The sequence below is a fragment of the Lissotriton vulgaris genome, chromosome 1_2 (genome assembly GCF_964263255.1).
Source record: "Lissotriton vulgaris chromosome 1_2, aLisVul1.2, whole genome shotgun sequence".
NCBI classification, from domain to species: Eukaryota; Metazoa; Chordata; class Amphibia; order Caudata; family Salamandridae; genus Lissotriton; species Lissotriton vulgaris.
In genome coordinates this window covers 174,660,394-174,948,751 of record NC_141686.1, presented here as the reverse complement: position 1 = coordinate 174,948,751, position 288,358 = coordinate 174,660,394, and the positions used below count along the sequence as shown (strand labels likewise).

Genomic DNA, 288,358 nt, shown 5'->3' with positions numbered 1-288,358 from the left:
GGGGTTGGGGATTGGATTTTGTATAGATAGTTGCTTTCTTGTTGTGGTAGTGGTCTGTGAGGGTGTTGCATTTGTTCTTGTGAGGGAGGCATTGGATATCAAATGGCTGAAGGACAGGTGAATTCTTTGACAATGGTGAGAAGTTCCTTGCATTGGTTGTCACTGGTTTTGATCTGGTGTGTCAGGGCTTCCATTTTTGCGGTTTTGAGCTAGTGGCGGTAATCGTTGATGGCTGATTGGTAGGAGGCTTTGTCGGGGTCATTCTTGCTCATTCACGATCTTCTTTCCAGTTGTTTACATCTGCATTTTGATGTTCTGGCATGTAGCAGCTTGCCAGTTTGGTGGGTCTGTACGCTTTAGCTGGTTTGGTAGGGTGACTTGGTTGGAAGCACTTGTGATCCAGGCGTTGAATTCTCTACTGATTGGTTTAGGTTGATGGTGATGTTTGGCCATGTGGTGCTGAGGTCATCGGTCCATTGCTGTTGAGTTACTTTGGTTCAGCTGCACTAAGGAGCACTGTGTTGGGTGTGATGGAATAGTGAGGATGAAGTGTATGATGGAGTCGTCTGTCCAGATGAATTCCGATGTGTGGCTGTATCAGATTCGTTTACTGGAAGTGAAGATGGGGTCTAGCAGGTGTCGAACTCTTTGTGGGGTCAGTGACAATCAGATTGAGGCTGATGTTGTCTTGTCTTTCCAGGAAGTCGGTGGTGTTGGTAATGGTGCAGTAGTCCAGGTGGAAGTTGAGGTCCCCAGGAAAACGTAATGTTCGGAGTTGACGGCTAGCAGGGATGATGAATTCAGCGATGGCATCACTGAGGCCAGTTCGTGGTTCTGGAGGTCTGTATGTGAGGGTGACTTTGATGGTGGTTTTGGCATCGGCGTGAAGATAGAAATTCCTGGGTTCCATGGTTGGCGTGGGTTTGTTGCTGGATATGGTGCAGGTGATTGATTCCTTGTGTACGATGGTGATGCCCCCACCATGTCTGTTGTTGCGGTCTCTGTGTTTCACCTTGTAGCAGCTGGGTACTGCTGTGGCAATGTGAGGTGCAGATTGGAGGGTGAACCAGGTCACTGTGATGAAGGTCACGTCATGAGATTGTGTCCCAGATTCCAGTGGGCTGTTTGCAGTGACCTTGCGTTCATCAGGAGGCCATTGAGTTGGACCGGTGGGGTGTTGGCATCTCGGGATGGCATGGCGTTGTTCAATGAGGTGTTGATCGGTGATAGGGTGGCAGTGAAACGGTAGTGGATACAGGTGAACAGTCCTGCTTTGGAGCAAGGTGATGCGAGGCCACAGTTGTTGTTGGGTGCAGGGTCCAGGGCACAGAGCTCTGTGGCGGAGCACCTGTGGGAGTGCTGAGTGCTAGGATTCCTAGCGCTGCATGCAGTCCAGGTGCAGACAGGCTTGCCTTTGGCACACCCGCTACATGCATCTCCTGCGTGGCCATGCTGCGGCCTCCGTTAGGTATCCCTGGGGTGGGTGGGTGGGACTGTTGGGAATTCGGGAGTGCTGGGGGCTACGGAAGCAGAGAGGCTGTATAGGATAAAACTTGAGTGAATCGGAAAAGACACAGATAGTATCGGGTAGAACAACTGCAGGAAAAACAGTGAAAAACAAGTGTACAATTCAAACACAATTGTGAATACAAAAAAATGCAGTCAATTGAAGCCAAAACGGGGAAAACAACAATTCAAACACACCAGTGAGTCAAAACCATGCAGTCATCAGAAAAATAAAAGTACTTCCAAAGTCTCAAACAACCTTATTTACACAAATACATCATTGGTTGAGCTCTCCCTTAGGTGCCCAAGGGGTAACTATAAGCAGGGACATTATAAAAGGTGTTTTATATACCCCGGTGAGGAAACAACTGCCAATTCCGTTTTTCCCCATTAATAATAATAATAATAATAATAATAATAATAAAAACAGCTTGTATAGCGCCTGGTTACACTAGAAAACAGTGTGTCCCAGTGCTGTGTAGACAAAGTGAGCCATATCAAATAAATTACAAATGACTGGGGTCGGTCAGAGAGTATCATAGTTTCGGGAAAAGATGTGTTTTTAGTTTTTGACGGAACCTTGTCTCCGATGGTTCCATGCGTAGTTCAATGGGTAGAGCATTCCATTGTTTGCTGGCCAGATATTTAAAGGATCTTCCCCCCCATACGCGCCCAGCGGATTCTGGGTACTTGGAAACGCATACTACCCAGAGATCTCAATTGGCGCTTGGGTTGATACTTGGTCAGTAGTTTCTGGAGATAGATTGGCCCCTTCCCTTGCGCAATACGATGAACCAAACACATTGTTTAGAATACAATGCGCTCACGAATCGGCAGCCAGTGAAGGGTTGCTAAGGCCCGTTTCCCTGAGGACTTTCCAGATAAGTTCAGTGCCAGTCTGGCAGCTGCGTTCTGCACACACTGTAAACGATGGAGACCTTTTTTACTCAAGCCCATATACAGTGAGTTGCTGTAGTCTAGGTGGGGAGTCACAAGGGTATGAATCAAAGTTCTCCTACTGGTTGTAGGGAGGGAGTCTAGGGTTTTACGCAGGGTTTTCAGGATGCTGTAGCATTTACCTGCTACCCCTCTAATGTGGTGTTCAAAGGACAGATTTGTGTCCAGTTTGACCCCTAAGTTTTTCACTTGGTCCGAGGGTATCGGGATGGAACCTAGTTCTGGTGGTCACCATGCGGAGGACCAGATAGATGGTGCTTTCCCCAGCACAAGAAGCTCCGTTTTATTTGCGTTAAGGCGTAAGCAGTTATTATTCATCCAGCCAGCTAGTTTGCCTGGACAGGCCGAGAAATTTGCTGAGGCTTCTTCAGAGGGCTGGGACAGTGTCACCACCAATTGGGTGTCATCCGCGTAGGACACTATATCCACCCCATAAGTCTCTACTATCTTGGCAAGGGACTCCATATATAGATAGAATAACGTAGGGCTCAAGATCGAGCCCTGCGGAACCCCGTGTCTGGTTGATCGTACTTCCGACTTATAGTGGGGACAGTGTACTTGAAACTATCTATCTGCAAGAAATGAGCGCATCCAATCATGAGCCAGACCCTCAATCCCTGCTTCACTGAGGTGAGAGAGCAGTAGGGGGTGCGAGACAGTGTTGAATGCCACGCTAAGATCTAATAGCAGTAGCATGGCTGTCTTCCCCTCATCTACTCTTCCTCGTAGTAGTTCTATGGAGAAGAGCAGAGCTGATTCTGTGGAATGGTGCGCTCTGAAGCCAGACTGCGAGGGGTGAAGACAATGGCCCTCTTCTATGTGTTTCATTAGCTGAGCATTAACTATCTTCTCCACTACTTTAGCACAGAAAGGCAGAAGTGAGATGGGACGAAAGTTGTCTAACTGGGTTACACTAAGATTGGCTTTTTTATGGGAATTACCTGTGCTGTTTTCCAATCTTGCGGGACATGGCTCGTCTGAAAGGACAGTTTAGCCATGTGACTTATATGATTAACAAGGAGTTTGGCCTGATTCCTAAAGATCTGAGGTTGAGCTACATCTTTGGGGGAGCCTGATTGAATGCTGCAGATGATTTTCAGCAACTCAGTGTTATCCGGCACTGTGAACTGATTGAGGCGGTGAGTATTTGTCAGTACAGTAGGAGTAGTGGGGTCTATGAGCGGACCTTCAGTTTCCCCGGGAAAGGTTTTGTAAATGGTCTCAACTTTTTGGAGAAAAAAGTCTGCAATTGCTTCACAGGTTGCTATAGAGTGGGCATCTGGGGCTATGGTCCTCTCAAGTGTATTTTGGAGGAATTCTCAGCGGATTCAATTCTTTTATTTAGAAAGTTTCTTTTGGCCTTTCTGATCATCCTATGATAGTCTTTTATGTTATTTTTATATTCGAGTTTATCTGTTTCCTCATATTTTTTTCGCCAGATACGCTCTAGCCCATTGTAGCCCAAAGGCTCCATAGGCTGATATGGCAATACTTTATCAAAGTATAACTATTGAAAGAAAAAAGCTCAAAATATACTTTAAAGTATCAAAATGATAGACAAATCCAACAACTTGCCACTGTTTGATTTATTATAACTATCCCACAAAAGATGTTAGAGCTTGCTTTTTGGATGAGCCAAAATCCAGCATGTGTAATACTGATTCGTTTACGGATTCGTGCTCGGCTCGACAGCAGGTCGGAGCCAGTTCTTGGAGGTTCGTCGGATAGGCACCAGAATATTCACCGTTCGTTTTGCAGGCCGTATTCCTCATACTGAGAGGAGAGGTACCATGAAATTTCCCAGCAGCGAGCAGCCCAACTTGGAGGTTTGGGTTCGGAGGCGGTGAGTTAACCGCAATGCACTTTGGACTGAATCTATGGCTTGAGGCGTGGTGCGTTAACCGAGAAGAGCATTGGAACTACATTGTGGCTTGACCACAGTGGGGTTAACCGTGAGGCCACTTTTTTCTGAAGTGCAAATATTTGAATAACAGAGGTTATGTTTTTTGGCAAATCAGGAATAGAGGACAGGCTTCTTTTAACAGACTACTATTCTAGTAGTGTACAGTGCGGGGAACAATTCATGTGCAATTCTTTTTATTTTTAATCCGCTCTAGTGAATTTACGGAGAAGACACAAATTTGACTTTCTTGATACTGGAAGAAGAGTTATCAAGTGGATTTCCTTTAGTACAAGACTTTGTATTTTTCTTTTGCATTGTTTCTTAGTTTAGGTGAGCATGAGGAATCCCGGGTTTGGGGGTATGAGTACAAAAAGGAGTATGTATCTGATATGTGTATGATATCATGTAATTGTGTTCTGTTTTGTAGACTTAACCCCTTATTGCATAAACCGGACCAGAGGAGTACACAGATTGTGACAGAATTACGCACCCACAATAGGTTGCTCCTCCGGGTCCAGGTGTGGCAAAACATGGCTTCCATGAACGATATGGTTCAAGCGTTGTCCTCTAGCCTTGAAACTGCGGTTTTGCGTGAAAGGGTAGATAGGTTGGCGAGAAACCCTTTTGATGTAAAAGTCTGCAGCACCCCACAAATACAGGTCACGGTTCCTCCCCCTATACCGTTAGCTAATCCTGAGAAGTATGCGGGTGACCCCTTAAAGATTCAGGTGTTTTTAACCTAGATCATGCTTAATTTCTCCTGTAAACCCTCGTCCTTTTCATACAATCACTCTGGGGTGGCTTTTGCAATCTCATATCTGATAGGTGATGCAGCCAATTGGACGGTTCAATTGGTTAGGAACAATGATCCCATGTTGTCTGATTGGGATGCTTTCCTGGCCACGTTTGAGAGGGTGTTCGATAGGAAGACCACCACCTTAAGTGCTGACAGAGAATTGCTAGACCTAACACAAGGGAGACCAGAACTAGTAACATACCTCCCTAAGTTAAATCGGTTGGTAGCAGAAGCAGCATGGCCAGAGGAGCAAAGGATGTCTTTGTTTTATCAGGGTTTGCGTGATGTGTTGAAGTATGTGATAGCTCAGATCGATACGCGACCAGTTACCTGCTCTGATTTAATTAGTCTAAAGTTGAGATTAGATGGTCCCATGTCTGAGAGGGGCAGAGACAAGCACAAAGGGGATAGGTTTGTCTATAGGTCAGACAAGATGGTCAGGAAAGAGACAGAGTCCACAGACACAGGGAATAAATCCATGGAGGTAGGGGCCATTAGGGCACCGCTATCGCGAGTTGAGAGAGAGAACAGACATACACATGTACTGCGGTAAGTGAGGGCATTTCGTATGTGATTGACCATCGAAACCCAAGTCAAAGGGTTATTCCTACAGGAATAAGAAGTCAGCAGTGACAGTGGTTGGTACAGGTTCTGGGACTTCGGGTACCACTCCTTCGGCACCGTGGAAGATTCCCTACTTGTCTATCAACAGGGTAAAAGATACAGAAACACAGTGTTGACAGTGGGATTGGAGTACAAACAATAAGTGCATCAAGTACTAGCCATGTTGGATTCTGGGGCAACGGGGAATGTTATTGATAGTGGGTTGGTAAGACAGCTAGCAGTCAGTAGTGTACCCCGAGAGGAGGTTTTGGCTGTGGATGGAAAACCATTAAAATCATCACTGAGCAAATGGAATACCTCAGGCTGTCAATAGAAGATGGGACAAAACAGCATCTGGAAGAGATAGCCTTGAACATCATAGATGCCCCAAAGTATGAGGTGATACTGGGAATGTCATGGTTCTGGCACCACAATCCCACCATCCATTGAAAGAGCAAGGAATGCGAAGAACACTGTATGCAGGACCATATGTCACAGGCTACAGCTCTACCTTCCCCTTTTTGTGTGGCTACAGCAGCAGAAACGGAGGTAGTGTTACCGAAAGTGTACGCTCAGTTTCAGGATGTGTTCAGCAAGGTACAGGCAGAACAGCTTCTACCTCACAGGGTGTACGATTGTCAGATCTACTTGATTGAGGGAGCAAACATTCCTGTTTGTAGGGTTTACGCCTTGTCAGATCCTGAGACTCGTCATCTTCGGGAGTATCTGGACCATTTTCTGAAAATCGGTTTTATCAGGCCCTCACCTTCCCTGGCAGCATCTCCTCTTTTCTTTGTAGCAAAGGCAAGTGGCGAGTTTAGAGTGTGCTGTGATTACAGAATGTTAAACAAGAATACAGTGCAGTATTGATATCCTTTGCCATTTATCTCAGTCTTGTTCGATCAGGTTCGAAAAGCCATGATTTACACCAGATTAGACTTGAGAGGGGTGTATCATTTAGTACGCATCTAGGAGAGGGATGAGTGGAAAATGGCTTTTAAAACACGCTAAGGGTTGTATGAATATACTGTGATGCCGTTTGGGCTGTGTAACGATCCAGCTGCATTTCAGTATTTCCTGAATGATGTGTTGAAAGACTATGTGGACCGTTTTGTTGTTGCATATATAGACAATATATTGGTTTATTCAGTAACAACGGAGGAACATAACAACCATGTTATCTTAGTGTTGGAGAAACTGAGAAGAGTACCATTTGTTTTGCAAATTGAGCAAATGTGAATTTGGGGAGAAAGAAGTTGAATTTCTAGGGGTAATGCTGTGTCCCGAAGGGTTGAACATGGCTGAAAGCAAGGTTACGGCAGTACAAGACTCGCCCATTCCCAAGAACACGAGAGATGTTCAATGCTTTTGGGCTTTGAGAATTACTATTGCAGATTCATCTTGCATTTCTCCCACATAGCAGTCCCCATCACCAGACTACTTCGAAAGGGGGTCCCTTTCTTATGGACCAAGGAGGTATCCAAGGGTTTTGCCTGCTTGAAACAAGCATTCACCACTGCTCCAGTGCTCAGGCATCCCCAGTTGGAAGTACCTTTCATTTTGGAAGCCGATGCTTCTGATGAGGCTAACGGAGCCATTCTCTCTGAGCGACTAAGATACCGGACAATTGCATCCTGTACCTTACCTCTCCCAAAAATTGAACACAGCAGAAAGGAACTACACAACTGCAGAAAAGGAACTGTTGTCTATCAGAAAGGCGTTCCAGGAATGGCACCTTAACTTATGGGTAGCCCGTTCTACTATCACTGTGTATTCCGATCATCGGAATCTGCAATACATGAAGACGGTGCGACATCTCACACAGAGACAGATGAGGTGGACATTGCTTTTTGCTGAATACAACTTTATCATCACCTTTCAACCCGGGATGGAGAACCGCAAAGCTAACTTGTTATCCAGGCAGGAAACAGCAGTAGAAACCCTAGCTCATGCTCCTGCAGCATAATCGATCTGACTAAAGTCATACGTGTCCTACGGGCTGACAATTTCTTACAAGGGTTGATGAGATGCATATCAGACAGTCAGTGGACGGCCTGGGCAAAAGAGGAAGTGGATCGTCACATCAAACAAGGTCTGCCATTTCGGAATGATAAGTTGTACCTCCCTACCGAAGAATTACGGAAAAAGGCATACGGCTGGTGTCATGTTTCTCCTTTTGCCGGCCAACCGGGAATACGTAAAACAGTGCAGTTGGTCCAGCGTTATTTTTGGTGGAAAACGTTAAATAAGGATGCATGTTCATGGGTTGCTCAATGTGAAGACTGTGCAAGAGGGAAGGGAGACAACATCAAGACAAAGGGAATGCTCAGGCCCTTGCAGACTCCTCAACAGCCCTGGCATAATATCAGTCTCGATTTTATCACTGGGTTACCTGTGGATCAAGGTTTTTCTGCTATTCTCGTAGTAGTGGATAGTCTCATGAAAATGGGCCACTTCATTACGTGTAGGAATCTACCCATGGTTGGGCAGACAGCACAACTACTGATGGAAAATGTTATAAGACTGCATGGATTGCCACAGGTCCTAGTGTCCGATAGAGGCCCTCAGTTCATTGCAAGTTTCTGGAGATCATGGTGTAGTGCCTTGAAAATTGAGTCTGCGGTTTCAACCAGTTTTCACCCACAAACTGATGGGCAGACCGAAAGAATGAACCAGACACAGTATCTCAGATGTTTTGCTCAGGAGTCATGGGTGTCCCTGTTATGGATGGCGGAGCGATCATATAACAATGCAGTACACTGCTCTATTGGGGTATCCATTTCCTGGCGAATTATGGGTACTGTGCGAAGACTTTGCCCATCTCTTTACCATCGGATTTGGGAAATCAGCCCTCTGAGCAGGCACACATTCAGTCCCTATGCTCTGTTCATAAAAAAGCTAGATGGCGTCTTAATGGCTAAAGAGGAATAAAAACGATGGGCGGATCGCCACAGGACCGACGGGCCTCGGTATCAGGTTGTAGACCGAGCCTGGTTGTCCACCAGGAACATCAAGTTCAAGCTATACAGCGTGTTCCATCCCAGGTTCATAGGTCCTTACGCTGTGGTGAAGCAAGTCAATCCTGTGGCCTATAAACGAAAGTTACTGAGCAGTCTCCGCATTCATTCGGTATTTCATTGCAGTCTCCTGAAGCAAGCTTTGGGATCATGTCAGCGAAAGCCCCCTCCGATCTCTTGCGGAGGGGGATTGGAGTACGAGATGAAGAGAAGCGTGGATTCACAGTTACGGAAGAGCAAGCTGTGGTACCTCATCTCATGGAAGGGTTATACAGCGGAGGACGATTCTTGGGAGCCATGTTGTTGTAAATAAAACAGCGATAATGTTAAGCATTCGCTGAAGACATGCTATTGTGTCTTCAGTATAGTTTTCCCGCTCATACTTGTAAGAACGGCCGGACTGCATTTTGTTTTCCGGCGTCCATCTTGTAGGCTACATTCTGCCATGTGCTCGCCACGAGGCAAGTCCTACCTCACTGACTGTCAGCCCTGGAGTTTGCCCAGCAACAAGCTATAAATAGTTCCAGCTTATCTAGCGCATGCCCAGTACGTGTAACATCTGTTTCTGCTTAGAGGGGATCGGAATGTGCATTCGGGGGGCTCCATGAAGCGTTAACTCCACCCATGTATCGATCATGTTTTAGAAATGTCCATATAAGGCCATAAATCATGTTCTTGAGCTGTAACCGCCCACTTATGAGCCCCTTCTTTGTATATAAAAGGGGACCGCATGTCCGAGTTCTTTGTGCTACCTTGTACAATACTGTAGAGTGTTGTGTGGGCTGTAGTACCACCTTTAAAGGTTTATTAAACTTTGTTTTTGTATTTCCAGTTTCCGTGCCAATTTCTTATGTAGTCTGAGGACTTTGCGTACAGAAGGGCGAACCCTTTCGCACTCACAGGCCTTGCTGTACACATCAATGTTCCAACGTACATGGCCTAGCGGCTGCGAGATCCTTTTACTGCAGACATCCCTCTAAGCCTGGCTCTAGTAGGCACTAGGCGGAGGGGACTACTGTCAGGAATTGTGTGGTTCTGCACCAACCTAGCCTCTATAAACTATATTACCCAGAGGCAGGCAGGGCGGAATCCGCGACGGACGTTTTACTAACGTGCGTAATACTGATTCGTTTCCGGATTCGTGCTCGGCTCGACAGGACGTCGGAGCTACTTCTTGGAGGTTCGCCAGATAGGCACCAGAGTATTCGCTGTTCATTTTGCAGGCCGAATTCCTCATACTGAAAGGAGAGTTACTGTGACATTTTCCAGCAGCGCGCAGCCCAACTTGGAGGTTTGGGTGCGACGGTGAGTTAACCGTGATGCGCTTTGGGCTGAATTTATGGCTTGAGAGCATTGGAACTACATTGTGGCTTGACCGCAGTGGGGTAAACCGTGAGGCCACTTTTTTCTGAAGTGAACATTTTTTAATAACTGAGGTTACATTTTTTGGCAAATCAGGAATAGAGGACAGGTTTCTTTTCACAGACTACTATCCTAGTAGTGTACAGTGTGGGGAACAATTCATGTGCAATTCTTTTTAATTTTTAATCCGTTTCTGGTGAATTTACAGAGAAGACCCAAATTTGACTTTCTTGATACTGGAAGGAGAGTTATCAAGAGGATTTCCTTTAATACAAGACTTTGTATTTTTTTTTTGCATTGTTTCTTAGTTTAGGTGAGCATGAGGGATCCCGGGTTTGGGGGTATGAGTCCAAGAAAGAGTATGTATCTGATATGTGTGTGATATCATGTAATTGTGTTCTGTTTTATAGACTTTTCCACCCTTGGAGACTGGCTGTTATCATTTGGCTTTACCTGCTTAATAAATACTACGGTGGATAAGGTATTTAATGGACTTTCCTAGCAAGACTTTATGAGAGTAGCATATCATATGTGTATTTACTCTGTGTTGCCTTTGTATTTCAGGTTCTCGTCCCTGTTGTTCCAATCCTTTTCTTTCCCTCACTTGATCGCCCTACAGCTCTGTAACTTTTCAGTTGGAGTTTGGGGATGTCAAGGGGTGGACCCCTTATTGCATCAACCGGACCCCCAGGAGTACACAGATTCTGACACCAGTGGTATGGCTTAGCCAGATCATAACCTCTTGGAGAGTTTCTCCAGTTTGGAAGAATAGTGCTTTCAGGGCCAAGAAAATGCCACACTTTGGACGAAGTGGTCATAACCAAGGGCGGCACCTGAACTCAATTAGTTAGGGGTGACCCCCTGCTGGTCACCCAGGACCTGTGAATAAATATGGGAGCATTGCCCAGCAACTTGCATCTCCGCCTTGAATAATCACAAGAAGGACTGCCTTGCTGAACCCCTGGTCTGCACCCAAGAGGATTGCACTCATAAGGACTGCCCTGCTGCACACCCTGGGGTTCCCCAAGATGGACTTTGCCAGACTTCAAAATGATTAAGGAAAGGACTTCCTGAAAGCGACAGGTACAAAAGAGCTACAAGAGATCTTTGCCTGAAACAACAAGGAGAAGGACTGCCCTGCTGGAACTCTGATCTGCACACCAGGGATTGCACTCTGAAGGACTGCACCTGTCACATGATCTGGAACTATAGCCCTAAGGACTTTGCCAGACTTCATAAGGATTAAAGAATGAACTCCCTGAGAGCAACAGGTTAACAGAGTTCACCTGCATCATCTCCACCATGACGTCCCCAGCCTCAAGTGCGTCCAGTGGACTTTTAATGATATAGCCAGGTGCATTGTGGGAATTGTAGCAACATCCCACAGACCATCTCAGAGCTTCTAGACACTTGGATTGGTGTTTTGGACACTTTGAACCCACAAGAAGAACTTCGGGAAGAAGTTCTGGAATTTTGTAGAAGCTTGGAGCAACTTTGGTATAAAGCTCCATGAGGTGAAATACCCGCCGTCTAGAGTTAAGCCGCGGACGTCAAACCGTGACCCAGTATGAATTTAAAGTTTGTCCAACTGAAAGCTCAAGAAGTCCAAGATTTGACCAAGGGCTTGTGCTGGACCGAGACGACTTCGTAGATGTGAATCCAGCCTGACAAAGCCTTGCTCGACATTAAGAGAAAAAGTTTTTTTAAAGTTTCTAAGTGTGAAGGTGAAATTTTTACCGAGGCCTTCCTCTTAGTGTATCTGACCCACACTCCATCACAGTCAGCCTCATACTATGACTTAGTCCTGGTAAAGTGCAGCCAGATGTCCCACGTTAGCACTTCTTTTTTTAAGCATTAAAAATTCATATCTCTGGTTGCCTATATTGAATGTTTGTCATTTGGTGCCAGTTTAAAGATAATTCCTCCTATTGCTATAAATTGCTGTTAGATTTTTATTGTGTGCTGTGTCTTACTTATTTAATGCATTGATGTTGTATATGCTTTACGCACTGGTATCCTAAGTTACGCCTGTTTGCTGCCAGATAGCAAGGGTTGTGCAAGGGAATCATTTATTGAGATCTTGACTGGATCTTATATTGTGAGTGTGGCATTATGGGTCCCTACCGACACCCATTGATAAACCATCTTCCAACAAATAAGAAGATGGGTAATTAAACTACAAGAATTCACTTTTGTTTTGAATACCTACCTGGACTAAAAAAACGAGCTGCTGACTGCTTTTTCAAATTAAAAGAACCAGCATCAACAAAACAGGAGAAAAGACTGGAAGATGAAGAATTACCCAATGGAGAGTATGCATAATAACAGGAGGAACGATAACAGAAGAAAATAGGAAGGGAGAGATGAATAATAACGAAATTCTGAAAAAAGTTAGTTATGTTAGAGAGCAAATGGACACACGAAGGTGATGAAAACAGACCTTTTTGGATGATTAGGCATTACTTGGCAGTTGTAGATTGTGTGTTTCACAGAAAGTACGTGAGAAAAAAGGCAAGTGAAGGCAGAAACGGAGGTGACATGGAAATAGCAAACGGAAATACAGATAAAACACACCCTAGAAAAGCATCTCGAAAAATAAATGGTCACATCACAAGACCGCCCCAGTATTTGAAAGACTACATCACAATGTTATGTTATGGGGTTTGATAGCGTGCACAGCTACTTAGAGTGTCCCGGCGCGAGCCCAAGAGTCAGCAGGAACGGAAAAAAAAAGGACAGATTCACACAAATGCAGCTTAGTTAAAAAGAAACGTTTCAAGTCTCTTCCTAAATTGGGTAGCGTTCTGTAAGCTGTGCAAGTCGAAAGGGAGCGAGTTCAAGGCCATAGCTGCCAAATAAGCCAGGGAGCTGCCACCTTTCTTTTCAAGCGTAATCTAGGAATAATGGCCATAACCATAAGCATGTTAGAATATCGCAGGTGCCTGCTAGGGCTATACAACTGGAAGCGTTTCCGGAGATACAGAGGACCATACTCCGAGTGCTGCATGAACAGTTACCAGAGCCTTTAAAGTAACCCTTGCCCTCACCGGTAACCAGTGCATCTCACGCAGGTGCTGTCTGACGCAGGTACGTTTGGGGAGGTCAAAGAGCAAAGCATTTGCATAATCAATGCTTGAGATAACAAGGGCTCTGATGACCGTTTCTTTAGCCACCAAAGTCAAAAGAGTCAAAACAAATGTAAGAAGCTTCAAGACGCCCAAACAAGTGCATGCCAATTTGCTAATTTGGTAGGAGAAACTGAGCTTTTCATCGAACCAAATCCCGAGCTTTTTCACTGGGAGACCAGAAGGAGAGGGCCTAGGGGACGCATCCGGCTAGAGAGCATCCCAGAACAAAGGGGGGGGGGGGGGGTGGAGAGGGAGGGCTCCTTAAAGAGTAGCATCTCGTTTTGTCTTCATTACATTTCAGCTGGGCGGAAGTAAGCCAATTGGACATTGCAGCCAAACAAGGGTGGTGGCTGTCTCCTGTTTTTTTCAAGTGAACAGGGGTGGAGTGTCGGCGTAAGCAACACCTTTAGCTCCCAGTTCCTCTACTAGCTCAATAAGAGGAGTCATATAGATATTAAACAAAAGGGGGCTCAATACCGACCCTTGCGGGACTCCTGTCTGAAGAGCTTGGGGAGTAGACGTGAAAGGGGGTATCCAAACTTGCTGCGTTCTACTTTCTCAGAAGGATTTCAGCCACTCCCTGAAGGGAACCCATGATACCTAATTTCTGCAAACGGGCTAAAAGGAGCGAATGGGGGACAGCATCAAAAGCGTCAGAAAGGTCCAAAAGGACCGAAACTGCCCTGCCCCCAGCATCCAGACTCTCACGGATAGCTTCTGTGATTTCCACCAAGACTGACTCCGTGCTGTTTGAGGCCCTGAAGCCAGAATGACCCAGGTGCAACAAGCCATGCAATTCGATAAAGGAGGTCAACTGCTTAATGAACATTTTCTCACGTACTTTAGCAACAGCTGGAAGCAGAGAAATAGGACAGTAGCTCTCCTAAAATATATTTGTTTAGATAATTAAAAGGAAGATGTGTGGTATCTTCTAGGACCCCTGCCCCATTGGTTTGACTTAGCCCCGCCCTGGCCCAAGGTACTAGAATGTACAGATGTGAGATGCGCACCTGACTGGAAAAAGGAGAACTGTGGATGGAGTATCACTGTATTCTTTCCCAAATAAAGACTCATTATCTTCACCTCTTTGTATCTTATTGGTAGTTCAGATGGCAATTTGTCCCAGTGCTCTTGGCAGTCTAGAGCTTGGTAACACTGATATTGAATGTTTGCCAGCTAAGCAGATAGGGAACTTACCTGTAGGACTTTATAGGCTGGACAAACGTAAAAATACAACTTATTTATGTGTGCCTCCTGAGAAAGAAAATTGGCATAAGGTATGTTTGATATGGAAAGCAGAGCCAATCTGCTTCTCAGGAGAGCTGCAATTCCAGCTTTGAAAATAGCAGAGGTACTACCAAGTGTTGCAAAACTTCCGGAGACTTATTTTTTCTGGTTCCAAGGAGTCACAAATGGGCTCAGTTAGTTCAATACTTTATGTGGAAACTTAACTTAAACATTCGCTGAGGGTTACCTCTGGTGTCATGCCTCTGCTGTTGTAGACAATGCAAAGGTGTAGTAGGTATTCATTTTTAGGTCTCGCCTATCGATGCGCATGCGCATCGAGCTTGCGAGTCTATGGTGGCTTATCCACTCTTTATCCCCAACTTGCAAGGAATCGTGGCGATTCCTTGCAGTGCACGAGAAATTTAAGCTCAATGCGCATGCGCATTGAGCTTAAATGCGCGTGCACATGCCCCCAGCCGCCTGCCTTGCCTACTCTCTCACACAGCTTCCCCCAGCTCCACTCCCTCACTTCTTGATTGCACGGCCGCTAGGCCGTGCCTCCTCTACTCTCCTCCTCCTACTCTCCTGCCTCCCCCAGCTCCACCCCCTCACTTCTTGATTGCACGGCCGCTAGGCCGTGCCTCCTCTACTCTCCTCCTCCTACTCTCCTCCCCGTCTGTTCCCGCACTCCTCCCACACCCCCGCTCCGCCCCCTCCCCTGCCTGCCATGTCGCGTTCAAAACTTTTACTCCATGCATAATCACGTAATAGTGTAAGAATTACAGAAACAGCTGGCCTGTCACAAGCAGAAAATCTATTTGGGTTTCAGGACTTTGAGCACACGTTTTGCTGGGCGATTTGTTTGAATTTGCATTTTTGTATAGTCTCTTATTGCCGTCCTTCGGGGTACATTATCAGATCTTACTACCTGCTACAAAAGTAAAGAAGCAAACAAAACATGCACTGGAGAGGCTAGAAAAACAAGTACCGACTCAATGACCTCTCCACTTAATAACGTAACCCGAAATGCAATAAAGTGTTTTATATCTTCACCAGACTTGCTTAGAAAGGACCTCAAGCTCACGCACAAGCAGGCTTTCTAATTGGAAGGGAGACTCCCTCCATTAGACCAATAAAGTGTTCTGTCTCAATTTGTGTTTACTTTCTCCATCAAACGGCAAATCTTCAGGGTATGGTGGCCATCCGAGAAGCTGCCATTCCTCTCGACCGGAAACGCTCTCTTCTGAAATGGCCGCCCCGTTACCCTACCCTGGGGAAGCGTTAGTCCTCTGTCTACTTCTTACGCATCTGCAAAAACTACGAGGCAAGGTACGTCAGAACGCTCTTCGACTCTTGCGTTACAGTGGGTGTTTTGTACAATTAGCGAGGATTAAGGGGTTAAAGGCTGTATATAAGATCCTTCAGCGCGCCATATTTTAAACTATTGTTTGCATTGTTTTATTTAGCAATGGCAGCGGCTTCTGTTGCCCCGAGGGTGCCGCTCAGGACAACAACGATACTGGATATAAATGAAGCGAAATCTGCCTGCCTTCGATTTGGTTGCTACTCATCTCAAGCGCATTTTTTCTAAAACTTCCTTTAGGAGTTCGGCATCAGTTTTGTCAGCCTTGAGCTCCTGACACATAGAACGGAACAGCCAATCCGCGTTCGTCCAAGGGCATGAAGTGTAGACCGAGCTGTCACGCTATAGACCCCACGCCTCAGGATGGAGATGTCAGTAATGTTTAGATCATACTTTCGCCTGTCAATTTGAGGCGGCGCTCTGGATCGTTTCATACGAAAAAATGAAGCAGGGTTTTCCGCCAAGGCTATTCAACTAACCCTTGTATGGTCCTGACTACACTTATAGAAACATATACATTGGTCTGGCCCAGTCCTACCAAACTGTGACTTTGGACATATATTAGGGTGTTATCAGGGTCAATAGTACTTACTATCGACAGTGGTTGTAATTTAAACAGTCTATAAGCAGTCCTCTGAAGTCATTAGATGTAGCTCACTCACCCTCACTCTCTCACCCTCACTCACCCTCACCCTCACTCACCCTCACCCTCACTCACCCTCAACCCCTCACCCTCACTCACCCTCACCCTCACCCTCAACCCCTCACCCTCACTCACCCTCACCCTCACTCACCCTCACCCTCACTCACCCTCAACCCCTCACCCTCACTCACCCTCAACCCCTCACACTCACCCACACTCACCCACACTCACCCACACTCACCCTCACTCACCTACCCTCACTCACCTTCACCCACCCTCACTCACCCTCAACCCCTCACCCTCACTCACCCTCAACCCCTCACCCTCACTCACCCTCAACCCCTCACCCTCACCCTCACTCACCCCCACTCACCCTCAACCCCTCACCCCCTCACCCTCACTCACCCTCACTCACCCTCAACCCCTCACCCTCACTCACCCTCAACCCCTCACCCACCCTCAACCCCTCACCCTCACTCCCTCACCCTCACTCACCCTCACTCACCCTCACTCACCCACACTCACCCACACTCACCCTCACTCACCCTCACTCACACTCACACTCACCCACCCTCACTCACCCTCACCCACCTTCACCCTCACTCACCCTCACCCTCACTCACCCTCACTGACCCTCACTCACCCTCAACCCCTCACCCTCACTCACCCTCAACCCCTCACCCACCCTCAACCCCTCACCCTCACTCACCCTCAACCCCTCACTCACCCTCACTCTCACTCAACCCCTCACCCCCTCACCCTCACCCTCACTCACCCTCAACCCCTCACCCTCTCACCCCCTCACCCTCACTCACTCACTCACCCTCACTCACTCACCCTCACTCACTCACCCTCACTCACCCTCACTCACTCACCCTCACTCACCCTCACTCACTCACTCACCCTCACTCACCCTCACCCTCACTCACCCTCACCCTCACTCAGCGCAACCACAGCATCTTCACTAAATATATTTAATAAACTTTAAGCTATTGGCAATATAAAATAAAATCCATTTTATTTACGTATTAATTATTAATTGTTTTTTTAAGCCATTGATTTTTTTAATATCAATACATATAAGTCACATATAAGTCCCGTTAATACAAAACATGTTGCTTTACAAATGCTAGAGGTGTCACATTTACAAAAATTATAACTATTGGCTTTGTAAAGAAGAAAGCTATTAATTTAGCTATTTAGAAAAAACAACACATAAATAAAAAACAAAAAAATAAATAACACCTATAGCTCAAACTTTCCTACTGCGAGACCTATTGCATTTCCAATGCAATAGGTCTCGGAGAATTTGAGTTAGAGCTTTTAGAAATGTTTATGGCTTTTTTTTTTTAATTCTTTAGCATTGGCTACAGGAAACAAAAATGCTAAAGATTTACAAAAAAACCCATAAACAATTCTAAAAGCACTAACTCTAATGCTGCGAGACCTATTGCATTTCTAATGCTTGTTCAGTGTGCTGTGCTTCATCCAATTTGAAATTTGCTCTTGGAAAGCAGCACCGCTGCACATCCTACTTTGACGAGGACTTAATTTACATGTGCGCCTAAGTACTGGTGTGAGTTATGTCGACATTGCCCAAGAGCACCTAGTAGATAGTAAACAGCAGGAGAACAAGTACTAATCCCAGTGCGACTCAAGGGGCTCTTGACGCATTGTGCAAGGGATGGAACTGAAAACTATTTTATTCATGTGCAGTTTCACAGTAATGAGTGTCTTAGAATTCACGGTCTCCAACATCGCTAAAATGTTGATAAATGAAAGTAAGCATACTTCTCCTCTGTCAGGGATATGCGGCACATAATAACTCAGCAGTGGCACATTAGAATCCTTGATTTGGTCCAAGACACAAGATTGGGGTTTCCTGATCAGGTTGTTTTGTAAAATGGGCCTTCCTAGTTGTGTAGCGATTCGGTTGTCTGTAATCCTTTCAAGGAATTGAGACTAATGATTGGACAGACGTTGATTAGATCCTCAGGATTAACTTGAGTTAAACAGCAGAAGGTTAACCTGGATGACTAAAGAAATTAACAAATGCACCTTGTTCTGAACATCTGGGAACCCACGGATCTATCAGCAAAGGGCAGACTGTGGGTGACGCTGGGGCTCGCAATTGCTAAACGGAATAAAGCACGCCTGTGGGGAGCGGTAACACCTCCAACGCTCAGTGCATGGAAGAAGGACATGGACTGGTGCATGCTCCAAGAAAAAACTGTCTACGTGGCCCTGGGTTGCCCTCGGAAGTGGGTAGCAGTTTGGTCAAAATGGAATGAATACCGTGGCAATCTGTGTGAACCTCCCCTTGTCGAACCACCAGCACTGTAAGAGACTTGTGCATTGCTAACATCTTGTATGCTATGACACCAGCTGTGACGTATTTGTATGGCATTCTGTAAAGGCAACACTGTGATAAATACAATCCCTGTATCTACTGACCACCAAATTTATTTTTGCTAATAAAAAGATATTGAAAAAAAACATCAAAAAAACAAATGCACCTTGTTTCAATGAAGAGTAGAAAATTTGAAGCAAACTTCCTCCTAGCCTGTTCAATGACTCTTACAGCAAGGTGTCAATACTGGATATCACATGTAATTGATCGCCGTAGATCATTCATTGCTGATGGTTGGTTGAAACCCAGACAAACTTTGGGCATTTTCTCAAAGAACGTAATGCTGCATTAAGATACAGTGTCCAACAGCACTTCTCAGCTCTTGTTGGGATTTTCCAACCAAAAAAGCAAGCAATATTTTTTTTTAGTGTGTGAAGAACAATGGTGGGCTAAAGAAGAGACATATTTTGCCCAACACATGTTCCTTGAAGAACCAATATCTGCATCAAGTGCTGCTTTGGTATGGATTATGTTAATTTTCCTTGATTTCGACTCTATGGGTGTTGAGGTCTTGCATGGACATATGCCACCATTTCATGTCTGTCGTTTTTGCTGCAGCTTTATCATGGATAGGCTGAGGGCACTGACAAAGATTCTTGTTCATGACTAGACATCTTGTCAATCAATCAAACTGGATTTCTAAAGCGCTGCTAACCACACTCAAAGGTATCCAGGACACTGAGGGTCAATATGCTCAAGTGGAATAAGATGAACCAGGTTTTGAGTGCATTTCTGAATTCCTGAAGAAAGGGTGAGGTCCAGGGATGGAGGGGGAGGCCGTTCCAGGACTTTGCGGTGAGGTAGAGGAAAGAGGGTCCTTCACTGTTGCTTGGGTGAATGCAAGGGATGTGAGCACAGGTGTCTGGTGGAAGCTCAAGTGGTGGTTGATGAATGCCGATCCTTGATTCTGCAGGTCTTTGTAGGCGTGGGTAAGCATCTTGAATTGACATCTTTTGTGGACGAGGATCCAGTGGAGTTTCCTGAGGTGGGGGGTAGATGTGGGTCCGAAGTCGAGGCGGAGTCTCGCCGCTGACTTCTGTATGGTCTGTAGTCTCTTCAGGAGGTGAGTGGAGATTCCTGCAAAAAGTGCATTGCCATAATCCAAGCGGCTGGTGGCGAGGGCCTACATGATAGTACATCTAGTGCTGATGGGGAGCCATTTAAAGATCTTTCGGAGCGAACGAGCATGAAGAAGCAGGTGTAGGAGACTGCATTAATCTGGTTTTTAATGCTGAGTTTGCTGTCCAAGATGATGCTGAGGTTCCGGGCATGGTCTGTAGGAGTGGGTGAGGGTCCTAGCTCAGTGGGTCACCAAGAGTCATTCCACAGGGAGTTGTCGTTTCTGAAAAACAGTATTTCTATTTTGTGTGTGATGCGTTTGAGGCAGTTGTTTTGCATCCAGTAAGCGACGCTGGTAATGCACCATCCGCTCTCGTGGTGGAGGGGTCTTCTGATAGAGGATGAGCTGGGTATGGTCTACGTAGGATATGATGTTCAGTCCATAGGCTCTAATTATTTTGGAAAAGGAGTCATGTAGGCATTGAACAGTGTGGGGCTAAGGGATGAGCCTTGAGGAATGTTGCAGATGATGTTCATGGGTTCCGAGGTGATGTGAGGGAGGTGGATTTTTTGGGTTCTTCCGGTGAGGAAGGATGCAATCCATTTGAGAGTGTCTTCTTGGATTACGATATGATTGAGTCTATTAATCTGTGTGCCGCTGAGAGCTCTAGGAGAAACCACGTGACATTTTCTTCCCGGTCTAGGAGAGCTCCAATTTTGCCTGTGGCTGCGATCAGGGCTATTTTGGTGTGTTGGGTCATATACAATTCTGATTGGGATTGGTCCAGCAGATTATTGTACTCCAGGTAGTCTGTGTTGGTGGTTGATTGAGGGAAAGGGGAGCAGTGAGATGGGCCACTACTTATTGATCTCGTATGGGTCGGTGGACGGTTTCTTGAGGAGGCGTTTGACTTCAGAGCATTACCAAGCTTCAGGGAAGATGGCCGAGGTGATGGACGTGTTGAAGATGGCAGTGAGTCTGTGGTTGATAGTCTTGTCTTCTAAATTGAACTTGTGGCAGGGACAGGGTTTTTTGGGTGCACCTGAATGGTGGGGGAGCTTTGAGTGGTGAGCTGGTTCAAGGCGGAGTTCTGGCCTTTGGAATTCACCTCTGTGGGGGCAAGGAGGCTGAGGATTTCAGAGTTAGGGGGTTGAGGTTTGAAGTATTTGTAGATGGTGGAGATCTTGTTGTGGAAGAAGCCCGCAAGGGTGTCGCATAGTTCTTGCGAGGTGGTGGTGATGTTTTCGGTTGCTGAGGGGTTGGATAACAACTTGACGATGCTGAAGAGTTCTTTGCTGTGGTTGGAGCTGGCTTGGATACGGTTGGCAACTTGACGATGCTGAAGAGTTCTTTGCTGTGGTTGGAGCTGGCTTGGATACGGTTGGCTAGGGATTTTTTCCAGAAGTTGTTGGTACCTATTGAGCGATGTCTAAAAGGTGGTGTGATCTGTGGCTTCCTTTCTGGTGCACCATTTCCTTTCTAATTGCTTGCATTTGCATGTAGTAGTTTTTAGTTCGATGAGAAAGGTACTACCGTTGAGCGTGGATAAGTGTTGCAGCAGTTGTCTAGGGTCCAAGGGCGTGCTGCTGCATCCATTAAGTAGGTCTTGGGAGGGGCTAGAAGAGGTGGGAAGTGGGAGGGTGAAAAAAATGCAGCTTGACAACCAACTCCGAACTATCCTGTCAAACGCTTGGGACATCTTAGGGGTCACCTTCACCCAAAACACCCAAGTTTGCATCCCTGCACTTTCCTTGACTGACCTATTTGACGCTCTCCCTGACATATCTCTCACCCAACCATCTCCAGACACAACCTGCCCCCACCTGTCATACCCTGTCGAAGCCCCCAACTCCTCCACCCTATCGGTTCCCCACTCCGCCTCTTTGAACACCTCGTTTACACTGACCATTCTGCTACTTCCCCCATTTTTGTCACTGACGTGGAATCTTCATTAGACTCCATACAGTCAGTGGCTTCATCTGAGACAGCCTCTCTCCCACAGCTTGAAGTTCCCGATTCCCCAACGCTCTCCGTCTCCGATTCCTATTTTTTCCACCCACAGTCTCAAGACAATACAACTCCTCTTTTGAGAGCACTGTTGCACGATTACTTACAAGACTCTGCAGACTCCGCATCCCTGCCTGATCTTGAGAGCCCGCCCCATTGCTCCAACTCAAAATAAGGGAATGACTAACAACTCTCACAGCAATATCACAATATACCTGATAAACAATCACGTTGTGGGCCTCTCTGTTGGCCATCCGTCATCTTTTATCCACGTCATGCCCCTAACCAGTACTGTCCTTCTCACAATATTTCAGGTACTGGACATTGACTGCAGTCATACTAGACAGATCACGTTATCTATCGCACTAGCATTTTCATACCCCCTTGAGTCCAGGACAAGCACCTCAAAACACAGTAAGAAATAGCAGTTCTTGCTATACTCCTGCACCACCTACCCTTCACCGCCAGAAGAGCCTCATGCAGGCACTTCAGGCAGTATATGAAAAAAGAATATTTGGCACTTCGGTGCACAAAACACCAAATTGGATCTACATAACGATCCGTCTCTTATCCCCAGGCTTAGAAATACCCACCACACTTATTTCCTCCTGGGAGTGAAACCCATTACAAAGTAAAATTATTATTGCCTTTGCCCGTCACAATTTTGAATTTCCTGAGTTTTCCCCTGAGGGGATATACAGGTGACCTGAGGAACAAGATTTAAGACTAATAATCACCCTAATTATTTTTGATGAGGTAGGAGATGAACTCATAAAAGACCTATATCCCAACTTTCCCAGCATTTAGGGGAGGAACACACAGGCAGGGCGCGCTCACTCTTCCTTGCAAGCAATAGCATTTCTCCTCACAGTGCACCATATGCATACTAGTGACCCTATGAATAGGATACTGAGTTCTACTGTATATAAAACGACTACTGGCTTTCAAATATATTTTATCTTACGCCTTGAAAGTTGGGAAGGACCAACAATTCTATCAAGCTTTTGGCCCAGAAACCCACTCCAGTCCAAAATAGCTGACACCTGCTTTGGCGGCCAGCTCCAGTTCCCTGGTTGCACTCCTACACAGAACCACAAGTTACAAAATGGTATATATGACCGTGTCCTTGAGGGTGTAGGAGGAGGACTCATACCTGATCTTAACTACAGCCACTGAGAAAGAAAAGCGTAAGCAGACTGTTTCAATTTTTTCAATTCAAAATTCCTTTATTCGACTGTGTGCAATACAGTCATAAAAGTACAATAAAATACATATATATACATAACAGTATTAAAAAGACAGTTCATCAAGAGCAAGAAATCACAGAAGAGCATATAATTTCTCAAACAGATATGAGTGTATTATTTATCAGAGACATATTTACAGGGGGGGGGGGGGGGAGAATAATTCAAATGGCGATTAACCTTCCATACTTTTTCTAAATTTCAGGGCTGTTTTAAAAAAATTACATATAAACAAAGGGCTTTCACAGTGCAGCATTTGGAGATAAAGTAATGCAGGCCTTATTTGTACAAAATTCAATTGTTTAAAAAGGGGTTTTAAAAACATTTTCCGTGGCATCATATAATAGGAGCATACAAATAAAAAGTGTGCCAGATCTTGCGGAGACTTAGTGTCGCAGCCGCAAGCTGGCAACACTTGTCCCTTGTGGGCCCCACTAGGCACAGCTAGCATCAAATGAAATAGGTCGAAGCGAAATCTGGACAACAGGAAGCGCTCATGTCTGGAGATGGGCCAGGATAGGTATGGTTCAATTTGTAAACATGATTTTGTTAAGACATGTCTCATCACACTACCCTTTTTCAGCTCCAACTCTTCCCTAGCAAGCTGTCGATTCAACAGAAAAGTGTCCTTCACATAAGTTACGTCATGTTTGGATACTTGCTGTGGTGCTAGGAAAAGTTCCAGCCGACCCAGATCATGAAGACAGTTTCTGATATATTTTAACCAGGGTATCTTAAGTTTCCCTTCCCAGTTGAGTGCTTCGAGAAGGATATTTTGGGTAAATGGTATTTCATCGTTCAGCCAGCAGTTTAGCCAACACAACAAGGGGTTTACAGCAATCCTGTCCCCTAGGTATGGCATGCCCAGTTCCTCATGAGTAGAAAAATTGGCTGTGCCTTTGGGTAGACACAAAACTTGTTTTAAGAAATTGTTTTCGGTAGTTACAAGGTCGCCCACTGGGACAAAGCCCCAAAGATCACTCCCATAACAGGCCACAGCGGTGCTTTTAGCTTGGTACAATTTCATCAGAGCAACCACTGGTGTATTTCCCATTTTACGCGCAAAATCAATGATTGCAGCATTGGTCCTTGTTATTTCTCCTTTCTTCTTTCTTACTGCGGGACCCCATGTGAGTTTGTGGTCAAACAATACACCGAGGTATGAAAAAGTCTTTGTTATTGGTATTTTTTCCCCATTAACAGAGAAGGGGTAGGACTTTTTTGAACCAGATCCTAACTTCATAACAAATGATTTAGTATTGTTGATGCACAGGCCCCGTAATTTCATAAATTGGAAGAAAGAGTCAAGTAGTAGTTGAAGGCCTAGTGCAGTTCTGGAAATAAGGACGGCGTCGTCTGCATAAAGCAGAACAGGTACGCCCTTTCTCCCTATGTATGGATAATCAGTATTTGTTTTTAAAAGATGCTCCTCAAGACCATTTATATATAAATTAAAAAGAAATGGCGCTAAAATACAGCCCTGCCTAACCCCCCGATTTATCTTGAAATCTCTGGTAACTTTCAAGTCTTTAGTATAACGAACATTTGCTCGTGTATCACTATGGAGGTCGGCTAAGAAGTTAATCAGATTCTTTTCAACCCCCATTTTTAATAGGACATCCCAGAGTCTATTTCTATCAACACAATCAAAGGCCGATGAAAGGTCCATGAATGCCATATTTAAAGTTCCATTTCTAGCCAAAGTGTACTTGCCACTAATTAAATATAAGTTCAGGCATTGAGTTATTGTTGAGTGCCCTGGTCTGAAACCGTATTGAACGGGCGACATTACATTGTTGTTTTTGGCCCACGTGGTCAGCCTATTTAAAATTATCCCTCCCACTACTTTGGCAACTGAGTTTATCAAGGAGATTGGCCTGTAACATGCTGCATTGCTTCTGTCACCCTTCTTATGAACGGGTACAATAGTTGAGGCCCCCCAGGACTTTGGGGCCCCGATTACAACACCAGCATTGACAACCGCGGTGAGGATTGGGGCCCAAAGTGGGATATTTGATTTAAATAAATCTGGGGGAAGGCCATCTGGACCCGGGGCCTTGTTACTGGTTAAACTACGGATCCCTTTTTCGACTTCTTTGACTGTGAAAAGCAGGGGTGCTTCTTCTGGAAATGTGATTGCTTGTATCATCTGAGGATCATCGCTCTTGAAGATTAAACTAAAATTGGAAACCCACTCATTCTCTGGTATAATAGTTCCAAGGATGGCAGCGTTGGGATCATCGAACATCGGCTTGTTAATTATGCTCCAGAACTTGGAGCTATTACCCAGAGTTGATGGGTCTAGCAAAGACTCCCAGATATTTGCTTTTATGTCCTTTTTGCGAGATGCCAAGGTTGATTTAAATTCAAATCGCAGGATTTTAATATATGCGGAGTCCCTTGGCTTTTTCTTGAGAGCCGTTTTCAAGCTTCGACTAGCTGCTGAACAGGCATGGTCAAACCATCTTGGCTGATTGTCAGTTGGGCCTTTTGATGGAACAGATAGCAGTTGGTCGATTCTTTGAACTACCACAGCAAAAGCAGATAAAATAGATTCAGGTGGTGTGGACTCTGAGGCACAAAGATTGAGTTCCTGTTATCAGCTCATTTTGACAGACTTGTGCAAAGTATCACTGTTTATTATGGTCCATTTCAAACGACGATTTCTGCTGATCAGTTTTAAAGCATCCGGGTCTTTATGATTTTTCCGTAGTTCAAAAAGACCCTCTCCTAGTTCCACTGAGATTGGATTGTGGTCACTAAAGATGTTTTCATATATTTTGAAATTTAAAGCTAAATTTGCCATATCAACAGAAAAAAGTATATGGTCTATGAAAGAGCCATGCTCTGAGCCTTTATAGGTTGGTACTTCAAAAATAAAGGAGTCGTCTTTCAAAGACATTGCAACACTCAGGTTCAGGTCACTATTAAATTATTCACGTTGGTACCTCGCGGACAATGCGCAAAATGGAGACCTGACCTGTTCCCGCATCCCAAAGAGTCCAAGGTTGTCATGGTCGGGTTTCCACAGATATGTGCGTTAAAATCACCAACAATTATTTTATTCCGTGGCGATTTTACCAAATTGTCTCGCAGGTAATTGTGAAGCTTGATGATATTGCACTCTCCTAATGATGTTACTTAATTATAAAAATTAACCAAGGTTAGTGCTTTTTTACCCTTCCTAATCTCCAGGATCTGAATGTTCCCGTTATCCAACTGTTTGGTTTTTACCTGGGAGATGAGGGATAGGCTGATGAATGTTGCCAGGCCCCCCTTTGATCTGCCACTGGGCGATGGAGCTGCTGGGACAAAGAAACTTTGGAACCCCTCAATGAAGACGTTATCTGTGAGCCACGTTTCCTGAAAACACAGTATGGTAAATTTCCTAACAAATTCTGTCCACGTCTGATCGTTCACTTTTGCAGCAAGCCCTGCAATATTCTACGACAAGATTTTTATGGTGTTAAGTTCATCACGATCATTCGGTAGCTCTTGAGTCGTGTTAGGTAGCGAGTGCAAGTTTTGGTTGAAGCGACTTGTTACAGCTGTTGGTTGATTTCTAATACTATGTAGCGGGTTATGAACTATAGTAGAGGGAGAGCTACCCGCTTCAAAAGTGGGGAGAGTAAGTGCAATTTGTGAGGAGAAATTCTCAGGGGGAGGTGTTACGGGCTCTGTTATATTGATAGCTGGTACCACTCTTTGGAGGGCTAGAGTACTTGCTGGTTTATCAGTACTTATTATGTTAGTTTGTTCCTGGCAGTTTGACAGGTCAGATAAAATACTAAGGGGCAGGACAGATGTCAGTCAATCCACCTCGTACAAGTAGTCGTAGGTGTACAGGGCATCATATCTATTTGATGTTGGAATCTCGAATTGGTTTTGAGACAGATAGGGATAAACATGATCTCGTTTATATGTATGTTGTACAGGTTCCATTCTATCATACATTACTTGAGGTGGGTGGTTGTATGCTCTACCTTCCCATGAATGTGCATGTCTTTGCGGTTCTGAGTCTAAGATCATCCCCTGATTAGGAACAAAAGGGGGTGCCCATGAATGGAAATGGGCTTGAGGCTCCGGAGACCCCTCATGGCCATAATAAGGTTTTGGATTTTTTCTTTGGCCGTTTGTATTATAAGGGTAAAAATAGCTTAAACCCATCGTGCGGATCAGGCTATTTGTCGAGGGACTCCTCCAGTTAGCGATGAATTTCGCCGCTCCTCTATCTTTAAAGCTAACTACAATGCAGTCTCCCTCTGTTGATTTAAATCTTGAGCCCACCCAATCTACTCTCTTCACATGAGAAATGGTCCCAATTATATGAGAGGGAAGTGGCCTGTGTGTGGTTAGCCATTGCATGACCTTGTTTTTTAGTTCCACATAGGTTTCCCCCCTATTATCAGCCGGTTTGGGGACCCCAATCATGACTATTGTATATGCGTTAGATTCAGGTGGAAGATTTATATGGATAGGTCTTTTTGCTGTCGTCGATTTAGGCTGAGTTACCCCTGCTGTCTTAGTGGGGATATTTGCCGTTAATAAGGTAGGGTGCCTCAATGTCTCCACATTTGCTATAACTGCTTCTAAAGAGTGACCCTCCGCAGCCCATTCACTGTCATCAGTTTCGTCACATATCTGTGTAATTTGTGTGTTATTTGCGGGTGTAGCTACTACCTGCAATGGGTTGGGCGCTACCTGTGTGGTTAATACTGGGTCGGTTATGGCTGGAGATCCCTGTTGCTGTGGTGCTATCTGTTTAACAGTACTGTTTGCTGTGGCACTAGTATTTTTTGCTATTTTAGAGTTATTATCTTTGAGGGTTGTACTCGCTGGAACAAAGGTAGAAGTTGTATTAGGCATTTTTAGCAATTTAAGAATGCTAGAGGATACTTCATTTTGTGCTCTCTCGAATTTTCCTAGAGCCTTCTCTATATTGACAATTTGTTTACTGATGGGCTGTATGAGAGATTTAACCATAGTTTCTATTTCACTCAGGGAGGGTATTTTCATTGTGGATGTCTGATCTATTTGCCTTGTCTGATCTTTAACCGAAATACTCTCCATGTTGTCCTTTTCAATTCGGGATGTATCCGGGTCTTGAGTAGGTGTCGGCAGGGACCCCGTTATGGTTGTTACGGAAGATTTCCCCTGTATAAGTTTCTGCCACATATCTTTAATTGAATGTTTCGGTTTACCTAATAGGCAGTAGGTTTTTTTCGATAGGTGTTTTATCTTTCGTTTTTTCTTAAGGCGCTGAGTTTTACTTGTTGGTTCATGGGTTATCATCGGTGCCAGTTGAGTGTTAGGTCTGTGACTCTCCACTTGTTGAACCTCTAAGTCTGATGGCGATGTGTGCAGGCAGCTTATGTTGCTACCATGACTAGTCGATACCAGAGGGCTACACGCCATTGTATTCCCTGCAGGGCATGTGAACAGGGGTTTTGATGTATTGTCCTTAATATGCGACCCTGGTAAATCTGTAAACGACTGTATTAGTAATGATTCCTGAGAGTTAATTGTATCGTCCAAAATATGTGTGTTATCGGTAGTGTGCAGGGACAGATTTGGAAAGCACATATCTGGGGTCAAGGAGAGTCGTCTCTCTGTGTCCTGGATGGCATACGCCACTACGCTGATCGTTTTTTGTAACATAAGATCAATGGCAGTTATGGTGGGTAGTGGTGTGCTCACAGTTTTTAATCTCGTTGTGGATCTCGTTGCCATTGGGGTTTTCTGCACTTTAGTCATCCTCAAAAAGTAAACGTATAACTATGCGCCTTGTATCTAATACGTGGATTACCTTGTTACAGTGTATCTTCACAGGAGATGTTAAGGGGGTGGCCCGCCCCGTCCGCTTCAGGCCCCTGAGGGCCACAGAGGGCCCGCCCTTTGCCCGGGCTTCGCCCGGCGTCCCGCGAGACGGATTCGTTGGCAATTTAAAGCGCCACCTGGCGCTCGCTGATGACGCTGGACCCCAGTGAGGGCTGCTGGGTATTGAAGTTTCTAGCACCTCGCCGGTCTCCTCCAGGCAGCCCCGCTGTAGTTTGAATCGTGCGCGGACGGCTGCTGGAGACTGGCGGGCGGGTCCAGGCTGTGTCAGGGGTTTCTGGAAACGCTGTTTTGGCCAGACGGTTAGCTCGCAGTAGAAAGGCACTGGTTTGTTCAAGGACAGATCCTGTTTCACAAGCAACACCCCCTCCCATTAACTGATTTATCGTGCACTTACACATTCAGATATCTCATTATGGTGACACCTCTTCAACACGTTCTGAAAACATTCGGTGGGCAGGAATTCTGCAAACTCAAACATTGTAGGGAACTTCACAAACTCACCAGACCCATGAGTTATCCATGGCCCTCAGAAGGTAGTTTTAATAAAACAATAATCAATCATGCCACCACCTTCCTAGACACCAAATACTCTGGCACGAAGCTACAGAAAAGGAAGGCTACCTTAGATCCCTGATGTATCTTTAAAGACAATGCGCAGGAGCAGACTGCTACAATGGCCACCACTCCGTCGGCCCCTCCACCATATCAGGCCAGCGGCATGTACCCCTCAATATCGACCACCCCAACTGAAGAGCAGACTTACACCCCACCACCAATAGTATGCCAACTGTTGGATATATTCAACTCCGAGATGAATTATCTGCCCTATCAGACCCCCCTCCACCCACTGCTGAGTGCAGTACATTCCCCCGGCACTACCCGACACCAGCAGCGGTCCAACAATACCTGCCACATTTCCAGCATCTGCCATCCCCATGCCTGCACCACCCGCCACAAGTAGCAGCCCAACTATACATGCCACAGTGCCGGGACTACCAGGACAGATAGACGAAGGTTCGGATAATGACTCACTCGCATCATCCAACAGTTCACATGCATCATCTCGTCACTCATTCGCATCCTCTCACCATTCACTCCCAAATCCCAAGTCCCCACTGCTCCCGGAGCGGGAGGTGGCCCCCCCAAGATCAGTTGTTGCCATTTCTTAGTACAAACAATGACCACCAACTGATAAAATTCTCAAGTATGACACAACAGCATAGGGACAAGGAACAGCAGGCCCCTCCGGCACTTGACCCAGTTCATCATGACAATTGGAGAACGACCACAGAAATTAGCAAAAGCCTGGAGAATAGCCCGAATGAAAACATCCATACAGACATATTCAATAGAGCAACATAACCCAGTCCCCCACCCGGGGATGTACTTCACTCACTCAGACGCACGTCACTGAAGTTGGAATGACTAAATGACCAAATATCGTACGCCCTCAGGAGAACGAGCAGTGGACCATCAAATGGCCAAGCAGCAGTACATACCCCATCCCTACACACATTACAAGCATATACTTTTGGGGACACAGAGGAATGCAGGACAGTGCCTTGGTGATAGTTCCCCTTGGTTTTAGACGGCTGTATCGGGACAGACACATACAACGGCCCCAACAGCCCAGGTCCACTTCGCACAGCAAGAGCCACCCTTACCAAACAATGCAACTATGACATCACCTCTCATTCTTTTTGTCCCACAATCTGCAGCAACTGTGGCAGATCCCTTTGTCCCACGATCTACCGCAGCTATGGTAGATCCATTCCACAACTCACACGCCCCAACAACTACAAACCCATTCCACCCACAACGCCAGGAATTCCGAAGTTCAGGTGATACAGGCGGGAGAAGGAGGACTAGGACAACAGAATTAGAGAGCCTCAGGGTATTAGGGACGCACAGATGTCCGGATGACAATGTATGATGTCTCTGGCACCGCTTCTATGCGCAACACCCGAGCTAGAAAGCGTAATGGCATCTTTCTCAGCAGACCATGTGCCCCACGAAACAACGGTCTAACGCCCAACGAGATAGTGATACTAGGTGAAGGTTCAGATTATGCTGTCAACCCCTTCACAGACGATTTGGCAGTTTGGGCAGAAACCCTAGCCCTGCAGATTCTTTCGTGGTGAAGAGAAGGGTCCTTTGAGCCACAACATTTGGCAACAGCAGTAGAATGCATCCTACAGGGTGCAGGAGATAAAGATTGGGATTATGCCTATATGACGGCCAGTCTAAAGATTTGGCAGAAATATGCCAGACAACATGACCTCACACGGCCAAAAGATCTAGACACAGGAGTGACACATCAGATGCCACTCTTGTATAAAAAAAGCCACAGACCCACCTGTTTATATTTCATGGTCTTACGCGGACAAGGAAAACATTAGGAACCCAACCCAACCCCCCCGCCCCCCGCCCTTGCGGAGGATGCTGGCAAATGGATAGCGCACTGGAAAGGAATACTACGGGTAAGGTCGTAGGGATAGGTGATATGAAAAGTTTGCTCATCTCCATCATGGGAGAGGAAGCAGAGGACATCTTCAAAAGCATCAGTAATGGTTTAATAACTATGAATGACAGACAGTATGATGGGGAACCATTTGATAAAATAAGACCAGCGGTCTGGGCCAAATTACGGATAAAGTTTCCGGAAGTCCCTGACATTGGATCCCTCATGTCGCTGACAATGCAAGCGAACGAGGATACTATTAACTTTATCTCCAGGATGAAAGACAAATGGCATCAGAAGTTAGGAGATAAATGGAACGCAACAGGAGGGAATAGCAGGCTCTTCAAACCACATGGTTAAGAGAGGACTACCAGAGGATGTACAGGAAAAGTTAGACAAAGTAGTAGCCAGCAAAACCATGGCCTGAGATTCCGGATCACATTATCCATTTCTGCAAAAAGAGACAAGACCAGGAAAAGAGTAGACCGTTAGCTATAGAGAATGCAGCTGCAAAATGTGTGCAACAGAAACTTAATAAGAAAAAAGACACCCCAGACACAGTCATGTTGGCTGGACCCATCAGTCAGATGACGGCAGTCACTACATTCCCCCAGAATGCCCTGAACGCACTAACAACCAACACCCAGCTTGCCCCTCAGCAGATGCAAACACAGCCGGCCATACGATACGTGCAGACACAGCCCAAACAGCAAACACAGCTGGCCATACAATATGTGTAGACCCAGCCCCAACCGGCCGTGCAATATGTACAGGCCCAACCACAGCCTGCCGTGCAGTATGTGCAACAGCAGCCCCCTGAACAACACATAGCAGCACAACCTGCCTACAATAATGACCAACAACATTATTACAACAATAACAGAAACAATGCAAACAGAAAAACAGGCATGCAGGGAAGAGGTAATGGAATGGGACAGCAAAGGGTCCAACTGCAGCCAGGACAACACACTTGTTTTTATTGCCACAAAGTAGGCCACATGCAGAGAGAGTGCTGCACTAGGCTTCGAGACCAAGGCCAGCAACCTATGGGCCCCGCCCAACAAGCACCACCACGATTCCAGCAACAACAAATATATCCACAGCCACCCCAGATACTGTACGCCTATGCCCAGCATGCCCCTCAGCAAAACATGCAGCAAGTGCAGCTCCAAGCACCCTTGATTGCCAGAGGTCAACAGTCGCACCAACAGATGCAAGCTCCCATGCAGCAGCAACAGCAGACACCCACCTACCAAGTGATGCCCCAACAGCAAAATACTGTACCACAAGGTGGCGTGGTGATCATCCCCAACAATTTATTCACACATGGCACCATCCAACAATATCAAGCAGGAGGATATACTAGTTAGGACAGCCCACAGACAACTCGTGTGCCCGGTTTTATCATGCACCATGAGCGGTGAAGATGACCCAAACGTCCTGGTCACGATAAATAACAGAACTATAGCTTTCTCATTGACACAGGCGCCACGTACTCCTGTATTACACGCAGACCTCTGCCCATTTCAGATCAGATAGCGGGCACACAGGGATTCTCTGGGGCAATAGCAAGGGTCCCTTTCACCAAGCCAGTACCCATACAAATAGATGACCGCGTGCTGGAACAACGACTACTTTACTCGCCACATTCTCCAGTGAATCTTTTAGGACAAGACCTCATGGGAAAATTGAACAGGACCATTCACTTCAATGAGAATGGAACAATGATTTGCTCCATACCAGGCACACCCTTGGCAAGGATGATGGCACTCACTATGGACTCCTCCTTGAAAGATCAAATAAGAGCCCACCCAGTTGATGAACAAGCATTCTCTACTGCATTGTAGCGAACACACCAGAACTGCACAATCGCACTGTCCAGCTCCCAAAAGAATTTCTCTTTCGCCCACAGTCCCAGGACTCTCCAATATCAGACAGGAAAATGATCCTAGGCATACATGCTCTTGAAATCACACCCACATACGGGGCATTCCTAGCAGGTGACGACCACACGTGCACCTGGGCCTGTGTCATTTTTATTGAGTCTGGACAACTGGTAAGAAGCATTTCAGATGAGCAACTCTTTGGCGATCCTGATGAATATTCAAAAACAGAAATTATTTACATGAATGAGGTACCCCTCTCAGTAACAGTGGAAACAAGCACTGGCGTTGCCAATTGGTCTCGCAGTAGGAAAGTTGGAGGTATTACAATTGCAAATAACAATGCCTTTTATTTTTATTTTGCATGTTAAAAACATAAAGGGCTTTGTCATTTACAAAACCAATATCTCCAACTTTCCGACTGCGAGACCTATTGTGCACTGCACAGTGTGTGTGAAAGTGGCACTGCGTGGGTGTGAGTGGCTTTGAGTGAGTGTCGTTGCGTGGGTGAGTGGCGTTGCATGTGTGAGTGGCGTTGCATGTGTGAGTGGTGTTGCATGTGTGAGTGTTGTTGCATGGGTGAGTGGCGTTGCGTGTGTGAGTGGCGTTGCGTGTGTGAGTGGCGTTGCGTGTGTGATTGGCATTGCATGGGTGAGTGTGGCGTTGCGTGTGAGTGGCGTTGCGTGTGTGAGTGGCGTTGCGTGTGTGAGTGGCGTTGCGTGTGTGAGTGGCGTTGCGTGGTGAGTGGCGTTGCGTGTGTGAGTGGCGTTGCGTGGTTGAGTGGCGTTGCGTGGTTGAGTGGCGTTGCGTAGTTGAGTGGCGTTGCATGTGAGTGGCGTTGCATGTGAGTGGCGTTGCATGTGAGTGGCGTTGCATGTGTGAGTGGCGTTGCATGTGTGAGTGGCGTTGCATGTGTGAGTGGCGTTGCATGTGTGAGTGGCGTTGCATGTGTGAGTGGCGTTGCATGTGTGAGTGGCGTTGCATGTGTGAGTGGCGTTGCGTGGTTGAGTGGCGTTGCATGTGTGAGTGGCGTTGCATGTGTGAGTGGCGTTGCATGTGTGAGTGGCGTTGCATGTGTGAGTGGCGTTGTGTGAGTGGCGTTGCATGTGTGAGTGGCGTTGCATGTGTGAGTGGCGTTGCATGTGTGAGTGGCGTTGCATGTGTGAGTGGCGTTGCATGGTTGAGTGGCGTTGCATGGTTGAGTGGCGTTGCATGGTTGAGTGGCGTTGCATGTGTCAGATGCTAAATGTAGCACAGGGAGACCTCCAGCGGTAAGACAATCAAAAACAACTTAGAAAACATTTCACAGTATGAAAAGATCAAACTCATGAACGAGCGTGATACACCTCAGCTAAAAATCATGATAAATAACAACACACATTAGAAGTGAAACTGCAAGTACAGAAGGACCAGCTTTGCTTGTTTAAAACTCCCACTTCAGGCAGATGAGTGTAATGTGTAAAGCGTCTTGTGCACATGAGCAGATCGTGGAGTCTGAGAATGGCAGCCGAAGCAAATACAAACAAGAGGAATGACTCTGAGGCGCATTGGTGTGAAGCACATCAAAGGGCTTCTCCTCCCCTAATTAGGTGAGGAGAAGCCGTTTCGGGAAACTGAAAGTACGGCCGGCCTGCGGCCGGCCATGAATAATTAGGGGAGGAGAAGCCCTTTGATCTGCTGGGCTGGCTGGCCCTGAATGCGCGTGCATGTTATCACGTGGTTCACGTGAACAGCATGAAAACCGCGGGGCTGAAAGCCCTTTGGTTTGAAGATGTTTTCGCCACTTGAATTCTTGCTCCGCTCGATGCGCTTGCGCACATCGATAGGTCGCGAGACCTAAAGAACACCCACTGCCATACCAAAAATATGATTCTGTACGCGAAGCAGACTTGGCTCAAGTCCTGCCACATCTGTGGACTACCGGCCCCAATGATGTAGGTCTTATTCACTCTGCCACCCCATTTAGGATAACCCTGAAACCAGGCGCTATCTTACCCAGAATAAAACAGTATCCACTATCTAAGGAAGTAGAAGAGGGTATTGCCCCTACCATATAGGCCTTGCAGAACCACGAAGTCATATACCCCTGTACCTCTTCCTGTAATACATGCCTTTTTCCAGTGCGCAAGCCAACCAATCAATGGCGTCTAGTAAACAACCTGCGCCCAATTAACAACATAGTGGTACCAGAGTTTCCCATTGTCCCAGACCCCTCTGTCATCCTCACAAATGTTGCCCCGGAAGCACAGCATTTTTCAGTGATCGACCTGAAAAATTCATTTTTTAGAGTCCCCCTTCACCCAGACAGTCAATACTTATTGGCTTTCTCGTATTAGATTAGCACAGGGGTACAGTGAGTCCCCTAGCGTCTTTAACAGAGTTGTAAAAGAAGATTTATCAAAATTTTCAATGTGACAGCACTTTGCTGCAATATGTTGACGACATTTTGCTCTGCAGCACCACAAAACAGCAGTGCAGAAAAGACACCACTTCTCTGCTTACTACCTTAGCACACAGAGGTTACAAAGTGGACACAAATACACTTCAGTGCTGCCAAACAGAGGTACACTATCTAGGCCAATTACTGTAAGCATCAGGGAGACCGGTCACGCCAGATAGAGTTGAGGTCATAAAAAGTACCCCAGAGCCCCAAACAGTCAAAGACATGCAGAAGTTCCTAGGATTAGTGAACTATGTCCGCCAGTGGGTCTTTGATTTCACAACAATAAATGCCCCTTTGTTGAAAGCAGTTAAAGCAGCCAGAAACAGACGCAACAGAATAGACTGGACACCTGAAATGACAGCATCTTTCAAGCAGTTAAAAGATGAAATAACAAGCGCACCAGTGTTAGGCTCACCTGACTACACAAAGGAATTCTACTTGTTCACTCACTGCAATGGCTAGGTCATTACTGCTGTACTTACGCAAAAAAAAACCATGGGCCATAAGCCCATCGCTTACTTCAGCGGCATGCTAGACTCTGTTATGAAAGGTCATTACCCCTGCGAACAAGCTCTTGCCGCTGCAGCATTTGCTGTAGAGAAAGGCAACCCCATTGTCATGGGCTCCCCGTTGACACTGTACACGCTGTTTTTGCCATAATTCAGAAAGCCAAAACAACATTAACAACACAAAGAGTGTCAGGCTACGAAGCCATACTGTCATTACCTTCCTTGAAAGTTGTCAAATGTCACAGTCAATCCTGCCACGTTCTTTGCCCATCCCATTGCAGCCTCGGACGACGACACTCATGATTGCGCCACATACTCTCAAGATGAGTCAGGAGCAGCAAAGGAGGACCCCTTGCCAGACAGCACTGTATATTTTGTGGATGGGTCCTCCACCATTGACCAAGAAACAGGGATCAGGTACACAGGAGCCACAGTGGTTAAAGCCCAACAACACAAGTCCTCTGATTCCCTAGACATTGTACAGCAGATTGCATTACCCCCACATTACTCAGCCCAAGCTGCCGAGCTAGTGGCACTAATTGCTGCTTTGAACCACGGGGCTGACGATCTCATTACCGTTTACAAAGACTCTGCATATGTCACAACAACACACTCCAGCATCTTGCGCTTGAAAAGGCGTGGATTTCTTAAATCTGATGGGACGCCTATAAGTCACAAACAGTTGTTGGAAGAATTAATTGAGGCTCTTACACTCCCTATTGAGGTAGCTGTTAAATGTGCAGCACACACTAATGGACAAGACTTTGTCTCCAGAGGTAACGCTCTGGCAGATTGGGCAGCCAAAGCTGCAGCCAGAGGCCCCCCACCTGTGACTGCACCAGATCCTCAAAACACCCCTATCCTACTTGCTCAAGCAATAGCTCCAGCAGAGCAGACAGAAGAAAGAGTAGCTCCAGCAGAGCAGACCAACACGCATGAAGATAGTGTAGCTCCAGCACAGCGCACAGATGTGAATAGTGAAGCTCTTGACACAAATACCCCCTACCCTATCAACACGCAACAATATGATCACATTGCCCAACTGCATCTCAGAGAAATACAAGAAAGTGCACCACAGAAAGAGAAAGAGCTATGGAAGAAGAGGGGGGTACAGTAGGACCCTGCTGATTTCATTTACAGGCAGACCATGTCTGGGAAGCCTGTCATACCACAAGCATTACTGCAGGTGGCACTTGACCAACTACATCTTCCTGCACATGTCTCCCGAGATAACATGTCCACAACATTGCAAACAGACTGGTTTATTCCTAAGGCCCAGTAATTGATGCAACTCTTTGTTAATAAATGCCTCATCTGCCAACAATACTCACCAAATCCAACTCTTAAAAAAGTCGCCTCCACCATCCACAAACCCTCTGGCCCCTTCAAAGAACTCCACCTCGACTATGTTGACATGATTGATTGATGCCAAAATTACCAATATCTCATTGTGGTAGTATGCCCATTCTCACGCTGGATCGAAGCTGGACCATGCGTCCACTGCGATGCCAAAGCAGCAGCCACATTCCTACTCCGAGACGTTATTTCCCGCTGGGAAATCCCAGACGCCATTAGGACAGACAACGGAAGCCATTTTTCAAACGCCATCTTTTCCTCTCTGACCACAATGCTAGGCATCAGACACAAACTGACATCCGCTTACCACCCCCAAAGTAATGGCATTTGTGAGCGCCTCAACGGCTTGCTCAAAAACAAAATAAGCAAAATAAGCGCCACTATCGGTAAAAAATGGCTCTACTGCCTCCCACTTGCCCTCTTCTCACTAAGAAACTCCCCAAGTTCGTATCACCACCTCATGCCCAGCCAGCTTGTCACTGGGCGATCCATAAATGCAGCTGTCCCTTCCACTAGGCCCAAAACTGATAGTGAATCATCCTCTGAGATTGTTAAAGCAGAACTCCACGATTTCTTGTGCACACTAACCCGCGCTGTGCAGTTCCTTTCTGCCCAGGTATCCAAAAGGAAAGAGAAGGGCCCCATCGATCCGGAGCTCCCACCAATATGTCCTGGGACCCTGATTTTCATACGGAAGCACGTCAGGTGCTGGAAGGACCCCAAGTTTGAAGGCCCCTTTGAGGTGACTGATTCATCTCCAACTGCCGTCCAGATAGCGGAGCGCAAAGCATGGATACACAGGAAGGACGTCCGACTCGACCCTGCACCTCCGCAGCATCAGACAATAGACTTAAAGAGGAAAGCGACATGCCCATGTTCCCCCTGAATGAGGACAGCGGCTTCCCTTCTACTGTCGATGAAGAAGAAGACACTCACATGCTGCTCCATGAATATAGCAGCCTTGATGCCAAGATATGTATTCTTACTATATTAATGTTATGTATCATTGTTGGAGTGGCACTAGCAACATTTAATTGGTATATCTTTTTTCTTGCTGTAAAGAGTCATCACGATATAGGTAGCAAACATGCCTTAGTGTCCACTGTTCCATCCACTGTACCAGCGGTCACCCACAACCAGAAGAACACAACTCACAGCACACTAGGTCCCAAGCTCCCTGACAGTAGCACTAGCAATACACGCACCAGTACACAACTCGAACTCCCGACCTCCATCCCAGGTGACTGAAACAGTACATGGGATAGGGCTGCTAGCCTCACAGAACTATAACACGTTTCCCGTCAATGCCCTTCTCGCCACCACAGAGCCTGCCGATTCCCTATCTCCCCTCGTAGGACAAAACCCCTGACGCCATAGACCCATGGAACAAAGGACAGGGTACAGGACATTCAAGACATTACAACATCTTGTAGCGTTACAGAAGAGCCTAGGGCCCATAATAAGTCTACAGCAGTCAATCAGGGATCATTCGTCCACTCTTCCCTGGTAGAAATCTCATGGTACAGAGACACGACAGCAGTAGGGAAAACAATAACAAATGATTCTTGCTACGTATGTTCCTACATCCCAGTAGTTGTGGACAGACTAATTTTTCCTAAAGAAGTCCCACCACACATTGCCATGTGCCTTCTGCACTTGTATCTTTGCCGCATACAAGGGCAAATTCAGGTCATCGCGACTGACATATCCACGTCATATGTAAACACCTCAAAATGGGACTACACCTACAACATACACAAAGTTGTCTCTGACCCTAATGGCCTCGAGGAAATAATTAAGGATATGCTTAGGGTCAGAGTGAGAAATATAAAGTCTAAGGCACATATGATAAGGGAACGTGGATGGATCACAACCGGCAAAATGTGATGGGACAATAATAGGTCTAGCACACGCACACCCATTAGGGGTGTGCCCCTGTCAAAATAGAACAATACAGCACCTTTTTTATAACAACAAATAGAATGGTCCCGGCTTTGTGTCATGCAAAGCAGCATCTTTAGGCCCCCCTTGGGTAGATTCAGATTATGAAGAAGGAATTGATTGGGAAGTTGAGGATGAATGTGAAGACATTTAGAATAAGGAAGGCAAGAGATACACCTGGGGTGGGGAGGGGATGTCCAAACCTAAGAAAGCATTTACACTAAAAAATCCTCTTCTTTGTTTCATGGGTAACGGCTCTGTACCTGCTGGGCGTAACACAGATTGCAACACGACTATCTTTAATTTTGACATGCAGTTCGGCACCTCCGCTCTGATAGACTACTACTGGGCTTGTGGAGAACGCCTATATCTCCACCTTCCTCTTCAGTGGCTTGGACTTTGCTCCCTAGTGACTCTGCATGAAGTACACCTAGTTGTGCCAGCATCAAATGTCTCTTACATCCTGTCACACCCAATGACAGGCGATGTAACATTCCTCCACCGCCAAACAGCAGAGTACTTTGCAACCCAAGCCCTTGGTAACGTTCCTCAGGAGTTTTGCCTCTTCAATGAGGCCCAGTTCTTCGTTGGAGGGGTAGTTCCAGTCTTCCAAACTAATGCAAATGCCCGCTGGCTGGAAGTGACCCGCTAGGAGGTCATGAAGGCCATCAACAGCACCAGGGATAGACTAAATGCAATTCGGGAAGAACTGCGCCCCTTGAGACTGATGGTTCTGGAGCATCGCTACTTCCTCGACATGCTAACTGCTAAAGACGGTGGTCTGTGCCATAGAATAGGAAAATACTGCTGCACGTTCATACCGGGAAACGACGAGGATAACGGATCAATAGCAAGGGCCATTGAGAAGTTGACCAACTTGGGAAAAGAAATGACCGAGAAAGGAGGTGCCCCTGCGGACATTATTCAAACGGACTGGTTCGACTTTGGCTGGATACAGCAATACTGAAATTAGTGATACCCCTAGTTGGAATTATGTTGCTTCTGTGTTGCGTCTTTCACATAGGGAGTCACTGTAAGAGATTTAGCACCAAGGCAGTAGAGATGAACTATGCTAGCACAGGGATTTACCAGGTAGCCAAGCATGAGGACATGGATCGTGTTCCTGGGGATGGGACTGGGATACAATTAGAAATGAGCGAGCTACCAGCACCTAGCACTCACTACGGCATACAGTCAGCTCCTCCACTCCCCCCAGGTAGAGACACCCAGAGCAAGAGCCCTGCAGCTGTTCGATATGAATGTCTTCTTAATTAATCAGGTGCAGAATATGTCAAAATACTCATTAGGCCAGATGAGGAGTCAGCCACACAGAGACAACAACTCCAAGGCAGCTTTAAGTGTTATGTTAACGACATTCCCCCACTAGCGGAAGGGTCACCAAGATATTCTGTAAAAAGTGTGTTCATAAATGAACAAGAGGAGGGAAATGATGCAGGATCACGTTTTACCATCTGATGGCCCAACATAGCATTTTTGATCGACCTTAATAGAATGAAGGTCTCATGTATGCCCTGCAAGTAAAAATCTGAAAATATGCTAAAGTGACAACTTTTCACCAAACAAAATCAGTAAATGACAGCCCACCCATTCCTTGAACCCCCCTGCATATAGGCCTAAGCCAAAGGCCACCGCCTCGTGTTGCCATTTTTTAAAATAATAAAATCCACTAGGCCCTGATGGTTCCAAACATGCATTTCTGTGGCGCTGATCACAACGAGGTAGCTTGGGCAACCACAAAGTACGGTCATTTTCTGCAGTTGCAAGACCAACACCCACACACACGTACACAGGACCAGCTGGTACAAGTTGGTACATCTTGGGCCATTGCTACATTATTATTTTGAAAGATAGCTTGCTCAAGAGAAACCACAGCCGTATCTTGCGATAGTAGCACCCGTTTCAGGTTCCGCTCTCATATATATTTTTAGAGATATGTATGTGGAAAGATGTTCTTTGTTTATATTTTGCGGTCAAGCATGGCCAACCACCCGCTCAACCATCTGACCATTTCCATGTCCTAGGACATGCGGTCAAGCCACCTGCACCAGAAAGTACATCAGAGCAGTGTTATAGTTCTGCATTTTTACAGGTATAATAGATCCAACGCCTCAATTAGAAGCCAGAACTCTCCTGCAAGTGCTTGGCACGAGCGTGGGTTCTGCGGACGGCCGTTTATCTGGCTTGGGACTTTAAAGCCTATTTCTCCCAATCTAGATAACGAATAATTTCTTACCTGTCGGTGTAGTTTTGCAGCTTGATGATCTTTCTGGATTCACTATGCTGTGCATTATTCCGCGGTGTTGTGGTTGGGTCCGTATTCGTAGTCTTTTCTTTTTTTTCCGTAGCCCAGATGGACGTCGACGTCCCACCTTTGGTGTATTTCCGGTGACGTCGGCACGCTTCCTGCGGAAGCTCCTACTCCTGGGCGCCATCTTTGGATTCTTTTTTCTCGTGTTTGTCTTGTTACCGAAGTTATGGCAATGTTCAACTAAAGTTTTCACAGCTTTAACCTTTAAGGCTCCTTTTCCAAGTATTGTCTTTGTTTCAACCACCTTATCTCTCCAGCCTCATCTTTCTGGCGGAGGTGGGTGGGTTCGCTAGTGAATCCAGAAAGATCCTCAAGCTGCAAAACTACACCGACAGGTAAGAAACTATTAGTTTTGCAGCGTGAATCTTTCTGGATTCACTATGCTGTGCATAGACTTTGTAGAGGTTTCTCATGTTTGTGGCGGCTGGGTTGAAGATGAGCATTGATTATTGAATATGTGTTGAAGCAGCCTTTGTCCGACTTGTGCTTCCTTGTTCATCTGTATATCCACACAGTAGTGCTTCGTGAACGTGTGCACTGAAGCCCATGTTGCCGCCAGGCATATGTCCTGAATTGGTGCGTTAGCTAGGAAAGCTATTGTAGCTCCTTTTTTCCTGGTAGAGTGGGCATGTGTCCCCTCTGTTAGTTCCTGCCCTGCCTGCTTGTGGCAGAACTGTATTGTTTGGGCAATCCATCGCGCAATTGTTCCTTTAGTTACTGGTTTCCCCATGAAACTGTTAGCGAAGGACACAAAGAACTGCTTTGTTTTCCTGTGTTCCTTCGTTCTCTCAATGTAGTGCATGAATCGGTTCGAAAGGTTCCTTCATGAGTTCCGTTAGGACTAGGTTAAGGTTCCATGCAGGTGGTGGCACCCTCTTTGGCGGTGCGATCCTCTTTGCTCCCTCCAGGAATCTCTTAACGACCTGTGATGTGAAGAAACTCTTGCACGTTTCTCCTCTCGTGTAAGCGACTATCGCTGCCAAGTAAACCCTCAGTGAGAATGAGCTCAGATTTTTGTTGAGCAGGTGCGTGAGGTAGTTTAGCACTGTCGAGTCCTTTTTTCATCTTATTGTGTAGCTTTTCCTTCCTGCACAAAAGTGTAAATCTCTTCCATTTCGCTACATAGCACTTCCGTGTGCTGGGTCTTTGTGCCTCCCGAAGTACCCTTAGGGTGCTTTCTGGCTGTCTCAAATGCGCCAACTCTATGTCCTTAGGAGCCACGCTACGAGGCTCAGGCTCTCTGGCTCCGGGTGCAGCACTTCTCCGTTTTGCATGGAGAGTAGGTCCTTTCTTCTCCCGAATCTGTGGGGTGCACTCTGTGTCATCTCCATGATCTGCGAGTACCATGTCTGCCTGGCCCACTGTGGTGCCACCAGTATCAGGGTCATGTTGCTCGCTCTGCACTTGCTGAGTACCTTGTGTATCAGCGGTATCGGGGGAAAAGCGTAAGCAAATGTCCTGGACCAGTCTATCCATAGGGCATTCCCCAGGGAGCCCTCCCCGGGCTGTCTAGATGCAAAGTTTTGGCATTTTGCATTCTGGCGTGTTGCAAATAGGTCTACCGACGGTGCCCCACCTGTCGAAGAGCCTTCTCGTCTCTTGTGCATTGAATTCCCACTCGTGGGATGCCGATGTCTGTCTGCTGAGCCAGTCTACTTCTACATTGTCCTTTCCGGGTAGATGTATGGCTAGCAGGTCTATCTTGAGTGGGATGGCCCATCTCCATATCTCCTGCGCTAGTTTCGAAAGCAGGGCTGATTGTGTCCCACCCTGCTTGTTGATGTAAAACATTGCTGTTGTGTTGTCTGTCTGGATCAACACTCTCTTGTTGTACAGTTTTGTTGGAAGGCCTTTATGGCTAGGAAAACTGTCTTCAACTCCAGGTAACTGATGTGTCTGACCGCATCTGCTGGTGTCCACAGGCCTCTTACTTTGAGTCTCTCCATGTGAGCGCCCCATCCCCTCTGGGATGCATCTGTGGTAATGGTCACGGTTGGCGTTGGTTGCGTCAGAGGTTTCCCCCTTGTTATGTTCCCCATGTTCCACCATGCCATCTCTTTCTGCAATGTGTGCGTTACAACCACTAGATCCTCCCAACGACCTGTAGCTTGTGACCATTGCTCCTGTAGCCATTCCTGTAAAGGTCTCATGTGGAGCCGTACGTTTGGCACTAGGTGTATGCATGATGCTATCATGCCCATGATTTTGCTCGCTGTCCTCACTGTCGGAACTTCCCTCTTCTGGTAGAGCTGCGTCTCCCTCACGAGCGCTATCGTTATCTTCTCGCTGGGGAGCACCTTGCTCTGTAAGGTGTCGATCTGTGCTCCCAGGAAGATTTTTATTTGTTCTGGCTCAAGGGAGGATTTTCCCCAGTGGATGGAGAATCCTAGGTTCATCAGTGTGCTGGTTACTCTCTGTGCGTGTTGCTTGCACGTTTTGTATGAGCTTGCTTTGATCAGCCAGTCATCCGGGTAAGGGTACACGTGTATCCCTTCCCTTCGTAGGTGTGCTGCGAGGCACTTTGTGAAAACCCTTGGTGCCGATTTGAGCCAGAATGCCAGGGTTTGGTAACTGGTAGTGGTCTTCTCCGATGATCATTGGGATGTGCAGGTAGGCATCTTTTAGGTCTATGGTGACCATGAAGTCCCCGCCTTGCAATTGAGGAAGTACCTCTTGTAGGGAGGTCATCTTGAACCTTTGCGTTCTTACGAACTTAAGAATCTTAGGTCCAGGATGGGTCTCATAGTTTCGTCCACCTTCGGTACCAGGAAGTATGTGGAGTATACGCCCACGTTCCTTTCCCTGTGAGGTACTGGCTCTATGTCTTGTTTTTGGAGGAGCTCCTTTGCTTCCTCCGGAAGGAGCTCAAGGTCTTTCCTTGCTAGTAGCCTTCTTTTTGGTTTCCTGTCCGTTGGCTTCCCCTCCAACTCTATGCAGTACCCGTACTGTATGATGTGGAGTACCCATTTGTCTGATGTTATACTCTTCCACTCCCTGAAGAAGTGTTTCAGTCTTCCTCCCACTGGTCTTACATGTACGGAGGTGTCTAGTTCGTGTAACTCCTGTCCGATGTGTTTGTGCTCCACCCTGGGAGTTTTTGCTCGGGTGGGCACATGGAGTTTTATTAAGTCACTTAGAGGTGGGCTGCTGTCCCCCTCTCTTATTATGTCCACGTCCATTCCCTCTCCTGCAAAAGGACTGGCCTCTTGGTTGGTACTGCCAGGACTGTTTGTGCTGCCCCTGCTGTGTCTGGGTGTCTGCTTGGTGGGCTTGTTTGAACGCCTGGTGTGATGTTCCTGGCTGATTTCCTCCCCTCCTGTTATGTCTTTGTGACAGGGTGCCCATTTTAGTACCTCTGAACTGCAATGCCCCCATGGATCTTGCAGTCTCGTTATCCTTCTTCAGTTGGCTGAGTTTCTCATCAACTGGGGCCCTGAACAGAGTTTCTCCATTGAATGGTGTGTTGAGGATGCTGTGCTGCACTTCTGGCTTGAAGCCCGAAATTCTGAGCCAGGCTTGTCTTCTCTCCACGATGCCCATCATCATGAACCTGCTGGAGGTGTCTGCTCCGTCCAGGGCAGTCTTGAGCCAAGAATTGGCTACATTCTTCACCTCTTCAACAAGGTTTTCAGCTCTTTGCTTGAATTCCTGTGGCATGTTCTTTACTAACCCGCCCAGCTCTTCCAGGATCTGGTGTTGGTGCCTGTTGAGCAGAGCATTGGAATTCGCCCTGCGCCAATGCATTGCGGCATTCCGTTCAATTCTTCTCCCCACCAGGTCCATCCTCTTGCTTTCTTTGTCTGGAGGTGGCCCAGAAGTGGTAGGCACACAGGCCTTCTTTCTTGCCGTGGCTGCGATGATAGAGTCTACTGAGACCGATCCCTGAATGTAGGGTGGGTACTTGGAGGAATGTTTATACTTTTTCTACGACCTGGGAGTGACGGCTTTGCATGTAGCTGGTTCCTTGAAAGCCTCTTTTCCCTGTGCCATGACACTGTCGAGCATGGGCAGGAACTGGCTCCTTGTTTGTGTAGGGAGCAGCGTCTCGAGAAGGAAGTCTGCTTTCTGCTTTTCTTAGTCGAGTTTTACTTTGAAAACTGCAGCTGCATTCCTGATGACTGTGTTGTAGACCCCGATGTCATCTGGCGGCGAGGGCCTCGAGGGGTACGTGTCGACGGCTTCCTATGGGCTCTCGGCGTCGACGTCCTGCCAATCTATATCCTGAGTCTCCGAGGATGCAGACCTGAGGAGTGTCCTGCGGTCGTCGTCTCCTTCCTCCTCGTAGTAGGAGGCCTCCTCCTCTTCTTGGTCGTCGAAGGTCTCGACGTCCGACTGTCCTTCGACGTCGTAGTCCTCCTCCTCCGTTTCCTCGACCACCTGTAGGCTAGGTTTCGTCGGGATTGTGTATTCTTTCATCCTGACGCCGAAATCTATTTTCCGCTGCAGGATGTTTTCCATCTCTGCCTCGAGGCGCCTTTTCTTTTTCTCCATTTCGGCCGCGTGGTCTGCATCGAATGGATCGGCCGCTCTTTTCGGCGCCGAGCCGACTTTCGTCGTCGAAGGTTTCGGTGCCGAGCTGGCTCTCGGGTCCTTTGGTGGCGCTGAAGGGCCCTTCGGGTACTTTTCCCTCGGCGTCGTACGCTCCTTCTCGGGGGAGATTTTCTACGTCTTTTGCTGTTCTCCAGCTCTCGGCCCCTGGGAGTCCTTCTCAGAGGATCCGCTGTGCCTTGGTGTAGCCGCGGACGCCGAAGTTTTCGGCGTCGCCGCTTTTGAGGTTTTGCCCTCAATTTTTCGAGACTCTGGGTCTCTTGGTGCCCTAGGGGCCGTAGAGTCTCCTACCTTCTTTGGAGTCTTCGTAATATCGGTCTCTACGGCCGTGTAGCAGTCGCGTTCGGCGGCGGCATTGTCCTCCTCGTCTGATGATAGCCCCAGGTCTCGAAGGGACGGTGGCTGTCCCTTGCCCTGCATGGTGGCGTTGACTATCCTCTGTCTCTTTCTCACTTGAAGAGTCTTCGGCGTGAAGGCGGAGCAGGCGTTGCAGTCCTCGCTCTTGTGGTCGACCGGTAGGCAAAGGTTGCAGACCGGGTGCTGGTCCTTCTTCGCGTACTTGTGGTGGCAGCTACGGCAGAATTTGAAAGGAGTGTTGTACATCTCATGCGTTCAGGGTGCCCCCTGAGCATGCATTCTCCGATGGACGTCGAAGTTCTTCTTACCCTTCGTCGTCCTCTTAGATGATGTAGTCTCCTGTAGTCTTAATATCTTTTCCTTCAAAAAATGCGTATTTTTCTTCTTTCTCCAAAAATGTCTGGAGCCCTTTCGGGAACGATCCAGACCCAACCACGGAAAAAAGAATGTGCCGACATCACCGGAAATACACCAAAGGTGGGACGTCGACGCCCACCTGGGCTACGGAAAAAAGAAAAAAAAAAAAGGAAAAGACTACGAATCCGGACCAAACCACAAGACCGCGGAATACTGCACAGCATAGTGAATCCAGAAAGATTCAGCCTTTTAATCTCTCTGATTATTCTTGGTACTTTTCATCCACACCCAATTCCTTGCATTTAGGGTCTCTTACAATGATGAACCTTGCATGGCTAGTTCTCTGTAGGAAGGTTTGCCTCAAGGCACTAGTATTTCATAAAGTGCGTTTCCTATCTTTGATTCTCCAACTGATTTCAATCATGCCTTTTTACTAGATTTTCATTCCAGCTGGTTTTATAGAATTTTGAGCATTATAATATTGATCATGTGTTTTATTCCTGACGGAGTGAAGTCAGGTTTCTTAATGGTTTTTGTTTAATGAAATGATATGCATTTATTGATATACTTGTGTTTTAACAAATAAACATGCCACTTCAATATGATTCTTCGTCATCTCATATCTTTCTTCCTTGTTACTCAGTGAAAAGGTGGTTTATGACCACGTCGGTGGCCTGTGACCACAGGTGACCACACCCAAAGGGCATTTGTTTCCCTTTATCAACGGCAGAAAAACTAGGCAGACGGCGGGGCAGAATAGGCAGTAGAACGATGATAAAAACAATTACTAATGGACAGAGCACCACTAGCACAATAATGGCAACAGAAAGAGAACTGCAGAATGGAAATTGAGTTAGGCACAATAAGGGTAAAAAAACACATCAGGCACAATAAGAACAGGGAAGGATAAAAACAGAGGGAAAAACAAAGTCAGGCAAATAAGGACAACAGGATAAAGGCAACAGAGTGATAGAAGAAAAAGGAAAAACGGAGCAAGACAGAAATGGAAGCACAAGCGTGGCAGGGAGGAGCTATCACAAGGTTGAGTCTGACTAACTTAATCTATGGCTTTTTTTCTCACCCATGTTTTTGGGTTGGCTCCTGATAAAACGAAATGGTTACTTACCATTCGGAGTAGTTTTAGAGCTTGAAGAGTTCTCTGGATTCAGATGCTGTGCATCATTTCGCCATCTAGTGGTTGCGTCCGGAATAGTCTGTTTTTTGTTTTTGTTTTGGGCATCGTCAACCTGCATTTGGTTCCAGGTACGTCCCCTCTGACGTCAGACGGAACCCTGGAAGTTATTGTGCATGGTGGGAATCTTCTGAATCTATTTTCTGTGCTTTATTCTCTAGTCCTTTAGATGGTCCTTTAGTGAATTGTTAGAAATATGATTTCCCTCCGGTTTGTATTCCTTATAGGGGAGGCTGGGTGGGTCGCATGTGAATCCAGAAAACTCTTCAAGCTGCATAACTAATCCTAATGGTAACTATTTCGTTTTGCAACATGAATCCTTTTCTTGATTCACATGTTGTGCATCAGATTATGTAGCGTTTTCTCCCTTTTTGGGGAGGCTGTGGTAAGAGGAAGACTTTGCAAAGTATCTTTTGTCCAATTTCTGCATCCTTATTTATTTGTATGGCTACACAGTAATGTTTGGTGCAGATATATGGTGTTGCCCATGTAGCTGCTGCACATAAAGTATCTATGGGCACATTGGCCATAAATGCCAGTCGCTCCATTCTTCCTAGTTGAGAAGCTGTTGGTTGTACCATTCGTTTTTTGTTTGTGGTGGTCTAGCATAGTAGGAACCATTGTGCAATTGTTGCCTTTGTGGCAGGCGTCCCTGTTTTAGAATGTGAGTAGGCAACAAACAGTTGTTTGCTTTTACGAGTTTGTTCTGTTTTCTGTAGATAGTACAGTAGTGGCCTCCTTAAATTCATGGTATGGAGGATTTTTTCTCCTCTTGTTTTTGGGTCCTTGAAGACCGGAAGGAGAATACTTTGATTTAAGTTATATTTGGATATCACTTTTGGTAGGAATTGTGGGTTCATTTTTAAAATAACCATGTCCTTATAGATTTGCATATATGGTTCTTGTATGGTTAGCGCTTGTAACTCACTCTCCATAAGGAATGCTGTCTTTAAAGTGATGTGTTTGAGGTCTGCCTTATGCATGGGTTCAAATGGTTTTGTCATAAGTCGTCTGAGCACTGTATTTAAACTCCACATGTGGACTGGAGCTGAACTAGGGGGCTCAATTCTGTTAGACCCCCCTGGTGGAAGCTACGATGGCAGGGAGATGTACCTTTATGCCGGAGTAGTTGATGTGGCTGTCAAGAAGTTGAGTTAGATATATGATCACTGTTTGTGTATTGATTGAGTTAATTCAGTTGTTAGCTGTGCATCAAGTAGTGTACCGCTTCCATTTTGTGGCATAGCATTGTCTTGTAGTTTGTCTTCTTGCCTCCTTTAGAATCTCCATTGTTCGTTGAGGCAAGTTGAGGTGGCCAGATCTGTTGCGCTAGCTTGCTTAGCGGAAATGATTTTGTAACTCCCGGTTTGTGAGGTTGAACATTGTGGTTGTGTTGTCAGTTTGAATCAAGACAGTATTTGTGCGAATGTGTTTCTGGAACGCTTTCAATGCTAGGAACACTGTTTTCATTTCCAAGTAACTGATGTGATTGATGTGGAGTCGGGGTTGTTCCACTGACCTTGTACCTTCAGTTGTTTGAAGTGCACTCTCCAACCGTTGAGGAATGGGTCTGTAGTGATGGTCACAGAAGGAATTGGGTTTTTGAAAGGTCTCCCCTGTGCTATGTTGTTGGATACCCACCATTCTATTTCTGCTTGCAGCCTGTGCGTAACAGCCACTAGATCCTCCCAACTCTGTGGCTGGTGACCAGTTGTTGGTAAGCTATTCCTACAAGGAGCGCATATGTAGGCAGGCATGAGGAATGAGTGGAATGCATGACACCATCATGCCCATGAGCTTCATGACTCTCCTCACTGTCAGAGATTGACCCTTCCAGTAGAGGGAGGTTTCTTATTTGATTGCTTGTATTCTCTTTTGCGTGGGGTAAGCCTGTGCGAGTTGTGACTTTAGTCTTGCACCTAAGAAAGCCCCTTTCTGGTTCTGTTGAGGATTTCTTGAGAATCCTAATCTTTGGAGCGTGTGATCGCTGTTTCAATGTGGTTGAGTCATGTTTGTTTTGTGTTTGCCTTTATAAGCCAGTTGTCCAGGTAAAGGTAGACGTGCATTCCATCCTTTCGCAGGTGTGCCACAACTGCAGCTAGGCACTTGGTCAATACACCTGGGGCTGATTTTGTCCCAAAAGGGAGTACCTTGAACTGGTAGTGTGTTCCCTTATGTAGGAACCAGAGATACTTTTGGTGGTTTTTGTTCATGGGGATGTGTAAATAGGTGTCCTTGAGATCTATTGTTGCCATGTAGTCTCCTTTTTAATTTGTGGGATTATTTCCTGGAGTATACTTATTTTGAAATGCTGTGTCAAGATGAATTGGTTTATGAACGTTAGGTCCAGTATTGGTCTCAGTGATAGGTCTTGTTTGGGGGACTAGGAAATATGGAAAGTAGTTTCCTTTGAAAAAGTCCTGTTCTGGTACCAATTCTACTGCTTGTTTTTGAAGGTCTTTGATTTCGGAATTTAACTGTATGAGTTCTGATTTGAAGTACCTCCTTATTTTTGGTGGGGTTGCTAGTGGAGTTTGTCAGTTCTATGCAATACCCGTAGTTTATCAAATATATTATCCATATGTCTTTGGTGATGTTGTGCCACTGTTGTAAGGACTGTGATATTGTGGCTCCCACTAGTGTGTGTGGGTCTTTTCCTTTGCAGAAGTCAATTAGAGCCAGTCCCTCTTCCTCTAGAGGGTTGGCCTCTGCCCCTGCTTCTTCCTCGAAAGGACTGCTTTGGTTGTTGTTGCCACACTTGGTACCCTGGGTGCTGGCTTGTTTGTGGACCATTTCCTTGGCCCTGTTGACGATGTGACATTTGCTCTCCTTGAACAAAGGCTCCTCTTCCTGTGCTCCTTCTTGAGTTAAACCTTCCTCTCTTGAAGGAGCCTCTTTGTTGTAGTGCTCCCATGGCTCTTGCAATTTCGTTATCTTCTTTAACTGCTGGAGAGATTCATCCACTTCTTTTCCAAAAAGTGCTTCCCTTGTGAATGGCCTGTTAATGCTGGAGGTTTGAACCTCCTGCCTGAAACCTGATATTCTAAGCTAGGCATGCCTTCTTAGAGTGGTGCCTGGGCACATCTGTCTGCTAGCAGTGTCTGCTGCATCGAGCGCTGATTTAAGGCATGTGCTCGCATTGTTTTTGCCTTTTTTGACAACAGATTTAGCCCTTTTCTTGTCCTCTTCTGGGAGCTTGTTGATGAGCGCCTCAATGTCATCCTATTGCTCGTGTCCGTACCTGTTCAGTAGGGCATTAGAGTTTGCGATGCGCCACTGTGTCGCTGCTTCCTTTTCCATTTTTCTGCCTACCATATCCATACGTTTGCTTCCCTTCTCTGTGGGTGGTCCACTGTTAAAGAGGGCATTTGCTCAACTGCTGGCAGTGGTAACAATGATTGAGTCAGGCACTGTTTCCCTGGATATACTTAGGGTCCTTGGACGAGGGTTTGTACTTCTTTTGGAACCTTGGTGTTACCTCCTTGCTTCAGGCTGGCTCCTTAGGGGTCTCTTGGTCCAGGATGCTTGGTAACAGTGATAGGTAATGTGTCCCCTTGCTGGCTGGGGCTAGTGTCTCTAAAAGGACTATTCCAGACCCAACCACTAGATCGCGGAATGATGCACAACATGTGAATCCAGAAAAGGATTCACACTGCAATTGTTTAGTTTTCTTGAGTCTTTTGATTGTTACACTGAACAGCAGATTCACCATCTCAAATTCGACAGTCAAATATCACATTGATCAGCTTTTAATACAAAGGATATCTGGCGGGATGCAGACCAGTTAACCTGAACAAGGACTCTGGTTAGTAAATCCCAGACTTGAAGAGGATTATCATCTTTAAGATTCTTGGCTGAGGTCAAGCCTAGTTCAGGTGGATCTAGGGAAATTTGCATTGTTTTTATTTTAGAAAGTCATAAACACTGTCATAATTTATCATACATTCTTTTTTTTATTTACAATGCACTATAAAAATGTAAATTTAGAAACGTTTAATTTTGACCTAAAAATCCATAAGTCATGTACAGTGAATGCAGAAAGGTGACAGTACAATAAGATGGGAGAAAGTAAAAAAGCAAGAAATTCATGTGCCGCCTCAGATTCAACTCCCTACTGGACAGCTGGCAGAAACTGGTGTTTGACTTAAGTTGTGCATAGCATTATAGCCCTGATTTAGAGTTTGGCGGATGGGATACCCGATCACAAACCTGACTAAATACGGTGGACTGGATATCTAAGTGCCATTGGTTACTTGTAATATGGCGGATGTTATATCTGCCATGCTTGTGACGGAGTATCTCATCACCAAACTCTAAATCCGGCCTTATGTTAGAAAGAAAACAAACCTGGGCACAGCAAATGACACTGAAAAATGAATAATAAAAGAAAACAATTTAGCAGCAGAATGAGTTCTTGCTGAAGGTTCCCAGACTTTTTGCTAGACCCCTGATAACATGGTATTGGCTACTACTTCAGATTTCCTGTATTGTAATAACAAGGCATCCCCAGATGAACACTGGTATTCAACACTCTAGCCAGTAGCCCGCCCAGCAGAAGAGACTGATTAGAGGTTGCTTTCTTACTATTCCGGAGCCTCGTCTGGTCTGTCAAGGTTGGAAAACCCACTGGAGCCCAACCAAATGCAAATGGACCCCAGACATCCCGCCACAGTGTAAAAAGTTCTATATGCTAGTACTCCGATTTGCGACTCCCACCCAGCTACCTGGCTGTAGTTACACTAAGATACAGTTCCAAAATAACTCATGAGGGAACAATTCAGTGTGGTACTACTGGGTCTACAATCAGTCTAGTGATCCCCTAAATTCTATTTAAAAAAAAAAAAAAGAATTCTCATTTCTAATAATATTTATTGTGGTGTTTATAGCCTATTGTAACCTCTGTACTCTTAACCGAATCATTTGTATTCCAATATTTTTCCTCTCTAGTCACCCTCAATCAACCAGGTGAGTATTCGGTGCCTCCTCTGCTAAGATTATGATCTTGCAGTTCTCAAGGCAAGTCTGGTAGGGGCAACTCAATGTGATACCCATGTCTTTGGTGACTGACAGCGGTCACTGCGCTGAAACGCAGGTGTGCGTGGCCTGTGAGACTGGCTAACACTTACGTGATTCTATGAAATGCATGTATATATCTGCATGTTCAATGGAGTTAACCACCAATTTCTTTCTAGCAATAAGTGGTACTCTAGTCCTATGGACCTTCCGACAGCTTCTGCCACACTCTAGGAAATTCCCCGGGTATACGCCCAATAAATGCCTCTTCCCTGCTGATAAACGACATTGAGCGAGGACCCTCGCTGCATTTAACACAATCATTTACCTCTCCATTTTATCACTAAGAACAGTAACCCTATGTACACAACTTGAAGGCCTTAGGTCCCGCCGTGCAGGCAATATAATTGTGAATACAAATTGTACGGAACTGGCCAAACGGCGAATGGCTGCTGTGCTGGTAAGGGAAAAGAAAAAAACACATTTCTTAACAAGTGCAAAGTGTGTGTTCACTCGAGAGTTGTACTAACCAGCTAGCTCAACTATGGGATATGTTTGGAAATGTGACCAAGATTAACTGTTCTCCAGTTGCACTGAAGATTATGGAAATGGCCATCGTCATAGACAGTGGCAGAAGCTGTGCAGAGGAAATGTTCAAAAACCACAAAGTAGCCATACATTATGCTAGTGAAAAGGGTAAAAGCTATGCAGAGGAAATGTACAGCATAGGCAAAGGAACAGTTAGAAGCCCTGGAAAGTAAGGTTAGATGTGATGCAAGGAAGTATGTAGAAGCTTTGCAAAGGAATAGACATAATTTGTGCAAGTAAAGAGGTAGAAACCACAACTAAATTTGTAACGAAAAAAAATGGAGGCTCTAAAAAGAAAATACGTAGAAGTGATGCAAAGCTAACAGGCAGAAGCAATGCAAGGGAAATGGAAGGAGGTCATAAACACAGTTAGGTAGATAGTATGCAAAAGAAATAGATAGCACCCACCAAAAAGAGGCCAGGTAAGGAAGGGGGAATAGGAGAGGTTTTGCAAAGGAACTAGATAGCTATGAAAAGGCAATAGATAGAAACAATGCACAGGATATAGGGAGATGCTATGAAAAAGAAACAGGCATGGGTTAACACTGAGGAAACAAGCCTGAACTACATTGACACAAGCTGTAAAAAGAAAAACACACAAAAGCAAAGCAGACTCCAAACAAAAGAAATGATTGCAAGCTGAGAATGTTAACAAAAGGATTATGACAAGGGAAGCAGGCTTATAATGTGAAAAAGAAATATGTAGGAGTAATGCACCACAGGAAAAGGTTGTTAACAGGGCTAAAGTAAACTTAGAATACCATATGAAAGCTTTGTTGGTATTTTTATTTTAAAAGTGATAGGAAAATAAATTCTGATGAGACACTTTCTCCCACGCAGACCTGTCTTTAGAGAAAACTTCACCATTTCAAGGTTCACAGTCTGATGAAATAGAGACACTGTGACAAGGTGTCACCACTGCACCAAGAAATCCATGTGGAATATTAAAGTGCATAATACACAGTGGTCACAGGACGGTGCCATTGTTCGACTGGAGAAAATACATCTGCGATACATGCTGTGACCACCTTGGAATCCATAAAATACACCTGCAATACATGCTGTGACCACCTTGGAATCCATAGGGATTTACTTGTGCAATAAAATAGTGTGTCACAACAATAAGGTCTTCGCTTTCACAAACATGATTCTAAACCTCTGTCAGCAATTAATACCTTTTGTTCTAAACTCAGTTTATGGTGGAGGAAAGAGCATCCTGTGGAAGATAGGTGCAAGCAAAACTAGACTGCTTAGTTTTCAATGTTGCCCTCTTTGGTTTTGAGTAACTGGAGAATAGGTGAAAAGGATGTGTGTAACACCTCCTTAGTGATTGGAAGAAAGGGATAAGGAACCAAGGAACTAGCAGACGGGGAGCATCCTAATAAGGTATTGAGGAAAGAGTAACTATCTGGAGTGGAGTGGGGAGAGATTACATGGCACCAGATGGGCCGGAGGGTCTGGAAAAGGTGAGGATGGAGCCTCAATGTATTTAGATAAGGTGGCAGGGTGGCAAGGGAAGGAATGAGTCTTTTAAAGGGGAGGAAAGGAGCACGAGTGCAGGAAAAGACACATATCTGTGTGAGCATGGGGGCAACAGAGCCTCGGGGAAGCAAAGATTTTCAAACTCTAATTTGGAGTACATTTTTATGCAACAATTTGAGTTTGGTGAACAATTAAGTAAGAGGACGGTGTCAGATCACAGCCTAGACAACCTATCAGAGAGGCAATTTCAAGTTAGTGTGCATGACTACTCCACTTAGGTTAGTGAGCCGTCGTCCTGTCCCTGTGGTGGATCTGAGTGGAGACAAGAGGGCGAAAAACAGTATCAGCATATTTCATGACCACCATTGATACGTTTATATATGATTTATGACCTAAAGTTATGATAAGATTGAGGGATAGGGGCTTTGGAGGAGAGGGAGAGAGTTGAGGCTGGAGAGTCTGTGTAAGGAGAGCTAGATTATCTGGGTCAGAAACAAATCCATCTTCCTCGTTGATTAATAAGAGGAAACTGGTCGATATCAACATCCAAAAGCAGCCCCAACACCTATGCAGCTGAGTGTGAAAGGACAAACAAATTAGGTTAAAAACAATTCTTATCTGAGAAGTCTATTACTTTTTTTGTATCTTTGGGAGAGAAAGGAAACGGGGGTTGAGAACATCCAGGGCTTGGGCAAGCTTCTCCAACAAGAGCTTGCTGTTCGTCAACAAAGATGGCTCCTTGAAGTCCGTGATCGATCCTCTCCTCAGTCGCCGCAGGGATTCTCCAGCGGCAGTCCCACGATGAAGCATGGGAGGCTAGCACAGCCAAAACCATTATCGCACAACACTGGCCCACACAAGTGAGGGGTCAGCTGAGGGGCAGCGGTCAACTAGCAAGAACCAGGCCACATTTTCTACCCAGAAGTAAAAACATTCCTAAAATGTTCCAAGACGAGAGAAAGAAGGCAAAAATCCCACGACCGCCATCACAAGCCACTCTCTCTTCTTCTAGTGACCAGCGGAGGGCTCAGGGGCACCAGCACAAAAACGAAGGCATTATTTGTGGTGGGCAAGGTCTTTACAGTGTTCCTGGCACCAACCTGCAAATGTGGTAGAGAAACAACATAGGTGTTACAAGAAGCACTAATGGGCATTTTTAACACCCTTAAAAACGTTCTACAAGGGACAATTCTTTAATTCTACCTGGAAAGATTTTACAATGGGCATCGCTACTATCCATTCAGGAAAAAGATTACAATGGGCGTCAATATCAGCCTAGTGGAAACTATTTTACAATGGAAATTTACTATCATCCAACAGGGAAAATATTCACATCGTACTATCAGCAACGCTGTAAGAATGGATGCAACTTATTAGCCTAAAAGCAGAAGATATTTGACTCGCATTAGCCTACCAGGAAAGGTTTCATACTGGACATTCCTATCAGGCAGATTATCCCTAATGCCCAGAATTGTCTAATGGATGTTACGGTTTTGCAATGGGCTTAGCCCCGTTAAAAAAGTTCTACTAAGTCATCACAAACAAATTATCTCCTCAACAGACCCTTAAGCAGAAGACAGGGCAATCCTATGTTACCAGAGAACATGCACATTTACATTTATCTGAAACACCATCAAAACCACCTACACCTAATAGTCTGCAAAGATGGCTTGTGAACTAGAAAGTTAAATTGTGGCCACTTGCTTACTTGAGCTTGGCTTCCAGCAGGTTCAGGTTCTGCCTGTCCACATAGCGGGAGAAGAGGGACTGGAGGTTTGAGGGTATGCACAGCGCTGTTGCCAAAGAATTTGCTGGGACTCGAAGGAGTTCCCGGGTTACTCGAAATACAAGATCAGTCCTGGGCATGGGGAGAGAAACATAGCACAGGTCACAGAGAAGTAGGCGTTTTACATTCCATGCTGGCAGGCATAAACGAGGACGAGTCACTAACTCTAAACCCCCAAAATGGACAGGCTTAGAATCACTAAGTCGCTGAACTAAAGTTCCTTCTTCTCACAGACCACCTATTTCATGCGTAACTCTTTGCCTCAGATCCCTCCCAGGCCTCAATTGCAGCATCCTTTACAATGATATGCGCGCCACATTTGAGTGGATGCAGGGCAGCCAAACTCAAATGTAACGCAGGAAAGATGGAAATGATATAGTTTAGATCACCTGCGTCAAACTGGCGGGAATATTTTTGGCAACCCGCTCTGCAGGCACTGCCTCCTCCATCTATGGTGGTTAAAAACTTAGGGGTGACGCAGGACAATGCCCTTTCTATGCGGCTGTAGATCTCTGAAGTGGTGAGCATCCTACGCACAATGAAGACATTTCTTGCCCTCTTTTCTCTGCAATCAAGGAGAGTTGTGATCCATTGGCTGAGAACTTGGCACTTGGATAACACTAACGCTTTCCATCTAGGAGTGGTGGCGACTTTGGTGAACCGCCTGAAAGTTGTCTAAAATGCCACTGCCAGGCTCACCTTGCACCTGGCTAGGCGTTCTTTTATGTCGCCTGTTTTGAAATCCCTACATTGGCTACCTGTCAGGAAAAATATTTTCTTTAAAGCTCTGGTCTTGGTCCATAGGGCAGTGTCCATCTGGCAAAAATGTTTGTTCCTTTCCTGCCCTCCAGAACGCTGTGGTCAGCTTCTGCTTCCTTGCTGAATATTCCTAGCTTTAAGTGTGTTCAAAGGGGTGGCAAAGCCTTTTCTTTTTGTGCTGCCAAAGCTTGGAATGAGCTCCCACTTGAATTGTGTCAGATCCAATTGAGAACACATTTCGGAGAAAACAAAACACCTACCTTTTTTCTGTTGGACAGTTAAGGTTATTGTTACACATGCTCCTTGACACTCTTGGGAATAGCTTTGCACATTATAAATTCCCTTCATTCATTCTCTCAAATTATCCTTCACTCCAGAATGAAGCTTCAAGAGCAGATAGTTGGAGCCCATGGAACTTCCCTACACATCTAAGACAGAGGCATCTATTGTGAAAGCTACTCAAGCAAGTACTCTATTGTGAACTGTGCTCACAAACTGGATGGATGGTCATCACATGCATGAACAAGGGTATTGAAGGACATCTTACGTCTGGAAACAGAAACCTACGACAGGGCTCGGACAGTTTGCTCCCACAAAAAGTCACAGTTGCTCTTTTAAAGGAAAAATCCTGTTTATATAGAGGTAAAAATGTAGAGCTCTCCAGGCATAAAAGGCGTGCAGCCGAGCCCAGAGGGAGTGAACAAAAGTCTGCATTTTGGAGGAATTCTGTCAACACCTTGGGAACAAAGGTGACATTTCTCCAACCACGTTGTCAGAATAGAACATTGTGTACAGTTCAGAGAAAGGGGTAACCTAAAAGGCAGCCTGCCACAAAAATAGCTTCGGGGGAGGGGGGCAAGAAATCAACGAGTGTTAAGAGTTTGTGCATCAGCATGGGCAGAACTACTGTCAAGACTCAGCTTTTAGTAGGCTGCTTGACTGGAGTTTGGTAGAAGGAAGAATTGGAAGGGCCATCCTGCAGTGGGGGGAGTACATGATGGCTTTTCACAGGGATAGGTGTTTCGGATGAAAATTTGTATTTATATGGTCATGATACAACAGTATTTGTAGTTGGGCAGCACTGTAAATAACTGGTATTCCTGGTACCATTGGGAGCAGTACTCAATATACAGATCTTGGCAAAATGAAGGTTCTTTGGGTTGTGCTTGGATCTGTGACCTGTAATGCAGTTGTGAGAGGCAAGGACTGCTCCCTTAGCCATCCCGCTACTTGATACTTCATCAGTCTAGTGAGCAATTATTCATTTTTCTCTGTAACACATTAAATTGCAATCATTTGAACTATTTGAGGAACTTGTTAGGGTTCTAAACTGGACAGTAATAGGGCATCGGTATTAAACGTTGGTCCAGGGACTCTTGGGTGTCCTCAAAGCCTACTCAAGGGGTCCACAACTACTTAGAAATTTTATAATATGAAAAGATTAATAAAATGAATATAAATAAAGAAGCAAACATTCAAAGTTTTTGAATGTTCTTTAAATATGAAGGAATTTGAATTTAGATGCAAAAAATTAAGTTGGCAGCCTTAGACTGATTTCTGAGAGCAGTTCAAGTGCCTCACACAGAATGTAGCAAGGTCTACGGGTGGCCTCAATGGATTTCAGAAAAGCTCCCATCTTCCCTTAAAAAAATTGGATTATTTTTAGATTTGTGAATTAAATAAAACATTAATTTATTTGAGTTTTGTTTGACAAATGCTTGGTTCCCAATTTTTGTGCACTATTTTGCGTTTCAAAGCAGTGAAATTGAGGGTCAGTAGGAGCCCTTGGATTCCAATATTGATTAAGTGGGGTTCCACAGAAGTTGAAAGTAAGTAAAACTGGGATAAAGTATTATAATTTTAATAAACTCTATGTATCTCACCCATCTTTATAATGGGGATCAATTTTCTGTAGCAATGATAAATGGTTGTTTGCAAATAAATGTATATGTAAAGGTAAACACTTTGGATGAGAAAAATAGACAATTTCACTATAGATACAAATAGTTAATAAAACAGTAACTGAAGACGAACTGTCTTTGAACTGGAAAATCAGACAGTTACACCCTGTTTGCAAACAGCTGTCTGATGCTTCTTTACTCCCAAATCGCCCTCTCTTGAGAATCAACTGCTGCTCAGGCACGGAAAGCAGGTATGGCAACTCCAATGCCACCTCGCCTTGCTACTTTACCGGTTTCAATAGAAGACAGTAAAGGCTGATGCATCAAAATAGAGGATTTCTGTGCCTCACTTTCACAGAGACCTCAAACCTTTAATCTAATGCAAGCCATATATAGATACTTAAGCTTCACAGTAAGCACAGTAGGATCATGGCAGAGTGCTGGAGAATGTGACATTCTCCAGTCTGAAGCAAGTTGCAGCGGCTTATTAAACTGAGCTGTGGCAAAAATAAGAGCACCCTTGTGAGATTGTGGAATTATTTGCTGTGGTTATGGGCAAGGTAACATCCAAGCACTGAAAGTCCTTGATATAGAAGTTTCAGTGATGGCTAATTTAGGACCAGGCCAGAGAGAATCAAAGATTCGATGTGCTTAAAGTTGGGAGGTCATTTAACAACTCTCCAGTTCCAAAAGCAAACCTCTCCAGGTTGGTTATTAGTACACAAGTTTCAAAATGTAAGTTAAATAAACAAATACACAAAAAAAGGGTGGAGTCCCCCTTTAACGTGGTCTACTATGTTACCTTAATGTTACCTTAGTAAGGCAGTGTCCCTCTCTTTATAGTAAGATAAAAAGCTTTGGATGGAAAATCTTAAACACATTAAGAAGCTCAAATGCTCGCTTTTAAAACGGTGCTATTTTTAATCTGGATTTAGACGTGGCAAAGTAGGGCTGTTTGTTGCCAGAAAGCAGAAGCGAAAAAAAGAAATAAGGAGACTTCAGCTCAGTTCTTACCAGAGGTTGTCCTGCATCAGGTCTTTAGCAGTCACAGAACTAAGAATCTGCTCTCCTCTGGACAGGATCTGGTACAATAATGATAGTCCAAACTACAATGAAAGAAAAAGTGACGCTATGAGATTACATTCAAGCATAGGTCTAGTTGGTATGTCAAGAGAGAAAGGTGGGGATCACAAAAATCAAAGGGTTTTTATGACAAGAAAGCAGAAGAAAATACAAGCAAAGGCAGAGAAGAGAAAAAGGCAGGAAACGAGGGTAATTGGAAAAGGAAAATGTTACTTACCAAGTATCATCTGTTCGTGGCTGTCGATTCACATGCTTAGTATAATCCCGCCATCTAGTGTTGAGCTTGGAGGTATGAAAGTTGTTTTTCTTCAAAGAGTCTTTCATGTCACGAGATCTGGCGACTCCTCCACTTGCTGGTAATGCGCATGGTTATTGGCACCACTGCTAGACTGTTTTCCCGCAAGGTAGGCGAGAATGGAATGTTGATCAGTGTAGTAAAGTGAGATATTGATGCTGTAAAAAGTTGTGATACTGTATAAGATTGTATGTAAACAGCATAGGTGTCCGGAGAGGAGGGTCAGTGCATGTTAATGTTGTTATGTTATGTTATGTTATAAGGGTCTCTTCTATAGCGCACGGCTACTCCATGGAGTGTCCCGGCTCGCATGGAGTGTCCCGGCGCTTTGGCAAAGAGAACTAAAGAAAAAGTGCACAACACAACACCAACCGCGGGCCGAAAGAGAATTACTAGGAGAAAAGCCATGTCTTCAGTTCCTATCTAAAGGAAAGCAAACTGTTGGCTTTCCTTAAGAAAACGGGAAGCTCATTCCAGCAACGAGGTGCCAAGTACCGGAAGGAGAGACCTCCGATGCGAGCGCGTCTGATGGTCGGGACAACAGCTTTGGCCAGCAAAGCGGACCTTAAAGTCCTCCTGGGGGCATAGAAAGCCATACGCTTCCCGATGTATTTTGGGCCAATCGAATGGAGGGCCTTAAAGGCAAGGGTCAAGACCTTGAAAGTAATTCTCTTAGAGACTGGGAGCCAATGCAGTCTCTTGAGTAGCTCCGAGGATCTTGCCCTTCGCTGTAATCCAAAGATGGCTCTAGCAGCCGAATTCTGCACGACCTGCAGGCGTGCCATCAGGTATTTGGGAAGGCCGAGGTAGAAAGCGTTCGCGTAATCAAGACGCGAGCCTATCAAAGCCTGGACAAATATTTTTTTTATGGTGCAGAGACAGTAGTGGAAGAAACTTCCGCAACATTTTTAAGATGCCAAAACATTTCCCTGTCAGCCCTATAATCTGGGGTCTAAAGGAAAGATCATCATCACACAGGACACCTACATTTTTGGCTTTTGACGATAAAGCGTCAGGAGGGAACATATCCCGGGGCCACCATATCTTCCAACTGGGATCTGGCTGGCATCCGAAAAAAAGCAACTCTGATTTATCGGAATTGCACTTCAGACTGTGCCTCTGAAACCAGTCAAAGACAGCGCCCAGGCATTCCTTAATCCGGTCGCCATCAAAATCCTCACCCTTATTACACGTAAAAAGGAGCTGGGTGTCGTCAGCATAGGATATGATCCGGGCACCAAAAGATTCCGCCACCGCCGCTAGAGGGGCCATATAGATGTTAAAAAGGGTGGGGCTCAGGATAGACCCTTGAGGAACCCCAACCTCCAGCAGCGGCATTTCGGCGGAAAACGGAGGTGCCCAGACCACTTGTCGGCGGTCGGTCAGAAAAGACTTAAACCAGTTCCACACCGTCCCACGCAAACCGATCTCCCAGAGTCTTGAAAGGAGACCGTCGTGGGGGACGTTGTCGAAAGCCGCCGACAAATCCAATATGACCAAGATCCAAAGTCTCTCTTATGGCATCGGTGATCTCAAGGAGAGCTGTCTCCGTGCTAAAATTCGCACGGAAACCCGATTGAGAGTCATGCAAGATATTATTGCTCTCGATAAAGCTGGAAATGGAGAGATGCACATGCTTCTCAATCACCTTAGCCAGAGAGGGAAGGAGGGAGATTGGTCTATAGTTAGCATGAATAAGGGGATCTAAAGAAGTTTTTTTAAGCAGCGGCAGAATCAGGGCATGCTTTCAAGCCAGAGGAACCTCTCCCGTTGTCTGGGAAGAGTTAAGCAGCGGATTAAGCAAGATGTTAACTGCAGGCGCTACTCTCCCTAGGCATTTCGCTGGGCAAGGGTCAAGTGGCGAGCCCGATTGAAGCCGAGACAGGAGATCAAGGGAGGAAGCAAGAGGGATAGAAGGGAAAACAGAAAGAAAAGGGCCTTTCCCCTTCAATGAAGGTGGTGAAGTGATCAAATGGCAAGCAGCTGGAATAAGGCCAGCATCAGGAAAGGAGTCCTGAATGGATTTGATTTTATTAATAAAGAAATCACTAAGCTGGATAATCCAATCTTCGGTATGAGAATGGATGGGCGTGCTCGAGGAAGGGGAGATAAACTCTTTTACAATCCTAAAGATTTCTTTGCTCGTATTTTCCACTGCCTCGATTCTGCGCTCAAGATAGACTTTTTTTCCGTCCACAATATGTTTGTGGTACAGTCGTATAGCATCCCTATATTTTATTTTATCATCAGAGTCGTACATGCGCCACCAGGCTCTTTTAGCTCTCTTGCAATCTTGGCTCATCTTACCCAGAAGAGGAGTGAACCAAGGCGCCGAGGCGTGCCTACCCGCAGATTTGGTTGGCTTACCTGGGGCTAGCTCCTCAAATCTAGCTGTAAGCCACTTTGAAACCAGGTCAAGGTTTTGTTCCAGGTTCCCAGATAGCTAATCTACTGCCCCACATACTACGAACAGATGCTTACTGGTTAAGTAACATTTGTCGTTCGAGGCATGTGTGGCTGTAGATATACATGCTTAGCATAGACTGTAAAGCAGCTCTCCTCCAGAAGCGGTGTCTAACCTGTGGAGGTTACATTTGATTGAAATAATGTACATAGAACCATTTGACCCACATTCGCTTTTTGTCGGGCCAGCACATCTAAAAGTAAGGCTTTATCTGTGTATGTGATGTAGACCAGATAGCTGCCTTACATGTCAGCTAGAAGTATATTGCCTCAATGAGCCATTGATGCTCCTTTTTAGGTCGAGCCTGGCATCGCAGCGCGAAGCGCTGTCGCCAGCGAGGCTTATTGTTATCCACTTGCCTCGGAAGTGGGACAGGAGATGCGCACGCGCACAGCTTTTGGCGATTTGCACAGGTGTACGCGCACTTACAGCCATGCGTGTGCACATCTCCCGTCCCAGTTCAGTCCTTGTAAGCCAGCATGCACTTTGACTTTTAAACACGCACACTGTGCCTTCATCGGCGCACAACCACTGGTCAAAAGGAGAATCCCCCACTCACCCGGTCTGCGGGGGGATTCCTCCTGAATGGCGGCTGGCTGCGGTGCGGTTTCGGAGCACTCCTGCTCCTCTATACTTCTGGAAGCACGACGCGGGGCTCTCTCCTCAATCACGGGAGCCCCGCACTGCCATCTGCTGCTCTTCACCCGGGCCCCCTCCTGGGACCCGGGACTTCAGCTCCCACACTTCTTTTCTGGCGCCGGGGCTCCCTCTTCACCACGGGAGCCCCGGAAGGGGACAGGCACTGCCTGCACTGTCTACAAGCGCCGCCAATGGGCACGAGCCGCAGAGCACGCGCAAGCTACATGTACTGCATTGGCTTCTCTTTTTTTGGGGGAAGTGTCAGCAATCCTGGTTTTGTTGTATACGAAACCTCGCTTTCTCGTCTTCCTTCCTGCGCTAGTCAATGCTAGACAACACGCTGCATTTCAAGAGGCCACAGCCTGCCCTCGAGAAGTTTGTTTGGCCTCGTAACAGACCGGCATGCCTACACACTGGGGCAGAAGTAGGCGAACACAAGTGACCGCTAGCAGGAAGAGAGACAGACAACAGTGTGCTCCCATTCAGGAAGCCATCTTTGCCCAAAGCAAGAAAACATTTAGCTATTTTATATTAAGGCACTCGCAAAATGCTGGTGCGCTAGGTGCAGTGCATAAATAACATGCCTGGCACACGAGCAGTCGTTCACCCCCGGCTCAAGTTAAGCACTGCTCATCAGACCACCTGCCCACATCGCTCCCACCTCCCACTGTGCAGGATGCTGCTCACAGTGTAACGCAGGAGCCCTTACCATGAGATGAAGGACAGTGGCTGCCTACAACATAACGTAGCCCTGGCAGCTAATCTGTGTGCCTGTGGTAAAACATTGCCAAATTGTTATAAAGGGAGGCCTTCTTTAATTGGCGGACTAGCTCTCCGAATGACAGCGCACAATGTAGCACACAGGCGCCATCATTAAACGGGGTGTCAAGGCGCTCTTTCTGTAAAACCAATGTGTGGTTGTCACAAGAAAAATGCAAAAAAAAAAAAAAACTGCTTGCATTGGTTTCTACCCTTCCATAACATTATGTCACATGCCCCTGTGTCTTTGAACCCATTTGTTTCACCAAACAGAGGTGCTCCATAGAAAGAACATCCTTTCTTAGCTATTTAACATGACAACCAAGAATTTGAAATGAAAATAATATTATATATGTATATGGAATTTATAGATTGGGAAAAGAATTACAATGCCAGAGAAGCAATCTCTTAAAACCCACCAACCTATGGTAGATCAACGTGAAGCTTCTATATTTGACGTCGAACAATATTACCCTACACGTCAGCAGCGATAACATCTTTTTGAATATGACTCCAGCATAGTCTTTCTGCAGGCAGACTCCTAGTTTTATTATTTTTTGCTTTTATTAGCACATTTGTATAGCGCGTACTCGACCCGAAGGTATTGGAGAGTTTAACATGAGCACCAATTACGTTACACGTTACTTTTACCCAACCCATTTCAAACATTAGACTTTTTCAAATAAAGTGTTGTGGCTTTTTTCTGAAAGATATTCAGAGGGGAACCCTCAGAAAGGCACTGGAGTGGGTCAAGTTAGCTAGGAAGGCGGTATAAAACATTTTTTCGGGCTTATGTCAGCTTCTCGTGCAGCCCTGCGGAGATACTGGTTTCGAGCACAGAATAAACTCCCACACACCGTGTGATCTTAATCGATTTTCTTTCTTGGACTGCTGGTGCCAAAACGTACAAAAGCGCCCAACTATTAGCAAATACTTCCCCTAACAAAAAGTCAGATTGGCTTGTTTAACACAGCTGTCCTGCCTCTATTTCTTAAAAAAACTTAAGAGTAGTCCAGACTGCATTATAATTTTTTTGTGCGTTTTCACTTCGCGTTTTGATGCTTCAACTTTATGTGGAGTGACGGTCAGAGCTGCCCACTTTGGAGCTGGGGAACCATCTTCGAGTCTCGGCGTCGGCTGATAGGGACTGGGTGAGGGTGGGAAGGGGCTGTGCCTATCCCCCTCCAATCTGCACAATTCATCCTGGCTCTCTTCTCTGCATCTTAGTGTGTGCGTGATTACATGTGTGGGTGCGTTCGTATATGCAAGTGTGTGAGCCTGTCTGATTGTTTGTCTGGATCTGTATTTGTGTGTGCGCATGTTTGGGTCTATGTGTGTTTGTTTGATAGCGTGTGTCTGGATCTGTGAGTATATGCGTGTGGGATGAACAAGTTACTTACCTTCTGTAACGATATATCTGTAAGAAACAGTAATTAGTATTAGATTCCTTACCTTAGAATATCCCCAGGCGTCAGACTGGATCCGGAAATTTTTGCGTAGCAGTACCCTTGTGCGTCGGTAGGCGTCGTCTGCAGCTCCTCGTCCGTCGTGGGCGCCGTGATGACGTCGTCAGAGTACTTAAACGCCGCCTCCGCGTGCTGACGTCAGTTCTTAGACACAGCTTTTCCGCGCCAGAAACGCAGACCCATGTTAATAACGGTGATGGATCAAGCCCTGATCTTTGGACTGGGTAAGAGTGGTCTGCTTAATTCAGACACTCTGTTCATCACCACCCCCTTTTCTGAATCGTTTTTGGCCACTATAGGTGTGGCAGGGTATACTCAGACATGAGTCCCTTTCTCACTGCACCATCAGGATTCAAGCAAGCCGGGCCGAAGACGGCTGAATGCAAATGCTACTTACCAGTATGCATCTGTTCTTGGCATGTAGGGCTGCTGACATTCATATCTGTGCATAGATCGCTGCCTAGTGTTGGGTCGAAGTATCACGAGATAGGTGGCTCCTCCCCTGGACTACAGTGCGCATGGGCATCGCCTCCATCCCCAGATTGTTTTTAGCCATTGGCAGAGATGGAGTGAAGTATGTGAGTGATGCCCATGCTAAGAGCATATAAATATATGTAAATGAATACTGCAGCTGCTACAGGCGCCGGGGAGGAGGGCGGGCGATATGAATGTCAGCAGCCCTACATGCCAAGAACAGATGCATACTGGTAAGTAGCATTTGCAGTTCGAGGCATGTGGGCTGCTGAATTCATATCTGTGCATAGAATACATAGCAGTCCCTCCATTAGCGGAGGCCGCCCGTGCCAGCTGCAGCAGTTTGAAAAAGTGTTTTGAGAACAGCCTGTCCAACAGCTGCCTGCTGTTTAGAGTGCACGTCTACACAGTAATGTTTAGTGAAGGTATGTGTGGTAGACCATGTGGCTGCTCTACATATGTCCTCTAAGGGAATGTTACCTAGGAAAGCCATAGAGGCCCCCAACTTTCTGGTGGAGTGGGCTCTTGGTGGAATTGTGAGAGTGCGTTTAGCTTTAGCGTAACAGATTTGAATGCATTTCACGATCCACCTAGCGATCCCAGCTTTGGAGATAGAGTTTCCCTTGTGGTGTGAGGCAAATGCAACGAAAAGTTGCTTGGTCTTACGAAAATCTTTTGTCCTGTCAATGTAGTACATCAAGGCTCTTTTCACATGAAGGGTGTGGAGCATCCGCTCCGCCAGCGACTCTGAGTTTTGAAAAAACACTGGCAACTCAATTGTCTGGTTCAAGTGGAATTGAGATACAACCTTGGGTAAGAATTTAGGGTTAGTGCGGAGCACCACCCTGTTAGCGTGTACTTGGAAGAAAGGTTCTTGGATGGTGAGCGCCTGCAACTCGCTAACCCTCCGTAGCGATGTAATTGCTACTAAGAAAGCAACCTTCCAAGTCAGAAACTGAAGCTCACAAGAGTGCAGTGGCTCAAAGGGAGGACCCATCAGCCTTGTAAGAACCACATTGAGGTTCCATTCCGGAGCTGGTGGTGTCCGTGGTGGGATGACTCTTTTGAGTCCTTCCAGAAAAGCCTTGATAGCAGGGACCTTAAAGAGTGACAGGTGCTGCCTATTCTGGAGGTATGCTGCTATAGCAGACAGGTGAATGCGGATGGAAGAGTACGCTAGATTGCATCGATACAGGTGAAAAAGGTAACAGATGATGTTTTGAATGGAAGCATCTAGTGGGTCAATATCGTGGTTAGCACAGTAGATGACAAACCTCTTCCATTTAGCCGCATAGCAAGCTCTAGTAGTGGGCTTCCTTGCCTCCCGAATGATGTCCATGCAATCGGGAGGAAGATTGAGGTAGCCAAACTCTAGGACTTCAGGAGCCAGATCGCCAGGTTGAGCTGTTGCGGATCTGGGTGCTGAATGTCGCCATGGCTCTGCGTCAGAAGGCTGGGAGTGAGATGAAGCCTTTGATGCGGTACCACGGAGAGTTCCAGAAACGTGGTGTACCATGGTTGGCGAGCCCACGTTGGAGCAACCAGGATGAGCGTCATCGAGTGCTGCCTGAGCTTGCGTGCCACCAGCGGTATCAGAGGTGCTGGGGGAAAAGCGTACGCAAATCTGCCTGACCAGTTCATCCACATCGCATTGCCCTGTGATTGCGGGTGTGGGAACCTGGCGGCGAAGCTTTGGCATTTTGCGTTCTCCTTTGTGGCGAATAGGTCTATCTCTGGATGACCCCACCTTTGGAAGTACGGTTGGAGTACCGATGGATGTATCTCCCACTCGTGCATCTGATGGCTGTGCCTGCTGAGCAGGTCCGCCATTTGATTGTCCTTGCCCGGGAGATGCTCTGCCATGAGGAAGATGTTCCTCTGAATGGCCCACTTCCACATGCTCTGAGCCAGATGAGACAGCTGTGGAGAGTGTGTGCCTCCCTGTTTCAGAATGTAGTACATGGCTGTCATGTTGTCCGTCCGGATCAACACGACTTTGTTGCACAGATGTACTTTGAACGCCTTTAAGGCCATGAAGATTGCCATCAGTTCCAACACATTGATGTGCATCTTCCGTTGCCGTAGTGTCCATAGTCCTTGCACAGTGTAATGGAGTACATGCGCTCCCCATCCCAGGAGAGAGGCGTCCGTTGTCAGGATAATCTGTGGGACAGGCTCTTGGAATGGTCGGCCCTTGCAAAGGTTTTGTGGATTCCACCAATGCAGAGAGTTGTACGCCCGACCGCTCACCAACACTAGGTCCGTCAGTTGCCCATGAGCCTGATTCCACTGACGCGCCAGGCACTCCTGAAGCGGACGCATATGTAGTCTCGCGTGCGGGACAATGGAGATGCAGGAGGCCATCATGCCTATCAACTGCATGAACACCCTCGCTGGAAGCGAGTGTTGGGGTCTGAATCGTTGGATCAGCGCCTGGATACTGGCGATTCTCACTGAATTTGGCTGCGCAGTGGCTGCCAGAGTGTCGATTGTCGCGCCCAGATACTGTCGCACGTGGGCGGGCTGGAGATGGGACTTTGGGTAGTTCAGAGAGAATCCCAGATCGTGCAGGAGATGAATGGTGCGTGACACGTGGTCGACGCACTGCTGTTCTGTCCTTGCTTGAATGAGCCAGTCGTCCAGGTAGGGAAAGACGTGGACGTGCTGGCGACGGAGATGCGCCGCCACGGTCGCCAGGCATTTTGTAAATACCCTTGGTGCCGTGGTGACCCCGAACGGCAGAACCTTGAACTGGTAATGCTGGTCTAAGATCGTGAATCTGAGATACTTCCTGTGGGAAGGATGCAGGGGGATATGAAAATAGGCATCCTTCAGATCCAGCGTAGCCAGGAAGTCCCCCTGTTGAAGCAGGGGAAGCACCTGCTGCAACGTGAGCATATGGAAGTGCTCCGAGAGGATGTACCAGTTCAGGGGCCTGAGGTCCAGGATCGGTCTGAGGGACCCGTCCTTTTTGGGGATCAGAAAATACAGGGAGTAAACCCCTGTTCCCCGCTCTTGCAATGGAACGAGCTCTATCGCCCCTTTTTGCAGCATGACTAGAACTTCTTGCTGCAACAAGGTCAAGTGCTCGCCGGACATAGGACGGCTTCTTGGCGGTATGTCCGGTGGAATGGACGTAAGCTCTAGACAGTACCCGTACTGGATAAGAGACCTCACCCACCTGTCCGTGGTGATGGACTCCCACGCTGGCAGGAACTGCTGGAGTCTCCCCCCGACCGGTGTTGTGTGGTCGGGGGGCAGTGACAAGACGTCACTGCTTGTTGGTGGTGGTGGACCTGGAGCCATTGTTTCCACGTCCCCTGCCTTTGATATTATTGCCTCTGTAACCACCTCTACCTTTGTTGTTATACGAGGCTTGGGTGTTACTCTTGTAATATTGTGTGGACTGGGATGCCTGTCCCCTTGAGGTGCCTTTTGAATTTGAGCGGCGAAAGGAGCCACTCCGAAACTGCTGACTTTGTAAAGCCCCCATTGACTTGGCAGTTTCCGTATCTTTTTTCATTTTTTCCAGGGAGGCATCCACCTCAGGGCCAAACAGATGGTCAGGATTTACTGTTTGATTCAGTATAGTAGTTTGGATGTCGGGTTTGAACCCCGAAATTCGAAGCCAGGCATGGCGTCTAAGTAACACACTTGTATTGATAGCTCTGGAGGCTGTGTCTGCCACATCCAGTGCACATTTGATGGATGCATTAGTAATGAGTTTACCCTCCTGAATAAGCATCTCTCCTGCCTCCTTGTATTGGTCAGGCAAGTGTTGTAGGATGGCCTCTAATGTGTCATAATGGGCCCTATCATAACGTGCAAGCAGGGCTTGGGTGTTAGATATTCTCCAGATGTTAGCTGCCTGTGCAGCAATCCGTTTGCCTGAGGCTTCAAAGATTTTTGACTCCTTATCTGGGGGAGGAGCGTCACCAGTCGTTTGAGAGTTCGCCCTCTTCCGAGCGTTGGAAACAACCAAGGAGTCCAATGGCAAGTGTCCCTTGATATATGTAGGATCTGTGGGAGCTGCCTTATACTTCCTGTCGATTCGAGGGTTGACCACACGCGCCCGTGTGGGCTCCTTGAAAACCTCTGCGGCATGTTTAAGCACCCCCTTAAGCATCGGCAGCGTCTTGACCGACTTCTCAGCCACCGAGAAGGTGTCGAACAAGAAGTCCACATCCACGGGGTCTGAGTGTAGCTCGACGTCGTGGTTGGCCGCAGCTCTCTCTATCAGAGCATTGAAGGCCGCCGAGTCTTCTGTCGGGGACGTTTTGGCGGCGAAAAGTTGAGGGTCCTGACCCGACTGTGGGTCCTCGGTGTCGGCTCCGGTGGCCCAAGGTACATGCTCCTCCTCCGGATCAGAGTACGCCGGATAGTTGTACTCGGAATCTTCCTCGTCCGCATCGGCTGCGACTGAATGCGTCGGAAAGTGCCCCAGGGCCTGGGGGGACACAGGTTCCACCATAGCCGAAGATCTGGCAGAGTCCTTGTTTTTAAGAGGGATCTTAAAGGGTTCCAACGCCGGCTCCGTTGTGATCTTCCTCTTGAGGAGCGACAGTTTTCCGGTGTTGGCGTCGATGAATACCTCACGACGTTCCTCTACCGCAAGCGGCTGGAGTCGAGGCTTTGGCACCGGCAAGGCAGCTTTCGGCGTTAATGGCTCCTTAGAGGGTCCGCCCAGCTTCGGCGCGAAGGCCTTCGGCGCCGACTTGGGTGGTAGGGTGAAACGGATAGGCGTGTGGCCCGTAGTAGGCTTAGGCGTGAGCTTAGGCGCTACAGTGTCCTGAGCGGGAATCACACTGGCTTTTCGAATCCGCTGCAAGGATTCCGCCACCTTCTGTGTGAAGGCTGGAGAGGGCTGGACCGGCTCGAGCGATTCCTCATCGTCGAGATCCACATCGACTGCGGGCACTTTCTTCGGTGCCGGCCCCCCATGCCTATTTGCGTCGTCGCCCTGACGCTTCTTCGGAGCCGTCTTCGGGTCCACGACCCCTTTCGGCGCCGACGCATCCGCGTCGGAGGACTTTGCCTTCGGCGCCGACCCAGAGGCCTTCGGGTCGGCCATTTTGGCGCGACTCTTCATGTCAGCCATTTTGGTTTTCTTTGAAGTTGACGCCTCCAGAACCTTCTTCACCAGCGCAACTTTCGGTTTCGGTTTCGCATCCGATGGTGCGTGACCAGTTGGCTTCACTTTCGGTTTCTTAAACTTAAGTGATGGATCAGAAATGTCCGTGACCGGGCCCGGAGGCGGGGACGTAGGACTCATAGTTAGATCTTGGGTAAGGCCCGAAGGCGCTCCCTCGACCTGGGCCGTATGAAGGGGAATAACCCCTGAGTCTGTTTGGGGATGCTCCTCCTCCGAGCTATCTCCCATTGTGGCACAAGCCTGATCGTCGTCCCCTACCTCGTCGGAGACTTCAACAAAGTCCTCCTCACCCGCGTCGTAGGTCTCCTCCTCGCACGCGGGACCAGAGTCCGAGTCTCGCGCGTCGTCTTCTCCCTCGACAGAGTCCTGGAAAATGTCATCTGGTGGGGGCGCCGAAGCCGATAATTGAGCTTGGAGCCGATTGGCCCGGCGAATCTTTAAAGTCTTCTTGCTCCGGAATTTCGAACACGCCATGCAGGTGTCCTCGCGGTGATCCGGTGACAAGCAGGTATTGCACACAGGGTGCACGTCGAGGTGTGAATATTTGGAGTGACACAGCGGACACTTTTTAAATGGAGTACGCTCCATAGCAAGAGGTGTAGTGTAGGCCCGTCCGCACCGAAGGCACGTGGAAGGGCAGCAAGAGATCGGAGCTGAGAGTCAGAAAGAAACCCGTACGCAACTATACCGACGCCCAGCCTAAAGACCTTTTGGTCTCGAGTAGAAGTTGAACAACTGTCGGTTCCGACAGAGGGAACCGAAACACATCCGAACCCAATGGCGGAAAAAAACAATCTGGGGATGGAGGCGATGCCCATGCGCACTGTAGTCCAGGGGAGGAGCCACCTATCTCGTGATACTTCGAAGACTCTTCCAGGACAACAATGTGCAATCATCCGGACCCAACACTAGGTGGCGATCTATGCACAGATATGAATTCAGCAGCCCACATGCCTCGAACCTGATGTCCGCGCACGGAGGCGGCGGCTAAGTACTCAGATGACGTCATCACGGCGCCCACGATGCTGACGACGGATGCAGACGACGCCTACCGATGCGCAAGGGTACTGCTACGCAAACATTTCCGGATCCAGTCTGACGCCTGGGGATATTCTAAGGCAAGGAATCTAATACTAACCTGTTTCTTTCAGATTGTATGTGCGTGCCGTGTGGATCAGTGTGTTGGATGGTGTGTCTGGATCTATGAGTCTGTGTGTATTTGTGCCTGCATACGCATCTATGCTTGCGTTTGCCCGTGGTTAGGTGTGTAAGTCTTTGAGTACGAGTCTGTATGTGTATGTTTGTGTTTGTATGTTTTGACATGTGCATAAGTACTTGTTTCATATTCAGTCACCAGCACCAGGAGGCGCTTTCCAGCATCATCCGCGACATCTTGAGACCTCACTGGAAGTGATTCAACAACCCTATACAAAGGTCACAGGTTCCAGTCACTTTAGTTCCCTTTCTATGCATGCCTCAACCAACGTGGGGATCCGTAACATCTGACTATTTTTGGAGCATTTTAGGCCTATTTTTCTCTTTTAAAAAGACTATCAGATTAATTTAGAAAACCTTTTATATGCGAATACAAAGACTGTGATTCTCAAAATGTACATCTGTCACATGCACAATGTATTTTCAGAATGTAAAGCAGTCACTGTGCACAGAGACATCATTGCAAACTGAGAATTATATATAAGATCTTAGGTCTACTTTTAAATCAACAGGCTTCTATAACTATTGTGAACCTACGTAAAGCCATCACAACTGGCACTCCTGCCTACTTGACTAACTAGTTTGTTATCTTTAGTTGCCTTGACACACTCGCACAAGGGCACAATCTGAATAGAGTTGACGAAATGCAAAAAAAAATATTTTCTGCAAGCCTTCTCTATCCATGTACCGAGAATCTGGAACAATCTCTCCATATCCATTGGGACGGCCCAACCCTGCTCCATTTTAAACAAGTATTTGCAATGCAATAGGTCTCACATTTGCGAGAGTTTAACCTATTAGCATTGTAATTGACAATGCCTTTTATTTACGTTTAAAAAACAAACACATAAATAAAAGGCATTGCCATTTACAATGCCAATGGCTCAAACTAACAACTGCGAGACCTATTGCATTGCAAATGCTTGTTTTACAAGTGGAGTGGGCTCTAGGAGGGCTAGGCAGAGTTATTTTCCAACTGAAAAGGCAATACCACAATTGTGGTGTAAGGTGGTGACACTAAAAAGTGCCTGCACCAGACTCATGCTTTGAGCTGATGAACGCACAATGAAGTAGGGAGAGTCAACTTCAGCAGGCTCAATTAGCAGCTAAGCACACACTCGAAAGGCATACACATGAGGACGGTCAATACCAGGATAACGTCTACTGAAGAATCACAAATGGCTTAGACGAGAACATGTGTCAACCCATTAATAAACCCTATTACAAAATGTGATTCAAATAAGAAAGGTGGACTTGAGAAACACAGAAATGCAGAATGGGCCAACAGATAACATTTGAGAGTAAAAGTAACCATTGTGCGACATGGGCTGGGCTAAGGATGAAACAAACCAAATCGAATCTGTGGCAGGGCATCTGGTAGCGAGGCGGACATTGATTTGCCATCTGAATTGTTCAAAAGCAGCTGATTTTGCTGTTGCTCAGTCTACATGCATGACAGTGTAAATAGCAGAGATATGGTAGCCTATTAGGAGGACAGATGCATATGCTCAGGAGCTTTGGGTACCACTTTTTCATGGGCCAGTGTAGCGCCATTAAGATGACCAGCTTCTTCAGAACTCAAAACTGAAGAGGTCTTGGGAGATCAGGGGGGGCATACATAAGGCTATTGTTCCATGCCACCTGAATTGGCCCCAGCCCTATAGCCCCATCTACTGTTCTCTGGAAAACCTGCACCAAAGACTCTCGTACTGCAGCTGTGGGCCTCCAAAACCTGGGAGGACTGCCTGACTTCAATAAAGACCTAGACTTCCCAAAAACCAGCGGAACAGTTCCTGCATCCTACAGAAACTCCAAAAGAAAAGACGGAGGCCTACGGAACTGCCAAAAACCCAAAGCCTAAAGTCACCTCTGCATTAGTTGCCCCTGGGTCATGTAGAAGAGTACCCCTGGTGACACTGAGCATCGCAAGTATTGAACACCCCGGTTGGTTGACCCGCAGTGGCCTTCCAGCCAGAGCCTGCAGCCTCTTTTTGCAGTGACCGATCTCCTTAGAAACCTATTGGGCTTCCAACGTTGTTTTGCACTGTGCACCAGGCCGCCCTTGTGCCACGGATGTGGTACTGCTGGCGTTTCCTTAGACCTTGCCCACCACCCACCCAAACTCCTGCAGATTGGTCATGTAAGTCGCTGTACTTGACCAGTTTGCAGAAATTGTTCTTCCTCCCATAGGAGAACATTGCATAACTCAGAAATTTCACCAGGTCCTCTTTTCAAAGTGAAAATCATTTATATTTAAAAACGTACTGTGGAAGAGGTGTGGCGCAGCGGCCAGGGTGACTGATTCTCGACCACAGGGTTCATGGTTCGATCCCCAGCTCCGGCGGCAGGTTGCCCAGCACCATGTGACTCTGGGCAATAGCTTGCTTAATCTTCCCGACGGCCCCCAGCGCCGGGACACCTCCGTTGGAGGTAGCTGTGCGCTTTACAAATGCTGGCATTTACTTACCTGAATGGTTTTCGCCGATGCCTAAACATACATAAAGATAGTTGCTATTTTTAAGAATTGGTGTGAAATTCCTTCTTGAGTAGTGTGTGTCATTAATTGATTATTGTGTGTATTTGCAAATATCTTGCATTTCTCGGTATTAAGCCTAAGGCTGCTCGACCACACTACCCCCTAATAGAGCACTCTGGGATTGCATATCAAGCCTCTGTACGCTCATAAGAGACAAAGAGGTCATCTTTTGGCCTGTGGCAAAAAGTAGATGTAAATAGATATTACAAGGGAAAATGGTTCTACTACATGCAGCCGTCTTCTAAAAAAAAAGCAACAGGAAATCCTATCCCAGTTTCCAGAACCTGGCAAATGTTTACTTGGTTAGCCCTCAGCTCTCCGTGTTCTTTCTCCCGAGGCCTCCGCCTCCGCTCTATGTTGAAACATTCTCCAATACATATAAATAGTAGACTCTTTACACAGTATATTAGATACTGGATATACAACATAAAGAGCCGGCTTCCCACAGACCCGGATAGGCAAGTGTCAACGATGAAATGGAAATAGTGAAGGTGAGGTTAAAGAGAGGGAAGTAGGTAAAACTAGTGGGATGAAAAATAGGAATGTTGCATATAAATGGGAATGGGGAAGCGAGAGAAAGGAAAGCTAGAGACTAAAACAGAGCAAGGATGATGTTAGAAGGTACAGACTGACGGCATGGGAAGAAGCACAAAGGGAGAAATATGAACGGTGAATTAAAATAACAGAAAAGACAATGAAGAGATATAGTCTTACGAAGTAAGATTAGAAGGGAGGGAGAGAAATATTCAGTGGAAGGAATGGTGATGTAAAGGAGCTGTCAGCATCACATGTGGAGGAGATTAATTAGGAGTGAGCATACTGTACCCTGTTTTGCAGTACTGATATGAAGTGAGGATTTGAGGTTTCTGGCTGCTGCAAAGAAACTGTGTTCTGAGGTAGATTCATGACCTGCTGAAGAATGCTGGTGACTGCATCGGAGGGCAGCTGAGAGAGAACAAGAGCACACGGCCTTAGAAGGCAGGGCAGCACCTGAAAACAAAGAGGAGATTAATGAACTAAAGAGACACCAGAGTTCAGTGTAATTCCGGACAGAGCAGATCGCTTTGGTGCCCAGCTAGGGAGGGTTAGGGACCTAAGCAAACCATAACATTGCAAATACCTAAGGAAATCCTATAAGAGATCAAAGCAGTGCCTCCCTTAGACAAAAGATGCTTTTTCTTTTCAACTGTGACTCTTACAGTTTGCAGAATCTTCACAGTTTCTTGTGTCAAAGGAACATGAATGAAACTAACATCACAGGAGCATGCAGAATGAACCTAGCTCAACAGTCCTACGGCTACACCTAAATATACCCCTAAAGGCATTTATCAGAATGCCATATGTTGCTACTTAAAACCCAGGGAAAATGCCTAAGTTGAAAAATCCAGTTGTATGCTCTTTGGTTATAAGAAGGCACAGCTTTCAAAGCATCATCCATCAAGCCTCACTTTCTTCTACAAATTAGCAGACAAATACAGAAGAGCTCCTGTGTGCACGTATCTCAGGCAGTAGCTATTACAGGTAGCCAATCTACACTTCAACCAAATAAAACAGGAATTATCCAAAGAGTGTCAACATGGCTCATGAGCATAAAAATTTAGGAGAAGAGAGGATAACACTGTGTTTGCCATTCAGCACAGAAAGGCCTCCCACCCATCAACTGCAAAAGGAAAGCTATTAAGGGTACTCTGTCAATTCAATGATGATGCATATCCTTTCCACAAGGAGATCTATCTAAAAATGTTAACCTCATTTAAATCTCGTCCACCTTACCTCATCCTGGGCATCCTTTTTCATCAAGAAAGACAGGTTGTGTGCTGTGGAGCTGACGAGTGAAGCAGCCTGTTCTAGGCTAAGGTAAGGAAGAATTCGGGCTACCATTCGCTTTCCTTTCCGGATGCACATTATCTGGACAAAGAGGTCGTCATTTGGCCTGTGGCAAGAGGTGGATGTAAATAGACAGTACAAGGGAAAATGGTTCTACTACATGCAGTCCTCTTCTCAAAAAAGCAACAGGAAATCCTATCACAGTTTCCAGAACCTAGCAAATGTTTATGTGGCTAGCCCCCAGCTGTCAGTGTGCCTTCTCCTAAGGCCTAGGTCTCCGCTCAATGTTAAAACATTCTCTAATACACATAATTAGTGGTGAATCTTGGCAGGCCTTTATTTCCCTCATCTCATAAGGGGCCACACAAGATATACTTCTTTCTTGTACACCCTTTCTTCATAGCAAGACCATATTGTTTGAAACTGGCTCTATGTATACTACACCAACGTGAGGGATAATGTGTATAGAGTCCAAGTATCCCCAGAGGTAGGCAGAGGTTAAAGTTAGATAGAAGCTTACTCTCGAATAGTGGTAGTTTGGTCGAGCAGTAAGGCAGTATCAGAGGTCAGTGTTAAGCATTTAATGTACACACCAAGTCAGCAAATGAATTCACACACTCAATAACTGAACTCCAGGCCAATTGTTTTTGTGTAAAAAAAATAGACTGTTTATTTTTAGAACCAAGCAAGCCCGGTACAGGTAAGCATTAAATACTTTTCAGTAATCAGTTACTGATATAGAACAGTTTGAAAATGCAATAGGAATTGTACTTTGATTTACAGGGGAGCAGTAGTATGCAACACTTAGCAAATACAGTACATTGGAATGAATAGGCATTTTCAATAAATTGCAGGTAAGTTACTTTTATGTAACTTTTTCTGACTCCGTGCTGGATGCCTAGATTAGGCACTGGGACATTTCCTGTAAACAGGTGAGTAAATGAGTTTTTGTTATTTGTGCGATTTTTAAAGAATATTTTTAGATTTCAAAACTCCACATTTGTAAACTCTTTGGAGCTGTATATTGAAATTAATAGGCTTTGTCAACAAATTGCAGGTAAGTTACTTTTACCTTACTTTTTCTAACTCAGTGCTGGATGCCTAGATTCTTTTAACAACAAGCATTTGCAATGCAATAGGTCTCGTATTATTAAAGTTTGAGATATTGTCATTGCTAATAATAATGCAACACCAATAGCAATAGCTATTGCACTGCATTTTTGCATGCGCGCTGCTACAGGCCACACATAAAAATTAGCTGAAACATTGGCGAGGAGAGAGGGAGAAGAGAGAATAGAAGGCATTAGTGACGAGGCAGAGGGGATACAGAAAAAGATTTCAAAACAATTACTCCAATCCTCCCATTTCAAATGTAATTTTTGATTTTGCCTAGATCTCTCCTCGATGAGGTATCCTAAATTTCAGCATTCAACCTATCAGGGAAATCAACAGGCTATCTCATACTCATTGCTTCCAACTTGTACACCAATGTCATAAAGGTCCTGCCATTTCTGCTCATCAATCCAGTGATTTCTTTGGATCTAGCACTTTTAGCACATAAACTCAGAAGAAGTGGAGCTTTCCCCAAAGAGGTGATAAATTGTTAAATATGGCCATAATACAAACGTCTATGGGTGATCCGAGAATGTCACTTTCATACCTCTTGCATGTTCCTATTAACACATTCTTTTTGTGCCTAACTTTACCTAAACCTTGTGTGTTCGTCATACAGTTCTCATGTTGCATCCCAGCCTCAAATAAACTCATACCGCTGCCGGATCTTCCCACTCCCAACTCTCCAGGACTAGCCTTCATTTATTTTCTTTTGTTAGGTTTATATTGTGTTGCTCCATCACAAGAAGTAACAGAGCACTTTACCTTTTGCTCAATCAGTTGCTCTCATGCCTTTTGTCCTTTATTTTCCTCATGTGTCCCAGAAGTAGCACCCTTCAGATTTTCTGCCCTCAGCAGTAGCACCCATCATATGCCTCTTGCCTTTTGTTCATCATTTATCTTTTGCACCGCCTTCCTCTCCCTTTTCCTTTCCGCCAGGCCCTCACATATTGTGACATCTGTTTACCTTGCACCTGTGCAGCTACTTCGTTTGTATGCCCATTGAGCTTGGCTCACCTCTCATGTCCCAAAGACTTCCCCCTCAGGTTCTCGTACATCTCAAGGATTTTGTGCTTTCGCTCTTCGAGCAATCCAGGCTGCTCCTCCATGGGGCTCTGATGGTAGCGCCGTTCAGAGTCCTCAACATCCAAGAGGAGAGTGAAGGTCTAGGGGAGAGAGAAAGCCTGTATAAAAAAGGCACATCGCAAAGGTGGTCTAAGCACTTGGTCTGGTTTATTATGGAGACAAAAAACGTATTAGAATGGGTTGGAAAGGCATCTATGCTCTCAGCATTAAGGTAAAGGGACAGTCTAGAATATGAGTAAAGCCATATTTCATATGTCCTTATAGGAGACAGAACCTCAGTTTACCATGTATTTTCCAATGTCATAGTAGAATGCATTATGCAATGGACTCTTCCTTGAAACAGTTAGCTATGGCTGTTTACTTCCATCACAACTTTGTATTCAGGATCATTCTATACATTTTTTGAAAATTATTATGCGCTTCAATGTTGACAAGAAGCTATTTCAAAGTGTTTTTGGAACTGTATAAATGAGAGCCGTACTATGGAAATCTTGAGAGCGAATCCATTTTCTCTTCAATATTATTTGTGTATCCACAATTGATCACTAGGTTACAAACTTCTAAGTTGCTTCCACTGCATGTAGATAGATTGAAAATGTTACTTAACCTGTAAGCATTTGTTTGTGCCATATGGTGCTCTGCATACTCTTGCTATCTAGTGTTCTGCTTTTATGTCTGCAATACTTCTCAATTATTCGTTGCATACAGTGCGCCAAGGAAAGGTTTTCCGCTCTCAAAACAGAGTATTTCGTGATGGATTGCAAGTGCCATTCAATTAGGTCATTGTCAGGCAGGCAGACCGCTATCTTCACAAGTGTCTCTTCCAGAAATTTGCCATGCAGCAACTTGGAAGAATAGGCCCACATTTACTTATCACTACTGCCTGGATTCAGCAGTTCTGAATGACACAGCAATGGGCCAAAGAGTACTACGGAATCTGTTTCATTAAGGTTAGCTACCCCAGTCTACCCCCTTCCTCTTTTACTGTATCACATTCCCATGAAGTAAACTTTAAACTCTGTTTAACGCTTACAGGAATTTATTACTTTATTGTCATTAATATAACTGGTATCTTGTTTAGTGATTACTTGCAAATTGTATTGATGCTCTCTCTCCTGTTAAGCGGTCCACAACTATGGTAACTGTGCTACTCAACTGCTTGCTAGCCTGATTCAAGCATGTGAATCTATGACAGTGCCAATACTAGAGTGAGAAATAAGTAACTTACCTGTAACTGTAGTTTTGCAGCATTAGAAGCCTTCATAGATTCACATGCGACCCGCCCTCCTCCCCAGGGGAAGCTCACCTTAACCTAGCTCATTATATTAAGTTTAGCTCTAGTGCTCGAAAATTGAAGTACTGAGCTTCTCTCTGAAGTGTTCTAGAGGGTGGTTTATGCTGATTGGGTAAGGAAAAACTTCGGTATCCTTTTTAATAATGACTGATAGGTTAATAAACTCAGAGGCTTAGGCCTTTTGAGTCTATACCCATCAGTCTATTAATACTATTACTACTATTTTTAAATCACCAGTGATTCCCATCATGACAACGGGGAATGATTCAAGCATGTGAATCTATGAAAGTTTCAATACTGGAGTAACTTTAGAAGACACAGGCTATTGGGAGGACGGTAGGTGCATGGGAATGTACAACACTTTACAATATGAACAGATCACTACAGTACAGCATTTTTCATTCATGGCGTCTGTGGCTATTAATGCATATGCTCCGCACAGACTTGTAAGAAAGTGCCCTAGTTTTGCATGGTCACCCCTAGTTTTTGCCAAACTGTTGATGTACTTTGACTGAGTGTGACCTAGGTTCCTGCCAACTAGAGCCCTTGTGCTTTACCTAAAACTGCATTAAAACAACCCAATTGGCACTCTCTGGCTACATGTCAGTCCCATCTAAATGGTAAGATAGTTAGTTTCCAAGGGCACTGTGGTTAGGGAAGCCCTGTAAGGGCTGCAGCACGTATTGCGCCACCCTTAGAGCCGCGTCCCTCTCTGCGTCTCTCTGCGTCTCTCGCTCTCTCCAGGCTGTGTGTTTTGGTGCATAACCAAGTGAAGAGTCGACATGGCACATCTCTGTGTGCCATGCGAAGAGTCGATATGGCACATCTCGGTGTGCCATGCCTACAACCCACTGTTATGTTATGTTATGTTATATTGATTTATTATGCGCACAGATACCCCAGCCAAGGGGCGTCCCGGCGCAGAGACAAGGTAGAACATAACACAACAGGAAACTAAAAACATGAAAGCAGCTAAAACAGGAAAGTTTTTAAAGCCCTCCGGAAAGTCAAGAGGTCCTCGATCAGACGAATTTCAACAGGAAGGGAGTTCCATGCTGACGCGGCCTTTACACTAAACGAGCGGCCACCCATGCGACTAAGCCTAAATCTGGGGACCACCGCAAGGGCCAAACCCTGGGAACGGAGGGTGCGGGTGGGAACATAAAAGGAAAGACAGCTGGATAGGATTTCCGGGCCAATACCTCTCAGAATCTTAAAAGCGAGACACAAGACCTTAAAAAGGATGCGCTTCCTGACAGGGAGCCAATGTAGGGTACGAAGGACAGTTGCCACCGAGCTGAATCTGGGCAGGCCGACAATCGCCCTCGCCGCAGCATTCTGAACCCGCTGCAGACGGGTTAGCTCGGCCTGGTTAGCCCCAGCCAGAAGAGAGCTGGCATAATCCAGGCGGGAGATGATAGTTGCCTGGATCACCAGCTGCCTGGTCGGGGCGTCAAAGAACTTGAGAACAGGTCTCAAGCCCCTTAGGAGACCGAAACAACAGGCCGCAGTTTTTTTAGTATGCCCTACAAAGGAGAGGCCCGCATCCAGCCAGACCCCCAGGTTTTTCATCTCAGATACCGGGGTCGGAGTGGGTCCCAGCTCAGAGGGCCACCATTGGTCACCCCACAGCTCCACTCCCTTACCGACAACCATCACCTCCGTTTTTGTGGCATTTAGCTGAAGGCAGTTGCCTGTCAACCAGCTAGCCACCGCCTTCAGTCCAGACTGAAACCTGGGGGCCTCAGTCTCCGCATCCCCGCTGAGAGTAACCGCCAGCTGTGTGTCGTCGGCATATGAGACCAAAGTTAGGCCCCACTGCCTAGCGACATCAGCCAGCGGTCTCACGTAAAGATTGAACAACGTGGGACTCAGCGAGGACCCTTGCGGAACCCCCATGGCCAGCGGTTGGAAATTGGACTTGAAGGGAGGGATGGCAACACAGAAGGAGCGGTTATCTAGGAAGGAGTGGAACCATTGCAACACCTGACCGCCAATGCCGGTCTCCTCAAGCCGATGCAGGAGGATGCTGTGGTCTACCGTGTCAAAGGCGGCGCTAAGGTCTAACAATATAAGCGCCGCCGTTTGACCAGCATCCAACCTTGCACGGAGATGTTCCACCATCACAAGTAACGCGGTTTCCGTGCTGTGGCCGGCACGGAATCCGTTTTGTGTGGGGTCGAGGGCATTGGTCCGTACAAGATGTTCAGACAGGGCCAAGTTGACATGGGCCTCAGTGATCTTGGCTGGCCAAGGTAGCAACGAAATGGGGCGATAGCTTTCAGGCTTGGCCGGGTCCAGGGAGGGCTTTTTGATAATTGGGGACACCACAGCTTGCTTCCACTTAGCTGGAACTACTCCCGTTTCCAAGGAAAGGTTGACGAGGGAACATACAGCTGCACGTCCCATAAAAGCCTGATCTCGAAAGAGAGCAGGCCTTACTGGATCGGATGGAGATCCAGATTTGACTTGCAACGCAAGTTTATCAAACCCGTCCAAGGTAAGGGGGGGGAAGACAAGCAGAGTAGACTGATGGTGGGTCCCATTGAAACTTTCCCGACCGGACCCTATGCTAGGGAATGTCCGATAAATAGCTTGGACTTTCCCCAGAAAATAGGAAGCAAGGGATTCACAGTGGGAAAGAGAGCTTACGGTCGTAGAGGTAGTCCGCTTTGACATAAGATCTTTTACGGCCTTAAAGATGGCTTTCGACGGATTAGTACTGTTCCGGAATTCCGCGGCATAAAAAGCCGCTCGAGCTCGACAGATAGCCCGATGGTAGAGCTTGACGGACCTGGCGTATGCAGCTTTTAGATCAGCTCCATAGGTTTTCCTCCAGGCCCTCTCAGCCCGTCTACAGGCACCCTTTAGGGCCCGAAGGGCACTATCGTACCAGGGGCTCGACTCTCTGGAGTTGATTTTAGTAGATACAATAGGTATCAGAGAGTCCAAGGCCCTAGTAATCCAGGAACAGAAGAGGTCATACCCCTTTTCTACCTCCGTCAACGGGCCCAGCGGCTCCTCTAATAGAAGACGATGGAAGTCTTCTAACCTAAGCTTCTTCCAGGCCCTCTTCTGAACCCGTCTAGCCGAGGAGATGGAAGGGGTGGCTAAGACCGGGCATAGGATGGACACCAAAAAGTGGTCAGTCCATTCCACCGGCGAGATAGAGGTGATTGTAATCCCCGGCAGATTAGTAAACAGGGGATCCAGAATATGCCCCCCCGAATGGGTAGGCTGGGAGACCATCTGGGGAAGTTGAAAGGCCTCTAGGTCAGAGGAGATGGAGCGCACTGTCAGGCCTGAGAGGGTGTCGAAATGCAGGTTCAAATCACCCATGATGGAAAAGTTGGCACAGTCTGCGACCAAAGGGCCAACAATGTCGGGAAAAGCATTTCTAAACGCCACATCGCTGCCGGGCGGGCGATAAACGACCATCCCGGACAGCGTAAACTCAGGGCTGACAGAGACCTTGAACAAGGCACTTTCACACCCAGAGATGTTTAGGGCACTCCAGACACAGGAATAGGAGGACCTTACCACTAAAGCTATACCCCCACCTCTAGACAACCTGTTCAAGGTGTACATAGAATAACCGGGTGGGCAGGATAGATTTGTAATAGCGGTATCCGCATCCTGTAGCCATGTTTCAGTCATGGCAAAGATGTCTGGAGCTTCCTCCTCAATGAGGTCAAAGATGTTCTGATAGTGTTTCAGCGCAGACCTGACATTCAGGTTCAGGATCCGCAAGGAGGAAGGAAAGTCTGTAATACGGCGGGTCACCGGAGAAGTAGTCCTTGGGAGAGGACTCGGAGAGTCAAGAGCCCACCCATTACAGGGGCAATGGTACGGGCCTCGCAATGGATGTACCGATGGAAGGGTACAACAGCGGCTTACCTGACCGATGGCAAACAGGCACTCCCGCGAGTATGTCAGCATGGCGACGCTAAGATGGAAAAATAGCCGTTACCCGGAATCCCGCGACGTCCAGCGCATCCGTAGCGCGGACGGGCGCAGACGGGCAGGACTCTGGCACGACTCCGGCCACGCGAGGACACGCCCGCTGCGCGATCCCGCTGCGCTAGGGGAGGAGCCTTAAATAGGTGTTCCCAGGCGTCACATGCACATTCAAGCGCTGTCAGCTGGAAAAGCCTCACTCCACTCACCCCACTCCAAGGCATAGATCACTGCCACTGCCCTGGCATAGATCAGCCACCAATCTAGCTGGGTGCACTATACCATTGGTGAGGGTACAGGTGCATGCGCCCTGTCCCCCTACAGAGTCCCCCTACAGAGTCTAAGCCAATTCTTAGACATTGTAAGTGCAGAAATGGCATTGAGAGTATATAGTACTGGGAGTTTGTCATTACCAACTCCACAGCACCATAATAGCTTAACTGAAAACTGGGAAGTTTGGCATCCAACTTCTCAGCACATAACACCCACACTGATGCCAGTGTAGGATTGAATGAAAAATGCACTCAGGGCATCTTACAGATACCTCCTGAAAACCGACCTAACACTAGTGTCCTGGCTGAGTGGCTGCTCGCCAGCTGCCACCACCAGACATGTTTCTGGACCCCTGGGTCGAGAGTCTGCTGCTCTCTGGGGTCGGAAGCGATGCACATCCTGGGACGAGGTGCCAAGTCTCCTCCCCCAGGCTGGGCAGGGTCCACTTAGGGGAAGCTTCAAAGGCTTGCCGCCTTTGTGAGCCACCCCAGCCATTTGCTGCTTCCAGCAACTGGTGCCCATCTGTTCGGACCCCCACTTTGGGTAGGAGAACCGGAGGAAGGGATCCACAACCCTCAGGTGGGTGAGGGAAGGTGAAGCGCAACAGAGAGAAGCATATGCCCCCCTCCCACTGGAGGATGGCATAATAGGGGGTGTACCCACCCCAAGGAAGGGACCCATTGGTCCTGACTTTTATTTACCTCTAATGCCCCTAAATCTAGTATTTAGGGTCAACCCTGAACCTTGCCTCCTCTGACATGAACCAACTAAGAAGAAAAGGAGAAGACAGACCGAAGAAGCCGTTCTGAACGAAGAAGGAGGACGCCCACTGACTTAGCCCCAGCCCTACCGGCCTGTCCGCACCTCGAACTTGCACCTGCGAAATCCCGGTGTGCTCTGTAGCCAGCAGCCCTCAAGAAACCGAAGTACCTTCCCTGCCTTCCCAAACCAGGACTGTCTCCCGTGAGCACCCGATTTGCTCAACAGACTGACCAAATCCTCAAGTCTGCACCACTCTGCACCCGACGCCCACGGCCAGAGTTGAGTGGCTCAACATCATGAGGAGGTCTCCCCGGCGATCCGGACCGGCGATCTGGTGATCTCTGATTTGCCTTGAATCGCCAATCGACACCTGCAGGCACTTTCCGGAGGACCCCCCCGACTGCGACCGAAGCTGGTAAGAATACCAGACACCTAAAGACACCCCTGCACCCGACGTCCAATGGCCTTGGGTGGCCAAACCGAGTGTGTCCCAGCATCCCAACGTACCTCTCCAACTTGTGCTCAACTCCAGAAGAACTTCGTTCGCGAGTCTGCAGTGTTTCTTACAACCTGAGAATCCCCATTGAAATCAACAGGGCACCCCACACAAAAACAGCACTCTGCCGCCCCTGCACCGCTGCATTTTTTCTTTGGGTGCCAACACCAGGAGCTTTGCTCCCACAATCTTGTGGCCAGCTCATGAGCAGCCACCAACTGGAGTCCCCGTTACCCACAATTGGATAAACCTGTAACAAAGACATTTTCATTCAGCGTGCTTGTATTGGTCAACCTACCTTGAAAAGTACTATTTACCTGTGCCAGGCTTGCTTGGTTCTAGAATATAAATCGAACTAAACAATATATTTATACAAATCAAATTGGTCTGAGTTCAGTCTTTGAGTGTGTGACATTTGCTGCCTGAGTGTGAACAACAAATGCTTAACCCTACCCTCTGATACTGCCTTACTGCTCGCCCACACTACCACAAATACAGAGTGAGGTTCAATCTAACGTCTCTGCCTACCTTTGGGGTTCCACTAGACTGTGCACACTATACCTCGCTGTGGTATAGTATACACGGAGCCAGCTTCCTACATTGGTGGATCGACAGTATAATATACAACTTTGCAAATGTTGGACTGACTTGGTCAACACCTGATCACACAACTGAACTCCTAAATTGTCTTCAGAAATTCTGAATTCATAATAATTTTTTACAAATTGCTAATAGTCTTGTAGGGCCTTGATTAAGTCCCTATTTTAGAAAAATAAAAGCTCACTTTAGTTAGAGGGATTAGAAGTTTTTTTTTACAATGTCTCTTAACAAGAACCCAGCTGTTAGTGAAAATATAACTAATGACAGAGGATAGATTTGAGGAGCTAGACCTCACCCCTTATCTCCACATTGAATTCAGGGAGTTAAGGTCTTTATGTAAACTAAAACGTTATAAAATGGGGTCCCATCTCTCCAAACAAAAGCTCCACGAGTTGTTGGTAGGGTATGCTAGGGACCATCCCTATGAGAATGGTGAAGACCTCTCAGAGGGGGAAGAAAATTGAGGGTATCAAATGCCAGGCAAAAAGTGGGGGCTAACCATGTCAAAAGAGGCACTTTCCAACACTGTGTAAACGGGGTGGCTAGACTTAAAGGAGTTATGCCCATTCTCTTTCTGCAGCCCCCTCCAACTACGAGAGACTCCTGCACCAGAATCAGACACCAAAAGACACCACTGCCCCGAGCCCACCAGCCTGAGGAGAAATGGACCAAGGGTGCCCCTGTGTGCGCGATGATCTCAATGCTCAAGCCTCCATGTAGGTCCGTCCCCCCCCCCCCCCGCCCGACTGGTCCCACAGTCCCAGCTTGCAGCCTCCTTGTAACCGGACCGTTCTCCCATTGAAGTGAATGGGACAACCGATACCATGCCACACCTCTTCACCAGGACCCCCGAGAGTCTCCTGAGGTGACAAGTTCTCAAATGCAATACATGTTTTCCCTCCATAGATCCAGAAAATGCATTAAAAGTCCATTTCTGAAAACTGTAAAAATTCATAACTTGAAAAGTACTTACCAAATTTCGATGATCTTGGAATTTAAATTTACATAAATGTTTGAGTTATATTTATAAATTGGTGCCAGATTTCTTTGCGTGTGGTTACACTTACTGCTTTTGTGTGTGAAATACAGCTTAGCAATACCCTCTGGTATGCATAACTGCTCCACCACACTATCACAAAAGAGAGCAGGTGGGGTGTCATTTGTGTCTCTGTAATTGCTTTGGGTTTTGCCTGGACTCCTTACACAGTGTTCCTCTTTTCGGTCCACTATATAAAGAGCCAGCTTCCTACATATAGCACTAAAAAAATCTTTGCAAACCTGACAAAAGCATGCTTAAGATAATTGCACCTAATCCTTAAAGTTACCAGGTCATCACTTCAAGAGGAATCTTACAATACTAGGCAACCTAATTCTGTCCCGACTCCTCCCAACTCTCTCCACATTTACTATAAATTTTCAATGGTCTTCCTGTACAACTCTTCGTAGACAGCCATTGTAAACAATAAAGTTGGGTGGCATGCAGTATCACCTTCTCAATGATGGCAAGGGTCTGGCGTTTCTTGTCACGCACTTGCTTCTCCTTCGTTTCCTATTTAAGAAGAGGAAACAAATAAGCTCATCAGATAAAATGTTACTATGACAGCAAAGTGAGGCAGCTCTGTCACAGGAAACAAGCAATACAGGGTACATAAAACTTTATAGGAAGTAAGGTAATACCAACTATGTAATTCAAAGTCATGACGTCAAGGACATGGGAGAGAGAATACACTTCAATAAGAGCTAACTGGTCACACTTGTAGTTTTTCTTTTATTAACTGGGATTTTGAGAATTAGGGATGATGCGAAGGATCCTCAAGTACATATGCAGTGATGTTCCTTCCCTTTCACAGGAAGGGTGATGGCAGATTGGTTTGAGGCATTCTAATCTGGAGTTTGGAGGGTGATAGCAAGAGAAATCTTGGAAACAAGAACTGTGCCAACTGAACAGAAGGCAAAGGAGCAGGAGCGGACAATATTCTGCAACAAAGGTTCTTTATCACCTAAAAAAATACCCAGAGGAAGAGAACGTTGCAAACACGAGGCCAGTGAAACAAAATCAGGGAAAAAGAATTTTGATTAGAAAAAGGAAAATAATGCATAGAGATGAAAGGGCAAACACAAGAGAGTACAAAATTGGAATATTCCCTGGTAATTGGGGAAAATGACACCAAGATTGTACCAGAAACACAGGGACTTCTATCACCATAGCTCAAATTTTGGAAGGGCACAAAACGAAACCCTTGGCATGGACATGCACTTGGTTTACAGAGGACAGGGCATTTCCCAGTTTTTGATGGTTCTTTTTTTGGGGGGTTAAAGTTTTCTGGACGCCCTCCTCTGCTCATCAGCCCTTGCCTCCCTCACCCACCGACTGTACATTTATGAAAATACAAAAGACACAACGTGGAAGAGCCTATGGCAGAATGGAGAAAAAGCTGGTTAAAGCACAGGGCAAGTAAGTAGGCTGTGTGGGCTGGTACAAGAGAAAGACGAAAAGTAGGAAAAGATGATGGAGCAACAAAATGGGAGCAAAGCAAAAGAGATGAGGATCTTTGAAGAAGGGTGAGAGTGTGAACAGAAGCAGGCTAGAGATAAAGAATAAGTGAGACCATACACTTAAAGCACTAACTATTTATGCTGCATATCAAATAAGGAACTTCATAATAAGGTTGACAAGTTTCTCTAAGTCTTTATAAACACCCTGCAGTCTGGTAATTGTGTGAGCGTGTTCTACAATACGAAATACCAGACTCTTAAAAGCATGTCCCACATGAACAGTCCCAAAAAGCTGGAAGGTACTGCAAGTCATGGTGGAATCCACTTTAGTGCCCTGTTTAAGTGTGGTAGACGGGGTCTGTTCCATACTTCGATTGGGGATAATGGCCATTATGGTACATTGAAGATAAGCTCATACCAGACATTCACAGGTAAAATAATCTCCCTTTCCGAGGGCTCAAGCCAGATGTACTGTGAAGTTCAAAATGTTTTAATTTAGCAATGTCAGCATAGTGGGGGGTAAAGAAAACATGCAATACAATGTACATATTTTTCGCTCCTTGGGAATGAAGGAGTGCTTCTGTCTAGGACTACCTCAGTAGTACCTAGGAGCAAGCTCCACCTTAGATCTGTAGCCGCTCTACACTGGGTAACACTGCAAGGAGTATAGGTTGGTGAAAACAACTCATTACTCAAAAAGTGAACAGCAGTGCCAATAAATCAATGACCAGTCAAATACTTATTTTTGTAATGAAAAGTAGCATTTTATTTCTAACTTTATACATGTAAAGCTATATCACGACATACATAGACAATATTAACACATTTCTCCTTTAAGTCGGGGCTCTAGTGTTCCACTGGCACTGTCCAACCCCCTCTTCATAATGTGGTAGGGGTTATTCCCCATTCACTGGTGGCTGCATCTAGGGTATGTTCACTAATTGGCCCGACATTGGCAGAGGAACCAGCTTGGAAACAGCATGTAGCTGTAAAATGTCGATTGTGTGGTAGCCCCAAAGAAGATTTAATACACATAATCTGCCACTGTAGGAAGCTGTCTAAAGAACGTTCATACTTTTTAAAGCAAAGCTTTCGGATCAAGAAGCTACGAACATGTAGATCTGCTATAATTGGAAGCTTGGACATAACTGCCCCTCGAATGCATTGCTAGTTGGTGAAGTTCTTGCAAGCATTTGAGAAATATCTTAAACAACACGAAGATCCCAACTGTTAATAATCTGGAAAAACATTGACTCTCAATTCTTGTTCTTATAAAATGTTTTTAATCCTTTTTAAATGATAACTTATACATGTTTATAATGTGTGTGTGCGAAATACATCAAATTGTTATGGTTTTAATTAACTAAACAATAAAGTTTAAATTTCAAAATTTCAAATTTCACTAATTGGCCTTTACTCAAGAGTACCCAGTTTCCTAGCTTCACTGTATTCTGTTCCCGTTTAAGTAACCTAACTGATCAGCTGCTACAATTTGTGTTTCACCATGCGTGGCTCACTTATCCTGAGTCGGAGTCCAGACTCTCATTGGGATTATCAGGCTCCCATGGCCAAACGCTAGTAGTCTGACATGCGCTCTCTCTCCCTCCACTTTGCTCAGGTATTTGGATCCTTTTCTCTAAATACCTACTCTACCTAATGCCGCACCATAATCATAAATTCCCACCTCAGGTTGTTCTCTAATGCCCTCATATCTGCTTTGAATCCGTGTGCCCAGCCCGTCTCTTCATCCCACCAGTCACTGAACTTTTAGCACCACATTCTATAGTGCTGTATCCCAGCCGTTCACTAGTTCTCCTCTATTAGCCAGTACTTGTTGATATTATAGTGCTTCACACTTCACTTGGGCTCTTTTCAAGCTTATAAAAACAGACTTTACCACTACTTAATAGGATGCTATTCAGCAACCTTAGAAGGATGGATGGCGGAGGCTGCCCTGCCAGGGTTTCTAATATTTTCTTCCTTCTTGAGCCCAAGACTGAGAGACCATTTAAAGTGCCATCAGCCCTGTTAGACCTGGCATCCTTGGTGTGGTTTCCCCCTATCTTTTTGTCTCTACCTCCTGTATTTTTGATGCTGCGCTGGATTTCGTTTTTGCTGGTCTAGATGCTTTGGACACTTTGCCACTGCTGTTCAGTGTCAAAGTGCAAGTGCTCCCTGTGTAAATTGATACTGTGATTGGTTATCCATGATTGGCATAATTGTGTCACCAAGAAGTCTCTAGTAAAGTGCACTGAGTGAGCCAGGGCTGGTGATAACAAATGCTACTAGTCTGCCTTCAGTGCCTGTGTGCAGTCTGTGAACTGCCATGTCCTCCTGGGTAGTGTCCCCACTGACCAGGCCTAACCCTTCCCTTTCTGTACACATTGGTCACCCCTATGGAAGGCCCAAGGTACCCCCTTGGGTAGGGTGCAGTGTATGTGAAAGGTAGAGCATGTACTTGTGCAGGTGACATGTTCTGTAGTGAATTACAGCCATTTTCGTTTTTCACTATTGTAAGGCTATCATGGGGAATGCTGGCTACAGTGGCTACCAGAATATCTTCCCATAGGAGCACTATAGGAAATAAAAGTTTGGTATCCCCGAACTCAGAATTTAATAACATCTTTTCCGAAAGGTTGTTTTTAATCCTGTGTTTGAGAGCAGCACTTTTAGAAAGTTGCTGTCCTCTTGTCTGACCTTTTGTGTGCCTTGGCCTGTTTGCGACCGTGGGAGACCGCTGAGTGTATGCCAAGAACCTTAACTTCACCAGTCGAATACTCACCTGGAAACCGATAACTCACTTTCCTGCCATTGGATAACATTGACTGGTTTGACTCGAAAAATCCTTTAAGTGTGAAGTTTTGAAACTCTAAAATACTCCTATAAAATCAGCCGAGTAACGAATTTCGAATTACTCACCTGCAGTCAGGAGAGGAGCCAGTATTGTACCTCTAGGCCCAGTACTGAACCGCAAAAGTAATTAGAACTGTACTTATCCATAATCTGAATTTTCTTCCATAGGAAACCATTGACTGCTTATCTCTGAAATTTCTTCTGTGTCTACTTTTGAAAATTATAAATATTCCTTAAAAATCGTACCAACTACTAAAACATAAATACTTACTTATCTTAGGTAGAGACCCCAGTACTGAACCTAGGAGTCCAGTCCTGGATTACAAAGGTAATGAGAACCTACTTTACCTGTGACTAGAATTTCCTTCCATAGGATAACATTGCTAGTTTTTTCACTGAAAAGTTTGTCAACTTTTAACATCTTTATACTCTTTAAAAATCCTTGCAATAACCAAAACGGTTTTACTAAACTGTTTTCAGCTTAGACCCCAGGACTGAATCTAGGATCCAGTCCCGGAGCTACAAAAGTAATCTGCATTTATGAAGAAAAACCCACTAAGCTCATTGTTAATTTGAGTTTAGAATTGTGTTGCCTACTGCAACCCCTGTACCTATTGTGTTTACAAAGTTTATTACCTTTCTGCAAAGTAATTATCTGAGATCACTCATATTGAGAAAAGTATATTTTGATACCTGTTGGTTCTAGAAATAAAACCACTATATCTTTTGATTTAAAAACAATTGGCCTGGAGTTGAGTCCTTGAGTGTGAGTAACCTTTTGCTGACTGAGTGTGTACAACAAATGCTTTACACTGCCCTCTGGTACTGCCTTACTGTTCGACCAAGCTACCACTTTGGAGAGTAAGGTCAGCCCTGACTTTAACCTCTGTTATACCTCTGGGGGTTGTGGTCTCTATACACACTGTACCTTACTTTGGTCCAGTATATATAGAGCCACTTACTCACAAGGACTTCCTTGCCTTGCCTTCTACTGATGCTCCTTTCCGGATACACCATTAACATTACCATATCTCCTGGGCCTAATTAGAGTCCCATGAGAATTACTCTGGCCCATGCCCTCTGGTTTGGAACCAGTCTGTGAAGAGTCTTTCTCCCCTTTTGGTTTAGAACTGTGCTGCTTTTAGCTCTTTGAACCCTGGTAGCTAACCACTTATCGGCCAAAGCCGCAAGTGTTATTGGATCTCTTTGTCAGATCAGAAAGGTACTGCCCAAGTAGGTTATTCAGTTGGCGCAACAGTAGGGAAGGTGTCGAAATTAATTTCCAATACCTCAGCGCCCCTAGTGCAAGTGGTTGTAATGACTTGCGATGTAAATGCATCACGTACTAACAACGCGGTCGTTGTAACAACTGCGTTGTAATAGTAGCGCGATGTAATGACAGTGTTGTAAACCCTGTTTCTTGCTTGGCAATGTCCCTACTTCATTACTCTCAAAGAAGGCTAGCCATGCTTTGCAAAGATGCTCCAGCTACCTCAGACTGTAGCCCACCAGAGTGAAAAAAGATAATCTTACTCTTTAAATGTATGAGATACAGAATTTTGTATCACAAAAAAGCAGAATTATATCAGACTAGAATAGAACCCCATTCAAAGGATTTAACAGCCATAAGACATGGTGGAAATGTTTTGTTAAAAAAAAAAAAAAAACTATTTCAGCATAATGTTACTCTACTACCAATTAATTTATGACAGGTGTGAGAAAGTGCCTCTTGATATGGTTACCCCCCATTTTTTTGGCAGGTCTTTGACATGGTTTCGATTGTCAATGAGGTCCCCTGTGCCAGTGCTACTTCCCTAAAACTATTCCACAATTGGCCATTCAGGCTCCCTGTAAGTCCCTAATACATGGTACATGGGTGCCTTGGGACTGAAGAGGGTCCCCTAGGGACCTCTAACCTAGACCAGGTAGACTGCCACTGCAGCATACATGGCCTGGTGTAGAAAAAACGACAAAGTCGACATGGCACACTGCCTGTGTGCCAAGGCAACTAGCACTGCCTAAAGTATAGGTAAGTTACCCCATTAGCAGGCCTCACAGCCCCAGTGCAGGGTGCACTGTACTTCAGGTGTAGCATATATGCCGGAGCAGATATTCCCCAACAATATTCTTAGATATTGTAAGTACCAAGGAAGCCATAGAGGGTACATTGGTTGGAAACTCAACAAATCCCAAGTTCCCAGGCACCAGGATGGCTTCTCTGAACACAGAAGTGTTTGGTACCAAACTACTCCTCTCAATAAACAATGTACTCAGCGGGCACCCCAGAGGTGCCCCATGAAAATCTACCCACCCTGGAGTGGTCACAGGCTGGCTGTAGGCAGCCTGCCACCACTAGACAGGTTTCTGGACCCTTGGGTTGAGAGCCTCTGCTGTCTGGAACCAGAAACGTTGCGACACCTGTTTGTCTGGAGCAAGCTCTCCATTGAAGAGCATTGGGCATACAATGCTAAATTTTCACGCTGCACTGACCAGCCCCTGTGCCGCATGTTTAGTGCTGCTTTGTGCCCTCCTCCCCATGCTTGGTCTAACCCTCAAAGCTTCGACCCTGCAACAGATCTACTAACCTGCAAGCAGTGTGGTGTGGCTTTGAGGACCCCCAGTCTCCATTGAAACACATTTGGCCAAACTCTGATTTTGACCTCTGCACCCAGTCGCACTTGTGCCGCTTGTGACACTCACCTTACCCTTGCTGACCTTTGGTCCAGAAGACTGAAACTGTAGGTCTGATTACTGGTATAATAGCATTAATGTTTTACTCCATAGAATAACATTGAGCTGTTCAAAAATTGCACTAAGTGTTAAAATAAAAAAATTGCACTAACGGCCACATGCATCATTGTTGCCATTTGCGATTTCTTAATTGCGAAAATTAAGAAACGGCAAACTGCTATGCACCAAATAATCGCAATTTTTTTTGTGATTTCTTAAATGTCCTTAATTGCGATTCACAATTTGCGAATAGCAATTAAGGAATCCCTTCCCATTGATTCCTATGGGCCTAGAGGCCCATAGGAATCAATGTGAAGTCATTTCCAATTTGGGATTCGCAATTTGCGAATCGCAGATTCAAAAAGCAATTTCAAGGGTGCAGGGGGGGTGGGTCCAAAGGACCCCCTCCTACACCCCTGAAATATAATTAAGTGCATTTTTCACACACACATGCCCCAAGGGCATGTGTGTGTGTAAAATGAAACTTTCAAAAATGCACAAAAGTGCATTTTTGAAAGTTTACGCAAATTACCATGAAGGTCAACTTCATGGTAATTTACCTCTCCCTATTTGCGAATTCGCAAATTTAAAATGTTCATGCACTGCATTTAAGAAATCTCAAATTGCGATTTCTTAAATGCAAACGCAATTTTAGAAATCGCAACATAATTGCGATTTCTAAAATTGCGAAAAACATGATGCATCCCAATTTTGTCAATTGCATTCGCAAACGGCCGAAAATTGCGATTCACACCGTTTGCGAATGCAATTGACAATGATGCATTTGCCCGTTAGTGTTGACTTTTAAAAGACTTAGGGCCAGATATAAGACCCTTACATTTTACAACTTGCAAATTGCGTCGCTTTGCGACTCGCAAAATGAAATGTTCAACAGTGTCACAGACACAGTTAGCGATTCTCAATGGGGTCACAAATTGCATGCCTCATCAATATTCATGAGGCAAGCGCAATTTGTGACCCCATTGGGAGTGGCTAGCACTCCCAGGGATGGTGGCCTGCAGGGGTCAGCAGACCACCATGTCTGGGATTGTTTTTTAAATAAAGCAGTTTTCTTTTTTCAAATGCAGCCAGTTTGCCTTAAAGGAAAACGTGCTGCATTTACAAAAGAAAAGAAACTTTTCAGTTTCATTTTTTAAGGGCAGGCAGTGGTCCCTGGTAGCACTGCCTGCTCTTAAACAATATTTTCGCTCCCATTCACAAAATGGAAAGGGCCCCCCTTGGGACCCCTTCCCATTTGTAAATGGTTTATCACCTACTTGAAGTGAGTGGTAAAATACGAATGTTTTGCGTCCGCAAAACATTCATACATACAAATGCCAGTCTCTAATAGGAAGGGATGCCCTTGGCACGCCCCTTCCTAGTAGCGAGTCGCAAACCTCATTTTGTGAATCGGTAAATTTTACCCATTTGCAGACTGAGGTTTGTACACGGCCATGCCCTAAATTGCAGGTGCAAACGGGCCGATTGCCCATATGCGACCGCATTTTAGGGTCGTACATCTGGTTCTAAATGATTTTTCATGAAAAACGTACTTACCTTATTGGGAAGATCTTGGTCTTTAAATAAAACACAAATAAAGCTTATTTTTATAAAATTGGTGTGAATCTTCACTTTGAGTCGTGTGTCACTTATTGGTCAATGTTGTGCAATAAATGTCTCAGTTTTGTGCCTAAAGCTGCTTGCCCACAGTACCACTAATAGAGAACTTTGGGTCTGCATTGAGCCCTGTACGCTTTTGGAGAATTTCTGGACTCTTTTCAGGATATAACCACCTAGTGGCATACCATATACAGATCCAGCTTCCTACAACAGGTCATCCCAATGTGCCTTAACGGAGCTCTCCTAGGCCATCCATGCAAGACCCATGTACTCACCCATGGATTCAAGAAGTCATGTTCGAAATGTATTCTAAGTAGAACTATAATTAGTGCGCGATCTTTCATCCACATACCTATTGCTTACATTTGTGGCTCTGGTCCATTCAATTAGGCATTTATGTTGCTACCAATATTTTTGCTGCAATTATTTCTTGAATCCCAAGTGTTATTTGTTTGCATGTTTTTTTAACATAACGGAAGTGGTTATAAAATAACAATGATAGCAAGAAATTAAGCAAAGAGAATACAACAAGAACCTTTTGGTACATAGAACCGTCATATCACATTGCGTACTCACATCATCTTCAGTACGTGATGATATTACAGCATCAATCATCTTGCGGGGGTTGTTAACACTGGAGACTGTGAGCTTTCCAAGAGAGCCCTCAAACTGCACTGAAAATAATAAGAGTCTTGTTATGTAGCTGACAATATAATGACCAAGAGTGAACTCTGCTTCAGATACCAATCCCAGATGGTTGTACGACGGTACAACGCTGGTAAATACATCGCATGCATTTTCCTTGCATTTTTTAGCACACATGTTTTTACTGCGATTATGCATTTACATCGCATTCCAATACCACGCATTGTTTTTATATTTAAAAGCAATGTATTTGTGGAGGGAAACCCCCACCCCTACAACTAACCCATACAACTTATTTTTGGTATTGGTATTGGTATGCAATGTAAATGCATAATCGTGGTAAAAAAATGCGTGCAAAAAAAAAAGTGAGGCAGATGCATGTGATGTATTTACCTCGTTGTAAAGGCTGTTTCCCTCCCAGACGCCCACAAATACAAATATACCATGAGGATCTCATTACTACCCAGTCAATAGAAGCAGCCATACTCTCGGTCTTATTGATGACACATGGAAAGAACTTTGTCTCTCATGCCATGTAAAATCCTAAATAGTGGATCAGGGCACAAAGGCGTTTGAACCTTTTGTCACACTTGCTGGGCATTACATTTCTCCAAATTTTGTCAAATTAATTGTTTGCAGGGTTGCTGCTTCTGAAAAATATGTTCAAGCATCATCCACCACTCTTTCTGTAAACATCATTTCTGGTTTCAAGTGCTGGGATTACATTGTGATCCCACACAAAAGGAATACGTATATAGCATTGCGGGGTCACTTGTCTAGTACTGTCACTGTACCCAATTATGCCAAGGAAAAGGACTACACACAAACAGCAGAATCTCATGTGTATTAAGGACTTTGTAGCCTAATACATCTGGAACATATCTAACATCAAATAATGGCCAAGACACCTGCAAGAATGCAAATGCTACTTACCAGTATGCATCTGTTCTTGGCATGTAGGGCTGCTGACATTCATATCTGTGCATAGATCGCCGCCTAGTGTTGGGTCCGGATGATTGCACATTGTTGTCCTGGAAGAGTCTTCGAAGTATCACGAGATAGGTGGCTCCTCCCCTGGACTACAGTGCGCATGGGCATCGCCTCCATCCCCAGATTGTTTTTAGCCATTGGCAGAGATGGAGTGACATATGTGAGTGATGCCCTATGCTAAGAGTATGAAAATATGTGTAAAGAAAATACTGCAGCTGCTACAGGCGCCGGGGAGGAGGGCGGGCGATATGAATGTCAGCAGCCCTACATGCCAAGAACAGATGCATACTGGTAAGTAGCATTTGCAGTTCGAGGCATGTGGGCTGCTGAATTCATATCTGTGCATAGAATACATAGCAGTCCCTCCATTAGAGGCGGCCGCCCGTGCCAGCTGCAGCCGTTTGAAAAAGCGTTTTGAGAACAGCCTGGCCAACAGCTGCCTGCTGTTTAGAGTGCACGTCTACACAGTAATGCTTAGTGAAAGTATGTGTGGTAGACCATGTAGCTGCTCTACAAATATCTTCTAAGGGAATGTTACCTAGGAAAGCCATAGAGGCCCCCATCTTTCTGGTGGAGTGGGCTCTTGGTGGAATTGTGAGAGTGCGTTTAGCTTTAGCGTAACAGATCTGAATGCATTTCACTATCCACCTAGCGATCCCAGCTTTGGAGATAGCATTTCCCTTGTGGTGTGAGGCAAAAGCAACAAAGAGTTGCTTGGTCTTACGAAAATCTTTAGTCCTGTCGACGTAGTACATCAAGGCTCTTTTAACATCAAGGGTGTGGAGCATCCGCTCCGCCAGTGACTCTGGGTTTTGAAAAAACACTGGTAACTCAATTGTTTGGTTCATGTGGAATTGAGATACAACCTTGGGTAAGAATTTAGGGTTAGTGCGGAGCACCACCCTGTTAGCGTGTACTTGGAAGAAAGGTTCCTGGAAGGTGAGCGCCTGCAACTCGCTAACCCTCCGTAGCGATGTAATTGCTACTAAGAAAGCAACCTTCCAAGTTAGAAACTGAAGCTCACAAGAGTGCAGTGGCTCAAAGGGAGGACCCATCAGCCTTGTAAGAACCACATTGAGGTTCCATTCCGGAGCTGGTGGTGTCCGCGGTGGAATGACCCTTTTAAGTCCTTCCAGAAAAGCCTTGATAGCAGGGACCTTAAAAAGGGATAGGTGTTGCCTATTCTGAAGGTATGCTGCCATCGCAGACAAATGAATGCGGATGGAAGAGTACGCCAAATTGCATTGGTACAGGTGGAACAGGTAGCAAATAATGTTCTGAATGGAAGCGTCCAGTGGGTCAATATTGTGGTTTACACAGTACATGACAAAACGCTTCCACTTGGCTGCGTAACAAGCTCGAGTAGTGGGCTTCCTTGCCTCCCGAATGATGTCCATACAATCGGGGGAAGATTGAGGTAGCCAAACTCTAGGACTTCAGGAGCCAGATCGCCAGGTTGAGCTGTTGCGGATCTGGGTGCTGAATGTCGCCATGGCTCTGCGTCAGAAGGCTGGGGGTGAGATGAAGCCTCTGATGCGGTACCACGGAGAGTTCGAGAAACGTGGTGTACCATGGTTGGCGAGCCCATGTTGGAGCAACCAGGATGAGAGTCATCGAGTGCTGCCTGAGTTTGCGTGCCACCAGCGGTATCAGAGGTGCTGGGGGAAAAGCGTACGCAAATCTGCCTGACCAGTTCATCCACATCGCATTGCCCTGTGATTGCGGGTGTGGGAACCTGGCGGCGAAGCTTTGGCATTTTGCTTTCTCCTTTGTGGCGAACAGGTCTATCTCTGGATGACCCCACCTTTGGAAGTACGGTTGGAGTACTGATGGGTGTATCTCCCACTCGTGCATTTGGTGGCTGTGCCTGCTGAGCAGGTCCGCCATCTGGTTGTCTTTGCCCGGGAGATGCTCCGCCATGAGGAAGATGTTCCTCTGAATGGCCCACTTCCACATGCTCTGAGCCAGATGAGACAGCTGCGGAGAGTGTGTGCCTCCCTGCTTCTGGATGTAGTACATGGCCGTCATGTTGTCCGTCCGGATCAACACGACCTTGTTGGACAGATGTACTTTGAATGCCTTTAAAGCCATGAAGATTGCCATCAGTTCCAGAACGTTGATGTGCATCTTCCTCTGCTGTAGTGTCCATAGTCCCTGCACCGTGTAATGGAGTACATGCGCTCCCCATCCCTGGAGAGAAGCGTCCGTTGTCAGGATAATCTGTGGCACAGGCTCCTGGAACGGTCGGCCCTTGCAAAGGTTTTGTGGATTCCACCAATGCAGAGAGTTGTACGCCCGACCGCTCACCAACACTAGGTCTGTCAGTTGCCCATGAGCCTGAGTCCACTGACGTGCCAAGCACTCCTGAAGCGGACGCATATGTAGTCTCGCGTGCGGGACGATGGAGATGCAGGAGGCCATCATGCCTATTAACTGCATGAACACCTTCGCTGGAAGCGAGTGCTGAGGTCTGAATCGTTGGATCAGAGTCTGGATGCTGGCGATTCTCACTGAATTTGGCTGCGCAGTGGCTGCCAGCGTGTCTATCGTCGCGCCCAGATACTGCCGTACATGGGCGGGCTGGAGATGAGATTTTGGATAGTGCAGCGAGAATCCCAGATCGTGCAGGAGATGAATAGTGCGTGACACGTGGTCTGCGCACTGCTGTTCTGTCCTTGCCTGAATGAGCCAGTCGTCCAGATAAGGATAGACGTGGACGTTTTGGCATCGCAGATGCGCCGCCACAGTCGCCAGGCACTTTGTAAAGACTCTTGGCGCTGTGGTGACCCCGAACGGCAGAACCCTGAACTGGTAGTGCTGGTCTAGGATTGTGAATCTGAGATACTTCCTGTGGGAAGGATGCAGGGGGATATGAAAGTATGCATCCTTTAGGTCCAGTGTGGCCAGGAAGTCCCCCTGTTGAAGCAGAGGGAGAACCTGCTGTAACGTGAGCATATGGAAGTGCTCCGAGAGAATGTACCAGTTGAGGGGCCTGAGGTCCAGGATGGGCCTGAGGGATCCGTCCTTTTTGGGGATCAGAAAGTACAAGGAGTAAACCCCTGTTCCCCTTTCTTGCAGTGGAACGAGCTCTATTGCCCCTTTTTGCAGCATGACTGTGACCTCCTGCTGCAACAAGTGCAAGTGCTCGCCGGACATAGGACGGCTTCTTGGAGGAATGTTTGGTGGAGTGGAAGTAAGTTCCAGACAGTAACCGTACTGGATAAGAGATCTCACCCACCTGTCCGTGGTGATGGATTTCCACGCGGGCAGGAACTGCTGGAGTCTCCCCCCGACCGGTGTTGAGTGGTCGGGGGGCAGTGACAAGACGTCACTGCTTGTTGGCGGCGGTGGACCTGGAGCTATTGTTTCCACGTCCCCTGCCCTTGACATTGTTGCCTCTGTAGCCACCTCTACCCTTGTTGGTGTATGAGGTCTGGGTATTGCCTTTATAGTACTGTGTGGATTGCGATGTTTGACCCCTGGAGGTGCCTCTGGAAGTGGAGCGGCGAAAGGAACCACCCCGAAACTGCTGAGATTGGAGGGCCCCCATAGACTTAGCAGTGTCCGTGTCCTTTTTTATTTTTTCCAGTGTCGCATCCACCTCAGGGCCAAACAGTTGATCAGGATTCACTGTTTGGTTGAGTATGGTTGTTTGGATATCAGGTTTAAAGCCTGAGATTCGAAGCCATCAGCAACACACTAGTGTTGATCGCCCTGGAGGCAGTGTCAGCCACATCTAGTGCACATTTGATGGAAGCGTTAGTGATTAGCTTGCCCTCCTGAATTAACATCTCCCCAGCCTCCTTGTACTGGTCAGGTAGGTGCTGCAACAGTGTTTCTAGGGTGTCATAGTGAGCCCTATCGTAGCGTGCAAGTAGGGCCTGCGTGTTTGAAATACGCCAGATGTTAGCTGCCTGCGCAGCAATCCTCTTTCCCGAGGCCTCGAATATTTTCGACTCTTTGTCTGGGGGAGGAGCGTCACCAGTAGTCTGAATTCGCCCTCTTCCGAGCGTTGGATACAACCAAAGAGTCCAGTGGCAAGTGTCCCTTGATGTATGTTGGATCCGAGGGCGCTGCCATATATTTCTTATCAATGCGAGGATTGATGACACACGCCCGAGTGGGCTCCTTGAAGACCTCCGGTGCGTGCTTTAGCACCCCTTTGAGCATTGGCAATGTCTTGACTGACTTCTCTGCCACTGAGAAAGTGTCAAACAAAAAATCCACATCCACAGGATCGGAGTGGAGCTCGACATCATGGTTGGCTGCGGCCCTCTCAATTAGGGCGTTGAAGGCCGCAGAGTCCTCCGTCGGCGAGGTCTTTGCCGCAAAGAGCTGCGGTTCCTGACCCGATTGCGGGTCATCTGGGTCGGCTCCGGCCGACCAGGGTTCATGTTCCTCCTCCGGATCCGAGTACGCCGGATAGTTGTACTCGACTTCCTCCTCATCGTCACCTTCCCCTGCGTTAGAACGCGTAGGAGAACGTTCCACTTGTTTGGGAGACAAAGGCTCCATAGGGGCCGAAGCGCCCGCCGAGTCCTTGTTTTTAAGAGGAATCCGAAAATGTTCAAGCACCGGTTCCGTGGTGATTTTCCGTTTGAGGAGGGACAATTTCCCAGTATTGGCGTCGATGATGACCTCACGGCGCTCTTCCTCAGCGAGTGGCTGGAGCCGAGGCTTCGACCCCGCCAACGACGCTTTGGGCGTCGACACCTCCTTCGAGGGCACGTCCGCCCCCTGCTTCGGAGCGAAGGCTTTCGGCGTCGACTTTGGCGGCAGGGTGTAGCGAATAGGCGTCTGCGCCTTCGCCGGCTTCGATGCGGGCTTCGGCTTCACTCCCTCTGGTTCGGGAACCGCAGCGTTTCGAATCCGTTGGAGGGATTCAACGACCTTCGTCAAGGCTGGAGAGGGCTTGACTGTCTCGAGCGATTTCCCTGAGTCGGGAGTCGAGTCTGCCGGGGGCAGCGTCTTCGGAGTCGACACCTTGCCATCCTTGGCCCCGACGGTCGGAGCCGGCACAGCCGGAGCCTTGGAATCGCTTTGACGCTTCTTTGGAGCCTTTTTCGGGTCGACCTCGACCATCTTCGGCGCCGACGCAGCCGCGTCGGCCACCTTTGTCTTCGGCGTCGACCCCGAGGCCTTGGGGTCGGCCATTTTGGCGTGGCTTTTCAAGTCGGCCATTTTGACTTTCTTAGGTGTTGACGCCTCTAGAGCCTTCTGTCCCACCAGTGGAGCTTTCACTTTCGGTTTCGAAACCGATGGTGTGGATCCCGATGGCTTCACTTTCGTTTTCTTCAACGGGAGTGGCGCCTCAGAAATGTCCGCGGCCGGGCCGAGAGGCGGGGCAGTTAGACTATTAGCAAGGTCTTGGGTAAGGCCCGAAGGCGATCCCTCGACCTGGGCCGTATGTTGGGGATTGGCCCCTGAATCAGTCTGGGGGTGCTCTTCCTCCGAGCTATCCCCCACGGTGGCAATGGCCCCATCGTCGTCCCCTACCTCGTCGCCGGCTTCATCAAACTCCTCATCCTCTGCGTCGTAGTCCTCTCCCTCCGACGCAGGGCTAGAGTCCGAAACCTGAAAGACATTTTCGTCTTCTTCAAATTCTTCAAAGATGTTGTCTGGCGGGGGCGCAGGGGGTGCCGACAACTGGGCCTGGAGTCGAGCGGCCCGACGATGCTTTAGGGTCTTCTTGCACCGGAACTTTGAGCAGGCCATACACCTGGCCTCGTCATGGTCCGGTGATAAACACTTGTTGCACACAGGGTGCACGTCGAGGTGTGAATACTTGGACGTGCACACCGGGCACCTCTTGAACGGAGTCCGTTCCATGTTCAGGAACTTGGAGCGTCGAGTAGGCCCGTCCGCGCCGAGAGCACGCGGAGGGGCAGGAAGCGTTCGGAGCTGAGAATAAGATAACCTGAACGAAACAATACCGACGCCCAGCCTAAAGACCTTTTGGTCTCAAGTAGAAACGTAAAACTACCATTGGTTCCGACAGAGGGAACCGAAACACATCCGAACCCAATGGCGGAAAAAAACAATCTGGGGATGGAGGCGATGCCCATGCGCACTGTAGTCCAGGGGAGGAGCCACCTATCTCGTGATAGTTCGAAGACTCTTCCAGGACAACAATGTGCAATCATCCGGACCCAACACTAGGCGGCGATCTATGCACAGATATGAATTCAGCAGCCCACATGCCTCGAACATTAGGTTATTAGTCTTGGAGGACGTGAGTCTTTCACAAGTATTAAGTATACCATTGTATTTTACTGGGAACCAAGTACCCTTGAGGGTACTCAGGGTAGTCAAGCAGAGCAGGCCAAGGTCCATTCAGCAACAGTGTTGTGGGTTAGGAACCCTAGCTCACTGGAGTGCAATAACACTCAATATATGTTTATCCAGTCAGTGCTTTTTCGTTTGAAATGGAAAAGTACTTTTATTACACATACACACTAAATACTTCAAATTTAATTACAAATATACCTGTTAAAATAAATCAAAATATCTTTGGTAAAACCTCATATCATGTTTCTATTTCTATTTAGGGAGTTTTGTAAAGCGCATGGTGACGCACAGCGGCGTGTCCCCGCGCTGAGGAGCGACTCTTACTGGAACCGATAGAAGCGGCATACCTTACTGAGTGAATAGTGCAGTTTTAAGTTTGGCTCTAAAAATTGATGTAACCCTCTAGGGATGTTACATCCCTAGAGGGTCCTGTACCACAATCAAAATCCCCCTCATTCCTACCTATACTAGATTAAACATCACAATAGAAGGGGGTGTTATTATCCATAAAGCAGGCCTACTAGCTTTGTCAGGGTGTTACCACATCAGTAAGAGCTAACAAGGCCCCCACTGCAAGAGCTCTTTCCCAAAACTGTACAATTGTTTCCCCCAATAAGCAAAACCTTTAACACCTTCTATTAATTCCTAGCAAATGGTACCCTGGTACCTAGGGCCTGACGTACTAAAGGCTGCAGCATGAATTATGCCACCCTAAAGGACCCTTTACCACGCACATGCAAGGCTGCCACTGCAGGTTGCGTCTCTTGGTGTAGACAAAAGTTAAAACACGACACGTCACACATCCCTGTGTGCCATGTCCCAAACACTGCATATAATATTTGGAAGTGAATCCTACAGCAGGCCTGACAGCTAAAAGCAGGGTGCTGAATATTGCATGTGATGACATACCTGCATGAGCAGATATGCCCCTGTGCTGGTTAGTCCTATTACTGCCAGTATAGGTGACCAGGGAAGCTATCTTAAGACATGTGCCGGGAACTGGTGAAAACGAGTTCCCCCGCTACACAATAGCTTTACTGAAAATAGGGATGTTTAGTACCAAGCATCTCATATTGATAAACCCACACTGGCGTCAGTGTTGGATTTACCAATACATATTTTTTTTTTATTTTATGCGTTTTTATATAGCGCAGACTTTACCCGAAGGTAATTGCATGGGCTACTACTACCCCTACTACTACTCTACCATCTGTTCCCCACCTTCCTAAATCATATCTCCAACAGGCGGTCCGCCACGCCTAACACCACGGGTTACACAACACCCACTAACTCCAAGCGTCAATACTTCTTGCCTAAACCCTCACAGCAGAGGAGCATCTCACACCTCTCCCCTCTGACCAGCGCGGTAATCAGTCACCCACCCGATCATACTTCCCAAAATCCCCCATGCACTGGCGAAGACCACTCCCCCTCGCACATTCCCCATACCCCCACCCTCCTCACCCCCCACCTCACGACTCCTGTGAACGTCTCAGATCCCACTGTAATCAATCACCCATCCCATCTCACTTCCCCACACCCCTCATGCACTGGCGAATATCACCACCCTTCACACATCCCCTATACCCTATACCCCCTCCCCCCTTACCCCTCATCCCACAACTCACACGAGTCTCGCAGAATCCACCTCCACCGCACTGAGCACATCTCCCACGACCCGCGACACGACCAACTCTCACCCTTTCTCCCCCCCCCACTCTCACTCCCCACTACCCCACCCTACCGGCCAGACTCACGGAACACACCACCTCCCTCAACCCAACCCCTTATCCTCTATCCCCCCCACTCTTAGCCCCCACCATTCTACTGTCACTCCCTCCTTCTCCAGCCTACACTCATCCCTCAACTCACCTACGCCGCCTTCCGCCAGCGCCATCACCTACGCTACCAACCGCCCCTTGTCCTCATCCACGCCATCCACGCCCCTTGATCACAAACTCCCTCATCCATCGAATGCCACCCCACCTACTATGGCCGCAGAGCCCTGTACCCCGCCTACTACGGCCGCAGTGCCATGTACCATCGCGTGCACATCCCGCCCCACTCGATCCAGTGCCCACCCCATTGCACTCAATCACTCACCCACTGCGCTCACTCCCAATACCATCCCCAAACCAACTCTGGACATGATCATATCCACCCTCCTACAAGTCAAAGAAGATCTTCACTCCATCAAAGAACTTCTTTTCACGCACCCCAGACAAGCCCTTCCCTCCACTTCTGCGCCCAACAAGTGCATCACTTGCCCCTCAAACCGCTTCACTCATCACTCTCCGCCCTGGCCCTCAATCCCCGACCGCAAGGCCACCGGCCGCCCCCGTCGCACCCTACACCCCCTCTCTGATCGAGACTTGCACACTCTACTCCGCTCATATGGCCCAGGTCCCACAAAACTCCCACCCACCACACACCTTCCCATACCCACGATTCTCACATATCCCCCAAGGCCCCCCACACGGAGCAACAGAAGCTCCGTCCCCTGTAATCTCAGAAAAGTCCCCCTCTCTCTAGAACACTCACCCACTCTCCTCACCCCCAGACTAAAGTGTATCCTGCTCAACTGCAGATCGGCCCCGAAACACTCCTCCGGCATCGCGGATCTCATCTCATCAAGGGACCTCGATCTAGCCATTCTGACTGAAACGTGGCTAACTGAAGCCTCCACACCTATTATGGACATACTAGTCCCCCCCCAAATATCACATTATTAGACTCGACAGAAATGGCAAGACGGGCGGGGGAAATCGCATGCATCTTCAGGAGCAACCTCGCCATCACTGAAGGTCCCTCCCCCTCCCTCTCCTCCTGCGAACTCATCTGCCTCGATATTACTAGCGAGGGCAAACCTGTGTGCTCCCTTCATGTTATCTACCACCCACCCAGGGACAACCTCACCTTCTCCCAACAAATCATGGACACGATATCCACCAACGCCGGGCGTCAGATCAATCAAATCTACTTGGGAGACTTCAACCTTCATTGGAACGACCAGAAAGACGCTGTGGTGAATAGCCTTAAGACTTTCCTCAACGCGCTTGACCTCACCCAAATCTGCAACCGTCCGACACATGAAAAAGGCTCTATCCTTGACCTAATCATCGCCAAAGAAGACTCTACCCAGCTGGAGGCAATCGAACCCTGTGATTGGTCAGACCACCACATCATCACCTTCTTCATCAACGAAAAGGTCAAACTTAACCCGGCTCAACCTGTCAAAACCAAGATCTGGAAGAGGGACATGAAAAATCTCAACCCAAACTCCTTGCCTGCCCACACAGGCAATCTCCTTCTTCCCCCGACGGGCGTCTCTGATGTGCACTCACTGACCGACCTCTACCTAGACACTATGTCTGCAATAATCAATGAAGCCGCACCCCTGCAAATGAAGAGTCACCACCAAGAATTCGAACCAATGGTATGATGGTAGACTCAATGAAGACAGACGGCTATGCGCATGGCAGAGCGCACGTGGAGATCTGACCCATCAGCACTGCACCTTAGAGCGCTTAAGAGTAAGAGAAACGCTTATTTCGGGAAAATCAAACGCTCGAAATCAGTCTTCTTTAGCCAACAGCTGGATCAAGCAAAGAATCGACCAAGAAAACTGTTCGAGTTAGTCAAAACCCAAACAAAGACACAGCCTCTACAACCTAACAACTCAGCAAAGGATACACCAAGTTGTAAAGACTTCTCTGCTTTCTTCAAGCAAAAGACCGACAATATAAGAAGTGATCTCCTCAACGATGTAAGTCGCTACTCCTGCTCCATGTGCATAACTAACACACAACCCAAAAACAACGCTTCATGGACGTCCTTCGACACGTATACTGAAGAATCAATTCACAAGCTGCTCGGCACCTTGAAACCCGTCAATCACCTCACAGACCCCCTACCTGCCAACGCTGTTAAATCCCTCACCCCCATGCTCCTCCCACTCTGGACTAAAATAATCAACTGCTCCTTGCAACAAGGATTCATCCCAGACTCCCTCAAGATAGGGCAAGTCACGCCTATACTCAAGAAACCCACAGCTGACCCGGCCGACCTAAACAATTACCGACCCATCACCAATATCCCCACTCTGGCCAAATTGCTAGAAAAATGCGTACAACTCCAACTGACTAAACACATTGAGCAACGTGACCTACTCAACCCGCACCAATCAGGTTTCAGAGCAAAACATAGCACGGAAACGGCTATGACACACATAATTGATGACGCCCTTCAAATCCTTGATCACAATGAGTCCTGCCTCCTCATCCTCCTTGACCTCTCCTCAGCATTTGATACGGTCAAACACGAGAATCTACTGGAGCTGTTGAACACCAGAATGGGCATATCCGGGACTGTTCTCAAATGGTTCACTTCCTTTCTGCACAACCGGTCTCAGAAGTTCAAGATCAACAACGCATTGTCCTCGCCTGTGCCCGTAACACTAGGCGTCCCACAAGGCTCCTCCCTATCCCCCACATTGTTCAACCTCGTCATGGAACCACTCACCAACTTGCTGCAAGCATCAAATGTACACTTCCATATGTACGCCGATGACACTCAGCTCTACCTCAAGCTTCAATCACCTGAAGACATCAAACTTTTGAATGCCACACTAAGAAACACCCAAGCATGGCTGGCCGACAATCACCTTAAACTAAATGCTCTGAAAACTGAGTTCCTTCTGATCTCACCTCCTGCGAAAAAGGCCATCACCCAAACCTGGCTCAATCATCTAACCGCACTAAATGTCCAGTCCACCATCGTGGACTCGGCGAAATCCCTTGGCATCACACTTGACTCCAATCTCGACATGCAGCAGCATATTAGCAAAGCAACCAAGGGAGCCAACTTCCAAATCAACACTCTGAGAAAACTCAAACCCTTCCTGCCACCCAAGGACTTCCGAACTGTTGTACAAGCCCTAGTCATTCCTCGCATAGACTACGGAATTGTGGCTCTCAGAGGGCTCCCCCTAACAACAACAGCGCCCCTACGCGCCTCCTTGAACGCGGCCGCGAGACTCATCACTGGTTCAAGAAAACACTCACACATATCCCCCGACTTAAAAGCCCTGAACTGGCTGCCTTTTGAAGCCAGAGTCCAGCTGAAAATTGCCTGTATGACACACTTGGCCGTACACCACAAGTCACCCAACTACCTCACTCAGAAGCTGACTATATCAGGAGGCTCAAGGTCCAACAGAAGCACAAAGAATCTCCTCCTGAAACCTCGTAGATTCTGGAAGGAAAAAACATACAAACGCTCCTTCTCAGGAATGGCACCCAGGATCTGGAATGCGCTCCCGCCAGAAACTAGGCTTATCCCCTCCTCTGTACTCTTCAAGAAAGAGGTAAAAGCCATCCTTATGGCTAAGTTCACCTGAACCCTACTGTTACTGGAACAATCACAGTACATGGCTCCTATTTCATCGGCTACCCGAATGCTTATCTATGTTTTGACTCTTTTATGACTGCTACTGGACCAAAATCTTTGCACGGATGCTTTATTATTTGGTTTCCAGATTGTTTATTAGGTCTGTACACTATGACCTGAGTGACTTACTAACTGCAATCCACTCACTATTGCCTACTATTCTGTTTTCAACAGCGTGTTTACTCTCCCTCTGGGGTGCTATAATCTTATTTGAGTCGACATTGCATGGCTTCAATATTATTACTTCTTGATTGTTATTAGCGTGCATACTCTTGTGCGATTATTACCCTATTGGCAACTCACTCCCTACCGATTAGTATACTGTTTTCAACAGTTTGTTTATCCTACCTACTGTTTCTGTAAAGCGCTCTGATATCTGCAAAGATCTTGTTCGCGCTATATAAAACTTTAAAAATAAAAATAAATAAAATAAATAAATAGGTGTCAGAGCGCTTCACAATTGGAACAGTACATGAGGAGAAGAATACAAGTGAACAAATTACAAAAGCAAATGTTAAGTCACAGAGGTGCCCACTAAAAACCTACCAGTCTCTCGGGTACCCTTACGAACTAGTTTCTGCCAGTCTGCCACCTAAGACTCGATTCGGACTTCCTAGGGTGAGAGCCTTGTGCTCTCAGGAGACCCATTACAAAGATCTGTGCAACACCCACTCCCACACGATGAGCTGCTGATTAGCCTTCCTTGGGCGGCAAGCCTCAAAGGGCTGCCGCCTTTAAAATGCGAAGCTGGCTCCCTCACAGGAGAGAAAGCAGACCCCTTTGTCTAGGACCCCCGTGACACCTGTACAGGGGGAAAAATTAGCTAGTCATGCAGGAGTGCCATCTCCAGGCTAGTAACACCCCAAATGTGGGCTACTGTGAGGTGGCCAACATTTTTCAGAAGTAGCCATCTTAGTGATGGCATACTTAGGATTTCTGAGACCGGGTTATTCCCACTTCCCATAGGAAGTTGTCATACAGGGGGCATAGTGACCCCCACGGGTCAGTAGCCCATTGGCTACTACCCTACACTACCCTAATGCCCCTACATTCAGTATTTAGGGGAGTCACTGTCAACAGAGAAACAGATCTTGACAACCTAAGAACAAAAAAAAAACACAGTAGAGCCGCAAAAGCAGAGAGGAGAGAAGAAGCAGCTGACTTGTGACCAACCCTGTTGGCCTGTCGGCATCCCTCGTCGAAAATAGCACCTAAGGAGACTCATCATGCAGCTGCTGACTGCAGAACCTTGGGCGGACTGCCTGCCTTCAATAAAGACCCAACACCCCTGAACAATGGACTGGTTCTCCTGCATCCAGCAGAAACTCCAAAGCAAAGACTCTGAGGCATCCAGAACCACGAAAACCCAACGCCTGAAGCCACCACTGCACCCGTCGCCTCTAGAGTGAGTTGAAGTGGGCCACTGGCGTCAACAAGGTCCCACAGCCCTTCAGAGCGCGAGTCCATTGTGGTTTCACAGTAAGGAAACCCGACGACTCTGCATCCGTTGCCCCCGGGCCCGGTAGAAGAGGACCCCAGGTGTCCCTACATCTCAAGCATCAAAAAACCTTGAACCTCCCTGTTGGTTCATGCCGACTGGTCTTCCAGCCAGAGACTGCAGCCTCTTTTCGCAGTGACCGATTTTAGTAGAAACTATAGGGGCTCCAGATTCTGTTTTGTACCCTGCACCCGACCGCCCTCGTGCCGCTGCATTGGATCTTGCCCACCACTCACCTTAAATCCTAGAGATTGCTATTTTAAGTCACTGCACTATACCTGTTTGCAGAACTTGTTCTTCCTTCCATAGGATAACACTGCAGAACTCAGAAACTTTTTAAAGTGAAAAGAATTTATATTTAAAAATGTACATACCTGAACAATTTCTCTGATGTCAAAACATATATAAAGATACTTGCTGTTTTCATAAGTTGGTGTGGATCTTTTTGAGTTGTGTGTCACTTATTGATCACTGTGTGTATTTGCAAATGTCTGGCACTCCGTGATAAGCCTAAGGCTGCTTGACCACACTACCACCTAATAGAGCACTTTGGGATTGCATAGCATGCCCATGTCCACTCATAAAGGAACCCCTGGACTCACACAGTATATCAGATTCTTGATATATCACATAAAAAGCCAGCTTCCAACAGACCAATTTGTGAGGTCACTAAGCTTCGCACTACATCAAATAATGTGCTGTAAAACCATTAATGCACAGGAGTTGATTAACCAGGGCCTGTGCTAAATGGTGAAGACCTTTTTTTGTAATCTGTCCAACATTTAATGTCGGACATCCATCCCCATGGACAGTCCACCAACAGGACAATTGACTAATCATCTATGTACCCATTTACCTGGTTTGTAGGCATGTTCCAGCTTAGCCACCTGTGGTGTAATGAGCTTTGTTCGTTCCTTCTTTGGACCTTCGGTGTGGCTGTCCTCTGTGGCTGCCAGCTTCTCAAGCTTTTCAAAGTAGTTCTGAAGAGGAAACAGAAAAATATTCATTTTGACCAGTGTGAATGACTATAGAAAGCCTTTCTTTCAATATAAAAAGTTTGTCAATGGATTCCACTGCAACAGAAAAAGTACCCACTGACTCCATTTAAGGTTAATCTGAAGAGACATCTGAAGCGACAGGATTCAATTAAATTCTACATGGTGGTCAGGATGAACCTTGCTCCTGTGTTGAATAGTATCGTCATTCACTTAAACTGGTTGTGTAGTATTTGTGAACTAGCCAATTCACTTGCAACCACTTGTTCTTCCTTAGTAAATATGTGTAATTTTTCAGCACACAAATCATACTGCCCTGTCTTGCAGGACCAAGCAGGCAAAATGTCTGTCATAGAACTTTGCTATAAAAGCAGTAGTGCTTTGTGTACATAAGCAATGATGCACCCATTGAAGTGTGGCAGATTTCAAAAACAGACACTCCGCAAGCCAATGCAATAGTGGCAGCCTTAGCCTTCCGCGGGCTTCTTTTTGGCCAGTACGTAGCAGATCCTAATGCAGAGGACTATCCACTTGGACAGGGTCTTCTTCTGCACAGCCTCTGCCCCTTTTTGAGGTCCAACCGATGAAGCATCATCTGCTCTTTCAAGGGGTGAGTGGGAGGCAAAGAATGCCGGCAGGATGAGGAATTGCCAAATGTGGAAAGAAGTCACACCTTTAACCCCTTCCAGGCTCATGACGAGCTGGGCTCGTCATGGTGTAGCCTCCTCAAACACTGATGACGAGCCCAGCTCGTCATGAACAATGGACTTTTGAAAAATCCAGCGGAGCAGCAAAATATCGCTAGCAGCGATGGTGTTAAGCAAAAAGGCTGACCATGTCTTCAGCACCAGTCTGTCTGGAATAAAGGTGGTTGCACCAACATTGGCTGAACCTCATTCACTTGACAAGCTGAAGTAATGCAAATGATGAGACAGATGAGATACAATGAGCAGTTATGCATCTGCCCAGAATTGTGGACACATGAGAAATGTCAAGACCAATTTAAGTGCCACCATGGTACAAAAGAACATCCATTAGCTTGGCTTGAAAAGGTCAATCTCACCGACAGAACACCAGGCCATAAATAGGTCCCCATGCCAGGCATTAAAGGAATTTGTGGAAGGGCATGTGGTGTGTCACGGATGGCTCCCACCACTTCTGGCAACAGATCAAATGCAGTAATATGCTGCTGCCTATTCACAACGCATAGAGGTGCAGTTTGTGTAAATTCAGGGGGGAGGACCCTGCCCTGCTGCAACATAAGATCTCCCCTAAGTGGTTGCCTGATAGGAGGACACAGGCTCCTGCTCAGATGTTCGGTGTACAACACGCCCTTGGACCAGCTCAGAGTCCAGTCATGTTTGACTGTCAAACATGCAGTTCTCAACACTGTGCTTTCTAGGTGGTGCAAAAGTATCTACCAGGATTCTCCATATTTCCGGAAGATTTCCTGTGCCACCTTGGCATGAAGATATCATTTGTGATCTGCTAGACACCGTTGCTCAGCTTGTGTACTCCGGCATTCAAAGTCCATGCCAGATATAAACGTACATTGGAACGCCCTTGTGTCTTCACTTAAGAAACAGTGTGCCAGGATGTGCTTGAGTCCCACTTAACTTTTTACTGTTTGTGTTTACACTTCGATATGGACTTACCGGAGGACTTTCACCACAAAGTAGACCTTTCAGGGTTACAGCCTTGGACGTGAGATTGATTCAGCGCCCACCATTTGACTACCTTTCGAAAGGAACTCAAAACGCATCTCTTTTCTGTCATCTAGTCTTCTGTTAGTTATCCCACCCACCCCTCAGGTACTGGTTAGGTCAGCGCCGGGACGCTCCGTTGCTGGGGCAGCGGTTTGCGCTTCAACAAAGGGTTAACATAACATAACATAACTACTATGTTTTGGGACCATGTGATGACCTTCGACTACCATTGTTATAATTGACTTTAAGTGTGTTAATTTATTCTATGTGTTTTAACGACAATCTTTTCTCACTTGCACTTTGCATTGTGATTTCATTTTTTGTCTCCTTGTAGCTTCAGAGTAGGAGTGTTTCACTGAGTAGGACAGCCTTAGACTTGCCAGGAACAGAATTTGTGGGATGTCTGTTTGAAAGCATGAGAGAGAGAGAAATGTGTGGAATGTACCTCTGTCTCAGAGTATAGTGCCGTAGGCAGCGTTGCACAAATGTGCATTAAGTTGCACATTGCAAAACTGAGTTTTACCTATGGGCTTTAATGTGCCCTAAACTCCATCATGAATTCGGATTCTTTCTAGCTTGAGCTCAGCACACACAAGCCCTCAGGTTACTCACGATTATTTAGGTTATATGCGTCCAAGATAATATCCTCTTAGAGGGGCGTTTTCTGTACTTTCGGAGATGTTTTCTACTTTCGCTAAGATGAGGGGATGAACATGTTTGGGAGCTCAAGGAGAAAGCGTGTGGACTCCTTTGCCTAGGAATACTAGCATGACGCCCGGCCAGCACTAGTAAGTTCCCTTGCTGTAGATGATGTCTTCTCGACAACTCCTTGTGCACTGCGATTATTATAAAACTGGGGTTTCTTGGCTCGGAGCCAGATTCCTCCTGAGTGATGGACGGAAGTGCTCAGTGATGCATTTCCCAGCTTGAGGAGTGTCTTGACCCCACAACTGTGATTTGGAATCTACCAGTCTTGTGTTGGCTAGCATGAAGATAATGCAGCCGGCGAGGTATTTTCTCCGATCATTGGTATTGAGAATTATGTCTAGATATCGAGTTATTTCTATATGTGTTTTTTGCCTGTGTGCTGAGTGACCAGCCTGTGAAGTATTTTTATTCATTGGTTCTTGTTCATTGGCATTATCTGGTGCATTCAGTGTATATATTTTATACACTTCCATTCTGTGTATGCATGCACTTTATATTGGAGTCTTTCGTTTAACAGTGCTTACTTCTTGTATTGGATTACTTGTATTAGACATAGCTTGTTTCTTGCATTGGACGTCCATTATTATATTTGCTCTCTTGCATTTAATTTAGGAGTATTCCTTTATTATAATCTGCTTATGTTTTGCTTCATTATTATTTGACTTGTAAATGCTAATTATTATTGGGTGTGTTTTACCATAATTATCTGCTTGGGTTTATCTCATGCATTTGAAGTTGTAATACATATATTTGCATGTTGTTTTCGTTTGACATCTGGGATAGTCTTTATTCTGATGTCTTATTTGGTGTGCTACAGGTTTGCTACATGCCTCTGCTAGGGAGTACTGAATTTCTTTTATTTGGGAGTTTAAAGCAAGACACATGGTAACCAATTCTTATGTTCCGACAACATATAGCTTCGCTACTCAGTCTCAGATCGCCTTTGGAAGCATGATGTTGCATTTATCCCACTACTTCAAGTCATGTCCTGAGCCCAAACATCAAAGACACAATGTGTGTGAGTTCGTGACGAGCATCTCCTTCCTATAGTCGCAGCATGCTTTATAACCTGTTTTTAGGAGGGGATATTGTTCTTTTGCACATTGGGTTAAGTTTGAAGTCATCAGAAGTCATCTGAAATTGGAAGCAGAGCTCCGGATCTGCATTAGAATAAACAAAGAAAGGAATGGACGTCAGCGCAAAGGGGTGGCGCATATAGCGGCTCTGCTCAGTCACTTCCAGGGCAGTACGGAGCCAACACAGAGCCTCGCTGCACCACCTAGAGCACTGTTGCAGAAAAGTCAGTGGATGCTGGGGGAGAATTCTAAGTTAAGCAATCTGTTGGTGGAAGTATCCATCAGAAAGGGACATTACCCATGGCGTACATTAGCAATATTATGGGGATTACAAGTCCCAGCCCACTCTTGGCTCCTGCTTTCACCTCCCTTTCAGTGATATTTTCTGTGAGCAGACCTCTTGTGACATAGACCAGAAATTACCACGTGGCTATGGAAAATTCCACCTCCTAGCTGCACCCACCTGGTAATAATAGTCGTCTAAGTATGGGTCAGTGCTCTGCAGCTGCATCATCTGGATCTTGGATACCCATAGTTTCTCTCGCTGCATCATGAGGTTGGCGTAAGGGTCCTTCCGTATCTGGTCCTGATAAGATCCACGGTGTCCCCTATCCCCTCCAGCTCCATTCAGGTTCCGGTGCTGACTGACCAGAGAGAAGATAATACTCACAATGTTACTACATTTAAATGCCCCTGAAACATACATGTAATGTCACATTCAATTCTAAAGCTCCTCTAGCGCTGAAACCTCAGCAGATTCTCCACAGAGTATCTCCCTACCATTCTGCCTGAGCCAGCAATCAGCGCAGGATTGTATTCATTTTTGATTATGGTTACGAATAAACGTGGGGCATTCATCACATCTACTTCCTTGGTAACCTAGGCTCCTAGGCATGTACAAGAGAAATGCATTTTCTCACTGTACCCGCACCTCGAAACAACAAGATCAAGTTCAACACAGATTGTTTGTGTGCAGAATGGAGTGCCTGCCCGTTAACTGTCATAAAGGAAATGTGACGCAGGCATTCACACATGTTTTGAAGTATACCATCCTAACCTGCTGTAATGTAGTCATACTATAATAGGCAACCTAAAATAATACTCCAAAATTAATCACATCACTTATTGTTTTTCAACTTCCTTGTTACAACTAGCAGAATTGTCAAGGATTGGGAGGATACATTTCATCCACCAAAAGAGAATATTGTGACCCCCCTCAGCCTTGAACCATTTTGTACATATTCCACATCACTAATATCCTCCAAAAAATGGCATACTCAGGCTCAATGGGCAAGCATGACAGCTCATTTCACAGACATCTCCGCAGAGATAACATGAAAGTGTTGTCAATTCTGGCAGAGGGTGACATTAGGGAACAAGCAAGTTCAGATCTTTTGAAATTAGTTAGCAAATAACATCTCTTACACACATCAGCAAATCAAGCATACACAACAGCATCAAGTGAGCTTGACGAACCATAGAATAAAGCAGTATATTTCAGTGCTAAGAAACAAGAGTATTTCTAATGTTTTAACGTGGATACTGCTATTGGGGCTGCTAAAGTTTGTTTACAAAGTTCTATCAGTAGTCAAATATTCATGGCCATAAGTAGTCTTTTCACCCTGGGTGTGTGGACTTTACTAGAGCCTTCTATTATTTTTTAAGGCCAGATTACCAGAAACAATTTGGTAGTACACATACTACATAAACCAGGCAAGCTTGGAGCAAAATTTTAATCTGACTTGCTATATAATCCTAAAGTGCTATATTAGGGATTAGTGTGGTAGAACAACCTTAGGCTTAACACAGAGTGTATTTGCAAATACACACAATGATCAATAAATGACACAAGACTCATGGAGGAGATCCACACCAATTAAAAAAATAGCAAGTATCTTTATATAGGTTTACGCATCAGAGAGAAAATGTACATGTAAGTACGTTTTTAAATATGAATTCTTTTCACTTTAAAAAGAGGATACTGGAAATTCTGAGTTCTGAAAGGTTATCCTATGGAAGGAAGAATAGGTTCTGCAAACATGTATAGTACAGCCACTTACAAGACAAATCTCTAGGAGTTAGGGTGAGTGGTGGGTAAGGTCCAGGTTCGCACCAACAGTACACCACCAAACGACAGACGGGTGCAGGGTGCAAAACAGCATTGTGAGCCCAATAGGTTTCTGGAAATCGGTCACTGCAGAAAGAGGCTGCAGTCTGACTGAAGACCTGTGGGGGTGAACCAACGGGGATGGGGAGGCTCAAGGTTTGCAAAGCCTGGGATCTAGGGACACCTGGGTCCTCTTCTCCATGGCCCGGGGATGACTGATGCAGAGGTGTCTGGCGCTCCGGTTTACGTACAGGGAGGTGTCGCAGTCGAGGGGGCCTGTGTGCAGAGGCTGCAGACGAGGGCATTAAGTCCAGAAGGGTGACACCACCATGAACTTGACGTCTGGATGGCTAGGGAACCTTGTTGATACAGATGGCCCACTTCAACTCATGCCGGAGGAGAAGGGTGCAGTGGTGGCTTGGTCTTTATTGAAGGCGGGCATTGTTCCAAAGGTCCTAACTGCAGGTTTCAACAATGGATGGAGACAGGCCGGCAGGCTTGGTACCAGGTCTACTACTTCTCTTGTTTGCTTTTGCGGCTCTTCGGTGTCCACTCTCTTCTTAGGTCATCATAGTCTGCTTCTATGGTGCCAGGGGTGCCCATAAATGCTGAAATAAGGGGTGTCAGGGGAGCATACGGTAGCGCTCCTGTATGACCACTTCCTGTGGGAAATGGGCTTAACCCTGTCCAAGAATTCCTAAGTATGCCATCACAAAGATGGCTGCTTCGTAAAAATTGTGACCACCTCACAGTAGCCATTCTTAGGGTTGGTATTAGCCTGGGAGTGGCACGCCTACGTGACTAGTTAATTTTCCCGTCTGTTCAGGTGCCAACGGGGGTCTGGACAAGGGGTGTGGCTTCCTTTACTGTTAGGGGAGCCAGCTTTGCATTCCAAAGTGGGCAGATTCTTTGAAGCTTGCCAGCCCAAGGAAGCTAATAATCAGGTCAAAATGTGGGAGGGGGTGTTGCATCCTCTTGCCATACATGCTTTTGTTCTGCCAAGCATGCCAGAGGTTGGTAGGTTTTCAGGGTGCACCTCTATTGTAGCCTCTGAGTGCATGCATTGGTAAATCCGACACCGACACCTGTGTGGGTTTACCAATACAAGATGTTTGATACCAAACATCCATATTTTCAGTTAAGCAATCATGTAGCTGGGGAACTTGTTAACATCAGTGTCCAGCACGTTTTAAAATGGCTTCCCTGGTCACTTGTACTGGCAGTAATAGGACTGAACAGCACAGGGGCACATCTGCTCATGCAGGCATGCCCTCAGATGTAATATTCAGAACCTTGCCTTCGGTCTGTCAGGCCTGATGTGGGGTGACTTGCAAATATTACATCCAGTGGTAGGGGACAGGACATACAGGGACGTGTGACATTTGATGTCTTAGGTTTTGTGTGCATCAAGACACGCATCCTGCAATGGCAGTCTTGCATGTGCTTGGTGAAGGGCCCCTTAGGGTGGAACAATTTGTGCTGCAGCCCTTAGGGACCCTCCTTAGGACCTCAGGCCCAATGTACCAGGGTACCATTTACTAGGGACTTACAGAGGGTGCAAAATATTTTGCCAATTTGAGGAACAATTGTGCAGTTTTGGGAAAGAGCTCTGGGCCAGGGGACCTGGCTAGCAGGAACCCAGTGCACTTTCCGTCCAAATCACATCATTTACCAGGCAAATAGTAGAGGTGAACATGTCGAAAAAATGGGAACTTGCATAAAATAACACACAACACAACACACACCACAACAGTGCTGCTAGGGATCTCTATCAATACGCATATTTACTCACTTTCGATACTCCTGCCTTTGGTTTAGGAGGCGTCGATGTTGAGGATGAAGATATGTTGTGTCCGGGCGGAACATTTGCGGCTGTGGTCTGTAGAAAAAAATGCAAACGTGTGAGAGGCAGCACTTCTGTAAAAGAGGACGATCACATGACTTTTCCAACATTTTTGGAGTCCTGCAGACAAAACCGGTGGGACAGCAAACTGCTTGGGAGCAGGAGCTACAGTTGCAGTTATATGGATATCAATGGAAGAACATAGTTACAGGGAAAGCTATTCATGATAGGCGTGCCAAAGGTAGAAAATCCCCATTTAAAATCTTACACAGAAAGGATTTAATGCAGATGCAACTAAACTCAATGGATACCACATGATTATGTTACAAATTACAAAGGCTGAGGGAATGGTGCTGGCATAGCCCAGTTAATGTGGCTGTGCCCAATTACTACAGAGATCTGTGACAATGTATTGGGGAGTTATCAAGGTCATCACAGGTATCCACCCAAATAGATAAGTGTCCAAAGACAATTCTATTAGGGAGCCTATTGGAGGGTGCCTACCCACCACACACGAGTAGGAGCAAGTTTATAGCAAATCTGCGCTTAAAAGAGAAACAATACTCTTTGATGTTGTGGGGATAAGCATTAGTACTACAGTGGCCTCCTGGTATATATTAAGATATGGTCCCTGCGGAACATTCATTGAAATCCAAGACTGGTTGGTAACTTGGGGCTAGAGACTTTAGGAAACTACACTGCCAAAAATGATTGTGCAACCTAAGTATTGTGGATAGAAATGTAGGAAGTTGGTTCTCTATATGGTGAACCAAAATGAGGTACACTGTGTAGAGAGTCCATGCAGCCCTTATTGGTTTACAGAGGCAAATATGATACACAAAATGCCCTCTTTTGTGGTAGTGTTGGTGAGCAGTTTAGGCTTATTAGAGGGTAAAGCTAAACATTTGTTGGACTCGCAAAGGCAATAGACGAGACATACACTCAAGAATAAGTCAGAGACCAATCTAAAAACGTAACTTGTATTTTTATATAAATGTGGATACCAAGAACTACGTTATCCAGTACGTACAGTTTTAAATATTGATTTTTTACTAGAAAGTAAAATGTGCACTTAAATGCCTTGGTATGCCCCCACTTTTTTCTGAACTGCTGATGTGCTTTGACTGAGTGTGCCCTGGGTTCCTGCCAACCCGGTACCCAGGGCCTGCGTTACTTCCCTAAAACTGTGTTGAAACTAAAACCCAATTGGCATCTCTGGCCACCTATCAGCCCCTAGTAAATGGTACCCTAGGTACCCAGGGCATGGTGACCAGAGAAGACCCCGGAGGACTGCAGCACTTACTGTGCCACCCTCAGGGGCCATGTACTCTGACACCCATACACTGCCTTTGCAGGCTGAGGGACTAAATAACAGAACTAAAACAGAGAGTCGACATGGTACACATCCCTGTGTGCCATGCCCACAGAACCCACTGCCCTGGCATACTTCAGTCACACCTCTAGCTGGGTGCCCTATGCCAGAGGTGCGGGCACAGGTGTATGACCCCTGTGCCCCTACAGTACCCAGGGCCATTCCTGGGCACTGTAAGTGCAGTGATGCCATTAAGAGTATATGGTGCTGGGAGGTTGTCATTACGAACTCCACAGCACAATCATGGCTACACTGAAGACTGACAAGTTTAGTACAAAACTTCTCAGCACATTAAACCCGCACTGATGCCAGTGTGGGAAGTAATGTAAAGTGCACCAGAGGGCATCTTGGAGATGCCCTTTGAAATCCTAACCTACAAACCACATCTGGGCTGAGTGGCTGCAGAGGCTGCCACACAGCAGACATGTTGCTGGACCCCTGGGTGGAGAGCGCCTGCTCTCCTGGGCCTGCAACAATGCACATCCTTGGCGAGGTGCTAGGTATCCTCCCCCAGGATGGGGAGGGGGAAGCTTCGAAGGTATGCCGCCTCTGTGAGCTTCTCCAGACCATTTGCTATACCCAGAAACTGGTTCCCACCAGTTCTGACCCAGACTCTAGCGGGAAGACTGGCGGGAAAAAGTACGTCAGGAAGGGGGGTGTGCCAGCCTGGGAAAACCCCACCCCTCAGGTGGGGGAGACGTGGTGAAGCACGACCCTGGGCTTCGGCCATCTTGAAGATTGAGAGCCCTGTCCAATCCCAGCTAGGCCCCCGCCCCCCTCCCACAGGAGAGGAGCAGGTTAGGGGGTGTACCCACCCCAGGGCAGGGACCTATTGGTCCCTGCCCTTGCCCTACCTGTACCGCCCCTAAATTCAGTATTTAGGGACTCCCTGAACCTTCCTTCCTCAGATCCCGATACCACAAGAAGAAAGAAGATCAAGAAGAAAAACCAGCTGCTAACAGGACGACAACAACTGACTTGGCCCCAGCCCTACCGGCCTGTCGATCCTGGAACCTGCTCCTGCCTAAATCCCGGCGACTCCTGCGGACAGGGACCTTGGGATACCCGGAGGACTTGCCTGCCTTGACCCTCTTAAAGACTGGGACTCCCATCAGCAGAGGCAGAGGCTCTGCTGCAATAACCCCCCTAGTGCCAGCCAGGAAGCTCCGGACCAGCCCACTCCGCACCTGCCCAGCCCAGCCCGTGCCCGAGTGATTCAAGACCACGAGGACTCCCCCCCCCCCCCCCCCCCCCCCGGCGACTGGGACCCGAAGTCCAGTGCCCAAAGACACTCCTCGACGAACCAGACGACACCTGCAGACTCAGAATATGGCCCCCCACCCAACCGTGACCAGCTGAAGGTAAGCTTTTGTGACACTCCAAGACACCCCTGCATCCTACAGCCCCCTGTTCCTCCCTTTGGGTACCTACCTGTGCTCCAAGATCCCAACTTACCTCTCGACGTGCTGGTCGCCCCTGGAGAGTCTCCACACCCGAGCCTGCAGCCTTTGTTCCCTTTTGAACTTTTCCATTGGATAACATTGAGCGCCCGACAGCTCAAAAGCACCCTGCACCCGGGCACAGCTGGCTGTGCCACCTTTGTCCTATCCTGCTTCCCCCTTTGCCCTGAGCAAGCCACCTGGAGCCCAGCTCCCAGAGCCACGTGGCCTGCTAGCCAGCAGCCACCAACCGGAGGCCCCTGTCCCCGATTGGATAACATTGGGCTTAACTACCTCTGCACCGTGACGCCCCTGAGGGTGAACCCACTTTAACTACCTGACCCTAGGGGACCCCTGAGTCTATGCCCAGAACCACAACTTCACCAGTCGAGGACTCACCAGGAAACCGGTAACTCACTTACCTGCCATTGAATAATATTGACTGGTTTGACTCGAAAAATCTTCTAAGTGTCTACTTTTGAAAACTTGAAATATTCCTATAAAATCATCCGACTTCCGAAATACTCACCTGTAATCAGGAGAGAAGCCAGTACTGTACCTTATAGCCCAATGCTGAAACGCAAAAGTAATCCCTAGCGGGTTTACTAGTAACTTGTATTTTCTCCATAGGAATCTATTGTCCGCTTTTCTATGAAATTTCTTCTAAGTGTCTACTTTTTTAGAAATATTCTTTAAAAATCATACGAAATACTGAAACGTAATTACCCACCTGTTTTGGGTTGAGACTCCAGTGCTGGACCTAGGAGACCAGTACTGGATTACAAAATCAACGAGATCGTACTTTACCTGCAACCTGAATTTTCTCCCGTTGGATAACATTGCCAGATTCCTGTTGAAAAGTTTTTAAGTGTGAACTTTTAAAATAGCTTTTTATTCCTGAAAAATCACTACAATACCTAAAACGTTTTTGCTAAACTGATTTCAGCTTAGACCCCAGGACTGAACTTAGGAGCCAGTACTGGGATTACCAAAGTAATCTACAAAGTAATCAACTGTATCTATATGAGGAAATCCATTGAGCTCAATGCTAAATTGTGTGTAGAATTGTGTTGCCTACTGACACCCCTGTACCTATTGTCTTTCAAAAGTTTATAGCCTTTCTGCAAAGTACTCATATGAGGCCTCTCATATTGAGAGCAGTATATTTTTGATGCCTGTTGGTTTTAAAAATAAAATAACTATATATTTTGATATAAAAACAATTGGCCTAGAGTTCAGTTTTTGCAGTGTGTGAAACCTTTTGCTGACAGAGTGTACAAGCAATGTTTTACAATGTCCTCTGGTACTGCCTTACTGCTCGACCAAGATACCACTTAGAGAGTAAGGTCACACCTGGCTATAACCTCTGTTATACCTCTGGGGTTTGTGGACTCTATACACACTGTACCTTATTCTGGTCCAGTATAGATAGAGCCACTTCCTCACCACGCAGAAATGCTTTCCTATGGGAAAAAGGCATATGTGGCATGCAGTTATTTACAGTCTGTTTCAAAGGGTCTCCTTCAGGACTTAAGGTTGTAGGGGCCAAGGTCCAAATTATCACTAGCAGTCACCTACGCTAGGACATCGGGGTGCAGAGGTGCTGGTGAGGTTGGTAGCTTTGCACGCTAAGCCGGTGGAAAGAAGGGCAGCCACCTAAAACCAGGCGGCTTAGGGGGACAAGTCCAAGAGCTACCAAATGGGTGCTGAGATCGCAAGGTTCCTGGGAGCAAGGGGGCACATTTGGTTTTCTGGTACGTGGCCTGGGATGCTCAGGTGGAGTGTAGATAGGTCGGCAGAGCTCTGTGTATCCAAGGCACTCATCGTTTTCGGCTGAGTGTACAGAAATCAAGACAGCTAGGCCACTCTGGAAGTCTTTCACTGCTGTGCCGACGTCCCTCGATGGCTGCTTGGTCTTGGTGCTATTAACAGCCCTTGGGTGCTGCAAAGTGTCTAGTACCCCGGGTATTGGTGCTGTGTGGCTCCGGTCGGTCCTGGTGTCTTCATTTGGTGGGGGGACAGATCTGACCTTCTGGAACACAGGTACCTCTTTCTGGGTGGCTGCTGCATCGGGCTGGCCGGGGAGTGGCAACACAGTAAACCTGATTCTGCTTCTTAGGTGCCTGCAGATGAGTAGCTCCTCCACTTGAAGGGAGATTGCTGGCAATATGTGAAGGGCCGGAAGTCTACTGGGTTATTGGCAGATGTACAGATGCAGGACGAGTCACTTGGTCACAATTGTCGAGACTGGTGCAGGCAGGGTTTGGTGCCAAAAGTCTACAGCAGTCATGAGTTCTTGTTTTCTTTTTGGTCTTCTTCTTCTGGATCCGTCTAATCAGAGTTCCTGGCATCAGGGGGGCTACTTACATACTCCATTTTGGGGTGTTAAGTAGAGTGACAGGTAGTAGCCAATGGGCAACTTGCCTTTAGGATGACTACACCCCCAGTATGACCACTTCCTATCCAACGTGGGCATAACAGTAAGACTTATTTAATTAAAATCCAATATGGTGGAATTCTAGTTTTTGTGTTTATATCAGGAAGCCCACCTTAGGGGTAGAACTAGCCTGACTGGAAGCACACCTCATGACAACCTAATTTTCCCACCTATCCTGGTGCCAAATGGGTCTCAAGGCAAGGGGTGGCATCTCCCAAGTCTGGGGGTAACCAGGTCTCATTTCAAAGGCGGAAGAGGCCTTTGAGCCTCCTGCCTGGATATGCTGCTCACTAAGCCATCCTTCTTGAAGAGGGTGACAACACCTCCGTCCAGAGCAGGCGTTGTTTCTGTCCTCAGAGAGCATAGGCTCTCACCTGAAGGGGGGAGAAACCTGTCTGTGGTGGCAGGCTGGTCTACACCAGTGCACTGGTACACAAGAGGCTGGTAGGTTTTCAGGGGGCAACTCTAAGGAGCACTCTGGGTGCATGCATTAGTAAACCCATCACTAGAACAAAAAAGTGCTAATTAATACGAGATGTTTGACACTAAAGATCTTTAGTTTCAGTGAAGCCATCAAGTAGCTGGGGAACTCTTAATCACCAGGGCCCAGTACATACACTTAAGGTGGCTTCCCTGTTTACTGGCAATGTCAAAGAATCAACATGGACATCAGAGTAATTTAATGTAATTTAATTTAATTTAATGCACCCTGCCTTTGGGATGCAAGGCCTGCAGTAGGAGTGACTTCTCTATTATACATTCAGTGTCGGCAAGAATGGCACACAGAAGATGTGTATGTTGTGTCTTCACTTTTCTCTGCACCACAACAAGCAGCCTGCAATGGCAGTTTTGCTTAAGTGTGTGGAGGGGTCCCTTAGGAAGGCACAATACATGATGCAGCCCTTATGGACCCTCTTTAGCTTTCCTAACACTTGGGACCTGGATAGCAAGAACGTAGTGTGTTTCTGTCCAAATTGCATCAAATGCCAGGCAAAAGTGGGGGTGATATGACAAAAAGGGGCACTTACCTACAAGAGAGTGCCAATTCAATTAGGTAAAAGGTGGCAGCACGGATGGGCCTGGAAGTGCAACACTTTATAGAAGTAAGGCAATTAACTGCTTCAATACAATACCTTTATTACCATCCCTCTGCAGATAGCTCTAATCTTGCAATGCAATTACAGGCATCAACTGATTTTACTACAATCCTTATGAAGACAGGTCCAAAGTTGTATTTTTTTTCAATAACTATACCAATATTTCTGAGCTTATCTTTATTATATAACCTACTATGAAGATGTTCCCCAACAATTGTCCTATATTCCAAGCCATATGCATTAGACACTTCACTAATGCATTCTTTGAAAACAGGAACCAATCCGAAACCAGGCAGAAGAAAAATCAATTTTTTCTATTTCTACAGGAGTAAATCATGTACAAAAACAAAAAAGGAAAGTGTCAGACAGCTCCTCTATTAGTATTGTAGACCAGCTGAGAGGAAGGACAAGAAGAATATATATCCCAACTCTCAGATATTATGGGCAAAAATATTTTACCCTCTTTCCACTTTTTCTTCCTGAAAAGTCCAATTTCATCACAAGTTAAATTGACGAGTATGACCGGGAGGATCAGTTCTATAGAAAAGACATCACCAAAATCTCCACCAGTTTACTAACCCATGTAGAACTGCAGATCAGAGCATACACAGCCATGAGGAAGATTTAACACATTAATGTCACAATATGCAACTACGGAGGAGTTTGATTCTAGCATGAAATCTTCATTCTGTGGCAGTTGGAGCCTCCTAGAACAGTTAACTCTGTGTAGGAAACCGACTCTGTATATACTATACCAAAGTGAGGTATAGTGTGCACAATTTATGGTAGTGTGGTCGAGCAGTAAGGCTTTATCAGAGGACAGTGTTAAGCATTTGTTCTGGAGGTCGCTGGCTGCAGGACAAGATGATTTCTGGAGCAGGATCTCTGGAATCTGCAGATGGGCTGGTAGGCCTGGGGCCAAGTCAGTTGTTCACTGCAGTCTCCTCTGCTGGGCATCTGCTTTCATCCTTTTTCTTCTTCAGTTTCCAGAGTCCAGTGGAACCCCAAAGGAAGGCAGGGGTGAAGTTAGATAGCACCTCACTCTCTATTTGTGGTCGAGCAGTAAGGCGGTATCAGAGGACAGTGTTAAGCATATGTTGTACACACTCAGTCAGCAAATTAATTCACACACTCAAAGACAACTTCAGACAAATGGTTTTTGTGTGAAAATATTCTTTTAGCTATTTTATTTCCTAGAACCAGGCAAGCCTGGCACTGGTAAGCAATAAATACTTTACAGTAGTAATGCAGTTTGTAAACAGTTTGAATTGTAATTGTATATGCACTTTGTTTTGACTTTCAGTATGGTTTCAGAGAAATGCAATACTTTGTAAATTAAGTACACAGACAAGAATGTTTTTTTCAGTAGAATGCCAGGTAAGTTACTTTTTTTTTTTCTTACTCAGAGTAGTATACCTGGATACTACTCTGGGACATTTCCTACAAACAGTTGAGTTAAATCGTTTTTGTTAAATAGTACTATTTTAAAGAATTTCTTTAGGGTTTCAAACTCCACACCTACAAACTTTTCAAAGAAAATGAAAAAAAATAACAGTCAATGTTATCCTATGGAGGAAAATAGTGTTATCGGTTTTAAGGTAAGTATTCAGTAGTGGGAGTTGAGGTTCAGGGGGTAGACTCAGGGTCAGGGATGCACTTTTGTTACACCTTCAGCGGGACCAGGGAAGGCGGGTGCAGAGTGCTGAGGCCCAATGTTATCCAATGGGAAATAGGGGTCTCCGGTTGGTGGCTGCTGGTGAACATGCCACAAGGTTGTGGGAGCCAAGCTCCTAGTGTTCGGCTCAGGGCAAAGGGGGATCCGTTTTAACACACAACGTGCACCCGCATCGGCGGCTGGGTGCAGGGTGCAGTTTTTTTTGTGAAAATCTTTTTATTGTAAGAACAGGCTCCATAAAATCGCACATTAGTCAGCATCAGTAATTCATTGATACATAGAAGACAACACAATATATATAGATATCTTGTTGACAATTTGACCCGCATACAAAGATCAAGCCCCTGGTAGGCACCCCACCGCTAGCAGTTGATACTCCTAATCTATCGACATGAGGAATGTCAGCCGACCAACATTATGGTCAGCCCACTCCCCATGTCCCACCCATATCCGCTCCCCACCTACATCAAACTGTCACGAAGCTGGACGGAGGCACTCTACCCGTGGAATCACCACCTTCAGCATGATGGACCAGACGCTGCCTGGGTATCCACTGATTCCCCCCTATACGGCCGCCACGCCGCCCAATTTTTCTCCCATTTCTTGGGGCACCTACTACTTTTGAATATAACTCTCTCAGCTCTCTGGCACCAATCTAGGTCCCGTTTCCAGTCCTCCACTGTTGGCAAGACCTCGCTCCCCCATAGCCTCGCTATATTCCTCTTTGCGACCATACTTGCTAGTGCCAGCCAAATCTTGTCCCACTTCGGCCAAGTGGTATCTCTCGTGACCCCCAGGATATGCCATCTAGCTTCTAGTGGGACCTCCGCGCCCACCACCTCCGCCATGATGTCGGACAGTCTAGACCAGTAAGCCCGGACCCTGGTGCAATCCCACAAGATGTGGAAAAACGTGCCCACTTCCCAACACCCTCTCAAGCAAAATTGCAAATCCACATAGCCTATTCGGTACTGTGTCGTGCGTGGGGTGTAAGAGTGATGTAGAATGCGGAGTTGAACAAGACTGAATCTAGCTCGAATCGCCACCTCCCATGGGCTTTGCAATACCTCCCTCCAGTCATCGTCCTCCAACAGCCCTACATCGGATTCCCATCTTTCCCTTAGAGGTCCCAAGGGGTCAGTCAGGTTATTAATTAGTTTCCTATACAAGGGAGAAGGCTTTGTCTTTCATTTGGGGGCATCCTGAACCTTCCTTCAGCAGATCCAGATTCCGAAATAAGAAAGAAGAACAATCAACAAGACCACCTGCTGTGCAGCTGCTAAAAAGAGGAAGACACCAACTGATTTGGCCCTAGCCCTACAGGCCTGTCGACCCTCGAACCTGCTCCTGCTAAACCCCAGCGTCTCCAGTGGTCAGCAACCTCAAAAACCCTGGAGGACCCGACTGGTTTGTGACTGACTACCTGGGTCTGCTCAAAGCAAGTAACAAGCCCTGGCATCAACACAGAACCGCGAACCCTGCACACTCTGCACCCGCCAAGCCTGGCCTGTGCTGGAGTGAATCAACACCACAAGGACGCCCCCCTCCCCTCACCCTCCCTGGCGATTGTGACCCGAAGTCCAGTGCCCAAGGACTCTCCTCGACGACCCTGACAACGCCTTCAGCCTCAGAACCAGGGACCCCCTACCGCGACCAGCTGAGGGTAAGATTTCCCGATGCCAAAACACACCCCTGCACCCGGCGCCCCACGGCCTCCTGTGCCCAACTCATGGGTGTCCACCCCTCCTCCAGCTTCCCAACTTACCTCTCAAAGTGGTGATCTCACCTTAAGAATCTTTGTCCCCGAGCCTGCAGTCTTTGTTCAATTTCCAGCTTTCCCATTGAATAACCCTGAGCGCCCGACGGCTCAAAAGCACCTTGCACCCAGCAGCCCGAGTGCCCCTGGGAGTGCAACTTCTATCCTATCTCACTTCCCCACTTGCCCAGAGTAAGTGGCCAGGAGCCCAGCTCCCACTGCCGCGTGGCCTGCCATCCAGCAGCCACCAACCAGGGCCCCCTGCCTTCCACAGGATAACATTGGGCCTAACTCACTCTGCACCTGGCTGCCCCTGTGCCGCTGAGGGTGTAATAACTGTACTTACCTGACCCTGGGAGACCCTTGAGTCTATGCCCAGAACCTGCACTCATTTTTCTTCCATAGGGTAACATTGACTGGTTTCACTTGGAAATTCTTCGAAGTGTGGAGTTTTGAAACTTTAAAATATTCATCCAAAATCAGCTGAACAACGAATTCCAATTTACTCACCTGTTATTAGGAGACAACACAGTGCTGCATCTTTGTGGAGGTTTGAAAATTAAAATTATTAGTCTAAAATTAGCCGAAATACGAAAACGAAAATACCCACCTGTTATCAGGAGAGATCCCAGGGCTGAATCTAGGTGCCAGCACTGACCCTGAAGAGTAATTACAACTGTACGTACCGCTAACTCAATGTTCTCCCATAGGAAACCAATGACTCGTTTTCTGTGAAATTTCTTCTAAGTGTCGATTTTTGCAAACTACAAATATTCTTTAAAAATCGTACCAACTATAAAACCGCAATTACTTACCTGTTTTAGATAGATGTCCCAGTGCTGAACCTAGGAGCCCAGCACTGGATTACAAAAGTAACGAGAACATACTTTTCCTGCAATTTGAATTTCCTTCCATAGGATAACATTGCCTGGTTTTTGATGAAAAAGTTTGTGTCGATTTTGCAAACTTCCAAATATTCGTTAAAAATCGCCTGTACAACAAAAACACAATCTTTCAACTGTTTACAGATGGTGCACCAATGCTGGATCTAGGATCCATCCCAGAGTTAGAAAGAGTAACCATAAATCCCACTTACCTGCTAAGTAAATTTCTTCCATAGGAAATCAATGACTGTTTTTCTATGAAATTTCTTCTAAATGTCAACGTTTAAAATACCAAAATATTGCTTAAAAATCTCTACTGTGACTTACTCGATTTTGCTCAACTGTTTACAGTTCATGTCCCAGGACTGAATCTAGGATCCAGTCCTGCAGTTAGAAAAGTAATCCTAGAAGTAATCTATTGCCTACTTTTAGAAATTCCCATTGAACTCAATGTAATATTGTGTTTGAAATAGTGTTGACAACTGTAACTGTCCTATTCCAAAGTCTATGGTCTATTGAAAGTATTTATCTAAAAGTAACTCAATCTGAGAGAGTATATTTTGATACCCATTGTTGGTTCTAAAATAAAACCAGTATATATTTTTCATACAGACTATTGGCCTAGAGTTCAGTTCTTGTGTGGGACACCATTTGCTGACTGAGTGTGTACAACAAACGACTGTACCTATTTGGGAACAGTATATACAAAGACACTTTCTTACAATGCTCCTCTGCCCTCACCACTGGTATAGGGCACCCAGTTAGAATGGTGACTAATCTATGCCAGGGCAGTGGGTTGTAGGCATGAAACACAGGGATGTGGGCCATGTCGACTCTTAACTTTGCCTTTGCAGGCTGCGTGTTTTGGTGCAGAACAGTGCGTGTGTAAAGGTACAGGGCCTATAGGGGAGGCAAAATAAGTGCTGCAGCCCTTATGGTCTTCCCTGGTCACAGTGCCCTGGGTACCTATGGTACCATTTACCAGGGGCTGACCTGTGGCCAGAGATCCCAATTGGGTTAGTTTTGGGGAAAGAACACAGGACCTGGGAACCTGACTGGCAGGGACCCAGGGCATATCAAGTCAAAGTGCATCAGTAGGTTACTACAAGAGAAACCCACTTTCCTACACAAGCCCCCACCCCCCAGCCCTAAGGCCAGGAGAGTCAGCTACAGCTGAGAGTCTTCCTAGTCTTTCAGGGGAACATAGAGGAAGTGGTTTGAAAGTTGCAGGGCCTACTCTGCCTTACATCCTTCTGTCCAGGTCAGTCCCTCTGGGGAGCTGGCCTACCTCAACAGTTTCAGGACCTAATTCCCAATGCTCTTTTCCTAGCTCTTTACCCCATCTTTTTAGCTTGGGTTCAGAGCCGCCTTGCTCCGTAAATTCTAACTTAGCTAGGGCACAGCCGAGCTTATCCACAGAGGTCACCCACAGCTTGAAAACCCCACCATGACCAATAGGGTCAAGGGGCCTAACTTGCTATTTGGCAAGGGGCTAGGCCACCATGCCAAGGACAGTGCTGCCATGAAGGCTAACACCCAGCAGAGGCTACTGACAGTTGTCGGAGCCCAGCACTAGTAGGTGAAGTAGCTAACTTCAGGCTTCTTTGGGTGTGGGTGGCCTGCCTGCTTGGGGGGGGGGGGAGGGGGTGGGGGATGGTCACTACACTTGGTAGCGAACACCCTCTGTCCAGCCAGCTGAGGAGCCACCAATTCAGCCTGGACAGTTGCTTGTGTAGTCCGGTCTTTTTGTTGGCTGGTGGGTAATTCACCAGTGGCAAATTTGGAGTTCTGCCTTACTGGGATAGAATCTCCCTAGCCCACTTGAACTGTGGCTAATAGTTGCCCACCTTTCCTACACTGTTTGTTCTTTTTCTTTTGGGGCTTAGCTGCACTAACTGCAGGTTGCGCCCTCCCAGGTTTCTTGGGAGAGGTCTGGCATTGGACCAGTACCTTTCTTACCAGGGTCACTCCCCTGCTTCGCCGGCACCTAAAGCGCAACTGACCGGTCTGCTGCTACTGAGCTCATGCAGACTTCAAAGATTTCCTCAACACAGGAGGTGAGTTCCTGAAGGCCAGTATCCCTCGTGGGGCTGCGTAACCCGAACCCCTGTGCACCGTGTCCATTTGTAAGTGCATATGCTTGTTGGCGATTCCCGAGCTTGTGCATTGGACTCTGTAGTCCTGACCCTGAGCAGTATTAGCACCGAAGAACTCTGGCCTCCTCGCACCGTGTGCTCCGTGTGCAGGTGCTTTGCAATCTTGCTTGAGGTCCCCTCGCGACTCCTGGTCATTCGGCCTGCTGGTCTTCCTGATGGTCATATTGATTGTTCTTGGGTTTTCCTGGTTGCTCTAGACATGCCCTGACTCTCCATATCTTGGAGAGTCCCCTGGACTTTGTTGGTCCACACCGTAACCTGTTCGTCCATCCTGCGCGGGTTGCTGTTGCCAAGTCTTGTTGGTGCTCCTGCCGGACACAACCCCCGCAGAACTCAACATCCTTCGTGGGACAGCTCACCTCCGTCCTCGACGCCTCTGGGATCTAGTGGCTGCAGTGTCAAGTATTCCTTCTTCGAACCTGAAGCACCTGACATTTGTGGACATTCGTCTACCGAGCCCCTGGTCACTCTGTAGTGACCCAGACTCGGTCCCCAGAACTCAACATCCTTCGTGGGACAGCTCACCTCCGTCCTCGACGCCTCTGGGACCTAGTGGCTGCAGTGTCAAGTATTCCTTCTTCGAACCTGAAGCACCTGACATTTGTGGACATTCGTCTACCGAGCCCCTGGTCACTCTGTAGTGACCCAGACTCGGTCCCCTCTGCTTTCAGGATCCTTCCATCCAGAATCCAGGCTTGGATCGTACCGGACCCTTTTCACCTTCACGGCAGCAGTACTTCTTCTCTTCCTTCCATAGAGAACGACAGAGGTTTACGACACCACTTCAGACCTATTCACCAGGCTCCACTGGGGTAGGTAACTCTGGTACGACAGTATCCACGGATGGGGTGGCTCTCTAAACTCTCAAGTTCCGAAGGGTTTGCTCGAAGTGCTCCTAGAAGAGTCCTTAAACTTTAACTATGCAACAGGAACTTCCCTATAGAATTGTACAGAGCCCACAGTGGTGTTCCCACACTGCACCCGGCCTCCATGGGGTCCCTATCTACTCACCTTGGGTGGTTACTTGGAGTCCCAGCGATTCTAGGTGCTCTAGACCATATCTTGATCTCAGTTGCGATTGTTATACCACTATTTTAGTATATGGTTCGGTCTCCCCCTGGAGCCCGCTGTGTATTGTGCACCTTACAACTGTTCTATTGATTCAACGTTGTGTGCTTTGTGTTCTATCCTCGTGTAGAGGACAGTGGAATAAATACATATTTTTATATAACTACTGTGTGGTTCTCCTTCATTTAGTTATTTAGGATGTGATATTCTGGTAAAACCAGCTGCTTTACATTCCTTCAATATTAAGTCTGAAGGCTGCTCTCCATAGCTACCACTAGGATATCTTTCAATAAGGTTATCTTTGACCTCATACATCATAAGGGTCGTGTAGATTGGTAAAAGGTGCCCACTTTAATTGGTGGACAGCATATACCAAGCCACATTCTCACACACACAGCAAGACGACTTCTGGTGTAGGTTTGGACACTGGGGAAGTCCCAAGAAGTGCATGTCGGTTTTAGCGGTGGTAGTATTCGGAATGAATACAAACATGCCTTGGCGCTTGCTACAGGCTCCGGTACCCCAGGTATTGGTGTAGGGCGCCTCATGGCATCTCCAAACTTGGTGGGGAGACGAAGCTGACCTCCTGGAGCATAGTAACTTGTACCGAACGTCGCGGCCGGTGCCTGAAGCAACCGACTCCTTCACTTCAAGGGAGATACCAGCTTGTTGACGAATTGCTGGTAGCCTTCCGAGGCTTTGGAAGATGCACAGCTGCAGGAAGAGTCGGGTCTGGGCGATCGTTTGGACAGGAGCAGGCTCGCAAGGTTTGTCACCAAAGTCCACAGCTAGTAGTCTGTTCTTGCGTTCTTCAGCTCTTCCTGGTACTTCCTTTGGAGTCAGCGGAATCAAAGTTCTTAGTGTCCGGGGACCACCTAAATACTGACTTTAGGGCTTTTAAGGGGAGTGAAGGGTAGTAGCCAATGTGCTACTTACCCTTGGGGTCACTACACCCCCTATAGGACCACTTCCTGTGGGAAATGGGCAGAACCCACTCCCAGAGTTCCTAATTCCACCAAAAACAAGACAGTGGAATCCTTCAGTGGAGCACATAATGAAGCCCTCCTTAGGGGTGTGATTGGCGTGGTAGTGTAACACGCCTACTTGAATAGCTAATTTCCCGCCTGTCCTGCTAAAAAATGGGCCTCAGGGCAGGGGGCAGCATCTTCCAGGCCTGGGGAAAGCCGGGATTGCATTTAAAAGGCAGAAGCTGGTTTTTAAGTCCCTAGTCTTGATATGCTAAATCACTAGCTATACTGCTGGAGGACACCTTATTATTTCCAGCGTCAGAGAGCGTTGGCTCTCTCCTGCATGGGGTCAGAAACATGCCTGAGGTGGCAGACTGGATGAAAAACAAGTCAGCCAGCACACTTAGAGGCCGCTAGGTTTTCAGGGGGCACCTTGGTGCATGTTTTAACAAATTCACTGCTGGCATTAGTATGGATTTATTAAGACAAGGTGCTTGATAATAAAAAACACCATTGGATTCAATACAGCCATCATGTTTACTGGGGAATTCGTAAAGACCAGTGCCCAGTACATATACTTAAGATGGCTTCCCTGTTCACGTGTACTATCTAGTAGCTGCACTAGACAGCACAGGGGTATATCGGCTCATGGAGCTATGTCCTGACATGGAATATAATGCACCCTGCCTTAGGGCTAAAAGGCCTGCTATAGGGTTAACTTACATATATTGCATGCAGTGTCTGTGGGTATGGCACAAGTCGTGTTTTCACTACTGTTTGATCATTTAATTTCACACAGGAGTATGGTGGTGGGTCCTTAGGGTGGCACAATACATGCTGGAGCCCTTAGGGTCTCATCATTACCCATGCCCTAGGCACCATGTATTAGGGGTTTACAGAAATGCTAAAGGTGTTGCCATTTGGGGTACAATTTAACAGTTACCTTGTTCTAGGTAAAGATCACTGGCATTGGGGACCTGGTTAGTAGGAAACCAGTGCAGTCAAAACTGCATCATATGCCAGGCAAAAAGTTGGGGTGCCCATGTTAAAAAGGGGTGCTTTCCTACAGCGAGTACTTGAGCATTTTACTGTACCGGGCCTCACAAAGTGTTTTCCATACTGCTCGTGAGGCCTAATGCACATTTCTGGGTAGCCTGTTGCATTATTGATTCAGCGTGACATACTAAGTAGAAACAAGCTGGACAAAAGGTTAAAACTGGGTTTAGGGCACCCTAAGGCAAAAAAGAAAGATGAGCTGAGGAAGATGGAGAGCCAGAGCAGGCAGTAAGGTGGTTAAAAAGAAGAATAGTTTGTCTTTAAGATCTCCAAGCATGTTTAGGACTCCTGGAAAATCAGTCCTAAACAGTCTCCATTCCCATTTTCACAATTTTCGTAGAATTTTGTTTAAGGAGGGCACAGAGAATGGTCAGAACACTGAATGGAAAACAGGTTTATGCCACTCCAAGAATATAGTATTTTTCTCCCTGAAGCATGCCATTTGCGCTTGTGAAAAGAACTAGGCCTCAAAACAGTCTATAACAAAACAAAAAGAAAGCAGGTGTGGTGGAGTTTGAAAGCTGATAAGCAGGCGGCAATAAAGAAATCAACAAAAAGACAAACAATGCACAGTATTTTTTTGATTTTTTCAAATAAAGTACAAAGGGGGTAGACCTAAAATACTGCAGTTGATGTTTGGCATCTTGAAACATTAAGTTGCAAAGCTTGGATGTTTAATTTAACAAAGCCATGCTGAAGTCCACTTAACAACAAAAAAAATAAAGCGGAAAACACCACAAGAGTGCCCCAAGAATCAGAAAAGAAAGGATGCAGCCATTATTGACCACAACAGCGGTTGTGTTTTAAACCAGACAATGAATCCATATATAAGACCATCACTAGAAGGCCATTCTTACTATGACTAGTTATAGGGAACACTTAGCTATTTGGTAAATACTTTTTCCACTATCAGTACCATTAGCATATTTATGGCTAATCATGTGGATGCACAAAGCACTCAGTCTTATGTACGATATCAAACCTGTCCTTTAAAGTCATTTATGTTTTGAAGAGTAGGCGGACTCCTTCCTTTACAAATTTCCATCCTACAGAGGAGCACAGTGCTCTTGTGTAGATCAATGAACAGTCATTGAGAGGATATCCCTGCAAAGTGGCAGTTTGTGATCAGTGTGCCAGAAGTACCTCAAGTTCTGTAGGTGAGATGGGGGAGGGGCCAATGGAGCTGGTGGAGGGGGAGCACCAAAGAAAGCCCGAAATCCAGGGGCTGGTCCCATCATCTGCCCAACTCTGGACTGCAGAAGCTTAGGGTTGACAGAGGCAAGGGGTGTGCCCATCAGTCCTGAAACACGGGCATATTGGCTAGGAGACATTCGTTCAGCTGCTGCAACTGCTGCCTGTTGCTGGAAAAGATGCAAAGGAAACAAGTGAGAAAAACAAAGCTTCAATAGGTCAACAGAAAAGGAGCAAAAGAACATAAAATGGAGTTAAGGAAAAGGTGGGGCAGAAATAAAACAAGCATTTACAATGCAATAGGCCTCGCATTAGGAAAGTTTGAGCTACTGGTATTGTAAATGACACATTTTTTAGTTATGTTTTGTTTTTGAAAACAGCTAAATTAATAGCTTTGTCACTTACAATGCCAATAGTTATAACTTTCGCAAATGTGACACCTATAGCATTTGTAATGCAATATGTGTTGTATTTACGTGACTTACATGTATTGATATTACGAATAACAATGGCGTTTAATTTTTTTTCAATAATTAATACTTAAAAAGTTATTGTCATTTATAACTGCAATAGCTTAAAGTTTTGTAAAAAATGTTTGTGAAGATTATGTTCAGTGTATTTTATTGTGACGAAAATCCAAGAACAGAAGTGAAATATTAACATCTTTTTGTTACATTTGTAATAAAGATTGAAACATTGAGAGAACATATTTGAACCAGGTGTTGTTGAATGGTTGCACAGATTGATGCTGTGGTGGCGCTGAGTGATGTGATGGCGAACGAGTGATGCGGTGGCGTTCAGTGATACTGAGGTAGCGCATAATGATGTTGTGGTGCCCCTGAGTGATGCTGTGGTGGTGCGGAGTGATGCTGTATACTATGCTATGTTTTGCTATCCTAGGTTTGTTTTGTTATGCTAGGCTGTGTTTTGCTATGCAATGCTTTGTTATGCTATGCTATGTTTTGTTATGCTATGCTTTGTTATGCTATGCTATGTTTTGTTGTGTTTTATTATGCTATGCTTTGTTTTGCTATGCTGTTTTGTTATGCTATGTTATGTTATGCTCGGCTATGTTTTGCTATCCTATGCTTTGTTATGCTATGCTGTTTAGTTTTGCTATCCTGCTTTGTTTTGTTACGCTATGCTATGTTTTGTTGTGTTTTGTTAGGCTATGCTATTTTTTGCTATGCTTTGCAGTGCTATGTTTTGTTATGTTCTGCTATGTTTTGTTCTGCTATGTTTTGTTATGCTAGGTTTTGTTATACTATGCTATGTTTTGTTCTGCTATGCTATGTTGTACTTTGTTATGCTGTTTTGTTATGCTATGCTATGCTTTGTTGTGTTTTGCTATGCTATGCTTTGTTGTGTTTTGCTATGCTATGTTTTGCTATCCTATGCTTTGTTTTGCTATGTTTTGCCATCCTATACTTTTTTTGTTATGTTATGCTATGTTTTGTTATGCTATGCTGGTGAGTGGGTGTGTGAGTGGGTGGGTGTGTGAGTGGGTGAGTGGGTGTGTGAGTGGGTGTGTGAGTGGGTGTGTGAGTGGGTGTGTGAGTGGGTGTGTGAGTGGGTGTGTGAGTGGGTGTGTGAGTGGGTGTGTGAGTGGGTGTGTGAGTGGGTGTGTGAGTGTGTGAGTGGGTGTGTGAGTGGGTGTGTGAGTGGGTGTGTGAGTGGGTGTGTGAGTGGGTGTGTGAGGGTGAAGGTGACGGGGTGAGGGTGACGGGGGAGAAGGTGACGGGGGAGAGGGTGACGGGGGAGAGGGTGACGGAGGAGAGGGTGACGGGGGAGAGGGTGACGGGGGAGAGGGTGACGGGGGAGAGGGTGACGGGGGAGAGGGTGACGGGGGAGAGGGTGACGGGGGAGAGGGTGACGGGGGAGAGGGTGAATGAGGGTGAGTGAGGGTGTGTGAGGGTGAGGGGGTGGGTGAGGGGGTGTGTGAGGGTGAGTGAGGGTGAGTGAGGGTGAGTGAGGGTAAGGGGGTGGGTGAGGGAGTGTGTGAGGGTGAGGGTGTGTGAGGGTGGGTGAGGGGGTGTGTGAGGGGGTGCGAGGGTGAGGGTGGGTGAGGGGGTGTGTAAGGGTGTGAGGGTGAGGGGGTTGAGGGGATGTGAAGGTGTGTGAGGGGGAGGGTGTGGGGTTTTGGGGGTGGAGGGTGACGGGGGAGGGTGACGGGGGTGTGAGGGTGGGTGAGGGGGGTGGGAGGGTGAGGGGGTGTGAGGGTGAGTGAGGGTGGGTGAGGGCGAGGGTGGGTGAGGGTGTGTGTAAGGGTGTGAGGGGGTTGAGGGGATGTGAGGGTGTGTTAGGGGGAGGGTGTGGGTTGTGAGGGTGACCGGGGTGGAGGGTGACCGGGGTGGAGGGTGACCGGGGTGGAGGGTGACCGGGGTGGAGGGTGACCGGGGTGGAGGGTGACCGGGGTGGAGGGTGAGGGGCTGTGAGGGGGAGGGTGTGGGTTTGTGAGGGGGTGAGGGTGACGGGGGTGAGGGGTGTGAAGGTGAGGGGGTGTGAAGGTGAGGGGGTGTGAAGGTGAGGGGGTGTGAAGGTGAGGGGGTGTGAAGGTGAGGGGGTGTGAAGGTGAGGGGGTGTGAAGGTGAGGGGGTGAGGTGGTGTGTGAGGGGGTGTGAGGGGGTGAGGGTGAGGGGGTGTGAGGGGGAGAGGGTGAGTGAAGGCGAGTGAAGGTGAGTGCGGGTGAGAGGGTGAGTGAGGGAGGGAGAGAGGGTTGTGATGGTGTGAGGGTGAGTGAGAGCGAGTGAGAGAGTGTGAGGGCGAGTGAAGGTGTGTGAGGGTGAGGAGGTGTGAGGGCGAGGGTCCGAAGTAAATGGTGGCAGGTCAGACATCATAAGACAGAGAGAAGAGACTGCGTGGTGACTGCATTGGTCAGTTTCAGAATCAGGAGGGGCAGAGTCAGCAGAGTCTGCAAGGGATCAACGTGTCCAGAGGCAAAGCATAGCGGATGTAACATTGTAGCTAGCAAGTCGAGTGTTTTCAAGCGGAGTGTGTCTAGAAAGATGGCAACACAGCAACAGCATTTGAGGAGCAAGGCTACTGTAAACAAGTACGTTAGGCTTTCACTTTCGTCCAGAAAAAAAACCGAGAAAGGTGCAGAGAACGCCGAACAAAACACAGCTTCCCCACAAAATGGATGCAAAAAAAACAAGCTCTCGACATTGCTGTGGCGGGTGTGGGTGTGGGGGGAAGCGGGAGCGCACTCCTTTGAAGTCTGAAGGGGGGGGGGGAATTGGCTTGAGAGCGGATTCCTTTTAAGTCTGATGCCGAGGCCGATGGTGTTGATGTGCACGCGCCTGCCTCACATGAACTGTACGCGATCCGCAGGCTAGGTAGAATTTTCGGACTGCTTACTATAAGCTCGCCTATTCAATCCCTAACGGGAAAGAATAGTCGAGACCTAACAAGCTCACAGCATTGCTGTGGCAGGGGGAGGGTTGGGGTAGCGGGAGCGCATTCCTTTGAAGTCTGATGCCAAGGCTCAGACAAATGGTGGTGTGTGATGTGCACGCGGGGGGCGGGGGAGCGGCAGCCTTTGAAGTCTGATGCCGAGGCACAGACAAATGGTGGTGTGTCTCGTGGCTGGCTCTGTGCACGCACATAGCTCACATGAACTGTACGCGATCCGCAGTTTGGTAGACTTTTTGAACCGTTTACTATAAATCTCGCTGATTTATCCCTGCAGGACACAATAGGCGAGACCTAAAAAGGGAATGGCTCACGCAAGTAAAGAAAGAGCATAACATCATTGCAGAGAACAGATGAGAAGGATGAAGGAATAAAATAGGGGACAGAAACAAGGATAAGAAAAACAATATTAGAATTCTTACTTGTGCACCACCTAACAGCTGTGCACGCTGAAGCGTTGTGAGAACCGGGGCAACGGCGCCAGAGAAGGGGTGACCAAGAAGTGAGGAATTCTAAGGAAGAGAAAAGCATTTGTTACCAAAGCAGGGGTCAGGAGTTGCTGTATCTCTTAACTCATAGGATCATTCATCGGACAGGAAAGTGCAGTAGTAAGGGAGAGGGCAGGATTAATCAGTGTTAAGCAAGAGGTTACAATGGGATACATTTACCTCAGTATCTCATCTTCAGCTCTCACACAGGGTGAACTAATGCTATGCTAGCCATCAACTAGGGTCAAATGAATTAAAGCTCCATAGTTATCACAGACCATTCAGGCAGTCTTAATTTTGTAAGAAAAACAAAGAGTGAGTTAGTGTGTAAGTCAAGGAATTTCTCTGGCCAAGGAAGTACTGCAAAAGGAGAGAGACATAGTTCATCACCACACGCCAAAGGATAACCTTTGTAAAAATATTCAGGAGTTAATGAGAAATTACAAACATTTAACCACTTCTAATATTTTGTTTGTAGAAAACTTAATATGCACAGATTTACTTTCAGCCACATCAAGTACAAGCTCTCTAGAAAGAGGAAGAATAAAAGAGGCAAAGGTGAGGCCTCCACAAACATTGAAACACTTCAAGAAAGACTTCTCGCTTGGCATCAGAAGTGAGCCATCTATATATAAACAAAGAAGTCTGTGGAAGTGAGACCAAGTTGCTCCCTGACCCCTGAAACAAATGTATTTGGAGTTTGAGGATTAATTATAACTCTGAACTAATTCTCTAGCCCATTTAGTGCAGATTCATTCAAGGTAGTAAACAAAGTATGAATGAATGAATTAATGAATTAAGACTGGACCCCCCCTTCATCACCCTAGTTAACCCTTATGGAGTTTAAGAAAAATATGATTATGTGGTCTTTACCACTATATCTTGCTCCTTAGAGAGGAAGAATTTCCTGTAATTCCTATGTGGTATTCAGCACTACATATAGAGGGGTTGCAGACAGTGACTGTATACCGACTGAGGGCCTGTGCCAGAATTAGAGGTTTGAAGCTATTTAGCGCATCCGAGATTGATCATATGCATCAAATAACTCAACCTTCTTTAAATTTGCGCAGGTCAATGCCTGCAAAATTTATTGGGGGAAAACAAACGGTATTTACCAAACACATGTGGAATTTGAGGAGTTAAACACAACAATCTGCATGTTATTCTCCATAAACTCGTAATAGGAGGTATTTATTGCACCAATAAATAATGTACACATGGGTGTGAGAAAGTGTCATCTTTCTTGCATTGGTATGCCCCCACTTTTTCTGACTGCTGATGTGCTTTGACTGAGTGTGCCCTGGGCTCCTACCAACCAGGTACACAGGGCCTGTGTTCCTTCCCTAAAAACTGTGTTGAAACAAAACCCAATTGGCATCTCAGGCCACCTATCAGCCCCTAGTAAATGGTACCCTAGGTACCCAGGGTATGGCGACCAGAGAAGGCCCCCAAGGGCTGCAGCACTTATTGTGCCACCCTTAGGGGCCCTGTACCTGGGTACCCACACACTGCCTTTGGCAGGGTGAGTGCCTAAGTACAGAACTAAACAAAGAGGCGACATGGCACACATCCCTGTATGCCATGCCCACAAACCCACTGCCCTGCATACATCAGTCACCCCTCTAGCTGGGTGCCCTATGCCAGTGGTGTGGGCCCAGGTGCATGTGCCCTGTGCCCCTACAGTACCCAGGGCCATTCCTGGGCACTGTAAGTGCAGTGATGCCATTAAGAGTATATGGTGCTGGGAGGTTGTCATTACGAACTCCACAGTACCATAATGGCTAAACTGAAGAATGACAAGTAGTTTGGTACCAAACTTCTCAGCACATTAAACCTGCACTGATGCCAGTGTGAGATTTAATGTAAAATGCACCAGAGGGCATCTTAGAGATGCCCCCTGAAAACCTAACACACAATCCACATCTGGCTGAGTGGCTGCAGAGGCTGCCACACAGCAGACATGTTGCTGGACCCCTGGTTAGGAGAGCCCCCGCTCTCCTGGGCCTGCAACAATGCACATCCTGGGCGAGGTGCTAGGTCTCCTCCCCCAGGATGGGCAGGGGGAAGCTTCAAAGGCATGCCGCCTCTGTGAGCTTCTCCAGACCATTTGCTGTACCCAGCAACCAGCTCCCATCAGTCCTGCCCCCCACTCTGGAGGGAAAAACTACGTCAGGAAGGGGTGGGTGCCAGCCTGTGCCAACCTCACCCCTCAGGTGGGGGAGACTAGGTGAAGCACGACCCTGAGCTCCGGCCATCTTGAAAATGGGGAGCCCTGCCCAATCACAGCTAGGCTCCTGCCCCCCTCCCACTGGAGAGGAGCAGGCTAGGGGGTGTACTCACCCCAGGGCAGGGACCCATTGGTCCCTGTCCTTGCCTTACTTGTAACGTCCCTAAACTCAGTATTTAGGGGCTCCCTGAACCTTCCTTCCTCAGATCCCGATAGGAAAAGAAGAAAGAAGATCAAGAAGAAGACCCGTCCTGCAGATGCTAAGAGGACGACAACAACTGACTTGGCCCCAGCCCTACCGGCCTGTCAATCCTGGAACCAGCTCCTGCTTAATCTCGGCGACTCCTGCGCACAGCAACCTTGGGATACTCGGAGGACCTGCCTGCCTTGACCCTCTTGAAGTCTGGGACTCCCATCAGCAGAGGCTCTGCTGCAACAACCCACCTGGTGCCAACCAGGAAGCTCCGGACTAGCCCACTCTGTACCTGCCGAGCCCAGGCCCGGCCCAACTGAACCAAGACCACAAGGACGTCCCCCCGGCGACAGGGACCCGAAGTCCAGTGACCAAAGACCCTCCTCGACGAACCAGCCAACGCCTTCAGACTCAGAACCAGGGGCCACCACAACCTCGACCAGCAGAGGGTAAGCTTTCCAACACCCAAAGACACCCCTGCACCCGGCACCCTACAGCCCTCTGTGCCTCCCTTTGGGGCACCTACCTGTGCTCCAGAATCCCAACTTACCTCTCGTAGTGCTGGTCGCCCCTGGAGTGTCTCCGTCCCCGAGCCTGCAGCCTTTGCTCCTTTTAGACCTTTCCCATAGGATAACATTGAGCGCTCGACGGCTCAAAAGCACCCTGCACCCAGCCGCCCGAGTGCCGCTGGCTGTGACCCCTGTGTCCTATCCTACTTCCTCCCCCCCCCCTTGCCCTGAGCAAATGACCAGGAGCCCAGCTGCGTGGCCTGCTAGCCAGCAGCCACCAACCGAAGGCCCCCCTTCCCTCATTGGATATCATTGGGCCTACCTACCTCTGCAGCCGGCCGCCCCTGTGCCGCTGGGAGTGAACTAACTGTACTTACCTGACCCTGGGGGACCCCTGAGTCTATGCCCAGAACCTTAACTTCATCAACCAAGTACTCACCTGGAAACCGGTAATTTACTCCATGCCATTGGATAACATGGACTCATTTTTACTCGAATATTTTTTAAGTGTGAAGTTTTGAAATCTGAAAATATTCACATAAAATCAGTATAAGTCCGAATTCCGAAGTACTCACCTGTGATTGGTGGAGAAGCCAGTACTGTACCTTTCAGCCCAGCACTGAACCGCAAAAGTAATCCCTAGCGGGGTTACTAGTAATCTGTATTTTCTCTATAGGAACCCATTGTCTGCTTTTCTATGAAATTTCTTCTAAGTGTCTACTTTTGAAAACTTGCAATATTTTTTAAAAATCACACGAAATACTGAAACGCAATTACCTGCCTGTTTTGAGTTAAGACCCCAGTGCAGGCCCTAGGAGACCAGTGCTGGGTTACAAAAGTAACGCAACCGTACTTTACCTGCAACCTGAATTTTCTCCCATTGAATAACATGGTCAGATTTCCATTGAAAAGTTTCTAAGTGTGTACTTTTAAAACCGCTTTATATTCATAAAAATTCACTACAGTAACTAAAACGTTTTTGCTAATCTGGTTTTAGCTTAGACCCCAGGACTGAATCTAAGATCTAGTCCTGGGACTACTAAAGTAATCTATATAGTAATCAACTGTACTTACATGTGGAAAACCCATTGAGCTCAATGCTATAGTGTGTTTTAGGATTGTGTTGCTTACTGTCAATACTGTATTAATTGTGTGCACAAACTTTATTGCTCCTTTGCAAAGTAATTACATGAGAGAACTCATAACAAGAAAAGTATATTTTTATATAACTGTTGGTTCTAAATATAAAACACCTATATCTGTGGATATAAAAACAATTGGCCTGGAGTTCAGTCCTTGAGTGTGTGAAACCTTTTGCTGACTGTGTGTACAACAGATGCTTTACACTGTCCTCTGGTACTGCCTTACTGCTCGACCAAGCTACCACTTTAGAGAGTAAGGTCAGTTCTGACTTTAACCTCTGTTATACCTCTGGGGTTGGTGGACTCTATACACACTGTACTTCATTCTAGTCCAGGATATATAGAGCTACTTTCTCACAATAGGTATTGTTATTTATCTTAGGCGATAAAGAACGCCTGAGCTCATAATCGGGCGCGGAGTGTGGATCGGAAGACAAAGGTTATGTCTGAAAATGAATGTTCTACTCAAAGCATACCAATCGTCATTAAGGGACACTGGATTTAAGGTAGGTCCAGTTGAACGATCACTTCTAAGACCTTAAATGTAGCTTAGGTGTAAGTGGTACTAAGCAACTTACCGAGATGCCACATAATGGGTTCGGGGACATCTGGTCGCTGTATGACGTGGGGGTGAAACGCTGCTGTACAGGAGCACGGATATGAACAGCTTTCGGACAAAGGATCTAAAGAGAGCGAAAAGGTACATCAACTGCATAGGTGTTTAAGAACCAGATTATAGATCACACAAACGTCAGATACTATGGCCTTCCCTAATAAAAACCAACATATTTCTAATGAACTCAATTAAGTTCCATTGCAGTTTCATCTGAAGAAACCATGTTAAAATGAAAACAAATGTATTTTTAACAAAGGCCTTTTGGTGATTTTGCTGTTAAGCTATAGTTTGAAAAGTATACCTATCAAATATAGAGAATATAAAATAACTGCACAGCAACATAAGGAGTTACAGAAACAGAACAATGATGTCTGTGACTTTCCCACTGAACAAGGTGCAAATCACAGTAAGTCACGAAAGAAAAGTTTGAAGATTTGGACAGGGAACAAAAACAAACAAATCAAGTCTCAAACCTCAGTACATCATTATGAAGCATGGCCCGAGCACGTTTTGTAACACTTGATGCCAAGCCATTAGGACTGTGGAGCCGCAAAACGTTTGCACATTATATATACTGGTGGCATAGTTGGAAAGCATCCCTTATGTTAAGATTGGGTTCTAGTGACACCGTTTTTAATGGAGACTGATTTATGAAGGGATTTAGGGGAATGGTTATCAAGTCCTTGGTCCAGGGAACAGATTAGAATAATAGAATTCCCACAGGAAGAAAAACTATTTCTGTAACAAAAAAGTGTGTGGCCTGGCAATTGGCCCTATGAGCATTTAGTGGAACTAGGTGGCTTCATAAGTGCCCGAGTCTTCATTACGATTGCACAAATTTGCTAAGTTTCTTCGTTTGCAAATTCATACAAATGTGTTTTTTTTATATTTCACAATCGCCACCAAGTCAATGAATACAATTTCAACTGGGTTTTAGGATTAACTTAAAGACAACAATGTTAAGCAAAATATTACAATTTAAAGAGCACACTAATTAGCATATCACTGGCTCACACAAACAACCCACTAGGCCTCCATTGACAAAAAACAATTCTACTTCCAGACAAACATCACTCAGCACATTCAGCAAAGCACCTAGTGATCCTCCAACAGCTACCTGGACTTTTAGCGATTCAGCAGTGTAGGTGGCAATAGCCAGACACTATGAATCTCCAGGTTTACGATCCAAAAAGAACCCTTAAAACAACCTATTAAACAAACTTCATCCCCACTCTACTTAATCTTTGCATCTTAAGTGCATTTACATTTTCTAACTTGAGCACACTCCCTAACCCAACTCTTACTGCAGCTGCTAACATTACAATTTACAACCAGGCAAATAAACTAACATTGCTGTAACTGTTTAAGGGAGAAAATGACATTCCAAACATCAGGCTTAGCAATGAATCAGGTTAATCAGAGGCTTCAATTGAAAATAACCTGATGCGAACAAACATAATGGAACACAAAATATTGCCAGATTTTCTATGGCCAAAGGCTCATGCTACAGGCCAGAGACGATCATTAAATAGCTAACATCATATTTCAAATCTGATCGATGTTAGTGCTGATCTTAAATGAATCTACATTACAATTTCTTTTGGTTGCCTATATACGATGAAAGCGCAAATAATTATTTTAGCACAAGGGTCCTGTATGACACTAGGAAGTCACTTCCACATTAAAATGAGTTCGTGGATACACCTTCAAGTATAACACTTGTCCACAACCTCCCTCAATTAAGCCCACACTACTCCACACCATAATGAACTCCACAGGCTTTCCATTCATACTTCAAACTCCTCACACACACCTACAAGGCTCTACACAACGTAGTGTTGTACAACATTTTAGGACCCTATTGTAATTTTCCAGGTTCATGCCCTTATATAGGTATAAATCACTATGTCCATATATAGGCATAGAAATCATAACCTTATTTAGACCTAGCTCATGCAGTCCAAATACGGCATGGCTATTTCCACTAGTTCCGAAAATCCACAACGATTTCTTGGAAAACTCGGCTTCAGCAGCTAGGAACTTCTCCTTGCTTGAATATTGATTTATCCAAAAACTCATGGAGTTTTCAAAGAACTGAGATTCTTTGACGACGTTATTATGCCCACCTTTACGTCAATCTCGGCACCTTCAATGTATAAATATGCCCACACTTGCCTTAGCAAACACATGGTGGTTTGGAGCAGTTAGACTATCTACTTGCCCGACGCATCCTGCTACAGCAAGTGTCGAAGGAAGCCGACCCTCCAGCAGACGCACAGAGAGACGCTGTCTTTTCTCTGGCCGAGAAATCCAGCTCCAGTGTTTCCAAGCTACCCTTGCGGGTTATTGGGAAATCGAGTTCTGAGACTGACCTCCTTCATTCTAAAACCAAGGTACGGAGCTGTTTAGACCCTAAGAGAAATCTTGGATAGATTCTTGGCATAAAGAATACTAAATTTATGCTACACCGCACTTACTTCTTCCCTCGTACTAGACTCAGGTTAGGTACATTGGGGTAGGCGTATTTTAGAAGCACAGTTGAGTACTTTTTAGCCTTTGTTATTTATGTATCTATTTATCGATGATCTAGGAACCGAACAATGCTATTACTGTATTATTTTATCCTACTCTTCTTACTGTACGCATTATACTTTTCAACAAGTTTTACTATTGTAGCAGTTCATTTCTTCTGCATGAGAAAGACTGTTCAATAAATACTTTTATTGAAAACACCCGTCTCTCTATTTCTCTGCACCTCTGGTGAAACGAAGCATGCACGAATGACTAAGTAAAATATCTATCTATTGTTTCCACGACTCTGCAGATCAGTTTTATCTTGGGGAAACAAAGTTGTCACGTTTATGCGGTCGTCAGAAACTAAATCCCTTCTTGTGAATTCGAGAAAGTTTCTAGTGACCTCTGAGCTAGCTGGCACTCACAATTAAGTCTAATATATTCGATAGAGACCAAGTAGACATAAGTCCTACGTCACATCTATAGGATATATTATTCCAATGCTCAGAGTGTATTGGGAATATAGGAACTACACTACAGTAGGCCTTGCTTACTTCAACACATGCATCCACTTCAACCAACCCTCAGGCGTGTCTGCTCAGCCTGTCTACCACTGGTGCACACCGCGCACATACACAAGAACAGACCATGTTCTCACACATCACCCTCTAAATTTGGAATGACCTCCCCAACATAAGGTCCCTAGGTCTGCAAGAAGCTAAAGACCAGGCACCTCGATAATCTCCAGGCATGCCCCGCCTCTCCATCGGCAAACACCTGGATGCCCTCATGGGTGATGAGCGCGCTATAAAAGGTCTACATAACATAGCAACGTACACCACAAACGTCCAACAACTGTGAAATACGCTGCAATATAGAGCAAAAGCCTATTATGTAAGCAGCCATAGCTCCCTTTTCATAATGCCTTCCAAAACGCAAAACAACCCTCTGCTATGACGTACCTGTTGCTGACTGAAATGTCCCATTGCTGCCTGTTTGGGAGGGGTTCCGATGGGCACAGCTCGTACTGGGGGACTTCCTATAACTGGAGAAGTTGAGCGCCTGGGCAATGCTCGCTCTGACAGCTCTCTTTCTGGCTCCTCTCTGCTTTGCTGCAGTTTATGGGCCAAGTCGTACTCCTGCATGATAGATGAGGGGGCCATGTCCTGCAGAGGGGATAATCATAATCAACAGTCTAGCTTTTTTTTCGTTGTGGAATGACTTTTGGCTGGTTAGGGTCATGCATGGTTAATATCCAAGAATAAATAAATAGTCTTCCACTTCAATACTGTAAGGAAAATGGCCAATAGTAGTGTGGCCTCCACAAGCAATGGGTTCACAATTAACCCCCTCAATGGAATCAAACAGCTCAATGTAGCGCTGGACTTTCTCATAGTAGGGAAGCAGTGCAGTCCAAGGTATACTCAGGGGAGCTGGAGTGGGATAGTAATCACCATTCACTAGCACACAATAATAGCACTCAACAAATAATTATCCACTATGTGCTTTTTCTTTAGAATAGCATAAGTACAGTTATTACGCACACACTGCTTAATGCAACACAATTTACAAATGTACATAAGGCTGTTGGAAATCCCCTTCAATAATACTACAGTTGACCCCTGAAGGGCCATGGCTTCACAACCACATACCATGCAGCTCCTAACGATTTAGGAAGGTGTCACTTTAAATCCTGTCAATATTACCACACTTAAAGACAAGAATCACATATCATAATACGTCACTCGATCACGGACTTCAGTAGCCATAATCCATCTGCAATCGTAATAAGGCATTTCACCCACGTGCGAGCATTATATTTAAGAAGACCTTGCATCCTTTCAGGAAAATCATTAGTCAGCAATACAACACCTAAATAATGCATTATAAATACCACTGTTAACTAAAGCATTGTATAAACATGAACCTTGTGTCTGTGTCTTCCTTAAAAAAAAAACTTAGGCAACACAGAATGCAGCCACAGAACAAGCCCCAAGAGGGTGCAGCTCTCCCAGCTGTAGAGCAAAAACTCCAGCCTTGGGACTGCTTAACAATGAAGGTAAATCCTAGGGTGGTCATAATTATCTGACCCTGAAGTCTGTGGGTCAGTACCTTTTTAGGGTTTCCTTGAGGGGAGAGGATGCACTCCTGTAGCTCTGCCACACTTTTTCTCATTGGTGGGGCCCCTGGCATCAAGAGGTCACTACTAACAGCCAGAAACGTTGTACATTTTAAGACCCGGAATTCATTATGAAGTGCTCCGCCGAGTGAGTGCGAACATTTCAGAAGCAACTCTGGCTGCACTCCTTTGTTGTTGCCATGCAGCTTCCTTTTTTGCCTTGGTTCCTTTTTTGCTTTATTAGAGGTGTTGTAGCAAAGTAGGTTCCTTCTTTCATGGTTACCTCCACGTTTTGCCTGGTGTCAGTATGTTTTGACTTTAGTTTGCTAGGATCCTGCTAATCAGGACCCCAGCATCTCTGCTCTCTCTCTCCCAAAATGGCTTTGGTAAGTACCTTACCAACTGGCCACTGGTGTACCCTTATAAATCCCTAGTAAAGGTACTAAGATTTCCAGGGCATAGGTACACCAGGGGTCTCCCATGGGCTGCAACATGTACTGTGCCACCCATGGGAGTCCACTTAAACTCTGACGACAGGCCTGCCACTGTAGCCTGTGCGAGATGCGCTTGCACCCCTCACGAGAGATAAGTTTCCTTATATCTAAGGTCACAGCACTTAAAACCTATAAGTTACCTCTATGGTAGCCCCTTCAGTCCTGAGGGCTGGGTGCTTGGTTATAAGGGCGAGGGTGCCCCAGCATGAGCAGGACACCCCTAATAATCTCAGATTTGATTCTCCAGGCTTTGTAAGTGCCGTCAGCCATTTTAAAAACAGAGAGGACATAAGTCATTACGAGATGTCTAACTATATAGCGGGTGTGTCGATTTTGGTCATATTTCGTATCAAACATGTTGGAATCATACCCCAATACAGATTCGGGTGTTGGGAGGTATGATCTTTTGTACTGGGGAGCTCCTTAGAGGAGACCCCTGTACTCCCAGTTGCAGCATTTCAGGGTCTGCCAGCAAGCTAATTCTTCGTCGACCACAGATACTGTTCAGACCCCCACCCCTGCTGCGGAGCGGAGCTCGAGCAGGGGAAGGTAGAATAATAGGTTTCCTGACACAGGGAGGTGTGAACACCTCCCAGACAGGACTTAGCGTAATGGGTTGGGGTAGGGTGGGGGCGTTTTCAGCACCACCAGGCTGCATTGAAGGACACATTTGGTGCCCCTCCTTGTATACACCGGTTTGAGCCAGTTCAAGAACCCTTGGTTCCCGCTCTGGCGCATAACTGGACAACGGACAGGGAAGTATCCTCCCCTCTGTCCAGCCCCTACTCTGGAAGGGATCCCGGAGTCGTCCCAACACTTTTCCTTGGGTATTTAAGGGCTCCTCTGTGGGCGGGTCCTCAGATTTACAGTGAAACCCAGGCAGACACTCTTCAAACGTCTGGACACTTGGACTTCGCCTGGAACCGAGACTGCATCAAGGAAGACTCCTGCTGCTCCTGCTCTCGCTGCTCTGCAAGTATTCTGCCTCGTCTGTGCTTTTCTCAGGATCTCCAGGGACCTGTGCGCATCAAGGATATCCAAAGTAATCTCCCTTGGAGAGAAGGAGTCAATTCCCCTGCATCAGCAGGCAGTGCACCGAAGCGGACTGGTCTGCTGCTCCTGTCGTCCTACGGACTTCCCGAGGCTCAGCAACCCAGGTGGTGGTCATGTGATTCTCCAGAGGCCTGACCAGTCTTCCCTGTAATTTGGAGGACGGTATTCTTCATCAGAGCCGCTGGGAATAAACCCCTGTGAACCGCGGCGACTTGCTATTGTTTGGCTGTGCACTCCAGAGATCTATGGGCTACAAGAAGCTCTAGCCTCCAGCAACTCATTGCTCGAAGATAAGCGCCCTCCTTGCATTGTTGGCCTCCATCTTTGGTGAGCTGTTTGAGGTCTCCTGAGAGTTTGGCCTGTGGGTCCTCATGAGGGTCTTCTACTGTTTTGATGGGCTCACATGCTTGTTCAGGGCCTTCTCCGACTCTCCTGCACGCGGTCATTCGTTTGGACCTTGCTGCTCCCAACAATTGTATCTTTTCGTCTTCCACACCAGCTGTGGCTACTTGTTGATGCCGGACACTGACCAACTGGACACCGATGTGGGACAGCTCGTGTGCAGCTCCTAGTCTTCCACAGCATCACCGGGTCCCCACAGCTACAGCGACAAGGTCCTTGTGAACTCTTAAACTCCTGCCAAGGGTGGGCATTGTGCTCCCGTGCCTCCCGGTCATCTCAGAGTGGCAGAGACTATCACCTCTGCTTGCAAGTTCTCCTCTTCAAGAATCTACCCTTGGATTCCACCGACTTCTGCAGAGGCCTTTCTTTCTGAGTCGCCCATTGTCGTCTATGAGAGGTTCCGACATCCCTTCACCACTATGCACCCGGCTTCAACGGTGCAGGTAACCTGGTTCCTGGGGCATCCACGGGTGGGGTAGCTCTCCAATCTTCCGTCCTCCAAAAGGTTTCTTTAAAACAACAACCGCAACTTCTATTGAACACGCAGCTGTGTATCCACTCTGCACACAACCTCCTAGGGGTTCCTGTGTACTTACCGTAGTCCTTTGGTCCAAGCCCTGTTCTCGTTTGCAGTTTTCATTCCACTTATTTAGAATATGGTTTGGTCTCCCACTGGAGACCAGTGTATATTTGTGCTAGTTATCGGATTTATTTGAAGTCATTTTTATACATCTCCGAATAAGAGATATACCAAGTTATGGTGATTGTGTTGTGTCAATAAACAGACATATTTTTCCACTACTGATTAAATGTAGCAAATCAAGCTGCTTTACAAGATAAGCCTTAAGGCTGCTCTCCACAGCTACCTCTTCAAGATCTTTTAAGGTTATCAAAGACCACTAAAATCACCATAAGGGGTGACTGGATTAGTGCAAGGTGCATCACTCCTTTAAGTGTGCACGATATACTAAGCCGTAGATAGGTTGTACGGTTTTATGTTGTGGCAAGGGCCCGTGGAAGTGTTCCCAGGCCCCCCTTGAACATAAACCCTTCAGGGGTTGGAATCACCAAGCCTCTGAAGCTCTGGCGTGGGTCTCCACGCACACCCCCTCTCCTAGGGCTCACAAATTATGAATGCCACCTTTGTTGACCTCCTGGGCCCTGGCTCACCCTCAGGGTTTCTGGAGGACAAGGAGCAGAGCTCTGCTCGCTTTAGTGCTCGGCTGGGGGCATCTCCCAGCGCTATAAAGGGCCCGTTGGGTCGTTTGGTGTGATCCTTAGTTCATTTTGCTCCTGAGGCTATTTTTCAGGACTCTTAGCCTCTAAGACGGAACACTTTGCAGGGGGTTATTTTCCACTGGCTTCCTGCGCCAGCCTTACTCATTTTGCTTGTCCACTGGCGCTTCGCTCCTCCTGTGTGGGCCCGGAACACCAGTTCTTCCCACAACTGGTCCTTAGGAGGTTTAAAGGGACCAGCGTACCTGGTCCTGAAAAAATAACCACTGATCCTCAGGTCAACAGTAGACATAGTCCTTAGTCCAAGAGGGCATCAGGAGTTCCTTCTTCCAGTTATCATTGGCTGCCACGGTCCAGTCCCGGGATCCAGCTCCAACAAAAAAAAAAACTCTACTCCTTGAGCACTGGTGAAGTTGGGTGGAAACTTCCAGAACCAATGCAGCCCTGGCCCACCATTGGGAGCAACATTACCTTACCACCCAGTCCCAAACTTCCTGCACAGCATGCTGGGACAATTTCAGATGGTCCCATCCAGGAGCCACTGGTTAATTCTCCTCCGGGGGCCTCAGCTCCTCCTCTCATTGACACAGCCTTTACCATAAAATCGTTAAAAAAGACCCCCCTCCTGTGTTGGCTTAAGAGGTCTGGGCTCCCTCTTTTGTTCTGTGGGCCTGGGATGTTCAACCCTGGTACAGTGTGACAACTAATTTAACAGATGTAGATCTTCTTTCCCACACCTTTCTCAGGAACTAAGTGAAGCACTGTTAATTGCTCCCTTTGTGTGGGAAAGCTTTTGTTCTTTCTGCTTATTAACTTTGCCCAGCAAGGAGACAAAAGGTCTGGGCTCTGGTCCAGAGCTGGAAAGATCAAATGAAAACATAAAACATCATTTACTTTAACCCGTTGACGGCGGCACGAATTCCGCTGCGGGCGAATTAATGAGTGGGCGGGGTTCAGACGGCCCCTGGCCATCCGGCGCACACGCCCACTGTGACGTCGGACGGCCAGGGGCATTCCAACACGTGGATGGGGTTAAAAGCAGCATAGACATGAGGCCCAACCAGGTGAACTAGAACTGTACACTCTCCTGTGCGGTTGCTCCCCTCGCCCTCTGCCCCCCCCAGACGCTGCATTCACATTTGGCTGTATTTGATCCTGCCTGCCTGCCTGCTGGTTAAGCGCACTCAGCGCTCGGTATCGTTTTCAAGTTTAATTATTTATTTAATTATTTGCATCCCATCATTGTTCTTGCCGCTTGGTGCATTACATTGTTCTCCTGCTGCGCACTAGCGACAACTAATCAGGATAGAGACGCTTGCGTGGAGTGCATTTTAAAGTGCTTTACAAACGTGTTGCCCACTCCGGCTCTAACCCAGTTTCGATTCAGGGTCCGGGCTCCATTGTAGCTCTGTTTACCCTCGGCAGCCCGTGGCTCCTCCCAGATCCCGCCTCGCAGCTGCACCTCCCACCCACAAGCATAGCTAACGCGTCACGGCCTCCCACCATTTGTGACCGAGTGGACACTCTCCTGTGCGGTTGCTCCCCTCGCCCTCTGCCCCCCCCAGACGCTGCATTCACATTTGGCTGTATTTGATCCTGCCTGCCTGCCTGCTGGTTAAGCGCACTCAGCGCTCGGTATCGTTTTCAAGTTTAATTATTTATTTAAATTATTTGCATCCCATCATTGTTCTTGCCGCTTGGTGCATTACATTGTTCTCCTGCTGCGCACTAGCGACAACTAATCAGGATAGAGACGCTTGCGTGGAGTGCATTTTAAAGTGCTTTACAAACGTGTTGCCCACTCCGGCTCTAACCCAGTTTCGATTCAGGGTCCGGGCTCCATTGTAGCTCTGTTTACCCTCGGCAGCCCGTGGCTCCTCCCAGATCCCGCCTCCCAGCTGCACCTCCCACGCTCCGCCCCCTCCACTCTCCATTTATGGCCAATGCCCCCACGCGCAGCGTCCACGCGCTTCGGCCACGCCGAAGGTGCGCCAAAGGTAAGCCCGTCTACGCCTGGACCGCGCCCAGCGCCAGACCCCCTGCCCCTCGCGTTGCCCAGCCCCCCCGCGTTACCTACGATGCCACCACCCTCCTAGTCCTTAACCCCGGTCGCGCCCCCAACTGCGTCCAAGCCGCTCCTGGACACACCCATGGACCTTTCTCCTGCTTCTCGTGCAAATTCAGCGCCACCGACATCATCACCGCTACGACCACACCACTGACTCCCAACCCCAACCACCTACAATGCATCCTTCTCAACACCCGATCGGTCCACAGGCACGCCATTGACCTATGGAATCTACTAGACACCATCTCTCCAGACGTCGCCTTCCTAACGGAAACATGGATGAACGCTTCCTCCGCCCCAGACATCACCATTGCCATCCCTGAAGACTATAAGATCACTCGCAAAGACCGCACCAGCCACACAGGAGGAGGAATCGCTATCGTCCATAAGAAATCAATCCCCATCTCAACCAGCTCTGACGCCAACCTCGCCAACTCCGAACACCTTCACTTCCAGATCCACATCGACCCCAAAAACACACTAAGAGGCACTCTCCTCTACAGACCACCAGGACCCCGCGGAAAATTCAGTGAAGACATCACGGACTTCATCACTCCACACGCGCTCCCCTCCAAAGACTACATCCTTCTGGGAGACCTCAACTTTCACCTTGAAAAGATCAACGACCGCAACACCGCCACCCTCGTGGACAACCTCGCCAACCTCGGACTTAAACAACTAGTCACTTCCCCCACCCACATCGCAGGTCACACACTCGACCCCATCTTCACATCCAGCAATCATGTCTCATTCAGCCACACTACGGATCTCCTCTGGACTGACCACAGCTGCGTTCACTTCACCTACAACAAACCAAAACCCAACATCCACCTCCAACCTACCCTGCAAAGAAACTGGAACAAAATCACCACGGACCAAATCTCTGCATCGCTCCTCCGAAACTCCCCAGCCCTCTCTTCTAACGCTAACGAAGCCGCCGCCAACCTCACCCTATGGCTATCAAACACCGCCGACACCTTAGCACCACTGAAAAAACGTCAAAGCAAACCTGGCAGCAAGAAGGCATCATGGTTCAACGATGATCTCAAGAAGTTCAAGAAACTCTGCCGCTCCCTTGAAAAAGCCTGGAAAAAAGCCCCCACCACTAGCACCAAGGACGCCTTCAAAAACGCCACCCACATACACCACCAACTGATCCGAAAAGCCAAGAAAACAGCATTCAAGGATCGACTTGACAACAACGCCCACAACAGCAAGGAACTTTTCAACATCGTCAAAGAATTTTCCAATCCCTCAGCCAACTCCAACGACATCACCCCCTCTCAAACCCTCTGCGACTCCCTAGCCTCATTTTTCCACAACAAGATTGCAGACATCCACAACAGCTTCGACAACCAACCCGGAATCCAACCCACCCTACCATTTGCTGATCATCTTCCCCCCGTGAACACCCTTAACGACTGGAACCCAATCTCCACTGAGGACACCATCCGCCTGATGAATTCCATCCACTCAGGATCCCCCACAGACCCATGTCCCCACCACATCTTCAACAAAGCAGACTCCGTCATAGCACCGCACCTCCGAGACGTCATCAACAGCTCCTTCAACTCCGCCACCTTCCCGGAAGACTGGAAACACGCTGAACTCACCGCCCTTCTGAAAAAACCAACAGCGGACCCCACCGAACTCAAAAATTACCGCCCCATCTCGCTTCTTCCATTCCCGGCCAAAGTCATTGAGAAAGCTGTCAACAACCAGCTCGCCGCCTTCCTCGAAGCCAACAAATCCCTCGACCCCTCACAATCTGGATTCCGAGCAAAACACAGCACGGAGACCGCCCTCATCGCAGCAACAGACGACATTAGAACTCTACTGGACAATGGAGACACAGTCGCCCTCATCCTCCTTGACCTCTCTGCAGCATTCGACACAGTCTGCCACAGCACCCTTTTACAACGCCTCAATAACATCGGAATCCAAGGAAAAGCACTTGAATGGATCACCTCGTTCCTCACCGGAAGAACCCAGAGAGTCCGCCTCCCACCATTCAAGTCAGAGGCCTCTGAAGTCATCTGCGGCGTACCACAAGGATCCTCACTCAGTCCCACCCTCTTCAACGTATACATGAGCCCCCTCGCGGCCATCGCACGCCAACACAACCTCAACATCATCTCTTACGCGGACGACACTCAACTGATCCTTTCTCTCACCAATGACCCCAGCACCGCCAAAACTAACCTACACGAAGGAATGAAAGAAGTTGCCGAATGGATGAAACAAAGCCGTCTGAAACTGAACTCAGACAAAACAGACGTCCTCATCTTAGGTACTTCCCCCTCTGCATGGGACGACTCCTGGTGGCCGGAAGCCCTCGGAAAAGCACCCATCCCGACAGACCACGCACGGAACCTAGGTGTCATCCTGGATTCTTCACTCTCAATGAACAGACAAGTCAGCGCCGTATCCTCTTCCTGCTTCAACATTCTTCGCATGCTCAGAAAAACATTTCGCTGGATCCCCGCCGAAACAAGGAAAACAGTCACCCACGCTCTGGTCACGAGCCGACTGGACTACGGAAACACCCTCTACGCAGGTACTACCGCAAAACTCCAGAAGAAACTCCAACGAATCCAAAACGCCTCAGCCAGGATCATATTAGACATCCCGCGCAACGAACACATCTCTGGTCACCTGAAAGACCTCCACTGGCTACCCGTCAATAAGAGAATCACTTTCCGACTGCTTACCCACGCACACAAATCACTCTACGACATCGGACCAGATTGCCTCAACTCACGACTATCCTTCTACACCCCCTCCCGCCAACTACGTTCTTCCAGCCAAGCCCTCGCCACTGTACCTCGCATCAACAAGACCACCATGGGAGGTAGATCCTTTTCATACCTGGCTGCTAAAACATGGAACTCACTCCCCGCTTACCTTCGCCTTACCCAGAACCACCTAGCATTCAGAAAACAACTTAAAACGTGGATATTTGACAAGTAATCCTCCTTCCCTTCCTTAGCGCCTTGGAACCCTCTGGGTATGTAGTGCGCTATACAAATTTAATGACTTGACTTGACTGGACTATGGTTTAAAGAAATATGTTAAGAGCGTGCCTGTATTAGAGCAACCATTTTAAATATATTTACAGCATAAACCACTTATTTCTGGTAGAGGTGCGCTAAAAAGAACATTTAAATATTCTTTTGAGTAACCAAATTTCACCTCAGGAGCCTAGAATACATTTTACAAAATCTCTCTTCAATTTCAGGTTTTTACAACCCTTATTAGAAAGCAATACACTCTAATATAGACATTCTTTAATTGGAGGAGATAGGTAAGCAGAAGTTTATTTATGTTCACAATTTCAATCCCGATGCCATGTAAGAGTGGGCATGGCACCAAATTAATTTGATTATTCATACAAAGATGTGAAATGTATGTTTTCTACATGGGCTGGGTCAAAAATGATTTCCTCAACCCAGGGCAATTCTTGATTTGCAGTGAAACAAGGAAAATATTGAAAACATCTTTCCTGTTGGCATTCTTCTTTTTGTTTTCCATCCCCTACTGTAAATTCAGTTCGTTGCATGGACATGTAAAAGCTGCAATATCATCGTTATGTCTAAGCAACCTAATTCAGACTCTCAAGTCTACAAAACATTACTGCTGCTTTCAGAATTAAACATTCCTTTCCTACACCATGTGGAGCTTGTGTTTTGCTTTTTCAGTTAGTGCAACAAGAAGTAAATATCGCAAAAAAGAAAGATGGATTCATACCTCAGAAAGCATTGGGGCTCTCATATGCCGGAGGATTGCTGGACTGTCCCAAATGCTGGAATTGAGGCTTCGTGAGAGCTGTGAAAATTAAAACCACAAATAAGCAGAGGATTTTCATAATTATGCTCCAGACTAAGTTTCAGGTTAGGTAATTCTCCTGAAGCTGTTCTAATATCTTCAGTGACACAAACTCCTTTCCATCATCAACTAGATGGGAACAGGGTGCACAACCTTATTGGGAGGAAGGGAAACGCAAGTCAGCATTACAAAAAAATACCATGGTTTATGCTGTGTCTCACCCTCACCCGCCTCTTCCCCTCCTTCATTCTCTGTCTACTTCCCCTGCTCCTACCCCCTCTCCCCTGAATCTCTCCCCTTGCCTGCTTTTTCCAATACATAAATGTCCTTGTTGTTTGTCTCAAACTAACATGTAACTATGTAGCTATGCTCTAAAACTGTGTAACCTTTATAACGATGTAACCTGCAACTATGGTCTGATACTCATGTAAAGCGCTCCGATACCTCCGGGTCTAGCCAGCGCTATATAAAACCTTTCAAATAAATAAATAAACAGTGTCCAGGGCTCAAGGTAATCTTAAAGTAATCTATTAGTGGAAGTGTTGGTGAGCAGCCTTAGACCCAACACAGAGCTGTGTAAGACATTGATTGCACACACACTGATCAATAACTGACACTGGCAAGGTTCAAGTAAGCACAAAGTCTGCAGCACCAGAGGGGGGGTCCACAAGGCATCCACCAGTGGCACAGGGGCGTTCCGGTGCAGGGTGCAAATACATCGTTAGCCACCCAATACTATTTAATGGAGGAATTTGTTGGACAAACAAGCTGCAGGCATGGAACCAGGGGCTGCATGAAGGAAACCAGCAACAGCAGAGGTAAGTTGAGGTGTTGAGGGTCGAAGGGACACAGTTGGGAGCTCCCCAATACCCAGGTGCTTTGAGTGAAGGGGTGTCCTTTGTTGCCAAATTCCTCTTACCAGAGCGGGACGGGGGGAGCCTTTGGATTCACACAGCAGGCCTCATCGTGGAGTTCAGAAGGGGTCAGCTAATGCTGGACTTAGATTCGGGATCGCTGGTGATCCTTTTCTGGATCAGTGGGCCATCAGGACACAGGCTGGAGGCGTCGGTGCAGTGTGTTCAAGGATCGCTGATCTGGAGGGCACCAGAGTCCTTGGTGGAGTTTTATTTGTGGACAGAGCCACTGTTATCCGGAGTTGTGGTCTTCTTCAGAGGCAGGCAGTCCTCCAAGGTTTGTGGAGGTCGTTGACTACTGGATAGGCGTTTCTTCGCAAGATCTTCAAGGGCTGCAGACAGGCCTGTAGGGCTGGAGCTAAGTCTGCAGGCATCATATCGGTCTTTCTCCTTAGGTTGGCTGGAACTAGTTTCAGGGTCTGGGGGAGCCACTTACATACTAAATTTAGGGGCGTTTTAAAGGAGTGACATTTAGGGCCAATGGGCACCTTACCTAGGGTGACTACATCCTCAATTATGCCACCCTTCCTGTGGGAGGGGGCATAGTCCTAGCCCTGATTGGAGGGGTCCCCCTATCTTCAAAATGGCAGGGACATCAAGGTGTACTTCAGCTCGCCTCCAACTTAGGGGTGGAGTTGAAAGAGGTGGACATACCTCCCATTCTTCCTAGGTCTTCCCACCCAAAGAACAAGTTACTTACCTTTGGTAACGATATATCTGTAAGAAACAGTAGTTAGTATTAGATTCCTTACCTTAGAATATCCCCAGGCATCAGACTGGATCCGGAAATGTTTGCGTATCAGTACCCTTGCGCGTCGGTAGGCGTCGTCCGCGGCTCCGCGTCAGTCATCCGCGCCGTGATGACGTTGTTGGAGTACTTAGACGCCGCCTCCACGCGCGGACGTCAGTTCTTATACACAGCTTTTCCGCGCCATGTTAAAAACAAACACTGGTACCATTGAAACTAGGACCCTGAAAGGGGATGACCTTAACCCTAGATATCGGTTTGCAGAACTACTGTTTCTTACAGATATATAGTTACCGAAGGTAAGTAACTTGTTCATCTGAAAGAAACCGGTTAGTATTAGATTGCTTACCTTAGAATAGATACCCCAGCAATACCAACCCCGGTGGTGGGTCTGCAAACCAATAATCACACCAGAAAGTCCTGGAGGACGGAACGGCCAAAGAAGCCATCCCTCCGGACTTGGCTGTCCAGGCAGTAGTACCTTGCAAACGTGTGCAGCGAGGCCCACGTAGCTGCCTGACAAATGTCCTGCAAGGGGACTCCCCGGCCCAGGGCAGTGGTAGCCGCCATGGCCCGAGTGGAATGGGCCCTCAGCACAACAGGAGGCTCCTTCTTCGCCAAGGTGTAACAAGTCTTGATACACAAGACGACCCACCAGGAGATGGTCTGCTTGTGCACCGCCCAACCTTTCTTAGCGCCCACGTAACCAACAAAGAGTTGGTCATCCACCCGGAACTGGCGTGTGCGTTCTAGATAGAATGAAAGTGCAAGTTTTGGATCCAGACGGTGGAGCCGCTCTTCCTCCTTTGAGGGATGCGAAGGCGGAAAGGAGGTGTGCAAGGTGATAAACTGCCCGATGTGGAAGGCCGCGACAACCTTAGGCAGGAAAGAGGGTCTAGTCCGCAACACAACCTTGTCCGGATGGACAGAAAGGAAAGGAGGTTTGGAGGAAAGAGCCTGGAGCTCACTCACTCTCCTGGCAGAGGTGATGGCAACCAGGAAGGCAGTCTTCAGAGCAAGAAGGCGGAGAGGACAGTTGTGAAGTGGCTCAAAGGGAGCACACATCAGATAGGTAAGAACAAGGTTGAAGTCCCACTGAGGCATCACAAACAGAACAGGGGGAAACATGTGTGTGATGCCTTTCAGAAAACGAGTTACAATAGGGGACTTGAACAAAGATGGTTGATGAGGCAGCCTTAGAAAGGCTGAAAGGTCAGAAAGGTAGCTCTTGATAGTGCCCAGAGCAGAGCCCTGCTGGGCAAGAGAAAGAAGGAAGAGAAGAACCTCAGAAAGAGGGGCAGAGAGAGGATCCACAGCCTTTGCTGTGCACCATGCCACAAATCTGTTTCTCCCTGCAGGCGTATACAGACTTTGTGGAGGGACCCTGGCTGCCAGAATAACATTACCGACTTCAGGAGGCAAGTCAAATGGCCTCAACTGTCGCCGCTCAATCTCCAAGTATGGAGGTGGAGACTGGACAGGTTCGGGTGGAGGACCGTCCCCTGCTGCTGCGACAGAAGGTCCTCCTGAAGAGGCAGACGAACCGGGGGATCGACTGACATACTGAGTAGCTCGGGATACCAGTACCTTCGTGCCCAGTTCGGAGCCACAAGGATGACTTGGGCCCGGTCGCGTTTGATCTTCTTCAGCACTCTGGGCATAAGTGGTATAGGCGGAAAGGCGTACAACAGACCGCAACTCCACTCGTGACGAAAAGCATCTCAGAGCGAGTGCCGCCTTGGAAATTCCAACGCGCAGAAATGATGACATTGCGCATTCTCTTCAGTGGAGAATCGATCTAACCAAGGCTCTCCCCACTGCAGAAAGAGACCGTGTGCCACGTCAGAGTTCAGACGCCATTCGTGATCATGCACCGGCGGCTGAGTTCTTCCGCCCTGGCGTTTAGAGAACCTGCCAGGTGTTGAACCACCATGGTCACGCCCGGATGTTCCAGCCACTGCCAGAGGCGCAGAGCCACCTGACAGAGGGTCCACGACATCACCCCGCCCTGTTTGTTGCAGTACCACATGGCGTTGGTGTTGTCCGTGAACACCTGCACTACACTCCCCCAGACAGAGGGGAGGAATGCCTTCAGTGCTGGACGAATCGCCCGCAGCTCCAAAAGGTTGATATGGAGCCGGGACTCCGCCGGAGACCAGAGGCCTCTGATCTCAGCCTCTCCCTTGTGGCCTCCCCAGCCCTGGAGGGACGCGTCCGTCACAACTACGTGCTACGGTTGGGGAAGGGAGAGGGATCTGCCGCTGACTCAATCGCGGTCCTTGAGCCACCACTGCAGCGGTCTCGCAGTGCCCTCCGAGATCAGGACATGGTCGGACAGGTTGCCCTGATGCTGGGCCCACTGAAACTTCAGGTCCCACCGCAGAGCCCGCATCCGCCATCGTGCGTGATGCACCAGAAGGATGCAGGAGGCCATCAGCCCCAGAAGCCGCTGCGTCAACCTGAAAGAGACTCTAGATAAAGGCTGAAAGATCGGAATCAGAGCCTGAATATCCCGAACCCACTGTTCGGGAGGATAAACCCGAAACTGCGCAGAGTCGAGAACCGCTCCGATGAAGAGGAGCTTCTGGGAGGGGCACAGGTGTGAAGTCGGCACATTGATGGAGAACCCCAGCTGGTGCAGGAGGTCTGCCGTCGTCTGGAGGTGGCTGACGACTGTTTGGGGCGAGCCCGCCTTTAACAACCAGTCGTCGAGGTGGGGGAAGACTGAAACCCCTAACCGGCGCAGATGAGCTGCGACCACCGCCATAACCTTCGTGAAAACCCGTGGAGGGCTGGTAAGGCCGAAGGGGAGCACAGTAAAGGGAAAGTGCTCGTGGCCTACCGTGAACCGCAGGTAGCGACGGTGGGCCAGCAGGACGGGAATGTGGAAATAAGTGTCCTGCAAGTCCAACGCTACCATCCAGTCTCCTGGGTCCAGGGCAGCTAAGACCTGAGCCAGTGTTAGCATTTTGAACTTCTCTTTTCGGAGGAAGCCGTTGACGTTCCGTAGATCCAAGATAGGGTGTAGGCCCTCTTTGGCCTTCTTGGGTTTCAGAAAGTAGTGGGAGTAGCAACCACACCCTACTTCTGGCCCAGGAACGCGCTCGATGGCCCACTTGGCCAAGAGGGCTGTAACTTCCTCTTGCAGAAGTCGCAAGTAATGCCCCGACACGCGGTGGTATTGCGGTGGCATGGCTGGAGGGGTCGCCTCGAAGGGGAGGGAGTAGCCCCTTCAGACGATTTGCAGCACCCACCTGTCCGATGTGACAGTGTGCCAGTGGAGGAGGTGATGGCAAACCCTGCCCCCCACTGGTGTCACATGGGCCTGATAGCTCGGACTAGGAGGGTTTTGAGGTGGATGCAGTGGTAGGTGTGGACTGACCTTGCCGTTGTCCCCAACCGCCGACACAGCGGTTTCCACGGCTGCCACCGCGTTGGAAACTAGTCTGCTGTGCGTGGCTGGCAGCACGTGTGGGGGCGCCCCTTTCTTGGCCACGAAAGGAGAGAAAGGCACCCGTTTGCTGGCGCGGGACCGAGAGCCCAAGGACTTGGTCGTAGCCCTGGTGTCCTTAAAGCGCTCAAGCGCATGGTCTGCCTTGTCGCCAAACAGGCGACGGCCATCAAACGGCATGTCCATGAGTGTATTCTGGACATCGGCCGAAAAGTTGGCGGACCTCAACCAGGCGTGGCAACGAATCGCCACCGTCGTTGCCATCGCTCTGCCCAGTGAGTTGGTGGTATCCAGTCCACACCGGATGGGAAAATGTGCTGCATCTCGACCCTCCGCAAGGGCTTGGGCGAGTTTAGCCTGGACCTCCGCCGGGCATTCTGGCAGCACGTTCGCAACCGTGTCCCACAGAGAGTGGGTGTAGCGGCCCAAGAAGGCATGCGGTGATGGAAGACCGCAGTCCCAAACTCAGGGAGGAGAATACCTTCTTGCCGTATTGCTCGTACCTCTTGGATTCCTGATGGGGCGGAGCCGTCGGGAATGCGGTCTGGGAGTTGGAGGCCTGGATGACCAGGCTCTCAGGGTGGGATGGATGCACAGGAAACAAGGGTCGCCCGGGTGGTGGCGTCTGGCCACGTTCCTATCTACAGGCGGACCTGTAGCAGGCCTGGACCAAGTGCCCAAAAGAACGTCCGTCAAGGCCTCATTAAACAGCAGCAGAGGCTCAGCCAAGCTTGACTGCGATTTAAGGACCTCAGTGAGGTAAGTCCTCACGGCCGCGACGCGGAGCTAAAGGCCCAAGGCCTTGGCTGCCCGCGTCAGCCCCACAGTGTAGGTTGCCCCCTCCTCCGTAGCCACGGTAGGAGGTGAGACAAAACCAGTATCCGGCGAAGTGTTCAGACCACTGGCATTCCCAAGTTCACCTGTCCAGTCCTGCTGGAACTGACAATCACGTGTCAGAGGGTCCTCAGACCCCTCTCAATACTCCTCATCACCCATCTCCTGATAATCAGGGTTGGCAAAGTATGGGGCCGGTTCGTTAAAGTAAAAATCTCCAACCAACGTCGAATACAGCGCCGAGCGGCACCGCTCCGACGCCGGAACCGGATCGAGGGAGGCATCGGGGATGGCATCGCCCGAAGGCGGCCCCGGAGTGGACAACCTAGGGATGAGGTCATCAGGTCAACCGGCGACGACCCAGATCCGGAAGCTGATCCAGCGGGGCCCTTCTTGTGCTTACCTGACGACTGAGCCCGAAGACCGATGGTGATTCCCGGAGCTATGATGGCTCCGACCCCGCGACCGGTCCCTCGACCTCCGTCCGGACCGGGACCTCTCGCGGCGCGGGCCGACTGCCGGAACTCGAGATGCTTGCGGGACCGCTCCCGCCTAGCTTTCGACGTCAGGGCTCGGTAGTCGGGGCAGGCCTTGTCGTCTTGGTCGAAGCAGAGACAGTGAAGGCACCGGCGGTGAGGGTCGGTAACCGACATCAGTCGGTCGCAGTCCTCACAGGGTTTAAATCCAGGCATACTACTGGCACCGTTCAGAATCGAAGACTCTGAAAAATGATCAAAAAGGATCGAAAAAGTTAGTCAAAAATGGACTATGGGTACCACTTTTTCCGGATCTGCGCTGCTGGTGTGGAAAAAAAGAAGAACTGACGTCAGTGCGGAGGCGGCGTCTAAGTACTCAGACGACATCATCACGGCGCCCACGACGGGCACGGACGACGGACGCGGAGTCGCGGACGACGCGCAAGGGTACTGCTACGCAAAAATTTCCGGATCCAGTCTAACGCCTGGGGATATTCTAAGGTAAGGAGTCTAATACTAACCTGTTTCTTTCAGATAAGGGGTGTAAATCCGCAGCTGCCATCTGCTGCTAGCAGCAGAGGCTAGAGGTTGCATTAGCAGGCCTTTAAAACTTCCCTCTAGAGCACTGTGCCTCTGAAACCTCCGCCTAGGATGTGCTTTGTTTCTGGTCCAAGAGAGCAGAGGCTCTCGACCCAGGGGCCCAGACACATGTCTGGTGGTGGCAGGCTGCCTACAGCCGGTCTGTGGCCACACTTGGGTTGGTAGGTTTTCAGGGGCACCTCTGAGTTGCCCTCTGAGTAAGTTTCAATAAATCCCACACTAGCATCAGTGTGTGTTTCATAAGAGAAGTAGTTTGGTACCAAACACTTCTGAGTTCAGAGAAGCAATTATGGTGCTGGGGAACTAGAGTTGTCAAGTTTCCAGCCAATGCACCCTATAAGGTTTCCCTGGCACTTACAATGTCGAAGAATGGACTTAAAATACCTTAGGGGAATATCTGCTCATGCGGATATGCCCACACCTGTGTTATAGTACAACCCTTCTCTAGGGCTGGAAGGCCTGTGAGAGGGGTGACTTATCTATACCTTCGGCAATGCTAGCTGGCATGGCGCACAGGAAGTGTGCTATGTCGACTTTGTTGTTTTGTCTGCGCCAGGCCATACATGCTGCAGTGACAGTCTGCATGGCCGAGGTGAGGGGCCCCTAGGGGACCCACTTCAGTCCCAATGTGCTAGGTAACTCGGTACCATTTACTAGGGACCTGCAGGGGCCTGAAGGCCAATTATGGAACATTTTTAGGGAAGAAGCACTGGCACAGGGGACCCGGTTGGCAGGGACCCTATCAAATAACAGGCAAAAAGTAGGGGATATCCATGTCAAAAGAGGCAATTTCTCCGGCATGGTGAAAAGTGCCCACCCTCGCATGTCTGCCTCACACATTAAGAATACTTCACCTTCCAATTTCAAATATACAAACATAATACAACTACTGGCTACTGAGGCACCAGAGATCTGGGAGGCGTTGAGGAATCAGAATAGAAGCAAATATAGATGTACACATTTTTTTCTTTAGGGTTTCTTTTACAACCCCTCTTCTCTTAAGTGACATTTATAGAGCGCACTGACACCATAAGTTTCCTGGCGCTGAAAGAAAGAGTGCAGAGATTGCGAGGGGGGTACTAACCAGTTAGGGGGAAAAGCAGAGTTTTCAAAAGTTTCCTAAAGTTCAATAAGGAGCAACTTGACTTGACTGATAAGGGAAAAGGGTTCCATAGTTTAGGGGCCAGGTAAGCAAACCTGCGGCCGCCAAACTTTTTAAGTTTTACTGTGGGGGCGACCAGCAGGTGAAGATGAGCCGAACGGAGGTTACGCACCGGACGGTGCTGCGTGATCAGTGTTTTAAGGAAAACAGGCCTGGTGCAATGGAGAGCCTTAAAGGTCAGGCAGCCAATCTTTAAGGCCGCCCTTTGCTTAACTGGCAACCAATGTAGTTTGTGCAAAAGTGGTTTCGCTGATTCCCATTTTGGGGTTTTATAGATAAGTCTGGCAGCCTGATTTTGTACAATTTGGAGGCGGCGGAGCAATGACTGAGGGAGTCCATAGTATAGGGAGTTCAGGTCAAGGCGGGATAGTACCAGGGAGATCACAGCCTGGACCAATGCCGCATGTGGTAGTAGATGGGCTATTTTGCGGATTTTACACAGTTGAAACATACTGGAGGGGATCACAGCACCTACTTGAGCCTTGAGAGAGAGCTCCGCATCGATGATGACCCCCAGACTCTTTACCGCACTTGCCGGGACAGGGGGGGGGAGCCCAGCTCTCTGAGCCAGAATTAAAGGCCCCAGTATGCTGGACTGTTACCAGGAAGGATGAGCTGTGTTTTCCCTGGATTTAATTTAAATTGGTTGTGATTCATCAACGACTGTATACGAGTCATCACTGCTTGGAAACTTTTAGCAGCATCAGGGGAATCGAGAGGGAAGATTATCTGCAAATCATCAGCGTAATTGAACACTGTGATATCCCACCTTTTAAGCGAGTGCATCAATGGCCGGAGGTATAGATTAAATAGGAGAGGAGAAAGAGAGGAGCCCTGAGGGGGAGTGGGTACCCTGGCTGCAGTAAAAGGACCCAGACGAACAGCTTGTGCTCTGCCAGTGAGGAAAGACTCAATCCAATTGGAGGCAGGTCCATGGATGCCGGCCTGTCCGACACGGTGGAGAAGGGTGTTATGGTCCACCGTGTCGAAAGCGGCAGACAAATCCAGTAGCAGGAGGGCCTGAGGTGACCCGTTGTCAGCATTCTCCCTCAAGGCGTCCAATACTGCCAAGATGACTGCCTCGGCGGAATGGGCCAGTCTAAAGCCCGGCTTGATTAGGTTCGAGATAGCAGGAACTCTCGAGAAAATTTGAGAGGCATCGGGTAACATGAGCCTCAAGGAGCTTGGACAGATAGGGCAGGAGGGAGATGGGACGATAATTGGAGGGATCGACAGGATCCACACCTGGTTTCTTCAACAGGGGCACTAGAGTGGCCTCTTTGAAGCAGCTTGGGACCTTGCCGGTGCTGAGAGAGGCGTTAAACAAGGGAAGTAAGCAGTCCGGTAATGTGAGACAGACGTCCCGGAGGACAGAGGGAGGGCAACAATCGTTGGGGGACCCTGATTTGACACGGGCCGCCAGCTCATCGAGGGAGTTGGGGTTAAGAATAGGAAACTGACTGAAGGACAGCTGGTCGATGGGGGAAGTGTCTGATAGCCCCACAGGGGTGAGATGGATGGAATTCTTGATGTTGACTATTTTCTCGATGAAAAAAGAGTTCAGAGCATCACAAGTCTCATGGGATGGGGCCTGAGTGGGAAGGATTCTGTCGTCCGTGGTGAGCTCGTTCATGATTTTGAAAATTTCTTTAGGTTTGTTCTCGGCTGAGAGAATTCTGTCAGAGATATGTGTGGATTTAGCCAGGAAAATAGCGCCTTTATAATCTTTACGGGCCGCCACGAAGAGCAATCTGTCCGAGTAATTGTGTCTCCAGATCCGTTCTAGCTGACGCACCTTCAATTTCTGTTCAATGAGGATGCTAGAAAACCATCTATGTGAGTTACTGTGTCTAGTGCGTGGGAATTTGGTGAGAGGGGCAAACTGGTCACCGGCCACCTTTAGCCAGTTGCAGATGTCCTCTTCCATTACCTCAACATTGGCATCAATGTCGGTGGTAGGTCGAGTCTTGGCCAAGGCAGCGAGAAAGCCTTCGGAGTCATAAGAACTCCATTTGCATGATGACCCGCCTGCCAAAATAGGGGTCTTGACCCTAGCACTGACAGTGATGGTAGTATTGATTAGATGGTGATCTGACCAGATGCAGGGGGAGATAACTGGGCAGGATAATACCAACTCATGAGTCCAGATGTGGTCACGGGTGTGACTCTTTATATGAGTAGGCACAGAGATTTGTTGGACAAGATCGAGGCTAGTTAGAGCTTCAAATAATTCCGTGGCGTGAGAGCCAGCCTTCTAATCATTGAACCAGTAATTGAAGTCGCCGAAGAGAGCAATTCTGGTGTGATGTGTCATTACATTAGCTAGCTGTTCAGCCAGGCAAATAGGAAACGAGGGCATGGAATAGGGGGGCCGATATAGAAGTATGATTGTGAAGACACAAACCTCTGTTTCTAGACCAATGACAAGATTGTCCACCTCTGGAAGAACAAGAGAAGCAGAGGAGATAAATCTAAATTGTTTCAATATGATGGCTGCCACCCCGCCCCCAGTGCGGCCTGAGGGGCGGTCAGCATGGAGGATGTAATAGTCTGAGGGAAGGGCCGCAAGGATGCCGGGATGGGAGTTGGTGGTAAGCCAAGTCTCTGTAATTAGCAATATATCAGGTTTTTCCGCAGTAAGGAGGATAAAAATGTCTAAATGGTGCTTTACCAAAGAGCATGTGTTCAGATACATCCCACAAACAGATGTCAAACTCCTTATAGGCTCCACACCGTACTTGCAGCTCTCAGGAGTACTAAATGCCCTACAAGCAATGCCAGCGGAGTTGATCCGCCTCACTACACCAGGGGAGAGCGGCTGAAGCGTGGTTTGTAGCTGACTATTACAACTACAAAGCTGTTTTGTGTAGTCCCTGGGCTGTGAGTGATTACCTAACAACAACCTTTATTTATTTATTTATTTATTTAATGCTATTTATAAAGCGCGTACAATTACCCTTAGGCGTCTCGGCGCTGAAATTGCATTAAGGTTTCACCCTGGAGCGGAAATGCGGAGAAAAAATCACTGATTGAACAGCCAAGTCTTCAGGTTTTTTCTGAACTGAAGAAGAGTGGGACTAGTTCTTATGTGGATAGGCAGAGTGTTCCAGAGTCTAGGGGCCGCAGTTGAGAAGCGGCGATCGCCCCAGGAAGCTGTACGACTGCGTTGTATCACCAGTTGATTTAGAGAGGTAGATCTGAGCGTTCTTGGGGGATTGTAGGGGATCAGTTGCTCTCTAAGGAATCTGGGTCCTAGTTTCTGGAGCGATTTAAAGACAAAACACAGCGCTTTAAATTTGACCCGGTTGTGAATGGACAACCAGTGGTATTGTTTAAGCGTGTCCGAGATGGGAGCAAATCTAGGTTTTTTTGAAAGCACTCGGGCGGCGGCATTCTGCACTGTCTGTAGTTTTTTAATGACTCTGTTCTGGGCATTGAGCAGCAGACCGTTACAGTAGTCCAATGAGGACAACAATAGTGAAGAAACCAGTGTTTTTGCTGCTGATTCTGGCAAGTAAGGAGTAATTTTTCTTACCATTCGCAACTTAAAGTGAGCATTGGCAGCCACCTTATTCGCGTGGGCCATAAAGTTGAGCTGGTTGTCAAAAGTGACACCCAAGTTTCTAACTTTGGCCGTGGGGCAGGGAGGAGTGCCCATGGCCGCTGGCCACCAAGTTGCCGACCAGGCTGGGGAGAGATTGCCGAAGATAACCACCTCCGTTTTATCGGAATTGAGTTTCAGGCAATTTCTTGCCATCCACTCACCTATGGCAATCATCCCGTCTTGAAATCTCTCTGCCATTTCCTGTCCGTCTCCCTTTATGGCCAGAACCAACTGAGTGTCGTCTGCGTATGAGGTCAGGCCCATCCCGTATGCTTTGATGACACTGGCGAGGTCCGACACATATATATTAAATAGTGTCGGACTCAGGGATGAGCCTTGTGGGACCCCACACGGTAACGACAGATTGGCCGACTGGAAGGGACCCATAGTGACCGCCTGAGTTCTGTTGGTCAGGAACGAGGCCAGAAGGTCTCTAGCAGTGGACTGAATGCCCATCCTCTCGACACGGTCGACCAAGATCTTGTGGTCGACCGTGTCGAAAGCAGCCGACAAGTCAAGGAGGACTAATACAGCAGTACCTCCTTGGTCACGAATGATTCTTATGTCGTCAGCTGCTTTGATGAGGGCGGTTTCCGTGCCGTGGTATTTGCGGAAGCCGAACTGGGTATCATCCAGCAGGTGGTTGTTCTCTATATAAGCTGATAACTGCTGGTTCATAGCCTTTTCTATGACCTTTGCTAGAAAAGGGAGACTAGCAATGGGACGGTAGTTCTTCAGTTCACTTTTGTCTAGCCCAGGTTTTTTAAGCAGAGGTTTAATAAGTGTATTTTTCAAAGAGTCAGGGTAGGTACCGGATGCTAGAATAATGTTACAGAGGATGGTTATGATGGGGACGACTGTGTCTGGTACTGTGGCTAGTACAGAAGAGGGGCAAGGATCCAAGGCTGATCCTGCTTTAATCGTGTTAAAAATGCTCGTGACTTGATCAATGGTGAGGGCATTGAAAGAGGTCATAGTAGTACTAGTTGAATTAGTCAAAGAAGTGATCGGAGGGGTGGAAGCACTACTATGAACCTGATCCAGATTAAATGCTTGATAGATGTCATTGACTTTAGTGAAGAAAAAGTCTGACAAGGCATCACATAATGTTTGTGATGGGGGTGGGTTAAGGTCTGGAGCATTTCCCGCAAGGGTTTTTGCAACATTATAAAGCTGTTTGCTGGAGTTTTTAGCAGCTTCTATATGGCGAGTATAGTAATCCTTTTTTGCAGTTATAATCATTAATTTATAAGTAGCAAGGGCTTTCTTAAAAATGTCCTTGCTTTCAGTATCGTAAGTTCTTCGCCATTGTCGTTCCTTGTTCCTGGTGAGTTGTTTTTGGTCTTTTAATTCTTTCGTGTACCACTGAGCTTTGGGCGTGTTTCTGTTTTTGGAAATTGATTTGGTGGGTGCCAACTGAGTAGAGGCTTCACCCAGCCATTTTTGAAATTGATTGGTAGCAGTCGCTGGATCGGTGGATAGTTCCGGGGTTGAAGTATTGAGAAGCAACATTAAATCGTTACGGTCAATGTCCTTCCAAACTCTAAAAGTGCCTTTTGTTGCAGGATTCACTGTTTTCCTCTGCGGGCCTTTGATGGTAAGTTTGCTAAAAATGACAGAATGATCTGTCCAGGTCATGGGGAGAACAGAAGTGATGGACAGTCCTTCCACATTTGTGAAGATTCCATCCAGCGTGTGGCCTGCCTGGTGGGTGGGGGTAGTGACCAGCTGTTTAAGGCCCATCAAGTCAAGATCAGATATGAGGGTTGTGGTGTCCTTGTCACTATAAAGCTCTAAGTGAAAATTAAAATCACCTAGTATTGTGGTGGGTCCTTCTGTTGCTATAGATTCGGTAATATTGGTAAGATTTGCGAGAAACGCGGATCTAGTGCCTGGGGGTCTATATATCAAAGTTCCCTTAAAATTGTACGTGGGGGCCATTTGATGTCAAAATGCATGGCTTCGCATGCTTTAATGGGAATAGGTACGCAACGGGTTTGGCATTGGTCTCTGGCAATGATGGCTATTCCACCACCTTTTCCCTTGGGCCTGTCCTGCCGATAGGCACTATAGCCTGGAGGAACTGCCGTAACATAGTCAGGCGCAGATGCTTCGTCAGACCAGGTTTCTGTTATATAAAGTATATCTAAATTGAAATCACTAATCAGATCGGCTATGTCCTGGCAGTGCTTGCTCAGTGAACGCGCATTAACAAGAGCCATGGAAATGTGTGTATCTACCTCCGTAGCTCGAGTTTTGCTATACAACGGGGGGTAGCGAGCATAGGCAGGGAGTTGCAGTGAGGACACCGTGTGTGAGATGCCGACAGTGTGAGCGAGACATCAAATTTGGTACATAGTGGAGCGTAAGAAGGGCACAGCTCCCTAAGCTCGCTGCGAGAGTAAGAAATGCGAGAGACAGGGGTCGTGGCCCTGGGCCTGCTTTATATGTACTGTTTGGCACTGTATACTAAAGGTCACAATATTGATGAACTTCGAATTTGATAGCTAAATTACTTCCTTCAGTTAACTGACTTGCAGTGTAGTGAGTGCAAGCAGTCAACATACTAAGGAGGTGGGGGAGTTACAAGTTCAGATTCAGTATACCACAGTAAACATTATATTACAACATTAGTGTCCAACCAGTACTTTACTTCATTCAAAAGGAAATAGTATGACAGGGCAGGTAAGCAAGTCTGAGCACTTAAAACCACACATAAAATAACAACTTCTTATGCTTTCAAATGAATTGAAGGAAATAGCGGCTAATTCTGCAGTATCTCTACAATACATCTATAATCAGCCCAGACTGCCAGTGGAAACAAACTCAATGACTGGGAAGTTGGAAGGCTAACTACCTCCTGCTCCCTCGGAGGCTGAAGACCGTGGATTCAAGGATCTACCGCAGGATTCAATTATCTACTTTAGGAGTCAAGGGCATTTTGAGGGGACTAGATTTCCTCCCTGTTGATGAGAGGAAGCCTCTGCTAGGGCATTGCTGTTCACCTGTGTTCCTCAGCTTGAGCTGTGACCTTCACCCATGTGCCTCTGCTTGGACTTAGCTATTTGCTTGCATGCCTGGCTCTCCAATTAGGATTATCTTCAAGACATCGTCCCCAGACAAACTTTCCAGCATTCTTAAAATTCCTTCTGCAGTATAATTTTTCTTGTATCCTATTGATAACTAGGGAGACTTTGATTGTTTGGATTATGGAACTCCTGTTGGGCTCCTATGGTATACCCTACACCTATGTACTGCGATTATGTATCACACTCAACGCTGTGCTGTAACAACTTACTTTTGGGCCTCGCAGTGTTATAAGCACATCTTGTGTGAACCTTGGCTTCTGATCAGGCACCCAAGTTGTACAGCATTAACAACTACAGTTGTTAATAGGAAAAAGACCAGTCACATGTGTAGGAAGGTGGATATCTGACTATGGTTACCCCCAAACTTTTTGCCTGGTGTTTAGCTGGTTTTTGACTTAGTTGGCCTGGGATCCTGCTATTCAGGGCCCCAGGCTGATTGCTCTCTCCTTAAAATGGACTCCATGTACCTTAGGTGCATAACACAATTGGGACTGGTTCACCTTATGAGCCCCTGTAGTAGAGTACCATAGGTACCCAGGGCATAGGTGTAGCCAAGGCCTACCAGGGGCTGCAGCATGTATTGTGCCACCCCTGGCCTGGCCTCCATATTTGACACAACTGGCTGATCACTCAGCTGGGGTAAGTTGGTGTAATCACCTCTTACTTAGGTACAGTATGCCTGTGCCTAACCCTAAACTGGACACATATGTTCCTATCAGCCACTCCTATGGAAGGCCTCATCAATCCTGGAGGCAGAGTGCTTGGAAATATGTGAGATGGTGCTCTAGCATGCTGCAGCTGTCGGGAACCACTCCCTAAGCTGTTCCGGGATATTGCCATACCATATACTCTTAAGTGCATTATAATCCTTGCGGTTAAATGCTATCTTTGGTTTGGCTTTATCAAAACATGTCGAGTAAGGTGTCATACGAATTGGAATACTATCCCCTCGCCAGTTCTGGCGACGGGGATAGCATTCCACCCTTCTAGAGGGACACGACATGTGTGTAGCCTTAACCCCGGTTAAAGTTAAACAGAGCCTCAGCATCACAAAATGGATGCTGCCACCACAGACACATGTCTGACCTCCTGCTGCTGGGAGTCCTTCCAGCGAGGAGGGCCTGGACAAAGGGTTTCCTGCCTGGGGAGGTGCGAGCACCACCCCAGACAGGGTTTTGTGTATTGGGTAGGACAGGGCTGAATAGATTGAGACAGTGCCTGGGGAGCACAAGGCTTCCCCTTGCATAATCCGGTCAAACCGGTTCTGGGGCAGCCCAGCCCCAGCTCCAGTGAGACCTGGACAAAGGAAAGGGGGTGTAACCACCCCCCTTCCTGGTCCCACCCATAGGGGAGGGACCTAGCAGGAGATCCACCCCTCAGATTGGGAATAAGAGTGGGAGCAGTGCCATTGCACAGCAGATCATCCTGAATCAACTTTACACGAAGAAGAAGACTGGACTTCGACATTCTGCTGCACAGAAGACTGAAGAGAATCTCCCTTGTGGCCTAGGAGTGGCCACCCTGTGAACACAGGTACCAACCAGCAACTCGACGTCTGCTTTGCCGCCGCCTCCCTCCGGAGCCCGAGCCCAGAGCCCGACAAGAACCAGACTCCCAGACCTCTCAGAGCCCGATCCACAGTCCCTGCAAAGAAGGGACCCGTGGAGGCACCGAGTGACGTGGGACCGAACCTTTTGGAAGACACTCGAAAAGCTGACTGCGCAGCTTCTGAGGCATCCTCGACGTTGTGCTTTGGGGACTGAGAACCCCCACCACCGAGCAGCCATTGCACCGAAGATCAGCCCTCCAGCATCTCCACGATCTGCGTGGGGCCCTTTTGCATTGTGCCACTCGACGCGCCATCCCGGCCACTAGCCACGTGGTCAGCGGCCATCTTGGCGACGAACCCGAAGATTTACACAGCAGGTCTGGTTGCTCCAGACCTACCCAAGCTCCTGTGAAAAGGAGCACCCGCTCTGACCTTGCTGGTCCGAGTGTTAAGCAACTTTCAACTTCTGCCTGGCTTGCCTTTGCCAAGGCCTGTTTGCTCCGATCAAGGTGCCGACACCGCCAACAGCGAGAAGCCTGCGTGGGACAGCTCGTGACCGACTCCTGGACGTCCTCGACCCCGGGTATCCACGTGGCTGCAGAAAGAAGCTACCCGACAACGCCTGTTTGCACCCGACATCGCCTGGTTCCAATCTGGTTCCACGGTAGTCACTGGCTAGTGACTTTGAACACTGTCCCCTCTGCTTTCAGGTCTTCACATCTTCAGATCCACCCTTGGATCCACCGGAACTCTTCACATCGAGCCGCCTGCAGCATCTTCAGCTCCAAGCACCATCGACCAGCGTGACGAAACCCGACACTACTTCGACCCTGTGCACCCGCTTCTTGTGGGTGAGGTAACTCAGCTCCGCCGGTGCTCCTGCACTGGTACACATCCCAAGGGCCTGTGTTTTAAGTTTCAGCTCCGTAGGTCACTCGGAAGGTTCCTAACTTTCTAACTTTGTACTTTTTACGCACCATAGACTTTGTATTGGAAAGTGCGTGCACTTTGAACACTGCACCAGAGTCCCGTGGGCCTCTCCCGACTTAGTCACTGCTAGTCTCGAATAGCTCCAGCGATTCCCAAGGCCCTAGGCCTCTTCACTTTCCTATTGGTATCTCTTATACCACTTTCTTAGTATATGGTTTAGGTGGCCCCTAGGGCTCATCCATATTGTGCAACTTTTGTGTATTTTAAACTGTCTTGTGATTTAACGCTTGTGCTTCTGTGCTCATAAAGAGTCCAGGGGATTTTATAGTTAATAAATCAATATATATTTTTAATATATATCTGTGTGGTGTCCCTTTCATTTGGTATTCAAGGGGGTTGTGTATGGTATAACAGCTGGCTTCACATGCCTTTCAGAGTTTAGCCTAAGACTGCTTTGACCACGTTACCACTAGGATAACTGGTCTACAAGGTTGAATTACAACCATCATCATAAGGGTTGCTTGGCATGGTACAAAGTGATCACTAAGAATTAGTGAGCATTATATACCAGGCCAACTTCTCACAACATGACTAACTAGAAATATAAAGTTACTGTGCCACTGATATGTTGGATGTTTTCTATAGAATAAGGGCCACTGGAATTGTGAGGCCACTGCATTTTCCGCATATTCGTGGATGTGCCACATTTGCTACACAATTTATCATTTGATGCTTAATCTGCAGACTTTTGTCTTTCACAACAAATTTTTATTGTTGACAGACACACCATGGGCAGCATTTGTATACATATCATAGCAGTGGTATATATATACCAGTGTTTACAATATACAATTGTCGCAGGAGGGAATATGCAATAAGCTGAATTAAACGCATAAACATTATAATCTGCAGTCTTTAACAATAAAACTTCTGTTTCTAGATCAAAGAGGTCAAAGGTCACTAAAACACAGCTACACTTGTTGTAGCAGAGTGGTAGACCCTTCACAAAATATGACTTGTCACGTTGGCAGATCATCCAGGGCATTGTAATATTCTATCCAGTCAATGCTGGTTTTGGTGGGCTACCCAGACCAACGATGCACAGGTGGTCCAGAACTGTGCAATCTTTATTTATACTGCGTTCTCCTTGGTATACAATCACTGTGGACACTAACTGATTTTCCGCAGCTTGTGGTCAGACCATCATCATGGTCATTGAGAATCTATTAAGCAAAATGGCACATTTTGTTTCTACTTCATAAGGGCTTATAAACAGCTCTGGGGAAGAAAGAAAAGTCACCATGTTCAAGGTACACATGGAAGACTAAGATGAGAATTCTAATGAAAAGTAATTTCAAGTACATTGAAGATGTGAAAAGAGCAGGACAGAACTAATTCGCCACAGATGTGGCACAGTAGAGCTTTGAGAAGGGCATGGCAGCATTTTGCTCACCAGCATTAGCAGAAGTGAGGAGAAAGGATGGAATTCCTTACTTATCACCCCCTCACCCCGACATAGTCTTCCTCACAGAGACCGGGCTCAACTATGCCTCCGCACCAAACATTGCCAGGGCCACGTCCCTCAGCTACAAGATTGTTCACTGAGACCGCATTACCAAACACAGAGGTGGAATCGCCATCATACACAAGGAATCCATCCACTGCACCACCGCTACAGACGACAACATCACGTCCATGGAACACCTCAACTACTGGCTCAGAATAAATGGCAAAACAACTTTCAAAGGCACCCTCGCCTATAAACCTCCAGGCCCCACCCCAGCTTTTGCAATGCCATCCCCAAATTGATCACCCCCAGCCAGCCATCGACACGGAACACTGCATTTTCCTCAGATACCCTAATTTTAACCTCGATGACACCAATACAGTCAACCTTTGGACAGCATGAACAACATCGGCCTCACTCAGATAGTTACCAACACCACACACTTCGCAGGACCCACGCTAGATCCGATTTTCACCACCAGCAACAATCAAATACAGCCACACAAAGAGCAGTCAGAACCTCGCACCACAGCTGGAACAGAGCAGAGAGCCAATCAACTGAAACCCTCAACCCCCCTCCCCCACACCTCTAAAAAGCCATAAAAAACGCCACCACTTGGATCTCCAACCCGACAGAGTCACCCCAGGAAACCCTCTAAAGCCAACAGAACTGCTAAGCAAGCCAGCTGTTACACCCTGAAACAAAGAACCTTGATAGTCTACAGCAAACAACTAGAAAGGAGCCCACCGACCGGACCACCTTCAAGACATCACTCAGCCAATACCACAGACTTGTACAAGACACCAGAAAGAATGCCCTAGCCATCCGCATTGAAGTCAGCTCCAACCACCGCAAAAAACTCTTCAGCAGCGTCGAGAAGTTTTCCAGTCCCCTCAGCGATTGAAAACATCATCACCCTCTCCCAAGTGTTCTGCGACACCAAAGCTGACTTTCCATGACAAAATATCCACCATCAATAGGAATGTCAAAACCCAACCCACCACCGCCAACACCCTCAGCCGTCTAGATACCCAAGATGCCCCCGCCAACAACAGGCTCACCATCCAGAACCAATTAACCAAGCAGAACACAGACACCGTGCAATCTGCCAACTCTGGGACCCCCACAGACCTCTGCCCACACCAGGTATACAACCTCCGCAACAACATCATGAGCAAGCTCAAAGACATACTCAAGACAGTCATCACATGAGCCTCCTATCCGGAGGATTGGAAACTCGCCAAGTTCAAACCCCTCCTTAAGAAACTTTCCACTGACCCCAATGAGCTAAAACACTGACTGAGCTCCCTGCTCCCCTTTCCTGCCCAAGTCCTCGAAAAGGCCATCAACCAGTAACTCACAGAATACCTAGAGAACAATGATCTTTCGGACACATCCCAATCCAGATTCTACTCCACCACAGCACCAAAACCACCCTTATCGCTGCCATGGACAACATCCGATACCTCCTTGAATGGGGAGAGTCAGACGCCCTGATTCTCATCGACCTCTCTGTGACTTTTGGCACTGTTTCCCACCACATCCTGATCAAGAGGCTTCATCAGATCGACATCCATGAGGACACCCGCAAATGATCGCATCTTTCCTCTCCGGAAGAAATCAGAGGGACTTCATCCCTCCCTTCAACTAAGATCCCAGGAGCATCATGTTTGGCGTCTCTCAAGGCTCATTCCTCAGCCCCACCCTTTTCAACACCTACAGGACATGCCCACCCCCCCATACCCCAGCAAAGACGGTCAGTAACCCCAGACTGAATATCATCTCCTAGGCAGAGAATGCCCAGTTCATCCTCTTGCTATCCGAAGACCCTCCACCACCAAGGGAAATGTCCTCCTCTGCAGGACCAGGGTGGCCAACTGGATACAAGACAACTGCCTCGGACTCAGCACAGACAAGAGAAAGTCCTGGTCTTCGGGAACTCTGCCTCATCGGGGAACAACTCCCGGTGGGCCCCGAACCTAGGACCTCTGCCTACCCTCATGGACCAAGTCCAGAATCTCAACATCATCTTGGAGTGTGAACTCACCTTGAAGAACCAGATCAACCTAGTCTTCTTTGCATGCTTCCTCGCCCTCCACATGCTTCGAAACATCTCTAAATGTCTTCCAGTCTCCACCAGCCGAACCATCACTCAAGCCATCCTCACCAACCACCTGGACTATGGCAATGCACGTCACACTGGAATCACATCACATTCCCTTTAGGAGACTTCAGCCCATCCAGAACTCTGCAGTCAGACTCATCTTTGACCTCCCCAGACAGACCCACGTCACCCCCCCACATGAAAAAAACTCAGCTGGCTCCCCATCCACAAGAGATGCCAATTGAAGATTCGGACACAAGCCTACAAAGCCCTCCACAACCAAGGACCAGCGTACATCAACCACCAACTGAGCTTACACCTACCCTAAAGATGCCTTCAATCTGCCTCATTTTCCCTCGCTCACACCCCCCTAAATCCACTGCAGCAACAGTGGAGGTCGTTCCTTCTCCTACCTCGCCTAGAAGTCCTGGAACAGCCTCGCAAACCACCTTCGGACCTTGCCCTCCCTTCAGGTATTCAGAAGGGGACTCAAGACCTGGCTTTTCGACTGAACCCCCGAACAGCCTAGACCTTGCCCCTGGATACAAATTCGGTTTGATTGATTGATTGATTGGGTAGCCAATTCAGCTCACCTTTGTAGAACAGCAGAAGATCTGAGGGAGAATCTGGCAGAGTGGCACTTACCTGCATGGGAGGGCGGGAACGTGAATGAATGGCACTCATGATGGCTGGATCTTCCAGGTCACTGTCAATCACAAGCTTACGCAAACTCTGTGCTATGTTTTCACCGCGGCCCCCTAGCAGACCTCCTGACTCCTCACGGATCGGGACACTTCCGCTCTTCAAGGTGGGAGCAGCCATGACCTCCACTGTTGAAGGCTTATCCTCCAGCTCCGCCATCCTTTCGTGTTCCTCGCGCCAGTCGTCATCTAGAAAAGAGAAAAAGAATGGTAAGAGTTTCCTTTTGCAGTGAAGAGAGGTGGGGCTGAGAGGGTGTTGGGGCATTAATTATAAGCTTTGCAACAAATCCTCCATACTAACACAGAGATGTAGAGATAACTTGCGGGAGACCAGTCACAGTCCAATGTGAACCCCATTAGCCTGTTCCAGCACAAAGTGAACAATGAGATAACCAATGCGACAAGTGAAGACAAACAGGATAAAGAAAACGAACTGAGCATCTGAATAAAGCTCATAACTTATGTTTTCCAGCCTTGGTACCCTAATAGTTCTATACAAAAGTAGCATAGAAATTACTGTTTTTGCACTGTTTGTTCTCCGTTCCAAAATATTAGGTTTGCATGAATGGCACTAACAGAGTTTAAGTTCCAAGTGACTAACAAACTGGCAGTAATCACAAACCAACAATTGCTTAAATGAAACACTGGAAGACAAAGTAAGAGAGGGGGAATAGGCATGTTAATCTAAATACTCAAAAAGATTCAAGGAAGGGGTTGTGGCCTAGCTGTCCAACATGACTGAAGGAAGAGTCGCACTGTGGATACAAGCATCTGGAGCGGAGCACTGGGCGTCGCCGACTCACCGTGACCAAGACCATGCGTTACTGTGGTGCAGAAGGCACTCGACAGCAGTGTGGTACTAGGGAACGGTGCAGCGCCCTTGGAGAGGCGGGCAGCTGCTGTGGCAGTGCTTCTGCGAAGCGGTCGCTCCCCTCGCTGCTCCCTGCACATCAGCTGGTATCGTTACGATCAGATCTCCACGCTCTGCACGCATTGCTCTAAATTGCTATAAGCTGCTAGGCATCGTAGCGCCTATTACCCGACTTGCTCGCACTGCAGATTGATTAGAGATTGTAGTGCTGTACTTTTGAGACCGTGCATAGATATTAACTGTACCATCATTTTTGTCTGTCACCCGCTTTGCCTGCTTTGTGTATTGTTGTCTGACTGACTGTGCTGACCAGTCTATTAGCGCTTCTTTAAGGTCGTGCCCCATCTCGTCCTGTAGCGCTTTTTGGCTCGCTGCCATTTTGTCGGTTTGTTTGTTGTTCTGCCTCAGAGCCCGGCTATCCACCCGCTCCCGCCTCCCAGCTGCTCCTTCCTCGCCCCACCCCCCTCCACTTATGACAGATGCATTTGCGTGCAGCGTTCACGCGCAGCGGATGCGCGCCGAAGGTGCGCCAAAAGTAAGCCCGTCCGCGCCTGGACCGCGCCCAGAGCCAGACCCCCGCAAAATCCTCCCCACCCACATAACGTATGCCGCCGCTACTCTCCTTGCCCTTAACCCCGGTCGCACCTCACAATGCTGCGTAGCTACTCCAGGACACACCCACGGTCCTCTCTCCTGCTACTCGCTCTCAATCTATCTATCCATCGCTCTCAATCTATCTATCCATCCATCGCCCTCACTCTCTCAATCTATCTATCCATCGCTCTCAATCTATCTATCCATCGCTCTCAATCTATCTATCCATCGCCCTCACTCTCTCATTCTATCTATCTATCGGCCCTCACTCTATCAATCTATCTATCGGCCCTCACTCTATCTATCTATCCATCGCCCTCACTCTATCCATCGCCCTCACTCTATCTAGCCCTCACTCTCTCAATCTATCTATCCATCGCTCTCAATCTATCTATCCATCGCCCTCACTCTCTCAATCTATCTATCCATCGCTCTCAATATATCGATCCATCGCCCTCACTCTCTCAATCTATCTATCTATCGGCCCTCACTCTGTCAATCTATCTATCCATCGCCCTCACTCTGTCAATCTATCTATCCATCGCCCTCACTCTGTCAATCTATCTATCCATCGCCCTCACTCTGTCAATCTATCTATCCATCGCCCTCACTCTCTCAATCTATCCATCCATCGCCCTCACTCTCTCAATCTATCCATCCATCGCCCTCACTCTCTCAATCTATCTATCCATCGCTCTCAATCTATCTATCCATCGCTCTCAATCTATCTATTCATCGCTCTCAATCTATCTATTCATCGCCCTCACTCTCTCAATCTATCCATCCATCGCCCTCACTCTCTCAATCTATCTATCCATCGCTCTAAATCTATCCATCGCTCTCAATCTATCTATTCATCGCCCTCACTCTCTCAATCTATCTATCCATCCATCCATCACCCTCACTCTCTCAATCTATCTATCCATCCATCCATCACCCTCACTCTCTCAATCTATCTATCTATCCATCCATCGCCCGCACTCTCTCAATCTATCTATCTATCCATCCATCGCCCGCACTCTCTCAATCTATCTATCCATCCATCGCCCTCACTCTCTCAATCTATCTATCCATCCATCGCCCTCACTCTCTCAATCTATCTATCCATCCATCGCCCTCACTCTCTCAATCCCTCCATCCATCGCCCTCACTCTCTCAATCCCTCCATCCATCGCCCTCACTCTCTCAATCCCTCCATCCATCGCCCTCACTCTCTCAATCCCTCCATCCATCCCTCCCACTCTATCCATCGCCCTCACTCTATCCATCGCTCTCAATCTATCTATCCATCGCTCTCAATCTATCTATCTATCGGCCCTCACTCTATCAATCTATCTATCTATCGGCCCTCACTCTATTAATCTATCTATCCATCCATCACCCTCACTCTATCAATCTATCTATCCATCCATCGCCCTCACTCTCTCAATCTATCTATCCATCCATCGCCCTCACTCTCTCAATCTATCTATCCATCCATCCATCGCCCTCACTCTCTCAATCTATCTATCCATCCATCCATCGCCCTCACTCTCTCAATCTATCTATCCATCCATCGCCCTCACTCTCTCAATCCCTCCATCCATCGCCCTCACTCTCTCAATCCCTCCATCCATCGCCCTCACTCTCTCAATCCCTCCATCCATCGCCCTCACTCTCTCAATCCCTCCATCCATCCCTCCCACTCTATCCATCCCTCCCACTCTATCCATCCCTCCCACTCTATCCATCCCTCCCACTCTATCCATCGCCCTCACTCTATCCATCGCCCTCACTCTATCCATCGCCCTCACTCTATCCATCGCCCTCACTCTATCCATCGCCCTCACTCTATCCATCGCCCTCACTCTATCCATCGCCCTCACTCTATCCATCGCCCTCACTCTATCCATCGCCCTCACTCTATACATCGCCCTCACTCTATCCATCGCCCTCACTCTATCCATCGCCCTCACTCTATCCATCGCCCTCACTCTATCCATCCCTCTATCCATCGCCCTCACTCTATCCATCCCTCTATCCATCGCCCTCACTCTATCCATCCCTCTATCCATCGCCCTCACTCTATCCATCCCTCTATCCATCGCCCTCACTCTATCCATCCCTCTATCCATCGCCCTCACTCTATCCATCCCTCTATCCATCGCCCTCACTCTATCCATCCCTCTATCCATCGCCCTCACTCTATCCATCCCTCTATCCAGCGCCCTCACTCTATCCATCCCTCTATCCAGCGCCCTCACTCTATCCAGCGCCCTCACTCTATCCAGCGCCCTCACTCTATCCAGCGCCCTCACTCTATCCAGCGCCCTCACTCTATCCAGCGCCCTCACTCTATCCAGCGCCCTCACTCTATCCAGCGCCCTCACTCTATCTATCGCCCTCCCTCTATCTAACACACTCACTCTATTTATCTTTTGCATCACCACAGCATCACTCAGCCCCACCACAGCATCACTCAAGTCAAGTCAAGTCAAATAATTTATATAGCGCACTACATACCCAGAGGGTCTCAAGGCGCTTAGGGAGGGGAGGGGGATTACTTGTCAAATATCCACGTTTTAAGTTGCTTTCTGAATGCTAGGTGGTTCTGGGTAAGGCGAAGGTAAGTGGGGAGTGAGTTCCATGTTTTAGCAGCCAGGTATGAGAAGGATCTGCCTCCCATGGTGGTCTTGTTGATGCGAGGTACAGTGGCGAGGGCTTGGCTGGAAGAACGTAGTTGGCGGGAGGGGGTGTAGAAGGACAGTCGTGAGTTGAGGCATTCTGGTCTGATGTCGTAGAGTGATTTGTGTGCGTGGGTTAGCAGTCGGAAAGTGATCCTCTTATTGACGGGTAGCCAGTGGAGGTCTTTCAGGTGACCAGAGATGTGTTCGTTGCGTGGGATGTCTAATATGATCCTGGCTGAGGCGTTTTGGATTCGTTGGAGTTTCTTCTGGAGTTTAGCGGTAGTACCTGCGTAGAGGGTGTTTCCGTAGTCCAGTCGGCTCGTGACCAGAGCATGGGTGACTGTTTTTCTGGTTTCGGTGGGGATCCAGCGAAATGCTTTTTTGAGCATGCGAAGAATGTTGAAGCAGGATGAGGATACGGCGCTGACTTGTCTGTTCATTGAGAGTGAAGAATCCAGGATAACGCCTAGGTTCCGTGCGTGGTCTGTCGGGATGGGTGCTTTTCCAAGGGCTTCCGGCCACCAAGAGTCGTCCCATGCAGAGGGGGATGTACCTAAGATGAGGACTTCTGTTTTATCTGAGTTCAGTTTCAGACGGCTGTGTTTCATCCATTCGGCAACTTCTTTCATTCCTTCGTGTAGGTTAGTTTTGGCGGGCCTGGGGTCATTGGTGAGAGAAAGGATCAGTTGAGTGTCATCCGCGTAAGAGATGATGTTGAGGTTGTGTTGGCGGGCGATGGCCGCGAGGGGGCTCATGTATACGTTGAAGAGGGTGGGACTGAGTGAGGACCCTTGGGGTACGCCACAGATGACTTCAGTAGCCTCGGACTTGAATGGTGGAAGGCGGACTCTCTGGGTTCTTCCGGTGAGGAACGAGGTGATCCATTCAAGTGCTTTTCCTTGGATTCCGATGTTTCTGAGGCGTTGTAAAAGGGTGCTGTGGCAGACTGTGTCGAAGGCTGCAGAGAGGTCGAGGAGGATGAGGGCGACTGTGTCTCCATTGTCCAGTAGAGTTCGAATGTCGTCTGCTGCTGCGATGAGGGCGGTCTCAGTGCTGTGCTTTGCTCGGAAGCCAGATTGTGAGGAGTCGAGGGATTTGTTGGCTTCGAGGAAAGCGGCGAGCTGGTTGTTGACAGCTTTCTCGATTACTTTGGCCGGGAATGGAAGGAGCGAAATGGGGCGGTAATTTTTGAGTTCGGTGGGGTCCGCTGTGGGTTTTTTCAGAAGGGCGGTGAGTTCAGCGTGTTTCCAGCTTTCCGGGAAGGTGGCGGAGTTGAAGGAGCAGTTGATGACGTCTCGGAGGTGCGGTGCTATGACGGAGTCTGCTTTGTTGAAGATGTGGTGAGGACATGGGTCTGTGGGGGATCCTGAGTGGATGGAGTTCATCAGGCGGATGGTGTCCTCAGTGGAGATTGGGTTCCAGTCGTTAAGGGTGTTCAAGGGGGGAGAATGTTCAGCATATGGTTGGGTGGGTTGGTCTCCGGGTTGGTTGTCGAAGCTGTTGTGGATGTCTGCAATTTTGCTGTGGAAGAATGAGGCTAGGGAGTCGCAGAGGACTTGAGAGGGGGTGATGTCGTTGGAGTTGGCCGAGGGATTGGTAAATTCCTTGACTATGTTGAAAAGTTCCTTGCTGTTGTGGGCGTTGTCGTCAAGTCGATCCTTGAATGCTGTCCTTGAATGCTGTTTTCTTGGCCTTTCGGATTAGTTGGTGGTGTGTGCGGGTGGCGTTTTTGAAGGCGTCCTTGGTGCTAGTGGTTGGGTCTTTTTTCCAGGCCTTTTCAAGGGAGCGGCAGAGTTTCTTGGACTTCTTAAGATCATCGTTGAACCATGAGGCCTTCTTGCTGCCAGGTTTGCTTTGACGTTTTTTCAGTGGTGCTAAGGTGTCGGCGGTGTTGGATAACCATAGGGTGAAGTTGGCGGCGGCTTGGTCTGGGTTAGAAGAGTGGGCTGGGGTGTTAGAAGGAGCGATGAGGAGATCTGGTCGATGGTGATTTTGTTCCAGTTTCTTTGCAGAGTTGGTTGGGGGTGGTTGATGGGTTTTGGCTTGTTGTAGGTGAAGTGAACGCAGCTGTGGTCAGTCCAGAGGAGATCCGTAGTGTGGCTGAAGGAGACATGATTGCTGGAGGTGAAGATGGGGTCGAGTGTGTGACCTGCGATGTGGGTGGGGGAAGTGACCAGTTGTTTAAGTCCGAGGTTGGCGAGGTTGTCCAAGAGGGTGGTGGTGTTGCGGTCGTTGATCTTTTCAAGGTGAAAGTTGAGGTCTCCCAGAAGGATGTAGTCTTTGGAGGGGAGCGCGTGTGGAGTGATGAAGTCCGTGATGTCTTCACTGAATTTTGCGCGGGGTCCTGGTGGTCTGTAGAGGAGGGTGCCTCTGAGTGTGGTCTTGGGGTCGATGTGGATCTGGAAGTGAAGGTGTTCGGAGTTGGCGAGGTTGGCGTCAGAGCTGGTTGAGATGCGGATTGATTTTTTATGGACGATAGCGATTCCTCCCCCTGTGTGGCCGGTACGGTCCTTGCGTGTGATCTTATAATCTTCAGGGATGGCAATGGTGATGTCTGGGGCGGAGGAAGCGTTCATCCATGTTTCTGTTAGGAAGGCGACGTCTGGAGAGATGGTGTCTAGTAGATTCCATAGGTCAATGGCGTGCCTGTGGACCGATCGGGTGTTGAGAAGGATGCATTGTAGGGGATTGGGGTCGGGAATCTGTGGTGTGGTCGTAGCGGAGATGTTGTCGGTGCCGATGAATTTGCAGGAGTAGCAAGAGAAAGGTCCATGGGTGTGTCCAGGAGCGGCTTGGACGCAGTTGGGGGCGCGACCGGGGTTAAGGGCTAGGAGGGTGGCGGCATCGTAGGTAATGCGGGAGGGCTGGGCAGCGCGAGGGGTAGGGGGTCTGGCGCTCGGCGCGGTCCAGGCGTAGACGGGCTTACCTTTGGCGCACCTTCGGCGCGGATTGGGCGCGGTCGCTGCGCGTGTACGCTGCGCGCGGGAGTAACTGTCATATATGGATGGTGGAGGGAGAGGGGCGAGGGCGGCTCAGCTGGGAGGCGGGGCGGGCTCAGGTCAGCGCACACGGAGTACAACAACAACAGGGAGGGGGGAGTAGAGCAAAGCGCCGAGGGATATCGCGCTAATAATTCAAAATCAGTACAGATATGGTGCAAGCAGGCGAGGTAAATACAATTACGATCCAATAGAAAATACAGGCACAGTCAAATGCAAAGCAGCGCAGTTCTACAATACCGAGTCTCGGTGGAGAGACAAGGGAGCGACCACTCAGGGCAGGAGCGAAGAGAGATCACAGCGTTTCTGGGACTGGGAGCGCTGTACCTAGTTAGTGGGAGGGCGGCTCAGCTGGGAGGCGGGGCGGGCTCAGGTCAGCGCACACGGAGCACAACAACAACAGGGACAAAATGGAGGGGGGGGTGAGTAGAGCAAAGCGCCGAGGGATATCGCGCTAATAATTCAAAATCAGTACAGATATGGTGCAAGCAGGCGAGGTAAATACAATTACGATCCAATAGAAAATACAGGCACAGTCAAATGCAAAGCAGCGCAGTTCTACAATACCGAGTCTCGGTGGAGAGACAAGGGAGCGACCACTCAGGGCAGGAGCGGAGAGAGATCACAGCGTTTCTGGGACTGGGAGCGCTGTACCTAGTTAGTGGGAGGGCGGCTCAGCTGGGAGGCGGGGCGGGCTCAGGTCAGCGCACACGGAGCACAACAACAACAGGGACAAAATGGAGGGGGGGGGGGGGGAGTAGAGCAAAGCGCCGAGGGATATCGCGCCACAACATCACTATGCGCTACCACAGCATCACTGAACGCCACAGCATCACTCGTCGCCACCACAACATCACTCAGTGCCATCACAGCATCAATCTGTGCAACCATTCAACAACAACTTCTGTTCTTGGATTTTCGTCACAATAAAATACACTGAACATGATCTTCACAAAAGTTATTTACAAAAGTTTAAGCGATTGCCATTATAAATTACAATAACTTTTATTTAAGTATTAATTATTTTAAAAAAATTAAAAGCCATTGTTATTTGTAATATCAATACATCTAAGTCATGTAAATACAACACATATTGCATTACAAATGCTATAGGTGTCACATTTGCGAAAGTTATAACTATTGGCATTGTAAATGACAAAGCTATTAATTTTGCTATTTTCAAAACCAACACAAATAAAAAAAAGTGTCATTTGCAGTACCAATAGCTCAAACTTTCCTAATGCGAGACCTATTGCATTGCGAATGCTTGTAATTACTTTTGGACTACTTTGAGTACTGAGGGTGGTATGCCTAGGTACCACACCTAGCGTTCTTACAATACACGGCAAGTAAGAATTTTAATACTTAGCAGTTTAGTTCTCTTTTCTCAATACAAATATCAGTTCAACACTTAAAACATTTTAGGCCCAAAATCTTATAACATGGGTTCCTTGTAAGTGTATAGATAGACTATGTGATTGGATGTGCTAATGTTAATATGAATAAACTCAATGTCAACATGCACATTGATATACTCGCAAACACGAATAAAATCGCATTACTATTTTCAAATTCGCCCAACAAACGCTCCAGAATTGCGAGGCCTGGCAGGCTCTCAGAATCATGCCCAAGGTCACTCATTGACAGGTCATAGGTGGTGTGGCACGTAGCTGGAACAGGAAACTCAGGTCCAACCCCCAGATAAGTTCACCATCACCACAATGGTCCAGGGAGATTGGTCCAAATAAAGCACATATAGCCGGAGGGTGGCACGCGTTCCCGAAACACCATAAAGTCAGATGCCACATGAAGTTAGGAACACATAGTCAATCAGGACCCAGCACACACAGTGATCACACGCCCCTCATGCAGACATCTGGACACATTACCCACTGGCCCCCGTGTGTCCATCCAAGGTCGAGGCCCACGTGCATTTGTTATCAAGGACCTTATTGCATTGCAAATCAATCGCAGCACCCATGCTTTAGCTTTCAATATCTTAAGCTAGTGCACAGGTGCTGCCATTGCTTCAAAAGAAAAGAAATAGATCAAAACATTTATTTCTATTTCTTTTGAAGCAATTACGCCACCCACGCTTAAGATGTTTAAAGCTAAAGCACGGGTGTTGCGCTTGTAAAAAAAGAAAACAAATTTAAAAAAAATGGTCAGCCGCCATTGTTTTCTCCTATTTATTTACTTTTGTTACAATGGCGGCACTGCACTTTAGCTTTAAACATCTTATGCTAAAACGCCGATGCCCCGATTGCTTCAAAAGTAAAGAAATTGAAAAAAGGTGTGGGGATTTATTTTTATCTAAAGCAGGGTGTGTTGCCATTTTAACCTCTTAGCAGCTATGGAACGTCCAGCTCCAGTGCTGAACGTTCCGTTGCGCAGGTGAGGTTCGAACGTCCAACGGCAGCACTCCTGAGGTAGTGGTGCCGTCGGCCGTTGGAATAGGCGCAGCACCTAAGAGGATAAGAAAAGTAAAGAAACAGAAAAAAAGCCATGCGGCCGCGTTCGGTAACAAACAAAAGAAAAGCACGGGTTGCCATTATTGCAGCTGAGGCGTGCCGCACTGGGTAAATAAAAAAAAAGTGCTACAGGAGAGCGTGTTCTGCCTGCAACAGTGGGCAGCAGAAAGCCATTTATGAAACTAGTGGGTATCCTTATCTGAGGGTACAAGAAGGCAAAAGATGGTACTAAGAAGAGACTACTAAGCCTATTGACTAATCAAAAGCCATTTACAAAGGACAGTGACAGGAGGCAATTAAAAAGATGGGCGGAGCTTCATGCCTATATCCTGAATACTCGCTTAATCAAAAGGAGGGAGGGAGAAGCAGATATTTATTCAGCTTACGTTAGGTACAGTCAAGATCAGAGTAGAATGAATCAGTTATCCTGAATACAGAGGAGAATGAATCAGATATCCTGAATACAGCATGTCTCGCAGAGACTGCGCAAGCGCTGCTTAGGCGAGACCCAAGAAGGATCATCAGAATTATTTTATGCTACCCAGAGAAGTGTATACAAATTTGTTCATATTGATTTTACTTTGAGACAGTCCTCAAACCTGCTTTTGTAACTGTTCTACCGGCCAAAGTGTTTAAATAAACCAACTGTCCTGTTTTGCCAAATGCCTCTTGTCTTGTTTTTTTCAAGGTAAATTCATATTCAAGCAACACTTGTATGCCAATGAATGCCAATGAATGCCATAAATAAATCTAAACACCCTAGATGCATCCAATGTAGCATACTCAAGGCATACGCTCACTAGTTCATAGTGCCTACTGTGCATGGTTTGACTGATTAGTAATTTAATAGTTTGTATTTATAAAGTGTATTAGTGAGCAGTATCATAGATGCTTTGCCAGCTTACCCTGTGATCTGAATTCGTCATCTGTGTGCAATTGCAAGAGGACAAGCTGGTTAGATTGGTTCTTATGTAACTCTAGGTGGCTGACTTAACACTAGTTCACTGGTTTCTTTTTAAGACTATGTGCCATCTGAGCACCTGGATGTTGGATAATGGGTAACAAAACAGAAACTAGCCGCAGGATCAAATGCAACTTGCAGTTGCTTGTGGCTTCCAAGGGTGTGTGGGTTGCCTATGCAGTCACTGCCAGTTGAAAGCTAAATAGCTTTCAGGTAGTTGACTGTAGTCCGGTTCCATAGTCTCTCTGGACATTTATAATACTTTGTATATATGCTGGTAGGAGGCATAACCGAAACACACAAAAGGTGATGGAAGTTTGCTTGTAATAACTATCCACTGGCATCGCTCCGGGTAGCACTCCAACCCATTGTTCTTTTGCTCAATGTGTCACCTCAATATGGACCCAGCCATATGCAAATCAGTCTTGACCCTGCTACTCATGGAAACAATCCTGCCAAGTCTGGTACTCCCCGAGCCAGAACACAAGCAATCCAGGACCGGTTTTGCCTACATTGCGTGACAATATTTACAGTAAGCGTGACAACATTTAAAGAAGATTGTGCATTCTTAGACAGGGAGTTTGGAACCTGTTCAGTAAATAGAGGACCAAGGCATGCCTTAGTTTATTAACAGTCTGGAAATTGTCAGTTGAGCTGCTTGCAGCCTGATTAGACATCTCACAGCATCAATGCAAACCATTCCAAGGAGGAGGATCTATTAACAGTACAAAGAGGAAGATCCATCAACCTAGCTTTGTGGGGAGTATTCTTGCATCCAAGGCATGTAACTCATTTTCTATCAGGCGCTCAGAGTGTGGGCGTTAGCTGGAAGAGAGGAAACTCTAAAATTGTACTTGAAAATCTATTTGTGTTGAGGGATCTTGGATGCTTGAATGTTAGATCAAGGACAACTGTAATGCCAGGTACCCTTAAGTAAGCTGGATATGTGGAGGTTATTGTTTGGTGTAGGAGAAGCCCGTTCAATGTAAAAATAGGGTGGACTAGAGAGGGCATTTTGTTGGCATAAATCGAGAGTATAGTTATTTGTGCATGAATGCAGCATGAAAGAATCCAGCCGTCGTTAAAAAAGAGAGATCACAATTAAGTGCCTATGGTGGTGGGAAGACCAAGCTTTTGACAGCCGTTCAAAAATAGAAAAATCTGGTTACTTCCATTTGCGTACCAGTAATGAAATACACATTCGAGCTTGTACTGCATATTACGTAACTCCTATGTTGCAGTTCTGGCTGCTGAGAAAATTAAAGGAGCTCCGCTTGCCAGCTGTAAGTCAATGTGGAGCCTATTTTAGCAGAGAAATATTATATGGCAAGAGGCATAAAAGTGCAATAGTAGTCTGGAAGCAGTGGTTTGAATCCTGTAGAGTTTGCTTAATAAACCTGCTGCTGCTCCTCCTAGGTCTGACCAATTACAAAGTCCAGGTTGGATATAAATAGAACGTATGGCAACCTGATCACGTGTCTAGTGAACGCCTTTTAAAACATACTATTGCACAGCAGTATTTTGGGCAGTTGGAGGCAAAGCATTCAAGTCTGCCACTGGTTTCTTTAGAAGAGGTGTGATAAGGATTTTATGGTGGTCCACAAATACCTCCCGAGAGGAGGGAGGTATTATCTGAAGATTTGCGGTTCATGAACAAGGATTGACTACTTAAAGCACACACATTAGCAGACATTTTTGGGGGTCTTCACACACTCTGTTGATCCCTGGGAAGAACTTAGTGAATGGGGAATTAAGTGGATGAGGTAAAACCAGTGAAAAGAGAAAGGTTCAGTGAAGATAGATATACAGATTCACGAACAGTAGATCGTCACAATTTTGTTGCTTTGCACAGACATCGCTTTTGTAAGGTGCAACAATAACCTTTTGTAGGTGTTTATATTTATCTTCATTTGGTATGTAGCCCTATGAACATGTCAAGATAAATCTTTTGACTCTTGTCAGTCCTAACATAGCTCCCATTACATTTCTTTCAGCAGGTTTTGCATCAGACATTAGTTTGTGCCACCAATGGGTAGACATGATGCCTATCTGACATTTTAACTGTAGGATGCAAGCTAGGGAGCCGCTTTCAGAGCAGGACGGGCTGCTGTGACCCAGCCATAAAAGCCCCTATAGCCTCATTCTAGTCGAGACTTCCTGCAGTGTGTGACTGGTTCAAACATTCAGGCCAAGGTAGCTTTTGGCTTCTAGTCCAACTCTAGGTCCAAGCATTGGTACTGTGGTACTCTATGAGCAGCCGAGCCCCAAAGAAGAGAGGAACTAAATAAAACACTCACCAATAGCACCAGCTCCAAAGGTGTCATCGTTGAACTGGTCGATCTCATCATCTTCTTCCCCAAGAACCTGAAAAGTTTCTTCTTCATCCAGGGGACAGTCCTCTAGGGACTAGAATAAACAAAAACATGACTTTAACCTCCTATTAAAAGAACAGCAACCATTCCAGGCCGTCAGAATTGCGTTACAGGTGCAACAACATTTCAACATCTGGAGTTCTGGAAAGGGCCAAGGGCTAGTCTGTGAAAGTGGAATTGCTAACCGGGACCCTGAGACTAAAAGTGGTGGACTTGGCCCTCTCTGCATGGTCACATCCAAGCTTTTGCCTTCATCCCCATTTACCTGAATTTGTTTTGTTGGCCTTAGGACTTTAGCACTGGTTAGTAGTGATAAAGTGCAAAAGTGCTTGTGCCCTCTCCCTAAAACATGGTAAAATTAGCTTACACCTGATTGGCATATTTATTTAATTATTTATCCCTAGTAAAGTGGTATACCATACACTCAGGGCCTGTAAAACAAATGCTAATAGTGGGCCTCCAGGACTTGTTGTGTCACACACTTAAGTAACTCTGTAAAATATGTTAAACTGCAGTTTTAAACTGCCAATTTGACTTGCCAATATGACCACTCTGCCAAGCTTAACCCTCCCATTAAAATACATAAGTCACCGCCTGAGATAGGCCCTCAACAGCCCATAGGGCAGGGTTCATAGTTTTACATACCTTGGCAGTGAAAACCCACAAAATTATTTGCCGCTACTGTGAGACCTACCTCGCCCACAAGATAATATATGTAATAATGAAACCGAATGTTAAGTGTTAAGTGACATAGCAGGAGTAAACAGATGGGAGAGGTAAAGGGTGCATCCAGAGAGAACGGTACATGATGTGAATGCAGATAAAAGATTTTTCACTAAACACTTTAAAATATTCTGATTCCCAGGCAAACTGCAACGATGGTGAAAGCAAATGGAAGGAATTATTAGAGAGCTCCCACTTGTGAGGCTGAGTGGAGAGGAAAGTAATGCATTACAGAAAGAGGTGACAAAGGATGGAGTTAAAGAAGCCCTGATCCACCTATAGCGGGTTAAAGCACTGGGCCCAAAAGGATTCCAGCCAGTGTTTTTTTTTTTTTTAAGTTGACCAGTTGGCTGAAAAAAAAACAAATGCTGGCTATGCTCTGGGCAGTTCTGACTCTCATACAAATGGGGTGGGGAGAAATCAAAGAAGAAATGCACCAGATGCTGATATATCCCTATAGAATAACCATGTTTAATTATTTGAGCAGATACTAGCGGACTGGCTTGAGTGAGACAATAAAAGGCTCATACAACCACACCTGTCAGAACAACTACCAAACAGGTCACTGGGAAAGAATTGCTGTTGTGTTCATAACTGTATGGAATATGCTTAGGTGGTCTCCGATTCTAGTACAGACATGCTGTAGCTGCAACAGAACTCTCTGAAATAGCCTTTTCTGTTTAGGATCCTTGAAGTAATGTACTTTGGACCATATTAACTAGGATGAATTACATTAGATGAATTAGCTATACTATTGTCAACTGGTGAGGTTCATGGTGAATGTCACGCATATTCCACAAAAAAATGGGGTACACAAAAGGAATGCATCCTACCCCTTTATAACTCACTCTGTCTCGCAAACCTCAAACTTTGGGGAAGAGAGACACTAGTCAGAGTTTCACCTATCTTGACCAAATGTTTCATAGACTACACCTTCAGCGGGTGTGGTACACATTCCGTTTTCCTAATCATTAGTAACAAATCAGGTCGGTGACAGACTGGTTTCCATCACTGTTAATATATGTTCCCTTGCAAATAACACAAGAAGAATTTAGATACCGAGGCATTTATGATCACAATAGACAAATGGATTATATGACCGAGGAAGTCTAATTATTTGAAGCTCTCAAAGAGACGGCTGCCCCATCACTCTGGGTAAGGTGTTATCTAAAATCATTATGCATCCAAACTTCCTATACGTTTTACAGAACATTCCGTTTTGCGCCTCCAAAAATTCTTTCCATAAGTGGAATGCAATTGTTTGGTCGCTGCTCTGAGATGATGGTTTGTCCAGAATTTCATTTCAAACACTGTGTTGCCATTGCTCTCATATTTCCAATTATCATGTGGCGTACCAGCAAACCACAATAAATGATTTGGCCTCTGATGGATGAACACTCTCTGAAGGTCAATAGGCGTGGATGGGAAATGTATGTTGTGCAGGGGAAAAGTTGCTACCAAATAGATGGCCACACAACCCTGGTTCTGTGGCGAAGTAATATGGCCACATCGCTGAATGGATGGAACTGCCTTACCGCCGGGAGGAAGAATATCAATGTAGATTAAGGGCCAGCAGAGTAAATGGATAATGGTACAAGCAGGGGCGGCCAAAAACAAGTGTCATGCAGATTCTGACATTGATATAGCACCCTTAATATTCCATTTCTTCTACATGGTGTTGCAATGTGGGCTCACAGTGTGGCCTGCGTGATAAGTATTTTGGTCTTGACGCTAAGACCAGAAATGTGCCCAGTAATATCGCAACAAATTGAAGCTTTGCGTAACCAATGGAAGAAGATGAGTGACAGATTGTCACTGTGATGACGTGTGCAATCGTTGCATGAATTACAATTTTTCGTTCATGGAGGCAGTGCAGGTCTGACAATGGTTTGGCAGTCTTTGCATTAAAGAGGACTAGTAACTTTGCAAGAGTATTTTTGTTCAAATAATTTTTATTACATTTTTTCTGAAGAGAAATACAACAAAAAGGAAATAAGGAGGAGGTGAACCAAATTCACAAAAGAAATAAACAGGTGGACACTAGTGCACAAATCTGTCATTCTATACAATTGTAACAACAAGAGTCCTATATGTGTTGGCAGACCCGTTCGCAATAGAAATCGTAAAATAATAATTCGCATGTGTAGAGTTACAGTAGTAAAAGTGCCTATTCAAGAGCAAATGAACATTTTATTTAAAGCTTGATCTTGCTATACCACCATTAAATTATGGTAAATAATAATAGCAACAATGAAAATAAAGACCAATGGCTTGTGTTATTGATGGAAAGATGAACTTGGGGGGAGTCGGAGAGGTGCATTCGAGGTAACTATAGTGTACTGTTTTGGCTAAAATACGGTGGTCCTCATATGTGTCCCTTGGTGAATTAAATGTTAAAGGTTGTCATGGGGATTTAAAGATGAAGGAGGAAGAGTCCATAGCGTTCCACATTTTCCTGTGGGTTGGACGCCACGGGCTCAGTTGTAGAGTAGTGTTGTCCTCCTAAAAATATTAGCCCCTCATGCCAAATCTTGAAATAGATGAACTTGAAGGTTTTCCAGTTACCCAGGATTATTTGGTATGCCAGAGTGAGCATTAAATAAAGTAAATCCCGTTTATTGTCATTTTGCATTTGTGGATCTAGGTCTCCAAGCAAAATATATGAGATTCTCTATTTGGTGTGATGTGCAGAGTATGTGTTATGTACTCGAAGACCCTATCCCAGAATGATTGCAAAATCGGGCAGTGAAATTGTATATATATGGTAGATCTCCTAGAGAGAGTTCCAGAATTGGGGATAGTGTGTGAGAAAAAGCTTGTGGAGCTTAGCTGCTGTCCAAACGGTCCTATTTATAATCATAAATGTTGGTTAAGAGAGCGTAGGCGAGACTTTTTTTCCCCCAGATCCATCAAATTATATTTTGAGAGTCCTTAATAGCGAATTTTAAGGAATCGCTATTAAAGACTCGCAAAACATGCATGTAAGAATTGCAATATTGTTTGCGATTTCTACTGATTCCTTATTTGTGATTCGCTAATTGCTAATCGCAAATAAGGAATGGCTTTCCCATTCATTCCTATGGGCCTAAAGGCTGGGGAGTGGGAATGGGGAGTCATTCCTTATTTGCGATTCGCAATTAGCGAATCGCAAATGTGCCGCAATTTCAAGGGTGCCTGGGCGTCCAAAGGACACCCTGTTGCAGCCCTGAAATGGTAATGTTCACTGGTGTTGCGCATACACATGTCCTTGGGACATGTGTATGCGCAACATACAACTTAGAAAAATGCACTAAAGTGCATATTTCTAAGTTTTTACCACCTAGTGTGACTTCGCGGGAAATAGCGGCCCCAGACTGCAAATTCGCAATCTTGAAATGGTTCATGCTCTGCATTTAAGGAATCGCAAATTGCGATTCCTTAAATGCAATCGCAATTTGAGAACTCGCAATTATTTGCGCATTCTTAAATTGCGAGTGCATGAACCCTTGATGCATCTCAAATGCCATATGTGCGGGCGCAAACGGCCGAATTATGCAATTTGCACCGTTTGCGTTCGCAAAAATGCGTGATGCATCTACCTAGCTCCTAAAGGGGGTCATATGTATGCATTCCCAATCAAATTCAATACAAGTGGTGTTGGGTTCTGCTTCTCACTTCTTCTCGTTGACTGTAAGGTTCTTAACTGGTTTGGACAGGAGAACTGTATATATGCTTGACACTATGGAGCAGCTTTTGAGCAGCTGGGATAGTCTGAGGGGTAGAGAGGGGTCAACTGGTTTTATTGAATGCTTAGATATTTGGACTATAAGTTTCACAAATTTGTACATGTCAGCTCTTCTCTACTTGTAGTTTGGGGAAGGATAGGTGCCCTTGTATAGATCTCTGATAAAAATTAACACTTTTCGGTTACCAGTCCTGCCAGAAGATTAGGTAGTCATCTTATTCTTAGTTTGGGGTTAAGTCAGATTGCAGCCATGTTAGATTTTTTTTAGAGTATTTTAGGCGCATATACACACACAAAGGTAATTCTATATAGTGCAAACAGAGATTTCCACTTACAGTATAAAGAACTACGAATTAAAAATAACAGGGCAACAAGTATCACTTGAGTAAAATAATTTCAAACTGACAATCACCACAAGGGAAAGCAGATAGAAGCAGCCACACTCTGGTCTGGTCTCTGCTTCCACCCCAAAGTGCTACAAGACACTGAGGAGTAGACATCAGCTACAGTTGTGCTTCACTGCTTGTATGTCTTTTTGTAATTTTCCAAGTATGTTTCTCTGTTATTTTAACAAAATGATTTTTATAGGTGGCTGCAATTTATACAGGAACAGCTATTTTTTCTCACATTTGTACAGTGTGTGTGTGTGTCATCAATGTTGAAAGCTATATACGGTTTGTTATTTATTGTATTTATTTCAAATATGTTTAACAAATGTACAATGTAGTTTATATGGGTGTCTGCATTGTCTAAAGATATACGGCTGTTCTTATTTATATTTTTTTAGAATTTATGCTGATGGTGTTATTTCCTGCTTCCCTTGGTCTAACTGCGATTCCTTTGCCCTAATTGAGAGTGGCCATGTGCAATTTACTCAAAGGATTGGTTGGAATAGATTGGAGCTGGTTTGGGCTGCAATACTGATGTCGGTGTAACTTTTGTGAATTGCAACTCACTTCCTCTTTTGTATTTTTTTTTTACATTTGTATGTCTCTTCCTGTGCTACTCTTGATTTGTCCATTTCCTCCTCCTAAATTTCAGTAGGTATTACCCATTTTCCAGTGTATATTTGACAGAACTCTGCACATCAGGGATAGGACTGTAAGCCTATATCCACAGCTTTGTAAATGGCATTTACTGAGTATGTCAAGCAGTACTTCTACACATGCTCATAAATATATTACTGAATTGGCCCTTGGATCTGTAACCTGCAAAACAACTGATTGTACTGCCTTATCTACTGTGCCCACATAATAGAAGCTAATGTGTAACACAGTAGGGGCAGGTGTGAGATGTTCTTCTGCTGCTCTACATACTTTATCAGCCAAGAGTTTAAGTAAAGCTTGTACTGTTGCAACCCATGTTATGCCACTTTGGTGTCGGTTAGAAGTTAGTACTGATATTGCCTGTTAAGCCTTTTGTATAAATGGAAACATATTGCCTATAACCAGAATTTTTTCTCCAACGCAACGTTTTTATTTTACCAATAAATTCATCTTTGTTGAAATGAAAACATTCCTGGTCGATCATGTGCTACACAAGCAAATGAATACCTATTTAACAAATTATCTGGTGCTTTAGAATAGCTTGCCATTTTAACTTGTTGGAGAACAGTATATCCTTCTGAGGTTTAACCACAGATTATACCATCAAATTACATGTGAGACAGAGTGGGTGCAGTGCTAAAAATAAGATGCTGAGTCAGTGCAATGTATCTAAAGCCGTAAATGAAAGGCCAGACATCTGAGAATGGCTAGAAAGTCTGCCTGGAAGTACTGGCAGGGTACTCTAACTTTACATTTCTTTGACCGACATTGACACGCACACACTCTATAGGCAGGTAAGCATATACATTTCTGTATAAAATGTAATACATAAATACAAGATCATATAAAAACTGAAACAACAAAAAAGTGGAAGGGACAGAAACAAACAGACCAGATAAGCTACAAATGATAAAGTCATAAATGAATGCTGATCCTCCGTTCAATACTATCAGAGTGAGCGCATTAGCCACAAAAGTATGCCTTCGCAACAGAGCCTTTACATTCAAAAGGATCCCCAATAATTAAATGTCTAATCTCCAGCTCTGCCCTTGAATCCATTACATACAAGGCAGCCCTTTTGAATTCCCCTAAACACGCGATGTGAGATCAATCACTTACACTGGTATGCAAGGCAGCACACCCCACAGCCAGTTGGTATCAGACATCCTACACATGTCGGCAAGGACAAGGCGATACACTGTAGGCAGTGTAGCAGAAGTAGAACAGTAGTTTAACAGCGTTTGTGTGCACCATTTTCATGCACGCTAACCAAACCACAAAATGAAGGCAGCCAGGGTACTCTAGTATACTGAACATTCACATATGTGTATTTTTAGTATGGACAAACAGGACAGTGGACAAAATAAAAGTAGATCAGTTATTTGTTACTGTACAAAGTAAATTAAACTACTCTAGGAGCTTACATTTAGCATTATACCGTTTTTCAGGTTATCAACATCAAATCAAGTTATAAGAAGCATTCACCTTAAACATATGTTTTGTAGAGAGACAGGCCTGCTTCAGGTTTTACAAAACCCAAGAAGTTATTGACATGCTGTAAGAAAGTGACTCTGTATATACTGGACCAAAGTAAGGTACAGGGTGTACAGAGACCACAGTTCCGAGAGGTTTGGCAGAGGCTAAAGTTAGATATAATCTTACTCTCTAAAGTGGTAGCTTGGTCGAGCAGTAAGGCGGTATCATAGGACCGTGTAAAGCATTTGTTGTACACACTCAGTCAGCAAATGGTCTCCACAAACTCAAGAACTGAACTCTAGACCAATTGTTTTGTATCAAAAGATATAGTGGTTTTATTTTAGTATCAACAAGGTATCACAATATTCCTTCTCAGAATGGATTACCTTAGTTAAATACTTTTCAAATAGGCAATAGACTCTTTGAACACAATAGTTACAGTTTGTTGCAATAGGCAACACAATTTCAAACAACGCAACATGGAGCTCAATGGGAATTTCTAGTTAAATGCAATTAAGTGCTTTGTAGATTACTTTTCTGACCACAGGACTGGATCCTAGATTCAGTCCCAGGACATTAGCTGTAAACAGTTAAGTAAAAGCGTTTTGGTTACAGTAGTGATTTTTAAGGAATATTATTGTATTTTAAAAGTTGACACTTAGAAAGTTTTTCAGTTGAAATTACCAATGTTATCCTATGGAAGGTAATTTAGTTTGCAGGTAAAGTAGGTTTCCGTTACTTTTGTAATCCAGTGCTGGGTTCCTTGTTTCAGCACTGGGACATCTTTCTAAAACAGGCAAGTAATTACGTTTTTATTGTTGGCACGATTTTTAAAGAATATTTGTAAGTTTCAAAAATCGACATTTTCAGCAAAAAGCAGGCAATGATATCCTATGGAAGGAAATTCAAGTTACTGGTAAGTACGGTCAAAATTACTTTTCAGGGTCAGTACTGACCTACAAGATGCATCACTGAGGTCTCTCGTCATAACAGGTGAGTTAATCTGAATTCGATGTTCGGCTGATTTTAGATGAATATTTTAAAGTTCCAAAACTCCACACTTAGAAGAATTTCCAAGTGAAACCAGTCAATGTTAGCCTATGGAAGAAAACGGAGTTGTCGGCTTTTAGGTAAGTACTCGACTGGCAGAGTTAAAGTTCTGGGCATAGACTCAGAGGTCACCTAGGGTCAGGTAGGTACAGTTGTTACACCCTCAGCGGCAAAGGGGCAGTCGGGTGCAGAGGTAGGTAGGCTCAGTGTTTTCCAAAGAGAGGCACAGGCCCTTCGTTTGGTGGCTGCTGGCTAGCAGACCACGCGGCTGTGTAAGCTGGGCTCCTGGTTACTTGCTCAGGGCAAATGGGGAAGTAGGATAGGACAAAGGTTGCACTGCCAGGGGCACTCAGGCGGCTGGGTGCTTTTGAGCCATCGGGCGCTCAATGTAATTCTAAGGAGATCTTGAAAAGGGAACAAAGGCTGCAGACTCTGGGACGGAGATTCTTCACGAGTGACCAACACTTCGAGAGGTAAGTTGGGATCTTGGAGGATAGGTAGGCACCCCGGAGTTGGGCACAGGAGGCCAGGGGGTGCCGGGTGCAGGGGTGTCTTGATGTCGGGAAATCTTACCCTCTGCTGGTCGCGGTAGGAGGGGTTCCTGGTTCTGAGGCTGCAGGCGTCGTCGAGTAGGGTCCTTGGCCACTGGGTTCCAGGTCAGAATTGCCGGGGGAAGTCCTCAGGGTCTTTGTCAACTCGGGCACAGGCGGGGCTCGGCCGGTGCAGAGTGGGCTGGATTCGAAGTTCCTGGCTGGCACCAGAGATATTGCTGTTTGAGCAGAACCACTGTTCGTGGGAGTCCCAGTCTCTAAGAGGGTCAAGGCAGACAGGTCCTTCTGGGTTTTCAAGGTTGCTGTCCGCAGGAGACGCCAGGATTTAGCAGGAGCAGGTTCAAGGATCAACAGGCCTGTAGGGCTGGGACCAAGTCAGTTGGTGTTGTCCTCTTGTTAGCAGCTGCACGGCAAGTCTTACTCTTTTCAGTCTTCTTCCTAGTTTTGAAATCTGGATCTGAGGAAGAAAGGTTCAGGGTCTCTCTCCAAGATGCCCTCTGTAGTGAATTTTACATTAAATCCCACACTGGCATCAGTGTGGGTTTAATGTGTTGAGAAGTTTGATATCAGTCAGTCTTCACTGTAGCCATTATGGTGCTGTGGAGTTCGTAATGACAACCTCCCAGCACCATATACTCTTAATGGCATCGCTGCACTTACAGTGCTCAGGAATGCCCATGGGTACTGTAGGGGCACAGAGCTCATGCACCTGTGCCCACACCACTGCCATAGGGCACCCAGCTAGAGGCGTGACTGATGTAAGCCAGGGCAGTGGGTTTGTGGGCATGGCACACAGGGATGTGTGCCATGTCGACTCTTTGTTTAGTTCTGTACCAGGACACTCAGCCTGCAAAGGCAGTGTGCGTGTGTCAGGGCCCCTAAGGGTGGCACAGTAAATGCTGCAGCCTTTAGGGGTCTTCTCTGGTCACAAGGCCCTGGGTACCTAGGGTGCCACTTACAAGGGGCTTACATGTGGCCAGAGATGCTAATTGGCTATTTACCAGGGGCTGACATGTGGCCAGAGATGCCAATTGGGTTTTAGTTTCAATACAGTTTTAGGGAAGGAACACAGGCCCTGGGCACCTGATTGACAGGAGCCCAGGGCAGACTCAGTCAAAGCACATCAGCAATTCAGCAAAAAGTGGGGGCATACCATGCAAGAAATATGGCACTTTCTTACACATGCAAACAGCTTAAAGTTCTATTCTGCTCTAGCGTTTTACTACAAACACATGCTTTTTAGGTCAAGCCTAGACAAGGTTTGCGCTGTCAGGATGATCTGTTGTATGTACTTTGTGGTTTTTGACTCCTAACATTGTTTTGGATTTGTTTAGTCAGTTGTCTTGTATAAATCCCTGCATGCTATTGGTTAATTTGATTTCCTGGTATCTCCTTTTTCCAAGTTGTTCACTCCCTGGAGTATTGCCCCAAGCACTTCTGGGCTTAAACTTTTTTCTATATTATTTTTTGGTCAGGATTTTTTTTTCTTTCAAACAAGAATTTTCCTGGTTCAGCGCAGCACCTGCGGCACGGCCGCTGCGTTTCCTCTGCTCTTTCCCCTTTGCTCAGTGCAGTTCCAATTTTACAACAAGAGTTTCCCTGGCTCATCGCTCTCTGCGCTATCCCCCTTTCTTAGTGAGGTTCCTTTTGCGACTAGCATTTCCCTGGCTCAGCACTCCTCGTTCCATTCCCCTTGCTCAGCACGGTTCCTTTTGTGTTCTTTTAAATGACTGTTCTCCTGGGGTGTAGACAGTCCACCAGTTTTGGTTGCAGCAGACGGTTTCAAAGTCTCTTAACTCCACCTCCAAACAACACGGCCTCTATTCATCGGCCACTTAGCGCACCTTCACCGGACAAACCAGCCATCTCTCAGAGAACTCCCTGCTTTCCCAGCCCCAGGGGTGCCCATCTCCGCAAACTGCGCTAAGCTCCTGCTTATAAACATCAAAGGGGCCCAGGATGTGACAGAGGAAACATTTTGTGGAGACTGGGTTCCTAAGTGTAAATTATATTCGGTGGGTAATCTTTTTAGGTCGAGCCTGGGCAGCGCCGGCGCTGCTCTGCAAGGCATGCTGTATTGGAGTATGCACTTGAAGCTCCATCCATATTTGTCATTGGCTTGTGTCACTGTCCTTCGTAAATGATGGCTTCTGATTTGTAAACAGGGTTGTTAGTCCCTTATTAGTACTGCCTTGTCTTCATTTGGGACCTCCCATGAGGACACTCCCTTTTACATGTGTTGTTGCTCGGTAGGCTTTAATTACGGCCTCCTAGCACTATTTCGCTTAATGGTTTTCGCATGCCTGCTGTTGTAGGCAGGACACCCTCTCTCACAACAACTTTATTTTTACTTGTCGTGCCAAACGCGGTGCATATATATATTTTTTTACTATAAAAAAAAGTTTTTTTATTGCGCCATGCTTCAGTTGCACTTTAATGTCGGCCTCGCCCTTTTCCTGTAACGAGTTGAGTGTAAGGAAAGGGGTGTGGACGCCATTAAAGTGAAAGAGCAGCATGGCGCGCGGTTGCAAAAAAAAGTATTTGTCCGTCAACTTAACAAAAAAATTATTGTTTTGGTAAAAGAGTCCCATACCCCCATAACGCACTTTCACTTTAATGGCGTCCATGTCCCTTTCTTTAGACATAGCTCTTCTAAAGAAAGGGACGCAGCCGATATTAAAGATGAAGCGCTGCATGGGCATTTTTACAAACTAGCATTTGTAATGCAACAGGTGTTGCATTTACAAAAAACTCACGTAAATGTGAGACCTATTGCATTGAAATACTGGTTATATAAAATCGTTTGTTGCAAACATATGGCTATCACTCTATGTAAACCAAAATCAAAGATATGGGAGTGTAGAGGTAGTGCTCCTAAGAGTACTGAGGTAGATGCATCCTCCAAACAAAGTTTAATGAAACAACAGGCATTATTGTCTAAATATGTAAGGCATACACAATGTTTGCTAAAATAAATGAGGGGTGTCTGCAGCCCTTTGAATGATGCTCTTTTTCTGAATCCCTTTTAGCAAGTTAGGTGAACGGAAAAGTAAGAAAAGGATGTGATGTGTCCCGCCTAGATGCAGCCTTCTGGTAAGTAAAAGGGCGCCTCATTAAAAAATCTTGTATTTTATGCTATTCAATAGCATTTCGCATTTTATGCTATAGAATTGCATTTTGTTTGGCGCTTTTAGGCCGGACGAGGCACTGACTTGCATGCAGTCATCCCGAGTAGTGGCAGGGTCCTGTTAATGTCCCACGCTGGTAGTTACAGGAATGCAGAAGTGCCTGTAGTTTCTGAAATTATTACTTACTGCCCTGCACAGAAATCACAGTTCTGTTGCATTTTGAGCAATGTAGAGCCTAGAAGTGGTATGTCTTAGCCATCACCTCTCCTGCAGGATGGTACAAGCCTGGACTATATCCCTGAAGTGATAAGTGTGGTAGAGAGCCAGCCAGCGCTCTTCCTTCCCTTAGGAGTGTGGCGAGTACAGCAACAAAGTGCACTACACGTCTCTTTCCAGCAGGCTTGACCGTTCCTTTCCACAGGAGCAGTGCAGAGCCTGAGGTGTTAGGACAAGCAACTCGCCAGGAAGCTTTCAGGCTGCCAAGACGTGCAGTACAGCGGAGATATCAGCCGGCAGTTCTTGCCAGTCTTTACAAACAAGATCTCATATCCTCAACATTCAAGAAGATCTACCATCAAATTTAAGAGAGAGATCATGAAAATTATCCGACAGTAGATAAAAATCCACATTACACTGTGAAACTTGTCCCCTCATACTATGTTTTCTGGCTGTGTCATTGATTTTTAGGTCTCGTGGCGATTTACAGTGCGAAGCGCTGTCTCGCCAGAGACCTATAGTTAGCGACTCAGCTTCCCAGGAGACAGGACCTGGCCGCGCGCATCTCCCCTGCCAGAAGGCGATTTGAGCAGGCCACGCGCACAAGAACGCGCTCACTGTGGCCAGCTCCTGTCTCCTGGAAAGCTCAAACACACATGCATGCGCACACACAGAGACAAACACGAGCGCACATACACGCAAACATACAGAGACACCCTCCATCCCCCCGCCGTCCCCCACTAGAGACACACACGAGCGCACATACACGCACGTACACATACAGAGACACCCCCCACCGTCGCACACATGCACACAAGCGTGCACACATACACACACGAGCGCACCGCCACCCCCCCTGCTACCCCCCCTACAAGTAAGGCCCACTTACCGCCACTCCGGACATCTGCAGCCTACGTGGGGCTCTCCCTCGGGCATGGGAGCCCCGCGTCCCCACTGCTCCTCCAGGCACTCCGTGGGCGCGGGCTTCAGAAGACGGAAGTCCCGCCCCACGATAGGTTTAGTTTTTGGCGCGCACGTCTTGTAATAATGTCCGTCAGCTTAGCCTTCACTGCTCTGAGCGGCCCTTTAACTGCGTACACCATGTCTTCCTGATACAGATGATTCTTGTTTGTATTGTGTTCTTTAAATTTCAGATCCCCTTTTGAGCACTGTGAGAATGGGGCAGAAAATGAACTACAGCTGCTATTTCCACTTCTGCTTCGGCTTCAAATAAAATAAAAGAGCGAACTAAGATTGCCCAGAGACACCGCCATAAATTAATTTCCTCAAAGCCCGCGCTGATTGGACACTGCTGACATGTGATGCAAAAAAAGTGATATTCCACCCCTTCCCCCAAAATTCTCCCAGTAATTAGCACATTTTAGAGTTTACCCCGCTGTGATTTCAGCAAGAGTAGTGCTTGATTTCGGGGGCGGGGCTGGCCATTTCCAAACAGTAGGGTGGGTTACATGGGGGGTGCGGTGGCTGTGTTACTTGGTCTCCCCCCTCGAAGTATACTCACTGCAGTGCTGTTAAATACTTAGGATGTAGGCGCTGGGGAGGTGATGAGAGAACGTATTTTCTGCATCCCAGAACTCTGGCAAGGGGTCCATCATGGAACCTGAACTGGGAGTAAATCTGCCTACAAAATCAAACTCCGCTAGCACACCGATTTGGCAATGACGTCAGCGCAATTACTCCCCAAACTCAGATATTTTAGATACGAGGGGGCGGACGAGTTTAGGGGGTTCTTTAAGAGGACTAATTTGCTGTTTAACAGGCTGACCCGGCTTTCGAATGACTGCATTATGCGCTCAGTGGCTTTCCCAAACCCTGGTATGACGCGCACACCATTTACGATTGGGCACTTTTCTCAATGTAAAAATAGATATATATTTTGGGTGGTACAGCTGAAAGATGGTGTGGGGCAGCGGCCAGAACTGCCGACTCAGGACCAAGGGGTCCCGGTTCGAAACTCGCAAAGTCCTAAGAGTCTAGGCAATTCACGTAACCTTCTCGTGCCTGGATGTGCTCACCGGGGATAAGCAGAGCTGTATACAGCTTCAAATTAAACCAGTTCAGGTACACACATTCGTTACCTAAGCCACACTATTATTGTTCAATTGCGGCACAGGACGGCTCACTTGACATGAAATTCCGTGCTGGTGAATGAAACAAACATTAGAGGCACCGCCCCCGCAATCCCATCACGGCAGCCCAGCCATCGAAGTCACCAAGAAGCATTAATTAAATGCAATGTATTTTCTTTTCAGTGTCTGACTCGCTGCGGAGCAATGCCAGCTAATCAAGGGGTGTTAATTGGGGCCAGCCAGACAATTGGCTTCCCATTAAACACCACCAACACTTTCTGCAGGGAGCAGGTTTGTGGGGGTTAAAAGACAGATAATTAGCAGTTCAGGCGGGTCCTCGGAAGATGCTAATTCTTTAGCTGTATTCGTGTCTGTATTGTGTCTTTCTATGTGTGCGCCAGTGTGTGTCCGAGTACTTAATTTTGAATGTATTTTTGTGTGCGATTCAGGGTGTATTTGTGTGACTGTTCGTGTGTGCGTGTGCTTTTATGTTTGACGGTATGTGTATGCGTGTCTGCGCGTGCGCTTGTTTTTCTTTGCTTTCACACATTCAACTCGGGTCAGCACTGCCTCCTGTTCTCCTTAGGGGCTCTGTGCAGAATCTGTCTCTGCAATGTGACATTGACCCTCGAGGGCTATATCTGTAATGCTCCAAATCTGAGAGGCAAAGCTAAACAGCTACACTTTATTCACACCGAAGTTGTCACCTTTCTGTGAAAAAACAGCTGCCATTTGCAGCAGTAGAAGTGCCAGCTGTTGGAATGTGAAAAGAAATTCTATAAAACTCAAATTATTCTTTCGTACAATAGCAATCATCTTTCTATTTGTTTTAATAATTATCTAGATATTATTTAGACAACTTTATCAGACACTTTTAATTGATTTCTTCACACTGTTTTGGGTATAGATTTCATAAGGTATAAAATACTGGCTTAAACTGTTAGGGACATAAAAATATGAGCCAGTCAGGTGAAGGGCCATAAATGGCCAGGGTGCATTCCCACTGCGGTTCTTAAGCTTCCAAATTATTCCTTACAGTGCGTCAGGGCGTGTCATTTTAAAGTAGTGTACATAGTACCTAATCATCCTTGCTAATTTATCCTTAGTTTACAAGTGTCACTCTTCTTTTAATTGTTTTCACTGGCCTGACAAACAAAAAAGGCTCCGTTGAGTTTAATGTGGTCGCTTGTTTATATTTATGTTCGGTTTTAATGGCCATCTGTCTATCTATCTATCGCCCTCACTCTATCTATCGCCCTCACTCTATCTATCTATTTATCTATCTATCGCCCTCACTCTATCGCCCTCACTCTATCTATCGCCCTCACTCTATCTATCGCATCACCACAGCATCACTCAGGGGCACCACAACATCACTATGCGCTACACAGCATCACTGAACGCCACAGCATCACTCGTCGCCACCACAACATCACTCGTCGCCACCACAACATCACTCGTCGCCACCACAACATCACTCAGCGCCACCACAGCATCAATCAGTGCAACCATTCAACAACAACTAGTTCAAATATATTCTCTCAATGTTTCAAGCTTTATTACAAATGTCACAAAAAGATGTTAATATTTCACTTCTGTTCTTGGATTTTCGTCACAATAAAATACACTGAACATAATCTTCACAAAAGTTATCTACAAACATTTAAGCTATTGCCATTATAAATTACAATAACTTTTATATAAGTATTATTAATTAAAAAAATTAAAAGCCATTGTTATTTGTAATATCAATACATCTAAGTCGCGTAAATACAACACATATTGCATTACAAATGCTATAGGTGTCACATTTGCCAAAGTTACAATTATTGGCATTGTAAATGACAAAGCTATTAATTTAGCTATTTTCAAAACCAACACATAAATAAATAATTTGTCATTTACAATACCAATAGCTCAAACTTTCCTAATTCGAGACCTATTGCATTGCAAATGCTTGTATTACTTCTCTCAGCTCTTTTACCAGCTTCCAAGCTGAGAAACAAATCACCTAGCTCCACAAACGTGCCTCATAGAAGGATGCTACTGTCTCCAGGCACTTCTGAATAAATGGGCTTTGTGTTCTGTAGCATTCTCAGATTGCCTCCAGCTCACCCCAGAAACAATTCTAGATTTGCAAACTTTCCTTTAAAAAACCGCCTCATCTGCCACTTAGGGCAAATTGCTCAGAATCCCATATCCCATCTGAGAACAGTACCGTACAGTGGCACCAGGGGCCGATTGCATCCCTTCTTTGGCTGATCTTTTATTTATTTTTTATTTTTTACCTCCGAACCATGAGATGGGGGCTGGCTGTTTTTTAGGTAGAGCCTAGGCAGCGCTTGTTTTTACCTGTCGCCTGCCCAAGATCAGGAAGCAGGCATACCGAACCGGCACCTCCTCACCACTTCTTGTCAGCCAATAGCAACCCCCATGCCCAGCATACACAGAGGACTACACTGCTATGGCACAGCACTACCAACTGCCTCACTGCCCCTACACTGTTAATCCGCGTTGCAGCCACAGGACAGTGGCTACATTGCCCGTGTCTGCCCCGCAACACGTTGTTACTGCCAAGGAGGTTTCCCACAGCCGGGCGCAGTTAATAATTACAGGGACCCAAAGATATGTGGCATCGCAGAATAAGAACGGACGTGGTACAGGTAGGCTTTTTTAAATTTATTTATTCGTATTCACTTTCATATAGCGCAAACTTTACCCGCAGGTATCAGAGCGCTTTAAATCAGCATGCTTACAACAAGCAAGACTAGCACTCTATATTACTGCCAACTTTGCTTAGCATAAGCAACAGCTAACCATTCACAAACAATGTTTATATACCAATTGCAAATTAAAAAAAATAATTAATGCAAAGCATTGTCATTTACAATGCCAGTAACTCAAACTTTAATGCTGCGAGACCTATAGCATTGTAAATGCTTGTTTTTATTGCCATCAAAAGTGTTACCACTGTTCTATTATTCTAGAAGAACAACTATGTTCCCGGTGTGTCTCAGTCTACTATCTAACTTCTTATGCCGCTGTTATGACATGTTGTTCGCTAATGGTAGGAGATTCTATGTAGTGGAACTGGAAGAGAAGTCTTAGGTAATGCTTCTCTAAATATAAACGACTTTGCCGGCATGCCTCTATGAAAGTGGTCTCCTTTAAGTGCCCTTTCAGAAACCTATGCGCTGAAGCACTTTTACACCTAGGTTGTGTATTCACAAATATCATAAGATCATTCACTCCTGGTTCTTTCAGTATCCAAGCTAACACTTTAAGCCAATAGGAAAGGGGGAAATGTTTATGCATTCTCAGATGTGTGCATACAAAAGCCCTGCTTTCTAAAATCACTTCAACATTCACCAGCTTCATAAGCACTTACTAACTTTGTTCTTCAGGCAGCTAAAGTCGGGTTTTGTGAAGTTATGTAAAGTGTGTCATGCTGTTGTGTTCTGGACATCTGTCATTCATAACTAATTCCAGCACATTCCAACCCTTCCAAAGAGAATCTTGGTTTTTCTTTTGCGTGTTAATTTAAATTTGGACTCCCCCTTCACCCTGCATTACACCCCTTGATTCCGCATAGACTAATAGGTGGGAGTACATCCCAGGGTTTGGCGAACAATAGATACTCTCTCCTGCATTGGTGCCTATAAATGCATTAGTTATCACCAAACACAATTGCCCCGGACACCATAAATTACAAAATTATTTTTCACAGTAGTCCCTTTTATTGACTCTGTATGTATTCAAATGATTTTACTTTTTCTTTTTGTATTCTTTTATCGCATTTCCAAATTTCCTCTTCACTTTACATATAATACATTAACAATATTTACAACATTTATCCTGTACATTTATATACATAGAATTTCTATCTCTTTGTATACATTTGAAGAAACACAACTGGTTACTATACACAGTGTCCTACTGTCTTTGGGATGTCAAGGTATAACTTTTTCTTGATCCTATTCACATTAATTAGTGATGGTCCTAACTCGTATGGTCAAAGCAGTGTATCTTCTGATTTAACTCTTCATGTTTTTAGCAGAAAAATATATATCTTTTTCGTGCCATACGTTAGTCACAATATATGACTTTTATTTAAACGTTCCTTAAACTCTATGACCAGTAAATATCGCTGACGCGTTTCGACCTTGTCGTTGTAGGACTTGCACTTTTGTTTTTGTCAAGGTCTTCCTCAGGGCTGAAGTTCCCCTTCCACACCTTACACAGTCCCAATGTACAGATCTTGACTCTAGTCTTATGGTGGAAGAAATAACTGTGGCAATACATGATTTGAATCCAGGGAAGACCACTGGTCCAGAAAGGTTCCCTCTATAGTATTACTGTAAGCTTTGGGACCTCATTGCCCCACACTTACTTACTTGGAATATACAAGGAAGAGGGGCAAAAAGGATCCTTCCCACCCGATCTCGACTTGGCGACCATTGCAGCCCTTCCCAAACAGAGCCTGCTGCGCCTCCTACCGCCACGACTCCCTGATCAATACCAATATTACAATATCTACCAAGATGCTAGCAAGTAGGCTGCAGCGGGATCTGGGCACCCTGGTACACCCAGACCAGTGTATATTCATGCTCAACCATAGAACTACGCACTGCATCTGGCATGTTCATAATGCGTAGGCCCATGTTCATTACATTGGTGACTCTGCAGCACTGCAAGAAGACGTTTTACAAGGAGGACTTCGCCTACCTAAATTTAGAATTACATGGCTTGAGTTTTGGCCTGACTTTCTACAACGTTGTTACACTCCTATATACAGAGCCTTCAGCATGGGTTCTCATTAATAGGGTGCTGTCAAGTACGTTCCCCATTCAGCCTGGGTCTAGACAGGTGTACCCTCTCTCCCCACTCCTTTTTGCACTGGGCATAGAATACTTAGCTGGGACCATTCAGTGTGCAACCTTGACACAGGGGTGGAGCTGGGGCGAGACGGAGGAAAGGACTGCATTATATGCAGATCATATTCTCCTTTTTCTTGCTGAATCATCGCCCCCAACCCGGACATCCACCCCTCAAGTCCTGGATATTCTGCACCTGTTTGAGTAGGGCTCAGGACGCTGGGTGAACAGCAGCAGACCACTATTAATTCCTTCACATGGGACTGCTGTGATCTCCTGGCATTCAGATATCCCATTTAGTTGACTTAGCTTTATATATTTCGGGGTGCACCTGCTTTTCTGCTGTGCAGAGTGAGTGCTAGACTTCTTGGCTTGCCACCTGGTGCTTGAGATTCAGGGCTATCAAAGTCTCTACCGCTGATCCTGTGCCTGGTTCACTGGCAGCGGACTCAGATACCTGCATCAGAGAACTCGACGCAAAAAAAAAAGCAAGCAATATTAAACACATTTCAAATGCTATAATGCCTGTTCACTCCACAGTGTGCATCTTTTACAATACTCATTCCTACATAACTATAGTTAAGAGAGGATTTGTGGTTTTCTGCCATATAAAAAGATTACGATTTTAACATTCCCCAGCAGCAGAGGGGAAGAAAGTTAAATGGTAATCCAGGTTTACACTAAAAAAAAAAAAGGAGTGTGTAAGCGATTTGAGAATAATGACGCAGCACATAAAGGTGCAGGTGGCAGTTCAACAAAGGCAGAGAGGAGCCAAGATAAACCTGCCTACAGCATTAAACGCATCTTGGTATGTGTCTTGGGATATGATAGAGCAGTACCTGCTTAGCACCACCAATGCCTAGCAAGATGATGTAAGTGGTTCTCTTAGCACCACCAATGCCTAGCAAGATGATGTAAGTGGTTCTCTTAGCACCACCAATGCCTAGCAAGATGATGTAAGGGGTTCTCTTCTTAGATTTAATTCTTCAGAACATAATTAACGTAACAGAGTTACATTTATATTTATGAAGAGCACCTTCACCCGGAAGTGTAACTTGGTGATGAAATAATAACGGTTAATCAACTAAATGGTGTTCCCTGTGGTGGTCAATCAAAACGGTTTCATTAATAGGGGGGGTGGGGGGGGGGAGCAACACTGTTCCTTGACTTTCCTTTTTCAAGCCTACAATCTCACACCCATTTTATTTGTTCCGTTTATAAAGGTTTTGTATAGCGCAAACATGACCCGAGTGGTTATCAATCTTGGGGACTTTATTTGGCAGAGATTCGGTTTTAGCAGTGTTGAGTTTGAGATGGTTATGCGCGAGCCAGAGATGTGTATTTGTAAGATGGAATTGAGGGCTATAATGTCCTCTTGGGAGGCGATTTTGAGATACAACCGAGTGTCATCAGCATACATATGGTAATAGATGTTAGCAGATTTTAATTGGTTTGCCAGTGGTTCCAGGAATAAGTTGAAGAGAATAGGTGAGAGAGCAGATCCTTGAGGAATGCCAAGAGTGATCGCGTGGGGTTTACACAGAGATTGGTTATTTTTACTCTCAGGGATCCGTTTTGGAGGAATGAGGAAAACCGTTGTAATAAGACCTCTGATAAGCCCATCCTTTGTTCTGGTAGTTTCAGTAGACTATCATATTTGACGGTGCAAATATCAGAAGGCATGATTCATTTCGATCCAGCATTTTTAGTATGTCATCCACGATGAGTAAGTGCAGATTCAGTACTGTGATCTTGACGGAACCTGGCAAGGTGTTCAGTAAGGAGTTGATAGTTGTCTATGTGATTGCAGAGTTGGCTCTGTAAACATTTTTCTAAGAGCTTTGCAAGAATAGGGATGATGGAGATCGGCCAGAAGTTATTAGGGTCAGAGCAGTCTGCCTTGTGTTTTTTTTAAAGTGGGGCTTACTTGCCCTACTTTTAGGCAATCATGGATAGTGCCTTGATGTAGTGAGGCGTTTGCTATCTTGGTCCATAGAGGCAGAATACAAACTTTGATCGCTTTGAATATGAGCAAAGGTAGAGGGTCAGTGAAGTGATTAGATGGGTTTAAAGATGATGTTCTCAGCGATGTTCTCAGCGAGCCGCGCGGCCACTGAACATCAAACTGGCCGCGAAAGTGATCACACACACTTACTGCTGCTCACGCATCACCCGCACTGCAAGCTTGATCGCAATCACGACCCCACATTTTTTTCACTTTTGCCGCCGCGTGTTTTTTTTTCTTTTTTGGGTGAGGGCTTGTCTATTCATGCTTTTCCCTTTACCCTTTTCTCTCACTTCTGTGAGGTTTCACCCTTTCTGTCCTCGTCTCTCCCTTTCCCTTCTGTGAGGTTTCATCCTTTCTTCCCTTCTCTCTTCCTTCTGTGAGTTTCATCCTCTCTGCCTTTACCATCTGTGAAGTTTTATCCTGTCTCCCTTCGTCTCTCCCTTTCCCTTCTTCGAGAATCACCCTTTCTACCCTCGTCTCTCCCTTTCCCTTCAGTGAGATTTCACCCTTTTTCCCAACCGTCTGGATCTTGTTTCTCTCCTCTCCCAGCAGACTTCTCTCCCTCTCCCCTCTCCTTTCAGCCACACCGGTCGAGGGAGCCCACCGCCTGCACCTTTCTTTATCTTTCCCACTCTATCCAACCCTTGATGTCATGTCAACACCACCCATCTACAGATGCAGCCCCTCGTAGTTCAACCAGAGCAGCCCTTCGCCTCCCCCAGTCTCCTTCACGCCTCTCCATCTCCCTGCTGCATCTCTTGGTCCTTCGCTTACACTTGATAAATAGAACATCGACTTGCAATTCGATAGCAGGCCCAGTGCAAGATTTAGGCTGGTCTGCCAGCCCTGCCCGGCGCTAGAAAACGCTTTTCAAACCTCCCCGACACGGAATCTGCCAGCAATGGCAGCCCGGCCCAGGCTGCGCTGGCAGCACGCTTGGTTCGTGCTCCTATCCCATAATAAAAGCACAACCTTCATGGCGACCTGCGCATGAATCCATAAGTAATTAGAGGTTGCCTGAAACACATGACTGACGAGGTATTTTATTCCACTTTTTGTAATGTCCTGTTCCATCTCGAAGCTCGTTCTGGCCGTACACAGACACTCAGCCCTTGCCTTGTTAGCACAAAGGAAGCTCTTAATAATGAACACCGCCCATAAAGAGGGCTGTAATGACTCAACTTGTCAGGTGGGTCTGGGGGCACTTACTTGTGACCTCCGTTTTACTGCCCAAGTTAAGAGCTCGGGTTCTATTCACCATATTCATTTAGTACAAGCTATTACCACAGGGTACGCTCTGAGCAGATTCTCCTCCGGGCGCCTGTCTCCAACAGAGGAGGAGACAGCATGATGGGGGGTACATTCCACCAGAGCTGTGAGGGCTCCTCCGTCTGATCATGCCGTACCTGGTCCTGTAAGTATTTACGTACCTCACCAACTTCAGTGTATGTTAATCAAGCTCCTGGATGGTCTGTCCATGTGCTACACGTTTCTCATACTGTGTCTCCCTTAAGCTCCTCACAATGTCTCATGCGCATTAAATGCAGTACAATGTCTGTCCATAGACCCGTGCTCACACATTGCATCACCGGGGACTAACTAAATCAGAGCGAAAGCCCCACTTTATAACAGCAAGCACCCACCCCTCAAATCTGTGGCCTCAATGCCTGAATAAAAGGTGGAGGAGCCACCAAGTATCTAAATCGCAGCTTCAGGTGTCAGAATCCAAAGTCACAGCAGAACACCCGCTGCAAAGGATCCCCACAGAGCCCCTCAAAGGCGCACCCCATTTAAGGATGATTTTTTTACTGCCCATGCCATGACCGCTATGCACGGAAAGGCAGACCTCTACCACAACAAGCATTGGCATAGCCAATAGGTCTCGCCTTTTTCTCTCTGCTAGTTGCTGTACTCCGTGGAGACATTAACACCCTCTTTCCCCTGCCTGTCAGACCTCCATTAACCTAATGTATACAGCTTGTTCTCTCCGCAACCCAAGTCATGTGTTTGAGTCAATGTCACTACCCTTAAAGAATGTGCCCCAGGCAATGCAGCAGCCAGCCATACAAACGTAGGCATTTCTGAAGCATTCTCAAAAGTCACTCTGCTGCCATCCTCCTGAACAAATGCCCTGGCGCTCGCTCTCTTGCCTAGGTTAACTGCTGTACACCCTCACTAGGCACATCCTTTTAATGCTTCATTTTGTTATCCTCAATCCTTTCCCACATGATAGGTCTTGTACATTCATACTAAACCCAATGAGAGGGAATGGGAACACTTATATGGGAATGGCCCTCAGTTTCCCCAAACTGATATACATAAACCAAAAATGGAGGGTCTTCCAAAACAAGCAGTCAAAATGGCCTGCTCCTTAGTGCTCACCATGCACACAACATGTATTCTTAATGAACCCTCACCCACAAGCTAATCATGTGGCATGCTTCATCATTAGTTCCTCACCTGGTGAGGGACTCACCATCAGATGGGCTCAGCCTGGCAGCTGGAGGCATAACTGATCATTTCTATATTCTTGGTGGTATCTTAGGACAGAAAAGATTAAAAATCTCTCCAGGGAACCCTAACCCAATTCTTTAATAAGATGGGCCCTGGAACATGGTGGTTGAAAACATAACATGACATGACACAAGGAGGCATTGTCTATTCTAGGTCAACATGTTTCATCTACTTCACAAGATGTGCAGATGTTATCTGAACATGTACAACTGTACTGAGCAGGAGTTATGCAGTTGCACGCATTCCATGCAAGATCAAAAGATAGTTACCCAACCCTATGATACAGGGTGATTTGTTCCAACCTCAGATTATCCACATCATGAATCGTGGCAACGTAGATTATCCAGGCCTCAAGGGAGCAGATACGGGGGCTTGCTAGGATCAAAGGTCACACATGCACCAGTGCTCAGCAGGAACATCCCAACCTAGCTCCGTGTACAGCATCTCCCACTGTGTGGTTGAGTCCACCTGGTAGAGGTACCCAATGAGGAAGCCTGCAACTTGATTAGCATGTAGGTGAGGGTTCTATAAGAACACGTTATTTGCTTGGTGAGCACTAAGAAGCAGGTCATAGGGACTGTACCTTTCATACCACAACTTGAGACTGGTCTCCCTGTCTCAACCTTAACATGCCAAAAAATATCAAGAAAAATATTGTGCAGAACTAAAGTCTCCCGGATGGAAATTCTTGTAACTTTTGTCTGTTCCATTATCCTCTCAGCATCACTAATGTTACTGCCTGCTTCCTAGCACCCTTCCTTCCTTTCTCTTAGTCCCATCTCTGTAAAATAACTTCGAGTAAAAAGAAATTCCCTCCACCATCTTCTATGTGATGGTAACCAGTGACAACCCAGTCGGTCATTGACATCACGTAGTTCATTACGTCCTTTCTCCTGTTCACCATCCCAGCTTCACCACTACTCTTCTGTTTAGGTCTCGCCTAGCGATGCAGCGCATGCGCTGCTCGTGGAAGCAAGATCTATTGTCGCCGCCTAGCTTAGCAGGACATGATGGGTGCACACCCTCTTAAAGACTGAAGACATCAGCTTGGGTAAACGTGCTCTTGGAGACATCAGCTGTGCAAGTGTACGGCTTGGCTTGCAGCGTTATCACAACGCCTGCTCTCACCATATGCGTGCGCATCTGACGGCGCCCGGACATGCCATGTGCACGCTCACAACGTCTCTTTGAGAAAGCTGATGTGCACACTCATGGCGCGGGTCCGCTAACAGTATGGGCGCCGGCAACTTCAGCATGGTGCCTGCTGCAGCTCAGCGTGGTTCACGTTTCAATTAGCCTGATCTGACGTCGATCACGGTCCGTTACACACTCCCGTGATTTACCCCACACACGAACATTCCTGCTTGTGGTGAGCACCAGCACGCATGTGCACTTTCGATTTAGGTTGTCTCTATCTCTACGTATGATGGAAGTGGCCGGACCGTGGATGCAAAAATACAAAGGGCCTCAGTTGAACGCTTAAGTAGGGATCAGCTAGGGTAGGTGTAGAGCGGCACTGTAGTGTTACAATTACCTTCGTTGTGTACTGCGGTAGCGTTAGCTTGTTAATGTTGCCATGGTGCCCGCTCTGAGTCAGCCCTTATGCTCTGTTCTGCACCTTGCAAAGCTGGCGAATGTTTGGTATGCGCAAGATTGCTATGCATGTTCAGATCAACAGAAACATTATTTGTTTACTTACATTTCCTTGATGATAATAGTTTCTAATGCTTGCATCTGTGTATTGGTCCAAATCGGGTGTAACTTGGACAAGCTTTATAAAAAATATTCAACAATAGCGACTTTGCCCCAGCAGGACAGGATTTTTGTCCCTTTTTTATATTTACTTTTGCAAAAACTTGCACAGAGCGCAGACAAAATCAGGAATGAAAAAGAAGAAAGCTTGGGAGAGGATGTGGTCTGACAGCTAAAACTGCCAACTTTGGTGCTGGAAACCAAGGGGCCTTGGGGTTGACTCGACATCCTGCGATTCTGTTCAAATCACCTAATCTCCCCATACCTACCAAAAAAAATAAAAATCATGCGTCCCTTAGAGCCACTCTACCGTCCTTAGATCCACTTCACGATCCTTAGAAACACTCCAGCATCTTTAAATGGAACTGTCTCCAAAAGTATGTTTTGGCAGCCGAGGGGGTAGGGGCTGGGGGGTGGGTCCACAATAGATTCATCACGTTGCTCCCAGTGGACAGGTATGGAGGGTCCAGTTTGCCCATCAAAAACTTAGAGTTCAAATATAATAGTAGGTCATGGGGAGGGCCACTGGAATTACATGATCCTGTGTCTGCTGCTTCTGCTTTATTTTGCATAATTATCCCTAATCTGACGCATTATCTGTAGATAAATTGTTTCTAACTCAAAAGGATCCAAGCTTACTGAAAACTTGGCGATATACATCTGTTCACACACTAAATGACCCTTTACAGATGTTAGCTGGTCATCTTTCAGTTGCTTAGTTATGCATTTGGTTGTTACACTGGTACCATAGCTGCCAAGGTTGCAGATTGCTCATGTGTGACACTTTCATACTTTCAGTGCAATTATGAGTGACATTCAACGACTATGAGTGACACTTTCTTGCGAGCAAAGTTAAGCAATGAAGACGAGGGAAACAAGTATCAGAAATTACATTTTTTTTTATGTACTGCTTCAGGAGGCACTCGCCATCTTGGGATCGTAAATTTTAAAAAAAGGCAATGCATACATCATAACACTGGGCCGCCCTAGCATCCTTGATGATATCACATCATAACAATGTTTTTGAATTATTATTATTATTTTGCTGCTGCTCTACCGTTTTGGCAAAGCAAATCGGTTGAAAAGACTTTGACGAAGTTCGATTCTTTCTGAGTTTAATTGACTGAGTATCATTATATTAGTACTCAAAAGAGATCAATATTTAATGCAGAAAAACCGTGCATAAAAAACATGCTTTTATATTTTGAGCGGTAATTTCGTAGACAAGTAGTTGGGACAAAAACATTGCATCCTAGTTAAAGGGTTGGAGCATCAGGAGTCTACTGTATTTAACTGGGGCTGAAAAGGAAGGGTACAGCTAGAGACCGCGTAATGCATGCGAGTAAATGAGCGGCCAAGTCATGCCATGTCACGTGATACCCCCTGCCAGCTCTGGCATTTACCAAACAACCCTTTAGATCTTGAACGCTCAGGTCGCCCATGCAATATATGCGGGCCGCCCGGGTAAATCAACATAGTTTATGAGGGAGAGCAAAACTGTAAGTCTCAGAATGCAAGTCAAAGTGGTGTTAACTGAAAGCATGACTAGTTCTATATGTCAGATCGTGGGGGCACTTATGTTGTCCCGAATTTTAGGTTTGATTGTTATCTAGAACGCTAATCTTGGGGGTTGAAAGGACCATCATTAAAGAACCAATTGCGGCGCAGCACGTGTGATCTGGGCCAACATTACGAGAGTGATTTTCAGCCACTGGCACCACATATGCGAGGCACGCTGAATGCATACTGATAGCAAGGAAAACCACAGGCCACAGCGTGCTTAGCACTGCTTCTGTCTGTTTTTAATGCAGATAGTGAGAACGTTGTTTGATATTTACTGCAGGCCTTTGAACAAACACCTGAAAAGGCGGTTTGGACGTTGCATTCTTAATGGCCTCTTCCGTAATGTTTGGGTGTATTGCCTCCCCCTTTCCTTCCCCCCCCCCCCCCTCCCCTCCTCTACTTCTAGATCCACTGGGAACCCGGGGAAATATCAACAGCATATTCATTACCAGCTCTGCTTCTTGACATTAAGAACGCTGAAAAGAGAAGCGTCGCCCTTATAAGAAAGATCACGTGCAAGGGGAATACGCAATAAACACATGTCTCTTTTGTTACCCAGCTCTGCGTCAGTTTAACCCCAGTAACGATAGTGCCCGCAGTCCCGTTGAGGGCAGAGTCGCAGTGAGCAGATTGAGGTGTGAATGTCACGGCTCTCTAAATTAAAAATATAACTGATCAAATGTATAAATGTCTGCGTGACAGTCACTCAGAGCGAGCAGCGGCCAGTCTGGGGACTCACGCGGACGACATGCATGAAAGCCACTTCAGCACAGACACCACATTCTGTTCGTCGGGCGGCAAAGGTTCGTCCGGTCAGCCGGGTCGGTGCTTCAAACACTGTTGAGCAAGTCCGGCTGGGCCCAACTCACTTGTCCAGCACTGGAGGGCAATAGTCATCAAGGCTCTGCACCGAGTGGCGATTATGGGCACGGACACCCCTGGTCTCCAAACAAACACTCCCTGCCGATCATAAATGTGAGCTTAGCTTGTGGTATGTGATAAGCACATGGATCACAGCGCCCGAGGCCATCAATACGGTCACCCCACACCCAAAGGTGCGCTGGAAAAGAACCTTTGCTGCGCTAAAAAGCTGTGTCAGATTATACCTCTTAGTTGTGCGAAGCGCCGGCATAGCGATGCAGGCAAGAGCCTTGTGCTACATACTTGTTGTGGCCCGCATCTTAGCCACGTCCCAAGGGGGTGTTGGATATGCTATTGCTGTGAGGGAGGGGTCAGACAGGATTTTTCTAGTCTTGCTGCGACACGGTGGACGGCCATGGGGGCATGAGAGTGAGTCCGAGTCTCCTGCCTGCGCTAGATTCTGCCTACTTCCTCGAGTCTGGACGTGACTGCACACCGCCGGCACATCCGGATTATCCAGGCCCCCATGGTGTCACGCCAGTGATACTATTTCGGGACACAGGCTCAGCAAGCCGCACAAGAGAGTCCAGGCACAGGAGCCGCTGGTGGCGCGCCTGGCACTGGTGGCAAAATGCGTGACAATGCATTTCAGTGCGGTGATACGGATCACCGCACTGAAATGCGTGAGTGTCACACCTGTTGCGTGACGCTTGGCAGGACTGTGGTACTAATGAGGTGAAATTTTTGCCCAGACAGTATTTCCATGTGTAACAAGCATTTGCAATGCAATATGTCTCGCATTTGCGAGAGTTTAACCTATTGGCATTGTAAATGACAATGCCTTTTATTTATGTTTTAAAAACCAACATCTAAATAAAAAGCATTGCCATTTACAATGCCAATAGCTCAACTGCGAGACCTATTGCATTTCAAATGCTTGTTTCCCTTACACTCAACATTTAAATAGCTTGTAAATGACCTGTACACACATTTCAAAGTATATTTCAGCAGTTAGGAAAGTTTCCATCAACACTTACAAATTATAAATAAAAAAAAGTAAGGAAATAGCAGAGGATGTGTCAGATACTTCTGAAGTAAAGATTAAGAACACCTTCATCAGACGTTAAGTAAAGGGAGAGAAGACAAACAGTTTATGTTTTGCACAGAGTAAATACCACGGGAATGAATAATACAAAAGTATTTGCAGACGGAATTGCTAAGAAGCCAAGCCAGCCAGCGATCTCCACAAGGAAGGACAGGGGGCCGTGGGTGCACAACTGATTCATTCCAATAGTAATAAACGTAACTACAGATGTCACACACAAAGTCATGAAAATGTTACACAGGCAGGTGCACAAGGAAACTTCTATAGACTTCCGATTCTTTCTTAAACTGTTTTACTTCTTTTAGTCACTCCATGGTCAACCCATAAATCCCACTACTGCACTTCCCCATACCGCCAATCTAAGCCCTGTCGTTGCCGTAGAGACACGCCACACCCCCCTTCTTTCCCGCCCTCGCGGGAGATGAACGGCTGCGCGCATGCGCTTACCTCGTATCGGAACATTGTCTTCCTGAAGGGCGCAGGGCCCCAGTCCGCGCGGCGGTGGCTCGCGCCGCTGATACGTTCTCGGGGCGCGGCTCGCGGTCTCTTTGGCGCGCAGGCGCAAAATAACGTCGGTTGAAGCTGTGGATGGCAACCCCTTTTCGAGTCCTGCACCAACCACTATCACCATCCGCGACTTTAGCCACGCCCTTCTTTCGGCGCGTGAAGGTGACGTACGACGCACGCAACGTCAGAATGTTGGCATTCCGGGTCCGTCTTCTATGTCATTGATTGTGTGTTTTAGACGTTTATGAGCTTGATGCAGTGGGGGGCACCTCTGGGCAAAGAAATAAAAGAAGGTGTTAAAGGGCAGTAAACAAAAGTCAGAAGATTTCAGCCATCGTGTTTTTTTTTAATTCAATATAACTTTATTATAAAAGCATAAATAGATTTGTAAGTGGTACATCCTGGCATACACTGATGTTATGGTATTGTTAGGGTCTGCGGCATATTTTATGCGCGTTTTCTACTCCGACTATTCTACAAGAGACTACAATGCATTTTATGGAATGAACTGACTGTTTACCCCCAGCGGCAGTATCCAAATCAGACCCCAGAGCACAGTTGCTTGAGTGCAGGGTAGGTTTAATCGACATTTATGGGCTGGATGCTGAAATTATCGAGGGTTTTAGTATATACCAGCTCTTGTAGTTAACGTTGTGCTGGATTCGCCACCTTGAAGATACACGTTTTGCAAAGTGGTTTAACAATGATTCGTCAGGGTTAGTAAGCGCTATATACACTTATGGCCCGAATCACCACTGGTTACTAATCATTTCCGCTACGGATACTGCCCAGTAATCAAGTACTGCCCCAGATGCTTTCTAAAGGTTGCAAATCTAACTTCTGTCTTTTTCCCGTCACAGCTGCCAACTTATAAGGTGCCACTGTATGACACATGGCTTCAGCCTTCATATCGCGGCCACAGAGGGAAGAGGCACGATGAGCTGGAAACCCTTGAATAGCAGGGGTGTCTGGCTCAGATGCATACATGCCAAAGTACCCGATTAAGGAAGTAGTCTTGAAGGGATTGTTGTAAATTACAAGCATTTTCAATGCAACGGGTCTCGCATTTCGGTAGTTTAAGTTATTGGCATTGTAAATGACAATGTCTTTTATTTATGGGTTTAAAAAAAATGTTTTTATTGAAAACATAACGACGCCAAAACCTCATGTGATTCTGGGCAAATCACTTAATCTCTCCGTGCCTAAAATGAATTGTGTTCTCATGTAACGTAACTGGTCCTATGTAAAGCGCTCTGATACCTGATTCGGTTCGAGTCTAGTTCGCGCTATATAAAAATCAACAAAGTCAGATGTATCAAATTTATCCCTGTAGGCACCTCTCTGGAGCCCCTTCTCCCCCCCCCCCCCCCCATCCCCCCCCCCATCCCTCGGACAGATTCACTTTCACCATCAAGCACGGGCGGATCACATAGGTAACCTCTGTATTTGTCCCATGCACCCCATTTTTTGTCCCATTTTCAGGGGGCATCCACGGTGCAGGTACACCATTCTCTCTGCCATCATAGCCGCATCCAAATCTATGCACCAGTCTTTAAGTGTCGGTACCTCCCCGGATCCCCAGTGTTTGGCAATATTCCGCTTGGCATACATTACTCCCAGCGTCACCCAGTCTTGAGCAGAGTGAGAAAGATCATTCGGCTCCCACATGTTCAGTAGGCAACACTTCGGCTCAGGGACAACCAACACCTCCACCACCTGTGACAGTGTTCTCATGATTTTGGCCCAATATGCTGCAATCTGGGGGCATTGCCATATAGTGTGAAAAAATTTTCCCATCTCTCCGCAGCCTCTAAGGCAAAAGTGGTGTGTGGCCCTCCCAATGATGTGTAGGGTGACCCTAGTGTAGTACATGCGATGAAGTATCTTCAGCTGCACCAGTCGTAGTCTCGAGGGTATAGCCACTTCCCGTGGGGACAACAGCGCTGTCTGCCCGTCCCCCTCATCAATGTCACCCAGGTCAGCAGACCATCTGTGCTTAAGTTTCAGTGTTGGGTCCGGAGTGTTATTAACTAGTTTACAATAAGTAAATGGGGTCGCCTTTTTGGGCATATACTCAGTAAGGAGTCTGTCCTCTAAGGAGGTGGCCTCCGGTCCCTCGGTGCCCGGCGGGAGAACCGATCCCAATGCATGACTTATCTGTATATATCTAAACTTCTCAGTGGGTGCCAACTCGTATTGGGTCTGAAGCTGGTCAAATTGAACTATGGCACCTCTCTTCCACAGATCTCCCAACGTGGAGATACTTATCAGGTCCCACGCCTGGAAGTTACAACGTGGTGCATTTGGCTCAGGAAGAACCCCCATCGGAAAAGTCCATTGATTTGGCCATCTGTGAAATGCGTACATCAGGGGCCATGGGTCCAGATGAGTTGCCTATCTCTGTCTTAAAGCAGAGTAGCACAAAGTGGAGTAAAATTGTATTCCCTGTATTTGCTCGCTGCTTTTTGAATAGGGCTGTTCTCCCATCTTGGAAGGGGAGTATTTTGGTTCCCCTTTTCAAGAAGGGTGATCGACTTCTGCCTCAAAATTATCGCCAGATTGCCCTTCTGGATGCCGTTGGAAAGGTTTTTGCCAAATGCCTTTTGAAACTATTATCTGAATGGGTAGATCAGAACAATATTCTCCCCTTTGAACAAACGGGTTTCCGTAAAGGACATGGCACTATGGATAATCTAACAGCTTTACAAGTGATTATGGACAAATACATCAGAGTCCGGGGTGGAAAGGTATATGCTGCCTTCATAGATTTTTCCACAGCATTTGATAAGGTTGACCGCCACCTGCTGTGGAGGAAACTATTGTCTTTAGGCATCCCACCTTTACTGTTAGATTTAATTCGAGATCTCCATACGGATACCTGGTGCAGAATATTGTTGGGAGGAGAAAGAGGTTTGTCAGAATCCATTCCCTCGGCCAACGGACTCAAACAGGGCTGCTTGTTGGCACCATTATTGTTCTCCCTTTATGTTCATGATCTCCCTCAAGTTATAACTTTGAGCAGCGGAATTGCTCCTGTATTGGGGGATAAAGCTATTGTGTGTTTAATGTATGCCGATGACATTTTGTTGTTAGATTTGACACCGAAAGGGTTGAACAAGCGTTTACAGGCATTACATATTTTCGCAGAGTCGCACTTTCTTCAGATAAACATCTCCAAAAGTAAAGTTATGTGCATGTCGGGGAAGAAAAAACCTGCTCATGGGAGTTTCGTATGGACATTAGGTGGCCAAAAGTTAGCAATTGTAAATTCATACCTATTTTTGGGGAAAATAATTTGTGGTAATATGAGTGACAAGGCCCATATTGAGAATAATATGCGCAAGGCTCTGACACAGGGCAAGGGTCTAAATGCTCTTTATAAAGCCACAGGAAAACGTCACTTTCCCTACCTGCTAGAAGCTTTTCGAGCAAAAATCCCCGCCTCATTACTGTATGGAACTGAACTTATTGATGTGAGTAATTGGGGTTTTCTCCACATTATTGAAGGTAGACTCTTGCAACAACTATCCTCTGTTAATTCCGCCTGTTCTGTGGCCTCACTTAGGCTTGAGTTCAGCTTAAGAAGTAGCTGGGTCCAAGGACTAGCTGGGATAGTCAGATGGGTTTTCTATCTAGCTAAATGCGAACCCTCCACGTTAAGACATTTCATTCAAAAGGAATTATTGGGTCCTTTAAAAGAACTTTCTCCAATCGTAAAAAACTTTAGAAAGGCGGTCTCTTTGTTGCAATTGGAAGAATCTTCTTTGTTTTTACTTTCTTCTTACCAATTAAAGGCATTATTAAAATCAGCAACGTGGAGGTTAAGCTTTATGTTGGATAGAGACTCTATTGTATCAAAGAAAAGCAGTCTGTCGGTGATTAATTCCTATGTTTTTAAATCCATGCAATACTATGTATCTTGGAATCTTCCACATGGCATTCGGCGTTTTTGGTTCTTGCTTAGACAAGATATGCTACCCTTGAATAATCTTCTATCCAAATGGTATGGTTCTTCCAACATATGTACCTTGTGTAATCATTCGATCCAAGACCTCTCGCATGTTCTGTTTATTTGCCCAGCTTTGTCAAATTCGCGGCGTAAGTGGATAAGACCAATTTGTTTGAAATTAGGTATTTTATCTGCCAATGCATTTTCTGAAGCGATCCTAAGTCCTCCTAATGAAATGTTTTGTTGTAGAATATTTAACTTTTTAAAATGTTTTTTGAATTTATATTAATTTGGGTCGGTTATCTTTAATTTGTAATAACTGAATGATTTTATATATTTGTACTGATTTGCTGTTGTCCTTTTTATGTGGACCTCTCACGAGTTCCAAATCATAAAAGAAAAAACAACTTGACTGTTCAGGGTAAATAAAGGAAATGTCCCACGCCTGGAATCCCTTGCTATTGCAAAGTTTATTTATGTTTTTAAACCCAACGCACATTTAAAAGTCATTGTTATTTATAATGCCAATAGCTCAAACTCTCGCAAATGTGAGACCACATTAATGGCCATGCCCCTTTCTTTAATCGCTGCTCGCATTATTCAGGTTATAGTGAGCAGCGTCTAAAGAAAGGGGCACGGCCTTCCCTGCGACCCCTTTGTTTGCTTTGCGTTACGTATCTGAGGTACTTTGATAGTAAAGTGTTGCATTTACCATCTACATTGAACTAAGCTATTTCTACCATTCTAAAGTCATATTCTTGATATTGTGTTGTGGATTCTTGTTGTTTGGTCTTGTGTTAAGTCAAGTAAAGATTATTTATTTTTCAAAACTGGTGTGGTGTTCATTTGTAGTGTTTTCACTGTATTACTGTATGTGTTCACAAATGCTTTACACACTGCTTCTGAGATAAGCCTGTCTACTTGTGCCAAGCTACCAAGGAGGTGAGCAGGGGTTATTTTAAGAGTGTATCCCCCTTTCCCTGACTAGAAGCAAGGGTTCCTATTTGGACAAAGGTGCAAACTATTGCCAACTAGAGACCCTCATTTCTAACATTGGTGGTCAGCGGTGAGGATTTGGACTTGCATTTGTGATTCATATACAGTGATTGGTGTACACTACTAGTGAGTACAGACCATAACGCGACCACATACATTTTTGGTATAATTATTTACTTGGGACTTCTATTTTTCCTAAGAACTTCCAATCCTTGTTACCATGAGCAAAGCAGCATTCACATCATCTATGGATCTACTATTTGAAGAAGAGAGAATTGATACCTATACTTTGCCAACAACTTAACGCCCTCTGTAAAAAATTTAAAGTCTCTGTGAAAGGCCTCACCAAGAAGGAGATCCAAAAGGTGCTTAGGGCCTGGTTGGAAGTTAGAAATGTTCCTGAGCATCCCGAAAAGCCTAGGGAGGAGGCAGAGAAGACAGAGCGGCAACTAGATGGGCCATTGGGCCTGACCGGGGAGAAAGTACTTTCCAGGGCAGGTAGCAGTGTTTCTTCAAAGGGCCTGTCCCCAGGAGAGCTGGAGGACAGGGAGAAGGATAGAATGCATAAGATGGAGCTAGCCACGCTCAAAATGGGTGGTCAGATGGATTTAGAAAAGAAGAAGTTAGTCTTGGAAGAAAAGAGACTGCATTTAGAGCATGAGAGAATGTTGAGGGAATTGGAGCTGAAAGCCAAAAGCTTAGAAATTACTCTCTCTGGTGGCAGTACACCATCCGTGCCTATAGAAGCAAGAGTATTTATCCCCAAAGATGTAATTAAGGAGTTCCACAAACATGAAGATATTGGGCAATGGTTTAAGGCTTATGAAGTGGCCATGACTTCCCACCGGGTCTCTGAGAAGGATTGGGGAGTGGGGTTGTGGTGTGGTTTCTCAGTGATGGGCAAGGACCCTTGTTAGACTTGCCCTCTGAGGACCCGATTTCCTATTTCCACATGAAGGACACCTTGATGACCAGGTATGGGCTGACCCTAGAGCTTTATAGACAGAGGTTTAGAAATTGTAAGAAGCTGGAGTCAAGTACTTGGGTGGAGTATGTGTCTGTTTTTTTGCAGAGCATTGGAGGTTTGGGTGAAGGGTAGCAAAGTGAACGATTTTGAAGCGCTATATGATATAATTGCATGGGAGCACTTGTCCAGTAATTGTTTTCCAGAGCTACGCCAACACCTGATTGATAGTAAGCTGACTAACACTAGGAAGCTTGCTGTGTAGGCGGACCGCTGGGTTAGTACCCGGGTCCACAAGGGTCATGTGGGAGACTTCGCCATAGGTGGGCTGGGTCCCCAACAGAAGAGTGGGGCGGACAAGGGTAAACAGAGGGAGATCCAGGTTGGGTTTGACCTGCAGTGGTTACTTATTGCCAAGGAAAGAAGAAAAGGAACTTTGTGTGTACTTTGTCATCTTGAGGAAGATCTCCAAGGGCTTGAAGCTGAGCTTGCCTCCTGTTCTGAAGTCTCAGGGACACAAAGACTTCACCGCCAGTTACCCTAAATTTCCCTGCTGGGAATTCTACCGGCAGAGAGGTGCCTGCTGCTGTTTTTGGGACCTCTAGAGACTGTGTGTCGCTGGGAGCTGGAAGCGCGACTCAACGAGGAAGAAGCACGTCGCCGCCGCAGCTGTTACAGTCGCATCGCCGAAGAAGCGTGCAGCTGCCGCAGCTGTTTTCCGGCGCTTCGCTGAAGAAGCATGTCGCATCGCCGGAGAAGCGTGTCGCCGCCGCAGAGGTTGCCATCACATCACCGGAGAAGTGTGTCGCAGGGCCTGTCGCTGCTCAAGTTTTCACTGAGTTCACCGCACGGCTGTCGGGCATGCACGCATTGCATCCAAGTTGTTGCATCGCATCAATGACGCCATTTTGTCGCATCCCACCAGATCGCCACATTGCATCTAGGTGCTATCTTGTCGCATCGGTACCGGAACAAAGTAAGAAACCGACGCATCACCTCCTCTCCGGTAAGGAACAGATGCATCACCTCCCCTGCGCTGCAGTAAGAAACCGACGCATCACCTCCCACGAAGCAAGGAACTGATGCATCACCTTCCCTGCAACCCTTTTGTTTTTTTTGTGTTACGCATCAAAGGTACTGTGAGAGTAAAGTGTTGCATTTATCATCTACATTGGACTAAGCTATTTCTACCATTTTGACATCATATTCTTGATATTGTGTTGTGGATTTTTGTTGTTTAGTCTTGTGTTAAGTCTTGTAAAGATTACTTTTTTCTAAACTGGTTTTCACTGTATTACTGTATGTGTTCACAAATGCTTTACACACTGCCTCTGAGATAATCCTGTCTGCTCACACCAAGCTACTAAAGGGTTGAGCAGGGGTTATTTTAGAAGTGAATCCCCCTTTCCCTGACCAGAAGAAAGGGTCCCTATTTGGACAAAGGTGCAAACCATTGCCAACTAGTGACCCCTATTTCTAACAGGAACCAATTGAAAAGATTGGTGGGAAATGGGCAGAGTTTCTATTCCATACCATGCCTCGCATAGCAGCGGATGCGATGCCCAGGTTCAACCTAAAAATGGTGTAAGTCTAGCTGTCTCCTGTCTAAAATCGCCTCCTCATCAACAAAGGTGAAAGGGGAAACTCCCCACTGTCCTATTCTTAAATGGCATGTATACAGATGTGAACACACTGCACAGCTGGACTCCTATTAAATCCTCCCTAGGACATGGAAGGCAGCTACCAGATGAGTTCCTTAGTCCTTAGGAGATGGTAGCTGAGGATTTTTAAGCACAGGGGGGGCGCAAAGCTTGAATCGCCATCATTTTGCCCATTTCCAATACCCTTTTCCCCGGTAAGCTCCCATGGTGAAAAATATTCTTGGGTTGTCAGGTCTATTGTTATATGAAAATATTTGGAAAGCTTAGAAAAAGGCTCAACACAGGAAGTGAGTATTATAACAAGCATTTACAATACAATAGGTCTCGCATTGACGCAAGTTTGAGCTATTGGCATTGCAAATAGCAATGCCTTTTATTTTTGTACAATGCCAATAGCTTAAAATTGCGTAACTGTGAGAACTATTGCATTGCAAATGCTTGTTGCTTATGAGGCATGCCGTTCTTTTTTTGAAGACACCAATCGTGGATTCTTCTTTCTGTTTGATATTCTTTCGCTGCTCTTCCGAAGGATCAAGTTATGGGTTCCTCCAGTTTAATTTGTAGCTTCCGCTTTTAAATCCCTTCACATTTACAAAGCGTATTAAAACGTTCAATGTTGCTTTTTTTCTGCTGTATATATACTTTTTAATCTACTAAAACTATTTAATTCTGTAAACAGACGCAGTCCCTCTGAGTGGGTTTTTGCAGAGGCCATATGTCTGCGAACCCGAGGTTAAGAACCACTGCCAGTAAAACATTCCTAAACATATAAAACATAATGTGAATACACGTGGGTCCGTCAGGATAGGTTAGTCTATACAACGCAGCCACATCAAACGGTTCCACCACAACTTTCATTGTAAAGATTATTTTAACCATCATAGCTTAAGCAAATACCAGCACGTTATTCTGTTCAAAGCAGGCTTGGTGGCATTGATATGCGAATTTAATATGCACTATTTACTAAAGTGTTTTACAGGGATCTGCAGTGAGGGGAAGGTCGGAAGCATCTCAACAGAGACAGATGCCTGATTTTTTTTAAACCATCATAAATTAATTATAAATGAGCAAGGCATCATTCACTGCTTGTATGTAGAAAACTAGCAACATCACGCGTGCTTTGCCGCACACTCATTTTCTTTTCTCTGTTAATGATTTTGGCATATTGCAGGCTGACTGGATGATGGGGACATGCCACTTACACTAACAGCGGCAATCCAGTATGGCTACTGCATGCAGACAACATGGCACAGGGTTGGAAAGTTCTTGTGAACAGCTAAGTTGGGTATGGGGCATTATTACACAGGAGACTAGTAATAGAGGACGTAGATCGCTTTTAAACGAGCATTTGCAAAGCCAATCATTCTGCTTTAATGTGCATGTAAAATAGAGGCATTTGGCATATCTAAATGCAGGAGCAGGGTAAGCTGGACCTATCGGCTTTGCCAAGGCTTTCTCCCCCTCACTCTGGCCTTTGCTTCTAATAACAAACTAAATATAGTGAAAAATCTTGCAATGGAGAGGAGTTGGTACTGCTCTGAAGGACAAAATGTTTCCAGTGGGATTCAGAGGGAGACTGCGATCTCAATACACAATACCTTACTGATTCATGGGTGCCACTGAACCGCTCTGTTGTCATCTGCTCTTTAGTGACACTGTTGTGCCTTGTATGTTTTAATGGGGAAGGGTTATTTTCTTTTCTTTACGTTTGGTTTAAAAGTGGGGAAAAACTCTAGAAAACATATAAGGAGTTCGTTATAATTTTTCATGACTCGTACGTGTAGATTATTGCATATCATATAGAATGCATTCACGTTAATAGTGTTTTTATGTTTATTGAACTTTACAACACAACATCAAGATTGCATAGACACGACTTTCAATGTAATGGGTTACAGCCACCAAGACATCTCATCGCTTACACATTCGGAGTATCACGGTCTACCTCGTCAGGACTCCCCCACCCACCCACCGTTCGTTGGAAGAATGTTAACACCCCCAACACTGGGCGGATTGCAAATATTACATCTGAATGAATTCCACCTGCCCCACACCCTGACCCATTTCCGAGAGTCTACTCTATTCTTAAAGTCTTCCACTTCTGCGACCTCACGGTAATAGTTAATAGTTCTGCATGTATGTCTACAACTAATATTTTTCCTACAGTATTTTTTATTTAAACACATTTTAATAGCTTGTTTTAATTGAAGACGAATAATATTTTTCAAATATTGCAAGTGTGTCACGCTTGTGTACTAATTGGCATATTGTGTTTCTCTGGGATTCAATTCGAACTCGGTTTTAACCAAGTAAAAGGCGGGTGAATCAGTGTGAGCGGTTTATTAAAGGAGTCAAACTAAAACAAGGCAGAGCAACAAAAAAAAACACACGCCTAAATCTTGCCCCTTGACCTCGGTAGTATTAACAATAATCAGCTCCGGATCAGGCATGAAATGACCAGGTATGCACCCCGAGAGTTAGATCAATCCCACAGAGAGACTATTATGATATTAAATGTCAGTCACATAAGCAATTGCTGCCTACACACAATTATGCTCAAAAGAGGGCAAAAAGGTGGACAAATATTGTACATTCTACATTACTATTACACTGACAAATGGCGAAAACCTGCCTAAGTAATGAGGTTAATGCGTTTCACTCATCTCGGTTAAGTAGTCTAACTAGAAAGCAGGGGCGCCCAGAACACAAACATTGAAGGTTCCGCCTGACGTTTCATCCGGGACTGGATTAATGATGGCTCCCATGCACGAGAAGTATGGACACGTGATTCCCATCTCGGCAGCCCTAATAAGGTTCTCATTAGCTATTAGGACCTGGTTCAGAAGCGGGTCACTGCGAGGATTCTGAAAGATGGATTTTGCTTCATGTTGACAAGAATGAGTGTAATTCCTAATGGTCATGCTGCTACAAGGCTACTGTGCCTCCTGAACCGACCACCTTGAAGTAAAACATACACAAATGTGCCACTGTCCTTCTCAGACCATTGCTATTACAACAAGTTCCCGCCGGGCCGCCGCGCTGCCTGCGACGACCCGGAAGCGGTTGGGCAGCCCGCCAATCGCAGCGCGGCCCCGACCGGAAGTCCCGCCCCCATCGCGGCGCGAGAGAGAAGAGACTGTCCGAGGAGCCCCGAGGGCTCCTCATCGAGTCCCGGTCCCGAGATGGGGGACCGGGTGAAGAGCGGCCGGGCGCATGAAGAAGGCGGGGCTCTCATGTGGTGAGAGTGCCCCGCAAAGCGCAACCGCCGCCCGAGAGGCACGCCGAGCACCGCCAGAACAGGTGAGTGTGTTGCGGAGGAGGAGGGGTGAGTGGGGGTGAGGTGTGCGCGTGTGTCTGTTGTAGTGTGTCTGTGCGTGCGTGTGTCTGTCTGCGCGTGTGTCTGTTAAAGGGGGGTGCGTGTGTGTGTATGCAGTGTGTGTATGTGCGCATGCGTGCAGGAGCCTTTGTGTGAATACGAATATCAGGCAGGGCGTCGCGACGTGCGCGCTCAGGAGCTGCAATCTCCAGGAGGACAGGCTCGTCACAGTCTGCTGTCCACATTCCCTGGAAAGCGGCGACATTAGTTGTCTCCCTAGACAGCAAAGCTTCGCTTTGCTTACGTCTAGGCGAGACCTAAAAAACTACCTAAATATATGGCCATGAGGAGATATGTGGAGTTCAATTTAATTCTGATCCTTATATTCCTTTCGAACAGCAGCTCAGAGTGGGGCTTTCTGGTGCTGCTGTGTGAGGAGTATCTCTGTATTTTCGGTTTAAGAACACCACTTTGCCATTTGTTTTAGTACATACAAACTTTATCTGGTCGTTTTGGAAAGCTGTATATTAGGCTACATCATGTAAAAGTTTCTAATGAATGCAGGGCCATTGTCTGATCTGAAAACAACAACAAGAAGGCAATATGTTGAGAATATGCAATTTACAGCAGGTATCATGATGTCAACAGCTATGCTTGGCAGAGGCAAAGAAACACATCTGGGGTACCCATCAATAACTACAGTTTCCGTCATGAGGGAATGGACCCAAAGAAATCAATGTCTACTTCTCCCATATTATTATAAAACATTTGTTAAGCACAACTGCAACCCTACAGGTATCCTGGCGCTGCAGGACATAAGTCTGACCATCCATAGGGGAAAGTACGGCCTGTAAATCCACATTTTCAGGAGTTTCCTAAAAGATAACTGGTCCTAAGTCAGTCAGATGTGTGGTGGTATACAATTCCACAGTTTGAGTCTCTGAATTGAGAAGGCTCTGCCTCCGGATCTCTAATTCATTTACCTAGGAATCTGGAGTTTAGGCACTGAGGCTGAGCTGAGTAATCTGCCTGGTTGATACATAGTAATCCTAACTACCAGGATGTAAGGTGCCTGCTGCTAGACCGTCTTGTGCATCAAGCATGCTACTTTAAAAAAAATTCTCTTTTTCACTGGCAACAGGTGCAATTAGTCAAGGGTCGTAGAGGTGGAGGAACTCCAGTTCTGTCCGAGCACCAGTTTAGCAGCTGCAGCTTGAATTTGTGACAGACACTTTATTGTATTGTTAGGTGCGCCATTGAAAAGGGCATTACAATAATTAATCTGGCTTATGATGGTACTATGGATGGTGCAAGAGTGCCAGCTGGTCAGAGAAAGTGGAAGGAGTTAGTATAAAGCTCTCATAAGAGCGAAGCAGAAATTTGACCAGTTTGGTAAGCTGCGGCTTGAATTTGCGACAGACATTTTATTGTCTTCTCGGGTGCAGCGATGAAAAGGACATTACAATAATTAAACTAGCTTATGATGGTACTATAGATGATGCAGGAATGCCAGCTGGTTGGAGAAAGTGGAAGGATTTTACGTAAAGCTCTCATGAGAGCAAAATAGAAATTAGATGCTTTCTTTGCATGATCTACTAATAAGAGGGGAAGTCTAGTTGTACTTTCATATCTCGTTCGGAATCTGCCTATAGAAGAATTGATCCATCTTCTGTCAGCCAGAAATCATTAAGATGACTAGAAAGGTGATGTTCAAGAGGACTGCGTTTGAATATGGTTGACAAATGTGTCAGTTACTAAGCGTTTGTTTCAACTGAGAGTTAGAAAAGAGAACCGCTCTACCAGCAAATCAGTCTACAAGCGGCTTCAATTCCTCTATAACCCTTGTGTGCAAGCGCAATCACGTGTTTCATCAGCGACTTGGGAATTATTAAGCGAGTTCCTCTCAGAATGAGGCCTAATTAGTTCTGAGCTAGTTTGCTATAAAGTATTTTTAAAGGATTTCAGTTCCTGAAGGTGGCCCTTTCTGTTCACCCTTATTACTCTTTCTTTGGGAAGCAGTGAGTCCAGTGACAGCACACATTATGTTCTTCACTTTCAGTTCCACTGGGTGCACCTGCTGGGCCGCGGAGTAAAGATATTCCCCTGCAAAGGAAGAAGCCGGGCCAAAGAAGGCAGGAGAAGAAGTCAGATGGTTTCAGTTCTCCCCCAGATTTGTGCACGACACAGTAACAATAGATCTGGAGGTAAAAACCTCACATTTGGATGCACAGCATCATTCTCCCTTTGGTTTTGTCAAAAACGGTAGCACGGTCCTAGTGGTAAGTTACAACTATGAAATATTTACTATACAGAAACATAGTTTTGCAGTCCTGACCATAGCAAGAGACTCTTAACCTGAGAGTATGCCAGTTCCAGTTTAGGAATCTGGCATAAACAGTGACTGTGATATGTGGCTGAGTGTTTCTTTGACATAGCGCTAAAATGCACTCAATTTAACTTAGACAGCTTCGACAAAATCAATGGATTGCAGAGACGAATCAAATAAGTCCATGTTGCTACTCAGCAATACAGTGCTTGATGGTGTCCAAATTGTTATGACTGTAATACCAGTTATCATGTTTTTTACTGGTCTAGTCCCTCAGGGAAGCATTGACAGTGTCAAAATCTCAAATGTACATAGCAAAGCATCTATGTCATGCTGCAAAGAACGAAGAAGTGAAGTGGGGACAGCACTATCGGGGCCAAGTTTACTGCCCACACAAGAGAATATGTCTGACGGAGTTTCGTCTAGGAATTACGCAGACTGCATTTTTCTGGCATGGTTATAAGATTAGGAGTAGCAAGGGCCTTGAAAACATCAATGAGCGCTTCACATTGGTCATACTGTGACCTGTCAAAACTAAAGTGTCCTTGCTATAGTTCAGGGTATTATGAGTACCCTGAATCACTTTGTGCCGCTCCTCCCGAAACGCCTCAGCTGCAGACAATGAGCCACTGCTCAACCAATTGTATCTGAATCATGGTGATATCTCTTGAGAGCTGAGCTGACAGCATCTCTTGTTTAAGTCAATCTTGGAGAAATCTTAGGAGCATTGAGGGGGTGAAATATGTCTTCGATTCTGGGAGCTTGCAGCCTTATTCATGAAGGCTAAATCGGCTCGCAAAGGGCCGGATTCTGAGAATCCGGCCCTTTGCGAGTGCGATTTTTGCATTTGGGATTCAGCATCCCAAATGCAAAAATCGCTAATTGCGATGTCGCAAATGTGCGAGGAATTACATTTAAGGAATCTCTATTAGAGATTCCTTAAATGCAATTCAACATCCAATTTAAATTTGCGAATTCGCAATTTCAACCTGCAATTTACCGCGAGGTCAGACCTCGCGGTAAATTGCGAAAACTCAGAAAAATGCATTTAAATGCATTTTTCTGAGTTGCATGTTACACACACACATGTCCTTTGGACATGTGTGTGTGCAACACCTGTGTGAAATGTCATTTGAGGGGTGCTACAGGGTGTCCTGTGGACACCCCTGGCACCCTTCAAATCGCAATCTTATTTGCGATTAGCTAATTGCTAATCGCAAATAAGGAATACTCCCCATTCATTCCTATGGGCCTTTTGGCCCATAGGAATGAATGGCGAGTTATTCCTTATTTGCGATTAGCAATTTGCTAATCGCAAATAAGGAATCAGTAGGAATCGCATTTTATTATGCGATTCCTACATGATTACCGTTTTGCGAGTCCTTAATAGCGAATCGCTATGATTCGCTATTAGGGGCTCGCAAAACGGCCCCTTCATGAATAAGGCTGTTAGTGCCACTTTCTATATACTGCAGGTTTTTTCTGAAGCATGTTTACACAGATGCAGATTTGGACCGCATACTGGGCCATATGTATGAAGCATTATTGCATTCGCAAACGCCGAATTTCGGCGTTTGAGAAGGCAATTTTGCAAAAAGGTATGTATCAAGGCAAAATAAGGAATCGCAAAATTTGCGATTCCTTATTTTGCGATTGCATTTAAGGAATCGCAAATTTTGCGATTCCTTAAATGCAATGTAAGAAGCCAAAAAAAAATGCAAATTGACTTTAAGGAATCGCAAATTACCACCAACTTCAAGTTGGTGGTAATGTGCGAATTTCTTGAAAAATGCAAATATTTGCGTTTTTCAATGTGCCATGTGACGCACATACATGCCCGTAGGGCATGTATGTGCACTACATGTGCACCCATGCTGATTTCAGGGGTGCAACAGGGTGTTTTTTGGACACCCCTGCACCCTTGGAAATATTCTCAATTTGCGATTAGCAAATTGCGAATCGCAATTTTCCCTTTCATTTCTATGGGCCAGGAGGCCCATTGAAATGAATGGGAAGTATTCCTTAATTGCGAATACGCTATTTGCAAATTCGCAATTAAGGAATATCAAGAAATCGCCAAAAAAAATGCATTTTTCTTGATACATTTCATTTTGCGATTCTGAAATAGCGATTTCTTAAAAATCGCTATTACAGAATCGCAAAATGGTTCCTTGATACATATGTCCCACTGTCTTTTGGGAATAGGCACCTCAGGAGACACCCATGGGTTCAGCCACATCTCAGGTTCAGTGATGTCCTGCTGAAGAAGGTTGTTGATTTCTTGTTGATTTGTACTTCTGTTTACTTTTGAATGTTGAAAGGTTTTCCTTTGAAGTGTTGAGCCACAGGCTGAATATTTTCATCTATGTGCAGGCGAAAGAGCATCAGAACTTGTGCAATTAAGTAGGAACCCTATCTTGCGTATTATTGTGATGTATACAGAGACCAGTAAGCTGCTGGTCCAGTTGCAGAAAGATAGGAAACATTGCAGGAGTGAGTCCGATCGCATTTGCTCTGCTATGAGGTCTTCTGAAGCCGAAGTCTGAGAAGCTGCTAGCCTGCCCCCCTACCTTCTGCTTCATGCCAAAAGTTGCGGGCTGCAGCCTGGTAGTCATCAGTGATGCCATGGGTGCATTGCAATGATAAGCCTAAATCCATATCATAATTTAAATCCAATAAATAGTCAAATCATCTGTATTGATTTGGGCCTTCCAAGTGAAATCCCAGAAATAAAACATCCTCGGAGCCTAGAATGTGCATATCATCTGACCTCTAAAATGCACAGATTCCTCGTCTAACTCTCACATCCGCTCTTGCATTGATATCTAGTCCTCGAAAGATATACTAAGCGGACTAAGCTGATAGGTCAATTAGTTGAACACAGTGGAGAAAATTGTGAAATCTGTAGATAAACGGCTAGATTTATTTAACCTAGTGCAAGTTGTTGAGCATATGCCCCAGAGATATATTTGTAACCCACGTGTCAGAGGATCATGGCTTGTTTGATAAATATACTTTCTGCAGAGTTTTGTCTATGTAACCAATAGGTTACACGTTCTAATTACAGTAAGATTCTATTTCAGTTTAAATCAATGCAAAAGCGATGTGTAAGTGTAACCGGCAGGTCACACTTTCCAGTGTCAGTAAGATAGGCATCTGGGCGTCCCTGCTTAAGAGGTTTGTGTGGAACCAACTCATGGCATTTTGAAGTGACAGTAATGTATGTGTTGCAGATATATGTGTGTGTGTTTTCCCATCCTAGTAACACCCTGTTACTAGCTACGGTGGGCCAGGCAATATTTTTCTGTGACCACCCTAAAAAACAGGCTTTGTTCTTGCTTTTGCTTTGTTTGCCACATTATGATTTTTATTTTCGTTTGGGACCTGTTCCTAGATTGCTCTCTGGGTATTAGGTAAAGAAAGGGGCCATGCTAGATGGGAACTGCTCTCTGACAGTGGAGGAAGGTTAGTGCAGAAAGCAAATAAGTCCCTAGCAATCGTGATATTGAATCACAAACTAAACAGTGCTGGTGGTCAGAAAGTTACCAATTTGAGAGGATATGACAGTTATACAGTATCATAGAGTCAACATTACAATGAAATAAACAAAATTAAAAAAGGAAAATCATACGTTTGTATTGGGTATTTATTAAATACGATTGTATACACAATATCATATAAAATCAATATCATATAAAAACATTTCATTAAAAATACATCATTATGAGAAAACAGTTGTCGACGTAACGTTTCGGTGTGCAAATAAACACCTTCTTCAGGACAGTTTTCTAACAATAGCAAAGATGATGTTAGATTTCAATTTAACTAAGACATCTAGAGATTAGACTCTTAGAAACCTTATAGTGCAACGTTTTAACAATGTAGGTATGTACACTGGTGCCACCGTTTGTCTGTGTGGTCGGGATACGAATCATTAGGGACTTCGTAATGCCAACCGTTGTATGGTGATTGGTGTTCTGAGATTAGGCTGATGTGCCTCTTTTTTATAGGTCATCACAGGAGTGGGTTAATACACGTCCACTTTTGCTGGCCTTTGAATAACCATCTGATAAAGTAACCACGGCCTCCCTGCAGCCAGTATACAGCTTACGGGTCTGGATGAAAGGAAGGTTAGTGCAACCATGAATAATTCCCTTTAGGCCAAAGATGGAATAAAAACTGATGAGACGCAGAGGAGGGGCTGTGGGGTGTGCCCTCCCTGACCCTTGCTCGTCTCTGCCAGCCTGCAATGATATCAGGGGAGCGCCTGTGCACGTGCTGGAGAGCTCAGGAACAGGCTCCGTAAGCTTCCCTGGAGGACCCAAAGTCGGTGCTGCTTTTTAATGCACCTGTGCTCTGGCCCACCTTTGTCTAAAAGATAAAAAAACTGGTGAAACATAAAAAGTAATTGTTTTTGATATGTGAAAGAAAATAAAAAGGATTAATTCAGACTTATGATGAGTCTTGTACCCATGTTGTGTTATAGTCCAATATGGCTGTCTAGTGTAGTATTGAATTATAGGTAACAGTATTGGCAGTTGTTCAGTTATATACTGGCCCACCTTTGCAGCACACCACCTTCCACCAGCCTGCGAGTGCCAGATCCCCCTTTCCGTACAACATGTGCCATCCCTGCATTGCTTTCCACTTGCACAGAGCTGCGGAGCAGCCTGCCGGGCCTGAACCCCTTAACTGGTACAGGATCTGACATTGTAGTAATTACAGCACCCCGCTCTGAACCTGCATGGTATTGCTTGGAGCTCCAGTGACCCGGGCAGCTATAGGTGGCAGGTACACTCCAGCTGAACAAAGAATCTGTGTCTAGGTCCTCAGTCCTCTACGACTCGTGAGCAGATGTCGTCTGCTGCTCTTCAAGTATTCAAGTAAGCCATGAACACATAAAACGAGAAATGAAAATATCTGCAGGGATGTAAAAATATGATAAATTATCTTCAAATAAAAAAAATATGCATCTCTTAAACTTGCTCAAAGCACAACTGTTTTAGCTTTAAATTATCAGATTATATCACTGCATTGAGAGGAATTTATTAAAATGTATGGTTTTAAACTTCAAACTGGAATAATTCCTGGTTCCGCTTAGGCAATCCAATTAGTGTCCACAAACCAGCAAGTCAATTGTCATGTGTACCCTAGATTATAATTTTATGTGGAGGAACATAAATCAAATGTGACGTTTATGTAGAACACACACCCTAAACTCTCATATTTAAAGGTGTTCTCAGATTAAATAATGTAGAAAAGAAAGTACAAGTGTAGGAAAGTGGGTATCTGTTGCAGTAACCCACCCACTTTTTGCCAGACTACTGATGCACTTTTTCCTGGTGTTCCCTGGGTCCCTGCCAATCAGGTTCCCAGGGCCTGTGCTCTTTCCCCAAAACGAATCCAATTGGCTTCTCTGGCCACATGTCAGCCCCTGGTAAATTTTACCACAGGTACCCAGGGCACTGTGATCAGAGAGGCTTCTAAGGGCTGCAGCACTTATTGTGTCACCCTTAGAGGCCCTGTACCCTAACACTCACACACTGCCTTTGCAGGCTGCATGTCTTGGTGCAGAACAAAGTGTGCCATGCCCACAAGCCACTGCACTGGCATACATCAGTCACCCCCCTAGCTGGGTGCCCTATTCCAGTGGTGGGGGTACAGGTGCATGAGCCCAGTACCCAGGTCCATTCCTGGGCTCTGTAAGTGGAGTGCTGCCATTACAAGTATATGGTGCTGGGAGTTTGTCGTTACGAACTCCACAGCACCATAATGGCTACACTGAAGACTGGGAAGTTTTGTATCAAACTTCTCAGCACATTAAACCCACACTGATGCCAGTGTGGGATTTAATGTAAAATGCACAACAGAGGGCATCTTAGAGATGCCCCCTGAAATCGACCAACTCCTAGTGACCTGACTGAGTGGCTGCTTAGGCTGCCACCACCTGACATGTTTCTGGACCCCTGGGTTGAGAGCTTGCTGCTCTCGGGGGCCTGAAACAGTGCACATCCTGGGACGAGATGCCAAGCCTCGTCCCCCAGGATGGGCAGGGTTCACGAAGGGGAGGCTTCAAAGGCATTGCGGCTTTGTGAGCCTCTCCAGACCATTTTCTGCTTTCAGGAACTGGTCCACACTGGTTCTACATCCCACTTTGGGCGGGAGAACCGGAGGGAAAAACAAGTGAGGAAGAGAGGTGTGCCCATCTCTGCCAACTCCACTCCTCAAGTGGGGGAGGCGAGGTGAAGCACAACCTCGAGTACCCGCCATCTTGAGGATGAGGGCACCTAGCCAACTAGTGACAGGCTCCTGCCCCCTCCCACTGGAGAGTGTCAGAATAGGGGGTGTACCCACCTCAGGGAAGGGACCCATTCATCCCTGCGCTTTACCTTCCAGTAATGCCCCTAAATTTAGTATTTTGGAGCACCCTGAACCTTCCTTTACCAGATCCAGCAACCACAAGAAAAAGAAGAGAAGAAGAAGGATGAGAAGCCGTGCAGATCTAACAAGAGGACGACTCCCACTGACATGGCCACAGCCCTACAGTCCTGTCTCCCCTCGAACCTGCTCCTGCAAAACCCTGGCGTGTTCAGCAGCCAGCAACCTAAAAAAAAAACAGAGGACCTGCCTGCCTTCACTTTCCAAGTGGTGTCTCCCAAGAACAATGGACGTGTTTGAACTGCAGCTTCTGGTGCCAGCCAGGAACCACGAATCCAGTCTACTCTGCACCCGCCGAACCCGGCTCGAGCTCGAGTGGAAAAATACCACAAGGAGGTCCCCCTGGTGATCCTGACCCAAGATCCGGTGACCCCTGACCTGCCTCCAGACGACGCTTGCAGCTTCAATCCAGAGGACCCCCCTACCACGACAAGAGAGGGTACGAAAATCCAACATCCCAAGGCACCCCTGCACCCGATGCCCCACGTCCTTGTGTGCCCAACCCATCGGTGCCCAACCAACCCTCAACATCCCTACTTACCCCTCGAAGTGGTGGTCGCTCCTGGAAGATCCTCGTCCCCGACCCTGCAGTGTTTCTTTGTCCCAGAGAATCTCCATTGAAATTAACAGGGCACCTGACCGCAAAACAGCACCCTGCACCCGGCCGCCCTAGTGCTGCTGAGGGTGCCCCTTTTGTGCTAACCTGGTCCCCAACTTGCCCTGAACTTAAACCTAGGAGCTTTGCTCCCACAACCCCGAGGCCTGCTTGCCAGCAGCCCCCAACCGGAGTTTCCCAATTCTCCATATGATAACATTGGGCCTCAAAACTCTGCACCCGGCTGCCAGAGTGCCGCTGAGGGGGCAACAACAGTGCATCACTGACCCTGGGAGACCCCTGAGTCTAACCCCAGGACCCTAACTCCAAAGACCCGTTACCTCCTTGGAAACCGATAACCTCTTTTTCCTCGTAGAATAACATTGACACTTTTTCTCCCATAAAGTTTCTCAGTGTCGACTTTTAAAAACTACGAATATTCCTTAAAAATCACCAGAAAAACCCAAACGCATTATCTCAACAGTTTTCAGGAAATGTCCCAGTGCTGAATCTAGGTATCCGGCACTGAGAAAGAAAAGCAACATTAAAGCAACTTACCTGCAAAGTGAATTTCCTCCCATAAGATAACATTGGTAATTCTATGTGAAAAAGTGTTAACTTGTGAAATACAATAATATTCTTTAAAAATCATACATCTAACCAAAACGCATTTACTCAACTGTTTTCAGGAAATGCCACTGTGCTGAATCTAGGATCCAGCACTGTGTTAGTAAAAGTAATCTGAAAAGTAATTAATTGCATTTTTACTGAAAAAGCCTATTGATTCCTATGTACTGAGTCTACTAAGTTTGTGCAGCGGTCATCGTTGGTGGAGAGTTGTTGTTGCCCAAGGAGAGAAGGAAGCAGAATCGGACCCCATTGCCCAGGAGCCAAGCAGCCACCGTCACCGCGCTCCTCCCCCTGCTGACACCTGAAGACTGCTCGCGGCCCCCGCTTTGCGGGAGCCGCTCGCAGCGGTCATCGTTGGTGGAGAGTTGTTGTTGCCCAAGGAGAGAAAGGAAGCAGAACGGGACTCCATTGCCCAGGAGCCCCGCAGCCACTGTCACCGCGCTCCTCCCCCTGCTGATACCTGAAGACTGCTTGCGGCCCCCGCTTGGCGGGGGCCGATCGCAGCGGTCAACGTTGGTGGAGAGTTGTTGCCCAAGGAGAGAAGGAAGCTGAACAGGACTCCATTGTTATCGGTATTTGTTATCGGTATTTGTTATGCGCACAGCTGCTCCAGCGAAGGAGCGTCCTGGCGCAGTGACAAGGTAGGACATACCATAACAGGAACTGAACAGGGAATGCCTCTAAGAAGACTGACTAAAAAAGGAAAGTTTTGATAGCTTTCCGGAAAAGCATAAGGTCCTCCAACAGGATATTTTCAACCGGAAGGGAGTTCCAGATGGTTGCAGCTTTAACACTAAAAGAGCGTCCTCCCGCACGGCAGAGCCTGAATCTAGGGACCACAGCGAGAGCCTGGCCTTGAGAACGGAGGGTGCGTGTAGGTACATAAAAGGACAGGAAGCTAGACATAATTTGGGGATCTATGCCTTTCAGAATTTTAAAGATCAAGCAAAGGACCTTGAAATGGATTTGCTTCCTCACTGGAAGCCAGTGCAAGGAGCGAAGAACATTTGACACAGGACAAAATCTGGGCAGGCCGACAATCGCTCTAGCCGCAGCATTTTGTACCCGTTGTAAGCGGCTGATTTCTGCCAGGTTGGCCCCCACCAGGAGAGAGCTGGCGTAATCCAGGCGAGAGATGACAGTGGCCTGGATTACCAGCTGCCTGGTTGGGGCATCAAAAAATTTGAGGAGAGGTCTTAAACCCCTAAGGAGGCCAAAACAGCACGCTGCTGTTTTCTTGGTGTGGCCAACAAAAGTAAGACCGGCATCCAGCCAGACTCCCAGATTTTTCAGTTCCGACACCAGAGTCGGAGTTGGTCCCAACTCTGCCGGCCACCATTGGTCACCCCATAATTCCACTCTCTTTCCGACAATCATAACTTCTGTCTTGGTGGCATTGAGCTGGAGACAGTTCCCCGTCAACCAGCTGGCCACCGCCTTCAGTCCATTCTGGCACCTGGGGGCATCTTGTTCCGCATCCCCGCTGAGGGTATCCGCCAGCTGTGTGTCGTCGGCATATGAGACCAAGGTCAGGCCCCACTGCCTAGCGACCTCAACCAGCGGTCTCACGTACAGATTGAATAACGTGGGACTCAGCGAGGATCCCTGCGGAACCCCCATGGCCAGCGACTGGAAGTTGGACTTGAAGGGAGGGATGGCCACACAGAAAGAACGATTGTCGAGGAAGGAGCGGAACCACTGCAAGGCCTGGCCCCGACGCCAATCTCCTCGAGCCGGTGTAATAGGATACTGTGTGAGACCGTGTCAAAGGCGGCGCTGAGGTCTAATAGTATCAGCGCCGCCGTCTGACCAGCATCCAGCACCGCTCGTAGATGCTCTACCATCACGAGGAGAGCGGTTTCCGTGCTGTGCCCAGCATGGAAGCCATTCTGCGTGGGGTCAAGGGCATTAGTCCAGACAAGATGTTCTGACAGGGCCAGATTGACATGAACCTCCGTTATCTTCGCCGGCCAGGGTAACAGTGAGATGGGGCGGTAACTTTCGGGCTTCGAGGGGTCCAAGGTGGGCTTCTTGATGATTGGAGAAACCACCGCCTGCTTCCATTTAGTTGGAACCACACCTGAATACAGTGAGAGGTTGGCTAAGGAACATACAACAGAACGTCCCAGAAAGGCCTGATCTCTGAAAAGAGCAGGTCTTACTGGATCCGACGGAGAGCCAGATTTGACCTGCGAGGCAAGTTTGTCAAACCCCTCTGGAAGTAGTGGGGGAAAAGAATGCAGGGTAAGGTGGCTTAAAGCCCCATCTGAAACTCCCAGGTCAGTCCCTGTACTAGGGAAGGCCCTGTAGATAGCCTGGACCTTTCCCAAAAAGTAAGAGGCCAGGGACTCGCAATGGGAGGTAGACCCCACAGCCACAGAGGAAGTCCGCTTCACCAAAAGATCTTTCACGGCCTTGAATATGGTCTTTGACGGGTTTGAGCTGTTACGGAATTCGGCGGCATAAAATGCCGCACGGGCTCGACATATGGCCCGGTGGTAGATCTTGACGGAGGCAACATATGCGGCTTTCAAATCAGCCTCATAAGACTTCCGCCATGCTTTTTCCGCCCGTCTACAGATTCCCTTCAAGGCACGTAGAGCACTGTCATACCAAGGGCTCGACTCTCTGGTGCTGATTTTACTCGAGACAATGGGAATCAGAGAGTCCAAGGCCCTGGAAACCCAGGTGCAGAAATGATCATAGCCCGCTTCCACATCATTCAATGGGCCCAGCAGCTCTACCGCTAGGAGACGGTGAAGATCATCCAGCCTAAGTTTATTCCAATGCCTCCTAGATACCCTTCTGACCGAAGGGATGGAAGGGGTCACGGGTAAAGGGCATTGGGTGGTCACCAAAAAATGATCTGTCCACCCTAGCGGGGAGATGGATATAAGCTTAGTCTCAACCATGTTGGTAAAGAAGGGGTCCAAGATATGTCCCCCTACATGGGTGGGCTGAGATACCTGCTGGGAGAGCTGAAGAGCCTCTAAGTCAGCAAGGATGCTGCGTACCGTCGGGTTGGTCGGAATATCGAAATGTAGGTTCTGATCACCCAGGATGGAATAGTTAGCGCAACCCATAGCTAATGCGCTGACAGCATCGGGGAATGAGTTTCTGAACCCCACATCGCTACCCGGAGGGCGGTAGACAACCATCCCAGTGAACGTTAACTGGGGGCTGACTGACATCTTAAAAGAGGCGCTTTCACAGCCGGCGATGTTAAGACCACTCCACACGCAGGCAAAACAGGACCTGACTATAAGGGCTATACCCCCACCTCTCGATGATCTATTTAGAGTGTACATAGAATAATCAGGGGGGCAAGCTAGATTGATAATAGCTGCATCCGAGTCCTGAAGCCAGGTTTCAGTGATGGCAAAAACGTCGGGGGCTTCATCCTCAATTAGATCATAGATGTCTTGATGGTGTTTCGATACTGATCTGACATTCAGATTCAATACCAGCAACAAAGGTAGCAGGCCCTTAGCACTGGGGGCAGCTGGCGTGCCATTCCGGGGGATAAACCCCGGGAGGTCAAGCATCCATCCATTACAGGGACAATGGTACGGGCCACAGAGAGGGTGAACAGGAGGGAGCCTGCACCGATGGATGGCCTGGCCGATGGAACATAAACTCTCTCTGGAGTAAATGAGCATCGCGGCTGACGTAAAGATGTCTCGCCTGCCACAGTCCTCCTACCCGCAGCGTCCCGCACGGCCTTAGCGCGGACGGGCGCAGACGGGCAGGACTCTGGCACGACTCCGGTCACGCGAAGGCGCGCCGCTACGCGATCCCGCTACGCTAGGGGAGGAGCATTAAGTAGGCGTTCCCTCGCTGGCACATGCGTAGTAAAGCGCTGGCGGATGTTAGCGCCTCTACCCCACTCCAAGATGGCGGCCCACCACAGGCACCGGACCCGCCAAGCGGCAGTGAGGTCACAATTACCGTGCAAGTGAGGGGGAGCTAAAAACAAAGGGTCCCAGCAGACCTGCAAGAAAAGAAATAGATTTTAAAAATACGCTAGTCAGCGAGCGCGCAATACGCTCCTGGCAGCCGTGCGCTATCTTGTCTGAGCGAGGGGGACCAGGGACTCGCCTTAAGTAGGCGTTCCCTCGCTGGCACATGCGCAGTAAAGCGCTGGCGGATGTTAGCGCCTCTACCCCACTCCAAGATGGCGGCCCACCCCAGGCACCGGACCCACCAAGCGGCGGTGAGGTCACAATTACTGTGCAAGTGAGGGGGAGCTAAAAACAAAGGGTCCCAGCAGACCTGCAAGAAAAGAAATAGATTTTAAAAATACGCTAGTCAGCGAGCGCGCAATACGCTCCTGGCAGCCGTGCGCTACCTTGTCTGAGCGAGGGGGACCAGGGACTCGCCTTAAGTAGGCGTTCCCTCGCTGGCACATGCGCAGTAAAGCGCTGGCGGATGTTAGCGCCTCTACCCCACTCCAAGATGGCGGCCCACCCCAGGCACCGGACCCGCCAAGCGGCGGTGAGGTCACAATTACCGTGCAAGTGAGGGGGAGCTAAAAACAAAGGGTCCCAGCAGACCTGCAAGAAAAGAAATAGATTTTAAAAATACGCTAGTCAGCGAGCGCGCAATACGCTCCTGGCAGCTGTGCGCTACCTTGTCTGAGCGAGGGGGACCAGGGACTCGCCTTAAGTAGGCGTTCCCTCGCTGGCACATGCGCAGTAAAGTGCTGGCGGATGTTAGCGCCTATACCCCACTCCAAGATGGCGGCCCACCCCAGGCACCGGACCCGCCAAGCGGCGGTGAGGTCACAATTACCGTGCAAGTGAGGGGGAGCTAAAAACAAAGGGTCCCAGCAGACCTGCAAGAAAAGAAATAGATTTTAAAAATACGCTAGTCAGCGAGCGCGGAATATGCTCCTGGCAGCCGTGCGCTACCTTGTCTGAGCGAGGGGGACCAGGGACTCGCCTTAAGTAGGCGTTCCCTCGCTGGCACATGCGCAGTAAAGCGCTGGCGGATGTTAGCGCCTCTACCCCACTCCAAGATGGCGGCCCACCCCAGGCACCGGACCCGCCAAGCGGCGGTGAGGTCACAATTACCGTGCAAGTGAGGGGGAGCTAAAAACAAAGGGTCCCAGCAGACCTGCAAGAAAAGAAATAGATTTTAAAAATGCGCTAGTCAGCGAGCGCGCAATACGCTCCTGGCAGCCGTACGCTACCTTGTCTGAGCGAGGGGGACCAGGGACTCGCCTAAAGTAGGCGTTCCCTCGCTGGCACATGCGCAGTAAAGCGCTGGCGGATGTTAGCGCCTCTACCCCACTCCAAGATGGCGGCCCACCCCAGGCACCGGAGCCGCCAAGCGGCGGTGAGGTCACAATTACCGTGCAAGTGAGGGGGAGTTAAAAACAAAGGGTCCCAGCAGACCTGCAAGAAAAGAAATAGATTTTAAAAATACGCTAGTCAGCGAGCGCGCAATACGCTCCTGGCAGCCGTGCGCTACCTTGTCCAGGAGCCCCGCAGCCACAGTCACCGCGCTCCTCCCCCTGCTGACACCTGAAGACTGCTCGCGGTCCCTGCTTTGTGGGGGCCACTTGCAGCGGTCAACGTTGGTGGACAGTTGTTGTTGCCCAAAGAGAGAAGGAAGCAGAACGGGACTCCATTGCCCAGGAGCCCCGCAGCCACAGTCACCGCGCTCCTCCCCCTGCTGACACCTGAAGACTGCTCGCGGCCCCCGCTAATCGGGAGCCGCTCGCAGGGGTCATGTGTCCACTTTCATCTCAACTAGGAGGAGGCCATATCTGATTTGTCATTTGACACTGCTGGAGGACATGGAGGATGTGGTGATTATTCGCAAATTCCGTCTAGATAGAGCCACCCTGAGGACCCTTTGTGATGTGTTGGAGCCCCACATGCAGCCTCGCTCGACATATCCAACAGCTTTTACCCCAACTTATAAAGTGATGACAGCCCTCCATTTTGTTGCCACTGGATTGTTTCAGGAGACAGAAGCCAGCGATGGGATGTCTCAACCGATAATGAGCAAGGTGCTGCGTGATGTTCTGTCCGACATGATGATCTACATGGACAGATATATCCATTTCCCCAGGGGTGCGGAATTGCCAGCTGTGAAGGGATACTTCTATCCCCTTGGACACATCCCCCATGTTGTTGGTGCTATAGATTGCACACATGTCGGTCTCGTGCCACCACAGGCAAGTGAGCAAATTTTTCATTATCTCAAACATTAGCACTCCATCAATATGCAGGTGGTGTGCCTGGCAGCTATGATCATCTATCATGTGTGTGCCAGATTCCCCGGCTCAGCCCATGACTCCTACATTCTGAGAAACAGCATTGTGCCCCGGCTGATGGCTAATCTGCTTCCCGAGCGTGCATAGATTGTGGGTGAATATGCCTAGTTGTATGTCGTGCTGGGTATGTGACCTGCTGCCCTCTGCCTGTGCAACATCGCAATGTGTATTTGTCATACCTAGGTGACTCTGCATATTCTAGCTGTCCATGGCTGCTGAGCCCACTGCGGAATCCCAGGACCTTGGCTAATATCCGATACAATGAGGCCCATGGGAGGACAGGACTTTTGGTCTGCTCAAGTCACGTTTCTGCTGCCTGGACAAAACTGGAGGTGCACTGGCATACTCACCTGGGAAGGTGTATCAGATCATAATGGCATGCTGCATGATCCACAATATGGCCATTCGCAAATATATTCCACTGCTCCTGGATGATAATGAGGACCCAGGGCCCCTGCCTGCACAACAACCTGAGTCCAGTGATGAGGACAGTGGAGAGGAGGAAGGTGGTGACATGCGTCAACAGCTCATCACCCGCTTCTTCACTTGAAGGTGGGGGACAAAGTCCAACATATTCAGTGTCCGGTGAGATTGAAGTTTTTGTGAAGGATTATGTGCGAATGGTATGTCCAGCCAGATGTAAAGTTCCTGTGTGTGGATATGTGACTGTGACATGTCATCTGTGAACGTGTACGTGACGTTCATGTTGACACTTTTTGCCCATTGTGTTGTCAACATGTTGGCTTCTGTAGATGGTTGGTGTAGTGTAATATCTGTGATGCCACACTCACCAGTTAATGTTGTTCTGTTGTGTTTCCCTAGGTGCCTCAAACTGATCCTTGACTACATACAGAACATACTTCGGATACATTATGTACATTTTGTAGACTGTACATCCTGCACTAAAGACAAAGCTGACACAATAAAAGTGTGTAAGGTATTTTATTTCCAAAGTTGACATGTGAGGGGGCGGGGAGCAGATTTACATAGAGGCGGTGATGGAGCAGTGAGTTGTCAGTCATTGTAAATTAAATGAAAGAGTAGATACTGCATTAATGTGGTGACCCAGTCCAACAGACAAGTGCCATACACAAGGCAGTGTGGGTAAGGACAGTCCAAACAGTCAATGCAGTGGGGAAGAGGGTTGCCATCAGGGCTGGCTCCGTGACTGGCGTTTGGCTGGTGCTTTGCCTCCAGAGACTCCCATGCTCCTCTTAGGACGGCCCCTTGGTCGCTTGGCTGGGTGGGGGCCCTACTGTGGTGCCAGCGGCGTCTGAGGACCCACCCCTCTCTGTGGCCGTAGGGGAGGATGGTGAACTGTCATCCTGTGGCCCACAAGAGGGGGTGGAGGTGTTGGTTGGGATGCACGCCTGTCCCTCAGTAACGCCACTTGCTGGCCCATGAGGTCCACCAATTGTCCAATGTTTGTGTCGATGCACCTCATTAGCAAGATGAGCTTGCGTAAAAGATCGTCCGACCGGCTAGTTTGTCCCTGGGCCTGTTCGTATGACCCAAGGACTCTAGTGATGCGTTCCAGGGATGGGGTCCCAGCTTCCTGGTGTCTGGAGGTGACCCTGGCCCTCCCACCTGCCATGCTGCCACGGACCTTTTGCCTCGTCACTGTGGGTCCCCGCATACTCTCCCTGCCGTCCTCAGTTGTTGGTGTGAGGTGCTCATCCCCTGGGACAGAGAGGGTGTTGCATGTGGCACTGGCAGTGATGGTGGTGGCGGTGGACGCACAGGCCATAACAGCAGGGGTCTGCTGTGCAGTTGGTGTTGCAGCAGACGAGGTGGTGGGAAGGAGGGGGGCCTGAGACCTGTTGCTCCCTGCCACACCAGATGGGCCGGCCTCGAGCTCTTCCTGAAAATCCTGGGAGTCTACATCCAAGAGTCAATGTACCGGGATGAGGGAGGCTGACTCTGCTGGTCATTGGTGTTGTCCTCAGCTGTAAGTTCTTGGTCACCTGAGGTTTAGATGGGGAATGGTCATTGTTGTGCACTCTGCATACATGCTGTTAGCTGTGTGTCGCAAAAAAACACTGTTGATGGACAGAATGTAGAACAATGTCATACATTCACCCCAGTACAAGGATCTGGGCCTAAACCCATTGTTTTTTTGCACTCCACATCACCCTGGGTTAGACACTGGCTATATGCAAATCAGCTCTGACCCTGTGCCTCATGGGAACAGTCCAGTCCGAACTACCAAGCCATGTCTTTCCCAGACCGGAATCAAGCATCCAAGGACCGGTTTCTGGCTATCAGCCTTCATCAGCCTGGATAGCTTGACTCCAGTGGTGTGGAGAGCCTGGGACTCACATCTGAGTATACCCAGCACACTCGGGGTGAAAATTGCAAAAAACACAGTTGATGGACAGAATGTAGAACAATGTCATACATTCACCCCAGTACAAGGATCTGGGCCTAAATCCATCGTTTTTTTGCACTCCACACCACCCTGGGTTAGACACTGGCTATATGCAAATCAGCTCTGACCCTGTGCCTCATGGGAACAGTCCAGTCCGAACTACCAAGCCATGTCTTTCCCAGACCGGAATCAAGCATCCAAGGACCGGTTTCTGGCTATCAGCCTTCATCAGCCTGGATAGCTTGACTCCAGTGGTGTGGAGAGCCTGGGACTCACATCTGAGTATACCCAGCACACTCGGGGTGAAAATTGCAAAAAACACAGTTGATGGACAGAATGTAGAACAATGTCATACATTCACCCCAGTACAAGGATCTGGGCCTAAATCCATCGTTTTTTTTGCACTCCACACCACCCTGGGTTAGACACTGGCTATATGCAAATCAGCTCTGACCCTGTGCCTCATGGGAACAGTCCAGTCCGAACTACAAAGCCATGTCTTTCCCAGACCGGAATCAAGCATCCAAGGACCGGTTTCTGGCTATCAGCCTTCATCAGCCTGGATAGCTTGACTCCAGTGGTGTGGAGAGCCTGGGACTCACGTCTGAGTATACCCAGCACACTCGGGGTGAAAATTGCAAAAAACACAGTTGATGGACAGAATGTAGAACAATGTCATACATTCACCCCAGTCCAAGGATCTGGGCCTAAATCCATCGTTTGCACTCCACACCACCCTGGGTTAGACACTGACTATATGCAAATCAGCTCTGACCCTGTGCCTCAAGGGAACAGTCCAGTCCGAACTACCAAGCCATGTCTTTCCCAGACCGGAATCAAGCATCCAAGGACCGGTTTCTAGCTATCAGCCTTCATAGGGATTAGTTACCTGGCCCTCGAATGGTTCCGCTCGTTCTTGACGGGCAGATCCTTCCGAGTCTCAGCACCCCCGTTCACCTTCCGGTCTCACTCTATCGGCCAAGGAGTCCCCCAGGGCTCGGCTCTCAGTCCATCCCTTTTTAACCTTTATGTGCAGCTCCTCGTGGCAGTGGCCAGAGAATGGGACCTCACGCTGGTGTCGTACGCCAATGACACACAGCTGGTGATTACCCTCACTGAGGCCCCCTCAGCCTCTGCCACGAGATTTAGGGATGGACTGGCCGCAGTCGCCCATTGGATGACGGTTAACTGCTTACAGTTGAACGCAGGGAAAACCGAGGTGCTGCTCCTTGGTAAGAACCCCAGCTGTTGGAGCGACCACTGGTGGCCTTCCTTGCTGGGCCCCATCCCTCCCCCTAAGACTTTGGTAAAAAACCTGGGAGTTTGGTTAGACTCCTCGCTGAGCTACCAAACCCACACCAAAAGAGTGGCCGCTACGTGTGTGGGCCTGTTGAGAAGCCTCTACCCTATTCTTGCCTTCTTCGATCCCAAAACACGTCAGCTCATAGTCTAATCTATCATTCTTTCTCGGTTGGACTATGCCAGCGTCCTGCTGATAGGCGCTAACAAAGCAGAGACAACAAGGCTTCAACGAATTCAGAATTCTGCGGCTAGGGCCATAGTTGGCCTTCCAAGAAGATGCTCTGCCAGAGCCACCATACAAAGACTCCACTGGCTCCCGGTGGAATCTAGAATCCAATTTAAGGCCCTCACCACTGCTTTTAAAATCCTCAAAACAGATGACCCTGAACTCCTGCGTCCGCTTTTAGTACCCTACAACCCCCCAGCGCAATCTGCGCTCCCTAGGTCAACATCTGGTAGTAGTTCCCCGCACAAAACTCTGCCGTGTCGGGGTCGCTCCTTCAGAGTCTTGGGAGCAAAACTCTGGAACTCCCTTCCCCCGAACATCCGTCGCCTTGACAATCTGTCCGCTTTCCGTAAGGCAATTAAAACCCATCTGTTCCCACTGTCCTAAGCCTTCGCCCCCCCCCCCTCTCAGTAGGGTATGATCTGGTTTCTCAGCGCCGGGACGCCCCGTTGCTGGGGCAGCTGTCGCGCTCTAACAAACTCGTAACATAACATAACATGTTGCCACGTAGGGACCAGCAAAACATCTTTTCATTGTTGTCTCCTTGTTGATTAGTCTGACCTGGCAGACGTCACATCTGGCCATGGACTGGGCATTGTAATGTACTGCATGACTTTGTCCTGTCATGTACATATTTTGGCTCAGGAGCCCACACATGCTTTCTAAATATTGAAATGGTCCTTGCTGATTGGGCCACATGGCAATACACTCATCAGTGTGTACTGTGCATGGTTGTGCCCAGTCTTCCTTGTGCATGTGCATTGGCCTGTGACTCTTTGGTAGCTGTGACAGTTCGCTTGGCTTACCTGTGTGCACACTGTGTGTGTTAAGTGGGTCGGTGTGTATATTTGTGCTATGAGAGGGCTGGTGTTACCATATGGCAGCATTTCATTTGTAACAAATGTGTGGTTGCGCGTACAGGCTACATACCTGTTAGGTGAACAATGCAATGGCTTCCAACTGCTTCTTGGTGGTGTGGGGGAGTGCTCCATCCATCTGGGGTGTGGGGCAGGGGGCATGGTGGGAGTAGTGCTACAGGCCTCCCTCCCCCAAACAGACTTCCCAGGCAAGATGGCTACCTACCTGTTAGGTAATGGCTGACACAGGCTTGTGGGTGGGGTGGGGGAGGGATCCATCCTGCTGGGGTATGGGACGGGGGCTTGGTGGGAGTAGTGGTTCAGGCTCCCTCCCCCAAACAGACTTCCCAGGCAAGATGGCTACCTACCTGTTAGCTGAAGGTGAACAATGCACTGGCTTCCAACTGCTTCTGAGTGGGACAGAGGGTATGGTGGGAGTAGTGGTACATCCCTCCCTCCCCCAAACAGACCTCCCAGGGAAGATGGCTACCTACCTGTTAGGTGAAGGTGAGCAATGCAATGACTTCTAACTGCTTCTGGGTGGGAGGAAGTGCTCCATCCTGCTGGGGTGTGGGACAGGGGCATGGTGGGAGTAGTAGTACAGGCCTTCCTCCCCCAAACAGACCTCCCAGACAAGATGGCTACCTACCTGTTAGGTGAAGGTGAGTAATTACTTCTAACTGTTCCTGGGTGGGAGGGAGTGCTCCATCCTGCTGGGGTGTGGGACAGGGGGCATGGTGGGAGTAGTAGTACAGGCCTTCCTCCCCCAAACAGACCTCCCAGGCAAGATGGCTACCTAACTGTTAGTTTGATGAGGGTGATGTAATGGCTGACACAGGCTTGCGGTGGGGTGGGGGAGGGATCCATCCTGCTGGGGTGTGGGACAAGGGGCATGGTGGGAGTAGTAGTACAGGCCTCCTTCCCCCAAACAGACCTCCCAGACAAGATGACTACCTACGTGTTAGGTGAAGGTGAGCCATGCAAAGGCTTCCAACTGCTTCTGGGGGGTGTGGGGGAGTGCTCCATCCTGCTGGGGTGTGGGACGGGGGCATGGTGGGAGTGGTGGTACAGGCCTCCCTCCCCCAAACAAACCTCACAGGGAAGAGGGCTACCTACCTGTTAGTTTGATGAGAGTGATGTAATGGCTGACACAGGCTTGTGGGGGAGGGATCAATCCTGCTGGGGTATGGGACAGGGGGCATGGTGGGAGTAGTGGTACAAGCCTCCCTCCCCCAAACAGACCTCACAGGAAAGCTGGCTACCTACCTGTTAGTTTGATGAGGGTGGTGTAATGGCTCACACAGGCTTGTGGGTGGGGTGGGGGAGGGATCCATCTTGATGATGCTGTGGGACAGAGGGCATGGTGGGAGTATTAGTGCAGGCTGCCTGTGCTCATCATCCCATGGTAATATTGCTAGCTACGTTTAGGGTAAATGGGAGTGAGTAAAGGTTGGATCTGTGAGACAGGTTTTTGTGGGTGTGTGGTGCAGATGGATGAGATTTGTCTTGGGTGGTGTGGGTTTCTGGCTGTGCAAGAGAGTATTATCAGTGTGTTGGTTAACATTTGTTTGTACTTACCAGCCTCCACTCCCCTGGATACTACAGTGAGACTCTCTGGATGTAGAATGGCAAGCACCTTCTCCTCCCATGGTGTGAATGTTTTCGGTGGGATTGGAGGGCCACTGCCAGTCCGGTTAGCCAGCTCCCAGTTCTTGCTCCTCCTCTCTTTCACAAACCTCTTCAGATCATGCCACCGCTTCAGGATCTCCTTCTTGGATCGTGGGGTGGTCCCTACTGCATTGACCCTTTGTAATATCCTCTCCCACATTTGGGTCCTTGTGGCTAATGGTGTCTGTTGGACCAGGCTACCAAACAATTGTGGTTCCACTCTGACTATGCAACACAAAAAGATGATAGACGGAATGTTGAACATTGTCAAACATTCACCCCCAGTCACAGATCTGGGTTTAATCCATTGTTATTTTGCTCACCACGCCACCCCAGTTCAGACATAGCCATATGCAAATCTGTCTTGACCCTGCGCCTCATGGGAACAGTCCAAACTGAACTGCCAAGTCATGTCTTCACTGGACCGGAATCGATCATCCTAGGACCGGTTTTGCGCTTTTACCATGACTGTCAACTCACTCTCTGTGAATTTGGGCATTTTATGTGCGGACATGGTATGTGATGTGCAAAGTGTTTGTGGGTGGTGGGTGTGATGTTGGTCTGTGAGGTGTGTTATGTGCTGGGGGCTTGCTGGTGCTGGTGTGGTGGTGATGGTGGTGTTGGTGTTGAGTGTGCTCTGTTATTTTGCTTCTCCTCTCAGGTCTGGTGGATGCCCTTCTCTTCTGGAGTGTTTCAAAGGATGGTGGTCAGGGAAGGGGCTGGTTTTATACTCAGCTATGTGGGTGTGTCCAAATGAGGTTTAGCTGTCAGGTGTGTTGTGGGTGTTGTTCTGGGAATTGTATGTTTCTGTTTGGCATGTATTTGTTTCATTGGGATGTGTTTGGTGTATTTGGGGTGCATGGCTACTTTGATTTGTGCAATGTATGGCATTTTTGTGGGGATTCTGCATCGTCAGCCATGTTTTCTATGAATCGTCCGCTGCAGTGGCTATGCTGCAGCTCTTCCGCTGGCTCTCTCATTCACTCCAGTGTGCTACCGCGGCGGTCGAAGACAGTGGATCGTACCGCGGGGGCCTCAGGGATTTCCTAATTTCCCGTGCGGTCTCTCCGCTATGCTTGCGGGCGTTGTAGATTTTCTGCTGTGTTTCCGACCATCGCGGTCGGATTTTGGACATCACCGCCCTCGAGGGGGGGGGGGGGGGGGGGGGGGTGGTTATTTGCCCGCTACCGCTGCAGTCGGTCTTTTTTGGCGGTTGATCCTAATTTGACCGCCGGTTACTCCACAGTCCAGGTGGACAGTTGTTTTCCGCTTCCATGGCGGTCGGAGTGGTTTTCCGACCGCCATCCTAATGGGCTCCTTTGTCTTTCACTGAGTTCAAGTGTAGGCGAGTAACAATCCATTAACAGCTGGTGTCAGAAAGATGACGTTGTGCTTCAGATAAATAGTCAGTCCGGGGCCATAACACAATATTGCCTCCCTTATCTGCACTGCTCACAATGACCTCATGTTTGTCACAGAGTTTTTTCATGAGAGCCCAATAATGTTTCAAGCAATAACTGAGATGACAACATTTAGAATTCCGAGGTATTTAGTTGTTTGATGTCCTCAATGACCATATTACTGAAGACGTCTACAAAGTCATTAGGCATAAGTGGGTAGAAAGAGGAAGGCGGACGAAAAGGACTCGAGGCTCCACTCCTGTGTTGATTTCTGCAAAGGACATACTCTCAATACTAGCAGAATCACTTAGTGATTCCTCATTGGCTAAAGAATGTAACAACTGGTTGATAAGTCACTGACTTGCAAATTACCCATGGCAGTAGTAGCTGTGCCAGATCGGTAACTTTTGTCTGGGATTTGTTCAATTGGGAAAACTTTCTTAGTTTTAATTTCCGGATGAACTTATATATGTCAATCCGCGATTGCTTATAAGAAAAGTTTGATTTTGGACAAAATGTAAGCCAGAGAGTTAACAATTGCATTTCTGCTTTCGTCAGTGTAGTATCTGTGAGGTTGATGATGGTATTATCCTCTTGTAGACTTACTATTTCCATTTCCTTGCTGCTCTTCCCCTGTTTGATGTGCCTGATGCATTGCCGGCGCCACTCCCTCCGGCATTGACTCCTGCTGTTTCTGCTTCGTTTTGGGGGATGTTGGCGTAATGTTTGACGCCTGTCCATAGTTAAAAAATTCAACTCCTCTGCTGGAGTATAACTTGTTTCAACCCTGGATTGTATTGCAGAGGTCGACGATCTGCTGTTGTCAGAATCGTTATTTGATGTAAGAGAATTTACGTCCAATTCATCATGCATGACGCTGTTACCCTCAGAGGTAGATGGTTGAGCAGTGGGCAATTTGTTTGTAAGTGCTTGTCTGTTTACATTATCAAATTTACGGGAAAGGTAAAAACTCTTCCTGATGAATAGTCCTCCTGGTCCCTGGCACATTTGAAGACTTTTCGGGTCTTTATAGTGTCTTCACGTTTTTGTAACTTAATATCAATTTCAGCACGACCTTTGGAAGCCCAACATATAGACCATTAAATACACACAGTGAGAGAAAAAGAGGTTCTAACAAGAAAGCTATAATGGGAAAATAAAAATAAGAATAACATGGACGCTATCCTGATATAATCTAACAGATAACATGAATTAACTCCAGGCTGATAAGACAGTATAAGTGGCTAAAGAAAGTGTGTACTTAATACTAAACGGATATGGATTAGGAAGAAATAAGGAGGGGTTTACGGAGCAACGTGCACTCACCCACAAAAGAGTAAGCCCATTGTGGTGACTGTCACTATGCCCCGCGGTGCTGTGGCAGATGGACTTCCGGGTCAAGGCTCTCAGCTAAGGGTGCACCGGAAGAAACCCAGGGGTTCCCACACCTCTGTATGTTCTGGGAAAACCTCAAAGTGAACAAACTGGGCAGACCCCTTTTTAGGTTGAGCCTATAGCGGCAGCGCACATGCCCTGCTCGCTGTGCGAGTGCGAGGCATGCAGTAATGGAGTATGGAGTGGAAGCTCAGCCCAGTCTCCGCCCCTGTTTTTATTTGGCTCGTGTCATTGTCTTTCGCAAATGCAGCCTTCTGACCGATTATGAGGCTTATTTGTTCCTCCTTATAATGGCCATGTAGTCATTGTATCCTTCCATGGCTACTGGCTCCTTTATTTCAAGTGTTGCACGGTATGTGTTATATAGATTGTGAGCACTATTTTTATAATAAAAGGTTGCTCATGCCTTCACCCCCCCGCAGTCTGTGCCTTCTCGCCCCCTCCCCCCGCACTTCAGTTGTTCGTGCCTTCTCGGCCCACTGCCCTGCCTGCACGCACTCCTGTTTGCAATGCAGTAGGTCTTCCGTAAATGTGAGTCCTATTGCATTGCAAATGCTTGTTTTTTTTAAACGCACCTATGCCGCGCATTTACTTTGTCAGCTACAAACCTTTATTTATAGGCTCGCCGTATTTACATGAACGAAGAAATTGTTTTTAAAAGTGCACCCATTCCGCGCTTGTACTTTTCACAGTAATGGCAGGTGTGCACCGTCGATTGCCTTGCTGAAGTGACTTGGGAAAAAATATGTTGGGGTAGACGCGGGAGGCCTCACAATGTAAAGAAGCCAAGTGGCGAGGAGAAGTAATGGGTAGTCTATTGTGCTCTCTGCACTATGTGTAGTTCACTTTCTGATTGGTCCTGACATCTATGTGAGCATGACGTTGAGGTAATTTGAATTTTTATGGTCAAGAAATGTCCCCTAACGTGAACCCCACCGTCTCCATGTACGTGCTTAAAGTGCATGTAACTTCCCTCCTCGACCAGCTATGAAGACGCAAATACATTTGCGTCCAACGTTAACATGTCCTCTTTCAGATCCACCATGAATGAATTGATAATTCAGTTCCTAAGTATGCCTTGCCAACGTCTTTTCATGGTGCACTTTCACGTTTTCCTAGCCTTGCAGAGCTAGGCCCTGATTTCTGCCATCGAGCCCTTTCTGCTCTCTGCCTCCTGAAAGCTGCAACGTGGGATACATCCCTGACCTCTGTCCTACTCCCTGCGTGGCGAGCGGTGCCCGGCTCGGCCTGCTTGCCTGCCAAAGACAGTATTTTGCCTTCGAGTTATCAGTATAGCCGAGCTCAGCTCCTCGAAAACACATTCCAGTCTAGCAGAGTAGATAAACAATCCCCGGCTACAGAGCAAAGGGCCCGGCCTTTCTGTCTCCATGCAAGTAATTCATTGCTCCCGTTACCATGGTAGGCCCATGGCCCCTCGCATTACACGCAGACACGTAGTCACCTATGCACGCATTAATAGTCAGTATAGAGTAGCCTCTGCCCAAGAGACCTTTCCTTCTAGATAATATAGTTCCCCAAACACAAGATATCAGATATGATTTAGGAACGAGTCGATCTGACATGCCAGACTTCTGTCTCTTCTTCTAGTGCTAAATGTCAAGTCCCCTGCACCCTTCAGCCTCACGTCAGTCACACGTCATGCCGCTGCGCGCGCATCCTTGCTACAGATTTCTGCTGACATTGCAAGATTCCTCTATGTATCCACCCACTTGTGACACTTTCATGTGACGTTTCTAGCACACACCTCTGTGTACGCCCTCGTGCACGCCTTCTGTTACGCACATGTGTTCTTATCTCGTTTCTCTCAGCTGTTACGCCTTCTGTATCCATCACCACTATATGCATTGACTATATATATTGTACTCTCTTAATAAAGTATTGTCTATCCCTTCCTGAACCTTAATGGTGAAAGGAACATGATACCATGGTTCGAACCATTCCATTTTATGGAATAAAACCCTTATAACTCAGATACCACGGACTCTGCCTCTCATTTCCGAGTGAGTTATTTTATTGAACTTTACCGCATAGAAATTCCGACGGTAAATATTTATTTACCACATTAATTTGGCGACCGAACAGGGACCCCTCCCCCACCCCACGCGCCGGTAGGTGCGTCGCAGGCTTCGCCCCCTGCCACAGCCGTGACGGACAATTACGCGTACCCACAGGATTTCCTGTATCTCCCTCAGGCCTACGGAGGTGACGGAGACTGCGATCAGCATCCAGACGAGGCGGTGAGGAGTGCGGAGGATCCCGACTAGAGCCCAGCCGAGAGAGCAAGGTCCGAGGTGTCTAGAGGCCCACCAGTTCCGACGTACCTGTGACGTCACGAGTCGAGTCCAGTCCAGTCCGGTCCAGTCCAGACGAGTTTCCGAGGCCTTCCGTTCCGTGCTTCCCGGTGAGTACCGTTGCTGGGGACGCATCTAGACGGGTGCATTACTATGTATCCGGTCAAGACGGGTTTGGGTACACAGACCCGGTCTGCACTGTTTTAGCAGTGTATCTGTACTGTTTAGCAGTATATCAAGAAATTCGTGTCTTCAACGGTTCGATTTTGTTTTCGTTATAGAATTCAAGTATACTCAATATGTGTTCAAAATGTTTCTATGTGATTAATGTCGTGGTATGAGTGACTGTTTGATCTACATTACTGTGTTTCTGTGTAAAAATTGTGTTCCAGTTCGAGTAAGTGTCGAGTGCCAAATATCAAGATGCCATTGTTCTCAAAGTTAAGACAGTTAGGAACTAGGAAAGGGATACTAGAGGAAGCGATTCCTATCCCACCTAGGGACACTCCAGGAAATTTTATGTACCATAAACACGGCTTAGATGCCATATTATATCTAGATTTATGGGTCGATTATACTAAGAACCTAGACGAGAAATATAGATGGCCCGTTACAGGGACATGGGATGCAGATTGCATCATGAGAGTAGAAGAAGCGTTATGGAAAAAGAAAGCCAGACAATCTCAGAAAGACGCCATAGAATTGTGGCGTAAAGAATCGCACAGACGTACAGAGAAAGAACTCAGAAAAGCAGAAAAACGTAGAGAAGATTCAGATAAAGCTCGAGAAAATGAACTAGTTGTAGAAGGAATTTGAGTTAAAGCAGAACAAGTAGACCGACAACGAAACACTCTTGTGAATGGTATGTATCCTCTTTTGGCCGAGGGTTTACCTAAGGCCACTCCGGAAATACCAAATTATCTGCCCGCTCCATTGGCTCCGACTAAATTACGTCACAAGACCGCAGCAGACATTTTTCTTTCCTCCTATTTAGACGATGTAGCTCCTACATATACTACTGCACCTGCCCATGTACCCGCACCACCTGCACCTGCTGACGTCCACCTACCCCATGATCATCTACCCCCAGGTCCCCAACAGCAGATCCTTCCAGGTCCGCTACCCGCACCTACTCCCGTTGTCCCCCCTGGTATTCAACAACTGCATCCATCAAATCCTTTTGGGACTGGCGTGGTCCAGGATCCAACCCAGCTACAGCAGGTGCCGACCCTACAGCCAGGTTATGCTCAAGCCTCCGCTTCAGGAGGTGCTACAGGAGGTTATCAAACACCCCCACCGTTACACCGAGTGACAATGAGAGATTTAGCAAAGGCTCGGACACCGAAAGGTGCACCGGCCGAACAACTTAGAAGAGAACTTACAGACTGTAGATATGACCCAGTGCCTGGTACGTCAGGACCCATGTTGTTAGCATCCCTACGTTTGAGATGCGTTACAGATTATTTGATATTACTACCAGAAATGCCAGAACATCTAGACAAATTGTATTATTTTATTAGAACAGGAGAAGGACCAGAGTCTGTTGCTGCAGCCATGTCACGTCAGAAAGTTGAGAACAAAGGTTTAATAATGCGATTTCTGGTAAATTGTTTAATAAGAGAACAAGATCAAACAGGTTTTCCACAAAGTGAAATGAATAGACTGATTAGATGGAGCCAGAATATGGCGGAGGGTAAACATGATAAGGAGAACAGTGTACATCATATGGTTAGAAAGATCCGTAAAGAAATAATAGAAATACATGCCCGCAGAGAACCTGAAGAGCAACTAGAGTCAGATGACGGGAAAACATCAGAGGAAGAAGAACCAGAGACCACAGCAGAAACGTCGCAATTAGCAACTAGCGACATGATAGCATATGTAGGTAAGGGAAGATACCTTAAGAAAACAATACGTCCAGAAAGCAAAAGACTTTTTCTCTCTGCTATATCAAATCCGAGTTCTCCTGAACATATGTTTCAGGCTACCGATAAAATACTTCAAGATCGAATGGGGTACCATGTACTCAATTCCATGGATGAACAAGAACTAGCCCGGTCTGCAGTACAATGGGCTGACAATTCTAGTACATATAATGATGATACAGTAGCACAGACGTTTTTGAACCTCTCCCCTGATGAACAGAAATTAGCTGGTGTATACATGATTCAGCATCTCATTACGTTGTTCAAAAGCCAACATTCTGATCCAGGTCCCTTACCAGATATATTAATAGAACTACTCTCGAATAGATGGAGAGGCCTAGGTACTGATTTAATTAAAGAAATTCTAGAACATCGACACAAATATAGTGCCTTCCTGAAACCACCGTTTATTTCAGCTCCACCACCCCCAGAAAGAAAAATGTTTTACTTCGACAGACAGAATCCCTTACGGGAAGTACATCCGGTCAGAAAAGACGATAACACACTAGAACGTGTATTCGTATACACACCCATCACTAAAATGGAATTATTAGAAATGAAGAAAATAGTGCCCAGTCATGATAAAGACCCTGCAGGTTTTCACCGAGAAATTAAAGATATGTTACTCATGGGCGATTACACGTATTCAGATATTATGAAAATGTTAAAAGTACTGTTGCCTGCAGGAATTTACGAGAAACTAAAGGAGAAAGAATGGGAGGTGGGATACACAAAGATTGATTGGGCTGCATTAGAAGTCGAAGAAAATGGTCGTACCCCAGGGTTAGGCCTTGGGGATAAAGCTAAAGCATTACCAGGTTTATTAGTACAGGTTTTGCCTAGACTGTTAGCGACTAAAAAGGAAGATTGGGACGCAATCTCAGCCTGTAAACAGAAACACAATGAAGATACTAGTGATTTTTATTCTAGATTCGAGAAATGTTTTATTATTAACAGTGGCCTGAAAACAAGTAGCGAGTCATACCCACACCTCTTTGTATCAAAATTAGTCGAGAATTCCCTGCCTCAAGTTAAGAACCGTGTTTTGAAAGTCGAAAGCACATGGCAAGCCAATACGCCTTCCCAAATGTTACAAATGTTACAGTACCACCAGAATAGAATTAGGGAAGAACAAGATCACGAACAGAGACGTATGAAAGATACGAAAATGAAAATGTCAGTTGCTCAGTCAGTTCCAGCTGACGGTCAGAAAAGGGGTATGACACAGTCTAATAATATGGCGGCTCCCGTTAAAGGGACATGCAACTATTGTAAACAGCCAGGTCACTATGTGAATGAATGTACAGTTCTGAAACACAATATAGCAACAGGTAAAACTAAAGAGAGACCACGTCAACCCAGACAGGACCAGGTCCAACATCAGGTCCAGCAACATATTCCACAGAACATACAGCCTATGCCTGCTCCACAACAGACAGTACAGACAGTAGCGGTACCACATCCACAGCCCATTGCCGCGACACAGCAAGTTTCACAGCAGATGTACCAGTATGCACAATCTGATTACCCCGATTATCAGCGATACTCATGAAACAGCCTAGAGAGGGAGGTTGGCTTGCCTCTCATTGAAGTTCCAGTAGATCAAGAGGGTCCTTATGTACATAGTCAAGTATTAGGAAAAGATAGAAAGTTTTTGATTGACACAGGGGCAAGTCGAACAACAATAAGTCACGACGAGGTTCCAGGGGCACCCCTCTCAGGCTCACAGAATGTTTCCCTTGGATTTTCAGGATAACCTATTGTTAATGAAGTATCGAAACCTGTTCCCCTAGCAGTTGGTCCATTGTCACGTACAACAGACTTATTGCTCACGAAATCATGTCCAGAAAACTTGTTAGGTATCAAGACACTGAAAGCTCTAGGAGCTGTAATATGTTGTTCTCCGGAAGGAGTTAGAATGTTTTTGCGTGACTTTAAGGGTCACTATGTATTACGAGATTTTGATGTCAGATTGAAAAATGTACCAGAACATTTGTGGGCGCAAGGCCCAACTGATGTAGGTTGTATGCACATTACACCATACCGAGTTACACTCAAGCCAGGAGTTGTACTACCCCGAATCCGACAATACAAGTTACCACCCGATGCTGTAGTGGCTTTACTGGAAATCATTGAAGAGCTCATTGCACAGGGAGTGGTTGTAGAAACCGACTCCAATCTATGTAATTCCCCTATCATCCCGATTCTTAAACGTACTGACCCGAATGCACCTCCAGTTTATCGGTTGGTGATTGATTTACGAGAATTAAATAAATGCATTGTACCACAGTATCCTGTGGTCCCAGACATCTCATCATTATTGACTGCTATTGATTCAGAGGCGACGTTCTTTACTGTAATCGATCTCAAGAACGCCTTCTTCAGTGTCCCCATTGATCCGGAAAGCCAATATCTTTTCGGATTCTGTTTAAATGGCCGTAGCTTCAAATTTGCACGCGCACCTCAAGGATTCACAGAAAGCCCCAGCATCTAAAGCCAAGCATTGAAAAGACAACTTGACAGTATTCACATGCCAGTTAACACTGCCTTAGTCCAGTACGTCGATGATCTGTTGATCACCGCCCGGAGTGAACCAGAATGTGTGCAAGCATCACTGACAGTTTTGTATTTTCTGGCTGACAAGGGACACAAGGTGTCCCCTTCAAAGCTACAATTCTGTGTTCAGCAAGTGGTGTACCTTGGGCACTTGCTGTCCAAGAGGGGGAGACAGCTAACACCTGACCGCATTCAGTTAATCGCACACTTACCGCAACCCAAGACACAAAAGGAAGTGCGGGCCTTCATTGGCCTCACCTCTTACTGCAGACAATGGATTCCCCAGTATGCATTTCTAGCCAAGCCACTTATACAGTTGACAACGCCTGAGGCAGCGACTTCGACTGTCCTCCCTTTGACCCAGGAACACACACAGGCTTTTGATGAATTAAAGAAAGCATTATGTCAAGCACCAGTTTTAGCAACACCATGTTACAGCAAACCTTTTACACTTTTCGTTACAGAACGTGATGGCACAGCATTATCTGTCCTCACACAAGACCAAGCAGGTTCACATAAGCCGTGTGCTTATTTTTTCGAGTACATTAGACCCAGTAGCCCAGGCCCTGCCTGCGTGCTTAAAATCAGTTGCAGCGACAGCCCTAGCAATCAGACAAAGTGATTCCATAGTATTAGGACACCAATTGACAGTACAAGTTCCACACTCTGTGGAAGTTCTTTTAAACAGAACACAGACTCAACACTTGACTATAGCACGACTGACAGGTTATGAATTGACATTGTTCCAGCCACACATAGAAATCAGACGCTGCAATATACTCAATCCTGCCACACTGTTACCCTCGAACACAACAGATCCAGCTCCACATGACTGTATAGAGATCATTAATGCATTAAAAAAGCCCCGACGAGACTTGACAGATGTTGCACTGACTAACCCAGACCTGACACTTTACGTGGATGGTTCATGTATGAGAACAAGCACAGGAGAATTAGTGGCCGCATATGCAGTGACCACTGAAACTGAAGTCAAAGAAACACACCGTATTGATACACTGTCTGCCCAAGCTGCAGAGCTCATTGCTCTGACTCGAGCCTGTATAATAGCCAAGAACAGGAACGTTAACATATACACAGATTCACGTTATGCATTTGGAGTCGTACACGACTTCGGTGTACTCTGGCAAGAAAGAGGTTTCTTGACCTCTCACGGAGCCAAGATCCAGCATGGTCCCCTCATTCAAGCATTATTAGAAGCAATACATTTGCCATCAGCCATAGCTATCATGAAGTGCAAAGCACATACTAAAGTTACAGATATCATTTCCCAGGGTAACGACCTGGCCGATCGAACCGCGAAACACACAGCTCTGACTCACACACATGCAGCTGATATGACAAAGACAATAGTTCCGACACCGACACATTGCATGACAGTTAAGGATCCCGCACTAGATGTAATTGACATACAGACACATGCTACTCCAGACAAAATAAAGAAATGGACTGAACTAGGAGGGATCCAGACAGACCAGGGATGGATGACGAAGGGAAAAGCCACATGGTTTCTCCCCGACTCTATGGTTCAAGTTATGATTAACACCGCACACAGTCCAGCACACTTAGGAGAAAAAGCCATGTTAGACAGTTTACAGAATCTCTGGTACAATAAACATTTACGAGCAGCAGCAAAACAGAAAGTGCGTACTTGCATGATCTGTTGTCAGTTCAACCCAGGCAAAAGCATTCCTGTAGAGCAAGGTGGATTCAATCCTCCCGATCACCCTTTTGAAGTCCTCCAGATGGATTATATCCAGATGGAACGATGTCGAGGATTCAAATATGTCCTCGTAGTTGTATGTGCACTTTCCCGTTGGACAGAAGCATATCCAGTCCCAGATTACACTGCTCCGACCACGGCCAAACAGTTGGTTCATGAATTCTTCCCACGGTACGGTTTGCCTCGTGTCGTGTACTCAGATAACGGTCAGCCATTCTCGTCCGAGCTAATGAAGCAGGTATCACTCCTGCTAGGATATCAGTGGAAGTTCCACTGCGTCCGACATCCCGAGGCAGCAGGTCTCGTAGAGAGACACAATCAGACACTGAAAACACGTCTTGCTAAGATTTGTGCCGAGAAAGGGGTAGACTGGATAGTCGCCTTGCCAGTTGCATTGTTTTACATGAGAATGGTAGCTCATTCCAGAACAGGGCTATCCCCGTACGAGGTGGTCTTTGGTAGGCCACCGAATATGTGGGGGACGCCTTTGCCGAGGAAAATAACCGATGTTGATAGTAACATGTTGACAGATTACCTTGCCTCCTTGATGTCTGCACTACAATCTTGTCGTTCACAGGTGGCTGCAGCCTTTCCCGACAACACCGAGGTGAAGCCACACGAGATCGTCCCTGGAGATCTGGTCTTTATCCGAAGCTTGTTCTACTAACCACAAGGACGGCAGTGAAGGTGGAGGGCCGCAAAGGCTGGCTCCATTCCAGTCACATCAAGAAATACTATGGACTGCTGCCAAAAACTGACTCTCAGCCTTGCCCCATTCCAGAGACTGATACTAAACTCCCCCTGGTAGAGAAAACTCCTCAGCAGGAGTATAAACTGAAACTAAGGTCTAGCAAGTCAGACAGTTTAATTGTTTAAGTCCTCCCCTAGGTGAAGCGGTTAGACAGGTTCCTGACATGTACAAGTTAGACCCCAATAGAGAGAGAGATAGACAGAAACAGATCAAGAAACAGAAACATTGTAAATCTCTCCGGAGCTATTTCATCATTACGTTATTGATTATGTTTTTTCTGAGTCTTATGGTTATTGGCATAAGTGTATTATTGCATATGTTCTTTCCTATTGCACACTCTATTCTTAATAACACTGCAGAGCACACGTTCAGTGAACTGCCTCCACATGAAGTGTCTTACAGACTTGCGCTGCGCAACAATACATTCATCAGTATGTTACACCATTCCCATCAGACCAGCAATGCTACAAATTGTTGGATATGTGGCCGACTCCCTCCCTATCAGAAATACAAGGGAGCTCTGCCCCTCTTCCCGTATCCATTTACGCATAATGGTTCCTGTGGTGCCTGGTTCAGCTTAATTAATTCTGTAGACACTGATTCCATAGTTTACCAAGGCAATTGGGTATGGGGAAATCTGAACACAGTCATGCATCAAGCATGTTTCCCAGACAAGGATGGTCTCCCACAAAGGACAGGGACCGATCTAGAAAACGAAGTATATGGATTAGGTAATTATACACTTAACCTCATGATTCTGAATATCCAGTCTGAAACCGAACCAGACTTGCCCTCTATGTCAGTGCTACCCGTTAAAGGTGAATTATGTGTCAGAAAGAATGGCTCAATACACTTAGGTCATAGTGAATGTACTACTGTGATCGAATTCAGTGATAAGGGCAAGTCCACATTCAAAGCTTCCTGTCATTCCTATTTTGTTTGTGGTCATACCGCATACATACGTTTACCCCTAGATTGGGATGGTACTTGTTACATTGCATTCCTACTGCCCCCTGTTTTTTTAGCTCCTCCTGATTACCATAGAAATCCTCAGCTTATACAGACTAGACACAAGAGAGAACTCCCAATTGTAGATCAGACTGAAACAGCATGGGAACAATATACAGATTTCAATAGAGGATTCTTTTTCTTTCTGCTATAAGACTTGTTGTTCTTCAAAATCGTCTCGTCCTTGACGTCATCCTGGCCGATAGGGGCGGGGCTTGTAGAGTCATCGGATCGAGTTGCTGTGTTTTCATTCCAGAAAATGCACCGTCAGTATATAGAGCCATATCCAGTCTTCATAAGATCGCTAATCAGATTCATCAGAATCCAGGCACCTGGACTTGGTCCGGTTGGTTCTGGAGTACGGTAACAGCCTGGGGATGGAAGCTACTTTCTTTCCTAGGGATTATATTGGCCATAGTATTCAGTTGTTGTCTCTGCATTCAATGTGGGCCCGCGATATGTGGCTTGTGTGCCACAGCCTGCATTCCCCGCTCAAGTTCACGCTCTACATCCCGCCTGAGAAAGGATGAGCAAATGATGTTATATGAACAGATAGATGGATTAATGAAGATCGATATATCATGAAGGGTCCGTAGGGGACAAGGAGGGAATGAGGTAATTTGAATTTTTATGGTCAAGAAATGTCCCCTAACGTGAACCCCACCGTCTCCATGTACGTGCTTAAAGTGCATGTAACTTCCCTCCTCGACCAGCTATGAAGACGCAAATACATTTGCGTCCAACGTTAACATGTCCTCTTTCAGATCCACCATGAATGGATTGATAATTCAGTTCCTAAGTATGCCTTGCCAACGTCTTTTCATGGTGCACTTTCACGTTTTCCTAGCCTTGCAGAGCTAGGCCCTGATTTCTGCCATCGAGCCCTTTCTGCTCTCTGCCTCCTGAAAGCTGCAACGTGGGATACATCCCTGACCTCTGTTCTACTCCCTGCGTGGCGAGCGGTGCCCGGCTCGGCCTGCTTGCCTGCCAAAGACAGTATTTTGCCTTCGAGTTATCAGTATAGCCGAGCTCAGCTCCTCGAAAACACATTCCAGTCTAGCAGAGTAGATAAACAATCCCCGGCTACAGAGCAAAGGGCCCGGCCTTTCTGTCTCCATGCAAGTAATTCATTGCTCCCGTTACCATGGTAGGCCCATGGCCCCTCGCATTACACGCAGACACGTAGTCACCTATGCACGCATTAATAGTCAGTATAGAGTAGCCTCTGCCCAAGAGACCTTTCCTTCTAGATAATATAGTTCCCCAAACACAAGATATCAGATATGATTTAGGAACGAGTCGATCTGACATGCCAGACTTCTGTCTCTTCTTCTAGTGCTAAATGTCAAGTCCCCTGCACCCTCCAGCCTCACGTCAGTCACACGTCATGCCGCTGCGCGCGCATCCTTGCTACAGATTTCTGCTGACATTGCAAGATTCCTCTATGTATCCACCCACTTGTGACACTTTCATGTGACGTTTCTAGCACACACCTCTGTGTACGCCCTCGTGCACGCCTTCTGTTACGCACATGTGTTCTTATCTCGTTTCTCTCAGCTGTTACGCCTTCTGTATCCATCACCACTATATGCATTGACTATATATATTGTACTCTGTTAATAAAGTATTGTCTATCCCTTCCTGAACCTTAATGGTGAAAGGAACATGATACCATGGTTCGAACCATTCCATTTTATGGAATAAAACCCTTATAACTCAGATACCACAGACTCTGCCTCTCATTTCCGAGTGAGTTATTTTATTGAACTTTACCGCATAGAAATTCCGACGGTAAATATTTATTTACCACAACGTGGTGAAAATGATTTTGAGAAGCTGGCGTGTTTTATTTGGTTTGTTTGGGCTTATAGTTTGCTTCTGTTGTTTTGTCAGGGGAAGAATGAGTGGACTCTTGTGCTTTGTGTGTTTCTCTCTGTATCGCACCATGGACCTCCAAGCCTGTGTGTAATGTGATGGAGTGTGAGTGTTGTCTGGGAATCAAGAGGTAGAGGTTCAGCCGCAGGCAGAGGCTAAGGTGCGAATATCTACTACTCTTAGTCGGGCTTCACTATTTCTGTACTAATAATATAAAGAAGTACACGTATTTTAAACTGTGAAAATGTTTCTTCTTCATGTTACACACGAGAATTCACTACACAACATAGCGACCACTTTATATATTTATTTATTCCATTGTGGTTTGTTTTTCAAATGAAGTGCCTTCCGCTGCTGGCATCTTCAAAGAACATACACAGTATATTTCAGAGGGATAAAATAAGTTCTTTAGAGGAATACCATCCTGAAACTCAGTTATGTGCTATAGTTTAAAGGTGCTTGCAGGTGCAACTAACTGTAAAAAGGGTGCGCTAATGTGCAAACAAACATATTTCAAGGATATCCTGATTTCATATGAGACTTATTTGCATTAAAAGGCAAATAAACAGTTGCACATTTACCAGGGAAAGAGTGTTTGAAAGCCTATTTCCTTCTTCCAATTATAAACTTTGCAACTTTGAATCACAGTATTAAGATTCGCAAATGGCTCTCCTTTAAAAACAATGGGGCACATGCATCAATCTAGGATTTTGCATTTCCTAAATAGCGAAAATTAAGGAATCACTATTTAGGAATTGCAAAATCCTATGCATCAAGAAATCCTAAAATTTTTTAGGATTTCTTAAATTTCGGAATTTGCGATTCCTTAATTGCGAATCGCAATTAAGTAATGGCATTACATTGATTCCTATGGGCCTAGAGGCCCATAGGAATCAATGCCGTTTTGCATTTCTTTTTTTAGGAAATCGCAATTTGTTGATGCATTGCAAGGGTGCAGAGGGGTGTCCAAAGGACCCCTCCCTGCACCCCTGAAATGTATTTCAAAGTTCATGTTTCACACACACATGTCCTAAGGACATGTGTGTCTGTAACATGACACTTTTCAAAATGCATTTTTGTGCTTTTTGAAACAATTTCGCAAATTACCACGAGGGTCAACCTCGTGTTAATTTGCACTTCCTATTTCAAAATTCGCATTTTTTTAAAAAAATGATGCATTCCAATTAAGGAATCGCACAAATGCGATTCCTTAAATGCATTCGCATTTTTAGGAAGTGCAAAAAAAAGCGAATTTTGAAAAATTGTTTCATGCATCCCAAAAACGTATTTAGGAAGTGCAAACGGCCGAATTTACCGATTCGCACCGTTTGCACTTCCTAAATAGGTTGATGCATGTGCCCTAATATGCTTGTAGATGTAGTTAGATGAAAAGCATAACTGCGATAAATACATTTTTGTAAAATAAATCCTGGCAAAGGTGAAATCAACTCATGATAAAAAGGTAAGTATAGTAAACAGAGTTTTAATTTTTTTGGAATGAAAAGTTTCAAATAAATAGAAACTAGATGCATCTGTGATATAATTCAGGTTTCCCACAGATTTTACATTTTTGGGTTATGTTTGAAACCGAACAATGACTGTGGTATTCGCACTGCGGCTTCAGGGTTGAGACAATATCGGAAATTAAAGTTTAAAAGTAAACATTTCTATCAATCTAGATTTTACTGTATTTTGAGAGGCCGACCTTGCTGTCAGTACCACACTAGGGCTCAGGGATGTAGTAAATAGTCAGTGTGTATTTGCTTGTGAAAGAAATACCAGTCACACATATCCCCCAGGTAGTTGTGCCAAGTTGCCATCCTGCTAGGCTCGAATGTTGGAATGTGAAATTCTTAAATAGGTTCACATGGTTTCTTTTGAGAGGGAGTACCTTTATTGCTGTTGGCCATCTTGCTTCTCTATAAGCATAAAAGTGTCATGGCAACTACTGTATTGAACATGGACTAAAAGTAAAAGCTTGCCAGAATCAATCATGTCCTCACATCGACATCTAGGGTAGCATATCTGCCTGCAATGCAGTCTGTTGTAACGTCTGCTATATTTTATGCTTTTGTTTTCCCAGTGACCTCACCTCCTCGAGACAACTTGTTGACCTTTACCCATAATAAAGTATGGAAGACCTTACTATCCAATCTAGGTGGAGACTAACAATTGGTGGTAGTGGTTAAAGCTGAAGCTCACATACCTATTCAGATCGAGTCTGAATCATCGCGCATGCGCAGCTTTGCGAGATTGCTGTAGTGGGGTATGGAAGCGAAGCCCCGCCCACTCCGACCCCACAGTTCGAAAAAAAATCATCATTTAAATACAGCACAGGACCACCCCCCTGCAAATTCTAAAGACTTGGTAACAAATTGGTGTATTTCAGCGTCAAGTTGGGACCCCATGGTAGAAATAGGCCAGGACAAGACCCCTTTAATCGGCTCACCGTTGCCAGATCTTTGAGTGTTTTTGGAGGCATCCTGGTGCCCGAAACACTACAACTTCTAGCCCCATGCAGTGGTCCATCCCTCTTTTCCAGGCCGCCACTGAGTGCGATGCGGTGTCTCTCCATAGTCTGGCCCTTTTCGCTAACCTGAGCCCCAAAAAGGATACGTCTTTGATATCTACTACCTCTTATTCCCTCAGAACCATGAAGCAAAAGTAATTAAAGATCTAATGGGACGACCCAGGAAAGAACCTCCCCAAGGCAGGACTTTACCCCCTGCCAGAAGCAAATCAAAGCCACCAGCTCCATACGAATCTGCCAGATTTGTAACAGAGGAAAATAATATGGTAGTTACTTTGTTATGCTGATAAATCTGCATGTTGTTCCCCAAAAACTAAGAATAGGTACAGTTGTTTAACCTGATAAGTCTCAAACACCAGGGAGTATGATTTTGATGAATGCTTTACATTGCAGATACACCTCCAAGGCAGGCAGGCTAAAGACCTTAGAGCAGGGGGTTCCAACCTGCAGCTTTTGAGCTTCAGTAGCTCTCCAGCTACCTCTGAGTAGCTCACCTGTGTGCAGCCCAGCTTACTAATTTAGAAAGCTTTTGCTTGGTTGAAATATTATGCACGTAATTTTTTAAAAAAATTATACAGCACTAATAATAATAGTAGTTGTCAATGCATTTCATTGCACGTAAGTAGCTCTTAGTACATAAAGGGTTGGAGACCCCTAACTTAGAGACTCATTAAGAGTGCCCCGGTAATCTCAATTCAGACAAAACAGCTCCTTGTGCCAGCCTTACGAATAGTTCCAGTCTACCACATTCCAGATATGTTTTATTATTATTATTTGGATCTTGCATGGTGACCTGGAGGGTTTCCCAACACTAATCAGTGGGCAAGACAGATTAAAGAGCAGCTCAGAATAACCAGGTTTTCAGCTCCTTCCGAAATCTGAGCAGAGGTGCAGCGTCGCAGAGATTCCGGGAGCGTTGCATAGCTTTGGCGCTAAAATAGCGATGGAGTGACCGCTCATCCGGGTGCGCCTAATTCTAGGAACGGTGAATAGAGATTGATTGCTGTCATGATTGATGAATTTCATAAATATAACATACATGTTACATTAGGAGCATGCAGGGGGGCGTGGCAAAGCAACATGGCCAAAAGGACGTAGGCTCCTTCTGCTCCCAGCCGGCCTGTCGCGAAAATCCTGATATTATCCTGTACCAGGGTGCCCAAGGGTGCCTACTGACATCTGTGGGACTCTTGAAGTGCTGGGGGCCATCTGAGTGAGCCCCCGGGTGCGGAACTGCGCCAAGCATAGAGAAAGCACGGACAGCGAGAGCCTGAGGCCTACCGGGAGGCGGGAACGGCCTGGATCGGGGTGTTCCCCTACGCTGATCAACGGCCTGCTGTTGAACTACTCAGCGAGTCCTGAGGGCCTCTCAGTGGGGCTCTGGCGCAAGACTGGTGCCGGTGAACCCACAGTGTGACAACTGGAGAGCAGGGGCAGGCCTGTGCTCCATCCGAGCTAGGGCCGATCTGCATCGCTGAATGAGGAGGCCGGCCATTGGAGACCACGGAGGCCCGCGGATGGGGCGGGGCCTCGACTGCGGCGAAGGAGTGACCACAAGGCTGCCCGTCCTGGAATGGCTGCTTTCATGGGGTCCGTGCCCGGACCTTGGAGATCTCTGCAGGTGAGGTGAGCGAATGGAGAGCCTCCACTGTGTAATCTGAGGGTCCTCTAGTCGGGAAATCCTACTCCTAGTGGTGTCGCTCTGGCCCACGTTTGCTGGGGATCTGCTGGAAGACTCTCCCTGAAGACCAAGAAGGGTGCGAGTGCCCTGGGGGGAATCACCAATGTGGGAACTATCCGGAGTCCTATAACGCCGCAAACGGAAAACAGAGGCCCGTGTTCTGGAGCTGGCTGGGTGAGCCTGGAGACATTCCAGAGTGCCTGAAGTTGCCTGGTGGCTCCAGCGGGGCCCTTAATCCAGCAAAGATCTCCTGGACAGAGCCCTATTGGTGCAGCCGGACCTCTATTTTCTAGCGCTACCCGGGCCGGCGAGCAACCACCGTGTGTGGTAAAGGCCTGACCTGGAGAGCTCAACGGAGGGGGTCCACCACAGCTGACCAGCTAAGGCACAAAGAACATCGTAAGGCTTCGTTCTTTGGCCCGGTCGGCGGTGACAGGAGCGAGGGAGCCCAATGCCAGGGCAGGACGTGGGAGCGAGCACAGATCAAGACCGCAGCTAACGACCCCCGGCTGCCCACATGCCTCCGTTCTTTGTCCCAGGCGGGAGCCAGTGAACCATCAGGGAGGACACTGCACCAAGGCCTGAAATAACTTTAAGTGGGACCATAAGCAATTAAACAGAATGTAAGAATGTGTTTGATAAAGTGAAACAGGTAACCATCCTGAAACATTATTCTTCCATATTTTTTCCCATGTATCATATGAGAAAGAAATTGAGAGTTCATTATTCCAGAATATTGAGATCACATCAATATTGTTACCTTGAAATTCATTCAGCTTCTTATACATTAATAAAACAGCATGAGGCAAAGAGGCAACTGTTTGAATATACATTGTTAAATCTGATTTTGTATTTGAAGGAATATTATTAGGAAAGGAATACAGTATAGAATTACATAAAAGTTCATATTTGAGAAAATCAGAAGAGGGTAAGTGAAATTTTGCCTGTAATACATCAAACAATATAAAAGTGTTACTATGGTAAATATCTTTTAGGAAAAATATACCAGCATTAGTCCATGAATTCCAAAATTTAACAGTTCAAGAAAGTTTTAGTCGTGGATTAAACTGATCCAGCAGTAATTTCACGGTAATTTCTCAGTACAAAACATCATTTACCTCTAGTTTACCGCTTTAAAGGTCATGGACCTTTTGCACCATGCATCACCTTCAGGAGACTTTACATAAACATGAAAAATCAAAATGCAATTAATATGTAATCTAATAATTAGAGTTGTGAGTATTTTAAAGGGTTTTATTTTCTAGTCAAAAGTTAAGTTTCTCTGATTCTTTATTCATCAATTAATTTTCAATCAGGTTACAGAATTGAAAAATAGAATGAATGCAGAACATATTATAGATTGCATACAAAGCACTCCCTAAAGAAAAGGGAATGAGGCATAAAATGTCAGTCAGAACTCTTTAAAGAGTTTCGGGAAAAATATAATTCAGAGTGAGCTTTGCAAGGCTAATCAATAATTAATAATTGGCAAAAATCTCCCATAAAAAGAAATAACTGCATAAGACAAATAGCTCTTTTCAAAACCAGTTAGTCAAAAGCATCAAACTTAAAGTTTTAGCACCAAAATCTGTCCTGATCTCTCAGCTGCTCTTTCTCACACAGAGGAGCTGCCCTCCCTTCACAAGACCACAGAAGAATGTGATCTGCCAAAAAAGACAAGGCCAGCCTACACCTCCCTAAAATATATGAACAAAGCCCCCTCCTCCCTCTGTCTCCTCGGATGCAATCTCCACCCAGTCTGCACCCGCGACGTTCACGTACCTAACCCGAATGATGTCTGGTCAGATCTGCTCCCTCTCCTCATCTCTCCTGACACGCCCCTTAAAGGGTCATTATTTATACCCTAGTTCTTTGCTGACTATACTAACAATATTGCAGCTTCAGTAGAAACTCACATTGTAATTGGTTGGCACAAGTGACATAGGGATCTTAGAATCCTGTTCTCATCACAAATCCAACCCATACCAGTTCTGACAATAGGGGCTTAATGCTAAGAACCATATACATAACATATATCAATAAGAACATTTCTTGCAACAAAATGTATCAATCAATTTCAGTCTTGCTTTCACATCGCACACAGGGGCGACACTCTCCAACAAACTGGTACATTGGCACAGTGGCAAGAGTGTGCAGATCACTGTGGCCTTGACCTATGTGTCTTCACTTGAGGCACTTGGCAGTTCATGTAGCTGGTTCTGTGCATAAGTCTCCCATTCAGCACACTGCTGACAATTCTCAGCCATGCTGGATTCCTAGCGATACCAAAGGGGATGACGGGCGGAGCATTTGAGCAAATCAAACACTCACCCCCAGTCAACTGATCTGGGTTTAATCCATCATCATTCTTTAGCTCACTCCACCAGCCCAGTTCAGATATGGCCATATGGAAATCAGTCTGACTCTGTGCCTCATGGGAACAGTCCAGCCTGAACTGCCAAGCCATGTCTTCCCTGGACCCGAAACAAGCATCCTGGGACCGGTTTCTGGCTAATCAGCCGTCATCAGCCAGGCTAGCTTGAAACCAGTGGCAAAGTGAGCAAGGGACCCACGTATGGGCATACCCTGCCAACTTAGGACAAACAAAGCGATACCAAAGGGGATTCCTAGGCAGCCATTTTATTGTGGGCCCAAAGGCAAAACAAACACAAAATAATATTTATTTATGAAGTAAAACCCATCATGTTCACCTCCCACCATTCTAATACCCTGCATTAATTATTGCCTAGCAAAAGCTATTAATTTAAAGCAGCTTTTCTATTATTTGTGCAAAACATGCAAAATGTGCAATGTACAACATAGCATAAACATGCACCAGTGCAAATTTTCAAAGCGCAAACAGTTAATTCATGCTCATAGCAACATGCTCTAATGTTTTAGATTGCTTTTCATGCAAAATGCGTTTGCCCCACATGTAGTGTTGGTGCATGGTTGATTAATTAATACACATTATAAGAAAGATGTGTTATGAACTGAATATGTGCTGTCTAAAATATCCAACTAAGCCTCGGTCTCTTGAGACGGGTACAAAGGAACGGGAGGAAACATTCCATTCCTTATCTCAAGGATAGAGAGGCCACAATGTGCCTTCCAAGGGAAACTAAAATTACAAGTTTTTTTTACACTGCAAAATGCTTGTTATTTCAGCATAATTATGTGCTACTTTAAAAGTAAAAAAAAAGAAATTCTTAAAATAAATGTACATTCTATAGTGAGGTTAAATATAAAGTAAACACATTTGTCCACCCTGGATTAATTAATTTAGCATGGTTTTAAATGAAAGCATTTCAGACTGAAAGCATTTTGACCAGGCCTCATTTCATGTCTTTCACTTATCATGCACCAAAAGTGCCACTTTTAAAAAGCATTTGACTAGGCATTTCATGTTTCATGTGCCATGTGTTTTCACTTGCACCAAAATCTGCGAGCCATTTTAAATGCAGTCTGTCTGAAACACAAAACAGAGCGATGCTTAATCTTGATGAAATCTGGCTCCATCAGTACCATAATGACATATCTACAGTATTTGAAATTGTAGATTGAAAAAGGTGAGTCTAAATCATTTACAATTAAGTTTGTGGATTTCAAAATAATAGACTTATTTAGTAAATCTGTCTATTTAGACATGGTTAACAAACTCTTTTTTATAAGAAGCCAGGTAGGAAGATTCTTAAGGTGAGAATGATCAAACCAAAGAGAACTTTGTTTTAAGATAAACGCTTTATGATAGAAAAGAAATTCTGGTAAACCAAATCCTCCATTACACTTAGCCATTTTTATTTTTTTATTGCCAATACAAGGTGACTTATTATTCCAAAGAAACTTAGAAAGATGCTGATCAACAATTTTATAAATCTTCAAAGGGAATTGACTAGGAATCATAACTAGAAGAAAAAAATGGTGCTATAGTCATTTTTATTGAGTTTATTCTCCCCACCATAAAAGATGAAGCGAAGACCATTTAGATAATTTATCTTTAATGTAGTTTAAAATATATTCACAATTTAATGTAATTGTTTTTTTCATAGACGAAGAGAACAAAATGCCAAGGTACTTGATCTTATCTCTTTGCCAAATTATTTCTTTTATGGGCAACATATCTGGGGTACAATGAGGATTTAAAGGAAAAAATTAAGTTAGTGTTTAACATATAACTAGAAATCAGGTACTATGAAGAGATAATTTCTAATAACGGAGGAAGTGAGGATTCAGGATTACTAATAAACAAAAGTACATCATCTGCATATTCTAATGTTTAAATGGTGACCTCTTTAATAATAATACCAGTGATATCATTACATTTTCTAAAGGAAACAAGCAAAGGTTCAATAACAAGAAGAAATAGCAGCGGGATAGTGGACACCCTTGTCTAGTACCTCTAAATAGAAAAAATGTATTGGAAATTTGACCATTAATAAATAAACAAGCGGTAGGGGTAGAGTAGAGAGCAGATCTCATACGAATAAACAAATCACCAAAATTAAATCCTGCTGAAGTATGAAATAGAAAATTGCCAATGGACTTTTTCAAAAGCTTTTTCAGCATCCAATGCGAGTACTCCAGATGGAAGGGATAGAGTCGACCCCTGTTCAATAGCATTTAGTAATACTCTTGTGTTGTTGACAGAATAACCTTTTTTTTAAAAAACTTTTTTTATTCATTTTTAGCGTTCTAACACAGTGATTCAGTCATTTATATAACACAACATCATAGTTCCACACTTCATTATTACATAGTTCTACAAGCATCACACGCATACTATTTTGCCAATCATCAGTAATTAGAATCAAGCCCTGACCTGCCACCCACAGAGTCTCACCCTTCATCCAGATCTGAGCCATCACCCTCGCTATCTGACAATGGTTCACAGATACCCCCCCTGTAGTCATTCCATTCCCCCAGATTTTAGTCCATTTTTTGGGGCATCCTCTATTACTAAACACTGCCCTTTCGGTTATCATGGCCTCAACCATGTCACTGGTCCACGCCGCCAGAGTAGGCAACCCCATCCCTCCCCTCTTTTGCGCTATATTTCTCTTAGCTATCATAATTCCTAACGTAACCCGACTCTGCCCATGTCGTATGAGATCCTTTGGCTCCCATATATTAAATAAGCATCTGCGGGGCTCCGGCAAGAGCGACACTCGCTGTGACTGTGACACAGTGCGCAACACTTGTGTCCAGTACACTCTAGGACAATCCCACATGGTATGAAGAAAGGTTCCCTCCTCCCTGCAACCACGGAGACAAAAGGGGTGGTCTATTCTACCCATTTTGTGCAGGACAAGTCTGGTGTAGTATGATCAGGTTAAAATTCGAAGTTGTACAAGCCTGAGGCATGAGGGTATGCCCACCTCCCTCGGAGATGCCAACGCTTCCTGCCATTCTGAGTCGTCTACATCTCCTATTTCTTGTGACCATTCAGTTCTCAGGAGTCCTGTTGGATCGGGCAGGTTATTCACTAATTTGCGGTAGGTAAACGAAGTAGCTCTCTTCTGCATGTACTCAGTTAGCAACCAATCCTCCAGAGGGGATGCCTTTGGGATCTTGGAGCTAGGAGGTAGCGCGTCATCAGGGTATGTCTAATTTGCGTATATCTGAATACTTCAGAGGGCGCTAAGTTATAGCGCTGTTGCAGACGTTCAAACGACACTATTTCACCTCCTTGCCACAAATCACCCACTGTTGATATTCCAATGTCATCCCATTGATCGAAGCCCTTACTGTTTCTGAGTCTTCCTAGTTTTTTTGTATCCCATAGCGGAGTAAGCTGGGTGATCATCCCCGCCATCCCAATTTTTCCTGAGCAGCGTGCCACAATCCCATCGTATGACGCAGCGGGCCAAACATTGTTAATGCCAATTTGTTGTCATATAGGGGAGAATTTGAATTTTGAATTTGAATTTTGAAGGGGTATTTATAGAGCGCAACGGTCGCTCCGGAGCGAGCATCATGGCGCTGAAACATCCTGATGACCTAGTCGTGAGTGGCAGAGGGCGAGCTAGATGGCAGGTTTAGTCCAGTCATCGGGGAGGTTGAAGATCCAAGTCTTAAGGAGTTTCCTGAAGGGTTTCTCCAGGACCTGTTGTCTCAAATGTTTGGGCATGCTGTTCCAGGCTTTGATGGCCAGGGAATTTAAAGTTTTTCCACCTTTAGTCTTCAAGTTGTAACTGGCGGGAGACATGAGATTTTCTTGTGCAGAACGGAGGGAACGGCTCGGTACGTAATGGGGAAAGCTCGAAAGGCAATGGTGAGTATTTTGAAAAGAATTCTTTTGTGTAGGGGGAGCCAATGCAGGGATTTTAGGGCTGCAGAGGCAGAAGATTTGCGTGGTAATTTCAGGACCAGTCGGGCAGCCGTATGAAGGATGCTTTGGAGTTTGGTTTGTGTAGACTTTTTTGTCCCTGCCAGTAGGCCATTACAGTAATCAAGGCGGGAAATTATGAGGGCCACTGTTACTGTTTTTCTGGCCTCAAGAGGGAGGAAGTCAAAGAACTTTCTGAGTGATCTGATTATGCCGAAGCATCTGCCGGCAACATTCTTTGCGTGTTGGTCGAATGATAGGTCCGAGTCGAAAGTAACACCGAGGTTTCTAGCTGTTGTTACGGTCTGCGGCGGGGCAACAGAGTTGTCCGGCCACCAGAGGGCTGGGCTAAAGGAGGTGTTCTTTCCGATGGGGAGGATCTCTGTTTTGCTGGAGTTACATCTGAGATGGTTGGTGTCCATCCAGTGGAAGACCGCGGTTAAACAGTTTTTGAGATTGAGCTCAGCTTTGGTTGAGTTATCTTCAAGGGGTACAATCAGCTGCGTATCATCGGCATACGAGGTAACTGGTATGCCGTATGATTCATTTAGGGAAAGGAGAGGGATGAGGTAAATATTAAAAAGGAGGGGACTTAGGATGGACCCTTGGGGTACTCCGGAGGTGACCTTTTTTTCTTTGGACTGAAAGGGACCAAGAGCGACAGTTTGGACTCCGTCGCTGAGGAATGATTTTATCCATAGAAGGGCCGTATCCAAAATCCCTATGTCCATCAGTCGGTTGATGAGGATAGAGTGGGAGATGGTGTCGAACGCTACTGTGAGGTCTAGAAGTATAAGAATAGCCTTCTTCCTCTGATCTTGCAGCGTTTTTATGGTGTCTGACAGTTCGATCAGAGCGGTCTCAGTTGAGTGTTTGGGGCGGAAACCAGACTGTTGGGGGTGAAGTATGTTGTGGGCTTCTAGGTAGATCTTAAGTTCTTTGTAGACCAACTGTTCTGTTATTTTGCCCAGGGCAGGGAGAAGGGTGATCGGGCGGAGATTGGTCAGGTCCACCGGTGATTTGTTGACTTTTTTCATGAGCGGTTTAATAGTGCCCCTTTTCCATAAGCGGGGGACAGATCCGGAGCTAAGTGACGAGTTGACTATGTCATTGATGACAGGGTTAACAACGTCAATGAGTTGGTGAAGGATCTTTGGGGGGCATGGGTCAGAGGGGGAGCCAGATTTACAAGATAAAATGACTTCTCTGGTTTGGGCTAGAGTAACAGGGGTGAAAAGTTTGAGACTTCCAACTAGGGGTTCAGATTTGTCAGGGGTAGGGGGCCCTTGATGGGTTTGTGGGGGGGGGGGGGGGGGGAAGTTAATTTGGATGGAGGCGATTTTTTCCTCAAAATAGTCTGAGATTTTATCGCAGAGGTCTTGGGATGGGAGAATTTCGGGTTGGAGAGCTTTGGGCTGGGTAAATGATTTTACTATTGAAAATAAGGTTTTTTGTTTCTGCCTGGCTTCTTTAATGGCATTGACATAGAAGGTTTTCTTTGCAGATTTAATGCTAGAAAGATAGTTTTTTCTTTGTTGAATGTAGAAGAGACGGTCGTCCTAATCGTATGTTCTGCGCCATTTTCGCTCGGCTTTCCTGCAATTTAGGTGAGCGGTCGCTAAGGTAGGTGTGTACCAAGGGGCGTTGTTTTTAGTATTTATTGGGCTTTTGCGGGGCCGCTTAGTAGGGTTCCGATTATTGATTTCGTGGGAAATCCAATTATAGAAGAGATCTGCGTCTGATTCGATGTTACCGGAAAGGACAGGGGCGTGTGATTGAAGGATGGGGTTAAGCATAAGTTTTTCCTGGACTGTTTTCCAGTTGACGGAGTGGTCACGGTGAGAAATTGCTTTGTTAACGGTAGGGTGTGAGATAGTAATATGGAATGGGATCAGACTATGATCTGTCCATATCTGGTGGCGGGGGGGGGGGTAGGGTAGTGAGAGATGAAAGATTGGTGCAGACACCATCGAGGGTGTGACCTAGGGAATGGGTAGGCAAGATGACACTTTGTTGAAGATTGAAGATTTCGAGTGTCTGTAAAAAACTATTAGTTTGTGGGTCAGATGGGGACTCGAGGTGTAGATTGAAGTCTCCAAGAAGGGTAAAATGAGGGTAACGGAGTAGAAAGTGTCCCAGAGCGTCACTCAGGGAGGCTAGAAATTTGGAAGCATTTCCGGGTGGACGATAGATCAAACCACCAGTGAAGGAGAAGGACTGGCTGAGTTTGATGGAGAAACCTATACCTTCAGTATCAGTTAGGGGGTCTAGGCTAAACATATGACAGGTAAAGGTATTTTTCAGAATGATAGCGACGCCTCCACCTCTACCTTTCAGTCTGTCTTGTCTGAAAAAGGAGTAGCCGTGGGGGAGGGAGATGGCTATGTCTGGGTTGCTGTCTTCCGTTAGCCAAGTTTCAGTAATCAGAAGACAGTCCAGATCGGACTCGAGAATGAGATCGTGTATATCCTGACTATGTTTGCACATAGATCGGGCGTTTATCAAACCACCTTTGAAGGGCGGCTTAGAGTCCTTGGTTTGGGGTGGAGGGGAGGAGGGGTGGGATGGGTTACTAGTGAGGGACCAACGGCAGTGCTTGCAACAGGCCGGGCCGAAGACATTTGACAAGTCAAGTTTACAAGGGCAGTGGTGGTTACCACGCAATTGGTATAGTTCGCTAGGGAGGTACCTGATATGCATGGAGGTTTGGGCAGAGTTTCCTGCGCCTGGCGCGGTCTTGACGCGGACGGGCGCAGACGGGCTTGCCTTAGGCGCTCCCGATGCGCTCGTCCGCTGCGCGTCCTATGCAAGCATACCCCTTGCACCAAGTTGCGCTCTATCTGCCTTAAATGCCGGATATGATTGTGGAACATGCAGCCACTGATTAATCACCTTTATCTGTGCAGCCCTGTAGTAGAGTTGTACATCAGGGAGTGCTATTCCACCATCATACCATCCTCTCACCACTTTGGCCTGTGCAATACGTGCTGGTCCACTACCCCAAAAAAGGCCAAACACTTGAGCCGAAATGGCCTTAAAATAAGTTGTTTGTACTTGGTATGGCGTATTCTCCAAAACATATAAGAAACGCGGCAGGGCCATCATTTTAAAAAGTGCTGCCTTTCCTAATAACGTTAGTGGCAGCGTCCCCCAGTGCCGCACATCTCGCCTAAGACGATCCAGTGGTGGCAGCAGGTTTTTATTAAAAAATTCTCCGAAGTCGGCAGTAATATAAATACCCAAATATTTAAACGTAGTTCCCGCTATCTTAAGCGGGCAAGTATCTGGAAGGTTAGGCGGAGGGCCATGCAGCACGTAAAGTACCGACTTGGACCAGTTAATGGTGTAACCGCAATCCGCACCATAAATCGTGCAGACGTCCAGGAAGGTCAATATGGAACATCTCAGTGTTCCCAAATATACCAGTATATCATCGCCATAGAGGGACACTCGATCCTCCCAATCCTCTGTCCATTTGAGGCCTCTTATCGTTGGTTCCCATCGTATCCATGTTGCCAGAGGTTCCAATACCAGTGCAAAAAGTAACTACGACAGAGGGCAGCCCTGGCGCGTACCCCTTGCCAGGGGGAATTCATCTGATAAATGACCATTGGTAGTGACATGTGCCATAGGCTTGGTATATAGTAGTCGAACCCATGAGCAAAAGAGAAAAGAAAGGGCCATTTGACCATGTCAAACGCCATGTGTGCATTTAAGGAGAGCACCACCGCCGGCTCTTACAGATAGACTGCGCAAGCTAGTACCCCATGTAATCACCTCAAATTAAGAGCCGTACTTCTGCCAGGCATGAATCCAGATTGGTCTGGGTGTATAAGTGCCGATAGGTGCGGCGTGAGCCGACTGGCCAACAATTTTGCAAGTATTTTGGCTTCCGCGTTTATTAGGGAGATGGGTCGGTATGAGGTACACCTATCCGCCGGCTTTCCAGGTTTCAAAATAGCCACTATTGTGGCAGTGCGTTGGTCCGGTGGAAGCTCACTCTTTTCAAGACTATCTATGAACATGTTTAATAGGTGAGGTGTAGTGGTGCCTGCCATTCTCTTATAAAAATCAATCAGAATGCCGTTTGGCCCCACTTCTTTGACCAACTGCAGCGCACTAATGGCTGCTTGCAGTTCGTCTATCGTGAGGTCATCCTCCTGTTCTTTTGCCGCTTCTGGGGTTAACTTGGGCATATTGAGATCTTGTATATAAGTTAGTGCCTCCTCTATGGACATCTCAGAGTCAGATGAATAAATAAGTCGAAAGTGTTGTGCTAGTCTTTCTACTATCGTGTGCGGGTCGGTTGTGATCTCTACCACCTCTGTGTAGAGCTGCGTAATCCACCTTTCATTTTTTTCTCTTCTATCTAGCCATGCAAGTAATTTTCCGGCCTTATTGCCCACTTCGTATATCTTATGTCGTGTGGCCTGTACTTGCCGTCTAGTCAAGGTCGTGAGGTGTTCTTTATGTTGGTGTTGTACAAGTCGGAGGTTGTTGGCTGTGTCAGGGGTGGGTTCCCCGGCGTGTTGGGCTTCTGCAGTATGCAATTCGGACTATATTTTGCAGTTCCATCTGCCCCTCCCTCTTAAACGCCGATATGAAGGAAATGGCCTGTCCTCTGACAACTGTCTTAAACGCTTCCCAGAGGGTGGTTGGCGAAGCCACCGATCCCATATTGTCTTGAAAGTATTGGTCTGTTCCTTCTTTGAGCGCCTTTCTTATTTTCAGAACCTGTAAGTAACCCGGGCGAATCGGGTAAACGCAGCGCCTTTTCTGCTGGCAATGAGTGTATTTCAGTAATATTGGGGAGCGATCCGAAATGCCCCGGGCCTGATTTCTATAGTTTCTAAATTTTTTAGACTACCCAATGAACCCCAGAAATAATCTATCCTGGTTAAACTGTTATGGACTCCTGAGTGATACGTAAATTGGCGTTCTGTTGGATGGTGTCTCCTCCACATATCTATCAGGCCCACTGTCTCTAAGAAACTCCCCAGACATAAACCTCTTGATGTACAATACGGGCAGGGTGCCTGTCTAAGGTGTTATCCAGGGTCGCGTTAAGTCCCTTCCAATAAGAAGCTCCCCCTCCGTAAGGTTGAGCAGAAACTCACCGAGGTCCGGTATCGCCACTGTATGTAACGCTGGGGAATATAAACAGACATTATATTTAGGGGCCGCCCCTCACACTGTGCGATTATAGCGTCAAATCTCCCCAGTATCAGATCTAGTATCTTTTACTATCAGTGGAAATTGCTTCTTCAGTAGTATGCCGACCCCCCCTGGATCCCGATGTGAATTCTGAGTGTATCACCAATTTGTATCCCCATCTGTCCATCGCCCTACTGGACGTGCCAGTAAGATGTGTCTCTTGCAGCAGCACCACTGCTGGGCCACCTCTTTTGATGCTTTGCAAAACTATGCCTCGTTTAATCTTATCACCAAGACCCCTTAAATTCCATGTGAGTAGGGAGAGAGTGGGCCGTTGCTTCACCCTGTGCCGTGCCCTTCAGTGTTATTTCTGACATGTCTAGTAAGGCCATTGAAATTTGTCAGGATAAAGCGAGAGCGTTTTGTAGTATGACGTGTTACATCATAACTGACTGTGTTTTGAACCATACTATAAC

At 46.7% G+C, this 288,358-nt stretch overlaps 1 protein-coding gene across 2 annotated transcripts; it reads right to left on the bottom strand.

Moving 5' to 3' along the window:
• Nucleotides 1-54,806: 54,806 nt before the first annotated feature.
• On the bottom strand, nucleotides 54,807-223,795 carry PATL1 (PAT1 homolog 1, processing body mRNA decay factor). 2 transcript variants are annotated; one of them, XM_086953075.1, is made up of 19 exons: nucleotides 223,591-223,795; nucleotides 194,388-194,496; nucleotides 181,473-181,717; nucleotides 159,782-159,859; nucleotides 149,625-149,828; nucleotides 146,111-146,215; nucleotides 141,396-141,485; nucleotides 137,515-137,732; nucleotides 120,413-120,499; nucleotides 116,977-117,157; nucleotides 112,885-113,008; nucleotides 97,736-97,833; nucleotides 88,950-89,009; nucleotides 80,010-80,158; nucleotides 77,826-77,985; nucleotides 76,878-77,042; nucleotides 60,984-61,075; nucleotides 57,232-57,381; nucleotides 54,807-56,623 (listed from the first exon to the last, which is right to left on the bottom strand). In XM_086953075.1, exons 1-19 carry the CDS (start codon nucleotides 223,603-223,605, stop codon nucleotides 56,602-56,604), a joined length of 2,352 nt encoding a protein of 783 aa, XP_086809201.1. In that variant the 5' UTR covers nucleotides 223,606-223,795; the 3' UTR covers nucleotides 54,807-56,601. The 2 variants fall into 2 exon arrangements, with proteins under 2 accessions (XP_086809201.1, XP_086809203.1); XM_086953077.1 differs by lacking the exon at nucleotides 141,396-141,485 and having other exon boundaries at nucleotides 223,591-223,783.
• Nucleotides 223,796-288,358: the final 64,563 nt, after the last annotated feature.

Coding starts and splice junctions, on each gene's coding strand:
- PATL1 (XM_086953075.1), bottom strand. Junction 146,216..149,624: donor GACATTTCAGTCAGCAACAG/GTACGTCATAGC, acceptor CGCTCTCTTTAG/ATCCTTTGTCCGAAAGCTGT. Junction 57,382..60,983: donor CTGATGCAGGACAACCTCTG/GTAAGAACTGAG, acceptor CCCCATGCCCAG/GACTGATCTTGTATTTCGAG.